We start from the raw sequence: 254,044 nt of genomic DNA on the forward strand, positions 1-254,044 counted from the left end.
CTTATATATGAGGGATGCACAGAGGGATATTTGCCGGCTGGCATCTAGAATTAATGCAATGTCCATTTCTGCCAGGAGGGTATTATGGACCCGGCAGTGGACAGGTGATGCTGATTCTAAAAGGCACATGGAGGTTTTGCCTTATAAGGGTGAGGAAGTGTTTGGGGATGGTCTCTCGGACCTCGTATCCACAGCAACAGCTGGAAAATCGACATTTTTACCTCAGGCTCCCTCACAATCTAAGAAAGCACCGTACTATCAGGTACAATCCTTTAGGCCTCAGAAAGGCAAGCGGATCAAAGGTGCTTCCTTTCTGCCCAGAGGCAGGGGGAGGGGGAAAAAGCTGCACCAGACAGCCAGTTCCCAGGAACAAAAATCCTCCCCTGCTTCTACGGAGTCCACCGCATGACGCTGGGGCTCCACAGACGGAGCCAGGTGCGGTGGGGGCGCGTCTCCGGAACTTCAGCGACCAGTGGGTTCGCTCACAGGTGGATCTCTGGGTTCTACAAGTGGTATCGCAGGGATACAAGCTGGAATTCGAGGCGTCTCCCCCTCGCCGTTACCTCAAATCAGCCTTGCCAACTACTCCCCAGGACAGGGAGGTAGTACTGGCGGCAATTCACAAGCTGTACCTCCAGCAGGTGATAATAAAAGTTCCCCTCCTTCAACAGGGACGGGGTTACTATTCCACAATGTTGTGGTACCGAAACCAGACGGTTCGGTGAGACCCATTCTAAATTTGAAATCCTTGAACACTTATCTAAGGAAGTTTGAGTTCAAAATGGAATCGCTCAGGGCGGTTATTGCAAGCCTGGAAGAGGGGGATTACATGGTATCACTGGACATCATGGATGCTTACCTACATGTCCCCATTTACCCACCTCACCAGGAGTACCTCAAGGTTGTGGTACAGAACTGCCATTACCAATTCCAGACGTTGCCGTTTGGTCTGTCCACGGCACCGAGGGTGTGTTCCAAGGTAATGGCCAAAATGATGATATTCCTTCGAAAGAAGGGAGTCATAATTAACCTGTACTTGGACGATCTCCTTATAAAGGCGAGGTCCAAGGAGCAGTCGTTGATCGGAGTAGCACTATCTCAGGAAGTGCTACAACAGCACGGCTGGATTCTGAATATCCCAAAGTCGCAGCTGGTTCCTACGACGCGTCTGCTGATATTGGGCATGTTTCTGGACACAGAACAGAAGAAGGTGTTTCTCCCGGAGGAGAAGGCCAAGGAGTTGTCATCTCGGGTCAGAGACCTCCTAAAACCAAAACAGGTGTCGGTGCATCATTGCACGCGAGTCCTGGAAAAGGTGGTAGCTTCTTACGAAGCAATTCCCTTCGGCAGGTTCCATGCAAGGAACTTTCAGTGGGACCTGTTAGACAAGTGAGGATCGCATCTTCAGATGCATCAGCTGATCACCCTGTCCCCGGGGCCAGGGTGTCTTTGCTGTGGTGGCTGCAGAGTACTCATCTTCTCGAGGGCCGCAGATTCGGCATTCAGGACTGGGTCCTGGTGACCGCGGATGCAAGCCTCCGAGGTTGGGGAGCAGTCACTCAGGGAAGAAATTTCCAAGGACAATGGTCGAGTCAGGAGACTTCCCTACACATAAATGCCCTAAGGCAAGCAGAACCCCTGCTTCAAAACCAGCCGGTGCTGATTCAGTCAGACAACACCACGGCTGTCGCCCATGTAAACCGACAAGGCTGCACAAGAAGCAGGATGGCGTTGGCAGAAGCCACAAGGATTCTCCGATGGGCGGAGTGTAACGTGCGAACACTGTCAGCAGTGTTCATTCCGGGTGTGGAAAACTAGGAAGCAGACTTCCTCAGCAGGCACGACCTCCACCCGGGAGAGTGGGGACTTCATCCAGAAGTCTTCACGCAGATTGTGAACCGTTGGGAACGGCCACAGGTGGACATGATGGCGTCCCGCCTCAACAAAAAGCTAAAAAAGTATTGCGCCAGGTCAAGAGACCCTCAGACGATAGCTGTGGACGCACTAGTGACACCGTGGGTGTACCAGTAGGTTTATGTGTTCCCTCCTCTTCCTCTCATACCCAAGGTACTGAGGATAGTAAGTAAGAGGAGTAAGAACTATACTTGTAGTTCCGGATTGGCCAAGAAGAACTTGGTACCCAGAACTACAAGAAATGATCTCGGAGGACCCATGGCCTCTGTGTCTCAGACGGACCTGTTACTGCAGGGGCCCTGTCTGTTCCAAGACTTACCGCGGCTGCGTTTGAAGGCTTGGCGGTTGAACGCAGGATCCTAACGGAAAAGGGCGTTCCAGATGAAGTGATTTCTACGCTGTTGAAGGCTAGGAAAGACGTTGCCTGAAGTTCAGACGTTGTTAAGGGAGTGCTGCATATTCAGCCCCCTTTTGTGCCTCCAGTGGCACCTTGGGATCTCAACGTAGTGTTGGTTTTCCTAAAATCACATTGTTTTGAGCCACTTCAGAACGTGGAGTTGAAGTATCTCACGTGGAAAGTGGTCATATATATTTGGCCTTGGCTTCGGCTAGGCGTGTGTCAGAATTGGCGGCTTTGTCATGTGAAAGCCCTTATCTGATCTTCCATAGAGACAGGGCAGAATTGAGGATTCGTCCCCAATTTCTCCCTAAGGTGGTATCAGCGTTTCATGTGAACCAACCTATTGTGCTGCCTGCGGCTATTCGGGACTTGGAGGCCTCCAAGTTGCTGGATGTAGTCCGGGCCCTGAAAATTTGTTTCCAGGACGGCTAGAGTCAAAAATACTGACTTGCTGTTATCCTGCATGCACCCAACAAGCTGGGTGCTCCTGCTTCTAAGCAGACTATTGCTCGCTGGATCTGTGGCGCAATTCAACTTGCACATTTTGCGGCTGGACTGCCGCATCCTAAATCAGTAAAAGCCCATTCCACGAGGAAGGGGGCTCTTCTTGGGCGCCTGCCCAAGGGGTCTCGGCATTACAACTTTGCCGAGCTACTACCTGGTCGGGGTCAAACACGTTTGCAAAATTTTACAAGTTTGATACCCTGGCTGAGGAGGACCTTGAGTTTGCTCATGCGGTGCTGCAGAGTCATCCGCACTCTCCCGCCCGTTTGGGAGCTTTGGTATAATCCCCATGGTCCTTACGGAGTACCCAGCATCCTAGGACGTCAGAGAAAATAAGAATTTACTCACCGGTAATTCTATATCTCGTAGTCCGTAGTGGATGCTGGGAGCCCGTCCCAAGTGCGGACTCTCTGCAATACGTGTATATAGTTATTGCTTAACTAAAGGGTTTTGTTATAAGCCATCTGTTAATGAGGCTCATTTGTTTTTCATACTGTTAATTGGGTATAGTTATCACAAGTTGTACGGTGTGGCTGGTATGAGTCTTACCCGGGATTCCAAATCCTTTCCTTGTAGTGTCGGCTCTTCCGGGCGCAGTTTCCCTAACTGAGGTCTGGAGGAGGGGCATAGAGGGAGGAGCCAGTGCACACCAGATAGTACCTAATCTTTCTTTTAGAGTGCCCAGTCTCCTGCGGAGCCAGTCTATTCCCCATGGACCTTACGGAGTACCCAGCATCCACTACGGACTACGAGAAATAGAATTACCGGTGAGTAAATTCTTATTTTTTCTTTTTTCTCTTTTGGAAGAAGTGAGTGTTTGTATATATGTGTGTGTATGTGTGTGTGTATGTATGTATGTATGTGTGTGTGTGTGTGTGTGTATATGTATATGTATATGTATATGTATATGTATATATATATATATATATATATATATATATATATATATATATATACACACTCAGCTGTGGATGATGGCGGCACAGTAAGACTTAATATAACAGCATGAAGTGCTTTATTGTGCTCAACGTTATCATTATCTCCACTGTCATTTTAAGAGTATAGATAAAAGTCAAGGAGTAATAATTTCGTTTTTTAAATGTAATTGATAGTATATTGTACATTCCCCAAACAGCATGGTGGGAGAGGCTGATTTCCACCTTCTTTTGCAGCTTGAAAAAACAACTGGCAGATATACTGGCCTGAATAGGACCTACGCAATTTGCGGCAACATTCGTAGGATGGTAAGTTAAAAACAGTTTGTGACCACATCACTTAAGTTTGCTACACACTATAAGATTGTTGTTGGAACGAAAATCTGGTAATATCTGACCAAACGAAAATCAACCATTTGATCCCAAAATCTGGAAAACTGACAAAAATGGTTTTTCGGATAAAATGGCTAACTCAAACTGATTTTAACCAATTTGTATAAAGGACCATTTTTGTCTGTTTTCCAGTGTTTGGTAGCAAATGGTCAATCGTCGTTTGCTCCCATTCATTACCTGATTTTTGTTCCAACCAGAAAGATTGGACAGAATGTTAATGTGTATCCTGCTGCTTAAACATAGAAACATAGAATTTGACGGCAGATAAGAACCACTTGGCCCATCTAGTCTGCCCCTTTTTTATTTTATCCTTTAGGCAATCTCAACCCTTTTTTAACCTTAATTCTTTGTAAGGATATTCATATGCCTGTCCCAAGCATGTTTAAATTGCCCTACAGTCTTAAGTACATAACTTTCTTTTTCCGGGTCAGTAAAGTGTTTTTTTGTATTGATCGCTTTAACTAGAAATGCATTCTTAATCTGTTTACTGCCTGGCATGGACCATTAAACGTTCATGTACTTAGTCGGACTAAAGTTTGTACAAGTGACTATTTCGTTCTGTTACTTATACAGGGAGAATCTGATGACTCCATTCTTAGATTGGCTAAAAACGATGGCATTGTTTCAAAGTAAGTTTAAAAATGTAGGTTTTAAGTGTGTTGTGAATGCTTTGTGGTTGCTCACCATCTGTTTTTAATATGTACTGTACTCTGTAAACTGGCCTTTCCCATTTGTAGTGCAGGATGGCTCTTGAAAGTGTTTCCTTTTGTACCTTGTATACAAAACAAACCTATTTAAAAAGTCATCTAATAGAGTATATATCAAGGTGTACTTTGTAATGTTGTGCAGTCTGTGCATCTATACCAGTGATGGCTAACCTTGACACTCCAGCTGTTGAACTACACATCCCAGCATGCCCTACTACAGTTTTGCTATTTGGCCATGCTAAAACTGATGCAGGGCATGCTGGGATGTGTAGTTCAACAGCTGGAGTGTCAAGGTTAGCCATCACTGATCTATACCGATTGTATGCTTTAAGATTGAGCTGCTTGTAGGGCCCAAGAACAAGGGTAGATTGGGATAGATGACACGTGAGAGGGTGGCCAGTTTTCGTGAGTTGGAAATAATAATCTGTATGACAAGTGTTAGTGTCTGCTGCACTGGGTAATATTCAGGGGGTGCTCATACTGAGCCGCCTTACCACAACTGTATGACTGGGCATTGCATCTAATGGTTCTGCAACCAGAGGCGTCAGTTGCAGCATGTCAAAGCAGGCTGTACAGCCACCAGTTTGGCAGAACTTTGTCATATGCTGTGGCTCTACTTACATAGGCAGCAGTAGTCAACATGTGTTTAAAGATTGTTTCTTATTTTATTACATGTTGGTCTTCATTTGTTTTCTGTATAAGAAATTGTATTGAAATTTAAACTGTAGTGCCTTTAAATGTCTCAAACCTGTTGTCACTGTGGCATTGGTTTAATTTTGTTACAGTGTAAGGTTGTTTTTTTTGCAGACACTAGTGCAGATTTTCAGCTGAAAGGGAATTTTGCGGTTCCAATTATTGCTTAAATACACAAGCCAGTATTGAATGAAGGCTATCTTCTACCACTTTGTTTTCATTTGGCAAAGGGCTGCACAGCTACATTTACCCCTTTTCTCCTGCTCCATGTAGTTATTGTCAGTATGAGGATATACATGATTATAGGAATGGTATGTGCAGGCACTCATACAACCACAATAGGGTCTGCTGTGCATATCGAATAAACAATGTAATTAAACTCATGATATCGATACTTGATCAACAGACTGGTTCATATGTTTAATCTGGCCAGAGCTATAACTGTTCAGTTATCACCAACAGGCGGTCTCCTACTGACTTGGCAGGGATGTCGATTTCTGTGTGTTGTGTAGATTGCAAAATTCCCTGTTCTATTGTGGGTGTTTTGTGTACCTGTTGTACAAACCTTAAATTGCCTGGTGTTTACTGTGCACTAACACTTGTGTTTTTCCCAAACGTTTCTACCTAGGAACTTCTAAATGAAGAACCCTTTGAAATGCGGAGACTTGTATGAAAAATAAATGACATTAAAAAAACTGCCAAAATTGTTTTGTTTCTTCAGGCGTTGTTCTGTATGTTTTTTAATAGGTTAAAATTTTCGTAGCTGCAGCCTTAAATTGTTTTATGGCTGCTGGTGTCACACTTGGCTACTTGCATGTGTCAGATGCTTTGTTATTATTGCCACCAGTGGGTATATTTGCCATTTTTATTAAATCTCAGTGCAGTCTTTCTTTCATCTATAGTAGACTGGTGGGTGGCAGAAAATCCCTGTTAACTACCACATTTTCGTGCAATAAAAGGCTACAATTGAATTGGTGATAATGACCATTGGGCAAAAATTGCAGTAAAAGCCTGTTTTTGTTTTTGTGCAGCACAATTGAATTCCTCCCATAGCCTATTCAGTGCATAGTGTTTATGCTGAATTGCATTACATTCTCCACATGCAGTGAGCTAAATGACTCAGGAGGCACGGTCTAGTACCAGAGCCAGATTTACACACGGTTGGAGCCAAAGGATCCACCTGGGCATTATACACAGGTACAGCAGTATAAACTGGTAATTTGAGTTTTGATCAGAGATGTGCGGAAAATATAAGCAGGGGAGGCACTGCCTCTATCATAGACTTTTTACTCCAGAGTTTTTGCTATAAAAATTATTAGACTAGGATGTTTCAAACATATTCTTTGTATTTCTCTGACGTCCTAGTGGATGCTGGGAACTCCGTAAGGACCATGGGGAATAGCGGCTCCGCAGGAGACTGGGCACAAAAAGTAAAAGCTTTAGACTAGCTGGTGTGCACTGGCTCCTCCCCTATGACCCTCCTCCAAGCCTCAGTTAGATTTTTGTGCCCGAACGAGAAGGGTGCAAGCTAGGTGGCTCTCCTGAGCTACTTAGAAGTAAAAGTTTAAATAGGTTTTTTATTTTCAGTGAGTCCTGCTGGCAACAGGCTCACTGCATCGTGGGACTAAGGGGAGAAGAAGCGAACTCACCTGACTGCAGAGTGGATTGGGCTTCTTGGCTACTGGACATTAGCTCCAGAGGGACGATCACAGGTTCAGCCTGGATGGGTCCCGGAGCCGCGCCGCCGGCCCCCTTACAGAGCCAGAAGAGCGAAGAGGTCCGATGAAAGCGGCGGCAGAAGACGTTCCTGTCTTCAAATAAGGTAGCGCACAGCACTGCAGCTGTGCGCCATTGCTCTCAGCACACTTCACACTCCGGTCACTGAGGGTGCAGGGCGCTGGGGGGGAGCGCCCTGAGACGCAATAAAAACGATATAAAAACCTTATATGGCTAAAAAAAATGCATCGCATATAGCTCCTGGGCTATATGGATGCATTTATCCCCTGCCAGTTTCCTGAAAAAAGCGGGAGAAAAGGCCGCCGTGAAGGGGGCGGAGCCTTTCTCCTCAGCACACAAGCGCCATTTTCTTTCACAGCTCCGCTGGAAGGACGGCTCCCTGACACCCCTGCAGTCCTGCACTACAGAAACAGGGTAAAACAGAGAGGGGGGCACTATTGGCAGCTAATATATAAATACAGCAGCTATAACAGGGAGTAACACTTATATAAGGTTATCCCTGTATATATATAGCGCTCTGGTGTGTGCTGGCAAACTCTCCCTCTGTCTCCCCAAAGGGCTAGTGGGGTCCTGTCCTCTATCAGAGCATTCCCTGTGTGTGTGCTGGGTGTCGGTACGATTGTGTCGACATGTATGAGGAGGAAAATGATGTGGAAGCAGAGCAATTGCCTGTGTTAGTGATGTCACCCCCTAGGGAGTCGACACCTGATTGGATGGTAGTAATTAAAGAATTACGTGACAATGTCAGCACTTTGCAAAAAACTGACGACATGAGACAGCCGACAAATCAATTAGTGCCTGTTCAGGCGTCTCAGACACCGTCAGGGGTGCTAAAACGCCCGTTACCTCAGATGGTCGACACAGACCCTGACACGGATACTGAATCCAGTGTCGACGGTGACGAGACAAACGTAATGTCCAGTAGGGCCACACGTTACATGATCACGGCAATGAAGGAGGCATTGAACATTTCTGACACTACAAGTACCACAAAAAAGGGTATTATGTGGGGTGTGAAAAAACTACCAGTGGTTTTTCCTGAGTCAGATGAATTTAAATGAGGTGTGTGATAAAGCGTGGGTTTCCCCCGATAAAAAACTGCTGATTTCTAATAAATTATTGGCACTATACCCTTTCCCGCCAGAGGTTAGGGCACGTTGGGAAACACCCCCTAGGGTAGATAAGGCGCTCACACGCTTATCAAAACAAGTGGCGTTACCGTCTCCTGATACGGCCGCTCTCAAGGAACCAGCTGATAGAAGGCTGGAAAATATCTTAAAAGGTATATACACACATACCGGTGTTATACTGCGACCAGCGATCGCCTCAGCCTGGATGTGCAGCGCTGGAGTGGCTTGGTCGGATTCCCTGACTGAAAATATTGATACCCTGGATAGGGACAGTATATTATTAACTATAGAGCATTTAAAGGATGCATTACTATATATGCGAGATGCACAGAGGGATATTTGCACCCTGGCATCTAGAGTAAGTGCGATGTCCATTTCTGCCAGAAGAGGATTATGGACGCGACAGTGGTCAGGGGATGCGGATTCCAAACGGCATATGGAAGTATTGCCGTATAAAGGGGAGGAGTTATTTGGGGTCGGTCTATCGGACCTGGTGGCAACGGCTGGAAAATCCACCTTTTTACCCCAGGTCACCTCTCAGCAGAAAAAGACACCGTCTTTTCAAACCCAGTCCTTTCGTCCCTATAAGGGCAAGAGGGAAAAAGGCCGCTCGTTCCTGCCCCGGGGCAGAGGAAGGGGAAAAAGACTGCACCATGCAGCCTCTTCCCAGGAGCAGAAGCCTTCCCCCGCTTCTGCCAAGTCCTCAGCATGACGCTGGGGCTCTGCAAGCAGACTCGGGCACGGTGGGGGGCCGTCTCAAGAATTTCAGCGCGCAGTGGGCTCACTCGCAAGTGGACCCCTGGATCCTGGAGGTAGTATCGCAGGGGTACAAATTGGAATTCGAGACGTCTCCCCCTCGCCGGTTCCTGAAGTCTGCTCTACCAACGTCTCCCTCCGACAGGGAGGCAGTATTGGAAGCTATTCACAAGCTGTATTCCCAGCAGGTGATAATCAAGGTACCCCTCCTACAACAGGGAAAGGGGTATTATTCCACGCTGTTTGTGGTACCGAAGCCGGACGGCTCGGTGAGACCAATTTTAAATCTAAAATCTTTGAACACTTACATAAAAAGGTTCAAATTCAAGATGGAGTCGCTCAGAGCAGTGATAGCGAACCTGGAAGAAGGGGACTATATGGTATCTCTAGACATCAAGGATGCTTATCTCCATGTCCCAATCTACCCTTCTCACCAAGGGTACCTCAGGTTTGTGATACAAAACTGTCATTATCAGTTTCAGACGCTGCCGTTTGGATTGTCCACGGCACCACGGGTCTTTACCAAGGTAATGGCCGAAATGATGATTCTTCTTCGAAGAAAAGGCGTATTAATTATCCCTTACTTGGACGATCTCCTGATAAGGGCAAGGTCCAGGGAACAGTTAGAGGTCGGAGTAGCACTATCTCAGGTAATGCTACGTCAGCACGGGTGGATTCTAAATATCCCAAAATCACAGCTGATTCCAACAACACGTCTACTGTTCCTAGGGATGATTCTGGACACAGTCCAGAAAAAGGTGTTTCTCCCGGAGGAGAAGGCCAGGGAGTTATCCGAGCTAGTCAGGAACCTCCTAAAACCAGGACAAGTGTCAGTGCATCAGTGCACGAGAGTCCTGGGAAAAATGGTGGCTTCTTACGAAGCGATTCCATTCGGAAGATTCCATGCAAGAACTTTTCAGTGGGATCTGCTGGACAAATGGTCCGGATCGCATCTTCAGATGCATCAGCGGATAACCCTATCTACAAGGACAAGGGTATCTCTCCTGTGGTGGTTACAGAAGGCTCTTCTTCTAGAGCAGGCATGTCCAAAGTGCGGCCCTCCAGCTGTTGAGAAACTACACATCCCAGCGTGCCCTGACACAGCTTTAGCATTCTCTGACAGCAAAACTGTCAGGGCATGCTGGGATATGTAGTTTCACAACAGCTGGAGGGCCGCAGTTTGGACATGCCTGTTCTAGAGGGCCGCAGATTCGGCATTCAGGATTGGATGCTGGTAACCACGGATGCCAGCCTGAGAGGCTGGGGAGCAGTCACACAGGGAAGAAATTTCCAGGGCTTGTGGTCAAGCATGGAAACGTCTCTTCACATAAATATCCTAGAGCTAAGGGCCATTTACAATGCCCTAAGTCAAGCAAGGCCTCTGCTTCAGGGTCAACCGGTATTGATCCAGTCGGACAACATCACGGCTGTCGCCCACGTAAACAGACAGGGCGGCACAAGAAGCAGGAGGGCAATGGCAGAAGCTGCAAGGATTCTCCGCTGGGCGGAAAATCATGTGATAGCACTGTCAGCAGTGTTCATTCCGGGAGTGGACAACTGGGAAGCAGACTTCCTCAGCAGACACGACCTCCACCCGGGGGAGTGGGGACTTCATCCAGAAGTCTTCCAAGTGATTAAAACCGTTGGGAAAAACCAAAGGTGGACATGATGGCGTCCCGTCTCAACAAGAAACTGGACAGATATTGCGCCAGGTCAAGGGACCCTCGGGCAATAGCGGTGGACGCTCTGGTAACTCCGTGGGTGTTCCAGTCGGTATATGTGTTCCCTCCTCTTCCTCTCATACCAAAAGTACTGAGAATCATAAGAAGGAGAGGAGTAAGAACGATACTCGTGGCTCCGGATTGGCCAAGAAGAACTTGGTACCCGGAGCTGCAAGAGATGCTCACGGAGGACCCGTGGCCTCTACCTCTAAGGAAGGACCTGCTCCAGCAGGGACCTTGTCTGTTCCAAGACTTACCGCGGCTGCGTTTGACGGCATGGCGGTTGAACGCCGGATCCTGAAGGAAAAAGGCATTCCAGATGAAGTCATCCCTACCCTGATCAAGGCCAGGAAGGATGTAACTGCAAAACATTATCATCGCATTTGGCGAAAATATGTTGCGTGGTGTGAGGCCAAGAAGGCCCCTACGGAGGAATTTCAACTGGGTCGTTTCCTACATTTACTGCAAGCAGGATTGTCTATGGGCCTAAAATTAGGATCCATTAAGGTTCAAATTTCGGCCCTGTCGATCTTCTTCCAGAAAGAACTGGCTTCAGTGCCTGAAGTTCAGACGTGTGTCAAAGGGGTACTGCATATACAGCCTCCTTTTGTGCCTCCAGTGGCACCTTGGGATCTCAATGTAGTTTTAGGGTTCCTAAAATCACATTGGTTTGAACCACTTGCCACAGTGGATTTGAAATATCTCACATGGAAAGTGGTAATGCTGTTGGCCCTGGCTTCAGCCAGGCGCGTATCAGAATTGGCGGCTTTATCCTATAAAAGCCCTTACCTGATATTTCATTCGGATAGGGCGGAATTGAGGACTCGTCCTCAATTTCTCCCTAAGGTGGTTTCAGCGTTTCACATGAATCAACCTATTGTGGTACCTGTGGCTACTAGGGACTTGGAGGACTCCAAGTTGCTGGACGTAGTCAGGGCCCTGAAAATATATGATTCCAGGACGGCTGGAGTCAGAAAATCTGACTCGCTGTTTATACTGTATGCACCCAACAAGCTGGGTGCTCCTGCTTCTAAGCAGACGATTGCTCGTTGGATTTGTAGTACAATTCAACTTGCACATTCTGTGGCGGGCCTGCCACAGCCAAAATCTGTAAAAGCCCATTCCACAAGGAAGGTGGGCTCATCTTGGGCGGCTGCCCGAGGGGTCTCGGCTTTACAACTTTGCCGAGCAGCTACTTGGTCAGGGGCAAACACGTTTGCTAAATTCTACAAATTTGATACCCTGGCTGAGGAGGACCTGGAGTTCTCTCATTCGGTGCTGCAGAGTCATCCGCACTCTCCCGCCCGTTTGGGAGCTTTGGTATAATCCCCATGGTCCTTACGGAGTTCCCAGCATCTACTAGGACGTCAGAGAAAATAAGAATTTACTTACCGATAATTCTATTTCTCATAGTCCGTAGTGGATGCTGGGCGCCCATCCCAAGTGCGGATTGTCTGCAATACTTGTATATAGTTATTGTTACAAACAAATCGGGTTGTTTATTGTTGGAAGCCATCTTTTCAGAGGCTCCTTAGGTTATCATACTGTTAACTGGGTTCAGATCACGAGTTGTACGGTGTGATTGGTGTGGCTGGTATGAGTCTTACCCGGGATTCAAGATCCTTCCTTATTATGTACGCTCGTCCGGGCACAGTATCTTAACTGAGGCTTGGAGGAGGGTCATAGGGGGAGGAGCCAGTGCACACCAGCTAGTCTAAAGCTTTTACTTTTTGTGCCCAGTCTCCTGCGGAGCCGCTATTCCCCATGGTCCTTACGGAGTTCCCAGCATCCACTACGGACTATGAGAAATAGAATTATCTGTAAGTAAATTCTTATTTTTTCATATACTTTATACAGTCAAAACTCTGGCACAAACATTAGAATGACAGGAAAGGCTCTGCTCCACCGCACGTCACTGGTATGAATATACACTAACTCTAATGGCACTCTATGCTCCCCATTGATATGAAATGTCAGTAAGAGGCAGGTCTGACCAGGATGGGAAAAAAACAATGGTCCCTATGTCAGGGGACACTTGCACATTTTACTCTTAGAACATAAGGTAATAGATTCATAATACATTCTAGAGACTTGTAAAAAAAAAAAAAAAAAGTTGTGCTATATTAGGAAATATGTAAATTTCAACTACTCTAGAAAAGTATTTTAGCCTTTTCCTCATGTACACTACAGGACAGTTTTGATAGTTTATCTTGGCACTCCTTTATTATGTTGACTGGATCAGTTATACCCCTTTCATATTGCAAATGCTGGGTCCTGCCTGGTAATTTGAAATGGGTCCTTACCGGGTGGGACCCAGCATTTGACCCTAATAACTGGCTCCCTGACCTGACAATATGCCGGGTCAGGCTGCCATAGCGGAGGTGGTGCTGGGATATGAGCTTATCTCCACCTCTCCCTATGCAGTGAATTGGTCCTGGGTTGCATCGGCCCGGCAACCCATTCACCTTGCTACTGACCCGGTATTCAACCCGGAAATAACACTGCTTTATTCCCAGGTTGAATTACCTGGTCAGGCGACCCAGAAATTCGCCATGGTCCCTTGCACAGCGACCTGTGCCGAATCGGCAATATACCAAGCAGATACCGGGTTATTTGTGCGGTGTGAAAGGGGTATGGTATTGCAAATTCAGTGTTCTCTAAAGAAAATGTTGCTAGGTGGGGACCCTTTATGTTGATTAGAGGCCCAGTTGTCTGCAGCTTTTTTTCATAAGTCTGTGGGATCTGGTCCCTCAAGTTTTCAGTAAGATTGCAGGAATTTCATTTTTAGAATGTTTAAAAAGGATCTCCCAAGCCTAGCTTTGATCATGGCTTTCTGTATTGAATGCCTTTGAAAAACAGTATGATTGGCATATCTGGAAATCCCATAGGTTAATAATTGTATGTGTTTGCTAGGGATCAGTATGGGATCCCGGCGGTCGGAATACAGACGCCAGGATCCCGACCGGCACAATCCCGACGGGGGCGAGCGCAACACAGCCCCTTGCGGGCACGATGCCTCTCTACGCTCTGCACACTAATTTATTCTCCCTCTATAGGTGTCGTGAACACCCACAGAGGGAGAATGTCGGGATTGTGCCGGTCGGGATCCCAGTGTCTGTATTCCGACCGGCGGGATCTTGACCGCATCCCGTTTGCAATAGATATCTGTCTAGCATCATAACAATTTATTCAAAGGTCTGACTTCACCAGCAAGATGGAGATTTTAAAAATGATTAGTAGGTGTTTCAGTTCCATAATGCATAGTGTTGTAGCTTCCAAGATGAGGTCTATTAAATTAGCATCTTGCCTTTGCCAAACTTTAGACAAACGAAGTAGCACATCTGAAAGCATAAGTGAAGCCACAAAATTGTATGTTCTCATATCTGCTTAAACCTTCAGTTGTGATATTTCATTCAGTGGTCTCCTTCCAGACCAGCAATGACACTCACCAATGATTCTATTAAAGACCACAGCAAACACATCAGACCATTTACTCTGCAGACGGTCAGCAGCTGCATGGACACAAGTCAGAGCCCGGCTATGGTTTTTATACAAATTCACCAGGACTCTGCCTGCTTCATCTTTTAGTAATTTATTTTTCATCCACTAGGGGTCACTGGAGTACTCTTGGGATATGGATGGGGCATTAGCAGGATAGGCACATTTAAATATATTTCTCTTTCATCCACTAGGGGACACTGGAGGGGTGTGAAGCTTGCAACCGGAGGTGTGGCACAATCTAAAATTAGCATTGTCTGCACAGCCAGCTCCTCCCTCTTCACATCCCTCCTCCCTCAGTTTGAAAAATTGTGCTGGAGGTACAGCACGTGGAGCACTTGCTCCTGACTAAAAACGACTTAAGGTGCTGTGTCAACCTAATAAAAGGGGGACAAAGCTCACTAATACTGGAGAGACAATGATCCCTTTTGAAGGGGCCTGCATCTCTCCACAGGAGATCCTCGTCAATTTTCTGAGTGAGTACTGGTCTGTTCAAGGACCCTAGTATAGTCTGTAGGGAGCTGTTAGCCTAATTAGAGAGAGACTTATTTTGCCCTGTTTTCTTTTACCATTATATATATTTTTCCTATACCTAGTTAGTGGGTCTCGCCTATTGCTAGAAGCTGTGCGGGAGACGCTGGGATGCTGAGTACCGTGGCGCGCGCTGGCTGGAGTAGACTGTTATGTCGCGTGGCTGAGGAGATGCCTCGGTCGCGTGGGAGAGCGCAAGACAGCCTTTTTGTTCTACACAGGGATGTAGTGGGACCGGGGGGAGAGCGGTCCCGCAGTGCGCGTGCTGGCTGAGGAGATCCCTAGGCATCGTGGGGAGGTTTTTAATAGCGCACAGTGTCCGCGGGGTAGAGGATCTGTGCAAATATAGTAAAAGGTTTTTCTCTTGCGTCCTAGAGGATGCTGGGGACTCCGTAAGGACCATGGGGATAGACGGGCTCCGCAGGAGACATGGGCACTAAAAAAGAACTTTAGGAATGGGTGTGCACTAGCTCCTCCCTCTATGCCCCTCCTCCAGACCTCCGTTTAATACTGTGCCCAGAGGAGACTGGGTGCATTACAGGGAGCTCTCCTGAGTTTCCTGAAAAGAAAGTATTTTGTTAGATTTTTTTTTATTTTCAGGGAGCCTGCTGGCAACAGACTCCCTGCATTGAGGGACTGAGGGGAGAGAAACATACCTACTTTAACGTTAGGCTCTGTTTCTTAGGCTACTGGACACCATTAGCTCCAGAGGGAACGGAACACAGGTCTCACCCTTGCCGTTCATCCCGGAGCCGCGCCGTCGTCCTCCTCGCAGAGCCGGAAGATAGAAGCCGAGTGAGTATGTGAAGAAAGAAGACTTCAGATCTTCATTGAGGTAACGCTGTGCGCCATTGCTCCCACAAAACACACACCGCAGGCACTGTAAGGGTGCAGGGCGCAGGGGGGGTGCCCTGGGCAGCAATAAGAACCTCCATATCTGGCTTAAAATGATACATACAGGCTGGGCACTGTATATAAGAGATCCCCCGCCAGTTTTTGAAAATTTTCAGCGGGACCGAAGCCCGCCGCTGAGGGGGCGGAGATTGTTCCTCAGCACTCAGAGTTCGACTGGGTCCTGCTGACAACAGATGCAAGTCTCTGAGGCTGGGGCGCAGTCACGCAGGGGAGAAATTTCCAGGGAAAATGGTCAAGCCAGGAATCTTGTCTCCACATAAATGTTCTCGAGTTAAGAGCCATTTACAGCGGCCTGCTGCAAGCGAAGAACCTTCTTCAGGGTCTCCCTGTCCTGATCCAGTCGGACAACATAACAGCGGTGGCGTACGTAAACCGTCAAGGCGGAACAAGGAGCAGGGTGGCAATGGTGGAGGCAACAAGAATCCTACGCTGTGCGGAACAGCATGTGAGCGCTCTGTCAGCGGTCTTCCTCCCGGGCGTGGACAACTGGGAAGCAGACTTCCTCAGCAGACACGATCTCCATCCGGGAGAGTGGGCTCTTCATCAAGAGGTATTTGCAGAAGTGACAAGGCGTTGGGGAATTCCTCTGATAGACATGATGGTGTCTCGCCTCAACAAGAAGCTTCCGAGGTATTGTTCCAGGTCAAGGGACCCCCAGGCCAGTGCAGTGGACGCCCTGGTAACTCCGTTGGTGTTTCAGTCGGTGTATGTGTTCCCTCCGCTTCCTCTCGTTCCAAAGGTGCTGAGGATCGTAAGATGAACAAGGGTTCAGGCAATACTCGTCGTTCCAGATTGGCCACGGAGGGCCTGGTATCCGGATCTTCAGGAATTGCTTGTAGAAGATCCTTGGCTGCTTCCTCTAAGAGAGGACCTGTTACTGCAGGAGCCCTGCGTGTTTCCGGACTTTCCGTGGCTGCGTTTGACGGCGTGGAAGTTGAGCGCCAAATCCTAGCTCGGAAAGGTATTCCCGAGGAGGTCATCCCCACTCTCCTTAAAGCTAGGAAGGAGGGTACGGCGAAACATTATCACCGTATTTGGAGAAAGTATGTGTCGTGGTGTGAAACCAAAGCAGCTCCTGCGGAGGAGTTTCACTTGGGTCGTTTCCTCCATTTTTTGCAGGCGTGGATGCAGGCCTGAAATTGGGTTCAATCAAAGTGCAGATTTCGGCTTTATCTATTTTCTTTCAAAAATAATTGGCCGTCCTTCCTGAGGTTCAGACTTTCGTGAAGGGAGTGCTGCATATCCATCCTCCATTTGTGGCGCCGTGGGATCTTGAAGTGGTGTTGCAGTTTCTTATGTCTCACTGGTTTGAACCTTTGCGTAAGGTTGAGTTAAAGTTTCTCACTTGGAAAGTGTGTCCGAGTTGGCGGCTTTGTCTCACAAGAGCCCACATTTGATCTTTCATTCGGATAGAGCGGAATTGAGGACTCGTCAACAATTTCTGCCGAAGGTGGTTTCTTCGTTTCACATAAACCAGCCTATTGTGGTACCTGTGGCTACGGCTGCTGTGGCGGTCCCAAAATATCTTGTCGTTGTAAGAGCTTTGAAAATTTTTGTCGCCAGAACGGCTCTTACTAGGAAGACAGAGGCTCTGTTTGTCCTGTATGCTTCCAACAAGATTGGAAATCCTGCTTCTAAGCAAACTATTGCATGCTGGATTTGTAATACGATTCAGCAAGCTCCTTCGGCTGGGCTACCGTTGCCGAAGTAAGTAAAGGCCCATTCTACCAGGAAGGTGGGCTCATCTTGGGCGGCTGCCCGAGGGGTCTCGGCACTTCAACTTTGCCGAGCAGCTACGTGGTCGGGTTCAAACACTTTTGCTAAGTTCTACAAGTTTGATACCCTGGCTGATGAGGACCTCATGTTTGCTCAATCGGTGCTGCAGAGTCGTCCGCACTCTCCCGCCCGCTCTGGAGCTTTGGTATAGACCCCATGGTCCTTTTGGAGTCCCCAGCATCCTCTAGAACGTAAGAGAAAATAGGATTTTAATACCTATCGGTAAATCCTTTTCTCCTAATCCGTAGAGGATGCTGGTCGCCCATCCCAGTGCGGACTGTTCTTTGCAGTTGTATTGATACTGGTTATTTTTGTTTACACGTGGGTTGTGTATCGGTTATATTCAGCTTGTTGCTGTGTTTGTTCATACTGTTATCTGGTTTCCTGCTACTCCGGTTGTACGGTATGTTTGTGGTGTGGGCTGGTATGTTTCTCACCCTTAGTTTAACAAAAATCCTTTCCTCGAAATGGGCGTCTCTCCTGGGCACAGTTCCTATAACTGAGGTCTGGGGGAGGGGCATAGAGGGAGGAGCCAGTTCACACCCAGTCAAAGTCTTTTTAGTGTGCCCAAGCTCCTGCGGATCCCGTCTATACCCCATGGTCCTTTTGGAGTCCCCAGCATCCTCTACGGACTAGGAGAAAAGGATTTACCGGTAGGTATTAAAATCCTATTTTCCGCTTGGTGGAAAGACTGGTAAACGCTATATTAGCAGTATTCGTTCCGGATGTGAACGGCGGAGAAATAGATCCCTCTGCAGACGCAATCTCCATCCGGGAGAAATACAGTCGTCATCGAGAAGTTTTCAATGAAGCGACAAGTCTTTGAGGAGTGCTTCAATTGGGCATGTTGGCGTCTCGCCTCAACGAGAGATCTCAGAAATATTGTCCAGGTCAGAGGACACTCAAGCTATAGCAGTGGACGTCCTCAGGACACCTTGGGTGTTTTCAGTTGGTCTATGTGTCCCCTCCATTTTCACTCTTCTGAAGGTGATAAACGTAAGAAGAACAAAGGTTCAGGTTATCCTCATTGTTCCGGTCTAAACGATGTGGGCTTCGTATTCAGTTCTTCAGGATTTACTCATAGAAGATCCCTGGCCTCTTCCTCTACGTGAGGAACTGTTACAACAAGATCCGGGCGTGTATCGAAACTTGCTGCGTTTGACGGCGTGGCCGTTGAATGCCATATCCTAACCAGAAAGGATATTCCCAGTGAAGTCGTTTCCACACTTCTTTGGGCTAGAAAAGAAGTAACTGCAAAGCCTTACCACAGTGTTTGGAGAAAATGTGTGTCTTGGTGTGAATCCAAGAAGGCTACTACGGATGATTTCAGTTGGGTCGTTCTTCTCCATTCTTTGCAAGCAGGTGTGGGTGCAGGCTTAAAGTTAGGCTCCATTTAAGTGCGGTTTTGGCCTGCAACCTTTCCGGAAGTTCGGACCTTCGTGCAAGGAGTACTGCACATCTAACCTCCATTTGTGCCCCCATTGGCATCGGCGGACCTTGACGTGGTGTTGCGTTTTCTTGTGTCAAAATGTTTGGAACCTTTATGAAAGGTTGTGTTAAAATGTCTCTCTTGGAGAGTGGTCATGCTTTTGGCTTTGGCGTCCGCAGGGCGGATGTCGGAAGTAGCGGCTGGGTCTCGCAAGAGCCCCTGTTTGATCTTCCAGGTGGATAGAGCGAAATTGAGAACTCTGATAATAGTTCTGCCAAAAGTGGTTTCGGTGTTTCGCAGAAACCTGCCTATTTGATGCCTGTGGTTGCTTAAGCATTGGCTGATTCAAGGTCTCTCGATGTAGTCAGGGCTTTGAATATTTATGTCACCAATTTGGCTCAGATTGGGGAAACAGAGGCTCTGTTTGTCCGGTATGCCCCAGCGTTATTTGGGTGCGCCTGCGTCTCGTTACACGCTAGATCTGTGATACGATTCTGCGTGCTCGTTCTACGGCTGGATTGCAGTTACCGAAGTCGGTGGTGACCCATTCTACTAGGTAGATGGGCTCTTCTTGGGCGGATGCCCGAGGAGTCTCGCCGGTTCAACTTTGCCGAGCGGATACTTGGTCGGGTTCAAACACTTTGGCTAAGCTATACAAGTTTGATACCCTGGCTGATGGGGTCCTCATGTTTGCTCAATCGGTGCTGCAGAGTAGTCCACACTCTCCCGCCCGGTCTGGAGCTTTGGTTTAAACCCCATGGTCCTTACGGAGTCCCCAGCATCCTCTAGGACGTATGAGAAAATAGGATTTTAATACCTACCGGTAAATCCTTTTCTCTTAGTCCGTAGAGGATGCTGGGCGCCCATCCCAGTGCGTACTGTGTCTGCAGTTATTGGTTATGGTTACACTCTTGTGGTGTTTCTTTTCTGTCAGGCTGTTGCTGACGTTGTGCATGCCATGGCATGCGGTGTCTTATTATTGGGTGTGTTAACACACTTGTTGTGTTACATATTCTCTCAGCATGTGGCTGTGTATTGTTCATGCCGTTGGCTGTTATTCTATTGAATGCCACGTTCTGCGGTATGTTCGTGGTGTGAGCTGGTATGACACTCACCGTGTTTAAACAATACATTTTTTCCGCAAAATGTCCGTCTCCCTGGGCACAGTTTTCTAACTGAGGTCTGGAGGAGGGACATAGAGGGAGGAGCTAGTTCACACTTATTCAAAGTCTTATAGTGTGCCCATGTCTCCTGCGGATCCCGTCTACACCCATGGTCCTTACGGAGTCCCCAGCATCCTTTACGGACTAAGAGAAAAGGATTTACTGGTAGGTATTAAAATCCTATTTTTATTCCGGTGGACAACTGGGAAGCATGGTTCCTCAGCAGACACGATCTCCGTCCGGGAGAGTGGGACCTCCACCAAGAAGTCTTCGCAGAGGTGACAAGTCTTTGGGGAGTTCCTCCAGTCGACAGGATGACTTCTCGTCTCCAAGAGAAACTTCAAAAAAAAAAAAAAATTGTTCCAGGTCAAAAGACCCTCAGGCAGTAGATGCTCTGGTAACCCAGTGACTATTCCAGTCAGTATATTCCTTCCACTTCCATTGATCCCAAAAGTTCTCGGGATAATAGAAAGAACAAGGGTTCGGGCAATTTTCACTGCCCCAGACTGGCCAAGGAGGGCTTGGTGCTCAGATATTCAGGAGTTGCTTATTAAAAGATCCTGAGCCTTTTTCCTCTTCCAAAGGACCTACTACGGTAGGTATTGGGCGTGTACCTAGACTTGCCGGGGCTACATTTGACGGCATGAATGTTCAGCGCCGAATCCTACCCCAAAAGGGTATTCCCAAGGAAGTCATCACCACTCTTGTTCTGCCAGGAAAGGAGTAACGTCTAGACATTACCACCGTTTTTGGAGAAAATATATGTCTTAGTGTAAATCCAAGACAGTTTCAATGGAAGTGTTTCATTAAGGCGTTTTCTCCGTTTCCTACAGGCTGGGGGAAATGCAGACTGCAGTTGGACTCCATCATGGTCCAGTTTTCAGCATTGGAAATTTTCTTTCTGAAACTATTAGCTTCCCTTCCGGAAGTTCAGTTTGCGTGAAAGACGTGTTGCACATCCAACTTTCATTGGTGCCTTCGGTGGCACCTTGGGATCGTCATGTGGTGTTGCAGTTTCTTCAATCACATTGGTTTGAACCTTTACAGAAGGTGGAGGTGATATTCCTCACTTGGAAAGTGGTCAGCCTATTGGCCTTGCCATCTGCACGGCAGATGTCTGAGTTAGCGGTCTTGCCTCTCAAGAGCACTTAGTTGATCTTCCTGGAAGATAGAGCAGAATTGAGGACACGGCAGCAATTTCAACCGAAGGTGGTTTCCTCGGCCCACATCGACCAACCTATTGTGGTGCCTGATGCTACTGGCGCCTTCGCTCTGTCAAAATCTCTGGATGTGGTCAGAGCGTTGAAGATTTGTCGCCAGAACGGCTCAGATTTGGAAAACAGAGGCTCTGTATTTCCTGTATGTTCCCAGCAGGGTTGGGTGTCCTGCTTCCAAGCAGATCATGGCATGCTGGATCCGGAACACCATTTCAGCACGCTCATTCCACGGCTGGATTGCCATTAGCGATATCGGTGAAAGCCCTTTCTACTAAATAGATGGGCTCATTCTGGACGGCTGTCCAGGGGGTTTCGGCATAGCAACTTGCCGCGCAGCTGCTTGATCGGGGTCAAACACATTTTGCAAAGTTCTACAAGTTTGACACCTTGGGCGATGAAGACTTTAAGTTGGTCAATCGGTGCTGCAGAGTCATCCGCACTCTCCCGCCCGTTCTAGAACTTTGGTATAAACCCCATGGTTCTTGAAGTGACCCCAGCATCCTCTAGGACGTATGAGAAAATAGGATTTTAATACCTACCAGTAAATCCTTTTCTCTTAGTTCGTAGAGGATGCTGAGCGCCCGTCCCAGTGCGTACTGTATCTGCAGTTATTGGTTGTGGTTACACACAGGTTGTGTTACGAGTTTTGTCAGCATATTGCTGCACATTCTTCATGCCGTTGGCTTGGGTTCTGTTGAATGCCACGTTCTGCGGCATGCTTGAGGTGTGAGCTGGTAAGATGCTCACCGTGGTTTAACAATAAATCCTTTCCTCGAAATGTCTGTCTCCCTGGGCACAGTTCCTTAAACTGGAGTCTGGAGGAGGGGCATAGAGGGAGGAGCCAGGTCACACCATTTGAAAGTCTTAAAGTGCCCGTGTCTCCTGCGGATCCCGTCTATACCCCATGGTTCTTGAAGTGACCCCAGCATCCTCTACGGACTAAGAGAATAGGATTTACCGGTAGGTATTAAAATCCTATTTTTAGATTGTGCCACACCTCCGGTTGCAAGCTTCACACCCCTACTGTATAGGACTCCAGTGTCCCCTAGAGGATTCAGAGAAATGGATTTATTTGTAAGTACCAAAATCCTCTTTTAAATTAGTAACTCTCCTCCCCCTCCATACTCCCAAGATACCTCAGTGTTTTTTCTGTGCTCAATCAGGATAGAGCACACGTGGAGAATTCCACGTTATTTTTAGTTTTGACTTTTTTTATTTTACTTTTTACTCTCAATCCCTTCCCAGCTTATAAAGAAGCTTGGCTCCGGGATTGTGGAAGCTGCTGCATGCAGCTATGTTGGCTTGTCGGCACTCACCAGAGGAGCACCGCCATAGACCAGATACAGCTCGGCTACTTTCACTGAGACTGCATCAGGGAGCTGGACGGAGCTTATACCAGAAGCCCCGTCATAGCCTCCAACATCCTCGTCAGGTAAGGCGGGCAGGCACCGCTCCTTTCAGCATCATTGCGGAGGGATCGGGCGGTCAGATCACGCTGGACCCGCTGGCCGCCGCCGCTCCCCGGCTCCCGCCTGCTGATGGCACTGAAGGGGAGCTGGCGCGGGGGATCTGAGTACCGCTGGCCGCCCGCCGCAGCTTCCCGGCTCCCGCCCACTCATAGCGCTGAAGGGGAGCTCACACTAGGTCCTGCCGCACGGCATCCTCCCTCAGACTGCGGACAGCGCTAATTGCTGCCGCGGTCTGTCTCCATCACAGGCAGCGCCGCTGCAGGGGGGGGGGATCGCGGGGGGAGGATAATGCCCACAACAGCAGCAGTATTACTAACTGCTTGTACAGGACCTGCAACAGGCTATTAAGCCTGTATTAATAAGACAGCTGGATGTATTACAGTATGACTTAATGGGGTTATTAATGTAGCACAGAAAGGCATGCATATAACATAACATGTTTCCTGTATTATACATATGTATGTAAGCACATGGCTGGGGGGCCATTTTAACTCTACTTCCTGCTTCTTCTTCCAGGAAGTTTGCTGTCCTACAACACTCGGCCACCGGATGGAGCAGGGGTGTTACTAGGAATTTTGTACAGATCAGGTTTCATATAGTGTAGCCCACGTGCACTGCACTTCCGGCTTATATACACTTTAGTAACATTTTTACTGAGTCGTAGGACTTTTCTGCCTTTGTCTGCTAGTCTGTCTCTGTACATAATGAGTAAGGCTAATGTTAAATCAAACAAGTAGCTTAGCTGCAATGTCTGTGCGAGTGTGTTACCTGAGGGATCTACCACATGCACAGTATGTTTTGTAAATACAGCTACACATGTGACCCTCAGCCTCCATGCAAGGCTGGAGGATGTAATGACAATCGGAAATGGCCGCTGCATGCAAGGAGCGTGAGGCTGCCAGGTCTGAGGCTAGGGCGATACCTCCTGAGATTCCGGTAGGGGCTCAGGAGACGTTCCTTTACCCCGATTTAGCGCAGCTACGTTTGGCGGTGTGGCTGTTGAAACCGCCCTCTTAAGAAGAGAGGGTATTCTGGAATCGGTTATACCAACCATGTTACGTTCTAGGAAGCCAGTTACGGCAGCTCATTATCACAGAATTTGGCGTGCACATATAGGTTGGTGTGAAGCTCGGAGGTTTCCGACATCATCTTTCAAGTTATCCCGTCTTTTGCTATTTTTACAGACTGAGTTAGATGGAGGACTATGTTTATCTACACTAAAGGTGTAGGTCTCTGCCTTGTCAATTTGCGTTCAAAGTTATTTGGCTCTTTTGCCAACTGTACACACCTTCCTGCAGGGTGTCCTCAGAGTACAACCTCCACCTACACCGCCATGGGACTTGAATCTGGTTTTAGATTTTTTACAGTCTTCAAATTTTGAACCCTTACAACAAGTGGATGTTAAGTTTCTCACTTGGAAAACAGTTTTTCTGCTAACCTTAGCTTCAGCAAGGTGTGTTTCAGAATTGGGTGCCTTGTCATGCAAGCCACCGTATTTGGTGTTTCATGATGACAGAGAGGAACGTCAGACGAATCCCGCTTTCTTACTAAAGGTAGTATCATCCTTTCACATCAATCAACCAATCGTAGTTCCTGTATTAGCAGAAGGTGCAGGAACTCCAGCTACTTTGGATGTGGTACGCACACTACGCGTTTATGTAGCCCGAACGTCTACAGTATGTAAAACGGATACATTGTTTGTTCTCTATGACGCAGTCAAGATGGGTTGGTCAGCTTCCAAGCAGACCTTTTCCAGATGGATTAAGCTGACCATACGTCAGGCTTAACTTCATGCTAGGCTACAGCCGCCTGCATCAGTTTCAGCTCATTCCACACGTTCTGTGGGAACTTCAAGGGCAGCAGGTCGTGGGGCCTCTATGACGCAGCTTTGCCGTGCGGATACATGGTCATCAGTGCACACGTTTGTGCGCTTTTACAAGTTTGATACGTTTGCGGCATCAGCATCTAGCTTTGGCCGTCTGGTGTTACAAGTGCCAAACAGCTCTCCCGCCCAAGGGGGAAACTTTGGTACGTCCCAAGAGTACTCCAGTGACCCCTAGTGGATGAAAAAGAAAATAGGATTTTGGTACTTAGCAGATAAATCCTTTTCTTTGAATCCACAGGGGGCACTGGACGCCCACCCAGAGCAGTTTTACCTGTCTTGTGGTAAGTTCAGTGGATCTTCTGGTAACACATTCTCACCGACTGGTTCAAATGTTCAGGTGATATCTAATATTGTGCCAACTGTTTTAGTTGTCAGTTACGTTGTGTGTCAACTTCATTGTTGTCCGTTATGTTATAATGTTATATGTAATTCTCTATTGTTCATCTTCTCTTGCTCCTGTTCGGAGGTATCTGAGGTATCTTGGGAGTATGGAGGGAGAGGAGAGTTACTAATTTAAATATATTTAAATGTGCCTATCCTGCTAACGCTGTGGATTCAAAGAAAAGGATTTATCTGGTAAGTACCAAAATCCTATTTTTGTTGAACCTTTGTGTTAGCTAACCATGAGAGCAGCTCCATCAGAGCCTTGGCCCATCAAGTTTTGTTTCGCTTACATCCTAGAGGATGCTGGGGTCCACATTAGTACCATGGGGTATAGATGGGTCCCTTGGGAGCCATGGGCACTTTAAGAGTTTAATAGTGTGGGCTGGCTCCTCCCTCTATGCCCCTTCTACCAGGCTCAGTTTAGAAAATGGGGGGCTCCATAGGAGTTTTTCTAGTTTTATTATTTTTGTTAAGAGTTAGGCACAGGGAGGCTGCTGGCAACAGCCTCCCTGCTTCGTAGGACTTGGGAAGGGGAGTAGTGTCCAACCCTCTGAGATTAATGGCCACTATCTCCGCTGACAGGACATTATGCTCCTGAGGGGGCTGATCGTTCGCCCCCGAGGCGACCCTCACTCCTGCAGCATGCCGCCACCCCCTATCAGAGCCAGAAGATCGCGGTGGTGAGTAGGACACCGGCGACCCACCGACTCCGGAGGCTCGGTGGTACTGCGGTGGGGTGCCCTGGGCCAGCGCAATGCCCTTCCACTGGTCACTGCATCTATCAGGGTCACTGCACTGCTGCTAGAAATGATGCCTCAGGCCAGTATAAAGAATGTAAAGTGCGAGAAGACGTGCCATTTTTGGGGGCGGAGCTTCTCAGAGCGGATCCAGCAGCTCTCCAGCACCATTTTCTCCCTGCAGACCATCACACAGAGACGCTGACAGGGAGCGCTGACCCTCCACATAACTCCAGTCATCCTGTGCGGTACTAGGGGATTATAGAGGGGGGCGGGGGGTATTTATAACTGTGCAATCTATAAAGGGTGCACAGTCAGCGCCAGACATTTATTCCATAACTGTCTACTGGGGCGCTGTGTGTGCTGGCTCCATTAACTCTGTGTCTGACATTTTCCTGTGTGTGTGTATGCAAATCTCACATTACTATGTCCGGGGACTCTATATCTTGTGCTGCAGAGTATATATCTTCACCAGAGGAATCCATTCCATGTACTCAGGAATATAATATTGCGTCTCAGCCTTCCGAATCAGAACCCCAGTGGGTGGCTTCTATTAAGTGCATGATAACCCAGATTTCTACTAGGATAGAGCATAATGAGACTGAAACACAGGTTTTAAAGAAATCTGCTTTCCTTGAGGACGATAGGAAAAAGTGGGAAAACCCTCCTATAGTTGACGCTTCTGTATCTAGACTGTAAGAAGGTTGTGTTACCTGTCCCTGGGTCTACCGCTTTGAAAGAGGCGTCAGACCTTAAGATTGAGACTACGCTCAAATCCATATACACTGCTTCTGGCGTGGCGTTAAGACCCACTATTGCCTGTGCATGGATTTCTAAAGCCATAGTAAAGTGGTCAGGCACATTACTAGACACGGGGTGTTTTCTTACAATACGGGTGCCTTGTATTCTCTCATTGTGTATGTGTGCGAACTAACACAAACTAAAGATCTTTATCTCTTTACACAGGTGGCACCATTTTATGTCTTATTGATGGCATGCCCTTGTCTGTTATATCTCGAAAGAAACGGCTACACAGACACCTCTCCTCGTTAGCTGGGCCACACACTGATACATAAGTGACCCAACTCAAAATAATCCCTTAAGTGACCTATGATTAAAAATTACTGCCCTGAGAATTTATACATGGGCTATATAAATGATAGAGATTATGGTCACATTATCAAATTTTTGATACATTTTTAATCTTACATCAATGATAAGGGAATTATTACACAGACGGACTCAAACATATTTAATTGTTTTGACTGAGGTCATCTAGATAAGACCATATTTTATCAACATATTTTTGCAATAAGATCACATATTTATCAATTTATTCACATTGATGTTGTAAAACAATTTTTAAGGCATATCTAATAAAATTTGTAATTTTAAGATTATTATTTTCTCATTAGTACACATTAATTTTTCTTGTCACCTCAGATAAGAGTGCTTCCTACCAGGGTTATCTTGTCTTCCTTGTAGTCGTTTTTATGACATTACTAGATGAATTAGATTCTATGGATAGAAGTTACATTGAATTATTTATACGTAACATACGGGATTCTGCGGGTTTCATGGTGGAGGCAATGAAGGACCTGGGTCATCTGAATGCAAGGACGTCTTCCATGGCTGTCTCAGCACACAGGGGACTCTGGCTGCGCCAATGGTCTGCAGACGCGGAATCCAAGAGAAGTGTGGAGAACCTACCCATCACAGGTCAGGCTCTATTTGGGAAAGCTTTGGATGCGTGGATCTCCATGGCAACCGCGGGTATGTCTACCCTTCTTCCCTCAGACACAGAAGAAATACTTTTCTACATCTACAACGCAGTGCTTTCAGACCGCAAAGGTACAGAAGTCCAAAACCCCTTCCACTTTCTTCAGAGGTGGTCGGGGAAAATCCAGAAAACCTGCTCCCGCAGGTTCCCAGGAACAGAAGCCTGACTGTTTCCTTACAATCCTCAGAATGATGGTGGACCACCTGGCCTGGAGAACGGGCAGGTGGGAGCGAGACTCATACTTTTCAGTCACGTCTGGGTATCATCCGCCCTGGATCCCAGGGTACAGGATATTGTGTCCCAGGGGTACAGACTGGAATTTCAAGAGCTCCCACCTCACAGATTCTTCAAATCAGGCTTACCAGCTTTGCCGACAGAAAGGCCTATCCTACAGGAAGCCATTCACAAATTGGAAAGGGCAATGTTATTGTTCCGGTTCCACCTCATCTGGAAGGCAAGGGTTACTATTTAAACCTATTTGTGGTACCGAAACCGGATGGTTCGGTCAGACCAATTTTGAACCTGAAGTTGCTAAACCCTTATTTTAGGGAATTCAAGTTCAAAATGGAGTCTCTGAGAGCTGTGATCTCAGGTCTGGAGGAGGGGGAATTCCTGTTATCCCTGGATATCAAGGATATGTACCTTCACATTCCAATCTGGTCGCCTCATCAGGCTTATCTAAGATTTGCACTGCTGGACTGTCATTATCAGTTCCAGGCACTGCCATTCGGCCTCTCCACGGCACCGAGGGTGTTCACCAAGGTGATGGCAGAGATGCTGGTGCTACTCCACAGACGGGGAGTGAACATAATTCCATATCTGGATGATCTGCTGATAAAGTCGTCGTCCAGGGAGAGTTTCTATCAGTCCATTGCTCTCACAACTCGACTGCTCAGGGATCATGGATGTATCCTGAATCTTCCAAAGTCACGCGGTTGTGCTGTCAGCAATCTTCATTCCGGGAGTGGACAACTGGGAAGCAGACTTCCTCAGCAGACACAATCTCCATTCGGGAGAGTGGGACCTCCATCCAGAGGTGTTGACAAATCTTTGGGGTGTACCTCAAATAGACATGATGGCCTCCCGCCTCAACAAGAAGCTTCGGAGGTACTGTCCCAGGTCGCGGGATCCACAGGCAGCGGCAGTAGACGCCCTGGTAACTCCGTAGATGTTCAAGTCGGTGTATGTGTTTCCTCCACTGCCATTCATCCCAAGAATTCTAACACTCATAAAAAAAGCAAGAGTTCAGGCGATCCTCATTGCTCCAGATTGGCCAAGAAGAGCTTGGTACGTGGATCTTCTGGAGTTACTGCTGGAAGACCCGAGGCCTTCTTCCTCTTCGAGAGGAACTTCTGCAACAGGGGCCGTTCTGTTATCAAGACTTACCACGGCTACGTTTGACGGCATGGAGGTTGAACGCCAGATCTTAGCCAGATCTTAGCTCGGAAGGGCATTCCAAACAAAGTTATTCCTACCCTGATACAGGCTAGGAAAGGAGTAACGTCTAAACATTACCATCGGATTTGGAAAAAGTATGTGTCTTGGTGTGAATCCAAGAAGTTTCCTACGGTGGAGTTTCAACTTGGACGGTTTCTACTCTTTCTGCAAGCAGGTGTGGATGTGGGCCTGCGTTTGAGATCCATAAAGGTCCAAATTTCGGCCTTATCCATTTTCTTACAGAAACAATTAGCTGCCCTCCCTGAGGTTCAGACTTTCTTGAAAGGGGTTCTGCACATCTAGCCTCCCTTTGTGCCTCCTACGGCACCTTGGGATCTTAACGTGGTGTTGCAGTTCCTGCAACCGGATTGGTTTGAGCCTTAAAAGGAGGTAGAGGTCAAGTTTCTCACTTGGAAGGCTGTCACACTGTTGGCGTTAGCATCTGCTAGACGTGTGTCAGAATGGCCACTGGCTCCTCAATTACCTCAAAGTCCTTGGATGTTGTGAGGGCTTTGAAAATATATGTGAAGAGAACTTCTCGTCACAGGAAGTCGGACGCTCTGTTTGTCCTTTATGATCCCAACAAGGTTGGGTATCCTGCTTCTAAGCAGACGATTTCTCACTGGATCAGGTTTACTATTCAGCATGCTTATTCTACGGCAGGCTTGCCGTGTCCAATATCTATTAAGGCCCACTCTACTCGTAAGGTGGGTTCTTTCTGGGCGGCTGCCCGGGGTGTCTCTGCATTACTTGGTCAGGGTCTAACACGTTTGCTAAGTTCTACAAGTTCGATACTTGGTCTCTGAGGACCTAAAGTTTGGTCAATCAGTTCTGCAGGAGCCTCCGCGCACTCCCTCACGTACTGTGAGCTTTGGTACATCCCCATGGTACTAATGTGGACCCCAGCATCCTCTAGGACGTAAGAGAAAATAGGATTTTAATTACCTACCGGTAAATCCTTTTCTCGTAGTCCGTAGAGGATGCTGGACGCCCGCCCAGCGCTTCGTTTTCCTGCAGTAGTTCCTTGGTTCAGTACTGCATTGTTACTTGATTAAGTACTGTTGTTCAGTTGTAAAGCGCAATGGAATCTGCTGCGCTATATAATAAACTGTTATTAAATAAATAAATTACGCCACCTGTGAAGTTTGGTGGAGGAGCAATAATGGAATGGGGCTGTTTTTCAGGGTTTGGGCTTGTAAATACCAAATTGCTTTCTCACAAATATTTAAAATGCCCGCTCTAATATATACTGCAGACGCCAGGCGCATCTTATTACCATATACGATAAAAGTGCGCTGTACATTGCAAAACACTGCATCCCATAAGAGAAAACAATACACCCACACATTATCTGAGTTCCAAAGCTCATTGATGTATATATTTGTTATTAAAAGGATATGGATTCAATATATTACAATGTACAGTATACATATAGTTTCATGGTTACAACTCATACAGTAAGCAGTTAATACATACAGTTACAGCATACAATACCATTCCTTTCTCATATAAATTCGTCTCTCCATATCACTCTCTCTCTCTGTAAAATCATGCAGGCACTCCATCATCGTCGGATACAAAACAGCAACTGACTCCTGTGTGATCAGCAATGTGTTATCTAGTTTTGGGGGAGGGAGCTTTCTCATTCATGATGAGTCACCGGTTGGTTCGTATGCTAAACAGGTTCAACCTTGAAGACATCAAAAGGGGCTGGCCTGAGCTTCCTGTCCACCATCCTAATAAGAGTGATTTTAGCTTTCATACATTTAATCATAACTATTTGTTGCAATGTCCTACAACTTAATAACAAGTATCAAATTAATCTACACATTAATCTGGTTGCTTTAATACCAAATATGACAGGTGTATCTGGCTTCGTTTGAAATAATACACATACATGACATTACTCCTTATATAATTTTAAATCATTATGATGTCTGGCGCTTGATATTATTATAATTATGTACTGTATGAAATAAGTATCGAATCCATCTCTGTGGCATGTCCGTGTAAATGCGTGTGTCACCATATATTGCTGTGCTCGCTGCGCGTATTTGCAAGTATAGCAACTTATATGTGTGTAGAGTTTGTATGATCTTTCTATGTAATATTTTTGACTTCGACAGTCCACCCTTTGGCAGTTAACAATAACTGCCATCAATTATTAACATAAGAAAAAAATATTTCGGACAATAATCGGTGACCTAGACACAAGTATGTATTAATTTTGCAAATCAGACACTTGACTATATTTAGGGAAGACAGGGAGGAGGACGAGACATCCTCTATATGCACTCGGCGGTCACTGGACCACTGGTTGGGTGTGGGACAACATTCAACCTATAGAGTATGCTGGGACAGTGCTTTGGCCTATAATGTCTGATTTGTGACGAACATTTCACACATACGTGTACCTACGTCTTTGTACACTGATGTTTGGATTCGATTGAGGTTCTGCTGGGTAGATGAAGAAGACACAAACAAATCGTGAAAGTGACATAAAATTTTCATGATCTACATATTCCTATCATTTTCTGAACATTGTTTCCATTTCCGGAACATATGCTAGGTCTGAACAAGGGTTATAAGTAGTGTCCTTCCTAAATAACATAAACCTTTCGGAGTTCGGGGAGAGCCACTCATAAACCTTTCTTCCACATATATTAATGAGCTCTTTATCTGCAATGTGTGAATAGCCATTGTCTGATTGTTCCTGATTACCTCCGAACTCCATAACTACTAGACCTTTGATTTTTCTCTGACTTTAACAAACTGATCAGCTAATCCTGGGATCCTATAAGGAAATCACTCCTCCAGAACCAGTTCCAGTCCCACACTCGACTCCTCATAAAAAAACCTCGCAAAAATAGAATGTCCTGTAAAAAAAAAGTTTGTCAGCGGGAAAGAGAGAAAAGAGAAATAGAACAAAACAACTCTTGTTCATAACAAATCAATTACAATGACTGGTCTTTCTGCAATCCTTTAGTACGCTCAGGTAGTGTTCAACAGTGTCGCCTCTCAGTCTTCACAGAACAGAGTCTCTGGTGATACTTTTGCGATCTCACTCTATTTACGAGTTCCTTCCGGACTACCGACTTTCCTACAATGGGAATCGTGGACCCAAGTCTCTCGGCTACTTTAACTGGGATAGTGCTGTCAACAAAACTTGGTAGGGTCCTTCCCACCTGTCTATTAGGCAACCTGAGCGTAAGAACAATCACACAGTTTCTTGGTTCACAATCAAGACAGTTCGTATTTGGCATACCAGCAATCAACAGTTTCAAGTTCTTTTGTCAAGTTCTCAAATGCTGGCTCATCTCAATAAGGTACTGTACTGTCACCTCATTGGTGTATTTCTGATCATTGTGCGGATCAATCATGGCATGAGGTTGTCTTCTAAAAACAACCAAAAAAGACACATACCAAAACAAAAACAAATTTCGAAGAGGGTGATTCGTTAAGTGAAGATCTGGGAGTAGTTCCGATGCTACATAATACTAGTGGCAGTATCTATGATCACAATAGTACAATTTCAAGCTTTGCTCCTACTTCTAGGGGTACCATTATCTACACACAAATTTCTGCGCAATTTTTCTTTGCGGTAAACACAGCAGCATCCGTGGCAGCAGGACTTGCCTCTACCCAGTTTGAGAAAACATCAGTGCACACCAATACATAACAATAATTCCTAAAGGGTGTTAACTGTACGAAGTCGATTTGTATTTCCTGAAAAGATCCGTCTGCAGGAGGGATATGGGATGGCTCTGTTGGTATTGCTTTACCAATATTCTTCCTCAAGCTGCATGAGAATAGAATCCTGGCGCACACCAGTAGGCTCTCATCAGCTTGCACATACCCTCTTTGCCTAGATGAGTCAGACCGTGTGCCACCTCAGCTAGACTTGGAAGGTATGCTCTGGGGGCTACTGGCTTACCGTGTCCACATGTCCACAGTCCTGAGGACTCCTGGCCATACCCCTTTGTCCTCCAGACTGCCTTTTCCTGTAGGGAACACAAATTTTTCATTTTAATTTACTATCGTGTGTTTGCAATGTAGAGTACCATGAGCATAACTAAAAAAAAAAAAAAAAAAAAAAAAAAAAACATCTCTAGAGGAGAGAAAGAAGAAGAAAATGAAAAAGAAAATGTCAGGTTTGCCATTCACCAACAGGCATATCAGTGTCTATACAAAATTTCCCTTCACCAGTATTCTCATTCTCCACCCTTTGTGCATGACAAGGCACACTGCAGTAATACTTGTGTTATCGTGCTGTTGAGATATACTGGGTTTGGGCAGAACTCTGAAGGACCTAGGCATTTGGGGTTTGAACTGTACTTGGGTCCATGTATTGTACCACCCTGTGTGAACGCAAAAGATGAAGAGGAAACTGTAGAGAAACAGAATAGAGGTTGGTGACAGATGAGTTTGTAGAGGTGAAGAAGATTTTATAAAAATTTGACAACTGGATTGGGCACTACGGGGAAGTGATTCTATACTTGGTCTACTCCCCTTAAAAAAAATTCTGTGTTTGTCGTATCGCTATTAGGATTATCCCAGCCATCAATCCAGTGTCCTGTCCATCCTAAGTTCATAGGGAACCCGGTATCTGTGAGATAATTTCCTCTACCTGTGATGGACATGCATCTAGAACAGTGATATGTAACATTAGTTTTTGAGGGGTGTCTAACATACTTTGTACTTCCTGAGCGGGAGCACAGTATATGTATATCATATCTAACAAAATTAAGTTAATCAGGGGCCATTTCTGCTATAAAAAAGAAGCAAAAGTTTAGAGGCCCCATCTTAACCCCAGCAAGTTTTGTCAAAGGGTAATGTTGCATTTATTTTGTTCTTACCATTAGCCGAATCTGTGTTTTCTATATGGCTCGTGATTCCTTACTATATGTCCCTTGGTCCCATCTATGTGTTTAATAATGTGGCTTGTGTTTTCTGTCTAGGGGGTCTATATTGACTATGTGTTCTAGTACTCCTACAATCTCTGGCAAAATGCCCTTCCTTCCTACAAGTGTAACATATATTATTGACCATTAGGGATCTGGGGTTTGGACTGATGAGTCTTTCCTGTATGTGCCAGTATACTTTCCGTCCTCAACCTCTCCACCTATTGTTCTCTGCGCCTAGCACTATTCTTGTGATGTTCAATAGCACACTCTCTAAGATTAGCTACTGTGACCCCTTTCCAATTTGGCAAAGAAGTCTGCACCCTGACCCTCAATGCCTTATTGAGCCCGTCCATTAGCACAGAGACAGCCACCTCCCATTTGCCGAATTAGTGTTTACCAGTGATCTTATCCAGATGGAGAGTTTTCTATTACTGCAAAGGACAAAAAAAAAAAAAAGTTTAGTTTAACAAGCTTCTAGGTCATGAGAAGCATTAATTCAATCCTTCTCATCCCGTATTAAGGGTCTGTACATGGTCCAACAAACATTTCCGAGCTCATCTTGACTAGGGGCATTACTAGGAATGAATACTTCTTATATGGTAACTGAAAGAAATACCCGGTGGTTACCTTGTCTCTGTCCGCTTTCCTACTGGCAAATACTAATGTGCGGACAGGTTTTTCTCCATTTCTGACGTTACTTTCTTTACTTTTTTTTTTTTTTTTTTCATTTTTTGGGGGGGTTTTACTATATATGTACACGAATGATACCATACTTACCTATTCCACTGGTCTCAGCCACTTCCCCCGCAGGCTACTGCTCTTCTTTTACCGGTTGGATACTCCTCTGGGTGCATGAGAATTAGCTGAAAACAATCAGGTCACCTTCTCCTCCTAAATAAAACTTCAACATTCATTAGTACATATATAGGTTACAGTCATATTTTTCATATTTTTATTATTTTCTATAGTTTGTATGCTGGCCGTAACTGCTTCCACATCTACATAGGGCGGTGTACTTGCATTCTCTTTTTTTCTTCCTACTTGTTTATTGTTGCTACAAGTTCAAACAGTTCTTATATTTCCATTCTTGTCTTATATGACTTTGGTACCTTAGGATAAAACTCACCAACCCCTGTTGCTGCCACAGGTTTAAAAATTTGTATGTCTAACCCTTTGTTTTCGGGATTTTATCAGACATATCCTTATCCTTAAGTTCTGCAATACCTCTGGTTTAAAGCTGCCCACCCTAGGGAATGGTACCCTATCTTTGTCAGTCATACGTAACCATTCATTGCAAAAAACTTCAGCGTGTGGACCATATTTTCCACACATGATAAACCTTGCTGACCCTTTCGGCTGCAATTCTGACCTTCTCGGTCCCAACTCTTCTGCCTGAACCCTGGCTCCCATACGTCCCTTAGTTGAGCAACTGGCTCCCATAATTTGTGGGTCTTGCCTTCTCGGCTAAGCCCACAAATACCAAAATACTCACTATAAGGCAATGGTGAAAGTTCTCCGAGCGCTTCCACCCACTCTCGCCCACATTGGCCGGTACTACCATACACTGTCGATAGCGAAGGCGATGTACCCAACTTAGGGCTCCTATCAGACCTTACAGCACCGTAATTTCTTTCGGTGGAAGTTCTGTTGGAATATTTTCCTGAGAGAGGCAGCGAAAAATTCCTTTTCGGTATCTTTCAACTGGAATTGTTTGTAGGGTGAAAAACAGAGAAATTAGATAACTATCCTTCACCCTTTCCAGTGAAGCCCACCAGGGAGATTTCCCGACGTTATCAAAGAAAAACCCCTTTGTCTATACAATCACGTCTGCGTATGCTCTTCCACAGCGCATATGACACAATGGTATCACGTTGTGCTGTGCAGAACACACGGACATGGGATGCAATAGCACAGCCTATAGATACTAGTTATCTATATGCCCTACGATTGCTGTAGACCACTTAGCCTAGACCACTCCAGACCACTTAGTTGTATGGGATCACTAAGACCACTTAGTCACACAAGGTAGCGAACCCTACGCCACCGGGCCTCTACTAACCCAGTGTTACCACTTAGACCACTTAGTTCCTGGGTTCAGCTCCACTCACTCCTGCTTTCACTCATTCAAATACGCTTTGTTTTTCTGTACAGAAAATTTTCACTCATTCTGATTGGCAGCTTTACCCCCAGAGGCAATACAGTTTAAACAAAAGTTTTATACTAATCTGCTTTAGAAACCGGGTAGTTTTGTGCTATTGTAGCATGGCTACTATCCCACCTTAATTGAACAAATATTGTGTGGTTTTATTATGCGCACACAACCTTACGCAAGCTTGCGTAATTACGCAACCGTGCGTACCCCTATGCCACGTGTGCGGCCTTGCGCCATGTGCTTGTTTTTGTACGCTGTCCTCACGTTCCGTACCACGTGTACCAATGTGCGTACGCAATAAAACAAACCACACAGTCTCTATAAATGTGAGCAATACTAACTATAATCGCTCACTTAACACAACACCCAGTTTTTTTTTTCCTGTATAAACCTTTAACGACCGGGCCAGACTTGCATTTTGTGCTTTATATTTACTTCCTTAAACACTGTTATTTCAGTTTTAACTATATAGCTACAAATGTATATGGTTTCACACAGATCTAAATGAATCTAGCAATAATCAATAATTTAAATAATATGATTCAGATTGGATAGCTATCTTGCAGAACATACACTGATATAAATATACACATAATTATAATAATATTATATATATGTACCATTCACTGGTCTCCTATGAGACACCTTACCTCTTATTTGCATATCAAAGCTATTTGTTTTTCACTGAGTTACAGTTACACAGGTTAATTTGCATTGCAGTGGCTATCCTCCCTAGTAAGCAGATTCTACAAGTCTTGGAAGGAAAAGAAAACAAACAAAACCAAACCTCTTTCTTTCCTTTTTCTATCTGTGTGCAACCTCTTACACCAAGCCAAGCATTTATCTCACCATTTACTCTCACTAGGCCCAATTGAAACTATTTGTAATTGACTATGGCATGGGTTAAATAAATGCATTGGTAACTCATAAATGGTGCTTGATGTGACAAGGGAAACTGATTGTTCTGAGCAGACTGAAAATCAGCTATTTAGAAAATGACCTTCCTAAAATGGCCACTGCTCCTCCCCTTCCACATCCATGAGGTTTACACAAGATGGTGGACAGGCCATGTGGTTAGTCCAAAATGGAGGACAGACCATGCGGCTTCCTTTGTCACAAAGAAATCACACATTATACAAGCACCAGAAGTTATTTTAGGCATGAGTTTAAAAAAAACTATATCAAGGCTATGCAGCAACTTTTAAATGTACTTTTAAATCTACTTAACAGATAAACAATACAATCTGAATCAAACACAATATGACTTATTTGAACTTTGTTTTGCAACAATAAAAATACATTTTAGCATCTTAAATATTATGAGAAACACATTGTTCCTTGAATTTTTTTCATATCTTTGGCTTATTGATAACACAACAATACACGTGGATGTTATTCATCAGCGTCGCGAGGCGTCCATCGGAGCCGGTCGATCACAGCCACGTTTGTAATGTACAGTGCATCATTAAGACCATGATATCGCGGACCAGCCCCCATCTGTAAATACCAAATTGCTTTCTCACAAATATTTAAAATGCCTGCTCTAATATATACTGCAGACGCCAGGCGCATCTTATTACCATATACAATAAAAGTGCGCTGTACATCGCAAAACACTGCATCCCATAAGAGAAAACAATACACCCACACATTATCGGAGTTCTAAAGCTCATTGATGTGTATATTTGTTATTAAAAGGATATGGATTCAATATATTACAATGTACAGTATACATATAGTTTCATGGTTACAACTCATACAGTAAGCAGTTAATACATACAGTTACAGCTACAGCATACAATACCATTCCTTTCTCATATAAATTCGTCTCTCCATATCTCTCTCTCTCTCTCTGTAAAATCATGCAGGCACTCCATCATCGTCTGATACAAAACAGCAACTGACTCCTGTGTGATCAGCAATGTGTTATCTAGTTTTGGGGGAGGGAGCTTTCTCATTCATGATGAGTCACCGGTTGGTTCGTATGCTAAACAGGTTCAACCTTGAAGACATCAAAAGGGGCTGGCGTGAGCTTCCTGTCCACCATCCTAATAAGAGTGATTTTAGCTTTCATACATTTAATCATAACTATTTGTTGCAATGTCCTACAACTTAATAACAAGTATCAAATGAATCTACACATTAATCTGGTTGCTTTAATACCAAATATGGCAGGTGTATCTGGCTTTGTTGAAATAATACACATACATGACATTACTCCTTATATAATTTTAAATCATTATGATGTCTGGCGCTTGATATTATTATAATTATGTACTGTATGAAATAAGTGTCGAATCCATCTCTGTGGCATGTCCGTGTAAATGCATGTGTTACCATATATTGCTGTGCTCGCTGCACGTATTTGCAAGTATAGCGACTTATATGTGTGTAGAGTTTGTATGTTCTTTCTATGCAATATTTTTGACTTTGACAGGCTAGGCACCTTATTTCCAGTGAAGGGCAATCTTAATGCTTCAGCATACCAAGAAATTTTTGACAATGCTATACTTCCAACTTTGTGGCAACAGTTTGGGGAAGGCCCTTTTCTATTCTAACATGAATGTGCCCCAGTACACAAAGTAAGGACTATAAAGACATGGGGCCTAATTCAGACCTGATTGGTGCTGTGCGTTTTCGCACAGCAGCTGATCAGGTCTGAACTGCACCGGCGCATGCCAGACAGCCAACGGCCGTCTCTGCCCTGCGATCGCCTCTGCCTGATTGACAGGCAGGCGTTTGGCCGCCGTTTTTAGGGGCGCGATCTGGACAACGGGGGGTGGGCAGCGGCAGTTACATGACGTTACACGCAGCCGCTGCGACCCTCACAGTGACGGGTAGCTCCCTGCCAGCGCGCAGGAGCTGCGCTGGTAGGGAGCTACTCTACAAGTAAAAAAGCATCGCCGCTGTGTGATACTTTTGTACTTCTGCGGGGGGGGGGGGGGGCTGACATGCGGGGCGGACTAGCCCTGTGCTGGGCGTCCCCCCGCATGTCTGTGTGACTGATTGTAGATGTGCTACGATCAGGTCTGAGTTAGGCCCCCGGTTTGATGAGTTCAGTGTGGAAGAACATGACTGGCTTGCATAGAGCCCTAACCTCAACCCCAACGAGCATCTTTTGTATGAACTGGAACAGAGATTAGGAGTAAGGCCTTCACGTCCAACATCACTGCCTGACATCATAAATGCTCTACAGAATGAATGGGCACAAATTCCCACAGAAACACTCTGAAATCTTGTGGAAAACCTTCCAAGAAGAGTGGTAACTGTTATAGCTGCAAATGGGGGACAATCTCCATATTAAAGTATATGTATTTGAATACAATGTCATTAGTCTCTTTTGGTGTAATGGATTGGTCAGCCGTCCGAATACTTTTGTCGATATAGGGGTATATTCAATAACTGTCGGAAGCTGCCGTCTTGTCGGACCTGTTTTAAGTCGAAAGGGGTTCCAACCTATTCATTAGGGCCCCGTTTATTCCGACAAGTCGGGAAACCCGACTTGTCGGAATGCACGCTGATCGGCGGCTTCAGCCACTGATCAGCGTGCATTGTCGGAAGCGGGGCCGACAGGTTTTAGCCCCGTTTCCGACAATGTCAATCCGACTTTAAAAAAAATGAGGGATCTGAGAGCAGGAGACGGGGGTAGGGAAGCAGCACTGCAGCGGGGAGAGCAGGAACCCAGAGGCAGCGTCCACCCGGCTCCAGCAAGCGAGGTCCCGCTTGCTGGAGCCGGGTGGACGCCGCCGTGAGCCTCCGCTGATGCAGCCGCTGCTCGCCCCGTCTATTCCTCCTCTCCGTTTCCCCTCCTCCGCTGCTTTCCAGCGGCAGGACAAGACACCGGGAGTGGCCAAATCCGACAGTCAGATTTGGCCGCTCTTTGAATAGGGGTTGTCGGGTCCATTCTGACAACTGCATGTCGGAATAAACCCGACTCTTATTGAATATACCCCATAGTGTATGTACAGCCCATAGCCTTGCAGTACAAATTTTTGTACAGTAGTATGTGGTAGTTCATTTTTTGCAGACCAATAAATAGTTCTTAAAGCTCCAACAAAAGCATCTTTCTGCAAGTTAACCGTTCAATGGGCCTAATTCTGAGTTGATCGCAGCAGCAAATTTGTTAGCAGTTGGGCAAAACCATGGGGGTAATTCCAAGTTGATCGCAGCAGGATTTTTGATAGCAGCTGGGCAAAACCATGTGCACTGCAGGGGAGGCAGATATAACATGTGCAGAGAGAGTTAGATTTGGGTGTGGAGTGTTCAATCTGCAATCTAATTTGCAGTGTAAAAATAAAGCAGACAGTATTTACCCTGCACAGAAACAATATAACCCACCCAAATCTAACTCTTTTTGCACGTTATATCTGCCTCCCCTGCAGTGCACATGGTTTTGCCCAGTTGCTATCAAAAATCCTGCTGCGATCAACTTGGAATTACCCCCCATGTGCACTGCAGGGGGGACAGATATAACATGTGCAGAGAGAGTATATTTGGGTGGGGTGTGTTCAAACTCTAAATTGCAGTTTAAAAATAAAGCAGCCAGTATTTACCCTGCACAGAAACTAAATAACCCACCCAAATGTTATATCTGCCCTACCTGGGTTTTGCCCAATTGTTAACAAACTTGCTGCTGCGATCAACTCAGAATTACCTCCAATGGTGGTCATTCCGAGTTGTTCGCTCGGTAAAAATCTTCGCATCGCAGCGATTTTCCGCTTAATGCGCATGCGCAATGTCCGCACTGCGACTGCGCCAAGTAAATTTGCTATGCAGTTAGGAATTTTACTCACGGCTTTTTCATCGTTCTGGCGATCGTAATGTGATTGACAGGAAATGGGTGTTACTGGGCGGAAACAGGCCGTTTTATGGGCGTGTGGGAAAAAACGCTACAGTTTCCGGAAAAAACGCAGGAGTGGCCGGAGAAACGGAGGAGTGTCTGGGCGAACGCTGGGTGTGTTTGTGACGTCAAACCAGGAACGACAAGCAGTGAAATGATCGCAGATGCCGAGTAAGTCTGGAGCTACTCAGAAACTGCTACGAGGTGTGTAATCGCAATATTGCGAATACATCGTTCGCAATTTTAAGATGCTAAGATTCACTCCCAGTAGGCGGCGGCTTAGCATGAGCAAATCTGCTAAAATCCGCTTGCGAGCGAACAACTCGGAATGAGGGCCAATGTCTCCTAAACCCATTTCTTCAAAAACAAAATTTTATTTTATTTGAACACGAATCTGTGTGTAATATACAATCTTTCTCATGGCCAAATAAATTTTCTTTTCAGTCTTATGCACGGAATAGTGGCCATATTTTATACAGGTGGAACACATCACTCCATTATCTTTTACTAACAACCACTAAAATCATACTTGCCTACTCTCCCGGAATGGCCGGGAGGCTCCCGAAAATCGGGTGACCCTCCCGGCCCCCCGGAAGAGCAGGCAAGTCTCCCGATTAGCGGGGTCCCCCTGCCCGTCCGCCCACTTAGTGTGTAAAGTGGGCGGTCCGGGCAGTTGATGACGCGATTCTTGCTGAATCGCGTCATCATAGCCACGCCCCCTGCAGTGTAATGCCGGTGATCGCGGCATTACAGAGTGGGGGCGTGGCTTAAAGGCAGTGTCATCGTGACTCCCCCGCCCCGCCTCCGGCCCACCCCTTCATCCACGTCACAGCCTCCCCTGCCCGCCCTCTGAGACGACCTGGCTGCTCTCCGCAGAGAGCAGCCAGAATGTAGGTAAGTATGACTAAAATACTTTAAACCAGTGACTGTTTACTCCTGATATGTGATTTTTTTTTTTAATGCATTTATAAGATGGGCCAGCCTCTACTACAGTGTCCTTGTTGAAAATCACTGGCTCTGTGCTTTCATTTTCTCTGACGTCCTAAGTGGATGCTGGGGACTCCGTCAGGACCATGGGGAATAGCGGCTCCGCAGGAGACAGGGCACAAAAGTAAAAGCTTTAGGATCAGGTGGTGTGCACTGGCTCCTCCCCCTATGACCCTCCTCCAAGCCTCAGTTAGGTTTTTGTGCCCGGCCGAGAAGGGTGCAATCTAGGTGGCTCTCCTAAAGAGCTGCTTAGAGTAAAAGTTTTGTTAGGTTTTTTATTTTCAGTGAGTCCTGCTGGCAACAGGCTCACTGCAACGAGGGACTTAGGGGAGAAGAAGTGAACTCACCTGCGTGCAGGATGGATTGGCTTCTTAGGCTACTGGACACTAGCTCCAGAGGGACGATCACAGGTACAGCCTGGATGGGTCACCGGAGCCGCGCCGCCGACCCCCTTGCAGATGCTGAAGAGAGAAGAGGTCCAGAAATCGGCGGCTGAAGACTTCTCAGTCTTCATGAGGTAGCGCACAGCACTGCAGCTGTGCGCCATTGCTCTCAGCACACTTCACACCAACGGTCACTGAGGGTGCAGGGCGCTTGGGGGGGCGCCCTGGGCAGCAATGAAAGTACCTATGCTGGCTAAAAATACATCACATATAGCCCCTGGGGCTATATGGATGTATTTAACCCCTGCCAGGTTGTCAGAAAAACGGGAGAAGAAGCCCGCCGAAAAGGGGGCGGGGCCTATTCTCCTCAGCACACAGCGCCATTTTCCTACACAGCTCCGCTGCTAGGAAAGCTCCCAGGCTCTCCCCTGCACTGCACTACAGAAACAGGGTTAAAACAGAGAGGGGGGGCACTTATTTGGCGATATTATTATATATATTAAGATGCTATAAGGGAAAACACTTACATAAGGTTGTCCCTGTATAATATAGCGTTTTGGTGTGTGCTGGCAAACTCTCCCTCTGTCTCCCCAAAGGGCTAGTGGGGTCCTGTCCTCTATCAGAGCATTCCCTGTGTGTGCTGTGTGTCGGTACGTGTGTGTCGACATGTATGAGGACGATGTTGGTGAGGAGGCGGAGCAATTGCCTGTAATGGTGATGTCACTCTCTAGGGAGTCGACACCGGAATGGATGGCTTATTTAGGGAATTACGTGATAATGTCAACACGCTGCAAGGTCGGTTGACGACATGAGACGGCCGGCAAACCAATTAGTACCTGTCCAGGCGTCTCAAACACCGTCAGGGGCTTTAAAACGCCCATTTACCTCAGTCGGTCGACACGGACACTGACTCCAGTGTCGACGGTGAAGAAACAAACGTATTTTCCATTTGGGCCACACGTTACATGTTAAGGGCAATGAAGGAGGTGTTACATATTTCTGATACTACAAGTACCACAAAAGAGGGTATTATGTGGGGTGTGAAAAAACTACCTGTAGTTTTTCCTGAATCAGATAAATTAAATGAAGTGTGTGATGATGCGTGGGTTTCCCCCGATAGAAAATTATTGGCGTTATACCCTTTCCCGCCAGAAGTTAGGGCGCGTTGGGAAACACCCCTTAGGGTGGATAAGGCGCTCACACGCTTATCAAAACAAGTGGCGTTACCGTCTCCAGATACGGCCGCCCTCAAGGAGCCAGCTGATAGGAGGCTGGAAAATATCCTAAAAAGTATATACACACATACTGGTGTTATACTGCGACCAGCGATCGCCTCAGCCTGGATGTGCAGCGCTGGGGTGGCTTGGTCAGATTCCCTGACTGAAAATATTGATACCCTTGACAGGGACAGTATTTTATTGACTATAGAGCATTTAAAGGATGCATTTCTATATATGCGAGATGCACAGAGGGATATTTGCACTCTGGCATCAAGAGTAAGTGCGATGTCCATATCTGCCAGAAGATGTTTATGGACACGACAGTGGTCAGGTGATGCAGATTCCAAACGGCACATGGAAGTATTGCCGTATAAAGGGGAGTAGTTATTTGGGGTCGGTCCATCGGACCTGGTGGCCACGGCAACAGCTGGAAAATCCACCTTTTTTACCCAAAGTCACATCTCAGCAGAAAAAGACACCGTCTTTTCAGCCTCAGTCCTTTCGTCCCCATAAGGGCAAGCAGGCAAAAGGCCAGTCATATCTGCCCAGGGATAGAGGAAAGGGAAGAAGACTGCAGCAGGCAGCCCATTCCCAGGAACAGAAGCCCTCCACCGCTTTTGCCAAGTCCTCAGCATGACGCTGGGGCCGTACAAGCGGACTCAGGTGCGGTGGGGGGGTCGTCTCAAGAGTTTCAGCGCGCAGTGGGCTCACTCGCAAGTGGACCCCTGGATCCTACAAGTAGTATCCCAGGGGTACAGATTGGAAATTGGAGACGTCTCCCCCTCGCAGGTTCCTGAAGTCTGCTTTACCAACGTCTCCCTCCGACAGGGAGGCAGTATTGGAAACAATTCACAAGCTGTATTCCCAGCAGGTGATAATCAAAGTACCCCTCCTACAACAAGGAAAGGGGTATTATTCCACACTATATTGTGGTACTGAAGCCAGACGGCTCGGTGAGACCTATTCTAAATCTGAAATATTTGAACACTTACATACAAAGGTTCAAATCAAGATGGAGTCACTCAGAGCAGTGATAGCAAACCAGGAAGAAGGGGACTATATGGTGTCCCTGGACATCAAGGATGCTTACTTCCATGTCCCAATTTGCCCTTCTCACCAAGGGTACCTCAGGTTCGTGGTACAAAACTGTCACTATCAGTTTCAGACGCTGCCGTTTGGATTGTCCACGGCACCCCGGGTCTTTACCAAGGTAATGGCCGAAATGATGATTCTTCTTCAAAGAAAAGGCGTCTTAATTATCCCTTACTTGGACGATCTCCTGATAAGGGCAAGGTCCAGAGAACAGTTGGAGGTCGGAGTAGCACTATCTCAAGTAGTTCTACGACAGCACGGGTGGATTCTAAATATTCCAAAATCGCAGCTGTCTCCGACGACACGTCTGCTGTTCCTAGGGATGATTCTGGACACAGTCCAGAAAAAGGTGTTTCTCCCGGAGGAGAAAGCCAGGGAGTTATCCGAGCTAGTCAGGAACCTCCTAAAACCAGGAAAAGTGTCAGTGCATCATTGCACAAGGGTCCTGGGAAAAATGGTGGCTTCTTACGAAGTGATTCCATTCGGCAGATTTCACGCAAGAACTTTTCAGTGGGATCTGCTGGAAAAATCGTCCGGATCGCATCTTCAGATGCATCAGCGGATAACCCTGTCTCCAAGGACAAGGGTGTCTCTTCTGTGGTGGCTGCAGAGTGCTCATCTACTAAAGGGCCACAGATTCGGCATTCAGGACTGGGTCCTGGTGACCACGGATACCAGCCTGAAAGGCTGGGAAGCAGTCACACAAGGAAAAAATTTCCAGGGAGTGTGATCAAGTCTGGAGACTTCTCTCCACATAAATATACTGGAGCTAAGAGCAATTTACAATGCTCTAAGCTTAGCAAGACCTCTGCTTCAAGGTCAGCCGGTATTGATCCAGTGGGACAACATCACGGCAGTCGCCCACGTAAACAGACAGGGCGGCACAAGAAGCAGGAGGGCAATGGCAGAAACTGCAAGGATTCTTCGCTGGGCGGAAAATCATGTGATAGCACTGTCAGCAGTGTTCATTCCGGGAGTGGACAACTGGGAAGCAGACTTCCTCAGCACGACCTCCACCCGGGAGAGTGGGGACTTCATCGGGAAGTCTTCCACATGATTGTGAACCGTTGGGAAAGACCAATGGTGGACATGATGGCGTCCCGCCTGAACAAAAAACTGGACAGGTATTGCGCCAGGTCAAGAGACCCTCAGGCAATAGCTGTGGACGTTCTGGTAACACCGTGGGTGTACCAGTCGGTGTATGTGTTCCCTCCTCTGCTTCTCATACCGAAGGTACTGAGAATTATAAGACGTAGAGGAGTAAGAACTATACTCGTGGCTCCGGATTGGCCAAGAAGGACTTGGTACCCGGAACTTCAAGAGATGCTCACAGAGGACTCATGGCCTCTGCCGCTAAGAAGGGACTTGCTTCAGCAAGTACCATGTCTGTTCCAAGACTTACCGCGGCTGCGTTTGACGGCATGACGGTTGAACGCCGGATCCTAAGGGAAAAAGGCATTCCGGAAGAAGTCATTCCTACCCTGGTCAAAGCCAGGAAGGAGGTGACCGCACAACATTATCACCACATGTGGCGAAAATATGTTGCGTGGTGTGAGGCCAGGAAGGCCCCACGAAGAAATTTCAACTCGGTCGATTCCTGCATTTCCTGCAAACAGGAGTGTCTATGGGCCTCAAATTGGGGTCCATTAAGGTTCAAATTTCGGCCCTGTCGATTTTCTTCCAGAAAGAATTGGCTTCAGTTCCTGAAGTCCAGAAGTTTGTCAAGGGAGTACTGCATATACAACCCCCTTTTGTGCCTCCAGTGGCACTGTGGGATCTCAACGTAGTTCTGGGATTCCTCAAATCACATTGGTTTAAACCGCTCAAATCTGTGGATTTGAAATATATCACATGGAAAGTGACCATGATGTTGGCCCTGGCCTCGGCCAGGCGAGTGTCAGAATTGGCGGCTTTGTCTCACAAAAGCCCATATCTGATTGTCCATTCGGACAGGGCAGAGCTGCGGACTCGTCCCCAGTTTCTCCCTAAGGTGGTGTCAGCGTTTCACCTGAACCAGCTTATTGTGGTACCTGCGGCTACTAGGGACTTGGAGGACTCCAAGTTGCTAGATGCTGTCAGGGCCCTGAAAATATAGGTTTCCAGGACTGCTGGAGTCAGGAAAACTGACTTGCTGTTATCCTGTATGCACCCAACAAACTGGGTGCTCTTGCTTCTAAGCAGACGATTGCTAGTTGGATGTGTAGTACAATTCAGCTTGCACATTCTGTGGCAGGCCTGCCACAGCCAAAATATGTAAATGCCCACTCCACAAGGAAGGTGGGCTCATCTTGGGCGGCTGCCCGAGGGGTCTCGGCTTTACAACTTTGCCGAGCTGCTACTTGGTCAGGGGCACACCCTGGCTGAGGAGGACCTGGAGTTCTCTCACTCGGTGCTGCAGAGTCATCCGCACTCTCCCGCCCGTTTGGGAGCTTTGGTATAATCCCCATGGTCCTGACGGAGTCCCCAGCATCCACTTAGGACGTCAGAGAAAATAAGAATTTACTTACCGATAATTCTATTTCTCGTAGTCCGTAGTGGATGCTGGGCGCCCATCCCAAGTGCGGATTGTCTGCAATACTTGTACATAGTTATTGTTACAAAAATCGGGTTATTATTGTTGTGAGCCATCTTTTCAGAGGCTCCGCTGTTATCATGCTGTTAACTGGGTTCAGATCACAGGTTGTACAGTGTGATTGGTGTGGCTGGTATGAGTCTTACCCGGGATTCAAAATCCTTCCTTATTGTGTACGCTCGTCCGGGCACAGTATCCTAACTGAGGCTTGGAGGAGGGTCATAGGGGGAGGAGCCAGTGCACACCACCTGATCCTAAAGCTTTTACTTTTGTGCCCTGTCTCCTGCGGAGCCGCTATTCCCCATGGTCCTGACGGAGTCCCCAGCATCCACTACGGACTACGAGAAATAGAATTATCGGTAAGTAAATTCTTATTATTTTATTTTTAAAAACTTACAACTTGTTTTTATCTAAATTCTTATTCACTGTTGGTAACAGCTGGCTGAATACATAATTTTTCTCTAACGTCCTAGTGGATACTGGGGAACTGTACTTTAGCACCATGGGGTATAGATCGGGTCCACTGGAGCCTGACACTTTAAAACCTTTAGTGTGTGTATGTGTGTGCTGGCTCCTCCCCTCTATGCCCTCCTACCAAACTCCGTTTAGAAAAATGTGCCCAAGGAGCCGGGTGCATTTCTCCAGAGATTTTCCTTTAATTTCTCTGACGTCCTAAGTGGATGCTGGGACTCCGTAAGGACCATGGGGAATAGCGGCTCCGCAGGAGACTGGGCACAACTATAAAGAAAGCTTTAGACTACTGGTGTGCACTGGCTCCTCCCACTATGACCCTCCTCCAGACTTCAGTTAGAATCTTGTGCCCGGCTGAGCTGGATGCACACTAGGGGCTCTCCTGAGCTCCTAGAAAGAAAATATATTTAGGTTTTTTATTTTACAGTGAGATCTGCTGGCAACAGACTCACTGCAGCGAGGGACTAAGGGGAGAAGAAGCGAACCTACCTAACAGGTGGTAGTTTGGGCTTCTTAGGCTACTGGACACCATTATCTCCAGAGGGATCGACCGCAGGACCCGACCTTGGTGTTCGTTCCCGGAGCCGCGCCGCCGTCCCCCTTACAGAGCCAGAAGCATGAAGAGGTCCGGAAAATCGGCGGCAGAAGACTTCGGTCTTCACCAAGGTAGCGCACAGCACTGCAGCTGTGCGCCATTGCTTCTCATGTACACCTCACACTCCTGTCACTGATGGGTGCAGGGCGCTGGGGGGGGGGGGCGCCCTGAGGGCAATATAAGACACCTTGGCTGGCAAATCTACATCATATATAGTCCTAGAGGCTATATAGATGTAAATATACCCCTGCCAGTATTCCAGAAAAAGCGGGAGAAGTCCGCCGGAAAAGGGGCGGGGCCATCTCCCTCAGCACACTGGCGCCATTTTTCCCTCACAGCTCCGCTGGAAGGAAGCTCCCTGGCAGTCTGCAAGCTACAGAAGGGTAAAAAAGAGAGGGGGGCACTAAATTTAGGCGCAGGATATATATATGTATATATAAAAAGCAGCTATAAGGGAAAACACTCATTTATAGTGGGATCCCTGTGTTATATAGCGCTCTGGTGTGTGCTGGCATACTCTCTCTCTGTCTCCCCAAAGGGCTTTGTGGGGTCCTGTCCTCTGTCAGAGCATTCCCTGTGTGTTTGCGGTGTGTCGGTACGGCTGTGTCGACATGTTTGATGAGGAGGCTTATGTGGAGGCAGAGCAGATGCCTGTAAATGTGATGTCACCCCCTGCGGGGTCGACACCTGAGTGGATGGTGCTGTGGAAGGAATTACGCGACAGTGTCGACTCCTTGCATAAAAGGTTTGACGACATACCAATTGTGGGACAGCCGGCTTCTCAGCCTGTGCCTGCCCAGGCGTCTCAAAAGCCATCAGGGGCTCTAAAACGCCCGCTACCTCAGATGGCAGACACAGATGTCGACACGGATACTGACTCCAGTGTCGACGACGATGAGACTAATGTAACTTCCAGTAGGGCCACACGTTACATGATTGAGGCAATGAAAAATGTGTTGCACATTTCTGATGTTACCCCCGGTACCACAAAAAAGGGTATTATGTTTGGAGAGAAAAAACTACCAGTAGCTTTTCCTCCATCTGAGGAGTTAAATGAAGTGTGTGAAGAAGCGTGGGCTTCCCCTGATAAGAAGCTGATAATTTCTAAGAGGTTACTAATGGCGTACCCTTTCCCGCCAGAGGATAGGTCACGTTGGGAAACATCCCCTAGAGTGGATAAAGCGCTTACACGCTTGTCAAAGAAGGTGGCACTACCGTCTCCGGATACGGCCGCCCTGAAGGAATCTGCTGATAGAAAGCAGGAGGCTATCCTGAAATCTATATATACACACACAGGTGTTATACTGAGACCAGCTATTGCTTCAGCATGGATGTGCAGTGCTGCAGCTGCATGGTCAGATTCCCTGTCAGAAAATATTGATACCCTAGACAGGGACACTATATTGCTAACCGTAGAGCATATAAAAGACGCACTTTTATACATGAGGGATGCACAGAGGGATATTTGCCGGCTGGCATCCAAAATTAGTGCAATGTCCATTTCTGCCAGGAGAGGGTTATGGACTCGGCAGTGGACAGGAGATGCAGATTCCAAAAGGCACATGGAAGTTCTGCCTTATAAAGGTGAGGAGTTGTTCGGGGATGGTCTCTCGGACCTCGTTTCCACAGCAACAGCTGGGAAGTCTACATTTTTACCCCATGTACCCTCACAGCCAAAGAAAGCACCATATTATCAGGTACAGTCCTTTCGGCCCAATAGGGGCAAGCGGGTTAAAGGCGCGTCTTTTCTGCCCAGAGGCAGAGGTAGGGGAAACAAGCTGCAGCATACAGCCAGTTCCCAGGAGCAAAAGTCCTCCCCCGCTTCCTCTAAGTCCACAGCATGACGCTGGGGCTCCACAGGCGGAGCCAGGTACGGTGGGGGCCCGTCTCAAATATTTCAGCAATCAGTGGGCTCGCTCACGGGTGGATCCCTGGATTTTTCAGATAGTATCTCAGGGGTACAAGCTGGAATTCGAGACTTCTCCCCCCCGCCGTTTCCTCAAATCTGCCTTGCCAACCACTCCCTCAGGCAGGGATGCAGTGTTACAGGCAATTCACAAGCGGTATTCACAACAGGTGATAGTAAAGGTACCCCTACTTCAACAAGGACGGGGTTACTATTCCACAATGTTTGTGGTACCGAAACCGGACGGTTCGGTGAGACCCATTTTAAATTTGAAATCCTTGAACACATATATATAAAAAAATTCAAGTTCAAGATGGAATCGCTCAGGGCGGTTATTGCAAGCCTAGGGGATTACATGGTATCACTGGACATCAAGGATGCTTACCTGCATGTCCCCATTTACCATCCTCACCAGGAGTACCTCAGATTTGTGGTACAGGATTGTCATTACCAATTCCAGACGTTGCCGTTCGGTCTATCCACGGCTCCGAGGGTCTTTACCAAGGTAATGGCCGAAATGATGATACTCCTTCGAAAGAAGGGAGTTTTAATTATCCCGTACTTGGACGATCTCCTGATAAAGGCGAGGTCCAGAGAGCAGTTGTTGGTCGGGGTAGCACTATCTCGGGAGGTGCTACAACAGCACGGCTGGATTCTAAACATTCCAAAGTCACAGCTGGTCCCTACGACACGTCTACTGTTCCTGGGGATGGTTCTGGACACAGAACAGAAAAAAGTGTTTCTCCCGGAGGAGAAGGCCAAGGAGCTGTCATCTCTAGTCAGAGGCCTCCTAAAACCAAAACTGGTGTCGGTGCATCACTGCACGCGGATCCTGGGAAAGATGGTAGCTTCCTACGAAGCGATTCCATTCGGCAGGTTTCATGCAAGAACCTTTCAGTGGGACCTGTTGGACAAGTGGTCCGGATCGCATCTTCAGATGCATCGGCTGATTACCCTGTCTCCAAGGACAAGGGTGTCTCTGCTGTGGTGGCTGCAGAGTGCTCATCTTCAAGAGGGCCGCAGATTCGGCATACAGGACTGGGTCCTGGTGACCACGGATGCCAGCCTTCGAGGCTGGGGGGCAGTCACACAGGGAAGAAACTTCCAAGGACTATGGTCAAGTCAGGAGACTTCCCTGCACATAAATATTCTGGAACTAAGGGCCATTTACAATGCCCTAAGTCAGGCAAAACCCCTGCTTCAAAACCAGCCGGTACTGATCCAGTCAGACAAAATCACGGCGGTCGCCCATGTAAACCGACAGGGCGGCACGAGAAGCAGGACGGCAATGGCAGAAGCCACAAGGATTCTCCGATGGGCGGAAAATCACGTGTTAGCACTATCAGCAGTGTTCATTCCGGGAGTGGACAACTGGGAAGCAGACTTCCTCAGCAGGCACGACCTCCACCCGGGAGAGTGGGGACTTCATCCAGAAGTCTTTCAAATGATTGTAAACCGTTGGGAAAGGCCACAGGTGGACATGATGGCGTCCCGCCTAAACAAAAAGCTAGAAAAGTATTGCGCCAGGTCAAGAGACCCGCAGGCGATAGCTGTGGACGCTCTAGTGACACCGTGGGTGTACCGGTCGGTTTATGTGTTCCCTCCTCTTCCTCTCATACCAAAGGTACTGAGGATAATAAGGAGAAGAGGAGTAAGAACTATACTCATTGTTCCGGATTGGCCAAGAAGAGCTTGGTACCCGGAACTTCAAGAAATAATCTCAGAGGACCCATGGCCTCTACCGCTCAGACAAGACCTGCTGCAGCAGGGGCCCTGTCTGTTCCAAGACTTACCGCGGCTGCGTTTGACGGCATGGCGGTTGAACACCGGATCCTGAAGGAAAAGGGCATTCCGGAGGAAGTCATTCCTACGCTGATTAAAGCTAGGAAAGAAGTAACCGCAAACCATTATCACCGCATATGGCGAAAATATGTTGCGTGGTGTGAGGCAAGGAAGGCCCCAACGGAGGAATTTCAGCTGGGCCGTTTCCTGCACTTCCTACAGTCAGGGGTGACTATGGGCCTTAAATTGGGTTCCATTAAGGTCCAGATTTCGGCTCTATCGATTTTCTTCCAGATAGAACTGGCTTCACTACCTGAAGTTCAGACTTTTGTTAAGGGAGTGCTGCATATTCAGCCTCCTTTTGTGCCTCCAGTGGCACCTTGGGATCTCAACGTGGTGTTGGATTTCCTAAAGTCACATTGGTTTGAGCCACTGAAAACCGTGGATTTGAAATATCTCACATGGAAAGTGGTCATGTTGTTGGCCTTAGCTTCGGCCAGGCGTGTATCAGAATTGGCGGCTTTGTCATGTAAAAGCCCTTATCTGATTTTCCATATGGATAGGGCAGAATTGAGGACTCGTCCCCAGTTTCTCCCCAAAGTGGTATCAGCTTTTCATCTGAACCAACCTATCGTGGTGCCTGCGGCTACAAAAGACTTGGAGGCTTCCAAGTTGTTGGACGTAGTCAGGGCCCTGAAAATCTATGTTTCCAGGACAGCTGGAGTCAGAAAGACTGACTCGCTCTTTATCCTGTATGCGCCCAACAAGTTGGGTGCACCTGCTTCAAAGCAGACTATTGCTCGCTGGATCTGTAGTACGATTCAGCTTGCACATTCTGCGGCTGGACTGCCGCATCCTAAATCAGTGAAAGCCCATTCCACGAGGAAGGTGGGCTCTTCTTGGGTGGCTGCCCGAGGGGTCTCGGCTCTTCAACTTTGCAGAGCAGCTACTTGGTCGGGGTCAAACACGTTTGCTAAATTCTACAAGTTTGACACCCTGGCTGAGGAGGACCTAGAGTTTGCCCATTCGGTGCTGCAGAGTCATCCGCACTCTCCCGCCCGTTTGGGAGCTTTGGTATAATCCCCATGGTCCTTACGGAGTCCCAGTATCCACTTAGGACGTCAGAGAAAATAAGAATTTACTCACCGGTAATTCTATTTCTCGTAGTCCGTAGTGGATGCTGGGCGCCCATCCCAAGTGCGGATTGTCTGCAATACTTGTATATAGTTATTGCTTAACTAAAGGGTTATTGTTGAACCATCTGTTGAGAGGCTCAGTTGTTATCATACTGTTAATTGGGTATTGTATCACGAGTTATACGGTGTGATTGGTGTGGCTGGTATGAGTCTTACCCGGGATTCAAAATCCTTCCTTATTGTGTCAGCTCTTCCAGGCACAGTAGCCTAACTGAAGTCTGGAGGAGGGTCATAGTGGGAGGAGCCAGTGCACACCAGTAGTCTAAAGCTTTCTTTATAGTTGTGCCCAGTCTCCTGCGGAGCCGCTATTCCCCATGGTCCTTACGGAGTCCCAGCATCCACTACGGACTACGAGAAATAGAATTACCGGTGAGTAAATTCTTATTTTTTGTTTTAGTTTATTTTCAGGTAGTCCTGGTTGGCAACCAGGCTACCTGCTTAATGGGACTTAGAGGGGGCACTGTACCAACCTCCTGAGGGTTAATGGTTCATAATCCCAGCTGACAGGACACTGAGCGCCTGAGGTGCTGATCACACATCGTTAGTATGTGTGCCCACGCAAGCAGCTAGCCGCCACCCTCTAACAGATGCCGAAGATCGAGGTGCGGTGAGTGTTACACCGGGGTCCCGGTGAGCCTGTCCCCGGTGCAGTTTGGCGGCATGTTGTGCGGCGGTCACAGGCCACGAGCTGCGGTGCCCGCCGCGGACAAAACTGGCTCAGGGCTCATGCCCCGCAGTGCTCACTGCCCCTTAGGGCTTGTCTGTGCTGTTATATATATGAAATTTACTCATGGCCAGTATAATAATGTGAGGGACCACGCGCCATTGCAAGGGGCGGGGCTTCCCGGAGCAGGACCAGAGGTGGGAAGGCGCCATTTCCTGCTGCTGCAGATCATCAAGGCTGCATGCACGCTGCTCCTCCACGGACCCACACTGTTACAGACTCTGTACTGGTACCAGGGGGTCATAGCAAGGGGAGAGCACGCCAGTGGTAGCGCCGCTGCACTTTTATCAGGATACACATTATTTCACACACTGTGCTGTTGTTTTCTGTGCTGGTCTCCGCTCCTCAGTGTCACTCCAGGGGCACTCTATGATCTGTGTGGGGGTGTTTTCCATGAGCTACGCTATATTACAGTTGTGTCAAGATGTCTGTTGACATGGTTATGTGTGCTGCTTGTAACTCTACCCCTTCATCAGCGGAGTCCCTCGTGTGAACAATGTTCCTTATCTCCTCAGGGACACAATTCACAGGCACCTGACTGGCTAGATACCTTTAAAAGCATGATTCAGAATGTTAATTCAGAATTAGCTGCGGCTAAAAAGGAGAGACAGGTGTTAAAATAGTCTTTCTCTTATGTCCTAGAGGATACTGGGGTCCACATTAGTACCATGGGGCATAGACGGGTCCACTAGGAGCCACGGGCACTTTAAGAAATTAATAGTGTGGGCTGGCTCCTCCCTCTATGCCCCTCCTACCAGACTCCGTTTAGAAAATGTGCCGGGAGGAGCCGGTCACGCTTTGGAGAGCTCCTGAAGAGTTTTCTACATTTATTTTCTTTTTTGTTATTTTCAGTCAGGGCTGTTTAGGCAACAGCCTGACTGCTTCGTGGGACTTAGGGGGGAGAACAGCCCAACTTCCTAGAGCAGTGATGGCTAACCTTGACACTCCAGCTGTTGATGAACTACACATCCCAGCATGCCCTGCTACGATTTTGCTATTTTGCCATGCTAAAACTGATCAAGGCGCCGTCCAGAGAGCACAGCATTGCCCTGTTGACTCGTTTACTCCAGGATCACGGGTGGATTCTGAACCTGCCGAAATCTCACCTGGAACCAACACGGAGGCTTCTGTTTTTGGGGATGATTCTGGATCCGGAGGCACAGAAGGTGTTCCTTCCGATGGAAAAGGCATTGGTTATCCAGTCCATGGTGCAGGACGTCCTAAAACCGTCCCAGATATTGGTACATCTTTGCATTCGCATCCTAGGAAAGATGGTGACCTCTTACGAGGCACTACAGTACGGAAGGTTTCACGCAAGGCCCTTCCAGCTGGATCTATTGGATAAGTGGTCCGGATCGCATCTTCACATGCACCAGAGGATACGTCTGTCGCCAAAAGCCAGAATCTCACTTCTGTGGTGGCATCAGACATCTCACCTGACCGAAGGCCGGAGATTCGGGATTCAAAGTTGGATTCTGCTAACTACTGATGCAAGCCTCAGAGGTTGGGGAGCAGTCAACCAGGGGGAACAGTTCCAAGGAAAATGGTCAAGTCAGGAGGCCATTCTTCCAATCAACATTCTGTAACTAAGGGCCATATTCAACACCCTTCTTCAGGCGTCACCTCTTCTTCAAGATCAAGCTATTCAGGTTCAGTCGGACGACGTGACGGCTGTAACGTACATAAACTGACAGGGAGGAACGATGAGCAGAGCTGCGATGTCAGAGGTAACAATAATTCTCTGGGCAGAAAGACACGCGGTGGCGTTGTCGGCAATCTTCATTCCGGGAGTAGACAACTGGGAAGCGGACTTCCTCAGCAGGCACGACCTCCACCCAGTAGAGTGGGGCCTTCGAGTCCTTAACACTCATGGAGCCATGGAGTCACCAGAGCGTCCACCGGCACAGCTTGTGGGTCCCTCGACCTGGAACAATAGCGATTTAGCTTCTTGTTGAGACGAGAGGCCATCAGGTCTACCTGTGGAATTCCCCACTGACGTGTTAAGGACTACGAGAAAAGGATTTACCGGTAGGTAATTAAAATCCTATTATTGATTGTATGGCAAAAGCAGCAGATACCAGAAAGGCTTCTCAGCCCCCTCTGTTGGTTTCACATAAACGCTCACTGCCACAGGTGCTCCAGTCTGATTCTGATGTGGATGATGATATGGATGAGGACAGCTCTCTGTCCCCAGGGGTGGAGGCCCTCATTTTTGCGGTAAGAGAGGTTCTTCACATATCGGATCAGTAGTCAGAACCAGATGAGGAGTTGTACTTTAATGTTAGACCAAAGACCTCTGCAACTTTTCCTGTGTCTAAAGAGTTAAAACTCCCTGGCCAGGGAAGCATGGTTAAACCCTGATAGGAAATGTCAAATTCCTCAGAGGTTTTTGGCTACCTTTCCCCTCCCAACTGAGGACAGGAAGGTATGGGAACCCCCCAGATCTCCCCCTCCACACCCCCCCCCCCCCCCCCCCCCCGTCAGTGGATTCGTCTGTGTCCAGACTGTCTAAGAAATTGGTACTGCCGGTGCCAGAGGCTATGGTGGTCATTCCGAGTTGTTCGCTCTGTAATTTTCTTCGCATCGCAGCGATTTTCCGCTTTTTCCGATTTTTCGCACTGCGACTGCGCCAAGTAAATTTGCTATACAGTTAGGAATTTTACTCACGGCATTACAAGGTTTTTTCTTCGTTCTGGTGATCGTAATGTGATTGACAGGAAGTGGGTGTTTCTGGACGGAAACTGGCCGTTTTATGGGGGTGTGTGAAAAAACGCTGCCGTTTCTGGGAAAAACGCGGGAGTGTCTGAAGAAACGGGGGAATGTCTGGGCGAATGCTGGGAGTGTTTGTGACGTCAAACCAGGAACGAAACTGACTGAACTGATCGCAGTTGCCGAGTAAGTGTGGAGCTACTCAGAAACTGCTAAGAAGTGTCTATTCGCAATTCTGCTAATCTTTCGTTCGCAATTTTACTATGCTAAGATTAACTCCCAGTAGGCGGCGGCTTAGCGTGTGCAAAGCTGCTAAAAGCAGCTTGCGAGCGAACAACTCGGAATGAGGGCCAATATCCCTAAAAGAGCCGGCTGACCGTAAAATTGAGTCAACTCCCAAGGCAATTTATGCGGCTGCTGTAGTAGCACAGCACCCCACAATAGTTTGTGGGTGGATTTCCAGGGCAATGGTCAAGTGGTCCAATAATATTATTAATGGATTAGACAATCTGCCCCAGGATGAGGTCATTACTCTGCTGCAACACAGACAGGATGCTGCAAGTTTTATGAGCGAGGCTATAAATGAATTGTGTAAGATAAATGGCCGCACTACTGCTGTGGCAGTTTCGGCACGCAGAGCTCTGTGGTTGCGTCAATGGTCAGTGGATGCTGATTCCAAAAAGGGTGTAGCAAATCTTCCCTTTACAGGTGATGCCTTGTATGGGGACAAATTAAATAAATGGATTTCCCAGGCAACGGTGGGTAAGTCTACCTATCTGCCGTCGGCTGTGCCACCTGCTAGACATTCTTACACAGGACCCTCGCAGTCCTTTCGTGTGGCAAGGTTCAGAGGCAGATCTCATGGTAAGTCCCATAAACCTGCAACTGCTGCAACCCTGGACCAGACCACCGGCTCCCCTGCTGCAAGGCTACTTTCAGGTGGGTGCTTGCCTTCAACACTTCGCCGGGAACCTTGGGTGAGGGTTCTCATTTCCCAGGGATACCGGCTCTAATTTCATGCACTTCCTCCCAGATTTTTCAAATCGGGCTTACCAGTTTTGCTCGCTGCAAAATTTACCTTGCAAGAGGCAATTCAAAAACTTTTGCGGACAGGGGTGGTGGTTCCAGTACCTCCTCCATTACACAAAAGGGGTTTTTACTCCATTCTTTTTGTCGTTCCAAAACCGGACGGTTCGGGGCGACCCATTTTAAACCTGAAGTCTCTAAACCCATATCTACGGGTGTTCAAATTCCCTGCGGGCAGTGGTGTCCGGTCTGGAGGTGGGGGAATTCTTGGTATCCCTAGATGTCATGGATGCTTGCCTACACATTCCCATGTGGCCCCCTCATCAGGCTTACCGGACTTCCTCAACAGACATGATCTCCATCCGAGGGAATGGGGCCTACATCCCCAGGTGTTTCAACAGTTAAGTCACCGGTGGGGCTGTCCACAGATAAACCTGATGGCTTCTCGTCTCAACAAGAAGCTGTGCCGTTACTGTTCCAGAACGAAGGATCCGCAGGCTGTAGCAGTGGACGTGCTGAAGACGCCTTGGTCGTACCAGTTTGTGTACCTGTTCCCTCCTCTACCGCTAATCCCAAGGGTTCTAAAAAGGCTAAGAAGGGAAAGTGTTCAAGCAATTCTAATTGCCCTGGATTGGCCTCGACGGGCGTGGTACTCGGACCTCCTACATATGGCTCTGGAGGATCCTTGGCCTCTACTGCTCCAAAAGTCCGTTCGTCTATCCAGACTTACAACGGGTACATTTGACGGCTTGGAAGTTGAGAAGAAGAAAAGGTCTTCCCTCCCGTCAAAATATTATTATCATATCTGGAAAAAAATATGTTTCCTGGTGTGAAAGTAGAAAGGTGTCTCCAGTGGAATTTAGAATTGGTCGTTTTCTACTTTTCCTGCAAGCGGGAGTGAATATGGGCCTACGTTTAGGCTCCATCAAATTCCAGATTTCGTCGCTCTCTATTTTCTTCCAAAAACAACTTGCCATGTTGCCGGAAGAACAAACTTTTTCCTAAAAGGAGTTCTGCATTAGCAACCGCCCTTCGTACCTCCCACGGCTCCGTGGGATCTCAGTGTGGTTCTGTCCTTTCTTCAATCGGACTGGTTTGAACCCTTAAATAGGGTGAAGTTAAAATTTCTCACCTGGAAAACGGTGATGCTATTAGCATTGGCGTCTGCAAGACGTGTCTCTGAATTGGGGGCCTTATCCTGTAAGAGCCCTTATTTGATTTTGCATGAAGACAGGGCAGAACTCAGGACCCGTCCTCCGTTTTTGCCAAAAGTGGTTTCAGCTTTTCATGACAATCAACCCATTGTGGTTCCGGTGTTGTCCGACGCTTCCATTGGGCCAGAGTCCTTGGATGTAGTGAGGGTTCTGAAGATTTATGTCAAGAGGACGGCTCTTCATCGGAAATCTGATTCACTGTTTGTTCTTTATGATGCCACCAAGATTGGTTGTCCGGCTTCCAAGCAATTCATGGCTCGTTGGCTCAGTTTGACCATTCAACAGGCCTATACTTCCGCGCCTCTGCCGACGTCTATTCAAGCCCACTCGACAAGGTCTGTGGGCTCTTCCTGGGCGGCTGCCTGGGGTGTCTCGGCCTTACAGTTGTGCCGAGCTGCTACTTGGTCTGGTTCGAATACTTTTGTGAAATTCTGTTGGTTCGACACCTTGGCCAGGGATGACCTTCAGTTTGGTCAGGCGGTTTTACAGGGGTCTCAGTACTCTCCCACCCGTTTAATACCATGCGGAAGTCCCAAAGCTCCCAAATTACAGTTCCCCAGTATCTACTAGGACTTTAGAGAAAATAGAAATTTAATACCTACCGGTAATTCCTTTTCTCGTAGTCCATAGTGGATACTGGGCGCCCGCCTCTGTGCTTCGATTCCTGCTTACTTGAGTAAGTATTTGGTTGGTCCGGCCATTGCAGACCCTTTATGTTGTTGGGATAGCTGTGCTATCCTGGTTGGGTTGGTGTTGCTATCCTCTGTTCTGGTTAGCGCTCTCCTTTTGGTTATGGTTGTGTGTTGGCTTGTTGCCTCACCGCTGTTGTTTTTATTCCTTCTCTCGTGGTATGTCCGTCTCCTCTGGCACAGGTTTTTTAGACTGAGGGGCAGATTTATTAAGCTTGGTGAACTGATAAAGTGGAAGGTGATAAAGCACCAGCCAGTCAGCTCCTAACTGTCATTTTTCAAACCCAGCCTGTGACATGGAAGTTAAAATCTGATTGGCTGGTCCTTTATCACCCTCTACTTTATCACTTCACCGAGCTTAATAAATCTGCCCCTGACTCTGGTACGAGGGGCATAGAGGGGAGGAGCCAGCACACACATACACACACTAAAGGTTTTAAAGTGCCAGGCTCCAGTGGACCCAATCTATACCCCGTGATACTAAGGTACAGTTCCCCACTATCCACTACGGACTATGAGAAAATGAATTACCAGTAGGTATTAAATTCCTATTTTAACAGCGCCCAGATACTAGTAAAATACAGAAATATACACACACCCTCCCATCCCCCTAGCACAAACACGCAGGCAGCCTTTGGCACAAATGGGATGCAGTTAATATACCGGCTGTCGGTATCACGGAGAAAGCTGATGCTGGAATCCCGACATCCTGTAAAATGCCAACAGACGGAATCCCGAACAACACAGGTTATTCCCACTTGGTTGGTGGGTCCATGCTAACAAACGGGTGGGAATAAACCTGTGGTGAGTTAAGCGAGCCACCGGGCATGAAGCATGGCAAGTGCAGCAAGCCCACAAGGGGACTCGCTGCCATGATTCCAACAGACGGTATTTCAATGTCTGTATAGTGACAGTCGGCATACCATCTGACGGTCAAACACGTATTCCGTACAGACACGTGGGTAACCTTAAACCCAAAGAAATGCTGAGAAAGTAAATAGTGTGTAATAACCAATTACGCCAAACCAAGAATAAATAGAATAAAAATAAAGTATTTCTTGTAGCACTTGAGCTCAATAAATAGTTTTTTCTCCTGCAGGGTCCACAGGTTATCCACAGGATAACATTGGGATATGATGTAGCGACAGCGGCTTGGCACCAAACGATCAAAGCTTTCGGCCTCCCAGAATGCAACGGGCCCGTCCCTATATCCCTGCCTCCTGGCTCAGGCAATTCAGTTTTTTGTTTGGTGTGACACCATGTCACCATGGTCAATGGGCTGCTGGTTTTTAGCAGCCATAAGCTATTTTATTTTTATTTTTTATAGTCTTACTATTTTTTTTGGAGCGATGGTTCTAAAAAGCGTCTTATATACACCTAAGAAAGAGTCGCTCCAACAACTCCCTGCCGGTTTACGACAATGCTTACCCACGTGTACAGTGCTGTTTCGGCAGGCGTCTGTGTAGGATGTACTAGCAAGTGCAACAGACATTACCAGGCTGTGGCTGGAGCACGGGGAGAAGGTAAGGCATCGGTTACGCTTAGTAGGGGAAATGCGAGACACAGCCGCACTGTTTCGGGATGGAGACTGCCGAACAGTCGCTGATGCGGCTGCCACCTCAGGTGCACCAATGCTAGGCCTCAGGGATCATAGGCTCCAGGGGTAGTATGAGGCCGCGATCCCTACGGTTGATGTCAGCAGTGGGAAGTAAGATGCTCCTTGGTCGCCCCTCCCCCCAGTTCATGACCAGTTTCCTCCGAGTTTCCCGCCATGAACCGAGTTCCCGCTTCTGTCTGAGACGCTGTGTATCGAAAAGGACCAGTCGCAGCATAGGCAGCTGTATGACTGGTGCGTCGGTGTTCACTTGGACATCTGTGTTCACTGTAGGTTCACAGGGCGATTGGGTACACTAATAGTGTCTTGATCCACTCAGCGTTCACTAACATATTGATCGATCCTGGAAGCGGGGTGAAGTCTCCCTGTACCTCACTCTCCTGAGCCGGGTGATACAGCACTAAGGTGGTCATTCCGAGTTGTTCGCTAGCAGATTTTGGTCGCTGGGCAGCGATCAGGCAAAAAAAGGCACTTCTGCACATGCGTATGCGGCGCAATGCGCACGCGCGACGTACTATTACAACAGCCAAAGTAGTTTCACACAAGGTCTAGCGACGCTTTTCAGTCGCACTGCTCGCCGCAGAGTGATTGACAGGAAGTGGGTGTTTCTGGGAGGTAACTGACCATTTTTGGGGAGTGTGTGGAAAAATGCAGGCGTGTCAGATACAAATGCAGGCGTGCCTGGGAAACGCAGGCGTGGCTGGCCGAACGCAGGGTGTGTTCGTGACGTCAAAACAGAAACTAAACAGTCTGAAGGGATTGCAAGCTAGGAGTAGGTCTGGAACTGCTCAGAAACTGCACATTTTTTTTTTGTAGCAGCGCTGCGATCCTTTCGTTCGCAATTCTGCTAAGCTAAGATCCACTCCCAGAGGGCGATGGCTTAGCGTTTGCACGGCTGCTAAAAGCAGCTAGCGAGCGAACAACTCGGAATGAGGGCCTAAGTCTCTATCTACCTTTGGTACGAATAGTTGTATAAGTGCCTGATGCATAGGAGTCTATAAACTATTGCTGCTGTTTTCTTTCGCTGTGCGACTGAATACGTCTAAACTCCTATATAAGGTAATGCAGTAATATGTTTCTCCTACATACTTGTAATGTATCTGTAGTTGATTATGTGCTCATATTGCTTATTATACTAATGTATAACCTGTGACTGCTGACTTTGCTATTTTCTGTCAGTTTCTGTGTGTTCCGATCCTCAATGCTGGTGCAAAGCAGGGAGGGATCGGATTGTATGTCACTTTAACACATTTTAAAGTGATTGCAATCACAATTTGTGTAGTTAACACTGTAAAGGTGTGTGATTTATTTGTCATGTCTAAGAGAGGCAAGGGTGTGGAGGATACACTCTCCACAGCAGCACCAACACTCATGTCATGTTTGTCTTGCAAAACTGGGTTAACCTCTCAGGATCCAGTTAAAAAGGGATTATGGGCCTAATTCAGACCTGTTCACTCGTTAGGGTTTTTTTGCAGTCCTGCGTTCACATAGTCGCCGCCCACAGCGGAGTGTATTTTCGCTTAGCAAGTGTGCAAACGCATGCATAGCAGAGCTATACAAACAGATTTTGTGCAGTCTCTGAGTAGCCCAGGAGTTACTCAGCCGCTGCGATCACTTCAGCCTGTCCGGGACTGGAATTGACGTCAGGAACCCTCCCTGCAAACGCTTGGACACGCCTGCGTTTTTCCAGACACTCCCAGAAAATGGTCAGTTGCCACCCACAAATGCTTTCTTCCTTCCAATCTCCTTGCGAACGCCCATACGAACGGATCCTTCGCACCCATGCGATGCGCCTGTGCATTGTAGTGCATGTGCAGTTTAGGCCTGATCACCCGTTGTACAAAAACGCAGCCTAGCGATCAGGTCTGAATTAGCCCCCATGTGCAAATTGTTTTAGGTTTCACCGAAGCCTCTTGAATAATCCAAGGCAGGCCATGGGCTACTTCTGCACATACATTATCCAGTATAGCTGAGTGGTTAATGCCAGCTCCAATACCAGGGATAGGTTACCCTATTAACCCTCACATGCATCATTCCACCTGGGGGTTATCACATCCAGTACAGGAATCGGCAGCCTCTCAACCCGAAACAGGCTGAAAGGCCGGTGGTAAGTAAATCACATAGGCATGAAACAACATCTTCACAATCTACACATGTTTCAAATGAGGACTCATCGCACTCCGGGTCTGCATACAGAGAAGGAGGAAGGTGGCAGTGGCACACAGTGCGAACCTGGTCCTTTATGGTCGCTATATCGACGACCTGTTTTTTGTTTGGAAGGGGGATTCTGCTTCAGTTATTGAATTTGTTAGGGACTTAAACAACAACACTTATGGTTTAACCCTCACGTGCACTCACCATCCCTCACAGATTAACTTTTTAGATGTAACTGCGGAGGTGGTAGAGGACATTGTCACAGTATCACCTTTTAAGAAATCAGTAGATGTATGCAATTACATTCCTTATTCCAGTAATCATAATAAAAACTGGCTTAAGAATGTACCAAAAAGCCAGGTACATAGAATCAGGAGAAATTGTACTTTTGATAAAAAATTTCATGAACAGGTCAATGAATTGGTGGATACATTCAAGGGCTGTGATTACCCACAAGTGGTGTTAGATGAGGCCTTAGTTTATGCCTCTAAACTTGTGAGAAAAGAAACGCTTGCCATACATAATGAGAACTATACCAATATACAAGAATCTGGCCATCAAAGTGATGAAAGTATGGAGGTTACAAATAAAAATAAAAATAATAATAAAAATAAAAATGAAATAATGAAGATGAACAAAGACAAATACAGTTTGGTATTTAAGTCAAAATTTAACATAGCAGCCAGTAAAATCAAGGGTATAATCAACAAAAATTATAGATTATTATTTACCGATACGGTCCTTAAGGAACATCTTGATGAAACACCTATGATTGTGTTTAAGAAAGCAAAAAATCTGCGTAATATTCTAGCCCCTAGCTTTTTTAGAGGACAACCAGATCGATCCTTAAAAAATACACAAAGAACACTCATTGGACCAGAGGTTACAGGTTTCTTCCGTTGTAATCACAGGAAGTGTACAACGTGTTCATTTGCTCTGAACAAAACCAAAAGAGTGGTATCAAGTGTCTCGAAAAAAGAGTACACAATTGATACATTTATCAACTGTAGTACCCAATACGTTATTTATTTACTGATATGTCCCTGTCAATTATACTATGTGGGTCGAACGATACGGTCCCTGAAGCTCAGATTTATGGAACATAGAAGGAATATCCTCAATAACATCATGAACCACAGTGTACCTCGCCATTTTTCTGAGCTTCATGGAGGTGATCCAACAGGCCTTCAGCTTATTGGGCTTGAACATATTCCAGCAACCAGCAGAGGTGGTGACCGCTTTAGAACCCTATGTAGACAGGAGGCAGCATGGATTCTAAAACTACAAACATTAAACCCCCAGGGTTTGAATGAAACTATTGATTTGGAGTTCATTTGAGCACTTGGTTGATTGACCGCACTCTATGTTAGCCCTTTAGCATTTCACTACACATATGTGTCTGCACGTCAATGCGGATACATATGTGTAAATTGATTCATGGTTATTTTTCATTCTATACCATTTCATATGACTATTTAGATCTGGTTGTATAGTCCCATTAGTAAAGGTGCCCTCTATAAAACACGCATCACATAGTGCATTCAGCTATTTAGCTTTCATGGAATGGTTCTGTAGCTATTGGACCATTCTTAAAAGAGTACATGGATATCTGTGCCCATGTGGATGTGTGTGGGTGTGCACAGTATATGTGTACGCGTGTATTTATGCACGCGGACACACATGTATGTATCTGTCCTCCTTCTATTAAAAAACTCTTTATAGTCACCTTATAGAGTCTATTAAAAAACTCTTTATGGTCACTTTATAGAGTTTGTAAAGCTTATAAAATTTATAAAATATTTATTTTTCCCCTTTGTTCCCCTCTCTCTTTTTTCTCTCTGTAAAAACCTTGCGTTTTTCAATGGCCCATTTTGAATTTTGTAAATTAGTCCCACTATGTGTCTCTCCCTTTACATTGCTCTCTTTTCCTCTCTTTTTTTGCCCTCTGTGGCCCAAAACAATATAATAAGTAGGGCCATTGGGGTGTCTTGATGTTTAAAATACTCCAACACAGATTTTGAGTATAAATATAAGTAAAGAATATATGAAAGAAAAAGAAAATTAATTCTTTCATAAAAGCTATGTAAATCATTAATTAGAGTAAATTTATCCGTCATATTGTATATATGAAAAAATATGGAATCAGTATGACATTTTTAGATTGCATAAGCAAATTTCTTAAAAACAAGACTAAGTATTCCCAGTCTCATATTATAATCTATTTGTATGTATTATTATCTAATTTTTTATGTATTAAATGTGAGTTACGCTGTGATAATATGTACTAGATCAAGTCACCTAAATGATACTAATATGGTGATGTCTTTCCTAAATATATACACCGGTCTCATGATGTCAGGAGTTTACTATATTATATACTAATTAATGACACAAGAGACGGCTGGATTCAATCACTGAAAAATAGTTGCACCTGAGGAACAGATATAAGAATAAGAACACTCCTACCCTCAGGTATACCTGCCTTTCGAAAAAGACGCCCTGCTGGCGTTGAAACGCGTTAAGGATACAGGCTCTTTCCCTGCAAGGATTCACACTCCTATCAGCTGCTGCTCTAACGCAAAATCCGTGCACAGGAGCCCGTCAATTCAGCACCGTCATCGGGAGCACCTGCATTGCATCTCCAATCCCCGTTGCCACGGCCGACTACGCCACTTGGGGAAGTGATTAACAACGGGTGCTGTTCCCTCGCAGCCCGGCGCAGACCGGCAGACTCCGGAACACCAGCAAAACAGCCTCCTGTCTGCAAGTGCGGAGGTACCGGAGGTAGCGCGAACCATCTGAACGGCTCGTTGAGGCTCCCTGCACGGCGCAGCATCAATCATACCCGCTGAGGCTCTGGTGTGTGTCTCTGACAGATCGGCGAGACGACACCAGGGAGCAAGGACAGAACAGGCTCCTGCCCAGCGGAGGTAATTCACCAACGCACCTTTAAAACCAGCAATCCACTGCAATGGATTTGTGACGTACACAGTACCTTTTGGTACACTAAGGCGTGAGTGACCCATGTTAAGATATCACACTTATTAGTAACATACATCTTTTATTTAAATTTTATGTGTACCAAAGTGTATCTAATATAGTTAAAAATCCTCCAGGCGCAGTTACTTAATAAATATGTGCATATAAGTTCACTTACTATAAATGATTCTCTGAGGAATTGATTTAGCAGCTCTAATATAGTGCACATTTTTATTACTGTGAAATCTGTCACATTATTTTATTCTCCCGGGAGTGTGTTGTAACCTTTACACATTGTATATAAATAAATGTTTTTTTATTTCATCTGATTGTCAAGCGCCACTTGTTATTTGTTGGTTGGCAGTGGCAGCCTGGGCTGATGCATTGGAGGATGACCTTTCAATGGCATCTAGAGAGCAAACATCCCATATTGCATATAACAGGCAGCTATTTTTATGGAAGAAGCAGCCTTGGACATGGGTACATTTGCCTCTCGGGCATCAGCCTCAGCAGTAGCAGCTTGCAAAGTGGCTTGGCTACATACATGGAAAGCTGACTCAGAATCCAAGAAGGTTGTGGAGTCTTTACCTTTTACTGGAGATATTCTTTTTGGTAAAGAATGAAACAGTATTTTGGAGTCAGAAGCAGACTCCAAGAAAGTGAAGTTTCCTTCCACACACAAATCCAAGCCTAGATTTCCAGCTTTTCGGCCCTTTCGGACTGAAAGAAAAACAAAAGTAAAGGGTTATGGCAAACAGTCCCAATCTGACAAGTCTGGTAAGACTAAAAAGCATAGGGCTACCAGAGGGCCGCCTTTCAAATCAGAAGATAAGCCATCAGCCTGATGGTGTGGGCCTCCACCTGGGGTCTACCTAGATGCGTGGGTGCAAGTAGCAGTATCTCACGGTTATGCGTTTGCTTTCAAGAAACACCCTCAAAGATTTTTTTGTTCCAGCCCGTCTTCAGTGAAAACGAAGGCCAGGACTTTGCAAGAGGCAGTTCAGAAGCTGCTTCAGTCAGGAGTGATAATACTAGTTCCTCCTCCACAACGAGGACAAGGTTTTTATTCCAACCTGTTTCTTGTCCAGTAGCCAAATGGGTCGTTCCGGCCCATACTCAATCTCAAAGTGCTGAACAAGTACCATTTGGGTGTCTCGGTTTCATATGGAGACTTTACGTTCCATTATTTTGGCCATGGAGCCGGAGGATTTTATGGTTTCCCTGGATATCCAGGACGCTTACTGTCATGTTCCTATAGCACTGTCCCATCAGCGCTATCTCAGGTTTGCTATCCTCCAGCAACATTTTCAGTTTCAGACCCTACCATTTGGACTGGCCACAGCTCCCAGTGTGTTCACCAAAATTATGGTGATAATGGCATTTTATCTCCGTCAACAGGGGATAAGGATTTTTCCATACCTCGACGACTTATTAATCCTGGCGCAATCTCAAGTATTGCTTCAGTGTCATCTGCAACAGACAATAGCTTGTTTGCAGAGACACGATTGGCTCATAAATTGGGCAAAGTCGTCCCTGGTTCTGTCACAAAGGATGACTCACTTGGGTGCTGTGTTGGATTCGAGTCTTCAGAGAGTGATTTTACCTCTGAACAAAATATCCAAAATTCAGTCAAGCATTCAGGAGCTGCTACGCAATCAAAAGGTATCCATTCATGCAGCAATGCGTGTGATGGGGTTGATGGTGTCGAAATTCAACATGGTGGAGTACGCTCAGTTCCACTTGAGGCCTTTGCAACGTCTGATCCTTTCCAAATGGAATGGTTTTCATCAGATAATAAAAACGCAGACTATGGCCCTTCCTCTGGAAGTGAGGAGGTCATTAGCCCGGTGGTTACAGACATCCCATTGTTATGAACCACAGGTAGTGGTTCATTCCTAATTTATGTTTATAAAGTTGTCTTGCATGCCAGGATTTCCTGTTGCTCTGTTTTAGAATACTCTTGTCTGCTGCCGCTGGTGAGTCTGTGTAATTGCAGCTTGTTCCCTTGTGTTCAGCCTCACCTGGCTGCTAATTGCATCTGGTCAGTTTGGAATCATGCAACAAGGCAGCTGCATGGGATTATTAATTAGGCCTCTCTGTTATATGCTGGCTGTTTGCAATTCACAGATGCTGGTGATATTCCTGGGTTTTCAGTCTGCTTGAGTTCTGAGCTTGGTTCCTGCTAGTTCCTGAGCTTCCTGTGTCGATTCCTGTGTCAGTCCCTGTGTCGATTCCTATGTCTGATCCCGTGTCCTGCCGTGAGGCGTTCCTGTCCTGAGGTCCAGTACCTTTGCCTGTGCAAGTTTCTGGCTTCTTGGTGTCCACCGGTCTGTCGTTTGGGATTCTGCCTGTCCTCCAGTTCTGAGAGCCTGTGTCAGCAGCATTGGGAGTTCCTGTCCGTTTGCCAGTATTCGTACCGGTTCCGTGAGTAGCGGCACGGCCGCGTCCGTTGGCTTAGGCCGCTGTATTCCCTTATTATTTCTGTCACTGGTGTTTTGCAGAGGGTTCTGCTTATGCTGTCACCGCCGGTATACAAAAGTATTGTCGGCGTGTGGTCAGCATTTCCTTTGTTGTTCTTTTCCTTTGGCGGCAAGCCGCACATACTTTGGCTTTAGGTTTGTTTGTAGCTCCTGGCCTTGTTGTTTAGTCAGAGGGCCCCTTGTTATCACCCTGTCTCGGTTCACTCTTTGTCTCTCATTAAGACCTGAGGGGGCATCGAAGTTGGGCAGACGTAATCCGCCCTTCAAACGCGGCTGCCATGGGCTCAAGCAACCATAGTCTCGCAGGAGTGTACTGACAGCATGGGTGAGACAACGGAGATAGGGCGCCAGGGGCTATTCCCTTTCCATTCCCCTTTCCCAGCATTCCGTCCTGGTGCTCTGGACTCGCTTCATAACATCTCCCTTGTTCTGAGCACCAGGAACCTAACATTATCACCAGCCATACCACAAAAAAGAAATAAAACTTTTTTTTCTTTTTTGGCCCAGTCCAGTGTCTAGTCTAGAATCCAGTCCTGTCTAGATTTCAGTGTGTTAGAATCCAGTCCGGTGTTAGAATCCAGTCCGGTGTTAGAATCCAGTCCGGTGTTAGAATCCAGTCTTGTCTAGAATCCGGTGTTTAGAATCCAGTCCGGTGTTTAGAATCCAGTCCGGTGTTTAGAATCCAGTCCGGTGTTAAAAAAAAAAAAAAAAAAGTCTTGTTTTGTTTAGCAAAATTTAGTCTTGCCTTGCCTTGTCTTGTCTTGTCTAGTCTAGTTTTAAATCCTCCTATGTCTACTATGCAAGCCCTGCAGGCATCTCTCGCAGCCCTGAACTCTGTATTCAGTGCTTTGAGACCAGAGCGACTAGAAGTTTTGCAGCAATCCCTAAAGCAACTGCAAAACCTTCTGACTAAAATCTTGCTCATTTTGCCAGAAGTCGTTGAGAGTACATCTATCTCTAAAGAGACTCTTGTTCACAGTATGGTGACAAGAGAATCCTCTGGTTTAATTGAAGAGAAAAGGTTTAAAAGTTTTCTGCGGCCCAGGCTCTCAGAAGAGGAGCGTCTGCGTCGCAGAAACTTAAACTTATGCCTATATTGTGGGGGTTTAGGCCATTATCTGCAGACCTGTGAGTTGCGCAAGCCAAAGTGTGGTGACGAGTCTTGCCCTCTGGCCAAGTTGAGTCATGATACAAGACCTACTCCTGTCTCTACTGTGGCAGAGGTACTTGTCACACAACCCACACAAAAATGCTCTCTGTCCTATAATTGGGGTCCTTGGGCAAGGGAGCCCCATTATAGATTCAGGAATCAAAAGAGAATGTTTCTCTCCTCTCTTGAGGTTCCTGTGGAAGCGGAGTTGCAAGTCCCTGGAGTGGTGCCCGATGCCCAGGGTCCTGGAGTGGTGCCCGATGCCCAGGGTCCTGGAGTGGTGCCCGATGCCCAGGGTCCTGGAGTGGTGCCCGATGCCCAGGGTCCTGGAGTGGTGCCCGTAGCCCAGGGTCCTGGAGTGGTGCCCGTAGCCCAGGGTCCTGGAGTGGTGCCCGTAGCCCAGGGTCCTGGAGTGGTGCCCGTAGCCCAGGGTCCTGGAGTGGTGCCCGATGCCCAGAGTGCTGGAGCGGTACCCGATGCCCAGAGTGCTGGAGTGGTACCCGATGCCCTAGCTTATAGAGGGACATCAAATATTATAGTTCAGGTGTCCATACCGGAAGGGGTCTCAGAAGCTGTTACCCCAGGTAGGGACTTGAAAAGCGCAACCCTAGAAAGGGTCTCTAAAACCATAGTTCTTGAGGGGAACTCGAGAAGCAAAACTCCAGAAGGGATCTTTGAAGTAATATCCCCAAGTGGGGTCTCGAGAGACGCAGCCCCAAAGAAGGGTCTAGAAGTCGCTTCCCCAGGAAAGAACTTAAGAAGCATAGCATTAGTGGAGGATCTGAACGTTATTGCTTCAGCAAAAGTCCCGGAAGTCATAGTCCCGGGAGAACTTTCGATAATTATCGACTCAGAGAGGGAGGCCGATGGCCCGATCCCAGTCAGGGAGGCCAACGGCCCGGTCCCAGTAAAAGAATCCGAGGTGCTGGCCCCAGCGGGGTTCCCGGAGGCCACTGCCCCAGCGGGGTTCCCGGAGGCCACTGCCCCAGCGGGGTTCCCGGAGGCCACTGCCCCAGCGGGGTTCCCGGAGGCCACTGCCCCGGGTGGGGTTCAGAAAGTCACTGCCCCGGGTGGGGTTCAGAAAGTCACTGCCCCGGGTGGGGTTCAGAAAGTCACTGCCCCGGGTGGGGTTCAGAGAGTCTCAGCCTCGAGTAAGGTCAATAGTGACCAGGTCCTAGCAAAGCACTCCAGTCAGTCAGATGAGAAGGAAACAGATCCTGACTCTGATATCTCAACATCCATAACCTTTGATGGGGACTTCGCCCAATTTCTGGCGCTTTTCAAACACTATTACACTATTATGTTGTCTAGACCATTTCTGGGCATCACTTTAGAAAACCTTGGGCTCTATCTGATTTATTCTTTTAGAGGAGAGCCTTCTGAGTGGGCGACCAGTCTAATGAAAGCTGAAGATCCCATTCTTCAGGATCCCCTAGCATTCTGTGATGCAATTGTTAAAAGATACGGTTCCAAAGAAATTGGTTCAGATTCCTCTAAGTCACCCGTCTTGTCTGCTAAGAGTCCACCAAATACTGTAAACTCGGCACAAGAGTCCCAGCCCGTTGTTTTGACTGCAGGATGTGCTTTTTTGACTTCTTCTTCTAATAATAGTACTTTACCAGAAAGTTCAGCTCCCAAGGGTAAGAGACCTGTCTCTGATTTGAACGCAGCCTTGCTGGGTGGTACCATCAGTTCAGACAATGTTTGGGGAATTACCTTGGTCAGACCTAAAGAGCTTTGTAAAAAGAAGAAGAAGAAAAAGAAATAATTTTTGACTCTTGCCTTGATAAAAAAAAAAAAAAGATATTTTTTTTTTCCCTTGTCTTGTGTCCAGTGGCCACCATCAAGGGGAGGGCACTGTTACAAGTTGTTGCTACAACTTGTTTTTTTTTTGTTTTCTTGTCTGTTAGACCAGTGTGTCAGGTTTTTTTTTTTTTTTTTGTATCCCTTGTTCTGGATAGTCTGAATTTTGGGGTCGTTTGACCCCTCCTCAAGGGGGGGGTGATGTTATGAGCCACGGCTGTGGCTCATTCCTGTTTTGCAGTTTTGTTTTGTATTTCATGTTATACTTCTGTTTATGTTCCCCGTAGGTGTCATGGGGTGCTCGGAGCTCACCCTTAAGGAGGGGATACTGTTATGAACCACAGGTAGTGGTTCATTCCTAATTTATGTTTATAAAGTTGTCTTGCATGCCAGGATTTCCTGTTGCTCTGTTTTAGAATACTCTTGTCTGCTGCCGCTGGTGAGTCTGTGTAATTGCAGCTTGTTCCCTTGTGTTCAGCCTCACCTGGCTGCTAATTGCATCTGGTCAGTTTGGAATCATGCAACAAGGCAGCTGCATGGGATTATTAATTAGGCCTCTCTGTTATATGCTGGCTGTTTGCAATTCACAGATGCTGGTGATATTCCTGGGTTTTCAGTCTGCTTGAGTTCTGAGCTTGGTTCCTGCTAGTTCCTGAGCTTCCTGTGTCGATTCCTGTGTCAGTCCCTGTGTCGATTCCTATGTCTGATCCCGTGTCCTGCCGTGAGGCGTTCCTGTCCTGAGGTCCAGTACCTTTGCCTGTGCAAGTTTCTGGCTTCTTGGTGTCCACCGGTCTGTCGTTTGGGATTCTGCCTGTCCTCCAGTTCTGAGAGCCTGTGTCAGCAGCATTGGGAGTTCCTGTCCGTTTGCCAGTATTCGTACCGGTTCCGTGAGTAGCGGCACGGCCGCGTCCGTTGGCTTAGGCCGCTGTATTCCCTTATTATTTCTGTCACTGGTGTTTTGCAGAGGGTTCTGCTTATGCTGTCACCGCCGGTATACAAAAGTATTGTCGGCGTGTGGTCAGCATTTCCTTTGTTGTTCTTTTCCTTTGGCGGCAAGCCGCACATACTTTGGCTTTAGGTTTGTTAGTAGCCCCTGGCCTTGTTGTTTAGTCAGAGGGTCCCTTGTTATCACCCTGTCTCGGTTCACTCTTTGTCTCTCATTAAGACCTGAGGGGGCATCGAAGTTGGGCAGACGTAATCCGCCCTTCAAACGCGGCTGCCATGGGCTCAAGCAACCATAGTCTCGCAGGAGTGTACTGACAGCACGGGTGAGACAACAGAGATAGGGCGCCAGGGGCTATTCCCTTTCCATTCCCCTTTCCCAGCATTCCGTCCTGGTGCTCTGGACTCGCTTCATAACATCTCCCTTGTTCTGAGCACCAGGAACCTAACACCCATCTGGACAAAGGGAGACCCTTTTGGATATCAGATTGGGAAATTCTGACAATGGATGCCAGCCTTCAGGGCTGGGGAGCGGTGTCAGGAAGGAGTTGTTTCCAGGGGCAATGGACCAAGGAAGAAAGTTGCCTGCCAATAAATATTTTGGAACTTCGGGCAATATATATGGCACTTATTCAGGCAAAGGACATCCTTCAGGGGAAACCAGTCCAAATCCGCTGGGACAATGCAACGGCAGTAGCGTTCCTCAACCATCAGGGAGGAACTCGCAGCCAGAACGCAATGACGGAGGAAAGTTACACGTTAAAGTGGGCAGAATTTCATCATCCAGCCTTGTCCGCAGTGTTCATTCCGGGAGTCCTAAACTGGGAAACGCATTTTCTCAGTCGACATGCCATTCATGCAAACGAAAGGGCTTTACACAGCGAGTTTCCAAATTCTGGTAGACAAGTGGGGGTTACCGGAGATAGATCTCATGGCGTCCTGTCAGAACAGTGATCTTTGTGGATGTCCTGTCAGTGAAATGGGACTTTCGTCTGGCCTATGTGTTTCCACCAATCGCCCTGTTACTCAGGGAGATGCGAAAGGCAAAACAAGGAATGGGCGCCGTGATACTAATAGCTCCGGCTTGGCCCATTGGTACACAGATCTGCAGAGGCTGTCAATAGATGTTCCATTCCTACTCCCTCAACATCCAGATCTACTGTATCAGGGTCCTTGCTATCACAAGCACCTGGATCGACTGTCTTTGACGGCGTGGCTCTTGAGACTTTCATCCTGAAAGCAAGAGGATTCTCACAACAGGTAATTCAAACAATGCTCAGAGCAAGTAAACCTTCCTCAGCTTGTATTTATCACCAAATATGGCAAGCCTATATTCAGTGGTGTAGTGACCGGAAATTTGATCCTAGGCCTTTCAGAGTTTCCAGAGCCCTAGCATTCCTTCAGGCAGGAATGGACAAAGGTCTAAGGGTGGCTTCCTTGAGAGTGCAAGTGTCAGCATTGACTGTATGGTTCCAAAAGAAAATTGCTAACCTACAGGATGTGCACACTTTTTTCCAGGGAATGCTGCACATTCAACCTCCTTTTGTTCCTCCTTTTGTGCCTTGGGACTTAAGTTTGGTTCTAAAGGCCCTTCAAGTTGCCCCATTTGAACCACTAAAATGAGTTTATCTTAAATGGTTGACAGCTGAAGTTCTCTTTCTACTGGCTATTGCTTCAGCTAAAAGAGTTTCAGATTTAGCGGCATTGTTATGTTGCCCTCCTTTTCTGATTTTTTTTTTTTTTTTTAATCCAGATAGAGTGGTTCTCAGAGCCAAATCTGGGTATCTTCCTAAGGTGGTGTCTAAATTCCACCTTAACGAAGAAATTGTAGTCCCGGCCTTCCAAGGGCCGGACCTTTCTGCAGGAGATACATCATTGGACGTAGTCCGTGCCTTTAGGATCTATGTGGATTGTACCAGTGCCATCAGAAAAACACACTCTTTTCATTCTCTATGGATTTCACAAGAGAGGATGGCCTGCTGACAAGCAGACACTGGCGAGGTGGCTTCGAATGACAATTTCAGAATCATATTCTCAAGCTGATCTCCTTGTTCCGGCTAATGTCTCTGCTCACTCTACTCGTAAGGTAGGTCCGTCATGGTCAACACAAAGTGGTGCTTCAGCAGAACAGATATGTAAGGCAGCCACATGGTCTTCCATTAACACATTCATTAGACATTATGCCTTTGATACCTTTGCCTCTCAGGACGCTGAATTTGGGCTAAGGATTCTCCTGTCCAATCAGGAGCTTCCCCACCACTAAATTGCTTTGGGACATCCCAATGTTATCCTGTGGACCCTGCAGGAGAAATAATAGTTATGGTAGACTTACCATTGATAACTCTATTTCTCCTAAGTCCACAGGGATCCCACCCTGACACACCTAGTGACCATGTCGACCAATAGTGGTTAACCTAATGACTGTCGACCTAAGTGTGGTTGACCTAATGACCCATACCCAGCTGGCAAGTGAATTTTGCGGGTGGAATTCTCTTAAACTGGGAGAAAGTATCTAAAGAAGCGGGATTTTTTTCTTTTCTTCTTTCGTGGTGTGTCTTCTTCAAAATATTTTGCTGTAAAATGTTTCTGCTCTGGCACCTATAACCTGGTTACCATTATTCCAAAGCTAAACACTCTTAAGTGCATGAACCCTCATTCTAATATGCCGGGCATGAGTGTGGAGTCTCATTCATACTAGAAATTTTTTTCATTTTTCTGGCATCCAAGAGTCTGAGGAAATCTGGGAGGCATTTTATTTGAGGAAACAGGATTGGTTTTATAACTGCTGTTCATTAGAAACCAATGTCTTGTGTATATGTAAAGATTTACGTGTCATTAGTTTCCTGTGATCTTTAGACTTTGGGGGTTATTCAGAGTTGTTAGCAAACCACAAAAACACACGAATGGGCAAAATCATGCTGCACTGCAGGTGGGGCAGATGTAACGTGCAGAGAGAGTTAGATTTGGGTGGGATGTGTTCAAACTGAAATCTAAATTGCAGTGTAAAAATAAAGCAGCCAGTATTTACCCTGAACAGAAACAATATAACCCACCCAAATCTAAATCTCTCTGCACATGTTACATCTGCCCCACCTGCGGTGCAACATGGTTTTGCCCATTAGTGTGCTTTTTTTTTAGTTTGCTAACAAACCTTAATAACCCCCTTTAGTCGCAATTATTGGTTCACACAATTGTGTGTAGGGAAAAACTGTTAAATGTAAGGGAGTCTCCCAAATTAGTTGGTTGGTGTATCAAGGAGTGAAAATAGGAGTGAAGTGGACCAGTGTAGCAACCAATCATCATCAAGGAAGCAAGTTCTCCATTCTTTCACTGCTTGATACATCAACCCTTAGGTTTGTTGTTTAGGGGGAACTTGAAGTTTTCCTTAACCTCGAACCTCAAATAAATAATATACATCTAGTACTTGCTTGCTTGTAGATGGTACTAGAGTGCGGATACAAGCCTATTTTTATCTTTGTGGTAATAAGACATGACATTAGGCTTGCTTTTCTTCTCTGTATCTGACTGCTGTTTATCTGTGCTGTATGACAGGTTGTTTATAACACTGCTATGGCTCATTGACAAAGGAAGAAGATTATCTGAATGATGAAGGAGGTAATGTCCACAGTCTTGGATGTGTAAGCTATTTCATCCTCCTTGTAGTGATCACTTAAGCTCTTTTAACTCTACAGCCAGGGATGCAGCCAGGTTCAGGACAGAAATACACAGTGTGAGGTGGTTATCTCTTTGTTTATGAGTACTGGCGAGCATCCCGGTCACTTGTACTTTTGAACTGAATACTGATTCTTGGATATTACTCAACAATGATTTCTGATATTGTGTGGCAAGGAATGTGAAAGTGTCCTCTCAGAATGAGGCTTCGTGCTCACAAGCAGAGGCAAATATTTTGTTGACCTAAAATCAGTTTACCAATTCACTAGAAACATCACTGAATCATGAGACTGTACCTGCTGAACACGTTAAGAGGGAGATGTACCAAGCCTTGGAGAATGATAAAGTGAAGAGAGATAAAGTACCAGCCAATCTGCTCCTAACTGCCATGTTACAGATTGTGTTTGAAGATGACAGGAGCTGTTTGGCTAGGCCAATAACTCTCTCCACTTTATCCCTCTCAAAGGCTTAATAAATCTGCCCTTTAAGACATATATGGTACAATATATTATTCCAACACAGATTGGAACACTATATTGTACAGTACACATTGCATAGTGTGTGAGCGATAATGGTCAGATGGGACAGTCCTGCAAGCAGTGGCATGCAGTTACATGTAATGATATAATGCGCCAATGTACGATATATCATGCAGTGTGAATGGGAGAGCAATGTATTGTTACAGCATGTCACATCGTTCGCTGGGACACATTGTGTGGCGTATAACCAGTTTAAGAGTGATGATGATTATTGAGTGTTCTGCCTTGTACGTGTAACCCCCCCATTTCCACCCCCCCCCCCCCTCTCTTCGCTTATATAAAAAGATGGTTTCTACAAACAGCAGTAAACTGATCGGTTGTAGCCCTGTTAGGCCTCAGTGAGAATGGGAGGTCATCTTCAGCTGGCATAGCAAGCACATGCTGAACATAGCCATTACAAATACCTGTCCCACTTCCAGGCCTGTGTACCAGCAGGGTTACTGTTGTTTTTCCTATACAGTGCAGGACTGTTCCTATACTGTCATTCTACTCTATATACAGTATCTACAGCAAAAGATTCCTACAGATTGGGGGTCATTCTGAGTTGATCGCTAGCTTACGTTGTTCGCAGCGCAGCGATCAGGCTAAAAATCTTAATTTCTGCGCATGCGTATGCACTACAATACGCAGGCACGTCGTACAGGTACAATGAGCATCGTGAGTTTGCACAGAGTCTAACGAACATTCCTGTCGCATGGCCGAACGCAGGAAGATTGACATGAAGTGGGCATTTCTGGGTGCCAACTGCCCATTTTCAGGGAGTGCTTAGAAAAACACAGGCGTGGCTGGGCGTTCGCTGGACGGGTGTGTGACGTCAAAAGCCATCCCTCCGTCGTTAGAATCAACGCACACGAAGAGTAACTACAGGGCTGGTCTTGTTTTGCACAAAAAGATTTTGCAGGCGCTCTGCTGCACAAGCGTTCGCACTTCTGCAAAGCGAAAATACACTCCCCAGTGGGCCGCGACAATGCGTTTGCACGGCTGCTAAAAACTGCTAGTGAGCGATCAACTCGGAATGACCCCCATTCTGTCCAGCTGTTGCTGTGTACGAATGGTGTTACCATGGAATAGGTTTGTTGGGTTGACCACTATTGGTCGACAGTCACTAGGTCAACACATGGAAATGGTCGACATGGAAAAAGTTGACATGAGTTTTTTTAGGGTTTTTTGTGTCATTTTCTTCGTAAAGTGACCGGGAACCCCAATTAGTGTACCATGTCCCCTCGCATGGCTCACTTCGCTCACCATGCTTCGGGAAAGGTTACTATTCCCAGTTGTAGTTCACGTGGATCGTAAAATATGAAAAAGTTAAAAATATGAATTTATTTATTTTTTACAAAATTCATGTCGACCTTTTCATATGTTGACCTATGCCACGTCGACCTAATGGCCACGTCGACATTTTACATGTGTCGACCTAATGTGTGTCGACCAATAGTAGTTGACCTAATTAAGGTCTGCCTAAGGACCGTATACCGTTACCACAATGGGTCACCTTACAAAGTACATACAGGGTGTAATATAAATTATATTAACCATTTAAAGGTCTCAGTGGATGGAAGCCCCACATACTCTCCCATCTGCACTATTCCCCTTCTGTATTTATTTTTTATTTATCATCAGTTTCTTATATAGCGCAGCATATTCCGTTGCGCTTTACAATTAGAATAGCAGTTATAGAATAAAACTGGGCAAAGAGACAGACATAGAGGTAGGAAGGCCCTGTTCGCAAGCTTACAATCTATAGGGACATAGGCATTGATACACAAGGATAGATGCTACCTGTTACATAATGGTCCACCAGATTGCTAGGTTCTTAATGGGTTGTAGGATATGATCACCCAGCAATGTTGGAAGACAAAATGTGAGGTTATGTGGACTGTACAGAGAGGATGTAACTGGATAGGGAAGCATTGAAGGTTATGTGGGTGGGTGTGGAATTTGGTAGTATATTTCTGTAGTATAGGTACTTTTATTCCATACATTAAGGGTGAGAAGACAGAGATGAAGCAGAAATAACATCAGAGGGCCAATCATGGCTCTCAACAATATCACTGGTTTGTAAAAATAACATAAGTATATCTGGTGCTAAATCATAAACCTAGACATAATTTTATATTTGTTGTCTCCCTGTGTCCCCCAGAGAGTGATGAGTTTGGGATTTCACAAGTATTTCATTATTTGGTTTGGTAAGACATTGATACAGTAATCTATGTTGGATGAGAACGATGCAGATCACTGCTATGACTGGAGAAGGTGCTAGTGATGTTCCAGTACAGAGAGCATTCTGTCTCATTCCAGCGTTCATTGCTGTGGTTATGTTAGTAGCCTCTGGCAGTCCTCTAAATATTTACATGCCTCTCTTAGAACGTGTGTCAAGAGCATTCCTCTGTGGTTTCTTTCACGTCTGGCATCCTTATCTGTCCACATAAAACTATACAGCACCCTAAGGCCATTTTGGGGTCAGATTCTTATGGACCCCAGCACAAAAATACTGTAGTTTGAAGTTTGTGTGGAATTATAACTTCAAATATATATCAAAGTATGGTTTTAACTTAATCACTTAACTGACGATTTTTTTCCCCAAAAAACACTCAGAAATTGTAGGGGTTTTTTTTATGGCTGAATTAGGTGTAGAACGTGTATTTGGCCTTATCCAAAATGATTTTTGTTATAAAAAAAAAAAAAATACACTTTTTTTTAAAAATCGGAATATCGGTTGGCACCATTAGAAACATCACGACCATTGCGACTTTCATTTTGACAGTCGGGACAGCCACCAGGTACACAGGGGGGCTTGGGTGGTGGTGGTGGAGGGTTACTTTACACTTCCCCAGTGGCTGCTATTGTCTGCAGTGTAGTGCCTGCTGCTGTGCAGGTGTGGACTCACTACTTACCAGGCGCCGCACCTTCTCACCTTCAGGTCACGGAACCTTCAACGGACCTGGAACCTTCAGTTGGACCCGGACACGACGATCCCCTTCAAGATGCAGATGACAGCCGAACTGGGGAGAAAAGGAGATAAATGAAGGAGTATCAACTCTTTTCCAAAGGGAAAGAGGATACTCCCAGGGTGGCGGCGACCTTCACCGGTTATGTGAAAATCATCATCGGCACAAAGCCTCAGCCACCCAATTTTCACCAAACAGCGCTGTCACGCTGAGGTGTACTCTGAACCTCGCACGGCCATGCAAGGTCCACCGAACCGGCGTTCAGGGGACAGACAGACAAAGGGACAGACGGACACAGATGATGCTCACCATTGCCAATCTTGCACTGCAATCTTCCTCTTCACTTACAGGTCCCTGTAAGGAGGCAAACAAACAACAGCCGTGCAGGGCCTAACTCTACCCTAGTGTGCGTCCGCTACACTAGCTACATGAACAGGCCCTCAAACTAGCTCAGGTGTATGTGGTGCAACACAACTATGCACAAACTGTAAACAAACTTTAAAACCAACACTTTGCCCTGCACGGTAACAACACGCATCACAATATAACAGTACAAGATCAAACGGTGCTGTCCCTTTAAATCCCTACCTACTCTCAGGGAAGTGGGCACCGTACAGCCTACCCACCTCCCGTACAGTAACTTACCAGGGGCTCAGGCCTTTGGGCCTGCCTACTTTAGTCACGTTGCAGTGGCCTGGGCCTAGCGCTCAGTACCACCCGTATCCACCTGGGGGGGGCACTTATTGATTGGGCCTAGCTCACCCTAACTGCACACATGCCAGATGCCTGACATCACCCACGGGCCTATGACGCAGCGAGCGCCGATTGGCTTACCGTGGCCGCACGCGATTGGCCGGCACCCCGCGAGCCGTGATTGGCTTGCGGAGGGCGCCGGATTTGAAAAGACGCGGCCGGCACTTCTCATTGGTGGCCAAATTGGTGCCAAGTTTAAAGCGCTACTGCGCTCTCCGTTGCCACTTCAGGTCCGGTGCAGGGAACCAATACGCGGTCCCTGCACCGGACACCCGCCACTGCACTGATGTGCCCTGTGATACAGGGCAGATCTCCACACCGCCAGGTGGGGGTACTGTCGTGCTGACCGATCAGCAGTTATCGGCCGCACGACAAACACTGGGGGAGGGTGCAGGGATGCAGAGTGACCTTCCGGTCCCTCTGGCAGCGGCAGCAGTGGGAAGTTTCCCTTCCCTGTAGCCTCACACGCTGTCTATCTGACTGGTCGCATCCTGTGTGACCATGTTAGATAAAGCACTTTTTGGTGTGGTTGCTTCTGATGCGACCATGCCAGGCTAGTTATTAAAGAGGACAGGTTTTTTTCTTTCAAAAATAATACCCTAGCCAAAATGTTTTAAAATATAGGGTGAATGTATCCGTGAATAAGTTGCCCATAGAAATGCCAATATGGTACTGTGTGGTCATGCCTCTCTTCCTATTGCATTATAATATTTCTGTCACATTCAGACACAATGAGGGGGGGGGGGGGGATTCAATTGTTTGAAAAGCCAGTTGGGAGTCTGTTTTTCCTATCTAATAGACAGCAAAAAACAGACACCCAACCGACTTTTCAAACAATTGAATTCCACCCAACATATTAAGAGAAAGGGATTTGCTACAAAATTCCACAGATAACTACTGAGGCGGAGCTTCAGTGCCTGGAGTAAGTGAATGTGACTGCGCCCTCACCAGTACTGAAGTGTGCCTGGGAATAAAGCATTTAAATGATTTTCATTCATATTGTGGCATAACAACCACCTAAATGTTTATGCAGTTAACATGTAGAAACCTTTGTTGACAATAGAAGGTGAATCTGATATCTCTGATTTCCCCAAGTCCCCTCTCTGATCACCACCTGCTCTCCTTTACCGTATAACTCTGTTTCCCCATCAACACCTTCTAAGGCTACCATCACTAATACCCCTTTTCCACTAGCTCAAAAAACACAGGTAAATACACGGGGGCGCGCATTTACACGTGTGTTTTGCAAGTGGAAAAGATTCCCCCCGCAAAAACCCGGATCAAATGACCCGTGAATCCTACCCGGGTAAATACCTGGGTAGGACACGGGAATGATCCGGGTACGGTTGTAGTGTAAACACTGTATGGAAGGGCGGCGCTAGGAGATCATGTGATCTCCCAGCGCCGCCCCTGCCGCGTCACTAGCAGCGTCACCAACCCGGCAATATGCCGGGTTGGTGACTGCTAATGGGAAAGGGGGCTGAACATGGGCCGCAGCCCACAGTTGGGCACTGTATATATGTATGAGCCCCCGCCAAAAAGATATGTATTTTAGCGGGACAGAAGCCCGCCGTCGAGGGGACGGGGCTTCTTCCTCAGCACTCACCAGCGCCATTTTTTCTCCACAGCTCCGCCGAGAAGAAGCTCCCCAGGCTCTCCCCTGCTGATCACGGTAGAAAAAGGGTAAAAAGAGAGGGGGGGCACATAATTAGGCGCTAAAAACACAAATACAGCAGCTACTGGGTTAACATTAAGTTACTGTGTTATTCCTGGGTTGTATAGCGCTGGGGTGTGTGCTGACATACTCTCTCTCTGTCTCACCAAAGGGCCTTGTGGGGGAACTGTCTTCAAAAAGGGCATTCCCTGTGTGTGTGGTGTGTCGGTACGCGTGTGTCGACATGTCTGATGAGGAAGGCTATGTGGAAGCAGAGTGGGAGCAAATGAATGTGGTGTCTCTGCCGACGGCACCGACACCTGATTGGATGGATATGTGGAAGGTTTTAAATGATAATGTTAATTCCTTACATAAAAGGTTGGAAAAAGCTGAAGCCTCAGGACACTCAGGGTCCCAACCCATGCCTGATCCTATGTCGCAGAGGCCGACAGGGTCTCAGAAGCGCCCACTATCCCGAATTATTGACACGGATACCGACATGGATTCTGACTCCAGTGTCGATTACGATGATGCAAGGTTACAGCCAAAATTGGCTAAATCCATCCGTTATATGATTATAGCAATTAAGGATGTGTTGCACATCACAGAGGAAACCCCAGTCCCTGACAAGAGGGTTCATATGTATGGGGAAAAGAGGCCGGAGGTAACCTTTCCCCCCTCACACGAGCTAAATGAGTTATGTGAAAAGGCTTGGGAATCTCCAGATAAAAAACTGCAGATTTCCAAAAGGATTCTTATGGCGTATCCTTTCCCGCCAACGGACAGGTTACGCTGGGAATCCTCCCCTAGGGTGGACAAAGCTTTGACACGCTTATCCAAGAATGTAGCCCTGCCGTCACAGGATACGGCTACCCTCAAAGATGCTGCGGATAGAAAACAGGAGGGTACCCTGAAGTCCATTTATACACATTTAGGTACCTTACTGAGGCCGGCAATCGCGTCGGCTTGGGTGTGTAGTGCTGTAGCAGCATGGACGGACACCTTATCTGAGGAACTTGATACCTTATGTCACGATCCGGGTATCTGGACGCCATTACTTACCCTTCAGATGCCTCCTAAGGCTGGCTCAGCATTCCAGGACCGGATTCCGCTGTTTCTGAGTTTCCACATGCAGAATGTCAGAGTGGTGATTTCATCAGCCGCGGCCTCCGCTGTGCCCGCGTGGTTAAATGTGCGCTTGTCAGTCTGGTGTCTCCTGTCTCCTGTGGCCGGCGTCGCCATTACTGTTTCAATTCTCACATGGATTACAAACCAAACTTCCCTCCAAGTGTCTGCATGGGCGCAGCCATCTTGGTTTTTGTCATCTGATCATTTCCACCAATCTGCTGTCTGTATTGTTGATTTGCATAATTGCCTAGCCAACCCCTTCCTTGCTGCAGGTATAAGTAAGCTGTGCCTGAACAAGGAAGGCGTCAGTGCTTTGGTTGTCTAACCTAGTTCCAGTTTGTCTCTCTCCTGTGGTTGTCTTCCAGGTTCCAGCTCCTGTCTCCAGACTTCTGCTATAGAGACCCGCACCAGCATTCCATCTGCGGTGTAGCCTGACTCTCCGATCCATTCTGGACTCACCTGTTTCCAGCTACAGCAATCACCTGCTTCCAGCCGAGCTTCCAGCAGTGTACAACTTCTCTTAAAGGGCCGGTGTCCTTTCTGCAGTTTACCACTCTCCACCGGTATTATTATTTCATCGCTCTCAAGTCAATCACCTGCTTCCAGCCCAGCTTCCAGCAGTGTACAGCTTCCCTTAAAGGGCCGGTGTCCTTTCTGCAGTTTACCACTCTCCACCGGTATTATTATTTCATCGCTCTCAAGTTCGTTTATTATTTAACTGGTTCCAGCCAGTATCCACTCCGTACCAACAACAGTCTGGTTCCAGCCAGTATCCACAGCAGCCGTTTTACCTTCAGCAGCCCAGCCTTTCCTGGAACACCAGCTGGTACGATCCTGGGTTCTCTCCATTGCTACAGTCAGGCCTGGTAAGGACTTTCCAACTAGAAGATTATTAGAACTGTCTCACACTACCAGTGCCTGTGGCCCTTGCCACCCTGTAGTACCCAGGAACTGTATTATTGCCCTGCTGACTTTTATGTTTTCTTATTTTCTGCTGTGTTACGGAGTTTGTCATAATAAACATCATTGACTTTTATCCTGGTTGTCGTGGTCACGCCTTCGGGCAGTTATTCTACATGTTACTTACATGTCTAGGGGTCTGATACAACCTCCCAGGTTCCGTTACATCTCAGCCCCTACAACTGAGGTTGCCTCCCGTCAACTCAGGCCCTCAGTTGTGACAGTAAGCACTGACCTAATGAATCCAGCCGGAGACCAGGATCAAGCGGCCAGGCCGATGCAAGAACTGGCAGCCCGACTTGAACATCAGGAGGCTGCACAGGGCCACATCATCCGCTGTCTCCAGGATCTCTCCACACGGCTGGATGGGATTCAAACGACCCTCCGTGGACCTGGCACGTCCGGTGCGTCCACTACAGTGACACCAGCTGTAACCCCACCCACCTTACCCATTTCCAGTCCACATCTTCATCTTCCAACGCCAGCAAAATTTGATGGATCTCCAAGGTTCTGCAGGGGATTTCTCAATCAATGTGAAATCCACTTTGAGCTTCTACCTGGCAATTTCTTCAGTGACCGTACCAAAATTGCCTATATCATCTCCCTTCTCAGTGGCTCAGCCCTTGACTGGGCATCACCTTTATGGGAGAAGTCTGATCCCCTGCTATCCTCCTATACTGACTTTGTAGCTACATTCAGGCGCATCTTCGACGAGCCAGGCCGGATAACATCTGCTTCATTTGAGATTCTTCGTTTACGCCAGGGAACACGTACCGTGGGACAGTATCTTATACAGTTTAAAATCCTGGCATCCGAACTGGCATGGAACGACGAGGCCCTGTATGCTGCATTCTGGCATGGCTTATCAGAACGCATCAAGGATGAGTTAGCTACCAGAGACTTGCCCTCTAAGTTGGATGAGCTAATTTCTCTTTGCACGAAGGTTGATCTACGTTTTAGAGAGAGAGCAACCGAGCGAGGAAGATCATCTACTCCTAAATCTTCTGCTCCTCCTTCTCGTCAACCATCTCCATCCAAGGATGAGCCTATGCAAATTAGTCGTTCCCGTCTATCTCCTGCTGAGCGCCGAAAACGTCTCTCTGAGTCTCTCTGTCTCTACTGTGCAGCTCCGTCGCACACTATCAATGCCTGTCCCAAACGTCCGGGACTCCAGATCCTAGTTCGCCAAGGAGAGGGCCGGCTAGGAGTGATGATCTCCTCTCCATCTCCTCATGACTGTAACCTCCCAGTGTCGCTCCAAATTGCTCAACGTTACAGGAACGTCATTGCCCTCCTTGATTCCGGAGCAGCTGGGAATTTCATAACCGAAGCTTATGTTAAACGGTGGTCCCTACCCACCGAGAGACTGTCCTCGTCCATCTCTTTGACTGCCGTGGATGGCAGCAAGATTTTTGACGCAGTCATTTCCTTAAGGACTCTTCCAGTTCGTCTGAGAGTGGGAGTTCTTCATTCTGAGTATATTTCTTTTTTAGTGATTCCAAGAGCCACACATCCAGTGGTTTTAGGCCTTCCATGGCTCCGTCTCCACAACCCATCAATTGACTGGACGACTACGCAAATACTGGCATGGGGTCCCTCCTGTGCTGAGACTTGTTTAGCCAAAGTTCTTCCTGTTTGTTCTTCCTTCCCCAGGTCAACTGATGTTCCGCCTCCTCCATATCAAGACTTCACGGATGTGTTCAGTAAAGCCTCTGCTGATATCCTTCCTCCTCATAGAGAATGGGACTGCCCAATCGACCTCATTCCAGGGAAGGTTCCACCGCGAGGCCGAACTTATCCGTTGTCTCTGCCCGAGACACACTCCATGGAAGAGTACATCAAAGAGAACCTGGCGAAGGGTTTCATCCGACCATCTTCTTCTCCAGCCGGCGCAGGCTTCTTCTTCGTTAAGAAGAAAGACGGTGGTCTGCGTCCGTGCATCGACTACAGGGGTCTGAACGACATTACCGTCAAGAACCGATACCCTTTACCCCTGATTACTGAGCTCTTTGATAGAGTTAGTGGTGCAACCATTTTCACAAAGCTGGACTTGAGGGGTGCCTACAATCTCATCCGAATCCGTGAGGGTGACGAGTGGAAGACCGCCTTTAACACCCGTGACGGACATTATGAGTACCTCGTCATGCCCTTCGGATTGAGCAACGCTCCAGCAGTCTTCCAGCACTTCGTGAATGAGATCTTCAGGGACATCTTGTACCGCCATGTCGTGGTTTATCTAGACGACATCCTCATCTTTGCTAATAATCTCGAAGATCATCGTTTCTGGGTAAAAGAGGTTCTTTCCCGTCTCCGTGTCAATCACCTCTATTGTAAATTGGAGAAGTGTGTGTTTGAAGTTAAAACCATTCCGTTTCTAGGTTACATTGTGTCCGGTTCCGGACTAGAGATGGATCCTGAGAAACTCCAAGCAATCCAGAATTGGCCTATACCCTTAAGCCTCAAAGGGGTCCAGAGGTTCTTAGGGTTCGCCAATTATTATAGAAAATTTATACGAGACTTTTCCACCATTGTGGCGCCTATCACTGCATTAACCAAGAAAGGTGCTAATCCGTCCAAGTGGTCCGAGGAAGCTACACAGGCCTTTCACCTTCTGAAGCAACGGTTCATCTCTGCACCAGTTCTGAAACAGCCTGACACCGACTCTCCTTTTATCTTAGAGGTAGATGCCTCCTCCGTTGGAGTAGGAGCAGTGTTATCCCAGAGGGCCAAAGATGGACATCTACATCCTTGCAGTTTCTTCTCCCGGAAGTTCTCCCCAGCTGAGCGCAACTATGCCATTGGCGATCAGGAGTTGCTAGCCATCAAGCTCGCTCTGGAGGAGTGGAGATACCTGTTGGAGGGAGCTTCCCACTCAATCACCATACTTACCGACCACAAAAATCTTTTATATCTCAAAGGCGCACAATGTCTCAACCCTCGTCAGGCCAGATGGGCACTTTTCTTTTCCAGATTTGACTTTAAACTCCAGTTCTGTCCGGGTTCTCAGAATCGTAAGGCCGATGCCCTTTCCCGCTCATGGGAGCAAGAAAATGAGTCCGAGTCTGCAGACAAGCATCCTATTATTAATCCGTTGGCATTCTCCACGGTAGGGATGGACTCTACGCCTCCACCAGGGAAAAGTTTTGTTAAGCCAGTTCTAAGGAAGAAGCTCATACATTGGGCCCATGCTTCCCGTTTTGCTGGACATACAGGCATTCAGAAAACCCTTGAATTTATTTCTAGGTCCTACTGGTGGCCAACTCTGAAAAAGGACGTTATGGAATTTATTGCCTCCTGCCCAAAGTGTGCCCAACACAAAGTCTCCCGCCAGTCGCCTGCGGGGCAACTGGTTCCATTATCTGTTCCCCGTCGACCATGGACCCATTTGTCGATGGACTTTGTTTCCGATCTACCTATCTGCAACAAGTTTAATACCATCTGGGTGGTAGTTGACCGGTTCACCAAGATGGCACATTTCATCCCTCTCACCGGTCTTCCGTCAGCTTCCAAGTTGGCTCAAGTGTTTATACAAGAGATCTTCCGACTTCACGGTCTTCCTGAAGAGATCATCTCGGATCGTGGAGTACAATTTGTAGCCAAATTTTGGCGAAGTTTGTGTCAAGCCCTCCAAGTCAAGTTAAAGTTTTCCACGGCTTACCATCCTCAGACCAATGGTCAAACCGAGAGGGTGAATCAGGACTTGGAGGCCTTCCTCCGTATATATGTGTCTTCCTCTCAAGATGACTGGGTTCAACTCCTTCCTTGGGCCGAGTTCAGCCACAACAATCAATACCATTCCTCATCTTCTTCTACACCATTCTTCATTAATTATGGATTCCACCCTAAAGTCCCAGAATTCCAACCGCTTCCCGCAACTTCTGTTCCAGCAGTGGATGTCACCTTGCGTCGGTTTTCAAATAACTGGAAGAACGTCCGCGCAGCCCTGCTTAAAGCCTCATTCAGGTATAAAAAGTTTGCCGATAGGAAGCGTAGAGCGGTTCCTGCTCTCAAGGTGGGTGATCGTGTGTGGTTGTCCACGAAGAATTTGAGGTTGAGAGTTCCCAGCATGAAATTTGCACCTCGCTACATCGGACCCTTCAAGATTGAACAAGTCATCAATCCTGTTGCCTACAGGTTACAGTTACCATCCTTCTTGAAAATACCCAGGACATTTCATGTTTCTTTGTTGAAACCGCTGATCCTGAATCGGTTTCATTCCGCACTTCCTCCAGCTCCCAAAGTTCAGACTCAACGGGGAGTCGAGTACGAGGTGGCCAAGATTTTGGACTCACGTTTCCGTTACGGTCAGTTACAATACCTCATTGACTGGAAGGGCTATGGTCCTGAAGAACGCTCTTGGACCAATGCCTCAGACGTCCATGCTCCTGCCTTGGTCCGAAATTTCCACGCAAAGTTTCCTTTAAAGCCTAAGAAGTGTCCTGGGGCCACTCCTAAAGGGGGGGGTGCTGTCACGATCCGGGTATCTGGACGCCATTACTTACCCTTCAGATGCCTCCTAAGGCTGGCTCAGCATTCCAGGACCGGATTCCGCTGTTTCTGAGTTTCCACATGCAGAATGTCAGAGTGGTGATTTCATCAGCCGCGGCCTCCGCTGTGCCCGCGTGGTTAAATGTGCGCTTGTCAGTCTGGTGTCTCCTGTCTCCTGTGGCCGGCGTCGCCATTACTGTTTCAATTCTCACATGGATTACAAACCAAACTTCCCTCCAAGTGTCTGCATGGGCGCAGCCATCTTGGTTTTTGTCATCTGATCATTTCCACCAATCTGCTGTCTGTATTGTTGATTTGCATAATTGCCTAGCCAACCCCTTCCTTGCTGCAGGTATAAGTAAGCTGTGCCTGAACAAGGAAGGCGTCAGTGCTTTGGTTGTCTAACCTAGTTCCAGTTTGTCTCTCTCCTGTGGTTGTCTTCCAGGTTCCAGCTCCTGTCTCCAGACTTCTGCTATAGAGACCCGCACCAGCATTCCATCTGCGGTGTAGCCTGACTCTCCGATCCATTCTGGACTCACCTGTTTCCAGCTACAGCAATCACCTGCTTCCAGCCGAGCTTCCAGCAGTGTACAACTTCTCTTAAAGGGCCGGTGTCCTTTCTGCAGTTTACCACTCTCCACCGGTATTATTATTTCATCGCTCTCAAGTCAATCACCTGCTTCCAGCCCAGCTTCCAGCAGTGTACAGCTTCCCTTAAAGGGCCGGTGTCCTTTCTGCAGTTTACCACTCTCCACCGGTATTATTATTTCATCGCTCTCAAGTTCGTTTATTATTTAACTGGTTCCAGCCAGTATCCACTCCGTACCAACAACAGTCTGGTTCCAGCCAGTATCCACAGCAGCCGTTTTACCTTCAGCAGCCCAGCCTTTCCTGGAACACCAGCTGGTACGATCCTGGGTTCTCTCCATTGCTACAGTCAGGCCTGGTAAGGACTTTCCAACTAGAAGATTATTAGAACTGTCTCACACTACCAGTGCCTGTGGCCCTTGCCACCCTGTAGTACCCAGGAACTGTATTATTGCCCTGCTGACTTTTATGTTTTCTTATTTTCTGCTGTGTTACGGAGTTTGTCATAATAAACATCATTGACTTTTATCCTGGTTGTCGTGGTCACGCCTTCGGGCAGTTATTCTACATGTTACTTACATGTCTAGGGGTCTGATACAACCTCCCAGGTTCCGTTACATCTCAGCCCCTACAACTGAGGTTGCCTCCCGTCAACTCAGGCCCTCAGTTGTGACACCTTAGACAAGGATACTATATCAATGACCCTGGGGCATATTAAAGACGCTGTCCTTTATATGAGAGATGCTCAGAGAGACATTAGCCTACTAGGTTCTAGAATAAATGCTATGTCGATTTCTGCCAGAAGGGTCCTGTGGACTCGGCAATGGACAGGTGATGCCGACTCAAAAAAGCACATGGAGGTTTTACCTTACAAGGGTGAGGAATTGTTTGGGGAGGGTCTCTTGGACCTGGTCTCCACAGCTACGGCTGGAAAGTCAAATTTTTTGCCATATGTTTCCTCACAGCCTAAGAAAGCACCGTATTACCAAATGCAGTCCTTTCGATCACAGAAAAACAAGAAAGTCCAAGGTGCGTCCTTTCTTGCCAGGGGCAGGGGCAGAGGAAAGAAGCTGCACAACACAGCTAGTTCCCAGGAACAGAAGTCCTCCCCGGCTTCCACTAAATCCACCGCACGACGCTGGGGCTCCACAGGCGGAGCTAGGCCCGGTGGGGGCGCGTCTCCGAAATTTCAGCCACAAGTGGGTTCACTCCCAGTTGGATCCCTGGGCAATAGATATTGTGTCTCAGGGATACAAGCTGGAATTCGAAGAGATGCCCCCTTACCGATACCTCAAATCGGCCCTGCCAGCTTCCCCCTTAGAGAGGGAAATAGTGTTAACTGCAATTCACAAATTGTATCTTCAACAGGTGGTGGTCAAGGTTCCCCTCCTTCAACAAGGAAAGGGTTATTATTCGACCATGTTTGTAGTACCGAAACCGGACGGTTCGGTCAGACCCATATTGAATTTAAAATCCCTGAACATGTACCTGAAAAGGTTCCGGTTCAAGATGGAATCGCTGAGAGCGGTCATTGCAAGCCTGGAAGGGGGGGATTTTATGGTGTCTCTGGACATAAAGGATGCATACCTTCATGTCCCCATTTATCCACCTCATCAGGCGTACCTCTGATTTGTGGTACAGGATTGTCATTACCAATTTCAGACGTTGCCGTTTGGTCTCTCCACGGCTCCGAGAATATTTACCAAGGTAATGGCGGAAATGATGGTGCTCCTGCGGAAGCAGGGGGTCACAATTATCCCATACTTGGACGATCTCCTCATAAAAGCGAGGTCAAGAGAGCAGTTGCTGATCAGCGTAGCACGTTCTCTGGAAGTGTTACGGCAACACGGCTGGATTCTAAATATTCCAAAGTCGCAGTTGGTTCCTACGACTCGTCTGCCTTTCCTGGGCATGATTCTGGACACAGACCAGAAAAGGGTTTATCTCCCGATAGAGAAAGCTCAGGAACTCATGACACTGGTCAGGGGCCTATTAAAACCAAAACAGGTGTCAGTGCATCACTGCACTCGAGTCCCGGGAAAGATGGTGGCATCATACGAGGCCATTCCCTTCGGCAGGTTCCATGCGAGGACCTTTCAATGGGACTTACTGGACAAATGGTCCGGATCACATCTTCAGATGCATCGGTTAATCACCCTATCCCCCAGGGCGAGGGTGTCTCTCCGGTGGTGGCTGCGGAGTGCTCACCTTCTCGAGGGCCGCAGATTCGGCATTCAGGACTGGGTCCTGGTGACCACGGATGCAAGCCTCCGAGGGTGGGGAGCAGTCACACAGGGAAGAAATTTCCAAGGTCTGTGGTCAAGTCAGGAGACTTGCCTTCACATCAACATCCTGGAACTAAGGGCCATATACAACGCCCTACGTCAAGCAGAGACCCTGCTTCGCGGTCAACCGGTTCTGATTCAGTCAGACAATATCACCGCTGTGGCTCATGTAAACCGACAAGGCGGCACAAGGACCAGGGTGGCGATGGTGGAAACCACCAGAATTCTTCGCTGGGCGGAGAATCACGTCAGTGCACTGTCAGCAGTGTTCATCCCGGGAGTGGACAACTGGGAAGCAGACTTCCTCAGCAGGCACGACCTCCACCCGGGGGAGTGGGGACTTCATCAAGAAGTCTTCACACAGATTGCAAGTCGGTGGGAACTGCCACAGGTGGACATGATGGCATCCCGCCTCAACAAAAAACTACAGAGGTATTGCGCCAGGTCAAGGGACCCTCAGGCGATAGCTGTAGACGCCCTGGTAACACCGTGGGTGTTCCAGTCGGTCTATGTATTCCCTCCTCTTCCTCTCATACCAAAGGTGTTGAGAATTTGTAAGAAAAAGAGGAGTGAGAACAATACTCATTGTTCCGGATTGGCCAAGAAGGACTTGGTATCCAGATCTGCAAGAAATGCTCACGGAGGACCCGTGGCCTCTTCCTCTAAGACAGGACTTGTTGCAACAAGGGCCTTGTCTGTTCCAAGACTTACCGCGGCTGCGTTTGACGGCATGGCGGTTGAACGCCGGATCCTAGCGGAAAAAGGCATTCCGGATGAGGTCATTCCTACGCTGATAAAGGCTAGGAAGGATGTGACGGCTCAACATTATCACCGTATTTGGCGAAAATATGTTGCTTGGTGTGAGGCCAGGAATGCCCCTACGGAGGAATTCCAGCTGGGCCGTTTCCTTCACTTCCTACAGTCAGGAGTGACTTTGGGCCTAAAATTGGGTTCCATTAAGGTCCGGATTTCGGCCCTATCCATTTTCTTTCAAAAAGAGCTGGCTTCTCTCCCTGAAGTTCAGACGTTTGTGAAGGGAGTGCTGCATATTCAGCCCCCTTTTGTGCCCCCAGTGGCACCTTGGGATCTTAACGTGGTGTTGAGTTTCCTGAAATCCCACTGGTTTGAACCTCTCAAAACGGTGGAATTGAAATATCTCACGTGGAAGGTGGTCATGCCACTGGCCTTGGCTTCGGCTAGGCGTGTGTCAGAATTGGCGGCTTTGTCACATAAAAGCCCCTATCTGGTTTTCCATGCGGATAGAGCAGAGTTGCGGATCCGTCCACAATTCCTGCCAAAAGTGGTTTCATCTTTTCATATAAACCAACCTATTGTGGTGCCTGTGGCTACTACTGACTTGGAGGATTCCGAGTTGCTTGATGTGGTCAGGGCTTTGAAGGTTTATGTAGCCAGGGTCAGGAAAACAGAATCTTTGTTATCCTGTATGCTTCGCTTCCAACAAGCTTGGTGCTCCTGCTTCAAAACAGACTATTGCTCGCTGGATCTGTAACACGATTCAGCAGGCTCATTCTGCGGCTGGATTGCCGCTGCCAAAATCAGTTAAGGCCCATTCCACTAGGAAGGTGGGCTCTTCTTGGGCGGCTGCCCGAGGGGTCTCGGCATTACAGCTGTGCCGAGCGGCTACTTGGTCAGGTTCAAACACTTTTGCAAAGTTCTACAAGTTTGATACCTTGGCTGAGGAGGACCTTGTGTTTGCTCATTCGGTGCTGCAGAGTCATCCGCACTCTCCCGCCCGTTTGGGAGCTTTGGTATAATCCCCATGGTCCTTACGGAGTCCCCAGCATCCACTAGGACGTTAGAGAAAATAAGATTTTACTTACCGGTAAATCTATTTCTCGTAGTCCGTAGTGGATGCTGGGCGCCCGTCCCAAGTGCGGACTTCTTCTGCAATACTTGTATATAGTTATTGCTGCAATAAGGGCTATGTTATTGTTGCATCAGGGTTGCACTGATGCTCTGTTGTTGTTCATACTGTTGACTGGGTAAGTTTATCACAAGTTATACGGTGTGATTGGTGTGGCTGGTATGTATCTTGCCCTGGATTACCAAAATCCTTTCCTTGTACTGTCAGCTCTTCCGGGCACAGTTTCTCTAACTGAGGTCTGGAGGAGGGACATAGAGGGAGGAGCCAGAGCACACCAGAATCTAAATTCTTTCTTAAAGTGCCCATGTCTCCTGCGGAGCCCGTCTATTCCCCATGGTCCTTACGGAGTCCCCAGCATTCACTATGGACTACGAGAAATAGATTTACCGGTAAGTAAAATCTTATTTTGTTCCAACCAGAAAGATTAGACAGATAATGTTACAGCTTTAGAAAAACACCTAGAGTTGTCGATGACGGTTAGGAAACAGCTCCACGACTCGTTGTCCAACACAGAATGGTTTCTAACTAGAATGGCTGCGGGGGATCCGCCAATTGTGCTTTAAAAGCTAATTGACGAACAAGGCGCTGTGGGCGGGTTGGGGGGGAAATCGGGTGCGGCACGGGTATTACACATATGTGTATATATATATATGTATGTGTATATATATATATATATTTTTTTTTCTCTCTTATTTTAATCTCTTTCTTTTCTTATGTTTCAAAAGTACAAATATGGGTCAGTCGACCGAGTTGAATTTCAGATCCGTAAAATAGATGATCTTCGGAGGTCTTGTTACTTATAATTGTGATGCTGTTGATTGCTTATAACAGATATGTCCCTTGATCAAGGACTCAACTGTACTTTTCTTGTGTTGTTTTCTTATAATACCCTTCTATCAAAGATTGGAAACATATCGAACATTTAAGTATGTATAACATGTATTGCTTCAATAAAAAATTTATGCAAAAAAAAAAAAAAAAAAGAAAAACACCTAGAGAGAGGATCTAAGAAAAAGAAAAAAAAACATTCCTGTTTCCACCTTGCACCCATTGCTTTTTCCAGTTAATTATTGCATAGTCCTGACTTTATATAGATCACTGACTTGTGAGTAAGTTATTTGTTCCATTACATTTTCTTTTTTCACAGACTAACTTTCCATAAAGCGTGCCAATTGAGACACTTGAGAAACAATGTTTTAATTGGTTGTGTTTTGTGGAGCCGCAGTTATCTAGGAAGCAGGGCTGGGTAACCTGTGGCACTCCAGTTGCTGTGGAAATACATCTCCCAGCCACAGTTTTGCTGTTAGGGCATGCCAAAATTGTGAAACAGCATGCTGGAATGTGTAGTTCTACAGCAGTTGGCGTGCCAGAGGTTGCCTACCCGTGATCCAGGGTTTTGGTATCTAGGACATATTTACCTACTTTTAAAATGTCCTCTCCTGGAAAAACCTGGGGAGGACAAGCAGATGTGCTGTGATGGGGCAGGGGTGTAGCTTTGCATCATTAGGCCCTGCCCACTTGCAACAAAGTGTTGCAATTCATGGTCAGTTGAATAGGGGGCAGGGCCTAAATTATGTAATTGACAGAATTACGTCACTGTGCCCCACCCCCTCCGCGCAGACCTGGATCCTGTTATTGTTCTGCCCACTTTACAAGGAAGCGGGCAGAATGTGGGATGGATGCCCACTCTTTCGTGGGTGTGGGGGGGGGGGGTTACCCCAAAAATCGGGAGTACCCCACAGGATCTGGGAGAGTAGGCAAGTAATGATCTAGGAGCTGACTACACATTCTGGGGAGGCTGATCCAGACAAAGACCAGGCTTCGGAAACCCGATCCACTTTATCTACAGTGACCTACCAGTAGGCACTGTATGCCACACTCCTGTCATTTCTGCGAAGGCACAGTTAATTTGATTGAATGGTCCTGCGGTTTATTAAAATTGAATGAAAACATGTTGGAGGTATCAATTGGAGAAGTATTACATACCTTACTAAATGTTGAAGAAACAGACCCATATTTCATGACATTTTTGGGATGTTTTAGTTCTCTGATTTCCATTTAGTTTAGCACAGAAATGTTAATGTAAATGTTTATATAGCTATTTTGTATGTATTTATTGATGGTGGTCTCTGGGATACAATCAGTCAGCTGGGCATGTTGCTTGTGGGGAATTTGTTTTAATTACCCACTTCCACACATGACACACCTATTTGATAAAAGTTGTTAATGTAGTGACAGGTCCTAAATAATAAGAGCAAGTTCCTGGTTTTATTTACTTCAAGTCATAAGTAGTCTGCATCCAGTGCGTAATGCTATTACATTTTCCACCAAGCCTAACAGTTGTTCGATGGATCTACAACCAGGGCATCATTCAGATGAGATAAAATGAGGACTACCATATTTTAACTTGAAGCTTACTATACAATCAAAAAGATCATTCTGTACTGTACATATACAACAAAAGTATAATACCACTTTCACACATAAAATCCGGCTCCAACCCTGGACATAGAACATGGTGTTGGAGCCAGGGTTTAGGTTATTTATCCCTTTCGCACCGTCTGATAGACCTGGTTTATTCCTGGGTTGTCGCCATTCACACCGGACTTGGGTCTTCTGTCTAACAGTGGACTCTTGGAGATGATGTCATCTCCAAGCGCTGAGTTCACCAACCCGCTACTTTTATGCATATCTAGGTCATCATGGCCATTTTGGTCTGTAGCTGAAATAACTGGTGAAAGAGTGTGCTCCAGCACATAACTATCCAGAATGATTATAGCCTGCATTAATTTCTCCTTAAATTCCGAGATTTTAAAGATTGCACAGCTTCTGTTTTCCATTTATCTTGATGTATGTTCACCTACATCAAAATGCAGTTGGAACACACCTTGACATACTGCTGACTGACAAATCACCATAGAGAAATATATTGTGCACAATTTGTATTCATTGAGCCTCCATTCTGAAAACTGTTGCATACAAGCTACCTCATGTTTCTTTAACAGAAAACAGGCTTGGGATTGAAATGCCAGTGTTTGGAATGCCGGCAGTCAGAATACCGACCACAGCACCCCGATATGAAGTATCCTGCCCCCCACAGCCTAAACCTAACCCGCCCTGCAGCCTAACCCTCCTCCCGCAGCCTAAACCTAAACCCCCCTCCTTGCGGCTTAAGATTTGTCGGCTGATGCTCGTTCGGTAGCCCAGCAAGGATGCCGGCGTCGGCATTCTGAGTAGTGTCGGGATTCCGGCATTGGTATTTCAACTGCCGGTGTCCCGACCGCTGGGATCCTGACCGGATCCCACATGGACAAAGTACCCTGGGTAAGAACATTAAAGAAATTATTAGTATTAACTGTTACTTATATAGTGCCAGCATATTCCATTGCACTTTACAACTGGGAGCAAAACAGTCAAGACTAGATAATAACAGACAGAAAAGTCCCACCCTCTTTGTGGCAAAATGCTGTGATTCGTGTGTTACAACTGAGGGCTGGTGTTGACCTGAAACAGCCTCAGTTGTAGGGACTGGTGTAAATGTAAATCTGGGCAGTAGAATAGGACTCCTAGACATACAGATGACTTGTACCACCAGTGCCCGAAGGTGTGACCACGACAACAAGGATAAAATTAATGTTTGTTTATTGAACACAGTTCTGATGGTACATCGGCAGTTGCAAAAATATGATATGAGAAATGATTAAAAACAGTACACAGTTCCACAAGTAGTAGCAAAAGCTGGTATTCCCTTAGGTGTGGTATCCGCACAAGGCTAGCTTGGGAGATTAGGAGATGGAGAGTCCTTTTACCATCACCTAGGTGCTGTATGGTAGATGAAAGCTGGAACTGATCAGCAGATGTTGTACAGAGGCTGAACGTGCTGTAGAATGAGTAGTACACGTAGACTGCCGGTTTTGCCAGATGGAACCGGTAACAAAGAACTGTGGATGAAGTGCAGATGAACCAGTGTTAGCAGGGGAGTTGAATGACACTGGTGACGCTAGAGATCGATTAATTTGAAGAACAGATGACTTGAGCACTGAAGATATTAGGGAAACCGATGGCGGAGCACCGATGACATCAGGAAGCTGAACACCGCTGGGAGCCAAATGCTGGAAGCCAGTGTTTTAGAGCAGCTGACAGGGGACGCCACACTGATCCATCCAGGTGCAGAGATCACAGCAATAGCGGCGGAGGCCGCGGCTGACAGGAGATACTATGCAGAGCCATCCAAGTGCTGAGAGTGCAGTAATAGCAGCGGAGGCCGCGATGGGCTAGAAACGCCATTCCACTTATAAGATTTCCTTGTGACAGCATCTGCGGACTGGCAGAGAGGAGATTTGAAGTAAGGATGTTTAGAAGCATGATTGAGACCTGGCCCTGGAACGCTGAGCCAGCCTCAGGAGACACCTGAAAGGTAAATAATGGTGTCCTGTAACCTGGATCGTGACAACACCCCCCCCCCCCCCTTTAGGAGTGGCCCCAGGACACTTCTTTGGCTTCTGAGGAAACTTGGAATGGAAATTCCAAACCAATGTAGGAGCATGTACATCTGAAGCATTGGTCCAGGACCGTTCCTCAGGGCCATAGCCCTTCCAATCGATCAGGTATTGAAGTTGACCATAACGGAAGCGTGAATCCAGAATCTTGGCGACTTCATACTCAACACCACGTTGAGTCTGGACTTTAGGGACAAAGGAAGTGCTGAATGGAACCGATTCAGGATCAGTGGTTTCAGAAGGGAAAGGTGAAACGTCCTGGGGTTCAATTCGAAAAGGCCCGATATATCGTGGAGAAAATTTCATGCTTGGAACTCTTAACCTCAAATTCTTCATAGATAGCCAAACACGGTCACCCACTTTAAGGGCAGGAATTGCCGTACGCTTCTTATCTGCAAACTTCTTATATCTAAAAGATGCCTTGAGTAGAGCCGCTCGGACATTCTTCCAGTTATTTGAAAACTGACGAAGAGTGATATCAGCTGCTGGCACTGAAGTTGCTGGAAGCGGTTGAAATTCTGGAAGCGGTTGAAGTTGCTGGAAGCAGGTGAAATCCATAGTTGATGAAGAATGGCGTAGATGAGGATGACGAGTGGTAATGGTTGTTATGGCAGAACTCGGCCCAGGGAAGAAGTTGAACCCAGTCATCTTGGGAGGAGGATACATAAATTCGGAGGAAGGCCTCCAAGTCCTGATTCACCCTCTCAGTTTGACCATTAGTCTGGGGGTGATACTCTGTGGAGAATTTTAATTTGACTTGGAGGGCCAAACATAAGCTTCACCAAAACTTGGCTACGAATTGTACTCCTCTGTCAGAAATTATCTCCTCAGGGAGGCCATGCAGTCTAAAGATCTCCTGAATGCCAACTTGGAAGCTGATGGAAGACTGGTAAGAGGAATGAAATGAGCCATCTTGGTGAACCGGTCAACTACCACCCAGATGGTATTAAACTTGTTACATATAGGAAGGTCCGTAATAAAGTCCATTGACAAATGGGTCCACGGACGATGAGGAACAGATAACGGAACCAGTTGCCCAGCGGGTGACTTTCGAGGCACTTTATGTTGAGCACATTTCAGGCAGGAAGCAATAAACTCAGTAACGTCCTTCTTCAGGGTCGACCACCAGTAGGACCTGGAGATGAATTCAAGGGTTTTCTGGATGCCCGCATGTCCGGTAAAACGGGAAGCATGTGCCCAATGCATGAGCTTCTTCCTTAGAGCCGGCTTTACAAAACTTTTCCCTGATGGGGGCATAGAATCCATACTTACCATGGAGAATGCCACTAGATTGATGATAGGATGCTTTTCCGTAGACTCCGACTCATTTTCTTGCTCCCAGGAGTGAGAAAGAGCATCAGCCTTGCGATTCTGTGACCCCGGACAGAACTAGAGTTTAAAGTCGAACCTAGAAAAAAAAGTGCCCATCTGGCCTTACTGGGGTTGAGACATTGTGCACCCTTCAAATACAAGAGATTTTTGTGGTCTGAAAGAATTGTGATGGTATGGGAAGCTCCTTCTAGCAAATACCTCCACTCTTCCAGAGCGAGTTTGATAGCCAACAATTCCTGATCGCCAATGGCGTAATTGCGCTCAGCAGGGGAAAACTTCTGGGAGAAGAAGCCGCAAGGATGCAGATGACCATCTTTGGCTCTTTGAGACAGGACCGCGCCCACTTCAACGGAGGAGGCATCCACCTCAAGGGTGAACGGCGAGTTGCTATCTGGCTGTTTCAACACCGGAGCTGAGATGAACCTTTGCTTTAATAGGTGGAAGGCTTGAACAGCTTCTTTGGGCCACTTGGAGGGATTAGCACCCTTTTTGGTAAAGGCAGTGATAGGTGCCACAATGGTGGAAAAGTCTCGAATACATTTTCTGTTATAATTGGCGAATCCTAGAAATCTCTGAACACCCTTGAGGGTTGTAGGTATTGGCCAATCCTGGATAGCTTGTAGTTTCTCAGGGTTCATCTCTAGTCCAGAACCGGACACAATGTAGCCTAGAAATGGAATGGACTTGACTTCAAAGACGCATTTTTCCAACTTACAATAAAGATGATTGGCACGAAGACGAGACAAGACTTCCTTCACCCAAAAGCGATGTTCCTCCAAATCATTGGCAAAGATGAGGATGTCATCGATGTACACCACGACATGACGATAGAGGATATCTCTAAAGATCTCGTTCACGAAGTGTTGGAAAACAGCTGGAGCGTTACTGAGTCTGAAAGGCATGACGAGGTACTCATAATGTCCGTCACAAGTGTTAAATGCGGTCTTCCACTCGTCACCCTTCCGGATCCGAATGAGATTATAGGCATCCCTCAAATCTAATTTCGTGAAGATGGTTGCTCCGCTAACCCGACCAAGAGTTCGGTAATCAGAGGCAGAGGAAACCAGTTTTTTACAGTGATGTCGTTCAAACTTCTATAGTCGATGCATGGCCGCAGGCCACCGTCTTTCTTCTTAACGAAGAAGAAACCTGCGCCAGCTGGAGAAGAAGAAGGTCGGATGAAACCCTTTGCCAAGTTCTCTTTAATATATTCCTCCATAGACTGAGTCTCTGGTACAGACAACGGATACGTTCAGCCTCGAGGTGGAACTTTCCCTAGGATGAGGTCAATAGGACAATCCCACTCCCTATGTGGGGGAAGGATATCAGCCGAAGTTTTACTGAAGACATCAGTATAGTCTTGATACTGAAGAGGTGGAACATCAGAAGACTTGGAGGATGAAGAACATACAGGAAGCACTTTGGAAAGGCAGGTCTCGGAGCAGGACGGACCCCATGCCAGGATATGGGTCGTCCTCCAATCAATCAGAGGATTATGTAAATGAAGCCATGGGAGGCCCAGAACCACCAGATGAGTGGCCTTTGGAATTACCAAAAAGGAAATTAATTCTGAATGAAGAACTCCTACTTTCAGACGAACTGGTAGAGTCTTAAAAGAAATGATTGCATCAGAAATCTTGCTGCCATCCACGGCAGTCAAAGATATGGAAGACAAAAGTCTCTCGTGGATAGAGACCACCACTTGACGTATTCCTCAGTCATAAAAGTCCCAGCCGCTCCTGAGTCTAACAAAGCAATAATGTTCTTGGTGCGCTGAGCTATTTGGAGCGAAACTGGGAGATTACAATCACTTGGAGATGGAGAGGAATGCATTGCTCCTAGCCGACCCTCTTCTTGGCGGGCTAGGACTTGGAGTTTCCCGGACGCTTGGGACAGGCATTAATAACATGAGATGATGCAGCACAATAGAGACAGAGATGCTCAGAGAGACGTCTTCTACGCTCTGCCGGAGATAGATGAGAATGACCTATCTGCATGCGTTCATCCTTGGGCGGAGATGGTTGACGAGGAGGAGGAGTAGACTTGGGAAATGATGACCTCCCTCGCTCGACTGCCCTTTCTCGAAACCGTAGATCGACTTTGGTACATAGAGATATAAGTTTATTCAACTTTGGAGGCAAGTCCCTGGTAGACAATTCGTCCTTGAAACGCTCCGATAGGCCATGCCAGAAGGCTGCATACAAGGCATCATCATTCCATGCCAGTTCTGATGCTAGAATCTGGAACTGTATAAGATACTGTCCGACAGTTCGTGTCCCCTGGCGTAAACTGAGAATCTCAGAAGAGGCTGAAGATGCACGACCTGGCTCGTCGAAGATACGCCTGAATGTTGCCACAAAGTCTGTATAAGAAGACAGCAAAATATCAGATCTCTCCCATAACAGTGATACCCAATCCAGGGCGGAGCCACTGAGGAGGGAAATAATGTAGGCAACCTTTGTGCGATCAGTTGGAAAACTGCCAGGCTGTAGCTCAAAATGAATTTCGCACTGGTTGAGGAATCCCCTGCAGGCTTTTGGGGACCCGTCAAATTTCTCTGGAGTTGGTAAATGAAGACGTGGAACAGAAGTGGGTATGGTGGGTGGGGTTACCACTGTAGGTACTGCCGTTGGTACACCAGACACCCCGGAACCACGGAGGGTCGTTTGGATTCTATCCAGCCGAGAGGAGAGATCCTGAAGACAGCGGATAACATGGCCTTGTGCAGCCTCCTGATGTTCAAGTCGGGCTGCCAGTTCTTGCATCGGCCTGGCCGCTTGGTCTTGGTCTCCGGCCGAATTCATTAGGTCAGTGCTTACTGTCACAACTGAGGGCTCGTGTTGACCTAAAACAGCCTCAGTTGTAGGGGCTAGTGTAAATGTAAATCTGGGCGGTAGAATAGGACTCCTAGACATACAGATGACTTGTACCACCAGTGCCCGAAGGTGTGACCACGACAACAAGGATAAAATGAATGTTTGTATATTGAACACAGTTCTGATGGTACATCGGCAGTTGCAAAGATATGATATGAGAAATGATTAAAAACAGTACACAGTTCCACAAGAAGTAGCAAGAGCTGGTATTCCCTTAGGTGTGGTATCCGCACAAGGCTAGCTTGGGAGATTAGGAGATAGAGAGTCCTTTTACCATCACCTAGGTGCTGTATGGTAGATGAAAGCTGGAACTGATCAGCAGATGTTGTACAGAGGCTGAATGTGCTGTAGAATGAGTAGTACACATAGACTGCCGGTTTTGCCGGATGGAACAGGTAACAAAGAACTGTGGATGAAGTGCAGATGAACCAGTGTTAGCAGAGGAGTTGAATGACACTGGTGACACTAGAGATCGATGAATTTGAAGAACAGATGACTTGAGCACTGAAGATATTAGGGAAACCGATGGCGGAGCACAGATGACATCAGGAAGCTGAACACCGCTGGGAGCCAAATGCTGGAAGCCGGTGTTTTAGAGCACTGCCAATAGCAGAAGGCAATGAGGATACTATGGAGTCAGGCAGGCACCGCAGGGTGGTGATTGGTGCGGGTCTCTGAAGAACTGAAGACACAGGAGCTGGAATACCTGGAACACAGTAATCACAGAGAGCAGAGACAGGATACACTGGTAATGACAACCAAAGCACTGACAACTTCCTGGTTCAGGATCAGTCCTTTTATACCCTCAGGCAGGGATTGGATCAGCAATCAGGCAGAACTCAGCGATGTAGATTGGAGGAAATAGCGTAATGTGATCAGAACCAACATGGCTGCGCCCATACTGGTCTTTGGAGGGAAACCTGGTTTGTAATCCCATATGGAGATTTTGCAGTAATGGCGGCTGCAGGGGACAGTGGACGCCAAACTGCACAGCAAACCCAAAGAGTCGGCGGCAGAGGCCACAGCGGGCAAGAGGCACCGCACAGACCTGTTAGTGCTTTGAACTGTAATTATAGCGGCAAAGGCCGCAGCTGACAGGGGACGCCACACTGATCCATCCAGGCGTTGAGAGCGCAGCAATAGCGGCGGAAGCCGCGGCTGACAGGAGACGCTATGCAGAGCCGTCCAAGTGCTGAGAGTGCAGTAATAGCGGCGGAGGATGCGATGGGCTAGAAACGCCATTCCACTTATAAGAGTTCCTTGTGACAACATCTGCGGACTGGCAGAGAGGAGATATGAAGTAAGGATGTTTAGCAGCATGATTGAGACCCGGCCCTGGAACGCTGAGACAGCCTCAGGAGACACCTGAAAGGTAAATAATGGTGTCCTGTAACCAGATCGTGACATCGTGGGTCTGTTTGGAGGTGGAGATCTAAAATGATGCAGTTTGTCATTGTAGGCCCACCCCACACTACGGACCAGCGATTGACGATATTAACGACATATCCTGTCCACTTGGAAATGGGCTGGATATGGGAGATCCGCCCACCGTTTCGGGAGTGTGAGGGACCTACCTAAAAAATTGAGGGGGCTATTTACTAAGCCTTGGATGATGATAAAGTGGATGGAGATAAAGTACCAGCCACTCAGCTCCTAACTCCCATAACACAGGCCGTGTTTGAAAAATGACAATTAGGAGCTGATTGGCCGGTACTTTATCTCCATCCATTTTATCTCCGTCTAAGGCTTAGTAAATAGCCCCCTATGTCTCCTGTAACGTTCAGGGGAGTAGGTAAATAAGCTTTGTGTTGATCCTCACAGCACAATGAGCATATCTTGGTGGCACTACAATATTTTATAGATTTTCTCTACTTGTCAAAACATTTGATTTAACAATCCCTATCTATACACCCATCTATTCTTATGTTAGCTAAACTGAACACTGTCCTCACTACCCAATTTTCATGATCACTTAATATCTATAATTTATTATTTGCCATATCCAGGTGCATCAATTAAATTAATGATTCCCCCCCCCCCAAATATATGAACCCAATAGTCAGTCCATTTTCACGTAGTTTGTTCATTATTGACCCAAGTTGGTGCCGTAAAATAATTTTGTACCTTGCCCATAAGTTATTTTTTTCTCTCACTATAGTAGCTTTGAAATAGTTTCAAACATACAGATGTTTATTACATTTTGTTTTTTTGTGGAATTATGCTGAATTTTTTACTTTACTTATTGTATCTAGCAACACACTTTTTAAATTTGAATTCACTCATTTAAGTGAAAAGGACTTTCTTATCTGCACAATAAAAGTAATAATATTTGCATAAAATATGTGATTAAAAATACATCTGCCCCTAAGCCATTTTTGTTTAATTATTTTCATAGTAAGGTTTCCTATAATTTCTGGTATTAAGGAAACCAGTAGTATTTTAACTTGTGGGTTAACTTCAGTAGAATATCCTTGTTTACTGACATGCGTGGAGATATTCAGGTCCATTAAAGGGAATAACATCTCTGTGTGTGTGTGTGTGTGTCAGGCTGCCCTTTACACGGCTCCATTACACCAAGCTGCCAAATTCCCATACTTCTCAGAAGCTGTTCTCACCTCTGCCCTCTCATCTGTAGGTTTACTCTGGTCCTAAAGAAGGATTAAAACCAAAGGGATCACACCTCATACCCAGATATTATTTCTTTAGCATGGCTTTGTCCATATCTGTATATGCCAATCATGAGCCTATCCAGATTATGTTTTTAAGGATGTTCTGTGATGAGACTGATATTATTTTTTTATGCAAAATTGAATGGATCACAGGTAACTACATCCGAAGTTTGGGAACAGTATTGTGTATGGAAAAAGGGTTTACATTGGATTGTTACTGATTATTCTTGTGTGTTTTAGTTTGACTAAGGTGAGTGTACCTATCACATTTGTTTTTACTGGTGATCAAATAGGCTGGGCTAAAGCCAGCGGTGCAAGTATGCGGGTACGGAGTACCCATAAGAATTTGGCAGCGGGTACGCAGTACCACCTGCCACACACTTTGCCATTACCACAATTATAATGTGCCACAACGCAACTAGACCATGGCCCTTGGCAGCATGACGGCTCCTCCCACTTTGTCAGGGTTACTGGGAGTGCGACAGTGGCTGTATATTCATGTTATAATGGAGGCATTACTATATATTGTTATTAAATTGGGGGCATTACTATATTTCTCTGACGTCCTAGTGGATGCTGGGACTCCGTCAGGACCATGGGGAATAGCGGCTCCGCAGGAGACAGGGCACAAAATTTAAAAGTTTGACCACTAGGTGGTGTGTACTGGCTCCTCCCCCTATGACCCTCCTCCAAGCCTCAGTTAGGTTTTTGTGCCCGTCCGAGCAGGGTGCAATCTAGGTGGTTCTCCTAAAGAGCTGCTTAGAAAAAGTTTGTTAGGTTTTTTATTTTCAGTGAGTCCTGCTGGCAACAGGCTCACTGCAACGAGGGACTTAGGGGAGAAGAAGTGAACTCACCTGCGTGCAGGATGGATTGGCTTCTTAGGCTACTGGACACTAGCTCCAGAGGGACGATCACAGGTACAGCCTGGATGGGTCACCGGAGCCGCGCCGCCGACCCCCTTGCAGATGCCGAATAGAGAAGAGGTCCAGAAACCGGCGGCAGAAGACGTCTCAGTCTTCATGAGGTAGCGCACAGCACTGCAGCTGTGCGCCATTGCTCTCCGCACACTTCACACCAGCGGTCACTGAAGGTGCAGGGCGCTGGGGGGGGCGCCCTGGGCAGCAATGTAATATACCTATTCTGGCTAAAATATATCACATATAGCCCCTGGGGCTATATGGATGTATTTAACCCCTGCCAGGTTCCAAAAAAACCGGGAGAAGAAGCCCGCCGAAAAGGGGGCGGGGTCTATTCTCCTCAGCACACAGCGCCATTTTCCTGCCCAGCTCCGCTGCGAGGAAGGCTCCCAGGACTCTCCCCTGCACTGCACTACAGAAACAGGGTAAAAACAGAGAGGGGGGGCACTTATTGGCGATATTTATAATATTTGAGCTGCTATAAAGGGAACACACTTATTAAGGTTGTCCCTATATATATTTATAGCGCTTGGGTGTGTGCTGGCAAACTCTCCCTCTGTCTCCCCAAAGGGCTAGTGGGGTCCTGTCTTCTATCAGAGCATTCCCTGTGTGTCTGCTGTGTGTCGGTACGTGTGTGTCGACATGTATGAGGACGATGTTGGCGTGGAGGCGGAGCAATTGCCTGTAATGGTGATGTCACCCCCTAGGGAGTCGACACCAGAATGGATGGCTTTGTTTATGGAATTACGGGATAGTGTCAGCACGCTACAAAAGTCGGTTGACGACATGAGACAGCCGGCAAACCAGTTAGTACCTGTCCAGGCGTCTCAGACACCGTCAGGGGCTGTAAAACGCCCTTTACCTCAGTCGGTCGACACAGACACTGACACTGAATCCAGTGTCGACGGTGAAGAAACAAACGTATTTTCCAGTAGGGCCACACGTTATATGATCACGGCAATGAAGGAGGCTTTACATATCTCTGATACTGCAAGTACCACAAAAAGGGGTATTATGTGGGGTGTGAAAAAACTACCGATAGTTTTTCCTGAATCAGAGGAACTGAATGAAGTGTGTGATGAAGCGTGGGTTACCCCAGATAGAAAACTGCTAATTTCAAAGAAGTTATTGGCATTATACCCTTTCCCGCCAGAGGTTAGGGCGCGCTGGGAAACACCTCCTAGGGTGGATAAGGCGCTCACACGCTTATCAAAGCAAGTGGCGTTACCGTCTCCTGATACGGCCGCCCTCAAGGATCCAGCTGATAGGAGGCTGGAGAATACATTAAAAAGTATATACACACATACGGGTGTTATACTGAGACCAGCAATCGCCTCAGCCTGGATGTGCAGTGCTGGCGTGGCTTGGTCGGAGTCACTGTCTGAAAATATTGATACCCTGGATAGGGACAGTATTTTACTGACTATAGAGCAGTTAAAGGATGCATTTCTTTATATGCGAGATGCACAGAGAGATATTTGCACTCCGGCATCAAGAGTAAGTGCGATGTCCATATCTGCCAGACAGGTGGACCCCTGGATCCTGCAGGTAGTATCTCAGGGTTACAGGTTGGAATTCAAGAAGTCCCCTCCTCGCCGTTTCCTAAAGTCTGCTTTGCCAACGTCTCCCTCCGACAGGGCGACGGTATTGGAGGCCATTCACAAGCTGTATTCTCAGCAGGTGATAGTCAAGGTACCCCTCCTACAACAGGGACAGGGGTATTACTCCACGCTATTTGTGGTACCGAAGCCGGACGGCTCGGTAAGACCGATTCTAAATCTAAAATCTCTGAACCTGTACATACAAAAATTCAAGTTCAAGATGGAGTCACTCAGAGCAGTGATAGCGAATCTGGAAGAAGGGGATTTTATGGTGTCCTTGGACATCAAGGATGCTTACCTTCATGTTCCAATTTGTCCTTCACACCAAGGGTACCTCAGGTTCGTGGTCCAAAACTGTCATTATCAGTTTCAGACGCTGCCGTTTGGATTGTCCACGGCACCCCGGGTCTTTACCAAGGTAATGGCCGAAATGATGATCCTTCTTCGAAGAGAAGGCGTCTTAATTATCCCTTACTTGGACGATCTCCTGATAAGGGCAAGATCCAGAGAACAGCTGGAGGTCGGAGTAGCACTAACCCAAGTAGTGCTCCAACAACACGGGTGGATTCTGAATTTTCCGAAATCCCAACTGATCCCGACGACACGTCTGTTGTTCCTAGGGATGATTCTGGACACTGTTCAGAAAAAGGTATTTCTTCCGGAGGAGAAAGCCAGGGAGTTATCCGATCTAGTCAGGAACCTCCTAAAACCAGGAAAAGTATCTGTGCATCAATGCACAAGAGTCCTGGGAAAAATGGTAGCTTCTTACGAAGCGATTCCATTCGGCAGATTCCATGCACGAACTTTTCAGTGGGATCTGCTGGACAAATGGTCCGGATCGCATCTGCAGATGCATCAGCGGATAAAATTGTCCACAAGGACAAGAGTGTCTCTGCTATGGTGGTTGCAGAGTGCTCATCTGTTAGAGGGCCGCAGATTCGGCATACAGAACTGGGTCCTAGTGACCACGGATGCCAGCCTGAGAGGCTGGGGAGCGGTCACACAGGGAAGAAACTTCCAGGGCGTGTGGTCAAGCCTGGAGACGTCTCTTCACATAAATATACTGGAGCTAAGAGCAATCTACAATGCTCTAAGCCTGGCAAAACCTCTGCTTCAGGGTCAGCCGGTGTTGATTCAGTCGGACAACATCACGGCAGTCGCCCACGTAAACAGACAGGGCGGCACAAGAAGCAGGAGGGCAATGGCAGAAGCTGCAAGGATTCTCCGCTGGGCAGAAAATCATGTGTTAGCACTGTCAGCTGTGTTCATCCCGGGAGTGGACAACTGGGAAGCAGACTTCCTCAGCAGACACGATCTGCACCCGGGAGAGTGGGGACTTCATCCAGAAGTCTTCCACATGATTGTGGTCCATTGGGAAAGACCAATGGTGGACATGATGGCGTCCCGCCTCAACAAAAAACTGGACAGGTATTGCGCCAGGTCAAGAGACCCTCAGGCAATAGCTGTAGACGCTCTGGTAACACCATGGGTGTACCAGTCAGTGTATGTGTTTCCTCCTCTGCCTCTCATACCAAAAGTACTGAGAATTATACGGCAAAGGGGAGTAAGAACGATACTCGTGGCTCCGGATTGGCCAAGAAGAACTTGGTACCCGGAACTTCAGGAGATGCTCACGGAAGATCCGTGGCCTCTACCTCTAAGACGGGACCTGCTTCAGCAGGGACCGTGTCTATTCCAAGACTTACCGCGGCTGCGTTTGACGGCATGGCGGTTGAACGCCGAATCCTAAGGGAAAAAGGCATTCCGGAAGAGGTCATCCCTACCCTGGTAAAAGCCAGGAAGGAGGTGACTGCACAACATTATCACCGCATTTCGAGAAAATATGTTGCGTGGTGTGAGGCCAGGAAGGCCCCGACGGAGGAATTTCAACTGGGTCGATTCCTACATTTCCTGCAAACAGGATTGTCTATGGGCCTCAAATTAGGGTCCATTAAGGTTCAAATTTCGGCCCTGTCGATTTTCTTCCAGAAAGAATTGGCTTCAGTTCCTGAAGTCCAGACTTTTGTAAAAGGAGTACTACATATACAGCCCCCGGTTGTGCCCCCAGTGGCACCGTGGGATCTTAATGTAGTTTTGGATTTTCTCAAATCCCATTGGTTTGAGCCACTCAAATCGGTGGATTTGAAATATCTTACATGGAAAGTAACCATGCTACTGGCCCTGGCTTCAGCCAGGAGAGTGTCAGAATTGGCGGCTTTATCGTATAAAAGCCCATATCTGATTTTCCATTCGGACAGGGCAGAACTGCGGACGCGTCCTCACTTTCTGCCTAAGGTGGTTTCAGCGTTTCACCTGAACCAGCCTATTGTGGTGCCTGCGGCTACTAGCGATTTGGAGGATTCCAAGTTGCTGGACGTTGTCAGAGCATTGAAAATATATATTTCAAGGACGGCTGGAGTCAGAAAATCTGACTCGCTGTTTATACTGTATGCACCCAACAAGCTGGGTGCTCCTGCTTCTAAGCAGACGATTGCTCGTTGGATTTGTAGCACAATTCAACTTGCACATTCTGTGGCAGGCCTGCCACAGCCTAAATCTGTCAAGGCCCATTCCACAAGGAAGGTGGGCTCATCTTGGGCGGCTGCCCGAGGGGTCTCGGCATTACAACTCTGCCGAGCAGCTACGTGGTCAGGGGAGAACACGTTTGTAAAATTCTACAAATTTGATACCCTGGCTAAGGAGGACCTGGAGTTCTCTCATTCGGTGCTGCAGAGTCATCCGCACTCTCCCGCCCGTTTGGGAGCTTTGGTATAATCCCCATGGTCCTGACGGAGTCCCAGCATCCACTAGGACGTCAGAGAAAATAAGATTTTACTTACCGATAAATCTATTTCTCGTAGTCCGTAGTGGATGCTGGGCGCCCATCCCAAGTGCGGATTGTCTGCAATACTTGTACATAGTTATTGTTACAAAAAAATCGGGTTGTTATTGTTGTGAGCCGTCTGTTCAGAGGCTCCTACGTTTGTCATACTGTTAACTGGGTTCAGATCACAAGTTGTACGGTGTGATTGGTGTGGCTGGTATGAGTCTTACCCGGGATTCAAAAATCCTTCCTTATTGTGTACGCTCGTCCGGGCACAGTATCCTAACTGAGGTTTGGAGGAGGGTCATAGGGGGAGGAGCCAGTACACACCACCTAGTGGTCAAACTTTTAAATTTTGTGCCCTGTCTCCTGCGGAGCCGCTATTCCCCATGGTCCTGACGGACCATGGGGGCATTACTATATATGCAAAACAATAAAGAGGCACTTCTTGACAAAGGGGAGCGAATCCTTGAAACGCGTTGAAGTATCCATGCTGTGACGAACACCCATCTACTGCGGGACGTTTTTTGTTGCAGAATCCGTTTGTTAAGTCTCATAAATAAACCTTTGTGTGTTTTTAACTACATTAGTCTGCCGGTCTCCTGTCTACAGTGTGTGGGAGATGGAAAAAGAAACCTTTCAGCGCACTCAAGACTGAATTTTAATGTAACTGTGATTCCTATTGTCTGCTGTCTTTGAAAAAAACATTTATTCTGCTATCAATATAAAGATACCTTTATGGGAATGCGAGACTGAACTTGAAAGTGAGTGTCTTTCTGATTACGTGGAATCGGCTTGAAGATTCTTTCGGATCAAGCTCGCAAAGCAGTCTAGTCAGATGTTTTATTAATGTTTCATTATTGTTTTAATATGTTAAAGCATTAGCAGCGCTAGTTTGTATCTCTTTCCATATAATTGCATTACTATTTATGTTTAGCCTTGCCTCCATATATAAAAAAAAAGGGGCTGTCGTGTGGCCACGCTGCTAGTGTCATGTAGCCATTCCCACAAGCAGCATGTGGCCATGCCCCCTCACAACACATGACCACGCCCATTTTTCGGCACTTAGTACCACTAAGAAAATATTTCTACTTGCACCACTGGCTAAAGCTAAACAAAGGCTATCAGCATTGCTGTGTTGCCAGTATTTCAGCATAGTCAACGTCTGCAAATACATGCTTGAAGTTAGGTGATCATATAGCCAGTCTCACCACAAACCCTGTTGTATTTTTCTTTCTGTGGATTTAAAGCACTTATAAAGCTCAGTGCATCTTCAAACACGTTGCTCATACAGTGGATAATAAATCTCACTTTAGATATATATACATCCTATTTCAAATTTGGAACAATTAAGAAGTTGGAGTTAGAGGTGCATTTGACTCCAGCAGTAGGACAGTTGGGAGGTATGCCTCTTCTATTTGGCTTCCATTGCTACTGACAAATTAACTTCAATGAGAAATCATATGGTATCACCATGCATGCCAACTTTAACAATTTCCCTCTGTGAGTTCCCAGGAGGCAGTTGCAGCTGATCAATGTGGGGGTGGGGCTTGCATCTTTGTCATTAGGCCATTCCTCCTCACAGCATATTGATGCACATTGCAAGTTTGGGCATGGCAAAGATATTAATATTATGAGAATTCTGCCTGCTGCTCATTTCGCCAATAAGTTGGTGGGATGTAGGAAGATGATCTTCTCTGGGAGTAGAACACCCCAAAGATTTGGAATAACCCAGATGTTCTTTGAGAGTAGGCAAGTATGGTTTCACCCCTGCATACATCCTTCCAACATTTCAAATTCCTAAATTAAGATATGACCATTTCACAATGTGTATAATCACACACCCCTGGGCTTTGTATAGTTTGGCCATCCCTAACTCCACTCTTCGTCTCTAAAAATACCATTGAATTTCCACATTCATCAGAGGCATCTGATGAGTGATGTATCCCCCCTCATGTCTGTAGTGATCTGGATAGCAGACTTCTGCTTACTGAAGCTTCCTCTATAAGGTTGTGGTTGCTTCCTACTGGTTATTCTAATAGAAGCCACTAATGATCAGAAGAGAGTGTACTACAGGAGCATAATGTCTCCTCCATCTCAAGTGTGGCACTTGTTTGATTAGTAAGTAGCAACACCAATGGAGGAGAGAAATGATCTGCTTCATGGACATGTTGTTGGCCCTTCATAAATTTTGCTGTGGGGCAACACATATCTAGTTAAACCACTACATATATGATTGCAGTTTGTCCCTATAATAATTACAGTAACTATACTCAGTAGCTTCAGCAAATGATGGATGGACCATAAAAAGATGACTGCTGCTTAATGGGTCCCCCAGGCGGGACCCGCCATTAAATCGCGTTACGGTTGCAGACTAAGGAGACGGACTGCGACGCTGGCGTGGACACTGTGACAGAGCAGGGACCCCACTATATCAACCAGGGCATAGGAGTACAGGTCGGATATATAAATATCCTCTTTATTAAGACTGCATAGTACCAGGTGGTGAGGACAAGCATAAGGGAGAAGGCGCTTGACCTGTAGCCCCTCCCCGGGCGCCATCTGCTGCTGGTGTTCCCGCACTGGAGCTGCCTCACACTCTCCCTCACTCCCTGACTGAGACGCTGGGCACCATCTTCTATGATTAGCTACGACTGGTCTGCAGGGCAAGGTCTCCTCTGTAAATCTGCCTGTATATCAACGCCGTGATTTTACAGACACCTAAGTATTCTACATCCCATTAATAAGACAGCGTTAGTTAAGAACAAGTGTACCTGTGCCAGAATATATTGTACAAGTATTCTGATATATACATCCGGTCTCGGACCGCGCATTGTTTTATTTATATATATATATATATATATATATATATATATATATACTAGTCCAGGCAAGTTTTATTGTCTTACTAAAATAATTATCTACATTGTCACTGTGACTGTGTGTGCCTGTATCTGCTGTGTGGATTTCACTTTCAGTGTATCCCAGCTATATCTATCACTGTATTCTGTACCCTAGGGGACTAGGTGCGTCAGAGACACACACATATATATATATATATATAGTGCTTCACAGTATTTACCGTCAAGTATATTCTACTGTGTACTCAGTCACATAATACCGGATTTATTCGCTGGTGTTGTGTACTGTGTACGCAGTCACATAGTACCGGATTTAGACACTGGTGTTGTGTACTGTGTACGCTATCACATACTAGGGCATTTATTCGCAGGTATTGTATTCGTCAGGCTGTATCATACTCATACGCTTTGCGGTTACATTCACTTAAATGTCTAACACAAAGGACGGGAAATCCACGGACGCTCCTGTATCATCCAGCGCATGCGCCAGGGATTTGCCTGAGGGCGAAGCTTGTATGATGGTCTGTGTACTATGTGCCATACATCTCCCAGTCAGTCTGCAGCTCCTGTAACCAATCAGGAGCCACCTTGGGTGGCATTCTCAACTATGCTCAATACGCTTGTGACACGCCTTACCCCCCTATTGGACCTCCTGTGCCATTGCAACCACATATTGTCCCTATGGTAAATCTGCCTTGGGCGGATAATTTGCCTACCCAGTTGCAGCAATTGAATCAATTTTTGGTTAGACATAAACCTACCCCAAGTCACTCTCATGTCAAGCGGGCCACTTCCTCCTCACAATCCACTAATCTCTTAGAAGATTCTTCTGATGAGAATGGGGAGTATACTGACCCTCCTCACAATCCACTAATCTCTTAGAAGATTCTTCTGATGAGAATGGGGAGTATACTGACCCGTCAGACACTGATACAGCTGCTTCTGATGAGGAATCTACTATTCAGGTTGATGTCCCTGATTTAGTGTTTGCTATTAAGTAGATCCTACAGATCACTGATGATGATGAGGATTCCACTACAGTTTCTAAGAAATATGTTAAGTTTAAACATCAGAAGGTAATTAAAACATTATTACCGCATTCTGAACATTTAGTAGACATACGTCAAGAACCCTGGTCTTCGCCAGGAAATAAATTCTCCCTATCTAAAAAGATGGTAGCTCGTTATCCTCTCCCTTCTGAGTTGTGTAACAAGTGGGAAAATTCACCCCTGGTGGATTCACATGTCACCCATCTCGTGGTGTCATCTATTGTACCTGTCAGCACTGTCACCACATTGAAGGAACCGACGGCTAAGCGTGTGGAGGGTTTCCTGAAGTCTATTTACTCCCTTGCAGTTGCTGTACATAGAACCACTATAGCAGCCTCCTGGGCTGCAAAAGGAATTGAAGCATGGGTTCAGGCATTGGAGGAAGAGCTGCCTCAAGATATATCTGACACTGCCAGACAATACCTGTCTCATATTACCACCACCGCCTATTACATTCAGGAGGCGTCCTCTGAGGCAGGTGTGTTGGCGGCCAAGGCATCGACTACGTCCATCCTGGCTCGACGTATTCTGTGGTTGAGGTCATGGAAGGTGGACCTGGACTCCAAAAAGACCTTGGAGGTACTCCCTTTTAAGTGAGACATCCTATTTGGGGAAGATCTAAATAAGATTGTAACTGACTTAGCAGCTGCTGAGATTGCATTTCTCCCGAATACTAATCCTTCTGTACAGAAGGCAAAAGGTACCACTTTTTGCTCCTTTCGGCCTCAAGGTAAAGCAAAAGTTCAGGTATTCCCAAGACAGTCTTGTGCTCTCAAAACCACTAAGCCCAAGGCAAAACAATCCTGGGCCACCCGCCAGCCTGCTTCTAAACACGACAAGCCTGCTGCATGACGGGGCGGGCCTCCCCCTGGGAGACTCCAGGGTGGGAGGCCGACTTCTGCGATTCACCCAGGTCTGGTTGAAGACCACTTCAGACGCATGGGTGCAAGATGTTGTCTCTCACGGGTACGCAGTCTCTTTCAAGAGACATCCCCCTCGCCAGTTCTGCACAAAGGTTATCCCTTCGGATCCGTTGAAGGCGTAAGCTCTACAACTGGTTGTACGTTCCCTCCTGGATACAGGAGTGGCTGTGCCGGTACCTCTGTCCCAGAGAGGCAGAGGATACTACTCAACCCTGTTTCTAGTACCGAAACCGAATGGGTCCTTCCGGCCTATAATCAACCTCAAGTCACTGAACAAGTTTGTGAGAGTGTCCAAGTTCCGTATGGAAACACTGCGCTCAATTGTACTGGCTATGGAACCTGGAGATAATATGGTATCCCTGGATATACAAGATGCTTACCTGCATATTCCTATTGCCATATCGCATCAGCAATATCTGCAGTTTGCTATTGGCAACCTCCACTATCAATTCCAGGCTCTGCCGTTTGGACTGGCAACGGCCCCTCGGATCTTCACCAAGGTTATGGCCGTGATGACGGCTCATCTCCGCCGCCAGGGAGTCAGAATCCTGCCGCATCTGAACGACTTGCTGATTCTGGCAAACTCCCAAGATGTCCTCCTCAGTCATCTCCAACTGACCGTAAACTTCCTACAAGCCCACGGGAAGAAGTCCTTGCTGGTCCCTGCTCGGAGCATGGTGCACCTGGGGGCACTTCTGGACACACACACATTCAACGGCTTTTTCTGTCTCCAGAAAAGGTCCTGAAACTTCAGGACAGGATCAGATACTTCCTGTCTCGCCCAAGAGTGTTGATACATTCGGCGATGCAAGTACTAGGCCTCATGGTGTCTGCTTTCGTCGTGGTGGAGTACGCTCAATTTCATTCCCGCCCTCTGCAGAAGTTAATTCTTTCCAAGTGGGATGGCTTGCCTCATCGTATCAGGTCTCACATGATCTCCTTAACTCCGGAGGTTCGTCTGTCGCTGACTTGGTGGCTACAGGACCAGCAGTTAAGCAGGGGCCATCCCTTCTGGATCCCCAACTGGGTCCTGCTGATGACAGATGCCAGTCTGAGGGGTTGGGGCGTGGTGTTGGAGCAACACTCCTTCCAGGGTCGGTGGACCAAGGAGGATCACTCCTCCCGATAAACATTCTGGAATTGCAGGCAATTGCTTTGTCTCTCGCCCTGCTGCTCTTATGGAACAGGCCTGTTCAAGTACGGTCAAACAACGCCACCACGGTGGCATACATAAACCATCAAGGAGGCACTCGAAGCCGCATGGCAATGATGGAAGTATCAAAAATCCTCCATTGGGCGGAACACCATCTACCAGCAATATCGGCAGTGTTCATTCCGGGGGTCCTCAACTGGGAAGCAGATTTCCTCAGTCATCAGGACGTGCACGCCGGAGAGTGGAGTCTTCATCAGGAAGTCTTTCAACTCCTAGTGGACAAGTGGGGCCTACCAGATGTAGACATGATGGCGTCTCGACACAATCACAAAGTTCCGGTCTTCGGATCAAGAACCAGAGATCCTCAAGCAGCGTTTGTGGACGCACTAGCGATTCCATGGAACTTTTGGCTGCCCTACGTGTTCCCTCCAGTGTCACTCCTGCCCAGGGTACTTTGGAAATTCAAGCAAGAAGGAGGAATTCTACTTTTAGTCGCTCCAGCATGGCCCAGAAGGCATTAGTTCTCAGACCTGCAGGGTCTATCGATAGAGCGTCCTCTCTACTTCTTCAACGCCCAGACCTCCTCGTTCAGGGCCCTTGTGTCTACCCGGACCTGGCCAGACTGGCTTTGACGGCGTGGCTCTTGAAGCATCACTCCTGAGGGTATAAGGATTCTACGAGGCGGTTATCCAAACTATGCTGAAGGCCTGCAAACCGGCATCTGCGCGGATTTATTATAGGGTCTGGCAGTCTTACTTCACCTGGTGTGCTGCTAAGAATTACGATGCATATAAATTCAGAACTTCCAGACTTCTGGCTTTTCTGCAACAAGGCCTGGACTTAGGCCTTCATCTGGCCTCCCTCAAGGGTCATATTTCTGCCTTGTTGGTGTGGTTTCAGAGAAAAATTGCATCTATTCCTGACGTTCATACTTTCACTCAGGGGGGGTAATTCCAAGTTGATCGCAGCAGGAATTTTGTTAGCAGTTGGGCAAAACCATGTGCACTGCAGGGGAGGCAGATATAACATGTGCAGAAAGAATTAGATTTGGGTGGGTTATTTTGTTTCTGTGCAGGGTAAATACTGGCTGCTTTATATTTACACTGCAAATTAGATTGCAGATTGAACACACCACACCCAAATCTAACTCTCACTGCACATGTTAAATCTGCCTCCCCTGCAGTGCACATGGTTTTGCCCAACTGCTAACAAAATTCCTGCTGCGATCAACTTGGAATTACCCCCAGGGTGTGTTACGGATTCAGCCTCCCTATATCTCTCCTGTGGCTCCATTGGATCTGTCTGTTGTCCTGAATGCCCTGCAAGAGTCTCCATTTGAACCTCTTGAGTCAGTGGACCTTAAATGGCTTACTGTCAAGGTCCTGTTCCTACTGGCTATCACCTCTGCTAGGAGGGTGTCAGACCTAGGTGCTTTGTCCTGTCGTCCACCCTTCCTGATTTTTCACCTTGACTGGGCAGTTCTTAGAACTTGCCTGGGTTATTTACTTAAGGTGGTGTCATCTTTTCACCTTAACCAGAAGATTGTTGTTCCGGCTTTCATCTCTACTGGTTTGTCCTCCAAAGACCGGTCTTTGGATGTGGTACGGGCTCCGTATGTATATGTGGAGAGGACTGCCTCTATCAGGAGGTCAGGTACCCTTTTTTGTACTTTTTGGTTTTCACAAACGTGGCTGGCCTGCAAATAAGCAAGCCTTGGCCAGATGTATTAGAATGGTGATTGCACAAGCCTATGCACAGGCTGGACTCCCAGCTCCTGCTGCTATGAAAGCCCATTCTACTCGGTCTGGTTAACCTTCTTGGGCGGCCCGCCTAGGCGCGTCCGCTGAACAATTGTGCAAGGCAGCTATGTGGTTCTCAGTGAACACGCTCATTAGGTTTTATGCCTTCGATACTTCCGCCTCCCAGGATGCTTCCTTTGGACGCCGGGTTCTCATACCCGCCACGGCGTGTCCCCTTCCATTAGGAACTGCTTTAGGACATCCCAGATGTTTCCCTGTGGAAACCAATGTACCCCGCTGCAGAAAAGGAGCTTTATGGTAGACTTGCCATTGTTAAATCTCTTTCTGCGAGGTACATTGGTTCCACATGGCGCTCACCCTGACGCACCTAGCTTCTATGGGTTTGCATGGCATTAGCTGCTAGTCCCTTCTCCTGTCATGAGAACGTGGTTCTATGGGGGTCATTCTGAGTTGTTCGCTAGCTGCTTTCGGTCACAGCGCTGCGATTAGGTGAAAAAGCTGCATTTCTGCGCATGCATATGGTGCGCAGTGCGCACGCGCAGCGTACTTTCACACAAAACTATGCAGTTTCACACAAGGTCTAGCGACGCTTTTCAGTCGCACTGCTGATCGGTGAGTGATTGACAGGAAGTGGGTGTTTCTGGGCGGAAACTGACCGTTTTCGGGGAGTGTGTGTAAAAACGCAGGCGTGCCCGATAAAAACGCAGGAGTGGCTGGGGAAACTGGGGAGTGGCTGTCCGAACGCAGGGCGTGTTTGTGACGTCAAAACAGGAACTAAACAGTCTGTAGTGATCGCTAGCTAGGAGTAAGTTTCAAGCTGCTCAGAAACTGCACAATCTTTTTTTGTAGCAGCGCTGCAATCCTTTCGTTCGCACTTCTGCTAAGCTAAGATACACTCCCAGAGGGTGGCGGCTTAGCGTTTGCACTGCTGCTAAAAACAGCTAGCGAGCGAACAACTCGGAATGAGGGCCTATGTGACTAACATCTACCTTCTCTTTTACCTGCTCCTGCAATGGACTGTTTAACGAAACTGAGCTCACAGTGCCTAAAGGCGAGGTTATAGAGGAGGCCCCAATGCATCCTGGGACAGTCTAAAGCTTTAGCCTGTTGGTGCCTGAATCAAGATCCATCTCTACACACGGATGTTTCCCTGTGGAACCAATGTAACTCACAGAAAGAGATTTAACAATGGTAAGTCTACCATAAATCTCCTTTTTTTAAAAAATTTGTACAGAAATTAGCAGCCTATCTCATTATACTGTGTGTTTAGGCCTGGAAAAAGTACTCTCACCTTTGTTTCATTTTGTGTCATTATATTGTTATTGCAGTATATCATGTGCATTGCAGAGTGATATATGAAGAAAAGCAGAATGACCTCATGGTGCGGTCTATCATACAGTATTATCACAGTGTATTCTGTGTTTAAGCAACTGTCCACTATGTGGTGCTAAAGAGCCTCCTAAAGCATGCTTGTGCCCCCATTCTTGTGCCATTACTCTGCAGCATAATTCGGTTGCCAGCTTTATCTGCAATATGCCTTCACTTGCTAGCTCCATCCCCTCTGTTCAAGTCTGGGAAAGAGAAGCCTCTCTTCTATTAGGCAGTGTTCCAGGAAAACAATATGTGATATATGAACTACGGCAGCTTTAGGCATCATGTGGCTCACTAGCAGTGGTGAAACTAATCCCAGCATAAAAGGCTGGAAGGGCTTGCTGAGACTTTCAGTTCCACAAGAGCTGAAAAGCAGCAGCTGGATTTCCTCTTCAGATATGGTTACAGGTTGCTGGGTATCCAAAGGTTATTAAAATGGTCAGGAAGTAGCTAGTGTTTGTTAATTTATAAAGGGCAGATCTTAGCCAGTAACACAACATTGTCAAAATTTCACCATAACCTAAGCAGATGAAACAAATATTTAACCTTGTAACTAAAGACGAGTTTCAAAGCTCACAGCAGCTGGTGAACAAACATGAGGCTTATACTGACTCGACCGCTTACCAATTTCCCAGTAATGCATGTGTGCCTTGTTTCTTTGGGCTAGTGCTGGGGAACAACAAAGGGATGGGCACACAAGCGGATGATGTCCAAAACACAGTTCTAAAACGCACCCTAAGAGATGCATTTTGCGCACCTTGCAGAGATGTGTCCAACTCATTTAAATACTAACTTCAATTGTCTTCCAGTTTTAAAATTCAGACCGGACTGGGTGCATAAATGAATGAAGTAATGTAAAGAGTTCAGCAGCCACTCTAATAATAGTATCAATGAGGATGATCTAGATGTACTCTGTCATGGTCATCTTCATGATTCATCAATGCGGATTTTAATCCAGGTGTCTCCTGACAGGTGCATATGTGTTTTACGGGACTTGCCTAATGCTTATTAGCATTATTAGCCGGATCAGCAGGGGTTAGGGATTGCATGGACCTGGTTTTCGGAGCAACTGTCTCTAACCGGAGCAATAACAGAACCCAACAAAGAAATGTTTTTGTTTCGTTGCCATGGACATTTTAATGAATGTTGGGTATTTTGGGATTGCTGAATTCAAAAATGAGAGTAGTTTTTTCAAATTGCCTATGGTTTTTGAGATAATGGGTATACTCAATTAATAGGGAACTTTAGCCATAACACGTGCATATGGAAATCTACCAGAACATTCTGGTGGGTGAGACATGCGAGTATTCTAGATGTTCGCTCTGCGATCATTCTAAATTATACCCCCTTCGTATAGAAGTGATCGCCACTGTCAATTGGCAGTTCAGTAGTTTGCGTCTATTGTGTTTTTCTTGTTTCTTGTCTATGTATCTCACAAATTAGAACCAATCTAGCAAAACTGATGACATTCGGAATCGGAACCACAAAGTTACCCCAAAATTGCTCTGATTGGCACTAAAATGAGTGGTGATCAGTGTAATTAATTGCTCCGATAGGTGTCCACCGCTACAACCTGTGGTGAGTTGGAAACTTAATTATCATATGCGTGTATTTGGTGTAAAGCGGCTAAACCAAACTAGTGTGCGCGAGGTGAAAGGTGCGAGGTGCGCAGTTTCAGTGCTAAAACGGGTCACTTTGCACATTTCAGCTCTCCACCCACTTGGGGGGGAGTTAAAATGCTGTCGCCAGCAGCCATTTCAACCAAACAGAGCAACAGTTGACTTGCTTCATTGGATCCCATCTAGTGGCTGACGGCGCGAAAACAATTGAATATCGCCCATGGGGTCATACTTTATAAAATATATGCCCTTATTTATCAATGAGTGATAAATTTCACTGTGAGTGATAAATTGCACCAGCCAATGAGTCCTAACTGTAATTTTTCAAACATAGCCTGTGACATGGAAGTTAGGAGCTGATTGGCTGGTGCAATTTATCTCTCATTGATAAATAAGGGCTAAAGTGTGTAAGCTGTTGCATAATAGTATCTATCAGCTGTGACTTCACCTTAAACTAAAATAACTCCCCGGATTCCTGCAGTATCCTTACTACCTCCTGTGACCTTTCACCCTTTCAAACCCAATACTAAGGGGTTGATGCGTAAATGCTAAGGTTGTCTGTTATTGAATTACTTTCTAAATAATTGCTGGTTGTTGCCTTATTTGATGTTTGTCATCCTGGCAGCGAAGGGGTGCATGTCGTTACTGCACAGCTGGATTCCTCTCCAGGTATCCGAAACGTCCCATTAAACAGTTACAAGAGCCAACGTGCCCAGGTCTTTCAATCACTTCACGTCTGACCGAGATTTCTCTTTCCTGTAATTAAACAGCATCTTGTCTGTTCTCACAGTCATCTCTTCCAATGCTGGGGACGCCAGGCAAGTTACTTAACCCACTACTTCTCATAGTGTGTGGTCTCTAGATAGTTATGTGTAATATACAGTAGGTTCTGAATTTGGAATACAATGTGATGAGTTTGGGCACATTGCTTGGTATTCATATTTAACCACATTCTAATCCTAGAAAATATACAAAGTATTGCATCAAGGCTTTGGATCAAAGTTGCACAAGTAGTAGTATTCAACTTCCACTGAGCTCAGATTAATTTATATTACATTTACATGCAGAACTAGTGTGCCTTTTTGTGATGTCAGGCACCGGTTGACGCAAAGTCCAAGATGGTGGTGTCTGCACGGTGTTGTGGAAGGATCTTGGTGTTTCAGGATCTGTCCTTGATGAGTATGATGCATGAGTGCTCCTACATGAAAATGAGATTACATTATGAAAGTAGAGATTATTTATTTTGCATAAAGATATAGAAAAGGCTTATATAGGTAAGAGTTACAGGGCATCCGGAAAGTATTCACAGCGCTTCACTTTTTCCACATTTTGTTATGTTACAGCCCTATTCCAAAATGGAATAAATTCTTTTTCCCCAAAAAATTCTACACACAGTATTCCATAATAACAACGTGAAAAAATAATATTTTTTTTTAGATTTAAAAAATATATATATTTTTTTAAATGTATTTTTTTTTTTAAATGTATTACAAATAAAAAAAAACTAAGAAATCACATGTACATAAGTATTCACAGCCTTTGCTCAGTACTTTGTTTATGCACCTTTGGCAGCAATTACAGCCTCAAGTCTGCTGGTATAGATCAGGGGGCAAAGAGCAGGGCCTTGACGGATTCTGTCAGATTATGGGAGTGCAGTGGAAGGAAGGGAGGCTGTGGCAGAAATAGAGACTGAAGGCGCTTTAAAAGTTAGGCAATAAATAAAGAGAGCACAGTGCAATGGAGTCCAAGGCATATTTATTAAACAATATTTGCAGGATTTTCCCAGAAAACAGCTGTTTTCGGGGAGGTATTCACAAATATTAAGGATCCCTGAATGTGCCAAGGAGGGACTACAGCAGATATCATAGATATCTGCTGTGTTCCCTCCATTTCTGACTGCAGAAACGGCCCCCATAGGTTTCTACGGGAGCTGGTAGGCTGTCAGATTTTCTTAGCATTCTGGAGCTTTGCCCTAGCAGCTAACACCTTCTTTAGATGGCATTAGCCACTGTAGCGTATGGGCTCTACTTTGTACAAATTACCGGAAGAGGATTCCATAGGAAGACTCCACGGCAATGGGCACCTCACTTGTGTGGTCAGCACTGCAGGCTGCACATGTGCAGTACCACTGCTGGCGTCCAAAAGAGGAGTGCAGTGATTGGATTTCTGATCATTTCACTTTTTACACATCACAGGGACGAAACTTAATTTATTATTGCCATGAATAGTGGTGATAAGAAATGAATTATTTGGCCTAGAACACCATAATTGATAAACATGCCCCCTAAGTGAGTACAGGGGTGCAGGAGGAGAGGGTGGTAGACTGTAATGACAACAGACCATTAAAATGAGAGTAGGTATCCTTTGATTAAGCAGATAATTGTGGTTACATTAGTGGTGGCAACCCTGATGAAATGTAGAAGCCTGATTATATAGAGTTGCAGAGGGAGGGAAAGTGACCTAAGTGGTAGTACAGAAGCCTCTCAAGTAGTTTGGAAGCAAAGGGGAAATGTAAGGTGATAGTTGGAGAGAGGTGGTTTCCTGAGAATGAGACATTAGGGCGGTGGAGAGGGTTAAGTTTAAGAAGTAAGCTAGGTGCGGGCAAGTACTGGATGTAAGAGAACCTGGTGGAGCTGGGAGAAAATAAGATCGACATGATATGTTGAAAGGGAAGAGGAAAAGAGGAGTGCGATGACCTCATAAGTAATAGGAAAGAAAGAGGGCAGTAGAGTTGACTCTGCGAAGTGAAGAGGTTCTTGACTGAGAGTGTTGATTTTGCATTTGAAGAAGGGGACAAAGTCAAGAGCAGTGAGGTGAGAAGAGGAAAAGGTATTATGCATAGAGGAGAACTAGTAAACTGGGTAGAGGTTAGGGACGTAAACTAGGTTTGCTTGGTCAAATAGATGGCTCTTTAGTAAGAAAACCAGATACTGTAAGTGTAGTAAGAAAACAGGCAAAGTTTTCTCCATTGGCATACAGCAGTTTGCAGATAATGGGGGGAATTCAAATGTTTGAAAAGTCAGTTGGGTGTCTGTTTTTTTCCCTATCTATTAGACAGGAAAAAACAGACACCCAGCCGACTTTTCAAACATTTGAATTTCCCCCAATGAGTTTTATTGAAATTTCAAGGTCGGGCGTTTAGATGTGTATTGACTGGAACTTCCTCATTTAGTATGGTATTGTAGAAAATAATCAATGGATCACAGCAGGACAGAACAGTGGCGCTGAATCGGGACTTCTTTTAGCGGTGGTTGGGAGTTATGTAAGCGGGTTATACAGAATCAGTACTAACAAAGTACTAAGAGTTTCCTTTTTTTGTTTTTTTTTTTTTTAAACTTTTTTTTGTAAACCAAGGTGAATAATAGTGTGATTGTTAGTAGTTAATATAAGATCACAGCGGACCAGAAATAAAGGTAAGAATATACCATTAAAATGTCCTGATTTGTGGACCTCTGGGTTTTTTTGAAGGTGGCCATATTTTACCAAACCAAGATGGAGTTTGGTTGCATTGGGGGCCGTGCATATTTCGTCTCAATTTTAACTTTATAGATGTTGTTAGGTAGGTAAAAACAGTATTAACAAGTTATTTTAGGAAGTATGGGTTGTAAATAGTTTAATAGGCATAGACCATTTACAGTCCACAAAGCAGGTTTAGGAGATAGCAGCTAAGTAGAAATCATAGGAGATTCTTGGATTTTGTTTCAGTTTCCTTTTGATTATGGAATAGAATACTTTACTTTTGGAGACTATTCAGTTCCGCGCAGTGTGCTGTTCTGGAATGGCACATTGCAACAGTTAAACATCGCTAGTTTTTTTGCACCTTATGTGCATAAAAACGTGTGATGGGAATTGTACTGTGTATGGCATATATGTGTGCAGGCAAGCATTGCGGCGAAGCTCTGCAGCATATTTCACGAATTTGAATCTTTTGCTTCTATTTTTGGAAGTCGGTATGCCAATATCCTTGTTTTACATTTGTGTTTGGAGGCTTCTGTCTCGCTCCATAGTGAGTACACCTAATTATAATCATATCTTTAGTCTATTTAGGAAACTTTTGTATAGCAGAACAAACCTGTTATTCAGAATTTGCATTTTTAGGAATTCTGTTGGTAGGATTCATGTCCTGGTGACCACAATAATAATGACCAATTGTAGGGTAAAATGGTTAACTGCCACAGTTATGCAGCAACTATGACAAGTGAGAGGGGTATAAGTGAGACAAACACGAAAAAATAAAATCAGACTATGGGGGGTATTCAGTTAGGGCTAGGCGAAAAAAACTGCACTTTTTGCTATTTTTTAGGGTGAATGGGGATTCGCCCTATTCAATAGCAGGGCCATGCACGTGTTTTTGCACCTGCGCCGGCGAAAACATGGGTTGTTTTTGACATTTTTGAGGCATTTTTCGCCATTGCCTTTTTCACTAAAAAGAAAGAAGTAAAAAGGCATTGGCAAAAATGCCTTAAAAACATCCAAAAATGGCCCGCAATTAAATACGTGGGGGGAGGGGGGGGATTCGATAGCTACGAAATTGTCAGAGCTAATTGAATACCCCCCTACGGGGTACATTTTATACAGCATTATTAAGGGAAAGCTAATAAGGTTACCAATGAAATTATAAACATTTAAAAAATAATGGTGTGGCTGATAAAAGTAATAATTCAACATGTATTAAAATAAAAATAAAAATATTCCATATAGATAAGTAGCAGCTTAACATACTTCGCTGGAACAATCTGAAGAAGCTGGGGGGAGATTGCCCCATCGAAACATGTTAAGCAACTAACGGGAAATTGCCTATCTGAACTGATACCTTGTATTGCTGGAACTTTAGCAGTTAATTTGTGTTTACCCTTTATAGTGTTGTATCTTTATTTCTACTATAATTTTTCTCAGGGGTTAAAGTGAGAATTTTAAGCAAATTTAATACTGTTTTTACATATAAAACACAAAACTACGGGAATCTGTATTCTCTGTGTCTTATTTTAGTACAACGGGATATACCTGAAGTTAACTGGTTAGTTTAACACAGGAGATCAGCAATTAGACTTACAACAGGACATGCTCCGCCCACCGCTGCCAATTTTTGTCAAGCCGCACCTCGGGACGGGCCTTCCCCGGATTGATGCTGTCAAAAGGCTGGCTCTGAGGAGAATAATCTGCCACTTTATCTGCCCGTCCCGCCTCTGATGCTGCCCTGCTCAGTGCTCTAAATGCTGGGACGACAGGTCAAGCTCCACCCGCTGTATGTTAAGTATGTAAGGTTTGCAGGGATAGGCTGACTCTATTCCAAAGGGCCCTAGGTCTCCTTGCTTAGCTTCTCGCTTTCCATAGAGCTCCTCCTTTAAGTTAAAAAGGTAAAGATTTTCGCACAACACTTAAGGTCACTGGGAGAGCTGTCTGTACCCTTTACACAGCAGATAAGTGGTTGCTGACTATCAAGCTTTTCTTTAATGCATTTAAAAGTCAAAATATCTCTGTCTCCTTTCCTCCAGTTGCTCTCTGAGAGGTTGGGCAATGTTTAGTTCAAGTGACAAGTTAACCTTAGATAATGGAGACACTATCCTCTCCTGACTGGAAATGGGTTAGTTAAGTACTTATATCTGAAATATGGAACTGAAACGGCACTTGGACTGAAACGGCATTGGCAGTGTCACTATTCATCTCAGCGACCCCGAAAACTGTGGGGCAAGGCATCATCTCAGATTAGCTCTACCTAATGATGGGGGGCGGCCGAGGGGGATTCCAACACCTTTCCAGGACCACTTTAGGCCCTGCTGTCTTTCTCATAGGAGTTTGAAACTCTCCATTACAGCTGCTTTGGATACACCAGCCAGTACCAAAGTGGGTAATTTTTCCTTTTTTTTCAGATGAGAAAATTTTAAATGCAAAGCCAGAGGCTGAAACCAGCACTGAAGTGGTCAACATTGAAAAGCTCTGCATAGTAAATTTACCCCTGATACCCAGCCAGGCAGTGATTGCAGGTTGATTTATAAACTGTTTTCTAAAGCATTGTATTTAGTAAACAATATAATTGTAGACAACATGAATAATAACCAGAAAAGTTGGAATTCTCAATTAAAATAAATCTTTTATGTAATTTGTACAAAATAACATTAAACGGCGATCATTAGCTATCATGTACAATAAAATTAATAAATCTAAGCTTAGACTAAAGAAAAAAAACTTAGATAATCCCATATTACTAGCATCTCCTTTCCAGAGGTTCATAACGTTTGTCACAGAATAAAGATTTCCATGCAGTGTAAACCCCATGACCTTTCCTGGAAGCCAGCCGACCAATACATTTTTGGGGTTAAATTGTTCTAGAGCTGAGTGTATTGTTGATGAGACAGGAAAAGACCTCAGTGAGTGCTATAAATTCTGCAAGGGATTCGCTTTGTTTGCAAGGCTTGTTGTGTCTAATATGTGCATATAAACTCCTTATGCATGACTCAGTCCTTCCTTCCCCTAAGTATTCCACTCCTTGTACCTGCCCACTCATAAGGTCACATACTTCCCATCTTGGGCAGATGAGTGCCATGTAGCCAAAATATCTCTAATTGCATGCATTGCTCTTCTTGGATAAGTGGTAATGCATCTTTTGGACAAAAGTCCCTCTAAAGTTCATTGTCCCTCGCTGGATGCATCACAGCACATATTTCTGTACAGGGATTTATAAATAGAAATGATGCAATTTCCACATTAATGGTCAAACATATTTATAGTAGGACGTCAGCACTTCTTGAGGAATTAGAGGCAATCATTAAAAGCTATCAGATACACACTCACCTGACCTTTCTTAGAAAGAGCTAGTCTATATTGTGACAGTGGTACAGCGAAAGGTATAGTGGGCTTCTATTACACCAGTGTATTTTTTTTTTTTTTAAATCTGAAATAGATAATAACATTTAAGGGGGGGAATTCAAATGTTTGAAAAGTCAGTTGGGTGCCTGTTTTTTCCCTATATAATAGACAGGAAAAAACAGACACCCAATCGACTTTTCAAACATTTGAATTCCCCCCCAAAGTGTTCAAGTCCTGCAGCTTTAAAGAATAAAAAATTAAAAGTAGTATTAAACATAACAAATTTACTAAACCCCCGCCATTAATATTTTGGTAGGAGACTGAACAGCACTAAAAGTGATCAGCAGCTGCCCAGGTATTGGCGAGTAAAAATCATGAGTTATTTTGCGCACCCTGAAGACCTATTTATCACCTTTGAGGAGACAGGAAGGACAAATGAAGACTCTGTGTCATTGTCCTACGCTAAGATCTATAATGAGACTGTTGGGGATCTTTCAAGACCGTCCTCTGGGTCTTTAGCCCTCAGATAGGATGCCAATGGAAACACCAATATAGAAGGTACAGTATTGCTGAATTTTCCACCAGCAGTCCTGAGGAGGCCATAGCTTTGCTGAAAAGGGAAATAAGTGGCGCATGGATGCAGCCACGGCCACTCATACAAATTCATCACTATCCCATGCAGTGTTACAGGTCACTGTGAAGCAGTGTAATGCGCACAAACAGGCTGTACTTGGTTGACCTGTCCAGTTCAGAGTGGGTGCGCCACACTAAGAACAGCAGCCAGATCATGAAAGAAGGAGGTTACATCAATCGCTCTCTTCTTGCACTCAGAATATGCATTTTGTCACTGTGCGACAGACCAGGCAACTATATAACTATTGTGACAGCAAGCTGACCTGCCTGCTAACAAGTGCGCTGAGCAGTAAACTTGAGGCATGTGTCTAGGGGTGGCACTTGGATGCTTGTGTTGATATTGTCAGCCCAAAAAGTACCAGTACTGTAACTGCAAAATATTTCCACTGTTCTGTACCATATACCATTTTAAATGGAGTGTAAATGGGTAGGACATGCACATACTGCTCCTGTAAGCCATCCTACTTAGTAAATATGTATACATAATTAAAAATTAAGAAAAACATAGTGAATTTTCTTTATTATTCTATTAAATTAACTATCATCAAATGAGGGCTTATAACCCATCAATAAAAATAATAAAATTAGGCAGGCGGAGGGGGTGCGTTACTGTTGTGCCTAGGGGTGGCCTCAACCCTAAATCTCCTCTGAATGCATATGGAGACTCCTGCAGCACACTGACCTATGGGAGAAAGGCAAAGACCATCAAGACATGGCTGGAGAAGAATCATATCTGTGCTCCCCCCAAGACTCCTGAGGGTGACAGCAGGAACAAATTGCTGCCAAAAGACACTACTACCTCAGAGCCGAACCTTAAGAGCAAAGTGCCCAGTATCAAGGACATCAGTGTTATGACTGCAGTTTTGCAGCAGAAATTGCCTCCCGTGGTCTCTATCCCAAACCTAAACAGCAAAATGGCAGGAGGGAATACTCGTATAAGCGCCTATTCCTGTGAGGTAAAAATAAAGTATATACGTTCCTTGTATGTTGTATATGCGGTGAATTTCTCTTGTCATCTGTCTCCAATGTTTCAATTCTTAGTCAGGAATACTCAGTCCCAATGGATATATATAAAAAAGGAAACAAAGACAGATGTGTAGAAATGCTTCGTGTTCGCCTTATTTTCTTTCTATAACCCACTAGGCTTTAAGGGAGGGAGATAATGAAGCTCCACAGTGCGTACCCAAACTCACAATGGAGTTCACCAAGACGTATATATCACGGTTTCTTTATAACGTAACCACGTGTGACCTTCACCCAGAAATTTCTAGAGAAGAATGCGTACCCTACTCACTTCTGAGGAGGGAGTTTTCAAACTCTGAAAGGTTTCTTTGGTCTAGTTGAAATGTGTGTATGGAGACTCTTCTCTTCCCTCTATCTCCAGTCCTTCCACCAGGAATTCTCAGTTCCCATGGGTATGCGGAAAGAAGGTAACAGACAATGTTTAGAAATGTCTTATACCTATATAGTTATATATAGCCCACTTAGACCAGAAGGAAGGATGATGGTTATTTATAAAGCGTACCCCAACTCACAATGGAGTGCCCCAAGATGTGTGTATATTGGTATCTTTTCAGCAGGACCACATGTGACCTTCACCAAGGAGTTTCTAAACAGGGATGCGTACCCACACTCACACGATCAGATGGTAATACCCTCCTATCTGGGTTTCTTTATCCAAAGTCGAGTAAGAGTATAGAGACTCTTCTCTTCCCTCTATCTCCAGTCCTTTCACCAGGAATTCTCAGTTCCCATGGGTATGCGGAAAGAAGGTAACAGACAATGTGTAGAAATGTCTTATACCTATATAGTTATATATAGCCCACTTAGACCAGAAGGAAGGATGATGGTTATTTATAAAGCGTACCCCAACTCACAATGGAGTGCCCAAAGATGTGTGTATAATAGTATCTTTTCAGCAGGACCACATGTGACCTTCACCAAGGAGTTTCTAAACAGGGATGCGTACCCACACTCACACGATCAGGTGGTAATACCCTCCTATCTGGGTTTCTTTATCCAAAGTCGAGTAAGACTCCCCCCAAAAAAAGTGGGTGATATAGTAACAGTTCTCCTCAATAAAACTTTCAACACAAAAGTCCAGGAATCACTTTTTTTTAAAAAGGAATATTTGTATATAAAAAACGCATGTACATTTTTTTCAAACCTACATTTCCACAAAACCTCTACATCATATAGATTATAGAAATTTATTAATCCAACTCATATTAAAAGTATGGTCCCGGAAGTGAAAGTGTACTGCTATTTTCTCTGACGTCCTAGTGGATGCTGGGGACTCCGTCAGGACCATGGGGAATAGCGGCTCCGCAGGAGACAGGGCACAAAATTTAAAAGTTTGACCACTAGGTGGTGTGTACTGGCTCCTCCCCCTATGACCCTCCTCCAAGCCTCAGTTAGGTTTTTGTGCCCGTCCGAGCAGGGTGCAATCTAGGTGGCTCTCATAAAGAGCTGCTTAGAGTAAAAGTTTTGATAGTTTTATTATTTTCAGTGAGTCCTGCTGGCAACAGGCTCACTGCAACGAGGGACCTAGGGGAGAAGAAGTGAACTCACCTGCGTGCAGGATGGATTTGCTTCTTAGGCTACTGGACACTAGCTCCAGAGGGACGATCACAGGTACAGCCTGGATGGGTCACCGGAGCCGCGCCGCCGACCCCCTTGCAGATGCCGAAGTAAGAAGAGGTCCAGAAACCGGCGTCTGAAGGCTTTTCAGTCTTCATGAGGTAGCGCACAGCACTGCAGCTGTGCGCCATTGCGCTCAGGCACACTTCACACCGGCGGTCACTGAGGGTGCAGGGCGCTGGGGGGGGCGCCCTGGGCAGCAATGTTAATACCTTTCTGGCTAAAAAGAATACATCACATATAGTCCATGAGGCTATATGGATGTATTTCACCCCTGCCAGGTCTCAGAAAAACCGGGAGAAGAGCCCGCCGGAATAGGGGGCGGGGCCTATCTCCTCAGCACACAGCGCCATTTTCCTACACAGCTCCGCTGCTAGGAAGGCTCCCAGGCTCTCCCCTGCACTGCACTACAGAAACAGGGTAAAAAACAGAGAGGGGGGGCATTTTTTGGCGATATTATATATATTTAAGCAGCTATAAGGAAACAACACTTATATAAGGTTGTTCCTATATAATTATAGCGCTTTGGTGTGTGCTGGCAAACTCTCCCTCTGTCTCCCCAAAGGGCTAGTGGGGTCCTGTCTTCTATCAGAGCATTCCCTGTGTGTCTGCTGTGTGTCGGTACGTGTGTGTCGACATGTATGAGGACGATGTTGGTGTGGAGGCGGAGCAATTGCCGGTAATGGTGATGTCACCCCCTAGGGAGTCGACACCGGAATGGATGGCTTTGTTTATGGAATTACGTGATAATGTCAGCACGCTGCAAAAGTCGGTTGACGACATGAGACGACCGGCAAACCAGTTAGTACCTGTACAGGCGTCTCAAACACCGTCAGGGGCTGTAAAACGCCCTTTGCCTCAGTCGGTCGACACAGACCCAGACACGGACACCGAATCTAGTGTCGACGGTGAAGAAACGAACGTATTTTCCAGTAGGGCCACACGTTATATGATCACGGCAATGAAGGAGGCTTTGCATATCTCTGATACTGCAAGTACCACAAAAAGGGGTATTATGTGGGGTCTGAAAAAACTACCTGTAGTTTTTCCTGAATCAGAGGAATTGAATGACGTGTGTGATGAAGCGTGGGTTACCCCTGATAAAAAACTGCTAATTTCAAAGAAGTTATTGGCGTTATACCCTTTCCCGCCAGAGGTTAGGGCGCGCTGGGAAACACCCCCTAGGGTGGACAAGGCGCTCACACGTTTATCCAAACAAGTGGCGTTACCGTCTCCTGATACGGCCACCCTCAAGGATCCAGCTGATAGGAGGCTGGAAAATACTCTAAAAAGTATATACACACATACTGGTGTTATACTGCGACCAGCAATCGCCTCAGCCTGGATGTGCAGTGCTGGGGTGGCTTGGTCGGATTCCCTGACTGAAAATATTGATACCCTGGATAGGGACAGTATTTTATTGACTATAGAGCAATTAAAGGATGCATTCCTTTATATGCGAGATGCAGAGGGATATCTGCACTCTGGCATCAAGAGTAAGTGCGATGTCCATATCTGCCAGAAGAAGTCTATGGACACGACAGTGGTCAGGCGATGCGGATTCCAAACGGCATATGAAAGTATTGCCGTATAAAGGGGAGGAATTATTTGGGGTCGGTCTATCGGATTTGGTAGCCACGGCAACAGCCGGGAAGTCCACCTTTTTACCTCAAGTCCCCTCCCAGCAGAAAAAGACGCAGTATTTTCAGCCGCAGTCCTTTTCGTTCCTATAAGAACAAGCGAGCAAAAGGACATTCATATTTGCCCCGAGGCAAAGGAAAGGGTAAGAGACTGCAGCAAGCAGCCCCTTCCCAGGAGCAGAAGTCCTCCCCGGCTTCTGCAAAGGCCTCAGCATGACACTGGGACCTTACAAGCGGACTCAGGGGCGGTGGGGGGTCGCCTCAAGAATTTCAGCGCACAGTGGGCTCACTCGCAGGTGGTCCCCTGGATCCTGCAGGTCAGGGGCGGATCCAGAAGAAAATGAAAGGGGGGGCACCATAATATGGGAACAGTAATAGTTATATTTACATGCACCTAAGGCACGCGTGCTCCCAGATAAGGAGTGTGGTTCTCCTTTTGAAAAAAAATAAAAAAGAAGTGTCAGTGATCGCGCTGAGCCCAAAGAAAAGTGGGTCCCACGGACCCCTCACTTTTAAAAATTGTGGTCCTATCTGTCCTTTTCTGGGTCCCATCGGAATTAAGGTTCATATTAATCTTATTAATTATTCAAATATAAAAACAGACTTGATTTGGACACTACAAAAGTATTGCGAGGGGGAGGATGGGGTGACAATGCTGCTGGGATGTGTAGCCAACAGGACACTCTGCCCCAGAGCTGTAACTAGACATTTCAGTGCCCTTTGGCAGAAAGTATATTGGTGCTCCCCCTGCCATATTTCAAACCAAGGACAGTGCGCGCCGAAGGTGCTCACCAAAAATGTAGGGGTCTGGCTTCATGGGGAAAGAGCATGGCCACATAACAGTACCAATTCACATTACACCACACAGGTAGAGCACGTTATATACACATTGCACCAGGTAGAGCACGTTACACACATTGCGCCAGTTAGAACACCCTATACACACTGCGCCAGGTAGAACACGTTACACACACTGCGCCAGGTAGAACACGTTACACACACTGCACCAGGTAGAACACATTATACAGACAGAGCCAGGTAGAACACGTTATACATATTGCGCCAGTTACAACACGTTATACACACTGCACCAGGTAGAGCACGTTCTACACACTGCACCAGGTAAAGTACGTTCTACACAATGCGCCAGGTAGAGCACTTTCTACACAATGCGCCAGGTAGAGCACGTACACACACTGCGCCAGGTAGAGCACGTTACACACACTGCGCCAGGTAGAGCACGTTACACACACTGCGCCAGGTAGAGCACGTTACACACACTGCGCCAGGTAGAGCACGTTATACAGATTGCGTCAGCTAGAACACGTTATATAGATTGCGCCAGGTAGAACACGTTATATAGATTGCGCCAGGTAGAACACGTTATACACACTGTACCAGGTAGAACACGTTACACACATTGCACCAGTTAGTGTTCTATACACATTGCGCCAGGTAGAGCATGTTATACACGTTTTATATGGTACTAGGGAGTAGCGACAGAGGTAGCAGGGAGAAGGGACAGAGGTAGCAGGGACAGAGATAGGCACCAGGGAATAGGGACAGAGAGAGCAAGGAGTAGGGACAGAGGCACCAGGGGGTAGGGACAGAGAGAGGCACCAGGGGGTAGGGACGGAGGCAGCAGGGGGAAGGGACGGAGGCAGCAGGGGGAAGGGACAGAGGCAGCAGGGGGAAGGGACGGAGGCAGCAGGGAGTAGGGACGGAGGCAGCAGGGGGTAGGGACGGAGGCAGCAGGGGGTAGGGACGGAGGCAGCAGGGGGTAGGGACGGAGGCACCAGGGGGGGGTAGGGACAGAGGCACCAGGGGGGGGTAGGGACAGAGGCACCAGGGGGGGGGTAGGGACAGAGGCACCAGGGGGGGGTAGGGACAGAGGCACCAGGGGGGGGTAGGGACAGAGGCACCAGAGGGGGGTAGGGACAGAGGCACCAGAGTGGGGTAGGGACAGAGGCACCAGAGTGGGGTAGGGACAGAGGCACCAGAGTGGGGTAGGGACAGAGGCACCAGAGTGGGGTAGGGACAGAGGCACCAGAGTGGGGTAGGGACAGAGGCACCAGAGTGGGGTAGGGACAGAGGCACCAGAGTGGGGTAGGGACAGAGGCACCAGAGTGGGGTAGGGACAGAGGCACCAGAGTGGGGTAGGGACAGAGGCACCAGAGTGGGGTAGGGACAGAGGCACCAGAGGGGGGTAGGGACAGAGGCACCAGAGGGGGGTAGGGACAGAGGCACCAGAGGGGGGTAGGGACAGAGGCACCAGAGGGGGGTAGGGACAGAGGCACCAGAGTGGGGTAGGGACAGAGGCACCAGAGGGGGGTAGGGACAGAGGCACCAGAGGGGGGTAGGGACAGAGAGGCAGGAGAGTGTGCAGCCAGAAACCCCACCAAATAACTCCCTCCAGGGACCAGGCCCCCACTGCTTACCATGGACACTGTGAGCAGCCAGCAGCGCTGTCAGGCCGGGGGTTATAGTTCGCCAGGATGGAGTCTCAGGATGCGGCCAGGGGGGAGCGGAAAACGCTGAGGGGGCCGCCGCATGGTCGAGGAGGGAGAAGAGGGGAATCAGCGGGGAGTGCGGCGGCATCCAGCTGGGGGACCAGGGACCAAACTGGTACAGCAGCGGAGACGGAGTTCATCGTGGGGGGAGAGCATGCGGAGCAGAGGAGGAGGAGGGGAGGGCGGGAGATCACACTCTTCATGGTCTCCGCCTCTTCCAAGTTCCTCCCTCCGTTCCGTCCCTCCCACCGGACTGATTGACAGGACAGGACAGCGCTGCGGCTCACAGCGCGTCCTGAGTGAGTCGGGACCCAGCATTTTTTTTTTTTGTGTCCCCATATCAATTCCTGGGTAACGACAGGGGGGGCACGGGCCCGAGTGCCCCCCCCCTAGATCCGCCACTGCTGCAGGTAGTATCTCAGGGTTACAGGTTGGAATTCGAGAAGTCTCCCCCTCGCCGGTTCCTAAAATCTGCTTTGCCAGACAGGGCGACGGTATTGGAAGCTATTCACAAGCTGTATTCTCAGCAGGTGATAATCAAGGTACCCCTTCTACAACAGGGAAAGGGGTATTACTCCACGCTATTGGTGGTACCGAAGCCGGACGGCTCGGTAAGACCTATTCTAAATCTGAAATCTCTGAACCTGTACATACAAAAATTCAAGTTCAAGTTCAAGATGGAGTCACTCAGAGCAGTGATAGCGAATCTGGAAGAAGGGGATTTTATGGTGTCCTTGGACATCAAGGATGCTTACCTTCATGTCCCAATTTGCCCTTCACACCAAGGGTACCTCAGGTTCGTGGTACAAAACTGTCATTATCAGTTTCAGACGCTGCCGTTTGGATTGTCCACGGCACCCAGGGTTTTTACCAAGGTAATGGCCGAAATGATGATCCTTCTTCGAAGAGAAGGCGTATTAATTATCCCTTACTTGGACGATCTCCTGATAAGGGCAAGATCCAGAGAACAGCTGGAGGTCGGAGTAGCACTAACTCAAGTAGTGCTCCAACAGCACGGGTGGATTCTGAATTTTCCAAAATCCCAACTGATCCCGACGACACGTCTGCTGTTCCTAGGGATGATTCTGGACACTGTTCAGAAAAAGGTATTTCTTCCGGAGGAGAAAGCCAGGGAGTTATCCGAACTCGTCAGGAACCTCCTAAAACCAGGGACAGTGTCTGTGCATCAATGCACAAGAGTCCTGGGAAAAATGGTGGCTTCTTACGAAGCGATTCCATTCGGCAGATTCCATGCACGAATTTTTCAGTGGGATCTGCTAGACAAATGGTCCGGATCGCATCTGCAGATGCATCAGCGGATAAAATTGTCGACAAGGACAAGGGTCTCTCTGCTATGGTGGTTGCAGAGTGCTCATCTGTTAGAGGGCCGCAGATTCGGCATACAGAACTGGGTCCTAGTGACCACGGATGCCAGCCTGAGAGGCTGGGGAGCGGTCACACAAGGAAGAAACTTCCAGGGCGTGTGGTCAAGCCTGGAAACGTCTCTTCACATAAATATACTGGAACTAAGAGCAATCTACAATGCTCTAAGCCTGGCAAAACCTCTGCTTCAGGGTCAGCCGGTGTTGATCCAGTCGGACAACATCACGGCAGTCGCCCACGTAAACAGACAGGGCGGCACAAGAAGCAGGAGGGCAATGGCAGAAGCTGCAAGGATTCTTCGCTGGGCGGAAAATCATGTGATAGCACTGTCAGCAGTGTTCATCCCGGGAGTGGACAACTGGGAAGCAGACTTCCTCAGCAGACACGATCTTCACCCGGGAGAGTGGGGACTTCATCCAGAAGTCTTCCACATGATTGTAGTCCATTGGGAAAGACCAATGGTGGACATGATGGCGTCCCGCCTCAACAAAAAACTGGACAGGTATTGCGCCAGGTCAAGAGACCCTCAGGCAATAGCTGTGGACGCTCTGGTAACACCATGGGTGTACCAGTCAGTGTATGTGTTCCCTCCTCTGCCTCTCATACCCAAGGTACTGAGAATTATACGGCAAAGGGGAGTAAGAACGATACTAGTGGCTCCGGACTGGCCAAGAAAGACTTGGTACCCGGAACTTCAGGAGATGCTCACGGAAGATCCGTGGCCTCTACCTCTAAGAAGGGATCTGCTTCAGCAGGGACCGTGTCTATTCCAAGACTTACCGCGGCTGCGTTTGACGGCATGGCGGTTGAACGCCGGATCCTAAGGGAAAAAGGCATTCCGGAAGAGGTCATCCCTACCCTGGTCAAAGCCAGGAAGGAGGTGACTGCACAACATTATCACCGCATTTGGAGAAAATATGTTGCATGGTGTGAGGCCAGGAAGGCCCCGACAGAGGAATTTCAACTGGGTCGATTCCTACATTTCCTGCAAACAGGATTATCTATGGGCCTCAAATTAGGGTCCATTAAGGTTCAAATTTCGGCCCTGTCGATTTTCTTCCAGAAAGAATTGGCTTCAGTTCCTGAAGTCCAGACTTTTGTAAAAGGAGTACTACATATACAGCCCCCGGTTGTGCCCCCAGTGGCACCGTGGGATCTCAATGTAGTTTTGGATTTTCTCAAATCCCATTGGTTTGAGCCACTCAAATCGGTAGATTTGAAATATCTTACATGGAAAGTAACCATGCTACTGGCCCTGGCTTCAGCCAGGAGAGTGTCGGAATTGGCGGCTTTATCGTATAAAAGCCCATATCTGATTTTCCATTCGGACAGGGCAGAATTGAGGACGCGTCCTCATTTTCTGCCTAAGGTGGTATCAGCGTTTCACCTGAACCAGCCTATTGTGGTGCCTGCGGCTACTAGCGATTTGGAGGATTCCAAGTTGCTGGACGTTGTCAGAGCATTGAAAATATATATTTCAAGGACGGCTGGAGTCAGAAAATCTGACTCGCTGTTTATACTGTATGCACCCAACAAGCTGGGTGCTCCTGCTTCTAAGCAGACGATTGCTCGTTGGATTTGTAGCACAATTCAACTGGCACATTCTGTGGCAGGCCTGCCACAGCCTAAATCTGTCAATGCCCACTCCACAAGGAAGGTGGGCTCATCTTGGGCAGCTGCCCGAGGGGTCTCGGCATTACAACTCTGCCGAGCAGCTACGTGGTCAGGGGAGAACACGTTTGTAAAATTCTACAAATTTGATACCCTGGCTAAGGAGGACCTGGAGTTCTCGCATTCGGTGCTGCAGAGTCATCCGCACTCTCCCGCCCGTTTGGGAGCTTTGGTATAATCCCCATGGTCCTGACGGAGTCCCCAGCATCCACTAGGACGTCAGAGAAAATAAGAATTTACTCACCGGTAATTCTATTTCTCGTAGTCCGTAGTGGATGCTGGGCGCCCATCCCAAGTGCGGATTGTCTGCAATACTTGTACATAGTTATTGTTACAAAAAAATCGGGTTGTTTATTGTTGTGAGCCATCTTTTCAGAGGCTCCTACGTTATCATACTATTAACTGGGTTCAGATCACAAGTTGTACGGTGTGATTGGTGTGGCTGGTATGAGTCTTACCCGGGATTCAAAATCCTTCCTTATTGTGTACGCTCGTCCGGGCACAGTATCCTAACTGAGGCTTGGAGGAGGGTCATAGGGGGAGGAGCCAGTACACACCACCTAGTGGTCAAACTTTTAAATTTTGTGCCCTGTCTCCTGCGGAGCCGCTATTCCCCATGGTCCTGACGGAGTCCCCAGCATCCACTACGGACTACGAGAAATAGAATTACCGGTGAGTAAATTCTTATTTTTAATAGCATCTATATTCAATCCCAAAGTTTAAATGTCCTAACCCCGACTAGCAGTGTTTCAAAAGAACTAGACGATGGTCTAATTTTTAAAGTTTTCAAACTTCTGTAAAAGAACACTTTAAAAATGTACATGTGTTTTTGATTTTATTTCAATTTTACTATGTATCTGTGTGCAATTATGATGTCACTTCCTGATGGGATACGATTGGTGACTCACCATTTAAATATTGTGGGATATCACAATGCCAGTATGTCTTGATAAAGGCTCCATTAAGAGCCGAAACGCGTCGACTGATCCTGGCACCGTGATACAGAATTTTTCTACAACATCGGGGACCAAGGAGGTATTTGTTCCATCATTACGTCCGTTGGGGGGTCCGGACTTCCCCTTATGCGACTAGTGGTGGAAAAAAATTTCCTGCTTTGGAATCCCTTTTTTTAATCTTGTTTTCATGGATGTTAACATTTGGTGTACGTTTTTACTGTGATTTACACCAGCCATGGGGTTTATGTAATCAGACTCCTTTTTATATAAAAATATTCCTTTTTTTTTAAAAGTGATTCCTGGACTTTTGTGTTGAAAGTTTTATTGAGGAGAACTGTTACTATATCACCCACTTTTTTGGGGGGGAGTCTTACTCGACTTTGGATAAAGAAACCCAGATAGGAGAGTATTACCATCTGATCGTGTGAATGTGGGTACGCATCCCTGTTTAGAAACTCCTTGGTGAAGGTCACATGTGGTCCTGCTGAAAAGATACCAATATACACACATCTTGGGGCACTCCATTGTGAGTTGGGGTACGCTTTATAAATAACCATCATCCTTTCTTCTGGTCTAAGTGGGCTATATATAACTATATAGGTATAAGACATTTCTACACATTGTCTGTTACCTTCTTTCCGCATACCCATGGGAACTGAGAATTCCTGGTGGAAGGACTAGAGATAGAGGGAAAAGAAGAGTCTCCATACACACATTTCAACTAGACCAAAGAAACCTTTCAGAGTTTGAAAACTCCCTCCTCAGAAGTGAGTAGGGTACGCATTCTTCTCTAGAAATTTCTGGGTGAAGGTCACACGTGGTTACGTTATAAAGAAACCGTGATATATACGTCTTGGTGAACTCCATTGGGAGTTGGGGTACGCACTGTGGAGCTTCATTATCTCCCTCCCTTAAAGCCTAGTGGGTTATAGAAAATAAGGCGAACACAAAGCATTTCTACACATCTGTCTTTGTTTCCTTTTTTATATATATCCATTGGGACTGAGTATTCCTGACTAAGAATTGAAACATTGGAGACAGAGGACAAGAGAAATTCACCGCATATACAACATACAAGGAACGTATATACTTTATTTTTACCTCACAGGAATAGGCGCTTATACGAGTATTCCCTCCTGCCATTTTGCTGTTTGTGTTTATTTATGGGTGTGGTGACACCTGTTAGGGAGGTTCTATACGTTAAAGCAGCCTGTGTTTGCGCACATCACCAAAGTACCACTTTTTTTGTTCAGAATTGTCTATCCCAAACCTGGCTGCATTTGATTGGAGAAAAACCAGAACTGTGCCTCCCACACAATCACTGATGGCAGCAGAGAAGACAAAGTGCCACTAAAAGACACTTAAATTGTAGTTAAGCCACAAGTTTACCACCTGGGACAGCTGGGATGGCCCAACCATAGGAATGCTGCTCTCCGTACTGAGGACACTGATTTTATAACATACACCACGGGTTTGCGGTAGAAATTCCCCCCTGTTGTCTCTATCCCAAACCTAGCTGCATTTGCAGTGGGGAAGAACCGTGACTGTGCCTCGCATACAATCCCTGATGGCAGCAGAGAAAACTACTACTAAAAGACACTTAAATTGTAGATGAGCCACAATTTAATAAGCTAGGAGCCCCGGACCATAGTAAGACCGCGCCTAGCACTGAGGGCATTTCTATTATGAGACGCACCTGTAACACGTATGACAAGGAGTCATTTGGCTGTGTCTGTGGTGGAGAAGAAAGGTCTCTCTGGTCCTCCCAAGACCCCTGAGGGTGCAATAGGAACTAAAGTGCTTGTGAAAGACCCTCAGCCACCAATCCCGACCATAGAAACACTTCCCAGCATTGAGGGCATTGCTGTTATGAGACGCATCATAGGTTCACTGTATAACACATCTGTAGTATCTTGGCAAGGAGGAATTATTTATTTTATTTATTTATTAGCAGTTTCTTATATAGCGCAGCATTTTCCGTTGCGCTTTACAATTAGAACAACAGTTATAGAACAAAACTGGGCAAAAACAGACATAGAGGGTAGGCAGGCCCTGCTCGCAAGCTTACAATCTATAGGGAAATAGGCATTGATACACAAGGATAGATGAATCATCTGGCTGTGTATGTGGTGCAGAAAAAACGTCTATGTGCTCTCACCAAGACCCCTGAGGATGAAAAAGCTGGTGAAAGACCCTTAGCCTCCAGCCCTGAACAATAGGAACACTGTCCCCAGCACTGAGGGCATTGCTATTTTGAGATGCACCATAGGTTCACTACATAATGTGTCACCTGTAGCACTTATGGCAAGAAATCGCCTGGCTCCATCTGAAAACATGGCTGTAGCTCGGCGCAGTGCACATTCTTCCCCACATCTAGAATGTGAATGTTGAAGGCGATAGGAAGGTCACTTGGGCCCTTAACCAACATAACTTGGGCCTACATCAATTGAACCAATAATATCACCGCTTGGGCCCACAAACCCAGCCTATGTGAATCTCATAGCCGGTCCCAAGCCCAGTAGCGAAGGAAACATAACGCCCAACTAAGTGATCAATGGTATGACTGCTCTCAAACACAAAGCAAAAAACTAGCACATATGGCAGAACTAATGCATCAGAGGCAGCTGGACCCTTTGTGAAAAATTGACTATAAGCCTCAAAGTTGTCAAATGCAAAACAAACTTTAATTCTAGGCATATGGAACATTTGTTATGGCTTCCATATAGGCAAAATTAACCTTTTTAGATGATGAACTTGAGAAATACAACATAGATGTGGCTACAATAACAGCAAGAATGCCTAGTCAAGAAAAGCAAGCTGCTTACAATTCCAAATGCACATCAAGCTTTAATATGTATTATTCAGGTCGGGATAATTTTACTAGAGGAGTACCTTTCCTGCTACATTCCAAATCAAAGTAATTTGTCACCAGTTTACAGGAAATATCAGACCTTATTATTGCCATTCTAGAACGCTCTGCAACCATGCCCAAGGGTCCTGATTGGAGTCTATGCACCAACAGAAGCAAGCAATGACCAAGACAAAGTTTTTTTTTCCTGCTATTAACTGAAGAAAATATTAGACTGGTACCAATATGGAAATCACTTAACCATATAATGTGGTGATCTTTATCTGCAAACGGGCCCTCACTGGCAGGGTTGGGAAAGAACCACACACACACAGAGGGTCACACACACATGCACACACACTTACTTACACACACTCACAGACAAACAACACTACATACTAACCACTGCTGCAGAAGACCCAGATCCCAACACTGGAGGAGAAGGTACCACTTCAGAAGGTGAGCAATTACTCAGTAATTAAGCTAAGTGGGAATTTACCTCAGAGGGATGTCGCCAGGGTCCTATGGAAATCACTGCATCTCATTTTAAGTACTGTAATGGAATAGCTAAACCCGCGACTGCGGGGAAAACCTTGCGCCGCAGGGTTTTTTACGCTTCCCGCTGGCAATTCAATTCACCTGTACCACAGGCTTTAAAGAGGCAATGTTTTAAAAGCTAATATGTATCATCTTTAGAACTAACTGCTGCTTTTAATGTTGTTGCGAAACTGACAATAATTGAACCCTTGTTGCTGGTAAAGAATAGGTGTTACAGAATGTCGACACTTACTATTTACATTGAGAATGTCGACCTCCCAATGGCGGTGCTGGGACACAAGTTAATAATCCTTGTAGTAGTTTACCCGTTCGGATACTATAACTTTAAACATGCCAGCAGGAGCATTAAACCCTCGTCAGGATCACGGTGCTGGCATTGTTTAAACGTTTTAAGAGTTTAGGGAACCATAAGTTTTTCTCATTATCAGCATTATGTCCTCTCCTTCCTATTATAGGTTGTATGCTTGTGCGAATAAGGCTGCCTATATCGTTAATGATACGCACTCCCGCGGGTCGTTAACAAGGTACAATATCTTTAGTTTTCAACTTGAAATCTAAAGATATTGGTGGTCATTCCGAGTTGTTCGCTCGCTAGCTACTTTTAGCAGCAATGCAAACGCAAAGCCGCTGCCCTCTGGGAGTGTATTTTAGCATATCAGAATTGCTAACGAAAGATTAGCAATTCTGCTATTAAGTATTTCCTTGCAGTTTCTGAGTAGCTCCAGACCTACTCCTAGATTGCGATCACCTCAGTCCGTTTAGTTCCTGGTTTGACGTCACAAACACGCCCAGCGTCCGGCCAGCCAATCCCCCGTTTCTCCAGCCACTCCTGCATTTTTTGCTGGCACGCCTGCATTTTTTAGCACACTCCCGGAAAACTCTCAGTGACCACCCAGAAACACCCACTTCCTGTCAATCATTCTCCGATCAACAGCGACTGAAAAGCTTTGTTCGCCCGTGAGTAAAATAGCATAGTTTTGGGTGAAATTGCTTAGCGCGTGCGCCCTTCTGTGCATACGCATGCGCAGAACTGCCAGATTTTAGCCTATTAGCAATTCTGCTAAAAATAGCAGCGAGCGAACAACTCGGAATGATCACCATTGTACGAGACGGCATGCACCTGGATGTGGGTGCATGCCATCACTGACAAGAAGCAAACAATATCGTTCAGTGTGTATGAACAATATTGTTTGCGGGGGATCTTGCGCAATGTCACGTGTGTACCCAGCCTAAGATCCTTGCCCCTTCTGTCTTCTCTGTATCATTATGCTAATTGCACATTGTAATTATGTATCTATATGAAACAGTTTACTTGCCTACATTGGTCTGTACTTCTGTAACTTGACAGTTTTATTCCCCTTGCCGAACTATGGAACCCTTGTGATGTCTTTCTAAAAACAGATACAGGTTGAGTATCCCTTATCCAAAATCACACATTTTCGGTTCCCCTACTGAGATAATGACATATATATATATATATATATATATATATATATATATACTGTATATATATATATACTGTATATACACATAATATGTAATCTATATATCATCTCAGTGTGTGAGATTTAGAATTTTGGATAAGGGATACTCAACCTGTAGCAATGTAGATAGGAGAATGAGGACAAAGCAGCTTTCTTTCGTTCCTTTAGGGTCGCAGCGTCCTTGTTGGCTGAAGGGTTGCCATGCATAATAGTTACACAGCAGAGGTGACAGAATCTGGAGTAGTTTAGATTCCAACAATAGCCAGTTCTGATGTGTGAATGTATATTGCATGTCAAAGTAACGTACCATATTGTAGTTCTTGTTTTTTTTGTTAATCAAGATAGATTTTGCATGGTACAGACATCTGATAGGTAAGTAGTAAATTAAACATGTCAAATTGCAATAAACATTTGTTTAGTGTATTGTTCATTCCTGGTTTTCTTCTTCTCTGCTTTGATTGTGAGTAGCACAGGTGAGTGTTTGTGATCTGATCTCTGTCCTTACAGAATGCCTCCTTTATTTGAAAACCACGCCCCCAGGCCAGCATTCCATCCCTGTGATATCAGATTGGGGGAAGGGGGCATATTGAAAGTTGCACATGACTCACCTACAAAGAGCGTGAGGCTGTATAATTTGCACAGTTCCTGAGGAAAGGATCTTTTATAGAGATAACGATATATGTATGCATAGCTGCTATAATGTTTATGTTTCAATCTCTGTTTATCTGTTAAAAGTAGAATTTTGCATATTCTGCCAACCTGCATGTGCATAATACAGTTATAATACATTAGTGGTGTGAGTACTTGTATAAACAGATGTGAAGATGTGAAAGATTTCTTCACCTTTGTCACTCTCTGACATTAATAGACCTAAAAAAACAATTCTATAATGCACCATAGTTGCACACCTGCCTGTTTTACATAACTCCCCACCAGAGAGGAAGTCCAAGTAAAAAGCACAGCCAGGGACGCATCATCAAGAATCATCTCGTACTGCACAATGCCAGGATTTGTGTCATTGTGCAGCGGTAGAAGGGCCACAAATTACATCCTCAAGCCCACCATATGCACACTAGACTGGGGAACTGAACTGACGCTATTCAGGAAGTTGGTCTCAGAACTAATGGGGGGGAGTTGGATGGGAGTAAGCTGCGCTCAGCAAAATATGGAGGAGGAGCATTTTTATGAAGCTCTCCTTGCCTTTTGGCAGTGCTAGATGAAGGGGGGGGCAGGGTGTAAATACCCCAGGCCTCCCTCTTTTAGGGGGCCCCTCGGCCGGAGATGCTGCTCAGCGTCCAGAGACTATTCTGCCCATCTCCGGGCTCCACGATCAGCAGAAGTGACACCTGCTGGAAGAGCTTCTGCTTAGTCATGGGCAAAGTGATTCACTGAACTGAGTTGAGACACATGACTCAGTTCAGTGAAGTGTCTTGAGTCAGTGTCTCGGCACATGAGTCATGACTCATTTGTATTTTAATGTATTGCAGAGACTGCACATGAATCAGTGAGTTGCCAGTGCTGGCAGATCAGTGCTGGACTCATGGAGGGAGTTATTCAGCTGCAGTGTATCTGGGGGAGGCAGCTGCTTATGCACTGATTGTTAATAATATATTAACATAGATTCACTGTTATGTTGATATATTATTAATAACCACTTATTGCATACTAGTTACAGAATATGCACATTACTTCTGGCTGAGGAGAGAAAGCTTAACAGCCATGAAACACATCATTCATTCTGTAACTAAACCAAATAAAAACATTTTTTTTACTTTGCATACTTTACTAAGTGGATGATTTTAGGTGGGCTTTTTTTTAGGTGGGTTTGGATTTATTATATTATCCGCTATCTAGCCTCCAGGGAGTTTGCCACCCACAATCACATTGAGCAGGAACAGTGAGTTGAGAACACTGTACCACAGGGGCTCCACCTCCTGCAGGCTTATGCTGCATGAATCAGATCCATCCACTGAGTCACTGAGTCTACACAGTGTACAACTGTCTCAACTCACTGGCAGACTCAGGATGAATCATGATTCATGACATAGATCAGACACCTCCCACTGGGTGTCACCTGGTATAGCCTCTGGCCAATCACAGCTAAAGACACTCAGCAGAACACACTGACTGAAGGACACACTGAGTTTCCTCCCTCTGGCTGAGAGAAGCTACTGCTGCAGCTGTCTCAACTCATTAAACAGTGAGTGACTCGAATCATTCATACTTCCTGATGATTCGAGTCACTGTGTTGAGACAGTGAGTCAGTAGCCATCTCTACTGCTGCTGCCAGCGGAGCCTCGAGAGTAGAACCATCCACAACACCTGCAGGAGTGTACCTGTGTCTCTACGGTAGCGCCTTAATCCCATTCGCCGAAAGTACCGTCCTACTCATTGTCTACACTCCGGTGGCGGCAGCGACAAGCAGACACATCGCTGCTGATGCGCAAAGAGGTTGAAGCTGCCTCTATGTCTATGCTTGGACACGCCATTCAGTTCAGTGAGTTAATTATGTAAATATACTGTATGAGGGGAGAAATTCATTAAATAGATTTTATATGGTGAGGGTGAGATAAGTTCATTAAATATATAAAGGGTGAGGGAAGGATAGTTAAAATAAGAATTTACTTACCGATAATTCTATTTCTCGGAGTCCGTAGTGGATGCTGGGGTTCCTGAAAGGACCATGGGGAATAGCGGCTCCGCAGGAGACAGGGCACAAAAAAGTAAAGCTTTACTAGGTCAGGTGGTGTGCACTGGCTCCTCCCCCTATGACCCTCCTCCAGACTCCAGTTAGGTACTGTGCCCGGACGAGCATACACAATAAGGGAGGCATTTTGAATCCCGGGTAAGACTCATACCAGCCACACCAATCACACCGTACAACTTGTGATCTAAACCCAGTTAACAGTATGACAACAGAAAGGGCCTCTTAAAGATGGCTCCTTAACAATAACCCGAATTAGTTAACAATAACTATGTACAAGTATTGCAGATAATCCGCACTTGGGATGGGCGCCCAGCATCCACTACGGACTCCGAGAAATAGAATTATCGGTAAGTAAATTCTTATTTTCTCTATCGTCCTAAGTGGATGCTGGGGTTCCTGAAAGGACCATGGGGATTATACCAAAGCTCCCAAACGGGCGGGAGAGTGCGGATGACTCTGCAGCACCGAATGAGAGAACTCCAGGTCCTCCTTTGCCAGGGTATCAAATTTGTAAAATTTTACAAACGTGTTCTCCCCCGACCACGTAGCTGCTCGGCAGAGTTGTAATGCCGAGACCCCTCGGGCAGCCGCCCAAGATGAGCCCACCTTCCTTGTGTAGTGGGCTTTTACAGTTTTAGGCTGTGGCAGGCCTGCCACAGAATGTGCAAGTTGAATTGTGTTACAAATCCAACGAGCAATCGACTGCTTAGAAGCAGGTGCGCCCAACTTGTTGGGTGCATACAATATAAACAGCGAGTCAGATTTTCTGACTCCAGCCGTCCTTGCAATGTATATTTTTAAGGCTCTGACAACGTCCAACAACTTGGAGTCCTCCAAGTCGCTAGTGGCCGCAGGCACCACAATAGGTTGGTTCAGATGAAATGCTGATACCACTTTAGGGAGAAAATGCGGACGAGTCCGCAGTTCTGCCCTATCCGAATGGAAGATTAGATAAGGACTTTTATAAGATAAAGCCGCCAATTCAGATACTCTCCTGGCAGAGGCCAGGGCTAGTAACATAGTCACTTTCAATGTGAGATATTTCAAATCCACCTTTTTCAATGGTTCAAACCAATGGGATTTGAGGAAATCTAAAACTACATTTAGATCCCACGGTGCCACCGGAGGCACCACAGGAGGCTGTATATGCAGTACTCCCTTGACAAAAGTCTGGACCTCAGGGACAGAGGCCAATTCTTTTTGGAAGAATATTGACAGGGCCGAAATTTGAACCTTAATGGATCCCAATTTGAGACCCATAGATAATCCTGATTGCAGGAAATGTAGGAAACGACCCAGTTGGAATTCCTCCGTCGGAACCCTCCGATCCTCGCACCACGCTACATATTTTCGCCAAATGCGGTGATAATGTTTCACGGTGACTTCCTTCCGTGCCTTAATCAAGGTAGGAATGACTTCTTCTGGAATGCCTTTCCCTTTTAGGATCTGGCGTTCAACCGCCATGCCGTCAAACGCAGCCGCGGTAAGTCTTGAAAAAGACAGGGACCCTGCTGTAGCAGGTCCCTTCTCAGAGGTAGAGGCCACGGTTCGTCCGTGAGCATCTCTTGAAGTTCCGGATACCAAGTCCTTCTCGGCCAATCCGGAACCACTAGTATTGTTCTTACTCTTCTTTGCCGTATGATCTTCAATACCTTTGGTATGAGCGGCAGAGGAGGAAACACATACACTGACTGGTACACCCAAGGAGTTACCAGTGCGTCCACAGCTATTGCCTGTGGATCTCTTGACCTGGCGCAATATTTGTCCAGTTTCTTGTTGAGGCGAGACGCCATCATGTCTACAATTGGTCTTTCCCAACGGTCTATTAACATGTTGGAGACTTCTGGATGTAGACCCCACTCTCCCGGATGAAGATCGTGTCTGCTGAGGAAGTCTGCTTCCCAGTTGTCCACGCCCGGGATGAACACTGCTGACAGTGCTATCACGTGATTCTCCGCCCAGCGAAGAATCTTGGCAGCTTCTGCCATTGCACTCCTGCTTCTTGTGCCGCCCTGCCTGTTTACATGGGCGACCGCCGTGATGTTGTCCGACTGAATCAACACCGGCTTTCCTTGCAGGAGAAGTTCCGCCTGGCTTAGAGCATTGTAGATTGCTCTTAGTTCCAGAATGTTTATGTGAAGAGACTTTTCCAGACTCGTCCATACTCCCTGGAAGTTTCTTCCTTGTGTGACTGCTCCCCAGCCTCTCAGGCTGGCGTCCGTGGTCACCAGGATCCAATCCTGAATGCCGAATCTGCGGCCTTCTAATAGGTGAGCCTTCTGCAACCACCACAGAAGTGACACCCTTGTCTTTGGTGACAGGGTTATTCGCAGGTGCATCTGCAGATGCGACCCTGACCATTTGTCCAACAGATCCCTTTGGAATATTCTTGCATGGAATCTGCCGAATGGAATTGCTTCGTAAGAAGCCACCATTTTTCCCAGGACTCTTGTGCATTGATGTACTGACACTTTTCCTGGTTTTAGGAGGTTCCTGACCAGATCGGATAACTCCTTGGCTTTTTCCTCTGGAAGGAAAACCTTTTTCTGAACCGTGTCCAGAATCATTCCTAGGAACAGCAGACGAGTTGTCGGGATTAAATGGGATTTTGGAATATTCAGAATCCACCCGTGTTGTCTTAGCACCTCTTGAGATAGTGCTAAAGCTGTCTCCAGCTGTTCTCTGGACCTTGCCCTTATTAGGAGATCGTCCAAGTATGGGATAACTAATACGCCTTTTCTTCGAAGAAGAATCATCATCTCGGCCATTACCTTGGTAAAGACCCGAGGCGCCGTGGACAATCCGAACGGCAGCGTCTGAAACTGATAGTGACAGTTTTGAACAATGAACCTGAGGTACCCCTGGTGTGCGGGGTAAATCGGAACGTGTAGATACGCATCCTTGATGTCCAAGGATACCATAAAGTCCCCTTCTTCCAGGTTCGCTATCACTGCTCTGAGTGACTCCATCTTGAACTTGAACTTTTTTATGTAGAGGTTCAAGGACTTCAGATTTAGAATAGGCCTTACCGAGCCATCCGGCTTCGGTACCACAAATAGAGTGGAATAATACCCCTTTCCTTGTTGTAATAGGGGTACTTTGACTATCACCTGCTGAGCGTACAGCTTGTGAATGGCTTCCAACACCCTCTCCCTTTCGGAAGAGACGGTTGGTAAGGCAGACTTCAGGAAACGATGAGGAGGATCCGTCTCTAATTCCAACCTGTACCCCTGAGATATTATCTGCAGGATCCAGGGGTCTACCTGCGAGTGAGCCCACTGCGCGCTGTAATTTTTGAGACGGCCCCCCACTGTCCCCGAGTCCGCTTGAGAGGCCCCAGCGTCATGCTGAGGTTTTTGCAGGAGCCGGGGAGGGCTTCTGTTCCTGGGAAGGAGCTGCCTGTTGGTGTCTCTTCCCTCTTCCTCTGCCTCGTGGCAGGTACGACAAGCCCTTTGCTCTCTTATTTTTGTAGGAGCGAAAAGGCTGCGGTTGAAAGGTCGGTGCCTTTCTCTGTTGGGGAGTGACTTGAGGTAAAAAAGTGGATTTCCCGGCAGTAGCCGTGGCCACCAAGTCTGATAGACCAACTCCAAATAACTCCTCCCCTTTATACGGCAAAACCTCCATGTGACGTTTTGAATCCGCATCGCCTGTCCACTGTCGTGTCCATAAGGCTCTTCTGGCTGAAATGGACATAGCACTCACCCGAGATGCCAGTGTGCAAATATCCCTCTGTGCATCACGCATATAGATAAATGCATCCTTTATTTGTTCTAACGACAGTAAAACATTGTCCCTATCTAGGGTATCAATATTTTCAATCAGGGATTCTGACCAAACTACTCCAGCACTGCACATCCAGGCAGTTGCTATAGCTGGTCGTAGTATAACACCTGCATGTGTGTATATATTCTTTTGAATAACTTCCATCTTTCTATCTGATGGATCCTTAAGTGCGGCCGTCTCAGGAGAGGGTAACGCCACTTGTTTGGATAAGCGTGTGAGCGCCTTGTCCACCTTAGGGGGTGTTTCCCAGCGCGCCCTAACCTCTGGCGGGAAAGGGTATAATGCCAATAACTTTTTTGAAATTATCAACTTTTTATCAGGAGCAACCCACGCTTCATCACACACGTCATTTAATTCTTCTGATTCAGGAAAAACTGTTTGTAGTTTTTTCACACCATACATAATACCCTGTTTTACGGTATCTGTAGTATCAGCTAAATGTAACGTCTCCTTCATTGCCAAAATCATATAACGTGTGGCCCTACTGGAAAATACGTTTGAATTTCTACCGTCGTCACTGGAATCAGTGCCCGTGTCTGGGTCTGTGTCGACCGACTGAGGCAAAGGGCGTTTTACAGCCCCTGACGGTGTTTGAGGCGCCTGGACAGGCATTAATTGATTGTCCGGCCGCCTCATGTCCTCAACTGACTGTTTAAGGGAAGATAAACCATCACGTAATTCCACAAATAAAGGCATCCATTCTGGTGTCGACCCCCTGGGGGGTGACATCTGCATATTTGGCAATTGCTCCGCCTCCACACCAATATCGTCCTCATACATGTCGACACCACGTACCGACACACACCGCAAACTCACAGGGAATGCTCTAATGAAGACAGGACCCACTAGCCCTTTTGGGGAGACAGAGGGAGAGTCTGCCAGCACACACCACAAAGCGCTATATATACAAGGGATATCCTTATATTAAGTGCTCCCTTATAGCTGCTTTAATATATATATATATAGCCATTAATGTGCCCCCCCTCTCTGTTTTACCCTGTTTCTGTAGTGCAGTGCAGGGGAGAGACCTGGGAGCCGTTCTGACCAGCGGAGCTGTGACAGAAAATGGCGCCGTGTGCTGAGGAGATAGGCCCCGCCCCTTTTTCGGCGGGTTCTTCTCCCGCTATTTTTCCAGTCAGGCAGGGGTTAAATATCTCCATATAGCCCCTATGGGCTATATGTGAGGTATTTTTAGCCTTGTATAAGGTTTATATTTGCCTCTCAGAGCGCCCCCCCCCAGCGCTCTGCACCCTCAGTGACTGCCCAGTGAAGTGTGCTGAGAGGAAAATGGCGCACAGCTGCAGTGCTGTGCGCTACCTTATGAAGACTGAGGAGTCTTCAGCCGCCGGTTTCCGGACCTCTTCACGCTTCAGCATCTGCAAGGGGGTCGGCGGCGCGGCTCCGGGACCGGACTCCACGGCTGGGCCTGTGTTCGATCCCTCTGGAGCTAATGGTGTCCAGTAGCCAAGCAGCAAATCCACTCTGCATGCAGGTGAGTTTACTACTTTCCCCCTAAGTCCCACGTTGCAGTGATCCTGTTGCCAGCAGGACTCACTGTAAAGAAAAAAACCTAAACTAAACTTTCTCTAAGCAGCTCTTTAGGAGAGCCACCTAGATTGCACCCTTCTCGTTCGGGCACAAAATCTAACTGGAGTCTGGAGGAGGGTCATGGGGGGAGGAGCCAGTGCACACCACCTGACCTAGTAAAGCTTTACTTTTTTGTGCCCTGTCTCCTGCGGAGCCGCTATTCCCCATGGTCCTTTCAGGAACCCCAGCATCCACTTAGGACGATAGAGAAATAAGAATTTACTTACCGATAATTCTATTTCTCGTAGTCCGTAGTGGATGCTGGGGACTCCGTCAGGACCATGGGGAATAGCGGCTCCGCAGGAGACAGGGCACAAAAATAAAGCTTTAGGATTAGGTGGTGTGTACTGGCTCCTCCCCCTATGACCCTCCTCCAAGCCTCAGTTAGGATACTGTGCCCGGACGAGCGTACACAATAAGGAAGGATATTGAATCCCGGGTAAGACTCATACCAGCCACACCAATCACACCGTATAACTTGTGATCTGAACCCAGTTAACAGTATGACAAACGTAGGAGCCTCTGAACAGACGGCTCACAACAATAACAACCCGAATTTGTTTGTAACAATAACTATGTACAAGTATTGCAGACAATCCGCACTTGGGATGGGCGCCCAGCATCCACTACGGACTACGAGAAATAGAATTATCGGTAAGTAAATTCTTATTTTCTCTAACGTCCTAAGTGGATGCTGGGGACTCCGTCAGGACCATGGGGATTATACCAAAGCTCCCAAACGGGCGGGAGAGTGCGGATGACTCTGCAGCACCGAATGAGAGAACTCAAGGTCCTCCTCAGCCAGGGTATCAAATTTGTAGAATTTTGCAAACGTGTTTGCCCCTGACCAAGTAGCAGCTCGGCAGAGTTGTAATGCCGAGACCCCCCGGGCAGCCGCCCAGGATGAGCCCACTTTCCTTGTGGAATGGGCCTTAACAGATTTAGGTTGTGGCAAGCCTGCCACAGAATGTGCAAGTTGAATTGTGCTACAAATCCAACGAGCAATCGTCTGCTTAGAAGCAGGAGCACCCATCTTGTTGGGTGCATACAATATAAACAGTGAGTCAGACTTTCTGACTCCCGCCGTTCTTGAAATATATATTTTCAATGCCCGGACCACGTCCAACAACTTGGAATCCTCCAAATCGTTAGTAGCCGCAGGCACCACAATAGGCTGGTTCAGGTGAAACGCTGACACCACCTTAGGCAGAAAATGAGGACGCGTCCGCAGTTCTGCCCTGTCCGTATGGAAAATCAGATATGGGCTCTTATATGATAAAGCCGCCAATTCTGATACTCTCCTGGCTGAAGCCAGGGCCAGTAGCATGGTTACTTTCCATGTAAGATACTTCAACTCCACCGATTTGAGCGGCTCAAACCAATGGGATTTGAGAAAATCCAAGACTACATTAAGATCCCACGGTGCCACTGGGGGCACAACCGGGGGCTGTATATGTAGTACTCCTTTTACAAAAGTCTGGACTTCAGGAACTGAAGCCAATTCTTTCTGGAAGAAAATCGACAGGGCCGAAATTTGAACCCTAATGGACCCCAATTTGAGGCCCATAGACAATCCTGTTTGCAGGAAATGTAGGAATCGACCCAGTTGAAATTCCTCCGTGGGGGCCTTCCTGGCCTCACACCACGCAACATATTTCCTCCAAATGCGGTGATAATGTGCAGTCACCTCCTTCCTGGCTTTTACCAGTGTAGGAATGACCTCTTCCGGAATGCCTTTTTCCCTTAGAATTCAGCGTTCAACCGCCATGCCGTCAAACGCAGCCGCGGTAAGTCTTGGAATAGACACGGTCCCTGCTGAAGCAGGTCCCGTCTTAGAGGTAGAGGCCACGGATCCTCCGTGAGCATCTCTTGAAGTTCCGGGTACCAAGTTCTTCTTGGCCAATCCGGAGCCACTAGTATCGTTCTTACTCCCTTTTGCCGTATAATTCTCAGTACTTTTGGTATGAGAGGCAGAGGAGGGAACACATACACTGACTGGAACACCCACGGTGTTACCAGAGCGTCCACAGCTATTGCCTGAGGGTCTCTTGACCTGGCGCAATACCTGTCCAGTTTCTTGTTGAGGCGGGACGCCATCATATCCACCATTGGTTTTTCCCAACGGTTCACAATCATGTGGAAGACTTCTGGATGAAGTCCCCACTCTCCCGGGTGTAGATCGTGTCTGCTGAGGAAGTCTGCTTCCCAGTTGTCCACTCCCGGAATGAATACTGCTGACAGTGCTATCACATGATCTTCCGCCCAGCGAAGAATCCTTGCAGCTTCTGCCATTGCTGTCCTGCTTCTTGTGCCGCCCTGTCTGTTTACGTGGGCGACTGCCGTGATGTTGTCCGACTGGATCAACACCGGCTGACCCTGAAGCAGGGGTTTTGCCAGACTTAGAGCATTGTAAATCGCTCTTAGCTCCAGTATATTTATGTGAAGAGACATCTCCAGGCTTGACCATACTCCCTGGAAGTTTCTTCCCTGTGTGACCGCTCCCCAGCCTCTCAGACTGGCATCCGTGGTCACCAGGACCCAGTCCTGTATGCCGAATCTGCGGCCCTCTAACAGATGAGCACTCTGCAACCACCACAGAAGAGACACCCTTGTCCGTGGCGATAAGGTTATCCGCTGATGCATCTGCAGATGTGATCCGGACCATTTGTCCAGCAGATCCCACTGAAAAGTTCGTGCGTGGAATCTGCCGAATGGAATCGCTTCGTAAGAAGCCACCATCTTTCCCAGGACTCTTGTGCATTGATGCACAGACACTTTCCCTGGTTTTAGGAGGTTCCTGACAAGTTCGGATAACTCCCTGGCTTTCTCCTCCGGAAGAAACACCTTTTTCTGAACCGTGTCCAGAATCATTCCCAGGAACAGCAGACGTGTCGTCGGGGTCAACTGAGATTTTGGAAAATTCAGAATCCACCCGTGTTGTTGCAGCACTAGTCGGGTTAGTGCTACTCCGTCGTCCAGCTGTTCTCTGGACCTTGCCCTTATCAGGAGATCGTCCAAGTAAGGGATAATTAATACGCCTCTTCTTCGCAGAAGAATCATCATTTCGGCCATTACCTTGGTAAAGACCCGAGGTGCCGTGGACAATCCAAACGGCAGCGTCTGAAACTGATAATGACAGTTTTGCACCACGAACCTGAGGTACCCTTGATGTGAAGGGCAAATTGGGACATGCAGGTAAGCATCCTTTATGTCCAGGGACACCATAAAGTCCCCTTCTTCCAGATTCGCTATCACTGCTCTGAGTGACTCCATCTTGAACTTGAATTTTTGTATGTACAGGTTCAAAGATTTCAGATTTAGAATAGGTCTTACCGAGCCGTCCGGCTTCGGTACCACAAATAGCGTGGAGTAATACTCCTTTCCCTGTTGTAGGAGGGACTATCACCTGCTGAGAAAACAGCTTGTGACTGGCTTCCAATACCGTCGCCCTGTCTGAGGGAGACGTTGGCAAAGCAGACTTTAGGAACCTGCGAGGGGGAGACTTCTCGAATTCCAACCTGTAACCCTGAGATACTACCTGCAGGATCCAGGGGTCCACCTGTGAGCAAGCCCACTGTGCGCTGAAATTCTTGAGTCGACCCCCCACCGCTCCTGAGTCCGCTTGTAAGGCCCCAGCGTCATGCTGAGGGCTTTGCAGAACCCTGAGAGGGCTTCTGTTCCTGGGCAGGGGCTGCTTGCTGCCCTCTCTTACCCCTTCCTCTGCCCCGAGGCAGATATGACTGTCCTTTTGTCCGCTTGTTCTTATAGGACCGAAAGGACTGCGGCTGAAAAGACGGTGTCTTTTTCTGTTGGGAGGGGGTCTGAGGTAAAAAGGTGGATTTTCCGGCAGTTGCCGTGGCCACCAGATCCGATAGACCGACGCCAAATAATTCCTCCCCTTTATACGGCAATACTTCCATATGTCGTTTGGAATCCGCATCACCTGACCACTGTCGCGTCCATAAACTCCTTCTGGCAGATATGGACATCGCATTTACTCTCGATGCCAGAGTGCAAATATCTCTCTGAGCATCTCGCATATAAAGGAAAGCATCCTTTAATTGCTCTATAGTCAATAAAATACTATCCCTATCCAGGGTATCAATATTTTCAGTCAGGGAATCCAACCAGACGACCCCAGCACTGCACATCCAGGCTGAGGCGATGGCTGGTCGCAGTATAACACCAGTATGTGTGTATATACTTTTTAGGGTAGTTTCCAGTCTCCTATCAGCTGGATCCCTGAGGGCGGCCGTATCAGGAGACGGTAACGCCACTTGTTTTGATAAGCGTGTGAGCGCCTTATCCACCCTAGGGGGTGTTTCCCAGCGCGCCCTAACCTCTGGCGGGAAAGGGTATAATGCTAATAACTTTTTTGAAATTAGCACTTTTCTATCTGGGTTAACCCACGCTTCATCACATACATCATTTAATTCCTCTGATTCAGGAAAAACTACAGGTAGTTTTTTCACCCCCACATAATACCCCTTTTTGTGGTACTTGCAGTATCAGAGATATGCAAAGCCTCCTTCATTGCCGTGATCATATAACGTGTGGCCCTACTTGAAAATACGTTTGTTTCATCACCGTCGACACTAGATTCAGTGTCTGTGTCTGGGTCTGTGTCGACCGACTGAGGTAAAGGGCGCTTTACAGCCCCTGACGGTGTCTGAGACGCCTGGGCAGGTACTAACTGGTTTGCCGGCCGTCTCATGTCGTCAACTGATTTTTGTAATGTGCTGACATTATCACGTAATTCCATAAACAAAGCCATCCATTCCGGTGTCGACTCCCTGGGGGGTGACATCACCATTATCGGCAATTGCTCTGCCTCCACACCAACATCGTCCTCATACATGTCGACACACACGTACCGACACACAGCAGACACACAGGGAATGCTCTTATCGAAGACAGGACCCCACTAGCCCTTTGGGGAGACAGAGGGAGAGTTTGCCAGCACACACCCAAGCGCTATAATATATATGGGAACAACCTTATATAAGTGTTGTTCCTTATAGCAGCTTAAATATATCAAAATATCGCCAAAAAATGCCCCCCCTCTCTGTTTTACCCTGTTTCTGTAGTGCAGTGCAGGGGAGAGTCCTGGGAGCCTTCCTCACAGCGGAGCTGAGCAGGAAAATGGCGCTGTGTGCTGAGGAGAATAAGCCCCGCCCCCTATTTCGGCGGGCTTTTCTCCCGGAGTTTTAGATATCTGGCATGGGTTAAATACATACATATAGCCTCAATGGCTATATGTGATGTATTCTTTTGCCATAAAGGTATTAAATATTGCTGCCCAGGGCGCCCCCAGCAGCGCCCTGCACCCTCCGTGACCGCTTGGTGTGAAGTGTGTGACAACAATGGCGCACAGCTGCAGTGCTGTGCGCTACCTTCATGAAGACTGAAGAGCCTTCTGCCGCCTGTTTCCGGACCTTCAATCTTCAGCATCTGTAAGGGGGGTCGGCGGCGCGGCTCCGGGACGAACCCCAGGGTGAGACCTGTGTTCCGACTCCCTCTGGAGCTAATGGTGTCCAGTAGCCTAAGAATCCAATCCATCCTGCACGCAAGTGAGTTGAAATTCTCTCCCCTAAGTCCCTCGATGCAGTGAGCCTGTTGCCAGCAGGACTCACTGAAAATAAAAAAACTAAAAACTTTTTCTAAGCAGCTCTTTAGGAGAGCCACCTAGATTGCACCCTGCTCGGACGGGCACAAAAACCTAACTGAGGCTTGGAGGAGGGTCATAGGGGGAGGAGCCAGTACACACCACCTAATCCTAAAGCTTTATTTTTGTGCCCTGTCTCCTGCGGAGCCGCTATTCCCCATGGTCCTGACGGAGTCCCCAGCATCCACTTAGGACGTTAGAGAAAAGGAAAGAACAAGAGGAGGAAGAGATACCACGTAATGGTTGGCTAGACTGACAAATGTTATAAAAGACACATTTAAATAAACAAGGTAAGTATGTGAAGAAAATACTTTATATAGAGCAGTGCCGTAACTATGTATGTGCGAAGTGTGCCTTGCACACAGCGCACTTGTGGAGGGAGCGCATCGCTGTGCTGCGGGGGTCAGCTGGGAGCCAGTACACCGAATGGAGGAATAAGCAAGAAGGACAGCTCCGGTGCTGTCCCCTTGCCTGACCGAGCTGCCTCGCCTCCCACTCGACACTCCCAATGCACCCGTCTCTACCCCTCTGCAGAATGTCCCACCTTCCCAGAATGCAGGTGTGGGCGCGAGGTCTTCGCGCACAGCATTCTGGGAGCGGACGCGGTGGTGGGAGCTACGGCGTGCGGGGGTACCCGCCTACAAGCAACAGCCATGGCCCCATCTGCAGCCTGCCTGAGCAACCGCTGCCACTGAGGAGTCCTGCCGCCCACGCAGGTTGTGATCCCGGCAGCAGCACAGCACTCGGCCAGCCTCAGCGCTGGAGGGAGAGTGTTGCCCCCCGGCCCCCTTTCCCAGTGACCAGTTAGTGCGGATGTATCGCTCTTCTCTCTCTCTTTCTCGCTCTCTCTCTCTCTCTTTTTGTAAAAAGGGGATCTTTGCCAGCAGCCTAATGTAAAAAAAAGGGGTCTCTGCCAGCATAAAGTATAAAAAAAGGAGTCTCTGCCAGCCTAATTTGGAAGGGGTCTCTGCCAGCCTAATTTGGAAGGGGTCTCTGCCAGCCTAATGTGATAAAAAGGGGTCTCTGTCAGCCTAATGTGTAAAAAGGGGGTCTACCTGGTGTAATGTGTGTAAGTGGCGCTACTGTGCGGCGTAATTTGAATAATGGAGACTACTGTACAGCGTAATATGAATTTGTATTATTTTGTGGCCACGCCCCTTCCCAATGAAGCTACACCTCTATATTTTTTATGCACACCTACGGTGTACATTGGCCCTGTTTTGTATATATGGGGGGGGGGGGCGCCGATGCTGTTTCTTGCACACAGCGCTAAAATGTCTAGTTACAGCACTGATATAGAGTATACCAATGTCACCCCCAAAATCATCTTAAGAGTTCTAGTGGGAAGCAGGGCTTAAAGTGGTCCTGGAGAGATGGTGGAACTCATTTTCCCATTACTCAGCAGTGCCTATTATTCACATTATGCTACACAGTGGTACCCCTTATACACGTTATACCCAGGGCCGGCAACAGAAATCTTGGGGCCCGGTACAGTAATATCTCTGCGGGCCCCCCCACCCGGCCCTAAAAACATTGTCTGCACTATGTTCTTCCCCACGACCGTCACATGCACCTCCCTGGGATGTAGTTATGATCCCGGCAGCCGGGATCCTGGTGGTCAGCATACCGACGCCGGGATCCCGGACGCCAGAATGCCGGCAGGGGGCCCAGCCATATTCCCACTTGTGGGTATCCTGGCGTCAGTATGCTGACCACCGGGATCCCGACCGCCGGTCACCCGACCCCAACCCCGCCTGCCTAATACAATACTGATATATTGGGATCATCTCTTTCCAAAATTAAGATTCCCAGACACACAATGGCCAGGCATTTTGTACTGTCTGTGCTGAGCAGCAGATGAGCCTGAAAGACCAGTCACCACCACACAGACATTCTGCTCTGATCTCATCTGACATGCATGCATGCAGATGCATCTATATGTGCAGAATGCTGCATGCATAATGTGGCTGCCTGCCCGCAACCCAACCCAAACCAATCCCAAAGCCCCAAACCAAACCCAAATCCCTAAACATTCTGGAGTTGGAGAGCCTTACCAGCAGCAACACACAGCCGCCGGCGCCGCTAATTGACCAGGCTCAGAATCCCGCAGTACTGTCCTGGGCCACTCCTGCTTGGCGCTCCGGCTCCTTACAGCTCACACAGCAGAGACAGGGAGGCGTGCGGTGAGGACTCGAAGAGGAGGGGCGGTCCGGATGGGCGTCATCGTGTGTGACTGGTGCAACGTCAGTGCACTGCACAGCATACAGCACGGCCGGGGACTGGCTGGCTCAGGCTGACAGCTGACCTGGCTGGGGCTGTGCACTGAGGGGGTGACCACACGGCTTGGGGGGATGGGGGGGTGCTGCCGCAAAAAACAACAACTCAACCACACAGCGGGCCGCACGCGGCTGGTGCGGTGCCGCGAGTTATAGAATTATGTACATTTATTATGATATGCTGCCACCGCTGGACCTTGGGGCCCCTCACAATGACGGGGCCCGGGACGGGTGTCCCCTTTGACCCCCCCTGTCGCCGGGCCTGGTTATACCACACAGTAGTGCCCCTTATACACAATGACCTCAATAGTAGTGTCCATTACACATAATGTCTGCAGTAGTAGTGCAGCTTATACATAATGCCCACAGTAGTAGTGCCCCTTACACATAATGCCTACAGAAGTGCCTCTTATATACTGTACATAATGCCCACAGTAGGAGTGCCTCTTATACACATTAAGGCCACAGTAGTGCCCCTTATACACTCTGCCTCTGTCACTCCAGTATGTCACCGCTCGTGTCCCCTCAGCAGCTTCATGCCCTGTGTCCCTCTAGCAGCTTCCCCACTTCTCTGTGTGCCTCCAGCCCCCTCTCAACTTGTCTTCAGCATGCACAGAGCCTGCTCCTCCTTGTGGTTCTTCACTTCAACAGCAGTTACTGCATGACAGGACATATAGAGTGCCATAAAATGTAGCACCTGGTTGCTGAGGGGCGGATGAACGCCGTCCCACAGACAAAGCATGTGAAAGTACCAGGAGGGATGGGCCACAGGTTGAGCAGGACCATGGAGCCACCAGGATCCAAGGTAGGGGGATGTGACTGCAGCTCATCAGTGACACTAACGCCGCCTGCATCATCTATTGATAGTGGGGTGAGGCAGGCTGGAGGAGTTGGAACTAGTTCCACCTACCATTACAGTTGACAGAATTCAGTTCTACACTATCCCCCTCCACACACACACACACACACACACACACACACACACACACACACACACACACACACACACACACACTTTAATCCCTGGTGGGAAGAGTCAATTAGCAATTTGTGTAGGAGCCAATCTGTGTGCTCAAACACCTTCCATATGTTGTCCTGTAATGAATTGTATAAGCGATCTATATATGCTCCCCACTTTTTAGAAAATCCCGAGACCCCTTATCTATCTTGTGAGTAACCATACATCTTTCATGATATAACATTTTTAGCACAGCAATTTTCCACTCAGAGTAGGGGCAGAATGAAAAATCCAATGTTTAAGAATAACATGTTTTGCCACTGTGACCATAACAGTAAGTATGGATTTTCTGGGGTCGGTACCCAGTTTATTGGGAACAACATGCAAAGATAAGTTAATGGAAGTCAAGAACAATATACAATGATCAGAAGCACAGACAATAGAGATGTGCAGTGCAATGTCAGATGGCAAACCAGATCAGAACATAGTAATATCAGGAAAACAGATGGAGATGGGCAGAAAAATGTCAATCACCTAGCACAAGAGTGACCCCAATTAACTTTGCGGTTAACCGCAGACCGCAAAGTTCCCATCATTGGTTACAATGGAGCTGCGCTAAGTACATTGTAACCAGTGCGCTCCTCCTGAATGACAGGGCAGGAGCGCACAGCCAATCAGGAGAGCGACATGACGTGGCGCTCCCTGATTGGCTGGCGGGACCTTCACTGACAGAAGTCACGGGGGTCCCGCCATTCGGGGAAAGGGGTTCCATGTGTTAATATGGAACCCCTTTAGTAGCGTGACTCAGGTTTTCGATTTATTATTTTAAACAAGTACGTGGATTACAACGAGAAAGAAAAGGACAGATCTACACCGGATTGTATGTAAGAATAATTTTATTTTTACAGGTAATCCATGGATTCTACTGGACAAGTGGACGTGAATCGCAGCGTTGGATGTAGGTAAGTATGTGAGTGTGTAGGTGTATGTAATTAAAAAAGTACTGTCACAATATCTGTGTACTGTTTTATTGGGGATATTTTTTTGTAGTATAACTACAAGTATCAACGGGCCCGTTATTTCCCGCATGCTGTTACTTGTTGTTCTCCAAGTAACAGCTTGCGGGGACTTGTAGTTCTACTACAAAAAACAATATTCTTTCTTTTTACACAAAGGCTATCAGCCTCCCATCCACTGCCCATGGATGGGCGGGACAGCCTCGGGCTTCACCCCTGGTCCTTGGATGGCTGGAGGGGGGGACCCCTTGATTTAAGGGGTCCCCACTCCTCCAGGGTACCCCGGCCAGGGGTGACTAGTTGGGGGGTAATGCCACGGCCGCAGGGACCAGTATAACAGTGTCCCCCGGCTGTGGCATTATCTCTCGGGCTAGTGGAGCCCGGTGCTGGTTTACAAAATACGGGGGACCCCTACGTCTTTTGTCCCCCATATTTTTTGAACCAGGACCGATGCAGAGCCCGGTGCTGGTTGTATAAATATGGGGGGGACCTTACACAATTTTTCCCCTGTATATTTTTACAACCAGAACCGGCTCAAAGAGCCCTAGGCTGGTTATACATAGGAGGGGGGACCCTACGCAATTTCTTTGGGGGAATTTTAACACTTTCACACTATTCATACTGTACACAATGAAGCCCTGCATGGATCTCACAGATCCGGCCAGGATTCATTGTGTTATGTCCGCCAGTGTTTTACTAATCACTCCCGTAAAACACTGCCCAACAATACGAATCACATCGACATCGGAAAAAACGAAAATGGAAAACTTGGAAGCTTAGTAAATTACCGTAGATGGATTCAAAAAGTTGCAGTAAAATACGACCGATAAAATTCGAGAACAAACTCCCTAAAAATCGTCACAAACACGAATATTAGTAAATATACCCCTTTAAGAGCTAGGAATTTACCCCAAACTGTGCAAAATGCTCTGGAACCTCTGAGAGTCATACAGCAGGCCCAATGTATGTGGAAAACATGAGTTCTAAACAAATATTTGGGCAGCACAACATATGCCACTGAGTCTGACTGTGATAGTTATCTCAAAACCCCCTCTTCATTATAGCCTATCCTACCTCCATCTGAAACTACTCCCTCTGCATGTTCTTCCGGCTCCAGTTCCATGTCCACTGTCAGTCCTAGTAGCACCTGTTGTCTCAGCATTGCCCACTTTGCCTAGAACAGTGATTTCCAAACTCTGTCCTCAGTAAGCCCTAAGGGTGGCTACCACCTGAACCATTGGCAATCATCCCGATGGTCGGCCCAAATTCCCTTTGGTCCGGATCATTCCCAGTTGGCTGTGCACAACAGGAAGATTTAATGAAGGATGGAAAGATCACTGTACTGTCCTTCATTAATATGCACTCACTCGCAGGTGATATCATCTCGTTGGCCATGCAGCAGGGCTGCCTGGAAGACGCCACATGTGACGCGAATGAGCGCGCAGTAGTACATACGCACTAGGCAATATGCATCCCGATGTGTCAAATCATGCTGATATTAGCCTAATTTGTTCCCACCCTAACAGTTCATGTTTTCTAGGTCACCTGTGAACTTTTAAAATGTGATGGTAATGCATAGTGCACCTGCCGGGTAACCTGTAAAACGCGAACTGTTAGTGCTCCTTGATGGTCAAGTTTTGGAACCACTATTCTAGAATGTAAGCTCTAACAAGCGGGGCCCTCTCTACCGTTTGTCTCCCATTTGCACCCATTTCAGCCTAGTTTAAACTTGGTTAATTGTTTTGTGGCACCTTATCAACATATAAATAATGCTGATGATATTTTGTAACTGTATCACAAAATCTGCCATTCAAATTATGATTCCAGCTTTTTCGATTTCATTTTCAATATTACTGTAGTTATGCCGGTAGCAGTCCAAGTAGTTCATAAAGGAGAAAAACGGATAAGAATAATTTGTGGTGTGCAGCATATTCAGAGGATTGTATAAGCAGAGCTCATTTCCCAGTGGCCAATGTAGATCCCATTCCAAGGTGACACTCAGCCAACAGTATTATAACAGCTCAGTGACTCTGCTGGGGAGCTGAGCCACTCTCACTATGTTGGCAATGCAATGTGGGGTACAACAAGCACCTTGTCCTTAGCCTGGCCCTGACTAGGAGATTTCAATTGCCAGACATGAGGCAAGAGATGGGGTTAAAATGCACGTCAGCTCATCCACAGAACATGGGAAAGTAGACATCTCTGTTGATGAGAATATCTTTCTATAGAGGTTAAAAAAAAACATGAATAATATACATAGATTATAGGGTGAGTTTATGAGCTGTATTTTATAGTGATTGGGGGCTTACTGTGCTCTTTGGTTACAACTTACAATATACTTTGGAGCAATGCAATTGAGTGCTCTAGCAATAGGAATACTGGGGGAGAATTGTTACAAATCAAAACAACACAGTTAAAATACGGATGTGATCCTGTAAATACATGAACAACACTGGTGTGTACACTGTCACAAGCAACACCCATATACCTTAGCACCGAACAGAGATCAGAAAGCCTCACGTAGAAGACTTGTGTTTGAAGGCGAGTCATCTGACTTCAAACAGACACAACCTTTGTTTAATCTAGGATCAAAGGAGAGTAAGGTAAGGGTACCAGAGAGCAGGGAGAGGTAGGTAACAGGCACATTTCCTGCGCTGTGTCTGTCCAGGTCATGAGCTAATTGTGTGGAAAACAAGGTTCACCTGGTTGTGACAACAGAAGAAAATGGTGAGCACCTGCTAACATATTTCTAGCAACCACTAAACAATCTTAAAGAGCGCAGCAAGTAAAGCGGGGTGGTCACAGGAGGTCGACCTCATAATGCCGGTGCTGGAATCCTAACACGAACATGGGTGTATTGCTACTTAGAGCATTTGATTTTACCCATGTGGGTGATCTAACACTAAGGGGTCTATTCATGACGCAGTGAAAACTGTGGAGAAGTGAGCCAGTGGAGAAGTTGCCATTGGCAACCAATCAGCTGCTCTGTATAATTTTATAGTATGTAAATTATAAATGTTACTTCAATGCTCATTGGTTCTTCTCCACTGGCTCACTTCTCCACAGTTTTCACTGCTTCATGAATAGACCCCTATACATGCAGATAAGCAGCAGGTTTACATTTTTGATGCCCGAATGGGAAAATGCTCTAATTAGCATTACACTTATTATACCGTGATCCCAGCGCTGGCAATGTGAGGTCAACACACTCAGTGGTGACCTAGTGAGTGTCGATGTCCTGCCTGAATGCCAGTAAAGCTGCTTTATCACATTCATCTATAGCAGAGCTAGGTTTACCAACTCTTGAAAATAATTGCTGACAATGACAGTGAGGCTTTTTTCTGACTAGTCATTATGTTATATGAAATTTGTCCAGGATTGAAATAAGATGCAGCATCTACAACAAGAGGAGACTCAGGATAGTGAGTGAAATATTCTCATCTTTACATTATCTGAAAATCGGGCAGTTTGTCTGATCTCATAGACCGCTGCTTTTTTTCTATCACCCCTCTAATAACACATCCCTCTCCATCACTCCACTCGTAATACATTCCCCTTCATCACCACTCTAGTAACACGTCCCCCTTCATCACCACTCTAGTAACACGTCCCCCTCCATCACCCCTCTAGTAACACGTCCCCGTCCATCACCCCTCTAGTAACACATCCCTCTCCATCACTCCACTAGTAATACATTCCCCTTCATCACCACTCTAGTAACACATCCCACCCCATCACCCCTCTAGTAACACGTCCCCCTTCATCACCACTCTAGTAACACATCCCCCTCCATCACCTCTCTAGTAACACATCCCTCTCCATCACCTCTCTAGTAACACATCCCTCTCCATCACTCCACTAGTAATACATTCCCCTTCATCACCACTCTAGTAACACATCCCACCCCATCACCCCTCTAGTAACACGTCCCCCTTCATCACCACTCTAGTAACACATCCCCCTCCATCACCTCTCTAGTAACACATCCCTCTCCATCACCACTCTAGTAACACATCCCCCTCCATCACCTCTCTAGTAACACATCCCTCTCCATCACTCCACTAGTAATACATTGCCCTTCATCACCACTCTAGTAACACGTCCCCACCCATCACCACTCTAGTAACACTCCACTCTAGTAACACGTCCGCCTCCATCACCCCTCTAGTAACACGTCCCCCTCCATCACCACTCTAGTAACAATCCCCCTCCATCACCTCTCTAGTAACACATCCCTCTCCATCACTCCACTAGTAATACATTGCCCTTCATCACCACTCTAGTAACACGTCCCCACCCATCACCACTCTAGTAACACTCCACTCTAGTAACACGTCCGCCTCCATCACCCCTCTAGTAACATATCCCCGTCCATCACCCCTCTAGTAACACATCCCTCTCCATCACTCCACTAGTAATACATTCCCCTTCATCACCACTCTAGTAACACATCCCACCCCATCACCCCTCTAGTAACACGTCCCCCTTCATCACCACTCTTGTAACACGTCCCCCTCCATCACCCCTCTAGTAACACGTCCCCCTCCATCACCACTCTAGTAACACATCCCCCTCCATCACCCCTCTAGTAACACGTCCCCCTCCATCACCACTCTAGTAACACATCCCCCTCCATCACCCCTCTAGTAACACATCCCCTCCATCACCCCTCTAGTAACATGTTCCCCTCCATCACCCCTCTAGTAAAACGTCCCCCTCCATCACCCCTCTAGTAATACATCCCCCTCCATCACCTCTTTAGTACCACCCCCCTCCATCACCCCTCTAGTAACACATTCCCCTCTTCCACCTCTGTAGTACCACCCCCCTATCACACCTGTAGTAACACATCCCCCTCCATCGGTGTGACCGATGTATTTTTACAGCTTCCCCCTCCATGACCCGTCTGGTAACACATCCCCTTCAATCTCCACTCTAGTAACACATCCCCTCCATCACCCCTCCTGTCACATGTCCCCCTCCATCACCCCTCTAGTAACACATCACCCCTCTAGTAACACGTCCCCTTCAATAACCCCTCTAGTAACACGTCCCTCTCCTCACCCCTCTAGTAACACATCCCCCTCCATCACCCCTCTAGTAACACGTCCCTCTCCATCACCCCTCTAGTAACACATCCCCTCCATCACCCCTCCTGTTACACGTCCCCCTCCATCACCCCTCTAGTAACACATCACCCCTCTAGTAACACGTCCCCTTCAATAACCCCTCTAGTAACACGTCCCTCTCCTTACCCCTCTGGTAACACGTCCCCCTCCATCACCCCTCTAGTAACATCTACCTCTGTAGTACCACCCCCCATCATGCCTGTAGTAACACATTCCCCTCAAACACCTCTGTAGTAACACTCCCCCATCACCCCTGTAATAACACATCCCCCATGTCACATCTGTAGTAACATATATAAATCTTCTCTGTAGTAACACATTCTCCTCCATCACCACATCTCTCTGTTGCCTTTGCAGTAACACATCACCCCATCACTATTCTAGCAATAGGGGTGTGGTAAAATGTTTAGGATGTCGACATTCAGAATGTCGGTATGTCATAAATGTTGACATTTGCAATGTTAATGTGGACAGGAGGGCGACATGTCAAAAGTCAACATTCACAATGTCCACCTGTGACAGAACGGTCCCGTACGAAAGCACTCACCGCTTTCGCATCCCGTCTCCTGCGCACAGAACGGAGGGTCAGGTCACACGAGGCCTGACCGCATAGGGGATTCCCGCTTACCGTCAGTAACCGCCTGTTACTGACTCCACCCACTGCATTGGGGGCGGGTTTATGTTGCCACCACCAAACTCCTAACCTGCCATAGCATTTGGAACCACGGTTCTTCTCTGTATGTGCCGACGCACTGCCTTACCACACCTGTGTAGTGTTGACGAATCCCCACTAGCCACTTGCTAGGCCTCTACCGGTAGCTGGTGGAAGGCGGAACTTGGAGACGTTAGGTGCTTCCCTGGACAGCCGGAGGATGGGGCTATGTTTGGCATAACCCTGTAGGTCACAAGATAAACATCTGCCTCAAGAAGATTGCTTCATTTGCTCAATAATAGCCTTAAAAAAGACTCATCCCTATTGCTAGGGGCAACAGCATACAGCAAGATGTTCCAGCAGAATAAAGATGGTACAACCACAATCTGAAGGCACGCAGGCCTCCTTTTTATGTCAATTTTCCACACAGTACCGCAGGGGGTTAAGCCCTCCCTGTCTTCTCCAACCAATCAGGTTATCGCACAAAATATAAATAAATTACATTTTACAAGGATGTCAGTAAGTGCAAAAAAGCTATTTCCTTTTTCCTGCCACACACAGACAAAGTTTTGTATAATTTCTCTATCGTCCTAAGTGGATGCTGGGGTTCCTGAAAGGACCATGGGGAATAGCGGCTCCGCAGGAGACAGGGCACAAAAGTAAAGCTTTTACAGGTCAGGTGGTGTGTACTGGCTCCTCCCCCTATGACCCTCCTCCAGACTCCAGTTAGATTTTTGTGCCCGGCCGAGAAGGGTGCAATTCTAGGTGGCTCTCATAAAGAGCTGCTTAGAGAGTTTAGCTTAGGTTTTTTATTTTACAGTGATTCCTGCTGGCAACAGGATCACTGCAACGAGGGACAGAGGGGAGAAGAAGTGAACTCACCTGCGTGCAGGATGGATTGGCTTCTTGGCTACTGGACATGAAGCTCCAGAGGGACGATCACAGGTACAGCCTGGATGGTCACCGGAGCCACGCCGCCGGCCCCCTCACAGATGCTGAAGCAAGAAGAGGTCCAGAATCGGCGGCTGAAGACTCCTGCAGTCTTCTTAAGGTAGCGCACAGCACTGCAGCTGTGCGCCATTTTCCTCTCAGCACACTTCACACGGCAGTCACTGAGGGTGCAGGGCGCTGGGAGGGGGGCGCCCTGGGAGGCAAATGAAAACCTTTAAAAAGGCTAAAAATACCTCACATATAGCCCCAGAGGCTATATGGAGATATTTACCCCTGCCTAAATGTACTAAATAGCGGGAGACGAGCCCGCCGAAAAAGGGGCGGGGCCTATCTCCTCAGCACACGGCGCCATTTTCTGTCACAGCTCCGCTGGTCAGGAAGGCTCCCAGGTCTCTCCCCTGCACTGCACTACAGAAACAGGGTATAACAGAGAGGGGGGGCAAAATAAATGGCAATATATATTAATATAAAAGCAGCTATAAGGGAGCACTTAGTCATAAGGCTATCCCTGTCATATATAGCGCTTTTTGGTGTGTGCTGGCAGACTCTCCCTCTGTCTCCCCAAAGGGCTAGTGGGTCCTGTCTTCGTATAGAGCATTCCCTGTGTGTCTGCTGTGTGTCGGTACGTGTGTGTCGACATGTATGAGGACGTTATTGGTGTGGAGGCGGAGCAATTGCCAAATATGAGGATGTCACCTCCTAGGGGGTCGACACCAGAAAGGATGCCTTTATTTGTGGAATTACGGGATAGCGTCAACTCGCTTAAGCAGTCGTTTGCCGACATGAGGCGGCCGGACACTCAATTAGTGCCTGTCCAGGCGCCTCAAACACCGTCAGGGGCTGTAAAACGCCCCTTGCCTCAGTCGGTCGACACAGACCCAGACACAGGCACTGATTCCGGTGGTGAAGGTGACGAATCAACCGTATTTTCCAGTAGGGCCACACGTTATATGATTTTGGCAATAAAGGAGATGTTACATTTAGCTGATACTACAGGTACCACTAAACAGGGTATTATGTGGGGTGTGAAAAAACTACCAGTAGTTTTTACCGAATCAGAAGAATTAAATGACGTGTGTGATGAAGCGTGGGGTGCCCCGATAAAAAACTGCTAATTTCAAAGAAGTTATTGGCTTTATACCCTTTCCCGCCAGAGGTTAGGGAGCGCTGGGAAACACCTCCTAGGGTGGACAAAGCGCTAACACGCTTATCAAAACAAGTGGCGTTACCCTCTCCTGAGACGGCCGCACTTAAAGATCCATCAGATAGGAGGATGGAAAATATCCAAAAAGGTATATACACACATGCAGGTGTTATACTACGACCAGCTATTGCGACTGCCTGGATGTGCAGTGCTGGGGTAGTTTGGTCAGAGTCCCTGATCGAAAATATTGATACCCTGGACAGGGACAATATTTTACTGTCGTTAGAACAAATAAAGGATGCATTTCTTTATATGCGTGATGCACAGGGAGATATCTGCACACTGGCATCACGGGTAAGTGCTATGTCCATTTCGGCCAGAAGAGCTTTATGGACACGACAGTGGACAGGCGATGCGTAGAGGAGTTATTTGGGGTCGGTCTATCGGATTTGGTGGCCACGGCTACGGCCGGGAAATCCACCTTTCTACCTCAAGTCACTCCCCAACAGAAAAAGGCACCGACTTTTCAACCGCAGCCCTTTCGTTCCTTTAAAAATAAGAGAGCAAAGGGCTATTCATATCTGCCACGAGGCAGAGGACGAGGGAAGAGACAGCAACAGGCAGCTCCTTCCCAGGAACAGAAGCCCTCCCCGGCTTCTACAAAAGCCTCAGCATGACGCTGGGGCTTCGCAAGCGGACTCGGGGGCGGTAGGCGGTCGTCTCAAGAATTACAGCGCGCAGTGGGCTCACTCGCAGGTAAATCCCTGGATCCTGCAGATAATATCTCAGGGGTACAGGTTGAAATTAGAGACAGAGCCACCTCGCCGTTTCCTGAAGTCTGCTTTACCAACGTCCCCCTCAGAAAGGGAGACGGTTTTGGAAGCCATTCACAAGCTGTATTCTCAGCAGGTGATAGTCAAGGTACCTCTTCTACAACAAGGGAAGGGGTATTATTCCACTCTTTTTGTGGTACCGAAGCCGGATGGCTCGGTAAGGCCTATTCTAAATCTGAAGTCCTTGAACCTGTACATAAAGAAGTTCAAGTTCAAGATGGAGTCACTCAGAGCAGTGATAGCGAACCTGGAAGAAGGGGACTTTATGGTATCCTTGGACATCAAGGATGCGTATCTCCACGTTCCAATTACCCCTCACACCAGGGGTACCTCAGGTTCGTTGTACAAAACTGTCACTATCAGTTTCAGACGCTGCCGTTTGGTTTGTCCACGGCACCTCGGGTCTTTACAAAGGTAATGGCCGAGATAATATTTCTTCTTCGAAGAAAAGGCGTATTAATTATCCCATACTTGGACGATCTCCTAATAAGGGCAAGGTCCAGAGAACAGCTAGAGATGGGTTTAGCACTATCTCAAGAGGTGCTAAAGCAGCACGGATGGATTCTGAATATTCCAAAATCCCAATTAATGCCGACAACTCGTCTGCTGTTCCTGGGGATGATTCTGGACACAGTTCAGAAAAAGGTTTTTCTTCCCGAAGAAAAAGCCAAGGAGTTATCTGACCTGGTCAGGAACCTCCTAAAACCAGGAAAGGTGTCTGTACATCAATGCACAAGAGTCCTGGGAAAAAATGGTAGCTTCTTACGAAGCAATCCCTTTCGGCAGATTCCATGCAAAGGGATCTGTTGGACAAATGGTCAGGGTCGCATCTTCAGATGCACCTGCGGATAACCCTGTCGCCGAGGACAAGGGTATCCCTTCTGTGGTGGTTGCAGGAGGCTCATCTATTGGAGGGCCGCAGATTCGGCATGCAGGATTGGATCCTGGTGACCACGGATGCCAGCCTGAGAGGCTGGGGAGCAGTCACACAGGGAAGAAATTTCCAGGGAGTGTGGTCGAGCCTGAAAAAGTCTCTTCACATAAGCATTCTGGAACTAAGAGCAATCTACAATGCTCTAAGCCAGGCGGAACCTCTGCTTCAAGGAAGACCGGTGTTGATCCAGTCGGACAACATCACGGCAGTCGCCCATGTAAACAGACAGGGCGGCACAAGAAGCAGGAGGGCAATGGCAGAAGCTGCCAGGATCCTTCGCTGGGCGGAGAATCACGTGATAGCACTGTCAGCAGTATTCATCCCGGGCGTGGACAACTGGGAAGCAGACTTCCTCAGCAGACACGACCTTCACCCGGGAGAGTGGGGACTTCATCCAGAAGTTTTCCACATGCTATTAAACCGTTGGGTAAAACCAATGGTGGACATGATGGCGTCTCGCCTCAACAAAACACTGGACAGATATTGCGCCAGGTCAAGAGATCCGCAGGCAATAGCTGTGGACGCGCTGGTAACACCTTGGGTGTACCAGTCGGTATATGTGTTTCCTCCTCTGCCTCTCATACCAAAGGTATTGAGGATTATACGGCAAAGAGGAGTAAGACTAGTGGCTCCGGATTGGCCAAGAAGGACTTGGTACCCGGAACTTCAAGAGATGGTCACGGACGATCCGTGGCCTCTACTTCTGAGAAGGGACCTGCTTCAGCAGGGTCCTTGTCTTTTTCAAGACTTACCGCGGCTGCGTTTGACGGCATGGCGTTTGAATGCCAGATCCTAAAAGGAAAAGGCATTCCGGAAGAAGTCATTCCTACCTTGATAAAGGCAAGGAAGGAAGTCACCGCGAAGCATTATCGCCGTATTTGGCGAAAATATGTTGCGTGGTGCGAGCAGCGGAGTGCTCCGATGGAGGAATTTCAACTGGGTCGTTTTCCTACATTTCCTGCAATCAGGATTGTCTATGGGTCTCAAATTGGGATCTATTAAGGTTCAAATTTCGGCCATATCAATATTCTTCCAAAAAGAATTGGCCTCAGTCCCTGAGGTCCAGATTTTTATCAAAGGAGTACTGCATATACAGCCTCCTGTGGTGCCTAAGGTGGCACCGTGGGATCTAAATGTAGTTTTAGATTTCCTCAAATCCAATTGGTTTGAACCACTAAAGAATGTGGAATTGAAATATCTCACATGGAAAGTGACTATGTTACTGGCCCTGGCTTCGGCCGGGAGAGTATCTGAACTGGCGGCTTTGTTTTATAAAAGCCCTTATTTAATTTTCCATTCGACATAGGGCAGAGCGGCGGACGCGTCCGCATTTTCTCCCTAAGGTGGTATCAGCGTTTCACCTGAACCAGCCTATTGTAGTGCCTGCGGCTACAGACGACTTGAAGGACTCCAAGTTGTTGGACGTTGTCAGAGCCTTAAAAATATACATTTAAAGGACGGCTGGAGTCAGAAAATCTGACTCGCTGTTTATACTGTATGCACCCAACAAGTTGGGTGCACCTGCTTCTAAGCAGTCGATTGCTCGTTGGATTTGTAACAAAATTCAACTTGTACATTCTGTGGCAGGCCTGCCACAGCCTAAATCTGTTAAGGCCCATTCCGCAAGGAAGGTGGGCTCATCTTGGGCGCCTGCCCGAGGGGTCTCGGCATTACAACTCTGCCGAGCAGCTACGTGGTCAGGGGAGAACACGTTTGTAAATTTTTACAAATTTGATACCCTGGCAAAGGAGGACCTGGAGTTCTCTCATTCGGTGCTGCAGAGTCATCCGCACTCTCCCGCCCGTTTGGGAGCTTTGGTATAATCCCCATGGTCCTTTCAGGAACCCCAGCATCCACTTAGGACGATAGAGAAAATAAGAATTTACTTACCGATAATTCTATTTCTCGGAGTCCGTAGTGGATGCTGGGCGCCCATCCCAAGTGCGGATTATCTGCAATACTTGTACATAGTTATTGTTAACTAATTCGGGTTATTGTTTAGGAAGCCATCTTTCAGAGGCTCCTTTGTTATCATACTGTTAACTGGGTTTAGATCACAAGTTGTACGGTGTGATTGGTGTGGCTGGTATGAGTCTTACCCGGGATTCAAAATCCTCCCTTATTGTGTACGCTCGTCCGGGCACAGTACCTAACTGGAGTCTGGAGGAGGGTCATAGGGGGAGGAGCCAGTACACACCACCTGACCTGTAAAAGCTTTACTTTTGTGCCCTGTCTCCTGCGGAGCCGCTATTCCCCATGGTCCTTTCAGGAACCCCAGCATCCACTACGGACTCCGAGAAATAGAATTATCGGTAAGTAAATTCTTATTTTAAACTCCAATTCCTACCACCTGGGTGGTTACACTTCACCATTGATACATTTAACACATAGCTTTAAATACGGTTTGTATTGGATTTACCAAACAAATATTCTTCCTTCCTGCATCTACCATTCAGGGTTCGTATATCAATTAAATCAGCTACATGAAACAAACAGGTTCCAAGCCCATAGACTTTATCTATGGGATAAGGAGATCCCACGTGATTAGCATATTTCTCTAAGGAACTTACACATCAAAAGGTTTTGTCATTCACACCTCTCTGCTAGGACTTATTTCCAGAGGATAAATGATGATTATTCAGACAGCTATAGTAAGTGCATTTGTCCCTTTAAAATACAGGTGACCACATCTCAAATACAAATACATTTAAACATGCATTCCTGCAATTGTGCACAGAGCACTACATATGACATGCCAAAACACATCACTAAACATACTTTAAATACACGGTGCCTAGCACCCACAATACATTTAAAGATGGCGACTAGCGCCAGTGCACAGTTTAAAAGTGGCGCCAAGCGCCCATTGTCCTAATGGCGCCGGGCACTAGGGGTTAACCCCCTTCAGTGCTGTGGCCGCCATTACACGTGTGGCTGGTTAGTCTCTCCGGCCACACCACCTTAAGAATGTCGACACTTTGTATTGATAAGGTGAGTATCCCTAACTCTAACTACAGTCTAAAATTGTGGGGGAGGAGTGTCGACATCCACCATGTCAACATGTTGAATGTCATGATTCTGACAGTTGTTGACATTATGAATGTCAGCATAATGAACATATACCAGCAATACGTTAATAGCTGTTTATTCATAGTAGTTGTACGTAGTAGTTTTGTTAAGTCTAATAATTGCCATAACATTTTTTACATTACAAGAAGATTTCTTTTATTACTTATACAGCTTCTGTCCCATGTACTCCCAGGAGAGATCTGAATAGCATGTGCGGGATAATGTATTCCCTACTTAATCACTTAACTGACAAATTATTTTCAGAAAAAAACACTCAGAAAATGTCGGGTTTGTTTTATGAGTGAATTAGTTGTAGAATGTGTATTTAACCTTATTCAAAATGATTTTAGTAAAAATAAAAAAAATAAAAATTATATTTGAAAAAAAGAAAACGCTTTCTTCCAAACTTCAGAATATCGGTCACCAACATCGGGACATCGCGACCATCTGAAACATCGGGACCATTGCGGCTTTCATTTTTAAAGCCGGGGCAGCCTCCAGTTACATGGGGGGGGGGGGGGCTTGGGGGGGTTTATTTACACTTCCCCAGTGGCTGCTATTGTCTGCAGCCACCGGGTTGGGTCCAGCCTTGCTGACTGATCAACAGTGATCGGCAGCATGGCAAACACTGGGGGGGAGGGTGCAGGGAGGCAGTGGGACCTTCCGGTCCCTCTGACAGCAGCAGTGGAGGGAAGTTTGTCTTCCCTGCCACCAGGGGCGTCAGAAAAGGGGGGGGCAAGGGGGCAGCTCGCCCCCTGCAAAAATGAGGGAGTCGCGGATCCACTGTAGTAGAGAAGCTTCAGACGGTCAGGCAAAATACAGCTGCCGCACTTTTACAGCTGACAGGTTCCTTATCGCACCGGCTCACTGTGTGGTCCTGGACTCCTCCATGGTGCCCCCTCCTCCCCCGTAGTGGCTCCGCCCCCTCCTACAGTGGCTTCCCTTCCTCCTCCCAGTAGTTCTGCCTGGAAACCCCCCTGCAGCCACGGAGGATGTAGTGGGAGGGGTGTAGACCAAGCCTGGCCCAGCCTGCTTGCCCTGGCCAGCTCCCGGTGGCAGTGCTGCGATTTGCAGGTATTTAGGGGGCAGAGCCTAATGTGCCCATCCCCATAAAATACCTGTGCTGTTTTGTAGTATGGTAGTTTATCTCCGGCTGGCTTCCCCTTTCTTTCTCTGACGTCCTAGTGGATGCTGGGAACTCCGTAAGGACCATGGGGAATAGCGGCTCCGCAGGAGTCTGGGCACAACTAAAAGAAAGCTTTTAGACTACCTGGTGTGCACTGGCTCCTCCCACTATGACCCTCCTCCAAGCCTCTGTTAGATTTTTGTGCCCGGCCGAGCTGGATGCACACTAGGGGCTCTCCTGAGCTCTTAGAAAGAAAGTATATTTTAGGTTTTTTATTTTACAGTGAGACCTGCTGGCAACAGGCTCACTGCAACGAGGGACTAAGGGGAGAAGAAGCGAACCTACCTGCTTGCAGCTAGCTTGGGCTTCTTAGGCTACTGGACACCATTAGCTCCAGAGGGATCGACCGCATGGAACTGGCCTTGGTGTTCGGTCCCGGAGCCGCGCCGCCGTCCCCCTTACAGAGCCAGAAGCAAGAAGAAGTCCGGAAAATCGGCGGCATGAAGACTTCTGTCTTCACCAAGGTAGCGCACAGCACTGCAGCTGTGCGCCATTGCTCCTCATACACACTTCACACTCCGGTCACTGAGGGTGCAGGGCGCTGGGGGGGGGCGCCCTGAGCAACAATAAAAACACCTTGGCTGGCAAAACAATCACAATATATAGCCCCAGAGGCTATATATGTGATAATTACCCCTGCCAGAATCCTTAAAAAAGCGGAAGAAAAGTCAGCGAAAAAGGGGCGGAGCTATCTCGCTCAGCACACTGGCGCCATTTCTCCCTCACAGCTCCGCTGGAAGGAAGCTCCCTGGCTCTCCCCTGCAGTCTACACTACAGAAAAGGGTAAAAAAGAGAGGGGGGGCACTAAATTTAGGCGCAGTAAATATTATAGCAGCTATAGGGGACATAATTCAGTTAGTCCCTGCATTATATAGCGCTCTGGTGTGTGCTGGCATACTCTCTCTCTGTCTCCCCAAAGGGCTTCTGTGGGGTCCTGTTCTCTGTTAGAGCATTCCCGGTGTGTGTGCGGTGTTTCGGTACGGCTGTGTCGACATGTTTGATGAGGAAAATTATGTGGAGGCGGAGCAGATGCCTATAGAAGTGATGTCACCCCCTGCGGGGCAGACACCTGAGTGGATGGTTTTATGGAAGGAATTACGTGCAAGTGTTGACTCCTTACACAAAAATTTGACGACATGCCAAATGCGGGACAGCCGGCTTCTCAGCTAGTGCCTGCCCAGGTGTCTCAAAGGCCATCAGGGGCTCTAAAACGCCCGCTACCTCAGATGGCAGACACAGATGTCGACATGGATACCAGTGTCAACGACGATGAGTCTAATCTAATGTCCACTAGGGCCATTCGTTGCATGATTGAGGCAATGAAAGAGGTATTACACAGTTCTGATATAAACCCAGGTACCACTAAAAAGGGTATTATGTTGGGGAGAAAAAACTACCCGTAGTTTTTCTCCCATCTGAAGAATTAAATGAAGTGTGTGAAGAAGCGTGGGCTTTCCCCGATAAAAGATTGGTAATCTCTAAAAAATTACTAATGGCGTTCCCTTTCCCGCCAGAGGATAGGGCACGTTGGGAAACACCTCCTAGGGTGGATAAAGCGCTCACACGTTTGTCTAAAAAGGTGGCACTTCCGTCTCCGGATACGGCCGCCCTGAAGGAGCCTGCGGATAGAAAGCAGGAGGCGATCCTGAAGTCTGTATATACACACTCAGGCATTATACTTAGACCAGCTATTGCGTCAGCATGGATGTGCAGTGCTGCCGCTGCATGGTCAGATTCCCTGTCAGAAAATATTGACACCCTAGACAGGGACACTATTCTCCTAACCATAGAGCATATAAAAGACTCAGTCTTATACATGAGAGATGCACAGAGGGAGATCTGCCGGCTGGCATCTAAAATAAGTGCATTGTCCATTTCTGCTAGGAGAGGCTTATGGACTCGGCAGTGGACAGGGGATGCAGATTCCAAAAGGCACATGGAAGTTTTGCCTTATAAGGGTGAGGAGTTATTCGGGGATGGTCTCTCGGGCCTAGTTTCCACAGCGACAGCTGGGAAGTCAGCATTTTTACCCCATGTTCCCTCACAGCCTAAAAAAGCGCCGTTTTATCAGGTACAGTCCTTTCGGACCCAGAAAAACAGGCGAGGAAAAGGCGGGTCCTTTCTCTCCAGAGGCAGAGGTAGGGGAAAAAGGCTGCAACAAACAGCAGGTTCCCAGGAGCAAAAGTCCTCCCCCGCTTCTTCCAAGTCCACCGCATGACGGTGGGGCTCCACAGGCGGAGCCAGGTACGGTGGGGGGCCGCCTCAAAAATTTCAGCGATCAGTGGGCTCGCTCACAGGTGGATCCCTGGATCTTGCAAGTAGTATCTCAGGGGTACAAGCTGGAATTCGAGGCGTCTCCCCCCCGCCGTTTCCTCAAATCTGCCTTGCTAACAACTCCCTCAGGCAGGGAGGCTGTGCTAGAGGCAATTCACAAGCTGTATTCCCAGCAGGTGATAGTCAAGGTGCCCCTACTTCAACAAGGACGGGGTTACTATTCCACACTGTTTGTGGTACCGAAACCGGACGGTTCGGTGAGACCCATTTTAAATTTTAAATCCTTGAACACATACATAAAAAAATTCAAGTTCAAGATGGAATCGCTCAGGGCGGTTATTGCAAGCCTGGACGAGGGGGATTACATGGTATCCCTGGACATCAAGGATGCTTACCTGCATGTCCCCATTTATCATCCTCACCAGGAGTACCTCAGATTTGCGGTACAAAATTGCCATTACCAATTCCAGACGCTGCCGTTTGGACTGTCCACGGCACCGAGGGTGTTTACCAAGGTAATGGCGGAAATGATGATACTCCTTCGAAAAAAGGGAGTTTTAATTATCCCGTACTTGGACGATCTCCTAATAAAGGCGAGATCCAGGGAGCAGTTGTTGGTAGGAGTAGCACTATCTCAGGAGGTGCTACACCAGCACGGTTGGATTCTGAATATTCCAAAGTCACAGCTAGTTCCGACGACACGTCTACTGTTCCTGGGAATGATTCTGGACACAGTCCAGAAAAAAGTGTTTCTCCCGGAGGAGAAAGCCAAGGAGCTGTCATCTCTAGTCAGAGACCTCCTGAAACCAAAACAGGTGTCGGTGCATCACTGCACGCGAGTCCTGGGATAGATGGTGGCTTCTTACGAAGCAATTCCTTTCGGCAGGTTCCATGCCAGAATCTTTCAGTGGGACCTGTTGGACCAATGGTCCGGATCGCATCTTCAGATGCATCGGCTAATAACCCTGTCTCCAAGAACCAGGGTGTCTCTGCTCTGGTGGCTGCAGAGTGCTCATCTCCTAGAGGGCTGCAGATTCGGCATACAGGACTGGGTCCTGGTGACCACGGATGCCAGCCTTCGAGGCTGGGGGGCAGTCACACAGGGAAGAAACTTCCAAGGACTATGGTCGAGTCAGGAGACTTCCCTACACATAAATATTCTAGAACTAAGGGCCATTTACAATGCCCTAAGTCAGGCAAAACCCCTGCTTCTACACCAGCCGGTACTGATCCAGTCAGACAACATCACGGCGGTCGCCCTTGTAAACCGACAGGGCGGCACAAGAAGCAGGACGGCAATGGCAGAAGCCACAAAGATTCTCCGATGGGCGGAAAATCACGTGCTAGCACTGTCAGCAGTGTTCATTCCGGGAGTGGACAACTGGGAAGCAGACTTCCTCAGCAGGCACGACCTCCACCCGGGAGAGTGGGGACTTCATCCAGAAGTCTTCACACTGATTGTAAATCGTTGGAAAGGGCCACTGGTGGACATGATGGCGTCCCGCCTAAACAAAAAACTAGAGAGATATTGCGCCAGGTCAAGGGACCCTCAGGTGATAGCGGTGGACGCTCTAGTGACACCGTGGGTGTACCAGTCAGTTTATGTGTTCCCTCCTCTGCCTCTCATACCAAAGGTACTGAGAATAATAAGAAAACGAGGAATAAGGACAATACTCGTGGTTACGGATTGGCCAAGAAGAGCTTGGTACCCGGAACTTCAAGAGATGATCTCAGAGGACCCATGGCCTCTGCCGCTCAGACAGGACCTGCTGCAGCAGGGGCCCTGTCTGTTCCAAGACTTACCGCGGCTGCGTTTGACGGCATGGCGGTTGAACGCCGGATCCTAAAGGAAAAGGGCATTCCGGAGGATTTCATTCCTACGCTGATTAAAGCCAGGAAAGATGTAACTGTAAAACATTATCACCGCATATGGCGGAAATATGTTGCTTGGTGTGAGGCCAATAAGGCCCCAACAGAGGAATTTCAGCTGGGTCGATTTCTGCACTTCCTACAGGCAGGAGTGACTATGGGCCTAAAATTAGGCTCCATTAAGGTACAGATATCGGCTCTGTCGATTTTCTTCCAAAAAGAACTAGCTTTACTACCTGAAGTTCAGACATTTGTAAAAGGAGTGCTGCATATTCAGCCCCCTTTTGTGCCTCCAGTGGTACCCTGGGATCTCAACGTGGTGTTGAATTTCCTAAAATCACATTGGTTTGAGCCACTAAAGACCGTGGATCTAAAATATCTCACGTGGAAAGTGGTCATGTTATTGGCCTTGGCTTCGGCCAGGCGTGTATCAGAATTGGCGGCTTTGTCATTTAAAAGCCCTTATCTGATTTTCCATATGGATAGGGCAGAATTGAGGACTCGTCCCCAGTTTCTCCCTAAGGTGGTATCTGCTTTTCATTTGAACCAACCTATTGTAGTGCCTACGGCTACTAGCGACTTGGAGGATTCCAAGTTACTGGAAGTAGTCAGGGCCTTGAAAATGTATGTTTCCAGGACGACTGGAGTCAGGAAAACTGACTCGCTATTTATCCTGTATGCACCCAACAAACTGGGTGCTCCTGCTTCTAAGCAGACTATTGCTCGCTGGATTTGTAGCACAATTCAGATGGCGCATTCTGCGGCTGGACTGCCGCATCCTAAATCAGTTAAAGCCCATTCTACAAGGAAGGTGGGCTCATCTTGGGCGGCTGCCCGAGGGGTCTCGGCTTTACAACTTTGCCGAGCTGCTACTTGGTCAGGGGCAAACACATTTGCAAAATTCTACAAATTTGATACCCTGGCTGAGGAGGACCTTGACTTCTCTCATTCGGTGCTGCAGAGTCATCCGCACTCTCCCGCCCGTTTGGGAGCTTTGGTATAATCCCCATGGTCCTTACGGAGTTCCCAGCATCCACTAGGACGTCAAAGAAAATAAGATTTTACTCACCGGTAATTCTATTTCTCGTAGTCCGTAGTGGATGCTGGGCGCCCGTCCCAAGTGCGGATTGTCTGCAATACTTGTACATAGTTATTGTTCACTAAAGGGTTATTGTTATGAGCCATCTGTTGAGAGGCTCAGTTATGTTTCATACTGTTAACTGGGTATAGTATCACGAGTTATACGGTGTGATTGGTGTGGCTGGTATAAGTCTTACCCGGGATTCAAAATCCTTCCTTATTGTGTCAGCTCTTCCGGGCACAGTATCCTAACTGAGGCTTGGAGGAGGGTCATAGTGGGAGGAGCCAGTGCACACCAGGTAGTCTAAAAGCTTTCTTTTAGTTGTGCCCAGACTCCTGCGGAGCCGCTATTCCCCATGGTCCTTACGGAGTTCCCAGCATCCACTATGGACTACGAGAAATAGAATTACCGGTGAGTAAATTCTTATTTTCTCTCTCTCTCTCTCCCCCCTCTCTCTCTCTGTCTCTCTCCTCCATCTCTCTCTCCCCCCCTCTCTCTCTCTCCCCTCCCTTTCTGTCTCCTCCCTCCCTCTATCTCTCTTTCTCCTCTCTCTGGGCGGGATGTAATGAGATGTTACGCTACGCTGAGCTGCATTGTGCTGTGCTAATAGCCATCTTACCACTATGAAGCCCCCACCCTCCGCCGCCTCCTACCCTGGAGCAGCACAGCCGCCTCTCCCCTCCCCGGGAAGCGAGGATACCCGGTAGCAAACACACCCTCCCCTTTTTCACCATCTCCTCCTCCCTCTACAGTCTCCAGCCCTCCACCTTTCCTGGCCGCGCAGCAACACCAGAGCCGCACACATTCTCCCCGCCCGGCGCTAACTGCAGTGAATGAGCGATAACACCGCCACCTGTGTGCTGTACCCTTTGATGTGGAAACAGCTTGGAAAGAAGGTCAGCGTTGGGAGGCTGAGGAGGATGCTAACATGCTTCGGAGTGGTAAGAGGGATATTAGTGCAGTGCAATGCAGCTCAGCGCAGCGTAACATCTTAGTACATCCCGCCCTATCTCTCTCTCTCTCTGAGGGTGGGATGTACTAACAGACATTGCCGCCCTTTGCCACGATGCTTATCGCACATGTACTTACATATGCGATCAGCATTGCGGAGAACAGCTCTATTTTCTCTTTCTCTATCTGTCTGTCTTCATGTCACTCTCCATGTAGCTCTCTGCCTCCATGTTGCTCTACATGTATCTATCGTTTAGTACATCCCGCGCCATGTGTCTTTCTCCAGGTCTCCATCTCTCTCTCTCTTCATGTCTCTCTCACTCTCTTTGTCTATCTCTCCATTTTTGTTAGGAGGTATAACACACAGGGGGCAACATTTAGTGATTTAGGGGCGCCAAACTGATATTATATCTTGCCCCCCAACCTAAAAATGTTCTGACACCCCTGCCTGCTGCTGCAAACTCTCTATTTGACTGGTCACTTCGTGTGCGACCAGGTCAGATAAGACACTTGCTGGTATGGTCGCATCTGATGCAACTATGCCAGGCAAGTGGTTAAAACTATGGGCCTAATTCAGACCTGATCGTACCAGTGCCCTACGATCAATTTCACAGACATGCGGGGGGACGCACAGCACGGGGCTAGTCCGCCCTGCATGTCTGGTCCTCCCCCCTCCGCACAGGTACAAAAGCATTGCACAGCGGTGATGCTTTTGTACCTGAGAAGTAGCTTCTTTCCTGTGCACTGGCAGGGAGCTACTCGTCATTCTCCGCGTCGCAGTGACTACGTGTGGCATCACGCAGCCGCGGCGGCCCACCCCTCCTCCGCGCGGACTGGGCACGAACCGTGCCCCTAAAACGGCGGCAAAATGCCACCGGCCCGCCCCCTCCTGCCTAGCAGATGCCTCTGCTTGTCAATCAGGCAGAGGTAATCGCAGGGCTGAGATGGCCATCGGCTGTCTGGCATGCGCCAGTGCACTGCGGTGCCGGCACATGTGCAGTTCAGACCTGATCGGCTGCTGTGCGAAAACGCACAGCAGCAATTAGTTTTGAATTAGGCCCTATATGAATATTGGAAGTTACCAAGAAGGTCTGTGACGATATAAAAACATTTATCCGTGGTGACTTCTAATTTCCATATTAATGTACAGTAGGGACACAGCATTGCTTCTAGTACACACAGATACCTAATGAATACTAAAGTACTGACATCAGGAATCACAATAAGTGATGCCATCGGAATTCTTATGGAAGCTTACACAATATATTAACATATAACATTTTAAATGTGTACAGAAATTGTTAATGGAACATACATGAAGCTTTTATCTGTGGGTGAAAGCACTGGCTGGCACTAGGAATTCCAGCTGTTCTATGCAGGCTTACGTGAGGCTCCACCCTATTCATATAGTGTGGGAACATGGAGTAGTGGTCCTAATCAGCAAACCACCTGGTCCATGTGTGCCCCCCACTACCTCACAGAATTTCAGGAATGTGTCCTCCCTTTAATCCTCCTATTTGTTGAACCTAGAATTTTTCTCTTTCTCTCCTCATCATCTAAAAATTACACCGGCTCTGACTAATTTATCCCCAAAGTCCACTGTTTCCTACTCATTTATAAAGCATAGCAATACATTCCTGTGCCATTTCTGCCTTAGCTTGGACAAAGCTCAGTTAACGCATTCACTGCCTCATAGGATAGCAGTACACACAATTCCATGAATGGCAATACAATGGAAAGAAACTGCAGTCCTTATATTGTTTATGTAAACTTTATATAACCCATCTGATAAGGGGGGCAGATGTACGAAGCCTTGGATAGAGATAAAGTGGAGAGAGATAAAGTATGAACCTATTAGCTCCTAACTGCCATGTTACAGGCTGTGTTTGAAAAATAATAGTAGCTGGTTGGTTGCTTGATTGGTAGCTCTCTCTCTCTACTTTATCACTCGTAAAGCTTAGTACATCTGCCCCTAGATGATCTGCAAATATTTATTCATATTTCTGCTACCTCTTTGTAGTAAAATAGCCTTCTATTACTGGTGTCGACATGCTGCCTAGTTGTAAGTTAGCTATTTCAACTGATGATGTATCAGTTCTTGCATCAGCCTACATTCCCTATTTTCTATATTTTTAATAGAATTTGATAGACAACTAAGATTATTAAGGATAATTTAAAATCAGGAAAAACATGCAGGCCCACTGCCCAGCCTTAGTAGAAAGGGGATGAGCCTACATCTTTGCAGGTGCTCTGGAAAATGCATATGGTGGAAATATTAAAAAGTAACTACAAAGCTCTATTTAGGATCATTCATTTATACATGTTGCTGGAAAACATTGCATACAGGGGACCAGTCAGGATCCTGGCATTCAGGATCACGGCAGTTGGAATACCAACACCAGAATCCCGACACTGCTCAGAATACCTACGCCAGGATCCCAACATGGATCTAAATGCTGGCGTCACGATCCCGACTGAAGAACTGCCAGGACTGTAGGTGGGGAAGGGGGGCGAGGTTTAGGATGCAGAGAAAGAAGGTTAGGCACTCCGTGGGAGGGTTAGGGTTAGGTTCTGGGGGAGACAGTTAGGGTCAGGCTGTGGGTAAAGTGGGTTAGGGAGGTTAGGAATTAGGGCTAGTATACTTACCAAGTAGGTGTCTGGATCCTGAGCGTTGGGATGCCGCTCTTGATATTATGACTGCCAGCATCCCAGGCAGCAGGATCCCGATACCATCCCGCATACATACACACCGACATGTCACTTTTGTGGTTTAATTTAGTGGTTGAAGTATGAATAAAATTGCACTTTCCTGCAAAAGTGCATCTGAAAGGTGCAAAATGCATTTCCTGATGTGACTGGGTTTCTGGTCCAACATTACCAAAAGCCAGTCTGTCTACAGGTAACCATTAAATAGTATTCGCAAAGTATTTCAGGTAATAATGTAATACCACACTATGTGAGTAATCCTTTCTGACATTGTTCCTCATGCTACAGCACATAAATTATATACAGTGAGTATGACATTGGTGGAGACTGATAGCAATTCACAGCAGCCTCTGCAGCTGCTCAGGGGGTCAGATGTACATCACATGACCAGTGTCAGGTGGTACAGCAAGTGACAGTTGAAAAGTGAGCGGCAGTTGGGCAGAGGGGCCCTGAGGTAAACGCTGTGGGACACTGGCTGTGCTGTGAGGGAACAGCTGGCGGTGCCTGTGAGTGAGAGCAGAGTTTGAGCTGTGACCCTCTCAGGAGTCCTGTTGACGTCGGGCGTAAGGGGTCACTGATCCGCCCCAGAGGGCAAGTAGATGTAGAGCCCCTCGACCGAGGTCCAGTACGGAGGAATGGCCTGCTCCAGTTTGATAGCTGCAGGCTGAGAGACTGAGAGAGGCAGATTGTGAGGCGGAGCCGCTTGCCATATAAGGCTGCAGGAGGCCAGTTACTGCCCAGACAACTGGAGAGGTATATTGAAAGCAGCGTTAACGCTACACTGCAGTGTAAAAACACTATTTTCCCAGGAAGTCACCTTCAAACACCATAGTATAAATAAGTGCACTTATTACATTGACTGTTAAATAGATCAGCTAGAGTTAACACTGCAGTGTATAAAATGCTATAGCAAACCCATCTCATATAACAGCGCAGGGAAAGCGCAGGGAAAAACAGGCAGACAGACTTCATAGTGAGCCTATGACATACTCTCAGTCTACAGCGTTCTGCATTTCTGTCAGGAACCATTTGCCTGTGATAATTCAGCTATAACAGCAGTGATTTGGTAAATCAGTGTACTGTGCCATAATCTCTTGGATAATTAATTTGGTACCAACAGTAGGCAAGAGAAAGGGAGAAGAGAGTCTGACATTAAGACTACCTGTTATGATTCCAGCACTCTGGTCTGAGGAGATCTTATTGCAAGGACCGGAGCACTGGAACGTAATGCTGGGAAAGGGGAATGGAAAGGGAATAGCCCCTGGCGCCCTATCTCCGTTGTCTCGCCCGTGCTGTCAGTACACTCTTGCGAGACTATGGTTGCTTGAGCCCATGGCAGCCGCGTTTGAAGGGCGGATTACGTCTGCCCAACTTCGATGCCCCCTCAGGTCTTAATGAGAGACAAAGAGTGTACCGAGACAGGGTGATAACAAGGGGCCCTCTTACTGAAACAACCAAAGCCAGGGGCTACTAACTAGCCTAAAACTAAATGTATGTGCAGCTTGCCGCCAAAGGAAAAGAACAACAAAGGAAATGCTGACCACACGCCCACACAATACTTTTGTGTACCGGCGGTGACAGCATAAGCAGAACCCTCTGCAAAACACCAGTGACAGAAATAATAATGGAATACAGCGGCCTAGGCCGACAGGCGCGGCAGAGCCGCTACTCACGGAACCGGTACGAATACTGGCAAACGGACAGGAACTCCCAATGCTGCTGACACAGACTCATAGAACTGGAGGACAGGCAGAATCCCAAACGAAAGACCGGTGGACACCAAGAAGCCAGAAACTTGACCAGGCAAAGGCACTGGACCTCAGGACAGGAACGCCTCACGGCAGGACACGGGATCAGACATAGGAATCGACACAGGGACTGACTCAGGAATCGACACAGGAAGCTCAGGAACTAGCAGGAACCAAGCTCAGAACTCAAGCAGACCGGATACCCAGAAATATCACCAGCATCTGTGAATTGCAGTCAGCCAGCATATAACAGAGAGGCCTAATTAATAATCTCATGCAGCTGCCCTGTTGCATGACTCCAAACTGACAAGATGCAATTAGCAGCCAGGTGAGGCTGAACACATGGGAACAAGCTGCAATTACACAGACTCACCAGCGGCAGCAGACAAGAGTATTATAAAACAGAGCAACAGGAAATCCTGGCATGCAAGACAACTTTATAAACATAAAATAGGAATGAACCACTACCTGTGGTTCATAACAGTATCCCCTCCTTAAGAGTGAGCTCCGAGCACCCCATGACACCCACGGGGAACATGAACAGAAGTATAACATAAAATACATAACCAAAATGCAAAAATGGAAATGAGCCACAGCCGTGGCTCATAACATTACCCCCCCCCCCCCCTTGAGGAGGGGTCAAAGAACCCCAAAATACAGACTATCCAAAACAAGGGATACACAAAAAAAAAACCTGACACTGGTCTAACAGACACGAAAACAGAAACAAGCTGCAACCACAGCTTGTAACAGTGCCCTCCCCCTGACGGTGGCCACTGGACACAAGATAAGGAAAAAAAAAATCTTTTTTTTTTTTTTTTATATATATCAAGGCAAGAGTCAAAAATTATTTATTTTTCTTCTTCTTCTTTTTACAAAGCTCTTTAGGTCTGACCAAGGTAATTCCCCAAACATTGTCTGAACTGATGGTACCACCCAGCAAGGCTGCGTTCAAATCAGAGACAGGTTTCTTACCCTTGGGAGCTGAACTTTCTGGCAAAGTACTATTATTAGAAGAAGAAGAAGTCAGAAAAGCACATCCTGCAGTCAAAACAACGGGCTGGGACTCTTGTGCCGAGTTTACAGTATTTGGTGGACTCTCAGCAGACAAGACGGGTGACTTAGAGGAACCTGAACCAATTTCTTTGGAACCATATCTTTTAATAATTGCATCACTGAATGCTGGGGGATCCTAAAGAATGGGATCTTCAGCTTTCATTAGGCTGGTCGCCCACTCAAAAGGCTCTCCTCTAAAAGAATAAATCAGATAAAGCACAAGGTTCTCTGAAGTGATGCCCAGAAATGGTCTAGACAACATAATAATGTAATAGTGTTTGTAAAGTGCCAGAAATTGGGCTAAGTCCCCATCAAAGATTATGGATGTTGAGATATCAGAGTCAGGATCTGTTTCCTTCCCATCTGACTGACTGGAGTGCTTTGCTAGGACCTGGTCACTATTGACCTTACTCGAGGCTGAGACTCTCTGAACCACACCCGGGGCAGTGACTTTCTGAACCCCACCCGGGGCAGTGACTTTCTGAACCCCACCCGGGGCAGTGGCCTCCGGGAACCCCGCTGGGGCAGTGGCCTCCGGGAACCCCGCTGGGGTCAGCACCTCGGATTCTTTTACTGGGACCGAGCCGTCGGCCTCCCCCACTGGGACCGAGCCATCGGCCTCCCTCTCTGAGTCGATAATTATCGAAACTTCTCCCGGGACTATGACTTCCGGGACTTTTGCTGAAGCTATAACCTTCAGCACCTCCACTAATGCTACGCCTCTTAAGTTCTTTCCTGGGGAAGCGACCTCTAGACCCTTCTTAGAGGTTGCGTCTCTCGAGACCCCACTTGGGGATATTACTTCAAAGATCCCTTCTGGGGTTTTGCTTCTCGAGTTCCCTTCTAGAACTATGGTTTCAGATACCCTTTCTGGGGTTGCGCTCTTCAAGTCCCTACCTGGAGTAACAGCTTCTGAGACCCCTTCTGGTATGGAAACCTGAGCTAAAATATTTGATGTCCCTCTATAAGCTAGAGCATCGGGTACCGCTCCAGCACTCTGGGCATCGGGTACCGCTCCAGCACTCTGGGCATCGGGTACCGCTCCAGCACTCTGGGCATCGGGTACCGCTCCAGCACTCTGGGCATCGGGTACCGCTCCAGCACTCTGGGCATCGGGCACCGCTCCAGCACTCTGGGCATCGGGTACCGCTCCAGCACTCTGGGCATCGGGCACCGCTCCAGGAACCTGGGCAACGGGCACCACTCCAGGAACCTGGGCAACGGGCACCACTCCAGGACCCTGGGCAACGGGCACCACTCCAGGACCCTGGGCAACGGGCACCACTCCAGGACCCTGGGCAACGGGCACCACTCCAGGACCCTGGGCATCGGGCACCACTCCAGGGGCTTGCAACTCTGCTTCAACAGGAACCTCAAGAGAGAAGAGAAACATTCTCTTTTGATTCCTAAATCTATAATGGGGCTCCCTTGCCCAAGGACCCCAATTATAGGACAGAGAGCTTTTTAGTGTGGGTTGTGTGACAAGTACCTCTGCCACAGTAGAGACAGGAGTAGGTCTTGTATCCTGACTCAACTTGGCCAGAGGGCAAGACTCGTCACCACACTTTGGCTTGCGCAACTCACAGGTCTGCAGATAGTGGCCTAAACCCCCACAATATAGGCATAAGTTTAAGTTTCTGCGACGCAGACGCTCCTCTTCTGAGAGCCTGGGCTGCAGAAAACTTTTAAACCTTTTCTCTTCAATTAAACCAGAGGATTCTCTTGTCACCATACTGTGAACAAGAGTCTCTTTAGAGATAGATGTACTCTCAACGACTTCTGGCAAGATGAGCAAGATTTTAGTCAGAAGGTTTTGCAGTTGCTTTAGGGATTGCTGCAAAACTTCTAGTCGCTCTGGTCTCAAAGCACTGAAAACAGAGTTCAGGGCTGCGAGAGATGCCTGCAGGGCTTGCATAGTAGACATAGGAGGATTTAAAACTAGACAAGACAAGGCAAGACTAGACAAGGCAGGACTAGACAAGGCAGGACTAGACAAGGCAGGACTAGACAAGGCAGGACTAAATTTTTGCTAAACAAAACAAGACTTTTTTTTTTTTTTTTAAACACCGGACTGGATTCTAAACACTGGACTGGATTCTAACACCGGACTGGATTCTAACACCGGACTGGATTCTAACACCGGACTGGATTCTGCACACTGAATTCTAGACAGGACTGGATTCTAAACACCGGATTGGATTCTGCACACCGAATTCTAGACAAGACTGGATTCTAAACTAGACTCTGGACTGCGCCAAAAAAGAAAAAAAGTTTTATTTCTTTTTTGTGGTATGGCTGGTGATAATGTTATGATTCCAGCACTCTGGTCTGAGGAGATCTTATTGCAAGGACCGGAGCACTGGAACGTAATGCTGGGAAAGGGGAATGGAAAGGGAATAGCCCCTGGCGCCCTATCTCCGTTGTCTCGCCCGTGCTGTCAGTACACTCTTGCGAGACTATGGTTGCTTGAGCCCATGGCAGCCGCGTTTGAAGGGCGGATTACGTCTGCCCAACTTCGATGCCCCCTCAGGTCTTAATGAGAGACAAAGAGTGTACCAAGACAGGGTGATAACAAGGGGCCCTCTTACTGAAACAACCAAAGCCAGGGGCTACTAACTAGCCTAAAACTAAATGTATGTGCAGCTTGCCGCCAAAGGAAAAGAACAACAAAGGAAATGCTGACCACACGCCCACACAATACTTTTGTGTACCGGCGGTGACAGCATAAGCAGAACCCTCTGCAAAACACCAGTGACAGAAATAATAATGGAATATAGCGGCCTAGGCCGACGGGCGCGGCAGAGCCGCTACTCACGGAACCGGTACGAATACTGGCATATGGACAGGAACTCCCAATGCTGCTGACACAGACTCTTAGAACTGGAGGACAGGCAGAATCCCAAACGAAAGACCGGTGGACACCAAGAAGCCAGAAACTTGACCAGGCACAGGCAAAGGCACTGGACCTCAGGACAGGAACGCCTCACGGCAGGACACGGGATCAGACATAGGAATCGACACAGGGACTGACTCAGGAATCGACACAGGAAGCTCAGGAACTAGCAGGAACCAAGCTCAGAACTCAAGCAGACCGGATACCCAGAAATATCACCAGCATCTGTGAATTGCAGTCAGCCAGCATATAACAGAGAGGCCTAATTAATAATCTCATGCAGCTGCCCTGTTGCATGACTCCAAACTGACAAGATGCAATTAGCAGCCAGGTGAGGCTGAACACATGGGAACAAGCTGCAATCACACAGACTCACCAGCGGCAGCAGACAAGAGTATTCTAAAACAGAGCAACAGGAAATCCTGGCATGCAAGACAACTTTATAAACATAAAATAGGAATGAACCACTACCTGTGGTTCATAACAGTATCCCCTCCTTAAGGGTGAGCTCCGAGCACCCCATGACACCCACGGGGAACATGAACAGAAGTATAACATAAAATACATAACCAAAATGCAAAAATGGAAATGAGCCACAGCCGTGGCTCATAACACTACCCATCTCAGTTAAAGTCAACATTAGCGATACAGACTAACGTTGTCCTGTGGAAGCATCTTGGATAGCCCTAGCAACAGCGTACCATTATCTACATTTGTTAATCCTATCCTAGTCTGTCCGGAATAAGAAATTATCCTATTGTATATTACAATGACTTAAAAGGAAGGAACTAAAGTGTTAATAAGCAATAACTTAAACTGGATTTATTTGGAAAAGCCCCAACAGTTTCTTCATTTATCACACGGGTATTCTAAATGACACTGGCAAAATAGTACCCAACCGAACTGTATTGTGTGGGCAGTCTTGGGGTAATCGTAGACGCTAGTAGTATAGTATTAATGTAAAGTTAAAGTATATGCATAAAGTAATACTGTTTCTCTAACGTCCTAAGTGGATGCTGGGGACTCCGTCAGGACCATGGGGAATAGCGGCTCCGCAGGAGACAGGGCACAAAAATAAAGCTTTAGGATTAGGTGGTGTGTACTGGCTCCTCCCCCTATGACCCTCCTCCAAGCCTCAGTTAGGTTTTTGTGCCCGTCCGAGCAGGGTGCAATCTAGGTGGCTCTCCTAAAGAGCTGCTTAGAAAAAGTTTTTAGGTTTTTTATTTTCAGTGAGTCCTGCTGGCAACAGGCTCACTGCATCGAGGGACTTAGGGGAGAGAATTTCAACTCACTTGCATGTGCAGGATGGATTGGATTCTTAGGCTACTGGACACCATTAGCTCCAGAGGGAGTCGGAACACAGGTCTCACCCTGGGGTTCGTCCCGGAGCCGCGCCGCCGACCCCCCTTACAGATGCTGAAGATTGAAGGTCCGGAAACAGGCGGCAGAAGGCTCTTCAGTCTTCATGAAGGTAGCGCACAGCACTGCAGCTGTGCGCCATTGTTGTCACACACTTCACACCAAGCGGTCACGGAGGGTGCAGGGCGCTGCTGGGGGCGCCCTGGGCAGCAATATTTAATACCTTTATGGCAAAAGAATACATCACATATAGCCATTGAGGCTATATGTATGTATTTAACCCATGCCAGATATCTAAAACTCCGGGAGAAAAGCCCGCCGAAATAGGGGGCGGGGCTTATTCTCCTCAGCACACAGCGCCATTTTCCTGCTCAGCTCCGCTGTGAGGAAGGCTCCCAGGACTCTCCCCTGCACTGCACTACAGAAACAGGGTAAAACAGAGAGGGGGGGCATTTTTTGGCGATATTTTGATATATTTAAGCTGCTATAAGGAACAACACTTATATAAGGTTGTTCCCATATATATTATAGCGCTTGGGTGTGTGCTGGCAAACTCTCCCTCTGTCTCCCCAAAGGGCTAGTGGGGTCCTGTCTTCGATAAGAGCATTCCCTGTGTGTCTGCTGTGTGTCGGTACGTGTGTGTCGACATGTATGAGGACGATGTTGGTGTGGAGGCAGAGCAATTGCCGATAATGGTGATGTCACCCCCCAGGGAGTCGACACCGGAATGGATGGCTTTGTTTATGGAATTACGTGATAATGTCAGCACATTACAAAAATCAGTTGACGACATGAGACGGCCGGCAAACCAGTTAGTACCTGCCCAGGCGTCTCAGACACCGTCAGGGGCTGTAAAGCGCCCTTTACCTCAGTCGGTCGACACAGACCCAGACACAGACACTGAATCTAGTGTCGACGGTGATGAAACAAACGTATTTTCAAGTAGGGCCACACGTTATATGATCACGGCAATGAAGGAGGCTTTGCATATCTCTGATACTGCAAGTACCACAAAAAGGGGTATTATGTGGGGGGTGAAAAAACTACCTGTAGTTTTTCCTGAATCAGAGGAATTAAATGATGTATGTGATGAAGCGTGGGTTAACCCAGATAGAAAAGTGCTAATTTCAAAAAAGTTATTAGCATTATACCCTTTCCCGCCAGAGGTTAGGGCGCGCTGGGAAACACCCCCTAGGGTGGATAAGGCGCTCACACGCTTATCAAAACAAGTGGCGTTACCGTCTCCTGATACGGCCGCCCTCAGGGATCCAGCTGATAGGAGACTGGAAACTACCCTAAAAAGTATATACACACATACTGGTGTTATACTGCGACCAGCCATCGCCTCAGCCTGGATGTGCAGTGCTGGGGTCGTCTGGTTGGATTCCCTGACTGAAAATATTGATACCCTGGATAGGGACAGTATTTTATTGACTATAGAGCAATTAAAGGATGCTTTCTTTATATGCGAGATGCTCAGAGAGATATTTGCACTCTGGCATCGAGAGTAAATGCGATGTCCATATCTGCCAGAAGGAGTTTATGGACGCGACAGTGGTCAGGTGATGCGGATTCCAAACGACATATGGAAGTATTGCCGTATAAAGGGGAGGAATTATTTGGCGTCGGTCTATCGGATCTGGTGGCCACGGCAACTGCCGGAAAATCCACCTTTTTACCTCAGACCCCCTCCCAACAGAAAAAGACACTGTCTTTTCAGCCGCAGTCCTTTCGGTCCTATAAGAACAAGCGGACAAAAGGACAGTCATATCTGCCTCGGGGCAGAGGAAGGGGTAAGAGAGGGCAGCAAGCAGCCCCTGCCCAGGAACAGAAGCCCTCTCAGGGTTCTGCAAAGCCCTCAGCATGACGCTGGGGCCTTACAAGCGGACTCAGGAGCGGTGGGGGGTCGACTCAAGAATTTCAGCGCACAGTGGGCTTGCTCACAGGTGGACCCCTGGATCCTGCAGGTAGTATCTCAGGGTTACAGGTTGGAATTCGAGAAGTCTCCCCCTCGCAGGTTCCTAAAGTCTGCTTTGCCAACGTCTCCCTCAGACAGGGCGACGGTATTGGAAGCCATTCACAAGCTGTTTTCTCAGCAGGTGATAGTCAAGGTACCCCTCCTACAACAGGGAAAGGGGTATTACTCCACGCTATTTGTGGTACCGAAGCCGGACGGCTCGGTAAGACCTATTCTAAATCTGAAATCTTTGAACCTGTACATACAAAAATTCAAGTTCAAGATGGAGTCACTCAGAGCAGTGATAGCGAATCTGGCAGAAGGGGACTTTATGGTGTCCCTGGACATAAAGGATGCTTACCTGCATGTCCCAATTTGCCCTTCACATCAAGGGTACCTCAGGTTCGTGGTGCAAAACTGTCATTATCAGTTTCAGACGCTGCCGTTTGGATTGTCCACGGCACCTCGGGTCTTTACCAAGGTAATGGCCGAAATGATGATTCTTCTGCGAAGAAGAGGCGTATTAATTATCCCTTACTTGGACGATCTCCTGATAAGGGCAAGGTCCAGAGAACAGCTGGAGGACGGAGTAGCACTAACCCGACTAGTGCTGCAACAACACGGGTGGATTCTGAATTTTCCAAAATCTCAGTTGACCCCGACGACACGTCTGCTGTTCCTGGGAATGATTCTGGACACGGTTCAAAAAAAGGTGTTTCTTCCGGAGGAGAAAGCCAGGGAGTTATCCGAACTTGTCAGGAACCTCCTAAAACCAGGGAAAGTGTCTGTGCATCAATGCACAAGAGTCCTGGGAAAGATGGTGGCTTCTTACGAAGCGATTCCATTCGGCAGATTCCACGCACGAACTTTTCAGTGGGATCTGCTGGACAAATGGTCCGGATCACATCTGCAGATGCATCAGCGGATAACCTTATCGCCACGGACAAGGGTGTCTCTTCTGTGGTGGTTGCAGAGTGCTCATCTGTGAGAGGGCCGCAGATTCGGCATACAGGACTGGGTCCTGGTGACCACGGATGCCAGTCTGAGAGGCTGGGGAGCGGTCACACAGGGAAGAAACTTCCAGGGAGTATGGTCAAGCCTGGAGATGTCTCTTCACATAAATATACTGGAGCTAAGAGCGATTTACAATGCTCTAAGTCTGGCAAAACCCCTGCTTCAGGGTCAGCCGGTGTTGATCCAGTCGGACAACATCACGGCAGTCGCCCACGTAAACAGACAGGGCGGCACAAGAAGCAGGACAGCAATGGCAGAAGCTGCAAGGATTCTTCGCTGGGCGGAAGATCATGTGATAGCACTGTCAGCAGTATTCATTCCGGGAGTGGACAACTGGGAAGCAGACTTCCTCAGCAGACACGATCTACACCCGGGAGAGTGGGGACTTCATCCAGAAGTCTTCCACATGATTGTGAACCGTTGGGAAAAACCAATGGTGGATATGATGGCGTCCCGCCTCAACAAGAAACTGGACAGGTATTGCGCCAGGTCAAGAGACCCTCAGGCAATAGCTGTGGATGCTCTGGTAACACCGTGGGTGTTCCAGTCAGTGTATGTGTTCCCTCCTCTGCCTCTCATACCAAAAGTACTGAGAATTATACGGCAAAAGGGAGTAAGAACGATACTAGTGGCTCCGGATTGGCCAAGAAGAACTTGGTACCCGGAACTTCAAGAGATGCTCACGGAGGATCCGTGGCCTCTACCTCTAAGACGGGACCTGCTTCAGCAGGGACCGTGTCTATTCCAAGACTTACCGCGGCTGCGTTTGACGGCATGGCGGTTGAACGCCGAATTCTAAGGGAAAAAGGCATTCCGGAAGAGGTCATTCCTACACTGGTAAAAGCCAGGAAGGAGGTGACTGCACAACATTATCACCGCATTTGGAGGAAATATGTTGCGTGGTGTGAGGCCAGGAAGGCCCCCACGGAGGAATTTCAACTGGGTCGATTCCTACATTTCCTGCAAACAGGATTGTCTATGGGCCTCAAATTGGGGTCCATTAAGGTTCAAATTTCGGCCCTGTCGATTTTCTTCCAGAAAGAATTGGCTTCAGTTCCTGAAGTCCAGACTTTTGTAAAAGGAGTACTACATATACAGCCCCGGTTGTGCCCCCAGTGGCACCGTGGGATCTTAATGTAGTCTTGGATTTTCTCAAATCCCATTGGTTTGAGCCGCTCAAATCGGTGGAGTTGAAGTATCTTACATGGAAAGTAACCATGCTACTGGCCCTGGCTTCAGCCAGGAGAGTATCAGAATTGGCGGCTTTATCATATAAGAGCCCATATCTGATTTTCCATACGGACAGGGCAGAACTGCGGACGCGTCCTCATTTTCTGCCTAAGGTGGTGTCAGCGTTTCACCTGAACCAGCCTATTGTGGTGCCTGCGGCTACTAACGATTTGGAGGATTCCAAGTTGTTGGACGTGGTCCGGGCATTGAAAATATATATTTCAAGAACGGCGGGAGTCAGAAAGTCTGACTCACTGTTTATATTGTATGCACCCAACAAGATGGGTGCTCCTGCTTCTAAGCAGACGATTGCTCGTTGGATTTGTAGCACAATTCAACTTGCACATTCTGTGGCAGGCTTGCCACAACCTAAATCTGTCAAGGCCCATTCCACAAGGAAAGTGGGCTCATCCTGGGCGGCTGCCCGGGGGGTCTCGGCATTACAACTCTGCCGAGCTGCTACTTGGTCAGGGGCAAACACGTTTGCAAAATTCTACAAATTTGATACCCTGGCTGAGGAGGACCTTGAGTTCTCTCATTCGGTGCTGCAGAGTCATCCGCACTCTCCCGCCCGTTTGGGAGCTTTGGTATAATCCCCATGGTCCTGACGGAGTCCCCAGCATCCACTTAGGACGTTAGAGAAAATAAGAATTTACTTACCGATAATTCTATTTCTCGTAGTCCGTAGTGGATGCTGGGCGCCCATCCCAAGTGCGGATTGTCTGCAATACTTGTACATAGTTATTGTTACAAACAAATTCGGGTTGTTATTGTTGTGAGCCGTCTGTTCAGAGGCTCCTACGTTTGTCATACTGTTAACTGGGTTCAGATCACAAGTTATACGGTGTGATTGGTGTGGCTGGTATGAGTCTTACCCGGGATTCAATATCCTTCCTTATTGTGTACGCTCGTCCGGGCACAGTATCCTAACTGAGGCTTGGAGGAGGGTCATAGGGGGAGGAGCCAGTACACACCACCTAATCCTAAAGCTTTATTTTTGTGCCCTGTCTCCTGCGGAGCCGCTATTCCCCATGGTCCTGACGGAGTCCCCAGCATCCACTACGGACTACGAGAAATAGAATTATCGGTAAGTAAATTCTTATTTTCATATACCCTCAAGGGGGTTACGTAAGATTACATTTATGGTCACATATAGCCTACTGTATATGCTTAAATGTCTAAATTCAGGTATTCGCTCATTGAGTGGAGAACGAAGGAGTCGAGACAACTGGAAGCAGTTTAATAAATGAGTTTATCGACCTTAGTGTGAAATACATTGTTACAATTTGAAATTGATGTATGGTACTGTAACTGTTCTTTTACAAGTTAGTGTTTATTCAACTTTCACAAAGTTCACTATTGCAATCTGTCTGCTAAATAAACTGGTATTTAGAGCTATAAAAGTAGTTAATTATGTGGAAGCTCCTGTACTCACCTCTCAGTTAAGAATCAAGAACCGGGGAGTCCCAAGGGAAAAGAGATGTCATAAGCACTTACCTGTATACTTACCTACATATTTAAACCTAATATTTACCTAGTTATCACAATTACAGTCTTCTGTTTTATAGTCAGGATAGCAAACAATTGAAATAGGAATCCAGTTTTCCTTGGCAATCCCAAGCCCAGTGGTTGTGCCTAGGCACCCTGGGGTGCTTCAGGGCTCTTGCAGGGGTGCCTTGGATTGGTGGTCCGGGCCCAATTCAAATTATTTATGGTCAATGTAATAGGCAAAACCAGTGCTGGTGTCTGTCATTCATAAAATATGTTGACAAACAGAAACAAATCTTGACCGTCATGTCACAATTGAAGCTAAGGACGACATATAAACACAATTTACTTAAGTTAATATTTCTTTCTAAATTTCTCAATAAGAAACTTTTGGCCTAGAGGTGCCGTGAAAAACATTCTGATCCTCTAGGGCAGCGGTGGCCAACCTGTGGCTCTTGAGCCGCATGTGGCTCTTTCTTTATTCAAATGTGGCTCCCAACACTCTAAATCATGTGACCACAACAGATACAGAAGCCGCTGCACTCCATCCAGACACGCAGCAGCACTACAGGGACTGAGTGAAAACTGAAGGAGCCTGAAACTAGAGGTGAGACACCCACAAGCAAACAGAGAACACATTGGGGACTGCTGCAATGGCATGAGTTGATGGGGGGGGGGGGGGGGGCTGTAGTGATACATGAGGGTGGGCTAGAGTGACACATGGCAGAGCTGGCTGGAGAGACACAGGAGGGTCCCAGCAGGAGTGACGCGGGAAGGTGCTGGAAGTAGTGACACATGGGAGTGCTGGCTGGAGTGACATAGGAGGGTGGTAGCAGGTGTGGCACATGGAAGAGCTGGCTGGAGTGACAGGAGGGTGTTGGCAGGAGTGACACATGGGAGAGCTGGCTGGAGTGACATGGGAGGGTGCTAGCAGGAGTGACACATGGGGGAGCTGGCTGGAGTGACATGGGGGAGCTGGCTGGAGTGACATAGGAGGGTGCTAGAAGGAGTGACACATGGGGGAGCTGGCTGGAGTGACATGGGGGAGCTGGCTGGAGTGACATGGGGGAGCTGGCTGGAGTGACATAGGAGGGTGCTAGAAGGAGTGACACATGGAAGAGCTGGCTGGAGTCACAGGAGAGTGTTGGCTGGAGTGACACATGGGGAAGCTGGCTGGAGTGACACAACAGGGTCTTGGCAGTAGTTACACATGGGAGACCTGGCTGGAGTGACACAGCAGGGTCTTGGCAGTAGTGACACATGGGAGACCTGGCTGGAGTGACACAGCAGGGTCTTGGCAGTAGTGACACATGGGGGAGCTGGCTGGAGTGACAGGAGGGTGTTGGCTGCAGTGACACAGCAGGGTCTTGGCAGTAATGACACATGGGAGAGCTGGCTGGAGTGACATAGTAGGGTTTTGGCAGTAGTGACACATGGGAGACCTGGCTGGAGTGACACATGGGAGAGCTGGCTGGAGTGACAGGAGGGTGCTAGCAGGAGTGACACATGGGGGAGCTGGCTGGAGTGACAGGAGGGTGCTAGCAGGAGTGACACATGGGGGAGCTGGCTGGAGTGACATAGGAGGGTGCTAGCAGTAGTGACACATGGGGGAGCTGGCTGGAGTGACACATGGGGTAGCTGACGTTTATTATGTGAAAGTGGCTTTTTCAATGGATTTGGCTTATTTTTTTTAATTTTATGTCCTTCTGGCTTTTTCAATGTATTTTATACCAGGGGTTTGGTCTAGCAGGCACAAGGCCACATTAAATTTTTGCATGCGTGCCATCGGCTCAATGTCGGCTCTTTGATTTACCCAACAAGGTTTTTTGGCTCCTTGTCACTGACTGGTTGGCCACCCCTGCTCTAGGGCACCGTAAGTCTAAAACGTTTGGGAACCACTGGTCTAGCCCATAGATGTATTTATGATGGCTGAAGGGTGTGCAGTAAACACAATGACAAGTAATACTTGCAGTGAAGGGGTTAAATAGTGAAGTGCTTTTTCATTGATTTTCTCCTTCCATACTCAGATGAGGACTGCAGAAGAAGGATTGTGGCATTACAAAGAACCACTGTCATCCTTGTTAAACATGAGGAAGCTATTGCTGGAGAAACAAAGTGAATGTTATCGCTAGCAGTGGTTACCTCTAACGATAGCATGGCTATCATCAGTGTTGAGGTGAGTATACACTACACATTATATTGGACAATAATCCGATCTGTGGCCTTTTTGCATGGCCATCTTATAGTGTGCACACCCAGTGGTGCAGAATAGGGGGGGGGGGGGGGGGGGGGCAGGTACTATTTACCTGGACACAGGCCTGATGGAGGGGGCCCAAGTCCCCATCACCCTTACCTGGCAGCAGCTCTTCTCCTCAGCCCAGCACATGGTGCTGTGTGCTAAGCTGCAGTGTGGCCAGGGAGGCACTTAAAGTACTATTTTTTCTGTATTTGTGTGGGGTTACACCTCCAATAAGTAGGCCACACCCCCTGAAAAGTACCTGGCTGCAGCAAGGCTCTCCACTTCCCCGTGATCACCAAATTCGTTGTGTAAACCCTGCTCATGTTGTGTAGTACCATCTAATGTGCTGCTGTCAAATGGGAAGATGTGATGTACGATATTGTGTAGCGATAGTAGTGTGTGCGCACGACCACACAATATGTTGGACAATCATTCTTTTGAATATGTCATCTCCCTGTTCAGCCATCACTTCTTGCTGTCTTCATTCTCTCACCCGCTTAGTTAAACCACACCCCACAACCAGCAACAATTAATTGCTTACGATCCTTGAGCATGATGTACAGTATAACACAGGGGCAGATTGGGATGAAAATCCAGCCCGGGAAATTTATGGAAGCAGCCCTAATGGGGGTGCAGTCTGATGAGGGAGGCGGGATCCTTCCTCATAGTGCCTGATTGTACGGCCTTCCTTGTGTCTTTTGTTGCAGTTGTGTCTGAGACCAAGGGCAGAATGGGAACTGAAAGAAGAGCTGCTGTACTGCAGAGATGGAATAACAGAATGAATGGGGACAATGCAGTGTACTGAGTGTGGTGGACTGCCTGTCATATGGGTGGTGGGGTCACATGGCAACACACAAAACAGACTCCACAGACATTCCAGCCTACCAGTAATCTTCCTGGTGAGCCCTATGGCCAATCCGCCCCTGATGTGAGAGATGGTGAGTGCAAGTGAAGGATAAACCATATGTGTTCTTCTTCAAATAATTAAATCTGTGACGGAAGAAACATCCCCATTCCAAACAAAAACAGGTCATCGATAAAGCGACCATATAGGACCAGGTTTGCAGCATAGGCACCTCCCCGTATTAGGCTGTCCTCGAGGCTGCCCATGTAGATGTAAGCAAAACCTGGTCCCCATGTAAAAATGGGTTACTAAACATAGATGTATATGGTGACCATTATAGCAAGTCACATATTGTTTTATTATTTTATATTGAATATGTAGCTATAGACATACAATGCTACTACACTTTTCTACAATCTATAATATGGAGTATGAAATATATTGCAATTTGCCCACTATTACCAGCTCATTTCTATCCTCTTTTAGCCTTTAGTCTAATGTTTCAGTGATTGAAATGAAGTATCTATATATGGATACATTTTATGCTGCGATTGCATCTCTCAGACGTGTGGTATGCGTAAAATAAAAAAATTACCCTGTATTTATTTACACCATTGTATCCAGATGTGTAGTCAGTTGTTCAAATTCAAGGAGCACAACTTAACGGAATTATCCAGCTAAACTACAGCTGTGGATTATGTGTTGGATTCCTACCCCACAATATTCCTGCCCTGCTGTACAGCGATACACATGTAGGATATAGGTGTTTCGGTATCACTCCCGGTGGATGGTGAACGTTTGCTTTGTTGCTGCACAAGCTACATCAGCGCCGGCCCTATTGGCTACAGCATTATCAGCTTGATCAATTACTGTCTGACCAAGTGCTGCTCGACATCACTAACCGAGCCGCAGCAGCCTTCAGTAAGTGACGGGAGCGGATGGACTCAGCAGTGTGCTCAATGCCCGCTAACATCGACCGCCCGGCATCCGCTTCCAGCCGCAGCGCTGGTCTAACACACAAAATATCTACCTGGAGGCTATCGAGCCATACATGGCCACATCGGTGAGATTATCCATTTCTGATCAGTTTTAGCCATCACTAGTAATACAGCGGATCAGGCAGACTGTTTTACATCTGAGTGCTGCCGTTGTTGATATTTGCCGGCAAATTAAATGGTATCATATTAATATTTTAAATCACCGGACTCTTAGTGTTTCCATTAGCTACTCAGCAAATAGGCTGTTTTATTTGACGCTATCTTATTATATTTTGAATCTATACACTATGCACAATCGTATATTATATGCTTGATACGTGTATCATTCATGACTGTAAAGTTCTTTATATCCCCAGGAGGTTTTTGTATTATTTTATTTTATTAAATAATATATATTTATAATTATTATTGTTCATATGTATTATTAAGCACTACCTAAGTACTATATATACAGCCTGTAAAATATGGTTTATTTCCTATTTCCAGCAGCTTTAGCAAAAATGAGCTCAGCAGCCAGCCTCCAGATCTTCCTCGGAAGGAGAAGAGGATGGAAACCAGCAATATAGTATGTCAATTCCCTCATGTAGCAGTGATGACAAAAAGATCATTGCTAAGCAAAGAAAGAGGACAAGCCGACAGGCTTCCTTAAAGCCGGGGAAGAAGAGAGCGACACTGGCCAGACGGAAATATGGGTTATTCCCCATTTCCAGCAGCTCTAGCGAAAATGAACTCAGCAGCCAGTCAGCCTCCAGCTCTTCCTCTGAAGGAGAAGAGGATGGAAACCACCAAAATGCCATGTCTCTTCCCTTAGGTAGCAGTGATGATGAAAATGTTCTAATTGAGACTTCAGCCACACTGCAAACCCATGGCAACAATGAAGAAGACAACATTAACTCCACTGACAGCGAGGCAGAAAGTATGACCGTCAGTGAAATGAACAGATCTCGTCCTACCATTGAAAACTTGCGATTTCCCTGGGGCCAAAGTTCGAATTCTGCTTCTAGTCAGGGTTCAGCCATTGTACAGCCTATCAGAGGACATGCAACTGAAGTGGTGGACCTAACTTTAGAGGAAGAAGACACCGGAAGGATTAGGGACACTTTAAATAGTGACACTCCAGCCATGCTGCAATTACCATCACTCTCCACTGAATATTCACCCAGTGAAGCATCATCACAGAATGCCCATTCAAGTTTGTATACAACTCAAAGTCAGAATTTTCCACTGCACCACCATCATAGATCTGACTCCACCGCTCCGGTTGCACTACCTTGGGAAAGACCAAGCAGCTCTTCTGCCACCTATCATAATCTGCAATCCTTGCCTATGCATCTTGTTAATAATTATATGTGAAACCATCAGGTGCAGCATCCATCAAGGTGCACATGAGCACATTGCGCCACATCCGTACAGAATGCCACACACATCACATCCCAGGCAGGCGTCTGTAAATACAGGTGTAGCATGGTATGCCGGTGGCCGGGCTCCCGGCAGCCAGCAGACCGGCGCCGGAATCCCGACCGCCGGCATACCTACAGCTGGGCGAGTGCAAATGAGCCCCTTGAGGGCTCGCTGTGCTCGCCGCGCTGCGGGCACGCTATCTGTTTTCCCTTCAAGGGGGTCGTGGACCCCCAAGAGGGAGAAAAGGTGTCGGTATGCCGGGTGTCGGGATTCCAACAGCCGGCAAACTGAAGACCACCCGTAAATACAGCTCCATATGGAATAAGACACTTGCACTCACATTTATCTTCATTTCATCCACCTGCAAGTTTTCACCACTTGCTGATTTGGAATATACCGTTAATAGAGCGAATTCATCTTCAAAGCATTCTTGCACATGTGAATCCAGGAGCTTCACAGGCGACAATTGAAACGTGCACATATCCATGCAAATATCAGAAGAGGATTGTGCATGGCGCACAAGAGGGAGAACACACCAATGAAGAAAAATATTCAATTTGCATTTCAACATTAGAAGAAGGCGAGAATGTCAGGCGTCTCCCCTGCATGCACCTATTCACAGAGGGTGTATGGACCAGTGGCTGTCTACAAACAAAAAGTGCCCCAACTGCAGATTGAACATAGAGCATCAGCTCCGTATGCATATGTAACATCTATCAAAGCAACACAATGCCCGAAAACATCCAGCTGCCGCCAAACACAGATGGCATGACGTATGGTATGTGCAAACATCAATATACTTGTCTTTGTACAATATTATAGATATAGATTCTTACCTGTATATAAATCATATTTAGATAATTTCCTGTACACAAGTTTCATGGAAGGTTAAATGCACTTATGAAGCTGTTCTGTCTGGGATGTAGTCAAAAGGTTGACAATAGCAATGTTGACACCACAAAGTTGACAGTTATGTTGACACTGTTAAAATGCAGATAGACAATGTGCCAACATTCTGATTAGGGTTAAGCTGCAGGAGGCTGTGGATGGGATGTTAGGTTTATTCTGTGGTGGGGAAGGGTTTAAAGTTAGGTACTAGTAGGAGGGGTATGGATTAGGGTCAGGGAAGAAATACTGGGGGACTGGAGGCCTGAACCAGAAATGACAGTCACATGACCACCAGGACCTCAAAGCAGCTGCAGCCATCAGGAGCAGGTAGGTCGCCGCTAGCCCACCTACGATGATATATAGACATTCTAACATGTCAACATTTTATCACTGTCTACATGATAAATGTGTTCATGGCCAACGCCGACACTGTAATTTTCTTTGCGCATTTGGAGCCTTATTCAGATTTTGAGCAAACCAAAAATGTAAGCAATTGGGCAAAACCATGCAGCACTGCAGGTGGGGCAGATGTAACACGTGCAGAGAGCGTAAGATTTGGGTGGGTTACTGTATATTGTTTCTGTTCATGGAAAATACTAGCTGCTTTATTTTTACATTGCAATTTAGATTTCAGTTAGAACACAACCCACCCAAATCTAACTCTCTACACATGTAACAACTTCCCTACCTGCAGTGCAACATGGTTATGCCCAGTTGCTTCTAGTTGATAGAATGAGCGTGTGTGCTCAAGTGTTTTTACATAATCCAAGGCTATATGGATTTCATTCATTACTAAAGGGCCCTACAGACTGGACGACCTGGCAGCGGGGGGGGAGGTGACGGGGGGAGTAAAGTTTCTTCACTCCTCTCGTCACCCGGCACCATACCAATGCATGCTAATATGGACAATCTCATCCATATTGGCCTGCATGCATAAGCGACGGGGCACCGACGATGAACGAGCGCGGGGCCGTGCATCGTTCATCGTTGGTGCCTACTGTCAAAGTCGGAAAAATATCATGCTACACATTGCCATATATTCACCTCATGCGCTTGCCCGCTGCACGTGCACATTCTCTCCCGTTCGTGCGGATACTCGCAGCTGCGTGATGGCGCCTCCTCGGCCATGCGCTCGAGCGCGTGGTATGTGCATTTACGGTAGAGTTTGTGTGCGTCTAGCGGGCGACTCAATCGTTAAATAATAAAACCAAATAGTATGTTTTATAGATAATGTTCCCCTTAATAATGACTGGAAGTTTGTTTAATGTAACTGGTCGCTGGACAGAGAAATTCCTCTTTGCATGATACGAAGGGTCAGACAGGGTTTGAGCAGTGGTGTTTGGTACCTAACTAAAGAACATTTTATTAGAAACAATCCGGTGCTGGTTAGGTAAAGATTAATCGCTCCTGCGTATAGTTATGTCTACTAGTAGTTTCTGGACATTTACTATATTTGCGGTTCATTATCCATGCGGCGGGAATTCTCAGATTCCCTCCCACCTGAGCAGTTTGATATAGTCACAGCCCACCTGTTCAAACTAACCTATGACCTTTTGTTATGATGCGAGGAGACATTCCTGTGTCCAATGAACAATGAGATTGTAGGTCCCTTTGTAGTATACTGTACGCAGTGTATATAAGGACAGCCAGCCTGGCCAGCTCAGTCTCTTCTCTCCACAAACGGTTTTCATCTTGACTAACTCGGAGCTGGTACCAGGACTGCGCTGCGATCATTCCCCAGTGTGTGTAAGTTATTCTCTGTGACCATTCTAAATCTCTGACTGTATTTGCCATATTCTCTCTCTCTGTTATTGTATAATATTGTGACGCTATTGTATATTTATGTGTAGTTATTCTGCTTAGATATTGATGTTAGCCTGTAGTGTATGAACTGTTAACTGTTTTTAACTTTTACATAGCTAGATATTGTTAGTAAAGGTGTTGGAACCTTAGCAAGGTATTGTGTGTTTATTACATTGCTGAGAGTATTCAGAGCGTCTCAATCGCTCAAGAGGCTTTCATACAATAGAGGTTAATTAGCATTGCATTGTGCTCACATTACAAAACCAAGGTTTACAGTATAGGCTCAGCCTTTCATTGAGTTGCATACAAGGTTTACTGAGTGTCATCCCGTGAGCGTCTGCGCCGCTCGTGTTCCCCTCGTGGTCACGAGCGTCCGCTACGCCGGTAGCGTAGCATTACGGTAGTCGGCCGCCTATAGCGTGCTCGACACCAAGCGTTAAGCTGTGAGCGAGCGTGCCACATGTGCGTCTCGACCACGGCTAAGCGTCTGTTACGCTAAGTGCGTACACTTACGGTACCCCATACGCCAATTGCGTACTGAATCTCTTACCCATTTTATAGTAAATGTAATAAGATAAATATTTAGCTTTATCAATTGGCGGCTCGTCCGTCCTCCACATATCCGCACTAGCGAACACAGACTTTATCTGTCAGCAAGGGCGGGAAGGCAGTATCCCTTCGTATCGGGATACAGTAGTGCTGACTAGATAAGCATCTGTTTCGCTACGCTGTAGGAGTGCTGGTGGAATCCGGAACCGGAAGGTAAGAACAGTACGCTATTGTCTTTTAAAACTGTTTATTTCTGTTTTGCGTACGCACACACGCACGCACACACCTGTATTTCTTTTTCCATTTGTGTATTTTCACACCTCACTTTCCTGCTTGCCATTTATCATTGATAACGTGCTGAGAAAGATTTGCTGCTATTGGTAGTTAAAAGTAAAATTAATACGTTAAGGAGTAATTTGTAAAACACGCGCACGGCTTGCCTAAGATACAAGGAAGTTCTGTGTGGTGCTTAGTAAATGATTACAGTTAAAGATCATCTACATTGATATAAACGTGTTAATTGTATTTCTGTGGATATACCTGGCTTGTGTACATGTGTCTCTAACAAAGGGCGGGACTAGCGTACGCGACGCAAGGGCCGACGCACGGAGCGTATATTACGCAACGGAGCGTCTGGGTACGCCCACATAATACAAATCACACGATAGTATTGTTTTAGTTAGGCGATAAGGAGGCAACGCGATAATAGCGCAAATCAATCTCAGTGTCCAAAATTTTAAGCTAATAGATCCTTCTCTAGTTGCAACTCCTCTGGATTAGCCTGCGATACTAAATGAAAGGGATTTCTGCGCAGAAACGAAAGTAAAGAGTATATGAGGTTAAAGAGTGTGTATATATATATATATATATATATATATATAAGTTTCTATTTTTTGGGGTTGAACCACAGGAAATCATCGAGTTCTCGTGAGGTACATACTTGTAAGTGACGGCACGGTGGCTTGGGAGGCATCCCTTGTTAAACATTTAAAATAAGAGCATTAGAGTATAGCAGACCAGGAGGTCTACTGTAGCACAGACCAGGAGGTCCAGACAGACCAGGAGGTCTAGGTACAGTAGACTAGGAAGTCCGCTATAGATAAAGAGATAAAGAAGCACAACACCAGGAAGGGATGGTGCGGTACCCATATAGGCCATTAAGCTCTGGCTGAAGGAATTCGCAGCCACAATTTTCGATTCCACTGGTCGCTCCGCACATAAGATTAGTTGCTTATGTGCAGAACGATTGTACCGCACGTAATTGTGTGCATTAGTTAGTAACTTGACCCAGTACCATTTGCGTACGCTAGAGGGGTCATAAACGCTATTTGTACATTCTAACGTGATTTGTGTAATTTTTTTTATTTTAAGGGAGGTTCGCTGGTCACTCGGGAATTCTCTAACAACCAATAGTTACTGGGAAGGGTTAAGTGCTCTTCGGATCACACCCACATGTTCCAGTAAATAGAGGTTCAGGTCGCGGGGGCCCTAGGTTGAGTACGCCAGCGCTAAGGCAGTGTGTGGGCGTATTGGTCGACGTGGGCGAGTGAGTGGAGGTACTCGGTAAACTTCCGCCGCCGGCCTACCCCGGACATCTTGGTTTCTGTAAGGGTTCGCTGAAGACCCTGATTTGAAGGTCAGAGGTAGTGAAAGCAACACCTGCAAAGATGGGGGCCAGTTGTTCAGGTAGGGGGCGATCAACCTCAGTTCGGGTTGACTTACCTTGCCGACCCGATTGGTCGGTTTACTATGTCATGTGTGAGAAATACGGTTCACACACAGAGGTTTTGTGCGATGAATGGGAAAGAATGACTGTGCATGATGGGGAAAACTTCCCACAGGTAGGCAGTTTTAGTCCCGAGGTGTTACAAAATCTAAGGAGAAGGAAATGTCTCATTAAATCTGCAAAGAGACGGATCAAACATTATGATTATTTACAGTTATGGCAACAGGAAGGTGAAATACAAAGAGGATTGGCTCAAGCGGCTAGATCTAACCCTATCAGGAAACTGATAGCCACCGCTCCCCCACCACCATACATAACGGGAGAGAAGGTGGTTACAGAGAATGGCACACTGGTGTATGATAAACATGCACTTAGTAACTGTATAAATGTTAAGAATAATGTAACCAAGATTGTTGATGCTAATATTAACCTGTGCAAGCTGTACCCTGTTTTAAACTTTCCCCAGGATTGTGACCAAGAGGATGAGCCAACAACAATATCGGCACTCTCTCTAGCAGCCACCATAGCAGAAACAACAGTGGGAACGTCCCAACCAGTAAGAGCAGTATCAAAGGCCCCTAGTGGAGGGACAGGTGAGGTCGTATCAACTGGTAAGTACGGCACCATACTCTATGCTGAAACCATTACACCACATGTTGTAGAATCTACTCAGAATGATGTTATTGAACTTAATCCCGTTAGGGTAATTGCAGTGCCATATGGGAAAACTGACACTTCAGGACTCACTCCTGTCAGACACATCGCCATGCACTGCCCCTTTTCCCGAATGGAATTAAGATCAATGGTGTCTGAATTCCCTGATCCTAGGAAAGATCTAGTTGCAAGCCAGAAATACATTAGAGAGCTAGGAAATACTGTGGCGCCCAATAACAAAGACTGGCAGATATTGCTGAGGGTATGTTTACCCTCCAATGTCGACTCAGCGAGATTTATAGCTGACTGTAAATTAGATGAAGAGGTACCCCTTACGGACGTGTACAACCAAGATAATGTAAAGAGAATACATTTACAGTTAAAAGAGTATTTTCCAGCTGTTGCCAAATGGAACAAAATTTTCTCCATCAAACAAAAAGAGGGAGAAACAGCTGCTGATTATTTTCATCGGGCACTACAGGAAATGGCTAAGTATACAGGCATAGAAGACATTAAGACAAATGTGAATCATAGAGAAGTAGCAGTATCTGTGTTAATGGATGGTTTAAAGGAAGTATTGAGGACGAGGGTACAGACCACCCAACCATGTTGGCGAGGTCTGTCGGTGGCTACTTTGAGAGAGGCCGCTATTGATCATGATCGGAATATCACCAGACACAGGGAGTCACAAAATGATAAGTTAATGGCCGTAAGTATACAGGCCCTGACCACAAGGCCACCTCAGTATAAATCTCCGACCCCTGTGGGTAAGTCAAATGTGTAACTTTTGCACGAGACTGTAGATCGAAAAATGCACAAAAATCATATCAACCCCCTAGACAACGACATGACACACGAAATTGGGATCAAGGACCGCAGAGACGGAGTTATGAGCCACACGCAGGGGAAACAAAAAGGTATCCCCCAAAAAGAGACTGGCAAGTCACTGATAGTTCCCATTTACCCCCTTCACAGGTAATAGCTGCCAGCGCAATGCAGGGAGGTCACCACACACCATAGGGGTGGGGCCACACCTGTAATCTGCAGCCAGTAAAACTAATTGCGAGCCTTGGAAGTGAACCCGAGGTCACAATTGATGTAGCTGGTAAATCTTTAAAGTTCCTTGTAGATACGTGGGCGACCAAGTCAGTGATAAATTCGACCGTGGGCTTGAGAACCACTGGTAAAACAATTCCAGCCATGGGAGTAACAGGAGTAGTACAGCACTACCCTTTAAGCAAACCTGCAGAGATTACGATAGGGCCTTTGCATACCAAGCATTCTTTTCTGCTGGCTGCGTCGGCTCCAACTAATCTCCTAGGGAGAGATTTACTGTGCAAAATGGGATGCGTCATATACTGTACTCCTGAAGGTGTGTTCTTGGACATACCCGAAAACCACGCTCAGGATGCGCAGGATATGCTAGACTCCCCAACAAGATTAATGTCACACACTGTTGTTGTAAATAGGTGTCCGTCCAAGGTAGAGGAAATGATTTCCCAGATACCGGAATCACTTTGGACCAAGGATGGACAAGACACTGGATTGATGGCAAACGTAGCCCCAGTAGTTGTGCAAGTAAAAGATGGTAGGAAGGCTCCAAAAATCCCACAATATCCTCTGAAGCCAGAGGTGGAGTTAGGAGTTTACCCTGTAATAGAGCGCTTGCTACAACAGGGCATTCTGGTAAGAACGTCCAGCACTGCCAATAGTCCCATCTTCCCTGTTAAAAAGAGTGGGGGGAGGGGTTACAGATTAGTGCAGGATCTAAGAGGGATCAACAAAATAGTTGAGAGTCAATTCCCTGTAGTGCCAAATCCAGCTGTCATCCTTATGCAAATCCCTCCCACTGCCAAATTTTTCACTGTGATTGACCTCTGCTCCGCTTTCTTCTCGGTACCTCTGCACCCTGACAGTCAACACTTATTCGCATTCACATACAGAGGAGTTCAGTACACTTGGACTCGATTACCACAAGGTTTCATAGACAGTCCAAGCATTTTCTCACAGGCCCTGCATGATTGTTTACAGTCTTTCCAACCAGAGAGTGGATCAATATTGATACAGTATGTGGATGATTTACTGCTGTGTTCAGATTCACTGGAAGCATCCCTGAGAGATACGAAACAACTCCTGTTTCATCTTTCAGACACAGGACACAAGGTTTCCAAGGACAGGTTACAATTATGCCAAACCCGTGTGAAGTATTTGGGACACTGTCTAACACAAGGACTGAGACACCTTACCGCTGATAGAATTCAAGCAATTCGTGACATGACCCTGCCACAAACCCAGCAACAGATTAGAACATTTTTAGGAATGTGTGGGTATTGCCGTAACTGGATCCCAGGTTTTTCCATACTAGCCTTACCTTTGCAGGAGATGGTCTCCTCAAACAAACCTGATCGGATTTCGCACACAGAAGAGTCTGAGATGGCATTTGAGAGACTTAAACAGTGCCTAACGCAGGCACCGGCATTAGGTATGCCTGACTATGGGAAACCCTTTGAGCTGTACGGAACAGAGAGTGCTGGGTGCGCAGCAGGTGTCTTAACTCAGAAGCATGGTGATGCCAGCAGGCCGGTAGCCTACTATAGCGCTCAGCTAGACACGGTAGCGCGATCCCTCCCCACATGCTTGCGAAGCGTTGCAGCAATAGCATTGCTAGTCACAAAAAGCGAAGATGTAGTGCTAGGACACAACCTCACAATTCATACACCACATGCAGTGTCAGCCTTACTGAATTCGGCCCAAACCAGACACGTCTCATCAGCGCGGTTTACAAGATGGGAATTGGCATTGATGGCCCCCGTAAACATCACCATAAGGAGATGCAGCGCATTAAATCCTGCAACGTATCTCCCAGGTGTGCCTGGACAGGCACAAAGGGTGGAGGATGAGAGTGATGGTGAAGGAGGATTTAATACAGGGGATGACACGCATGATTGTATGGAATATTTGACCCAAAATTTCACGGCAAGGCCTGACATCAGTGACAACCCACTGGAAGATGTAGATTTTACTTTCTACACTGATGGTAGTTGTCACAGACAGACGGACTCGGGAGACTTGTGTACTGGATACGCAGTCGTAGATGACCAAGGTACCATAGAAGCGGAACCGCTAGGCCCACCACACTCAGCACAAGTTGCTGAAATGGTTGCCCTAACCAGAGCATGTGAATTGGCTAAGGGCAAATCAGCCAATATTTACACAGATTCTAGGTATGCCTTCGGAGTAGTCCATGATTTCGGGGCCCTATGGCGCCTCAGAAATTTCATGACGGCAGCTGGCACACCCGTAGCGCCTGCAGCCCACATCAAAAGACTTCTAACAGCAATACAGGAACCCGACAGAGTGGCTGTTATCAAGTGTAAAGCTCACACATATAGCCAAGACCCGGTATCACTTGGTAACAGCCGACAGACGAAGCTGCTAAATCAGCAGCTAGTAACCCCATACAAACAGACAGTACACAACTGATGGTATTTAATACTGTAAACACACAGAAATTGTGTGAAATGCAAAATTTGTGTTCCCCACAGGAAAAGGCAGTTTGGAGGTCAAAAGGATATGGCCAGGAGTCCTCAGGACTCTGGACAGATGGACAGGGTAAGCCAGTGGCACCCAGAGCATACCTTCCAAGTCTAGCGGAAGCGGCACATGGGCTGACTCATCTAGGCAAAGAAGGAATGTGTAAGTTGGTAAGAGCTTATTGGTGCGCCCCAGGATTTTCTTCCCATGCGGGTAAAAGAGCGATGACATGTCTCACCTGCTTGAGGAAGAATATCGGAAAGGCAATACCGACAGAGCCATCCCATATCCCTCCGACAGATGGTCCTTTCCAGGTAATACAAATTGATTTCATACAATTACCACCTTGTAGAAATTTAAAATATGTATTGGTCTGTATTGATGTGTAATCAAATTGGGTTGAAGCATTTCCCGCGGCCACAAATACCGCTGTATTTACTGCAAAGAAAATTGTGCAGGAATTTGTGTGTAGGTATGGTATCCCTAGAATCATTGAAAGTGATAGGGGTACCCATTTTACAGGTGAAGTCTTTCAAACAATGTGTAAGTTGATGGGAATTAATAGTAAGCTGCACACTCCGTATCGCCCCCAGGCGAGTGCGAAGGTGGAAAGAGTAAACAGCACTATTAAAAATAAATTGAGCAAGGTAATGACTGAAACAGGACTGTTATGGCCCAAAGCTTTGCCACTTGTATTATACAGCATCAGAACCACTCCCAGGTCCCCTCTTAATCTGTCTCCTTTTGAAATTCTGTTGGTCGACAACCCCATGTTATGATTAACCCCCAGGATGATTTGAAATGTAACAATGAAGTAACCGTAAAGTACTTGGTTAAGATGAGTAAGCAATTGAGGAATCAGAATGATAATCTAAAGTTGGTGATTCCTGATCTGCCAGACAGTAATTGTCATGACATTGAACCTGGGGATTATGTAATGATACGGAATTTTCTACGCTCAGGTTGCCTTATTGACAGATGGGAAGGACCATATCAAGTCTTATTGACCAGCACAACAGCATTGAAGGTTGCCGAGAGAGAGACTTGGGTCCATTCGTCTCATTGTAAAAAGGTCGCTGACCCAGAGAGGTCCCGTGATAAAGAACAGACGGTAGAGGTTGTATCACTAGAGTGTCTGTTCCGGGAAGGTTGAGACGACACCTGAGCGCTGAGAATAATAAGACCGGAGGCGTTTGTCGAGCCAGATTTCTTTTTCCCTTTTGTTATTTTCTCCAGTTCCCACCTCCCTCCTATTTCCTTTCCCCTTTCTTATTTTTCTCCTTTTACTCCTCTAAGATGGACTTGCCCCAAGAGACTGTGATCCGGATTTTCCTGTTGACCATGATGTTGACCAGAGCAGTCTGTTTCGGTGAGAGTACCATGGAGGTCGAGAAAGGATCGGGAATGGGTTCTAATGACCAGGATGCAGGCGTAAATTTCCAAGAGCAACATAATCTCCGAGTAAAGGCGAGTATCAGAAAACGATCTGGTAGCATTGACAATAGAAGGAATTGTGAAGGATTGTTAGCTGAAGAGAACTGCATCTGTAGGCATTGTGACAATATAGTTGAGGATGGGTGCTTCAAGAAGTGTCAGTCCAGTTTTAATGTTCACATGGACCGGCATCCATTGAGTGACTATCACTCCTTAGTGGGTAAAGTGTTAAACCAGACAGACTGTTGGGTATGCTCTCAAGTACCTCAAGGTCATAGCAAATCAGGACTAGTACCATTCCCTTTACCTGTAGGAGAGGTACTTGAGCTAAGTGGTGGGAGGCCGGTGGACAAGAGGTTTAATATCTCTAGTCCTCCTAGTTTGAAGCTCCACCAATATCATGTGGATAGGTCCTTAGTGTGCTTTAACATTTCCAATCCCCGAAAGCCGGGAAATTGGGAAGTGTCATGGAGTAATCAAACCATGACCTTTTCATACAGACCCGACAGAATGCCCATAGACACAGAACTTATACGCCAGATAGCCGACCATGGAAGATTTTTCCGGTATAGGTACACTCTAGGAAGTAGGACCATGCGAGTTGGAGAAGTATCACCAGGATACTGTGCACATATCGTACAAACAGATACGTGTACTAAACAGATGGGAGAATTAGGGTTAGGAGATTTCACATGGAAAATTTGTAACATGATAATGTCATACTCCGTCCCATATGTTCTCCCCGATGATGCATATTTCATATGCGGGAGGAAGGCGTATAAGTGGCTTGCCCCAAACTCAGAGGGATTGTGCTATATTGGAAAAGTACTGCCTGAAGTAATGACTGTAACCCATAACAAAATGAAAGATATTCACCGCAGTGCCCAAGCTCCTTATACTCACACTCATTACGAGCACGTCGTTAAACGGCACCTGATAGAGAGGACAGAGCATTCAGCCTCTGATCTGATCCATGAATCCACCGGGATTCAATTCCTACTTGCGTTAGATATCACTCGTACCGCCAGAGGAGTGATAAATTATAAATATATATCTGCGCTTGCAAATTTATTAGACAATATCACCGAAATGTATGACGACACATTCAGGTACACTGGGAAAGAGTTACAAGCCTACAAAACAGAACTGGTTCAGCATAGGATGATTCTTAATTACCTCACAGCTGTGACAGGCGGGTATTGTGTTACCCTAGCAACTCAATATGGAATAAAATGCTGCACGTACATTACAAACAGCACGGAGGACCCAGCCGAGGTCATAGACCAAAAGATGGATGACATTCTACAATTAAAATGGGAGTTTCGAAGGAAACACAATCTCACACTCGCTGCTGTGGGTAATGAGCTGACCAGTTGGGTGTCATGGTTGAACCCACGAAATTGGTTCTCGGGCTTAGGAGTACGGGCCCAAGGTATTATTATGGATGTAGAGAAATTTCTTTTGTGTATTCTGGGAGTCGTCATATTGGTTGGCCTGATATTTAGATGCGTTCGGGTTTTAACGAAGAGTAAAAGTAATACCAGGGTGATGAGTCTAAGGAGCGAAGACACTGTAATAACAACAACTAATCTGATTTATGACCCAACGATAGAGACAATGTTGTGATGAAAATGTGATTCCACGGTCCGTTTCTTTCACTCGTTTCTCCTTTGTTTTCCTCCAAGGTACAAAGACATCCGCTTGGAAGAAGAATTTGACAACCTTTTTTATACAGACCATTGATGAACTATGCTACAAGCCCCCAATTTCCCTAGTGACTTTAATTTTTACGATAGCCCAACACTTTAGAGACTGTAACTTTATGGACAATGGAACAACTTTTGCTCGTTATTTATAGCAAAAGCACCGAGAGACATCAGACAACATGTACATCAAGACAAGACTTCAGACAAGACCTCAATCATCAAATGCATATTAAACTCACATAGTTTACGACTGCATTTATAATAATTGCTTCTTATCTTCACCTCTACAACCTTCAGGTAATGACACACATAGTCGATAGGGAATATAGATACAGATATCAGCACTCACATATTCCCCCATTCATGTATCATCAACTAAATGTGCTCCCCCATTTGTTGCAACCAAAAGCCGAAAAGAGCTCGGTAAAGTTTGACAGCCCATCCACAGACCCGTAATACGGGATAAGAAGGATTCAAATGTATACTTCGCAATACCTCGAAGCTTGATTTAAAACACGTACGGCACGATGATACATGACCCCTCAAACATGGATTCATACACACATGCTTCTACTAATTCACTAAGTCATACCTTTTTCCCACCTGCTCCTCTCCTCCCTTTACCCAATCATAAAATGGTATTTTCAGGATGACATATATTTTTCTTTTTTGAACTGTTTTAGGAAGTGGCAGTTATTGATGACTGCCAAAGGGTGGACTGTCAAAGTCGGAAAAATATCATGCTACACGTTGCCATATATTCACCTCATGCGCTTGCCCGCTGCACATGCACATTCTCTCCCGTGCGTGCGGATACTCGCAGCTGCGTGATGGCGCCTCCTCGGCCATGCGCTCGAGCGCGTGGTATGTGCATTTACGGTAGAGTTTGTGTGCGTCTAGCGGGCGACTCAATCGTTAAATAATAAAACCAAATAGTATGTTTTATAGATAATGTTCCCCTTAATAATGACTGGAAGTTTGTTTAATGTAACTGGTCGCTGGACAGAGAAATTCCCCTTTGCATGATACGAAGGGTCAGACAGGGTTTGAGCAGTGGTGTTTGGTACCTAACTAAAGAACATTTTATTAGAAACAATCCGGTGCTGGTTAGGTAAAGATTAATCGTTCTGCGTATAGTTATGTCTATTAGTAGTTTCTGGACATTTACTATATTTGCGGTTCATTATCCATGCGGCGGGAATTCTCAGATTCCCTCCCACCTGAGCAGTTTGATATAGTCACAGCCCACCTGTTCAAACTAACCTATGACCTTTTGTTATGATGCGAGGAGACATTCCTGTGTCCAATGAACAATGAGATTGTAGGTCCCTTTGTAGTATACTGTACGCAGTGTATATAAGGACAGCCAGCCTGGCCAGCTCAGTCTCTTCTCTCCACAAACGGTTTTCATCTTGACTAACTCGGAGCTGGTACCAGGACTGCGCTGCGATCATTCCCCAGTGTGTGTAAGTTATTCTCTGTGATCATTCTAAATCTCCGACTGTATTTGCCATATTCTCTCTCTCTCTGTTATTGTATAAGATTGTGACGCTATTGTATATTTATGTGTAGTTATTCTGCTTAGATATTGATGTTAGCCTGTAGTGTATGAACTGTTAACTGTTTTTAACTTTTACATAGCTAGATATTGTTAGTAAAGGTGTTGGAACCTTAGCAAGGTATTGTGTGTTTATTACATTGCTGAGAGTATTCAGAGCGTCTTAATCGCTCAAGAGGCTTTCATACAATAGAGGTTAATTAGCATTGCATTGTGCTCACATTACAAAACCAAGGTTTACAGTATAGGCTCAGCCTTTCATTGAGTTGCATACAAGGAGTGTCATCCCGTGAGCGTCTGCGCCGCTCGTGTGCCCCTCGTGGTCACGAGCGTCCGCTACGCCGGTAGCGTAGCATTACGGTAGTTGGCCGCCTATAGCGTGCTCGACACCAAGCGTTAAGCTGTGAGCGAGCGTGCCACATGTGCGTCTCGACCACGGCTAAGCGTCTGTTACGCTAAATGCGTACCCTTACGGTACCCCATACGCCAATTGCGTACCGAGTCTCTTACCCATTTTATAGTGAATGTAATAAGATAAATATTTAGCTTTATCACTACACACTGCACTATATGAACGAGTTCTCGTTCATTGATGAACGAGAATGTTCATATCGTGCAGTGTTATCTGCCAGTGTGTAGGGCCCTTAACAGTGAAGCGCTTAACTGGATTGATCATCCATTTTAATTTACGTGTATAGATAAAAAAAAAGGAAATTAGAATGTATGAAAACACTGCTTTTTAAAGAAAGATGAGCTACTGTTAAATGGCAAGCATATAGGGCCTAATTTAGATGTGATTGCTGGGCTGCTAATTTTGCTGTCCTGCGATCAGATAGTCGCCGCCCAAGGAGAGTGTAAATTCGCCCGTGCAAGTGTGCGATCGCATTTGATTTTGTACGGTGCCGGGATCCCGACTGCCAGAATGCCGGCAGGGGAACAAGTGCAATGAAGCCCCTTGCAGGCTCGCTGCGGTTGTCATGCTTTGGGCTCGGTGGCTCGATGCGCTCGCCACAGGTTCTGTTCCCACTCTATGGGTGTCATGGCCACGCACGAGGTGGAATAGCCCCTGTTAGCCGGGATTTCGTCTGTCGGCGTTATCAGTGATCGGGATTCCAGCTGATGGCAATGTAACCGCATCCCGCACAGGACTATGGTGTATTTTCTACAGTGCATTGCTGTTATAAGTAAAGTACATATTCATGCATGCACTAGCTGTGTTTACTATATATACATGTTTATCAGGGGACCCAACCAATGCACTCTCTAATGGTTAGCCAAACCTCTGTGGTGGCTGGCTACACCAGCTCTGGAGCCTGGCCACACCCTTAAGCTTGGGACCTTACCACTGCATTCCTCCGGTGGAGCCTTCATGCCATTGTCCGACACTGCCTAGGGGGTGGTCTTCAGTATGCTGACTGTCGGGATCCCAGCGCACAGTATACCGGCGCCGGAATCCAGACAGCCGGCATACCGACACTTTTTCTCCCTCGTGGGGGTCCAAAAACCCCCGAGAGGGATAATAAAATATCATGGCGCGCGTAGCGCACCACCGTGCCCGCAGTGTGGCGAGCGCAGCGAGCCCGCAAGGGGCTCATTTGCGCTCGCCATGCCGGCGGTCGGGCTCCCGGCGCCGGTATGCTGGTCACCGGGAGCCCGGTCGCAGGCATACCATACTACACCCTGCCTAGGGTGCAAGGCTCCATTGTACATATGATGCATCCATTTAATCATTGTATGGCAGAGATGATAGTAGTGTACAAAATCTAATTCAGGAACTCAGTATAAATGAATATAATCTAAAATATACATTTAACAGTAACAATCAGAAAATTGATTGTTTGGATCTGATGTTGGAAGTAGACTTTGCCAACATTAGTGCAAGTACTTAAAAAAATAGCTATATTCCATCAACAAGTTGTCATCGTCCATATGGAAGACTAATAAAACTAACTTCAAAAGAGGTACAAGCTGTATGTCACGAGGACTGGGTTTTGTGAATCCGGAATTGTGGCGTGCGGTTTGATATCGGTGACTTTAGGCAGGATTAGCCGAGCAGGTTGAATGAAAGTCTTTTCATAGAGCTTTAAAGGAGGTTCCACAGGTGCCCTAGCTGTTTACTTGTTAGAGCGGTTGCGTCGGCAGGACCTGTACGTCTGTGGACGAACGTCTGGCGGAAACCCGGATAGGAAGACTGTAGACTGGGGTAACTGAGACTCGCTGAGAGGGATGGTGACTCGGAGAGGTCAGCATACGAGGAGAAATAACCGGGTGTAGATCCAGCAATCCAAGTGAGAACTCAGGGAACAGGATGCTTTAGAAGCAATGCTGTGGAGCACAGGGAACTAGCACACACAAGGCTGTGTGAAAGACGTTGCACTGGCAATTTGCTTACCCAGAAATCCCTAGATTTATACCTGCAGACTGTTTCACATTGGTTTTGCAAACCTTGCAGGTGACTGAGTGTTTTAGATTAGCTGACCCTTCCAAGGCGGCGACGCCCATCCCGGACCTCTGCAGCTGGGAGCTGCACAAATGTTTGCTGCTGCCTCTGAGCCCTCTCCTCCCAGACATGCCTGCAAGTTGTGCCCCTTGCCAGCAGCCCGCACCCCCACCGGAGGGACCGCGCCAGAGTATCCGGACAGGTAAGTACCGCTGGTCCCGGAACCCGATCCGCCGGACCGTGACACTGTACACCAAAGTCCAGGCCTGGCGACAATGAATCCCGGGGCTCGGGGTACTGACCCTGTGATTCTGTGGGGTCATGGCCTCTCACAAAACTTGAAAGTTACGTTCATGTGCCACCCTTGTCTCTGTCACTGCAGTATTCAGCAGGGCAAAGGTATAAAGAGGGAGGCCAGCGCAATACATTTTTTTGTTTGTTTTATTTGGATGCAGGGGTCCAAAAACATGAGTGTGCTGGGCTCCACGCTTTCTGTTGCCAGCCCTGCCACAGGGAAGACAACCCTGGGGGACTTCCCTTTTGAAGAAAAAAAAACTAAAAAATCGAGATTGGAATTTGCAGAAATGCATACGGACAGTGGCACAATGCTTCTGGGAGGCATAAGATGAGGAGTCATAACTGGAGCTTTTTGGCACGGCATATCAGCTCTATGGTGGTCATTCCGAGTTGATCGCAGCCAGCAACTTTTAGCTGCTGCTGCAATCAACAGTCCACCCCTATGGGGGAGTGTATTTTAGCTTAGCAGGGCTGCGATCGCTTGTGCATCCCTGCTAAGCTAAAAAAAATTTCAAGCAGAAGTAGAGTAGCCCTGGACATACCCTGTGCGATGGATCCAGCAGTGATGGGGCCGGCTTTGACGTCACCCCTCCGCCCTCCTTTGTCCTGGACACGCCTGCGTTTCACTCACCACTCCCCGAAAACGCTCTCCAACGGTCCGGTTCCGCCCATCTACGCCTCCTTTCTGTCAATCTTCTTAGCGGTCGCCGCTGCGACCGCTCCCGTCGGTAGCCGCTGCGACTGCTTCCGTCGGTAGCCGTGACGTAAGCCGGCGACCTCTGTCGCCGGCCAACATCGCGCACGTGCCCTGCGCCCGCCGCGCATGCGCATTCTGCACCCGTTCGCACAGCAGCGAAAAACTGATGCGTGCGAACGGGTCAGAATGACCCCCCTATGTTCACGGATAAAATTTGAGGTTTTCAAAGAAAATAACACCATACCTACTGTGACACATGGAGGAGGCTTGGTTAGGTTTTGGGGCTGCTGTGCACCTGGCAATGGTTGCCTTGAATCTGTGCAAGGTACAATGAAAACTCAAGACTGTCATGGCATATCTGAAGCAAAACATACTGTACTGCCCAGCATCAGAAAGCTGTCTCAGTCACAGGTCATTAGTCATCTAACATGGTAATGACCCAAAACACACAACTAAAAGCAGGGCCAGATTGGGATATAAAACCAGTCTGAGAAATGTATGGAAGCAACATGTAATGCACAAGTACGGATGCAGGTAAGTTGGTAATTCAGTTTACAATATTAAGCAATGGCAATAAATTTCACAAAAGAAAATAATACATTTATTTCATTGTTCTGGAACTGGTAGCCCCCGGAGTTGTTTTCTCTGCAAGTACCTGGATCCATATGGTTCAACTGTAATACCTCCAGACAAGTGCACCAGCAATTACACAAATATTCTTTTGCACTGTGAATACTTCAATTTGCAGAGAACAGAATTCGACAACAATACTATATAAATACAATACTAATTGTTAATAGAGCTTGTCTAAAACAAGCTGTTAACCATTACTACTACACATGCAAACAATAGCGCAATACCTTTAGTCACTCTTACACTACTCGGTACTATCAATATCTCCAATAACTTTAAATCACAAAGTTCAGCTGAGTATTTTATAGATGGTGCATGTTAGGTTAGGTGTCCTGTCTCCAATAGGGATTAATGGAATTAGGCAAATGTTTCCGAGCAAATTTCCCATTTCAATAGTTGCTACTCATGACCAGCACAAAAGAGAGACTTTCTCTAGGTTGCAGCTACTCCTCTCTCAAGTGACGTTTCCTAGCAAGATTGCAAATTAGTACATTAATTCCAACTAGTCTGTTGCTGCCTTTTCCTTATAGTTCCCTGAGGATGTGAGGGTTTACAGTACTCAGGCGTTGGTTACTCTGTGGGGTATGCTGTCTAAATTCCTCAAGGGTAATAATCAATGTAAAATATCCTTTTACGGTACTCCTTGTCTCTCTCTTTACCTCATGTGCAGCTTTCCTTCACTAACTTTCTGTAATGTCAATCAAGTATGCAGGAGCATTAGTGTAAATAAAGGCTTTACTAGCTGCATCGCTGGTAAGAGTTAAATTATAGCAGGATATCTGACGGCAATACCTGCTCTTAATCCTGACTGAAAGGAAGCGCCAGTGTTCATTTACATAGTACAGAATACTGCAGGCTTGAATGCTAAAAATCAGTTCTAGGCAAATATAGCTACCTCTGAAGGGGGTACTTTATATAGTGCTATAGCCGGGTAGCGTGACATGCAGAATGCTCCAGGTGCTGTTTTGACTCCCTGTATAGCCAGTGCCTGTTGAGCTGTGATGGCTCCTACTATGTGGTGCTAAGGTAAATCGCAGTTATACCTCTCCAAGTGTCTGTGTTAGGTCTCCATGCTGTCCGTAGCTGTCAGTGTGGGATACTCTGTATCTTTCCGGACAATCTGCTCCCACGGACTATTCCTTTGTTACTGCTGCCCACCTCTTGCCTTAATTGGGGAGGCCTGGTCCACTCTGAGGCATTACTAACTGCCAGGGCTCCAGATAAAACTCCACCCACTGCCGCTATGGAAGCTGCTGCGGTCACTCTTATTACATCTGCACCCCCAGACTTGCCTTTCATGGGGGTAAAGCCATCTCTCTGACCACCATTGTGGTAGGAAGGTCTGCCTCCATCTCCTCCATCACCCCCACGCCACCTCAGCACACACTTGATGGCATAGCTCTCCTCTCAAGATTACCTCAGCTCAGCTCTCACCAACCAACACTTTCTCCCAACTGTCACTGGTCTCACCACCTGACTGGTCATGTGTCCTGCTCCTGAGCTCTTGAGCAGTTGCTGGGAGCTGCGGTGTGTCAGTTATATGATGACATACACCTGCATTATAGCATAATGCACAATGTCAGACATACTATAATACTTCACATTGTGGTGCATTACAGAAGCAGCCCTTATGGGGGTGCAGTCTGATGAGGGGGTGGAGTCTGTTGAGGGGGACAAGATCCCTCCTCATAAGGCCTGATTGTACGCAATTGCGGTCTTCCTTGCATCTTTTGAAGCAGTTGTGTCTGAGACCAGTGGCAGATTGGGAACTAAGGGGGTAATTCCAAGTTGATCGCAGCAGGATTTTTGATAGCAATTGGGCAAAACCCAAATCTAACTCTCTCTGCACATGTTATATCTGCCTCTCCTGCAGTGCACATGGTTTTGCCCAATTGCTAACAAAAATCCTGCTGCGATCAACTTGGAATTACCCCCTAAAAGTGGCCCTGTAAAATTTTCTATTAGTGGCCCAACATGGGCAGCACAAGAGGTATAACATACCGTGTAGCCATGGCAGCATCACTGGATGGCAGATTTGCTGTACTGCGGAGATGGAATAACAGCATGAATGGGGAAAATGCAGTGTACTGAAGGCCTAATTCAGACCTTATCACAGCAGCAAATTTGTTAGCAAATGGGCAAAACCATGTGCACTGCAGGGGGGGGCAGATATAACACGTGCAGAGAGAGTTAGGTTTGGGTGGGTTTTATGGTTTCTGTGTAGGGTAAATACTGTCTGTTTTATTTTTACACTGCAATTTAGATTTCAGTTGAACACACCCCGTGCAAATCTCTCTGCACGTGTTATATCTGCCCCCCCTGCAGTGCACATGGTTTTGCCCGTTTGCTAACAAGTTTGCTGCTGCGATCAACTCTGAATTAAGCCCAGAGTGTGGTGGGCTGCCTGTCATGTGGGGGCCAGGGCCACATGATAACACACAATACAGGTCCCACAGACTCGTCGGCCTACCAGGAATCTTCCAGGTGACCCCTATGGCCAATCCCCACTGTCACGTCATTGGAATGATCATTGTGAAATGTGTATGCTTGAAATCATGTGTTCTGCATTGTATCATTGAAATTGGAAGGACCGATACGTTGTTTGTAAAATCATTCAGGTGTGTACTCAAGCTTGTAGGGGGTTATCCTATTAGCTGTGGTCGTTTTTCGCAAGGAAAAAAAGGGCTTTTGTTGTGGTGTTTGCCATTGTTGGGCTATCCAATTATAGCCTGTTTTTTTCTGTGCAAAAACTGGATATACGAAAAGCCGTGGACCTATGTGTTTCCATGGCCGTGGAAAAAATGCGTACTATTCAGGGATTTGGTTTCCAAATATTATTATTAATAGAGCCAATGCTTAATTATTAATTTGATTATTACATAAATGTAGATGCAGATGCTAGTGTTGCTCTATTTCAGGCCTGCTCAACCTGTGGCTCTCCAGCTGTTGTGAAACTGCAAGTCCCAGCTTTACCACCTGATTAGTTGAAGAGTATACTGAGACTTGTAGGTTTTGTGTTTTTTTAATAAATTCTTTATTTTCAAGAACCATTTTCAGAACAAGAAATCAGTGCTGGACTTGTAGTTTTACAACACCTGATGAGCCACAGGTTGCCCAGGGCTTTTCTATTTTACAATTTCACTATAGATTTGATTTTCAATAGGAATTTTTTGACTTCTCGGACCCAGAGATTTAAAACAATGAGCTTTCCATAGACAGATAACTCTGGTTACGCTCCCCACCCCCACTTCACACTCATCCACTGTAAGTCCCTGGCAGGTGCCAACTCCCTTGTGCTTTCTCTGGCAATGAGCCCACCACTCATCAGAGGAATGCGCTAGGCAGTCATGAAGTGAGATCTGCACAATCTGGGCCCATAGTAAGACTAGAGCTATTAGTGATTGCAGGGAGAATTCTACAAGAAACCATCAGTGTCTTATGTATGTCCAGGCACCTGACTTTCTTCCTGCTTATACCTGTAGTGTGTGTCTAATACCCATAATGAATCAAAACACTAAGGGGGAGTGTATCAAGCCTTGGAGAGTGATAAAGTGGAGAAGTTGCCCAGTGTGTGATACATCGCCCCCTAATTGTATACATATTGGATGGTATCGATCGACCATGAACAGGCCAACAGTCATTAGATCAGCATGGTCAAAACGTGGACAATGTAAATGGTCGACACTGCTTATGGCTGACAGGTTCAAATGGTCGATGCACATATGGTAGAAACAGCTTTTTTTTGTGGTTTTTAGCCTTTTAATCAACTTTTTCATACCATCCACATGGACTACGATAAGGAAAAGTAAATTGTGGAGAGCGTAGCGAAGTACCTTGCCCGAAGCATGATGAGCGAAGCAGTACACTAATTGGGGTTCCACAGGCTTTGACAGGAAAAACGACACCAGAAAAACTTAAATATGTTGTTTTGACCTTTTAACCATGTCTACCTTTACTACTGTCTACTTTTTTCATGTTGACCTAATGACCCTGCCGACCTTTTGACCATGTCGACCTAATGCATGTTGACCATTAGTGGTCGACCTTATGACTGTAGACCTTTTGTTTGTAGATCTAATGATCCATACCTATATTATACACAGTGATGCGGTTTTCACTTAAACAGAATTAATCTGGCATGCATGAAATAAAATCTCATCATTTCTGATTCACACCCATAGGCATACCCTCCAAACCATCCTGATTTTCCTGGAAGTCACAATTTTTTGTGCTCAAAAGGGTAGCACGGATGGTGTAATGGTTAGAATTACTGCCTCACAGCACTGGGGTCATGGGTTCAATTCCCACCATGGCCCTAACTGTGTGGAGTTTGTATATTCTCTCCGTATTTGCGTGGGTTTCCTCAGAGTACTCCAGTTTCCTCCCACAATCCAAAAATATACTGGTAGGTTAATTGGCTCCCAACAAATTTAACCCTAGTGAATGTGTCTGTGTGTACATGTGGTAGGGAATATAGATTGTAACCTCCACTGGGGCAGGGACTGATGTGAATGGGCAAATATTCTTTGTAAAGCACTGCGGAATATGTGTGCGCTATATAAATAACTGGGAAAAAATAAATAAAAGGGTCTGATGCAGCAAATGGGTGTGAACTGGGTGGATTTATACTACTTCACCAACTGGGAATGTGGACATGAATACACGCGGGTACCCAGCTTTGGGTGACTCACTTTCAATATTTAAAGGTTGAAATTATTTCTGCTATTTTTTTAAATGGCCCTGTACAGAAAATCAAGACTGCCTTGCAAATAACTGAAATATTGGGCAATATGAATTTGTTCCCACTAAACTATCCTCTTCTAAATACAAGACCCAGGAATATATTACTGCTTTTGTTGTCCCTACATTATTAGGCTGTAAAAAAAAAAAAAGGGCAGTGTAGGTAGAAAACTGAGCCGCCGCCTTCCAGCTACACTGTACCACTGTTTATGAAGTTATTATAATATTCTACTGAATTACTTTCTAATAATGATAACATGCATAAATATTTAGCTATATGACTCTTTTTCACAGACTAGCGTTTATCTTGCTACTACTGCACCACATCCAAATATGTCCAATGAAACTATAGTTACCAAATAAAAGTGGAATTTTGTGAATTTTACTCCTATACTATCCACAGAATCACTTTTCCATTAAAGAATGGACTCCATATTTAAAGCATAATGTGCAGTGGTCAGTGTATTAATTAGGTCAACCCACTCTTATTTTTGAGGTTCTATGCTGCTGTTGATTTAATTCTGTATGTTTAAATTCTTTTTACAGTGCCCTGCTAAAGTATCCACCCCCCTTTGCATTTTTCATGTTTTGTTGCCTCACAACCTGGAATTAAAATGGATTGTTTGAAGGTCTGCATCTTTTCATTCACAGAACATGGCTACAACTTTGAAGATTTTTTTTTTTTATTGTGAAGCAAACAACAAATAGGACAAAATAACAGAAAACTTCAGCGTACATAACTATTCACCCCCCTAAAGTCAGTACTTTGTAGAACCACCTTTTGCGGCAATTACAGCTGCAAGTCGCTTTGGATAAGTCTCTATGAGCTTGCCACATCTTGCCATTGCGATTTTTGCCCATTCCTGAAGGCAAAACTGCTCCAGCTCCTTCATGTTAGATGGTTTCCACTTGTGAACAGCATTCTCCAAGTCTGACCACAGATTCTCAATTGGATTGAGATCTGGGCATTGACTAAGCCATTCCAACACATTTAAATGTTTCTCCTTAAACCACTCAAGTGTTGCTTTAGCAGTATACTTCATGTCATTGTCCTGCTGGAAGGTGAACCTCTGTCCCACTCTCAAATCACAGGCAGACTGAAACAAGTTTTGCTGAAGAATATCCCTGTATTTAGGGGGTAATTCCAAGTTGATCGCAGCAGGATTTTTGATAGCAATTGGGCAAAACCATGTGCACTACAGGGGAGGCAGATATAATGTGCAGAAAGAGTTAGATTTGGGTGGGTTATTTTGTTTCTGTGCAGGGTAAATACAGGCTGCTTTATTTTTACACTGCAATTTAGATTGCAGATTGAACACACCCCACCCAAATCTAACTCTCTCTGCACATGTTATATCTGCCTCCCCTGCAGTGCACATGGTTTTGCCCAGTTGCTATCAAAAATCCTGCTGCGATCAACTTGGAATTAGTATTACCCCATTAGCACCATCCATCTTTCTCTTGACTCAAAACAGTTTCCCAGTCCCTGCTACTGAGAAACATCCCCACAGCATGATGCTGCCACCACCACCATGTTTCACTGTGGAGATGGTGTTCTTGGGGTGATGGGATGTGCTGGGTTTGCGCCAGACATAGCATTTTCCTTGGTGGCCGAAAAGTTTAATTTTAGTCTCATCTGACCAGAGCACCTTCCTCCATACATTTGGGGAGTCGTCCACATGCCTTTTGGCAAACTCAAAATGTGCCTTCTTATTTTTAACACTAAGTAATGGCTTTTTTTCTGGCTACTCTTCCATAAAGAACAGCTTTATGGAGCGTACGGCTTATTGTGGTCACATGTGCAGATACACCAGTCTCTGCTGGGGAACTCTGCAGCTCCTTCAGGGTTACCTTTGGTCTCTGTGCTGCCTCTCTGATTAATGCCCTCCTTGCCCGGTCTGTGAGTTTTGGTGGTCGGCCCTCTCTTGGCAGGTTTGTTGTGGTACCATGTTCTTTCCTTTTGAAGATGATGGATTTGATGGTACTCCGGGGATCATCAAAGATTTGGATATTTTTTTAAAACCCAACCCTGACTTGTACTTCTCAGCAACTTTGTCCCTGACTTGTTTGGAGAGCTCCTTGTTCTTCATGGTGTGATGCCTCTTGCGTAGTGGTGTTGCAGCCTCTGGGGCTTTTTCAGAAAAGGTGTGTTTATACTGACATACCATGTGACATGTGACTTAGATTGCACACAGGTGGACTTAATTTCACTAATTATGTGACGTCTGAAGGTAATTGGTTGCACCAGAACTTTTGAAGGGCTTCATAGCTAAGGGGGTGAATACATATGCACATGCCAATTTTCAAATTTTTATTTATAAAAATTATTTTTATATACATTTTTCTCATTTCACTTCACCAATTTAGACTATTTTGTGCATATCCATCACATAAACTTCAGATTACAAAAAAAAATGAAATTACAGGTTGTAATGTAACAAAATAGGTAAAAAAGGCAAATTTGTAATTTTATATTTGTGTGCTCCCTGATTATTGTATTATATAATCTATTATTACAGATCAGAAATTTGTACTGCAGAACATTTGCTGTATTGTGAAGCTAAATTTAATAGATTTTAGATTTAGATTTCCAGGTTCTCTTGGCTGCAGAACCTCTTTATCCCAGTAACAGAACTTGATTTTTAGGTTCCTGTAATCAGGAGACCTCCTATAATTTCAATGGGATATCTTTTTATAAACTTAAATAACCATGTCTCTGTATGGGTCCTATTCATTATCAGGGGCTGGGATAATGAAGTAGCCAACCATGAATGTGCACAGCCAAAGGTCGCATCCCTCTTTGCAACCCCTGATCTCCTTTCCATAGGAAAGAGCAGGGTTCTGAGAAGTAGAGCTGCAGGCAAACTCCGAAATCTTCGAGGACCTTAACGATGAATAGGCCCCTATGTCATGGTTAATTTACATAAGTGAGGGAGCAGAATTTTGGGGAGACCGGACAAACTTAAAATAAGATTTTACTCACCGGTAAATCTATTTCTCGTAGTCCGTAGTGGATGCTGGGTACTCCGTAAGGACCATGGGGAATAGACGGGCTCCGCAGGAGACTGGGCACTCTTTAAAGAAAGATTAGGTACTACATCTGGTGTGCACTGCCTCCTCCCTCTATGCCCCTCCTCCAGACCTCAGTTAAGGAAACTGTGCCCGGAAGAGCTGATATTACTAGGAAAGGATTTGGAATCCAGGGTAAGACTCATACCAGCCACACCAATCACACCGTACAACTCGTGATAACTATACCCAGTTAACAGTATGAACAACAACTGAGCCTCATTAAACAGATGACTCAGAACAAAAAACCCTATAGTTAAGCAATAACTATATACAAGTATTGCAGAGGTCCGCACTTGGGACGGGCTCCCAGCATCCACTACGGACTACGAGAAATAGATTTACCGGTGAGTAAATTCTTATTTTCTCTGACGTCCTAGTGGATGCTGGGTACTCCGTAAGGACCATGGGGATTATACCAAAGCTCCCAAACGGGCGGGAGAGTGCGGATGACTCTGCAGCACCAAATGAGCAAACTCAAGGTCCTCCTCAGCCAGGGTATCAAACTTGTAGAATTTTGCAAACGTGTTTGATCCCGACCAGGTAGCAGCTCGGCAAAGTTGTAAAGCCGAGACCCCTCGGGCAGCCGCCCAAGAAGAGCCCACCTTCCTCGTGGAATGGGCTTTGACTGATTTAGGATGCGGCAGTCCAGCCGCAGAATGTGCAAGTTGAATCGTGCTACAGATCCAGCGAGCAATAGTCTGCTTTGAAGCAGGAGCACCCAGCTTGTTGGGTGCATGCAGGATAAACAGCGAGTCAGTTTTTCTGACTCTAGCCGTCCTGGAAACATAGATTTTCAGGGCCCGGACTACATCCAGCAACTTGGAAGCCTCCAAGTCCCGAGTAGCCGCAGGCACCACAATAGGTTGGTTCAAATGAAACGCTGACACCACCTTAGGGAGAAATTGGGGACGAGTCCTCAATTCTGCCCTGTCCATATGGAAGATCAGATAGGGGCTTTTACATGACAAAGCCGCCAATTCTGACACACGCCTAGCCGAAGCCAAGGCCAAAAGCATGACCACTTTCCACGTGAGATATTTCAACTCCACGGTCTGAAGTGGCTCAAACCAATGTGATTTTAGGAAATCCAACACAACGTTGAGATCCCAAGGTGCCACTGGAGGCACAAAAGGGGGCTGAATATGCAGCACTCCCTTAACAAACGTCTGAACTTCAGGCAGTGAAGCCAGTTCTTTTTGAAAGAAAATAGACAGGGCCGAAATCTGGACTTTAATGGATCCCAATTTTAGGCCCATAGTCACTCCTGACTGTAGGAAGTGCAGAAATCGACCCAGCTGAAATTCTTCTGCTAGGGCCTTCATAGCCTCACACCAAGCAACATATTTTCGCCATATGCGGTGATAATGTTTTGCTGTCACATCCTTCCTATGTCACAATCCTGACTGTAGGTTTTATATTTGGTGACTAACCCCTGCCATCTGTCCAGGATCCTGTGTCTTTTCACTCACGGAGTTAAACAGCTTGTCAGTTTTCCTGAGTTCTCTGCCTGAGAGGTAATAGGTAATCAGCTCCACCTGTGGTGATCTCCTGTGTGAGGCTGAATTCAGTAATCTAAAAGCAAGCATCCTGTGTTTTGCAGAAGTCCAGGCTTCAGTGTTCTCTTGGCCTGCTAGGCCTCATTCTACATCACAGCCTTGGCTAGAGTAGTCACATGACAGTGACATCACCTAATCCTGCCCACCAATCATCAAGGACCAGGAAGTATAAATCAGGAGGCTGAGTTGGAATCTGGGCCAGTTCCTTGTGTCACATACAGCTTTGTGTGGGTCTTAAGCTGAGCTCCCTAAAGGTAACCTTTGTACCTAAGTTCCTGTGGAAACTCTGTTCCCTTGTTACCGTTTGGTTTATTTGTGTGTTGCCATTTGATTTCACCATTTCCCTGAGTCTCAATGTAAAGGTACAGCTGCAATGTTTCGTCTTAAAGGCACAGTACTGAATTCCGTGTTCTCCACTGAAAACCACAGCTGTCGTGTTTCAGTTTTACTACTGTTGTAGTTGGGATCTCCAGGGCTCAGTACCTCGTGCCTCAGCATCTCCGTGCTTCCAGCACCTCGTGCCTCAGTACCTCCGTGCTTCCAGCACCTCCGTGACTCAGTACCTCAGTGCCTCATCATCTCCGTGCCTCAGTACCTCCGTGCCCCAGTACCTCCATGCTTCCAGCACCTCCGTGCCTCAGTACCTCCGTGCTTCCAGCACCTCCGTGACTCAGTACCTCAGTGCCTCATCATCTCCGTGCCTCAGTACCTCCGTGCCTCAGTACCTCGTGCCTCAGCATCTCCGTGCTTCCAGCACCTCGTGCCTCAGTACCTCCGTGCTTCCAGCACCTCCGTGACTCAGTACCTCAGTGCCTCATCATCTCCGTGCCTCAGTACCTCCGTGCCTCAGTACCTCCGTGCCTCAGTACCTCCATGCTTCCAGCATCTCCGTGCCTCAGTACCTCCGTGCTTCCAGCACCTCCGTGCCTCAGTACCTCCGTGCTTCCAGCACCTCCGTGCCTCAGTACCTCCGTGCTTCCAGCACCTCCGTGCCTCAGTACCTCCGTGCTTCCAGCACCTCCGTGCCTCAGTACCTCCGTGCTTCCAGCACCTCCGTGCCTCAGTACCTCTGTGCCTTAGTACCTCCGTGCCTCCACGCATCCCAGTGCCTCTACGCACCTCAGTGCCTCTACGCACCTCAGTGTCCCCAAGCACCTCAGTGTCCCCAAGCACCTCAGTGTCCCCAAGCACCTCAGTGTCCTCAAGCACCTCAGTGTCCTCAAGCACCTCAGTGTCCTCAAGCACCTCAGTGTCCTCAAGCACCTCAGTGTCTCCAAGCACCTCAGTGTCTCCAAGCATCCCGTGCCCTTTAGCACAGTTGAACCTGGTATTCTTCACCGATTCATCAGCGCCTTTCCAGTTCTGTCTTTCAGGAGACCTTCAGCGCCCCCACGTGCTTCCTGTCTGCCGACCTAATCCTGTATGAGGAGAGCCTAGATTCGGCCATCTCTGCCGCGGTTCCTCTTCCCAGTCATCGGAAGAATACTCGAGTCCACAACATTTCCAAACCAGGTCAGTGGTAGTATTCACATAATCCTCCAGTCGCCCGCACAGACTTCACTACACCGGGTTCACAAAAACCTCAGTCATGACAGTAGGAACTGGCCACATGGACCCGGCCGAAAGTGTTTGTCTGACGCATGACCTCCTAAGCAATATTGCAGGACGCTTGGAAGGTCTGGAGTCGACTCAGCATCGATTGGCACAGTGTCTGCAGCGGAATTCGTCCTCCAGAGATTCTATGACCTTCTGCTCTAAGACTCCTGACCAACTGCAGATTTTCTACCAGATGTTACTACAGTTACAAGAACTTTTGCCTAGTATTCTCTCTGTGATGCCTGATCTCCTCAGGAATACTACCAACGTTGTTGATCCTGTTTTGTCCCATCCAGTTAATAGAGTCTCTTCCTCTGCGCAAGGGAAAGTTTTTCATCAGAGCTATCCACGGCCCAAGCTCTCTGAAGCTGAACGTCAGCGGCGTAAGGAGCTACATCTCTGTCTTTACTGTGGAAATTCTGGTCATTTTGTTAAAGACTGCATTCTTCGCAAGCCAGGTAATAGTGACAAATCTCAGTATCATAGTGCTCATGTCTACAAGTCATCCACAGTATCCGATCCTTCTGCTGCTGACGGGGGTATCAAGAAGGCTACTCTTCTGAGAGAGACTCAAATTTATGACTGGGGTCCGGTGGTTAAAAGACCTTATCCCAAGTTGGGTGTCCAGAGAAGAATGTTCAAGCCATTTACAGTCACAGAGGAGTCCGTGTCCACAGCCCCAGGAGGGGCGTCTTCAGAGCGTCCAGCCCCAGAGAGTCTACAGAGTGCTGCCCAGCCAGAGAGTCTACAGAGTGCTGCCCAGCCAGAGAGTCTACAGAGTGCTGCCCAGCCAGAGAGTCTACAGAGTGCTGCCCAGCCAGAGAGTCTACAGAGTGCTGCCCAGCCAGAGAGTCTACAGAGTGCTGCCCAGCCAGAGAGTCTACAGAGTGCTGCCCAGCCAGAGAGTCTACAGAGTGCTGCCCAGCCAGAGAGTCTACAGAGTGCTGCCCAGCCAGAGAGTCTACAGAGTGCTGCCCAGCCAGAGAGTCTACAGAGTGCTGCCCAGCCAGAGATTCTACAGAGTGCTGCCCAGCCAGAGATTCTACAGAGTGCTGCCCAGCCCCGTGAAGAGGGGGCTCTTGCCTCAGCCCAGCCCCGTGAAGAGGGGGCTCTTGCCTCAGCCCAGCCCCGTGAAGAGGGGGCTCTTGCCTCAGCCCAGCCCCGTGAAGAGGGGGCTCTTGCCTCAGCCCAGCCCCGTGAAGAGGGGGCTCTTGCCTCAGCCCAGCCCCGTGAAGTGGGGGCTCTTGCCTCAGCCCAGCCCTGTGAAGAAAGGGCTCAGCCCGTCCCGGTTCCAGCCGGTCCAGCAATACTCCAGGCCCTGCCTGGTCAGTCCGTCCCGGTTCCAGCCGGTCCAGCAATACTCCAGGCTCCGCCTGGTCAGTCCGTCCCGGTTCCAGCCGGTTCAGCAATACTCCAGGACCAGCCTGGTCCGTCTCCTTTGGCTCCAGCCAATCCAAGTATCCTCGGATCCAATCCAGTCCTACTCGTCCAGCCAAAGCTTTCTTCAGTTTCATCCTCTAAGCTTTCGTCTGATGGTTTTCCACCTATTTACTTTGATGGAGATTTATTGCAATATGCCGCTCTGGTTGAACAATTTCTCTCTCGGATGGAGTCTGATCCTTCAGGTGCAGTAACTCTTTCCAACGTTACTCGATATCTGTTCCTGGCATTCAGAGGAAGAGCTTTGGAGTGGGCCAACATGCTCTTTGAGAGTAATGATCCTGTGTTCCATGACTTACAGACTTTCAGTAACGCTGTAGTTAAAGAATTTAGTCCTAAACCTTTGGAATCTGCATCAACGAAGGTCCTAAATTCTTCTGTATGAATTTCTCAAGTTCCTCTAAGATTCAAGATGGGTGTCCGGAGTCCACCCTTGAAGAGGGGGATACTGTCACAATCCTGACTGTAGGTTTTATATTTGGTGACTTACCCCTGCCATCTGTCCTGGATCCTGTGTCTTTTCACTCACGGAGTTAAACAGCTTGTCAGTTTTCCTGAGTTCTCTGCCTGAGAGGTAATAGGTAATCAGCTCCACCTGTGGTGATCTCCTGTGTGAGGCTGAATTCAGTAATCTAAAAGCAAGCATCCTGTGTTTTGCAGAAGTCCAGGCTTCAGTGTTCTCTTGGCCTGCTAGGCCTCATTCTACATCACAGCCTTGGCTAGAGTAGTCACATGACAGTGACATCACCTAATCCTGCCCACCAATCATCAAGGACCAGGAAGTATAAATCAGGAGGCTGAGTTGGAATCTGGGCCAGTTCCTTGTGTCACATACAGCTTTGTGTGGGTCTTAAGCTGAGCTCCCTAAAGGTAACCTTTGTACCTAAGTTCCTGTGGAAACTCTGTTCCCTTGTTACCGTTTGGTTTATTTGTGTGTTGCCATTTGATTTCACCATTTCCCTGAGTCTCAATGTAAAGGTACAGCTGCAATGTTTCGTCTTAAAGGCACAGTACTGAATTCCATGTTCTCCACTGAAAACCACAGCTGTCGTGTTTCAGTTTTACTACTGTTGTAGTTGGGATCTCCAGGGCTCAGTACCTCGTGCCTCAGCATCTCCGTGCTTCCAGCACCTCGTGCCTCAGTACCTCCGTGCTTCCAGCACCTCCGTGACTCAGTACCTCAGTGCCTCATCATCTCCGTGCCTCAGTACCTCCGTGCCCCAGTACCTCCATGCTTCCAGCACCTCCGTGCCTCAGTACCTCCGTGCTTCCAGCACCTCCGTGACTCAGTACCTCAGTGCCTCATCATCTCCGTGCCTCAGTACCTCCGTGCCTCAGTACCTCGTGCCTCAGCATCTCCGTGCTTCCAGCACCTCGTGCCTCAGTACCTCCGTGCTTCCAGCACCTCCGTGACTCAGTACCTCAGTGCCTCATCATCTCCGTGCCTCAGTACCTCCGTGCCTCAGTACCTCCGTGCCTCAGTACCTCCATGCTTCCAGCACCTCCGTGCCTCAGTACCTCCGTGCCTCAGCATCTCCGTACCTCCGTGCTTCCAGCACCTCCGTGCCTCAGTACCTCCGTGCTTCCAGCACCTCCGTGCCTCAGTACCTCCGTGCTTCCAGCACCTCCGTGCCTCAGTACCTCCGTGCTTCCAGCACCTCCGTGCCTCAGTACCTCCGTGCTTCCAGCACCTCCGTGCCTCAGTACCTCCGTGCCTCAGCACCTCCGTGCCTTAGTACCTCCGTGCCTCCACGCATCCCAGTGCCTCTACGCACCTCAGTGCCTCTACGCACCTCAGTGTCCCCAAGCACCTCAGTGTCCCCAAGCACCTCAGTGTCCTCAAGCACCTCAGTGTCCTCAAGCACCTCAGTGTCCTCAAGCACCTCAGTGTCCTCAAGCACCTCAGTGTCTCCAAGCACCTCAGTGTCTCCAAGCATCCCGTGCCCTTTAGCACAGTTGAACCTGGTATTCTTCACCGATTCATCAGTGCCTTTCCAGTTCTGTCTTTCAGGAACCTTCAGCGCCCCCACGTGCTTCCTGTCTGCCGACCTAATCCTGTATGAGGAGAGCCTAGATTCGGCCATCTCTGCCGCGGTTCCTCTTCCCAGTCATCGGAAGAATACTCGAGTCCACAACATTTCCAAACCAGGTCAGTGGTAGTATTCACATAATCCTCCAGTCGCCCGCACAGACTTCACTACACCGGGTTCACAAAAACCTCAGTCATGACATCCTATCTTTTATCAGCGTAGGAATGACTTCAACCGGAATGCCCTTTTCCATCAGGATCCGGCGTTCAACCGCCATGCCGTCAAACGCATCCGCGATAAGTCTTGGAACAGACAGGGCCCCTGCTGTAGCAGGTCCTGTCGGAGCGGCAGAGGCCAAGGGTCCTCTGAGATCATTTCTTGTAGTTCCGGGTACCAAGTCCTTCTTGGCCAATCCGGAACGATGAGTATAGTTCTTACTCCTCTCTTTCTTATTATCCTCAGTACCTTTGGTATGAGAGGAAGAGGAGGGAACACATAAACCGACTGGTACACCCAAGGTGTCACTAGAGCGTCCACAGCTATCGCCTGAGGGTCCCTTGACCTTGCGCAATATCTTTTTAGCTTTTTGTTGAGGCGGGACGCCATCGTGTCCACCTGTGGCCTTTCCCAACGATTTACAATCAGCTGGAAGACTTCTGGATGAAGTCCCCACTCTCCTGGGTGGAGGTCGTGCCTGCTGAGGAAGTCTGCTTCCCAGTTGTCCACTCCCGGAATGAACACTGCTGACAGTGCTATCACGTGATTTTCCGCCCATCGGAGAATCCTTGTGGCTTCTGCCATGGCCATCCTGCTTCTTGTGCCGCCCTGTCGGTTTACATGGGCGACCGCCGTGATGTTGTCTGACTGAATCAGCACCGGCTGGTTTTGAAGCAGGGGTTTTGCTTGACTTAGGGCATTGTAAATGGCCCTTAGTTCCAGAATATTTATGTGAGGGAAGCCTCCTGACTCGACCATTGTCCTTGGAAATTTCTTCCCTGAGTGACTGCCCCCCAACCTCGGAGGCTTGCATCCGTGGTCACCAGGACCCAGTCCTGTATGCCGAATCTGCGGCCCTCGAGAAGATGAGCACTCTGCAGCCACCACAGCAGAGACACCCTGGCCCTCGGGGACAGGGTGATCAGCCGATGCATCTGAAGATGCGATCCGGACCACTTGTCTAACAGATCCCACTGAAAGATCCTTGCATGGAACCTGCCGAAGGGAATTGCTTCGTAAGAAGCTACCATCTTTCCCAGGACTCGCGTGCAGTGATGCACCGACACCTGTTTTGGTTTCAGGAGGTCTCTGACCAGAGATGACAACTCCTTGGCCTTCTCCTCCGGGAGAAACACCTTCTTCTGTTCTGTGTCCAGAATCAATCCCAGGAACAGCAGACGCGTCGTAGGAACCAGCTGCGACTTTGGGATATTCAGAATCCAGCCGTGCTGTTGTAGCACTTCCTGAGATAGTGCTACTCCGACCAACAACTGCTCCATGGACCTCGCCTTTATAAGGAGATCGTCCAAGTACGGGATAATTATAACTCCCTTCTTTCGAAGGAGTATCATCATTTCGGCCATTACTTTGGTAAATACCCTCGGTGCCGTGGACAGACCAAACGGCAACGTCTGGAATTGGTAATGGCAGTCCTGTACCACAAAACGGAGGTACACCTGGTGAGGTGGGTAAATGGGGACATGTAGGTAAGCATCCTTGATGTCCAGTGATACCATATAATTCCCCTCTTCCAGGCTTGCAATAACCGCCCTGAGCGATTCCATTTTGAACTTGAACTTCCTTATATAAGTGTTCAAGGATTTCAAATTTAGAATGGGTCTCACCGAACCGTCTGCTTTCGGTACCACAAACATTGTGGAATAGTAACCCCGTCCCTGTTGAAGGAGGGGAACTTTGATTATCACCTGCTGGAGGTACAGCTTGTGAATTGCCGCCAGTACTACCTCCCTGTCCTGGGGAGTAGCTGGCAAGGCTGATTTGAGGTAACGGCGAGGGGGAGACGTCTCGAACTCCAGCTTGTATCCCTGAGATACCACTTGTAGAACCCAGAGATCCACCTGTGAGCGAACCCACTGGTCGCTGAAGTTCCGGAGACGGGCCCCCACCGCACCTGGCTCCACCTGTGGAGCCCCAGCGTCATGCGGTGGACTTAGTGGAAGCAGGGGAGGATTTTTGTTCCTGGGAACTGGCTGTCTGGTGCAGCTTTTTCCCTCTACCCCTGCCTCTGGGCAGAAAGGACGCGCCTCTAACCCGCTTGCCTTTCTGAGGCCGAAAGGACTGTATTTGATAATACGGTGCTTTCTTAGGCTGGGAGGGAACCTGAGGTAAAAAAGTCGACTTCCCAGCTGTTGCTGTGGATACGAGGTCCGAGAGACCGTCCCCAAACAATTCCTCACCCTTATAAGGCAAAATTTCCATGTGCCTTTTAGAATCAGCATCACCTGTCCACTGCCGAGTCCATAATACTCTCCTGGCAGAAATGGACATTGCATTAATTCTAGATGCCAGCCGGCAAATGTCCCTCTGTGCATCCCTCATATATAAGACTACGTCTTTAATATGCTCTATGGTTAGCAATATAGTGTCCCTGTCAAGGGAATCAATGTTATCAGACAGGGAATCAGACCACGCTGCTGCAGCACTACACATCCATGCTGAAGCAATAGCAGGTCTCAGTATAGTACCTGAGTGTGTATACACAGACTTCAGGATAGCCTCCTGCTTTCTATCTGCAGGCTCCTTTAAGGCGGCCGTATCCTGAGAAGGCAGTGCCACCTTTTTTGATAAGCGTGTGAACGCCTTGTCCACCTTAGGGGATGTCTCCCAGCGTAACCTATCCGTTGGCGGGAAAGGGTACGCCCTTAGTAACGGCTTAGAAATCACTAGTTTCTTATCTGGGGAACCCCACGCTTCTTCACACAATTCATTTAACTCATCAGATGGGTGAAAATTAACTGGCTGCTTTTTCTCCCCAAACATAATACCCTTTTTTGTGGTAACCGGGTTAATGTCAGAAATGTGCAACACATTTTTCATTGCCGTAATCATGCATCGGATGGCCCTAGTGGATTGTACATTTGTCTCATCCTCGTCGACACTGGAGTCAGACTCAGCCATCTGAGGTAGCGGGCGTTTTTGAGCCCCTGATGGCCTCTGAGATGCCTGGGCAGGCGCGGGCTGAGATGCCGGCTGTCCCAAAGCTGCGTCATCGAACCTTTTATGCAAGGAGTTGACACTGTCGGTTAATACCTTCCACATATCCATCCACTCAGGTGTCGGCCCCGCAGGGGGCGACATCACACTTATCGGCACCTGCTCCGCCTCCACGTAAGCGTCCTCATCAAACATGTCGACACAGCCGTACCGACACACCGCACACACACACACACACACACACAGGGAATGCTCTGACTGAGGACAGGACCCCACAAAGTCCTTTGGGGGGACAGAGAGAGAGTATGCCAGCACACACCAGAGCGCTATATAACAGAGGGATATACACTATACACAAGTGAATTTTCCCCCAATAGCTGCTTATATCACAATATGCGCCTAAATTTATGTGCCCCCCCTCTCTTTTTTACCCTTTCTGTAGTGTATACTGCAGGGGAGAGCCTGGGGAGCGTCCTTCCAGCGGAGCTGTGAAGAGAAAATGGCGCTGGCTGTGCTGAGGAAGATAGCCCCGCCCCTTCAGCGGTGGGCTTCTCCCGCTTTTTTTTTTTTTTAAATCTGTTTATTGGTAAAGAGAAAAAATACAAGTGTAACACACACATTGTACACAACAACTGTACATCGACAGTAGTAATTATGACAATATCATTTCTTAGGATGTAAAGGAATGTATAACATTATTTCTGCACAAAAGCAATCACATATATCAATAAAGGAAGTGATAATAACAGAAGGTTACGGATATTACTAAACATATTGCAAGGATCGGTCATCTCTCGGTGCCATTAACAGTGAGTATATGCTAGGCTAAGAGGGTGTTCCCGAAAACAGTAAAGTTGAGGTTAGAAGGGTGGTGATCCCCTCGTAAGTGTCTCTATATTGTACCATGTAGTATATTTAACTACTTTTCGCATGTTGTCACGAGTAGGTTGTGGCAAGGTTATCACATAGGGTAGCCATATTGCAAAGAACTTGGAAGAATTGGATTCCGCTCTAAGAGAGCATTCAATCCAGTCCATTTGGTATAGATGTGTCAGTCTAGGGAATAAAAGGGTTATGGGTATAGGGGTTCCGTGTATCCATTGGGATAGTATGGTCTTTTTCGAAGCTGCCGCTATCCGAGCTAATAGCAGTTTATTGCCTGTAGATAATGAGCAACGATCAGAATCATATTGATTCCAGAAAGCCCAGAGTAAAGTTGGCGTAAGAGGGATATTTAGAGTCGTTGTAATGTAGTTACAGACGTCCTTCCAAAATAGCTGTATTATAGAACATGACCAAAGGCAGTGGATTATGTCAGCATCAGGTGTGGAGCACTTGAAGCAATTGGAGTTATCAGAGATGCCTGTGAGGTATCTGAGACGGGGAGTATAATACGCCCTGTGTAATATTTTTAAATGCATTTCAGCATAGGAAGAGGATACTAAAGATTTATTAAGTAACAAGTGCCAGTGTATTATGGTCTGTAGAGGGATGTCTGGCAGAGTGGTCGTCCATTTGGCTAGGCCTGTGGTTTGACAATCTAAATCAATCTGGCGTCTGGTGTGTGCGTAAATAAAGGATGTTGGATAGGAAGATTGGGGGTTTAAACGCAGTTGGGTGTCCAGGGGAAAGTTATAATCTGCTGGCCTTAGGCGCGTTATCAATTGTGTTGCAAAGCTGCGTATTTGAAAATATGCGAATAGTGGTATATGTAAGTTCGGGAATTTAAGCTTTAATTGTGATAAGGTGAGTACTTCGGTACAGGTGATATTCAGGAATTGATACACTAGACGTAAGCCTTGGGAGTACCAAGTTTTGATAATTGCATCTATGTCTCCGTCTTGAAAGTCTGGGTTATGCAGGAGTGGTTGGAATAGAGAGCAGGTAGTTGTCAGTCCTTTGCGTTTTCGAAGATGTTGCCACGCTTTGCACGGAGCAAGTAGCAGCGGGTTCGAGCGGATGGACGTCAGTGTGAAGGGGTCTGGAAAATGTAATATGGTAGACAAAGTACCATGGGATAGCATACTCTGTTCCAGAGATATATTAGTGTAGCTAGAGGAACCTCTCGCCCAGTCAAGGGCATATCTATAGTTAGCGGCTAAAGAATAGTCTTCCGGGCATGGTATATTTACGCCACCCAGCGTTGTCTGTTGTTTTAGTTTAAAGAGGGCTATACGTGGACGTTTGTTTGTCCATATGAAAGTATTGAGGGCCTTATTAATTGTTTGTACATCTCGTTTGGTCAGAAGAAATGGGAGCATTTGGATCGGGTATAGTAGACGGGGTAAGGAGATCATTTTATATAAGTGGCATCTACCTATATATGAGATTGGTAAGTTTTGCCAGCGTGTAAAATCCTCAATCATTTTGTTAATGACACGAGAAAAGTTCAGTGGATATAGTTCGGCTAGGGTAGGTGAAAAGCGTAAGCCCAGGTAGGTTATAAAACCAGTTGCCCATTTAAAGGGAAATCTGGAGCCCCAATTTCGTGTGGCCTTGGGTCCAAGAGCCAAAGCTTCTGTTTTATCGAAATTGATTAAGAAGTCCGAGATCAAGTGGAAATCATGGAGCGTGGTCAGTAATGAAGGGAACGCCTTTATGGGATCACTAAAATATAATAATAGATCATCCGCAAAGGCCGAAACCTTCACTGGTTGTGTGCCAATTTTTATTCCTTCCCAGGCAACATTTTGCACGCAGGTGCGTATCAGTGGGTCTAGAGCTAGATTAAAAAGTAAGGGAGATAGGGGGCATCCTTGGCGCGTACCTCTATGTAAAGAAAAGGCCGGTGTGTTCAATCCATTAATGGTTAGGTGAGCTTGTGGATTAGAGTAAAGCATACTGAAGATTTTAGTGAACCCCTCGCCGAATTGTTGAGTGTGGAAAATTCTAAGCAGGTGTGCCCATGATACACGGTCAAACGCTTTGTCGGCATCACAACTGACCACAAGTGCCTTAGATGTTGTGGAGTCTTTGACACTATGTATTGCTGCTATCAGGGTTCGTACATTATGTACTGATGTTCTAGTTTTAACAAACCCCGTTTGGGCAGGATGTAAAATACGCATTAGTATCGGTTGGAGGCGAGTGGCCAATAATTTGGTGAATAGTTTTAAATCTTGGTTGAGAAGGGATATGGGTCGGTAGGACTGGACATATGATGGGTCTTTTCCCGGTTTAGGGAATACTACTATTCTAGCTTCTGTGAATCTCGGGGGCGGAGGGGACCCATTCAGCAGTGAATTAAACAACGTCAATAAATATGGTGTTATATGGGGAGCTAGCATTTTGTAATATACTGCTCCAAACCCATCTGGTCCTGGTGATTTCCCATTATGAAGTGACTTAATCAAGAACAGCAGCTCTGTGTCTGTTACAGGGCACGTTAGTGATTCTCGTTCTTCCTCTGTTAATGTAGGTAGGTTAGCTTCTTCCAGAAACTACATACCCTCTGTGGGGTTATCTAAAGGTGCCACGTACAAATTCGAATAATATTGTAGGAAGGTGTTTGACATAATTTGTGTGTCCATAGTTGAGGTAGTTGGGTCGGTATGTAAGTTAGTTATACGGGAGGGGGCAGTAGATGATCTCACTAAGTTGGCCAATAGTTTACCCGACTTATTACCTCCTCGGAAGAATTTATTCCGCTGTACATCATAGGAGAAACTGGCTCTCTCGGTGCAAAGCGCGTCATAGAGGTGTTTCGCATCAGTGTAATTTTGTCTGCTGTCCGGGAAGTCATTTAATATCATTGCATTATACGCTGCAGTTAAAGCCATGCTCAGGTCGCGCAACTGGGTATTCAGTTGTTTGCGTTTTCTAGAAACGTATTCTAATATTTGTCCTCGGACAACTGGTTTGGAAGCCGACCAAAACAGATTAATGTCGCTCTCATGAATCTTATTATCCTCAATATAGTTAAGGAAGGCTCTGGTGAGAAATTGATTAAAGTCCTCGGAGGTTTCCAGATAAGCGGGGAAACGCCAATTATAGGACCTAGGTAAGGGGGTATCGAGGGTGATTGACAACCAAATCGGAGCATGGTCCGATAGTGAGATTGGTTTAATTTTATTATCCATTATATGATGCAAGAGAGAATCAGTGATTAACCAATAGTCTAATCTGGAGGAGGAGTGATGCGGGTGGGAGTAGAAGGTATATTCGCGAGCGTCTGGGTTGCAAATTCTCCAGTGGTCAGACAGTCGTAGAGAAGAGGTGAGTAGTGTGAGTGAGGGTGGAGTGGTGAACGCAGGTGTGCCGGATATAGATATTTTATCAAGACCAGCTGACTGTACACAATTAAAGTCTCCTCCCATGATAATTTCACCCTCTGCCCATTCTTGCAAATTTTTATAGATATCAGAGAAGAAAGATGCGTTAGGGCCATTAGGGGCATATATGTTGGCTACCGTATAGAGCGTATTTAGTATTTTAATTTTCAAGAACAGGAATCTACCCTCTTGGTCGACCAGACTATCTAAGATGGTGGCAGGGAGTGATCTATTGAGGATAGTTAGGACGCCTCTACGTTTGGATGTGAAGGAGGCTGTTCTATACTCTCCAACCCATGTATCCCGCAGTACATTAGGATCTGAGATCCGCCAATGAGTTTCCTGCAATAATACTATATCAGGTTTCAGTCGTTTCAAATAGGTAAGGACCTTTTTCCTTTTAATGGGAGTATTAAGCCCATCTACGTTCCAGGACACTAACCGAAATCGTGACTGCATTATTGTGGGAGGATCATGGGTCGACGGCATTCAGCCGATACCAACCCTAGGCCATCCACGGGGAATTATATACCATAACTGTCGATCCCAGTCCGTCCCAGCGAGCGGACTGATGTGGATCGTTGATAATAAATAATAAATGTAAAACAGCAGATACATTCCTATCATTATACGTAAACCATGTGTGTGTACAGTTTCAATAATATGAACCAAGTTATAGAACCATTTTAACTTTTTGCGAACCCATATGGGCGCCCTATTAAACAATAGCCATCTCCAAATGGAGAGCAGTAAAACATGTGAGGAGGATATTCTCCAACCTGGTAACCAGGGGCACCATATTCCAAAACAGTATGACAAAAGATGAGAAAAGAGGGTGAGGGGAAAGGAAGAAAACAAGCAAAAGAATGTCAGAGACAATTGTAAGGGGGAAAAGTTGTACAAAGAGAAAATTAGAAGAACATAATCAATATGGCATTGTCGCACCGTAGCCCTCTTCAAGCTCCAGCCGCTACAGTAAGCCATCTCCATAGTGTAGAGATATCTTCTATTCAGCCCATCAAACAAAGAGGTGTTATTAGACTTAAACATGAATGGGTCAAGCAATGGTGGCGATCAACCCACTTAAGGAGGATATACCGAGTCAGTCAGCATCATCTGTACCCGATAGAAGAGCTGCATCTAAAGAGTTCACAAAATTTCTGGCCTCTTGTGCGGTTTCAAAAAAATGGATTTTTCCACCATAGGTGATTCTCAGTTTGGCCGGATACAGCAACGCAAACCTGTGGCCCATCTCGAAGAGGCGTTTGCAAATAGGTGAGAATTCTCGTCGTCTTGCAGCAACTAGATATGAGAAGTCTTGGAATAATAGAATTCTGGAGCCTTGGTATCGGAGATCTGTGTATTTTCTATAGGCCTCCAGCAACCGAACTTTATCGGCATAGTTGAGAATTCTCATGATGACCGGCCTGGGTCTATCTCTGCCGGACTGACGATCAGGACCAATCCGATGGACACGTTCCACTAGGATGGAACCCGTGGCAGAGACGCATCCCAGCTCTCTGGGTAACCACTGGGAGACCAGGGCCATGAGTTCGGAGAATTTCACAGATTCTGGTAAGCCCACCAGACGTACATTATTTCTTCTATTCCGATTTTCCAAATCTTCTAATTTGTCTTGCAGAGATATCATCAGCTTGTCGTGTTCCACCTGGGTGGTTTTAGCTGCTGATAGATCATCCTCTAAATCCGAGATTCGTTGCTCTGCCTCGGAGATACGTTGATCATGGGCTGTGAGTTGTGCAAGCGCTGAATCCAGAGAGGTTTTTAGGGGTGCCAGTTTTTGATCTAGCAGAGATGATAGTATATTTGTAATTTCATTCGTGGTGAAGGATTTGGATGGATCCATAATTGGTGCGGGTTGCCCCCGAGGACTAGAGCCTTGACTATACGTCGGGGAGACAGGGGCACTGCTAGCGGGATTTTCACGATTTTTGCCTTTGCCCGACTGAGCACCCCGTGGGTTACGTAATGATTTAGACATGAATTTGTCCATAGCAATAACAGACTTACTCCAACACGCACTTCTAGCCTGCAAACTGCAGGGGGCTTCAGGCTTATGTTTCCTCCGTGTGTTCCCGTTTTTCTCCTCTCCTTTTCTCCTTTCCTCCCCCTCCCCCCCTCCCCTTTGATGTTTGAAGGTATGTGGATGTACAATATCAGGGGGGGAGTGGGTGTCAGGTGATGGAGGATATATTTAATTGCTGGTGCTCCAGTATCTGGTTAACCAGCAGACATATATAGGCACCTCCACTATATTCCCAGGGGACAGTGCAGTGATACTGTGGCTTTTCCCCCACCAGGACTCTCAGGTACACAATAGTGCTCTCCCAGGCAGTGCAGGGTTAAGTCTCCAGCCTCCAGTCAAGTCCAGCAGCCCAAGCATATCTTCTCCCGCTTCTTTAATGAAAATTATGGCGGGGGATTAGGCACATATACAGTTTAGAACTGTATTATGTGCAGTTTGCCACCTTAAGGTATACTAATTGCAGCCCAGGGCGCCCCCCCCCAGCGCCCTGCACCCACCAGTGACCGAAGCGTGTGGTGTGCTGTGGGAGCAATGGCGCACAGCTGCAGTGCTGTGCGCTACCTTATTGAAGACCGGAGTCTTCAGCCGCCGATTTTCTCCGGTATCTTCCGTCTTCTGGCTCTGCAAGGGGGACAGCGGCGCGGCTCTGGGAACGGAGGATCGAGGTCGGGACCTGTGTTCGATCCCTCTGGAGCTCATGGTGTCCAGTAGCCTTAGAAGCACAAGCTAGCTGCAAGCAGGTAGGTTTACTTCTCTCCCCTAAGTCCCACGTAGCAGTGAGTCTGTTGCCAGCAGATCTCACTGAAAATAAAAAACCCAACAAATACTTTCTTTATAGTGAACTCAGGAGAGCCCACTAAGTGCATCCAGCTCTGGCCGGGCACAGATTCTAACTGAGGTCTGGAGGAGGGGCATAGAGGGAGGAGCCAGTGCACACCAGATGTAGTACCTAATCTTTCTTTAAAGAGTGCCCAGTCTCCTGCGGAGCCCGTCTATTCCCCATGGTCCTTACGGAGTACCCAGCATCCACTAGGACGTCAGAGAAATAAAGGGGCGTGGGGCCTTAAAGCGGTTAGTTGGTTGATCATGAAGTTACACTCTAAAACCTCTAACATCGTGCCCATTTGCAGCCAGAAAAGTAAGTTCCGGGGTGGAGCTTATTTGCAGTGGCATAACTACCATGGGTGCGGCTGCTATGGAGCCTGGACTGACTCCAGGGCCCATAGCTCCCACTGCACCATGTCACAGTCCCCCAGTAGAAATGATCCGGCAGCTGCAGCCTGCAGGCAGGTATTGAGGTACAGCTGGGGCAGTGCACTACTGGGTAATAACTCCCACAAGACTGTGCTGAAGGGTCAGAGGAGTATGTGCTGAGGTCTGATTGGAGGAGCCCATCACATGCTCCTCAGATTCGTGGATATCAACAGCAGCCTCATGGGATCACTCACTCTGAGGCTGTGTGACTAACTGTTTAGCTGACTGATGCTGAGGCTTCCTGCTGTGCCTACACACATGAGTGAGTACCAAATGCTGTAATGTGGAGGCACTAGAATTTAGAATAATGTGAGGTTTCTTTCTGCAGTGCTCCTTCATGTGTGTGGTCATTGCAGTGTGGCATAATGTGTGTCTGGGGTGGGGGTGGCTGCATTATGGCATACTCTGTGGGCATCACAATCTGCTATAATGTGTGTGTGGGGTGGGGGTGCAGAGTATCTAGTACTGTGTGGGTATTGCAGTGTGTATGACACACTGTACCTCCCTGTACCCCTGACATCCTGTATCTCCCTACCCCTCATGTATGACACACTGTACACCACCTGCTCCTGTGTGTTTGTGACGCTTTGTACCCCCACTCTACTTGTGTACGTGTCACCCTGTACTTCCACTGTCTGTAGAAAGGGGGGCTTTTTCGAAAATTTGCTATGGGGCCCACACAGTTGTAGTAACGCCCCTGCTTATTTGCATATGCTAACATTATAAAATGAGCAATCAGAAAAGATAATCGAAGACCTAATTAGTATACGGGTTTGTTTGAGTAAGTTACTTGAAACTTTAATGAACAATCGGCTATAGATTTCAATGGAACAGTACATTTCCGGAGACCAAGCACTCAGACGTGGGACTGTGAGGGTAATTCAGATATGATCGCTGCTGTGCGTTATCATTTTCAAGATTGGATTACTGTGTTTCAAAGCACTACACGACCAGGGCCCAAGGTACCTGAAGCAGCTTCTAACCCCATACTGCCCCACTCGATTACTGCGATCTGTAGATGAAGGACTTTTAGCAGTACCTAGACTCTCCCGTAATTCATCTGGGGGTCGAGCTTTTAGTCATGCGGCTCCGACTCTATGGAACTCACTTCCCCGCACAGTGCGAGAGGCCCCAACTATAGAATCCTTCAAAACTAAGTAGACTCAAGACTTTCCTTTTTACTCAAGCATTCCCATAATGTCCCTTTAGTATCTCCATGCTTCTGTATTTTATGAAAAGCTGTTCTGTACTTCATTATTTTCTGTACTATATTATGCTATAGTATGTATCTGTTAAGCGCCTTGAGTCCTACTGGAGAAAGAGCGCTATATAAATAAAATTATTATTATTATTACTAACTGCGCATGCAACACAATGCACACACGCGTCGGACAAAAACAACGGTCAGCGAAGGGATGGTGTGAAAAATCCGATCGCATAGGCGTTCGCAAAGTGATTAACAAGAAGTGGCCGTTTGTGGGTAGCAACTGAGTGTTTTCAGGGAGTGTCCGGAAAAACGCAGGCGTTACCAAGCATGTTCAGGGAGTGTGTCTGACGTCAGCTCTGGCCCCAATCAGCCTGATGTGATCGCACTGGAGGAGTAATTCCTGGGCTGAGTACAGACTGCACAAAGTGGATTTTCGCAGCTCTGCTACACATGCGATTGCACACTTGCACGGCGAATTTACACTGCCCCTGGAGGCGGCGACTATCTGATCGCAGGACAGCAAAATTAGCAGCCCAACGGTCAGATCTGAATTAGGTCCTGTTTCTGTAGTAGAAGTCAGGAAACTTAAAACTAAAGCCAGTATAATATTCTATTACAATGATCCCCCGCAAACAAACTGTCATTGCTGGTCTCTAAAGTCCAGGGGGTGTGGATTTGGCAGCCCACAAAGAATGAGATCCCAGAGGACACCAGCCATCAGAGCACTGTACATTAGGCAGGACATGCAGCTAACATGTGGGAATGTATCCCCCATCTGTTACCATAGCCAGAGTTTTTAAATGTCACTCCTTTTAGAATTGTGCAGATATCTGCATATTTCATTCTTACACCCCTGTGGGATGCTGCTCTCCTCACCCCCTGCTCCTCCACACATTAGCTCTTTTCTGTTCCGTTCCCAGCCCAGGCATTGGAGCGATTCTCAGTTTCACCTGTTTCATCAGTCAGATAAGCATTCCCCTTGGAATGTGGAACAAAAGACATGATTCATTTCTCCCTGTACAATCAGTGCTGTTAGTTCCACTCATCTTGATTTTACTGTAAAGAACAGTGGTTACATACAGTACCAGCGTGTTTATGATAGAGATGAGCGCCGGAAATTTTTCGGGTTTTGTGTTTTGGTTTTGGGTTCGGTTCCGCGGCCGTGTTTTGGGTTCGACCGCGTTTTGGCAAAACCTCACCGAATTTTTTTTGTCGGATTCGGGTGTGTTTTGGATTCGGGTGTTTTTTTCCAAAAAACCTAAAAAACAGCTTAAATCATAGAATTTGGCGGTCATTTTGATCCCAAAGTATTATTAACCTCAAAAACCATAATTTCCACTCATTTTCAGTCTATTCTGAATACCTCACACCTCACAATATTATTTTTAGTCCTAAAATTTGCACCGAGGTCGCTGTGTGAGTAAGATAAGCGACCCTAGTGGCCGACACAAACACCGGGCCCATCTAGGAGTGTCACTGCAGTGTCACGCAGGATGGCCCTTCCAAAAAACCCTCCCCAAACAGCACATGACGCAAAGAAAAAGAGGCGCAATGAGGTAGCTGTGTGAGTAAGATTAGCGACCCTAGTGGCCGACACAAACACCGGGCCCATCTAGGAGTGGCACTGCAGTGTCACGCAGGATGTCCCTTCCAAAAAACCCTCCCCAAACAGCACATGACGCAAAGAAAAAAAGAGGCGCAATGAGGTAGCTGTGTGAGTAAGATAAGCGACCCTAGTGGCCGACACAAACACCGGGCCCATCTAGGAGTGTCACTGCAGTGTCACGCAGGATGTCCCTTCCAAAAAACCCTCCCCAAACAGCACATGACGCAAAGAAAAAAAGAGGCGCAATGAGGTAGCTGTGTGAGTAAGATAAGCGACCCTAGTGGCCGACACAAACACCGGGCCCATCTAGGAGTGGCACTGCAGTGTCACGCAGGATGTCCCTTCCAAAAAACCCTCCCCAAACAGCACATGACGCAAAGAAAAAGAAAAGAAAAAAGAGGTGCAAGATGGAATTGTCCTTGGGCCCTCCCACCCACCCTTATGTTGTATAAACAAAACAGGACATGCACACTTTAACCAACCCATCATTTCAGTGACAGGGTCTGCCACACGACTGTGACTGATATGACGGGTTGGTTTGGACCCCCCCCAAAAAAGAAGCAATTAATCTCTCCTTGCACAAACTGGCTCTACAGAGGCAAGATGTCCACCTCATCATCACCCTCCGATATATCACCGTGTACATCCCCCTCCTCACAGATTATCAATTCGTCCCCACTGGAATCCACCATCTCAGCTCCCTGTGTACTTTGTGGAGGCAATTGCTGCTGGTCAATGTCTCCGCGGAGGAATTGATTATAATTCATTTTAATGAACATCATCTTCTCCACATTTTCTGGATGTAACCTCGTACGCCGATTGCTGACAAGGTGAGCGGCGGCACTAAACACTCTTTCGGAGTACACACTTGTGGGAGGGCAACTTAGGTAGAATAAAGCCAGTTTGTGCAAGGGCCTCCAAATTGCCTCTTTTTCCTGCCAGTATAAGTACAGACTGTGTGACGTGCCTACTTGGATGCGGTCACTCATATAATCCTCCACCATTCTATCAATGTTGAGAGAATCATATGCAGTGACAGTAGACGACATGTCCGTAATCGTTGTCAGGTCCTTCAGTCCGGACCAGATGTCAGCATCAGCAGTCGCTCCAGACTGCCCTGCATCACCGCCAGCGGGTGGGCTCGGAATTCTGAGCCTTTTCCTCGCACCCCCAGTTGCGGGAGAATGTGAAGGAGGAGATGTTGACAGGTCGCGTTCCGCTTGACTTGACAATTTTGTCACCAGCAGGTCTTTCAACCCCAGCAGACTTGTGTCTGCCGGAAAGAGAGATCCAAGGTAGGCTTTAAATCTAGGATCGAGCACGGTGGCCAAAATGTAGTGCTCTGATTTCAACAGATTGACCACCCGTGAATCCTTGTTAAGCGAATTAAGGGCTCCATCCACAAGTCCCACATGCCTAGCGGAATCGCTCCGTGTTAGCTCCTCCTTCAATGTCTCCAGCTTCTTCTGCAAAAGCCTGATGAGGGGAATGACCTGACTCAGGCTGGCAGTGTCTGAACTGACTTCACGTGTGGCAAGTTCAAAGGGCATCAGAACCTTGCACAACGTTGAAATCATTCTCCACTGCGCTTGAGACAGGTGCATTCCACCTACTATATCGTGCTCAATTGTATAGGCTTGAATGGCCTTTTGCTGCTCCTCCAACCTCTGAAGCATATAGAGGGTTGAATTCCACCTCGTTACCACTTCTTGCTTCAGATGATGGCAGGGCAGGTTCAGTAGTTTTTGGTGGTGCTCCAGTCTTCTGTACGTGGTGCCTGTACGCCGAAAGTGTCCCGCAATTCTTCTGGCCACCGACAGCATCTCTTGCACGCCCCTGTCGTTTTTTAAAAAATTCTGCACCACCAAATTCAAGGTATGTGCAAAACATGGGACGTGCTGGAATTTGCCCATATTTAATGCACACACAATATTGCTGGCGTTGTCCGATGCCACAAATCCACAGGAGAGTCCAATTGGGGTAAGCCATTCCGCGATGATCTTCCTCAGTTGCCGTAAGAGGTTTTCAGCTGTGTGCGTATTCTGGAAAGCGGTGATACAAAGCGTAGCCTGCCTAGGAAAGAGTTGGCGTTTGCGAGATGCTGCTACTGGTGCCGCCGCTGCTGTTCTTGCGGCGGGAGTCCATACATCTACCCAGTGGGCTGTCACAGTCATATAGTCCTGACCCTGCCCTGCTCCACTTGTCCACATGTCCGTGGTTAAGTGGACATTGGGTACAACTGCATTTTTTAGGACACTGGTGAGTCTTTTTCTGACGTCCGTGTACATTCTCGGTATCGCCTGCCTAGAGAAGTGGAACCTAGATGGTATTTGGTAACGGGGGCACACTGCCTCAATAAATTGTCTAGTTCCCTGTGAACTAACGGCGGATACCGGACGCACGTCTAACACCAACATAGTTGTCAAGGCCTCAGTTATCCGCTTTGCAGCAGGATGACTGCTGTGATATTTCATCTTCCTCGCAAAGGACTGTTGAACAGTCAATTGCTTACTGGAAGTAGTACAAGTGGGCTTACGACTTCCCCTCTGGGATGACCATCGACTCCCAGCAGCAACAACAGCAGCGCCAGCAGCAGTAGGCGTTACACGCAAGGATGCATCGGAGGAATCCCAGGCAGGAGAGGACTCGTCAGAATTGCCAGTGACATTGCCTGCAGGACTATTGGCATTCCTGGGGAAGGAGGAAATTGACACTGAGGGAGTTGGTGGGGTGGTTTGCGTGAGCTTGGTTACAAGAGGAAGGGATTTACTGGTCAGTGGACTGCTTCCGCTGTCACCCAAAGTTTTTGAACTTGTCACTGACTTATTATGAATGCGCTGCAGGTGACGTATAAGGGAGGATGTTCCGAGGTGGTTAACGTCCTTACCCCTACTTATTACAGCTTGACAAAGGGAACACACGGCTTGACACCTGTTGTCCGCATTTCTGGTGAAATACTTCCACACCGAAGAGCTGATTTTTTTGGTATTTTCACCAGGCATGTCAACGGCCATATTCCTACCACGGACAACAGGTGTCTCCCCGGGTGCCTGACTTAAACAAACCACCTCACCATCAGAATCCTCCTGGTCAATTTCCTCCCCAGCGCCAGCAACACCCATATCCTCCTCATCCTGGTGTACTTCAACACTGACATCTTCAATCTGACTATCAGGAACTGGACTGCGGGTGCTCCTTCCAGCACTTGCAGGGGGCGTGCAAATGGTGGAAGGCGCATGCTCTTCACGTCCAGTGTTGGGAAGGTCAGGCATCGCAACCGACACAATTGGACTCTCCTTGTGGATTTGGGATTTCGAAGAACGCACAGTTCTTTGCGGTGCTACTGCTTTTGCCAGCTTGAGTCTTTTCATTTTTCTAGCGAGAGGCTGAGTGCCTCCATCCTCATGTGAAGCTGAACCACTAGCCATGAACATAGGCCAGGGCCTCAGCCGTTCCTTGCCACTCCGTGTGGTAAATGGCATATTGGCAAGTTTACGCTTCTCCTCCGACAATTTTATTTTAGGTTTTGGAGTCCTTTTTTTACTGATATTTGGTGTTTTGGATTTGACATGCTCTGTACTATGACATTGGGCATCGGCCTTGGCAGACGACGTTGCTGGCATTTCATCGTCTCGGCCATGACTAGTGGCAGCAGCTTCAGCACGAGGTGGAAGTGGATCTTGATCTTTCCCTAATTTTGGAACCTCAACATTTTTGTTCTCCATATTTTAATAGGCACAACTAAAAGGCACCTCAGGTAAACAATGGAGATGGATGGATTGGATACTAGTATACAATTATGGACGGGCTGCCGAGTGCCGACACAGAGGTAGCCACAGCCGTGAACTACCGCACTGTACTGTGTCTGCTGCTAATATATAGACTGGTTGATAAAGAGATAGTATACTCGTAACTAGTATGTATGTATAAAGAAAGAAAAAAAAACCACGGTTAGGTGGTATATACAATTATGGACGGGCTGCCGAGTGCCGACACAGAGGTAGCCACAGCCGTGAACTACCGCACTGTACTGTGTCTGCTGCTAATATAGACTGGTTGATAAAGAGATAGTATACTCGTAACTAGTATGTATGTATAAAGAAAGAAAAAAAAACCACGGTTAGGTGGTATATACAATTATGGACGGGCTGCCGAGTGCCGACACAGAGGTAGCCACAGCCGTGAACTACCGCACTGTACTGTGTCTGCTGCTAATATATAGACTGGTTGATAAAGAGATAGTATACTCGTAACTAGTATGTATGTATAAAGAAAGAAAAAAAAACACGGTTAGGTGGTATATACAATTATGGACGGGCTGCCGAGTGCCGACACAGAGGTAGCCACAGCCGTGAACTACCGCACTGTACTGTGTCTGCTGCTAATATATAGACTGGTTGATAAAGAGATAGTATACTCGTAACTAGTATGTATGTATAAAGGAAGAAAAAAAAACCACGGTTAGGTGGTATATACAATTATGGACGGGCTGCCGAGTGCCGACACAGAGGTAGCCACAGCCGTGAACTACCGCACTGTACTGTGTCTGCTGCTAATATATAGACTGGTTGATAAAGAGATAGTATACTCGTAACTAGTATGTATGTATAAAGAAAGAAAAAAAAACCACGGTTAGGTGGTATATACAATTATGGACGGGCTGCCGAGTGCCGACACAGAGGTAGCCACAGCCGTGAACTACCGCACTGTACTGTGTCTGCTGCTAATATAGACTGGTTGATAAAGAGATAGTATACTCGTAACTAGTATGTATGTATAAAGAAAGAAAAAAAAACCACGGTTAGGTGGTATATACAATTATGGACGGGCTGCCGAGTGCCGACACAGAGGTAGCCACAGCCGTGAACTACCGCACTGTACTGTGTCTGCTGCTAATATAGACTGGTTGATAAAGAGATAGTGTACTCGTAACTAGTATGACTATAAAGAAAGA

The 254,044-nt window shown here is 47.0% G+C and overlaps 1 protein-coding gene and 1 long non-coding RNA gene across 3 annotated transcripts in view; one reads left to right on the forward strand and one right to left on the reverse strand.

Moving 5' to 3' along the window:
* The window catches only part of RPS21 (ribosomal protein S21), a 19,110-nt gene extending 12,857 nt beyond the window's left edge, over positions 1 to 6,253 (forward strand). For both annotated transcript variants that reach the window (XM_063959299.1, XM_063959300.1), the window contains exons 4-6: positions 3,991 to 4,062; positions 4,720 to 4,775; positions 6,175 to 6,253. In XM_063959299.1, coding sequence (XP_063815369.1) covers positions 3,991 to 4,062; positions 4,720 to 4,775; positions 6,175 to 6,184 — 138 coding nt within the window. In that variant the 3' untranslated portion in view covers positions 6,185 to 6,253. The remainder of the gene's footprint in view (positions 1 to 3,990; positions 4,063 to 4,719; positions 4,776 to 6,174) is intronic.
* A 115,790-nt stretch (positions 6,254 to 122,043) lies between these two features.
* LOC135057716 (uncharacterized) lies at positions 122,044 to 222,603 on the reverse strand. Its single transcript, XR_010244320.1, has 2 exons — positions 222,393 to 222,603; positions 122,044 to 122,251 (listed from the first exon to the last, which is right to left on the reverse strand). It is a non-coding gene; the product is annotated as an uncharacterized LOC135057716 (long non-coding RNA).
* Between the last annotated feature and the right edge of the window lie 31,441 nt (positions 222,604 to 254,044).

This window comes from Pseudophryne corroboree, chromosome 3 (assembly GCF_028390025.1).
Source record: "Pseudophryne corroboree isolate aPseCor3 chromosome 3, aPseCor3.hap2, whole genome shotgun sequence".
Classification (NCBI taxonomy): domain Eukaryota; kingdom Metazoa; phylum Chordata; class Amphibia; order Anura; family Myobatrachidae; genus Pseudophryne; species Pseudophryne corroboree.